The following is a 228,107-nucleotide window of genomic DNA, read 5'->3' as shown; positions in this document are numbered from 1 at the left end:
GACCAAGAAGGAGAGTGATGAAGTGCTGCATCAGATGACCTGGCCTCCACAATCACCTGACCTCAACCCAATTGAGATGGTCTAGGATGAGTTGGACCACAGAGTGAAGGAAAAGCAGCCAACAAGTGCTCAGCATATGTGGGAACTCCTTCAAGACTGTTGGAAAAGTATTCCTGGTGAATCTGGTTGAGAGAATGCCAAGAGTGTGCAAAGCTGTCGTCAAGGCAAAGGGTGGCTACTTTGAAGAATGTAAATAAAACGTATTTGGATTTGTTTAACACTTTTTTTTGGTTACTACATGATTACATATGTGTTATTTCATTGTTTTGATGTCTTCACTATTCTACGATGTAGAAAATAGTCAAAATAAAGAATGAGTAGGTGTGTCCAAACTTTTGACTGGTACTGTATGTCTCCACTCTAACAATGGGATTCGTTGTCCACAGAGCGGAATGGTGGGCTGTCAAGCTCCCGCCTCTTCCTATTTGGATTGGTGGATACATTTAGTTATTAGTTATTTTATTACTTTTTTGAATATTCGATGAGGGGTGTTGACATCAACCACCTGTATTCAATGGAAAGATGCTATGCTACTAGCTTCGTCATGAATATGCATAGCCATCTCAAGGCAACGCCGATATAGTACTTTTCTCTCAAAGTTGTCGGGATGTCACGTGTCCTACTTATATCAGTACAATCGTCAGCTGGTCCTCCTCAACACTTAACGCCACTCCAGTTATCATTTCTTTCAACGGCGCCCTGTTCCGGAGAGCAAAGCATGTCACAGGTCTTGTCCCGAGGCACGTGGTTTGGAGCGCCCGCTCCCTCTGGATGGAAGACACACAAAAAAGAATCACAAGTTGGCTTCCCGAATGGCGCAGTGGTCTAAGGCAGTGCTAGCTGTGACACTAGAGATTCTGGTTTGAGTCCAGGCTCTGTCGCAGCCGGGAGACCCATGGGGCGGTGCACAATTGGCCCAGCGTCATCTGGGTTCGGTTGGGGGTTTGGCCAGCAGGGATGCCCTTGTCCCATCGCGCACTAGCGACGCCTGTGGCTGGCCGGGCGCATTGCACGCTGACACGGTCGCCAGGTGTACTGTGTCTCCTCCAACACATTGGTGCGGCTGGCTTCCGGTTTAAGTATGCATTGTTTCAACAAGCAGTGTGGCTTGGTTGGGTTGTGTTTCGGAGGACGCATGGCTCTCGACATTCGCCTCTCCTGAGTCCGTACGGGAGTTGCAGCGATGAGACAAGACTGTAACTACCAATTGGTACCACAAAATCGATGAGAAAAAGGGGTAGAAAAAAATATAACTAAAATAATAATAATCACAAGTCCACTTCGAGTTACTTTCACCGACTCAACATTCCCCAACCTCTTCTCCACCCACCCTGACACCACATGGATCAGCCAGAAGGCAAGAATCCATTCTCTCAAAAAATCTCACTCCCACTGAGCCAGAATCTGAATCATCCTAGTCATTATCCTGATGAGGCTTGAACTCGGTGGTCTTCCCCACATATCCCACCGCAGGTAATTCCTCCTCACTCTCACCAGGTTTGTTTTCTGAGCTACCGAAAGCATGTTTTTTGATCTTATTATTTTTGTACTTTGACGCCAATCTTTCTCACCACACCGCTTCCCTCTACACTCAGTTCCTTTCCTTCTTCTCCACGCTCTTCTCCACGCTCTTTCCGCTCCTTCATCTGCTGTAATAGCAAATGGTTCTTGTATTTTGAATATGACCATATTCCTCCACTCCGGAAACCTTTTATCCTTCTCATCCTCTCGTTGTAGCTAGCTAGCTGCTCCTTCTTTTATGGTATATTAGCGTTCACACTTTAATGTGCATGCCTGCACCTACTGTCTGGGATGGAAACAGGATTCCCAAAAAACTGAACCAATGTGGGTTCATATATTCATACAAACTACCAAAATAAATAAACAAAACTAAATCAAACTACTTTTCTGTTAAAAATAAAACGGATAACTAGGTCTCTAAATCCGTAAACATGGGCACCCTAATAGACATTATCCTGACCAACCTGCCCTCCAAATACACCTCTGCTGTCTTCAATCAAGATCTCAGAGATCACTGCCTCATTGCCTGTATCCGCCACGGGTCCGCGGTCAAACGACCACCCCTCATCACTGTCAAACGCTCCCTAAAACACTTCTGCGAGCAGGCCTTTCTAATCGACCTGGCCCGGGTACCCTGGAAGGATATTGACCTCATCCCGTCAGTTGAGGATGCCTGGTCATTCTTTAAATGTTACTTCCTCACCATATTAGACAAGCATGCTCCGTTCAAAAAATGCAGAACCAAGAACAGATATAGCCCTTGGTTCACTCCAGACCTGACTGCCCTCGACCAGCACAAAAACATCCTGTGGCGAACTGCAATAGCATCGAAGAGCCCCCGCGATATGCAACTGTTCAGGGAAGTCAGGAACCAATACACGCAGTCAGTCAGGAAAGCAAAGGCCAGCTTTTTCAAGCAGAAATTTGCATCCTGTAGCTCTAACTCCAAAAAGTTCTGGGATACTGTAAAGTCCATGGAGAACAAGAGCACCTCCTCCCAGCTGCCCACTGCACTGAGGCTAGGTAACACGGTCACCACCGATAAATCCGTGATAATCGAAGACTTCAACAAGCATTTCTCAATGGCTGGCCATGCCTTCCTCCTGGCGACTCCAACCTTGGCCAACAGCCCCGCCCCCCCCGCTGCTACTCGCCCAAGCCTCCCCAGCTTCTCCTTTACCCAAATCCAGATAGCAGATGTTCTGAAAGAGCTGGAAAACCTGGACCCATACAAATCAGCTGGGCTTGACAATCTGGACCCCCTATTTCTGAAACTGTCCGCCGCCATTGTCGCACCCCCTATCACCAGCCTGTTCAACCTCTCCTTCGTATCATCTGAGATCCCCAAAGATTGGAAAGCTGCCGCAGTCATCCCCCTCTTCAAAGGGGGAGACACCCTGGACCCAAACTGTTACAGACCTATATCCATCCTGCCCTGCCTATCTAAGGTCTTCGAAAGCCAAGTCAACAAACAGATCACTGACCATCTCGAATCCCACCGTACCTTCTCCGCTGTGCAATCCGGTTTCCGAGCCGGTCATGGGTGCACCTCAGCCACGCTCAAGGTACTAAACGATATCATAACCGCCATCGATAAAAGACATTACTGTGCAGCCGTCTTCATCGACCTGGCCAAGGCTTTCGACTCTGTCAATCACCATATTCTTATCGGCAGACTCAGTAGCCTCGGTTTTTCTAATGACTGCCTTGCCTGGTTCACCAACTACTTTGCAGACAGAGTTCAGTGTGTCAAATCGGAGGGCATGTTGTCCGGTCCTCTGGCAGTCTCTATGGGGGTACCACAGGGTTCAATTCTCGGGCCGACTCTTTTCTCTGTATACATCAATGATGTTGCTCTTGCTGCGGGCGACTCCCTGATCCACCTCTACGCAGACGACACCATTCTATATACTTCCGGCCCTTCCTTGGACACTGTGCTATCTAACCTCCAAACGAGCTTCAATGCCATACAACACTCCTTCCGTGGCCTCCAACTGCTCTTAAACGCTAGTAAAACCAAATGCATGCTTTTCAACCGTTCGCTGCCTGCACCCGCACGCCCGACTAGCATCACCACCCTGGACGGTTCCGACCTAGAATATGTGGACATCTATAAGTACCTAGGTGTCTGGCTAGACTGCAAACTCTCCTTCCAGACTCATATCAAACATCTCCAATCCAAAATCAAAGCAAGAATCGGCTTTCTATTCCGCAACAAAGCCTCATTCACTCACGCCGCCAAACTTACCCTAGTAAAACTGACTATCCTACCGATCCTCGACTTCGGCGATGTCATCTACAAAATAGCTTCCAATACTCTACTCAGCAAACTGGATGCAGTTTATCACAGTGCCATTCGTTTTGTTACTAAAGCACCTTATACGACCCACCACTGCGACCTGTATGCCCTAGTCGGCTGGCCCTCGCTACATGTTCGTCGTCAGACCCACTGGCTCCAGGTCATCTACAAGGCTATGCTAGGTAAAGTGCCGCCTTATCTCAGTTCACTGGTCACGATGGCTACACCCACCCGCAACACGCGCTCCAGCAGGTGTATCTCACTGATCATCCCTAAAGCCAAAACCTCATTTGGACGCCTTTCCTTCCAGTTCTCCGCTGCCTGCGACTGGAACGAATTGCAAAAATCTCTGAAGTTGGAGACTTTTATCTCCCTCAACAACTTTAAAAATCTGCTATCCGAGCAGCTAACCGATCGCTGCAGCTGTACATAGTCCATCTGTAAACTACCCACCCAATTTACCTACCTCACCCCCCATACTGCTTTTATTTATTTACTTTTCTGCTCTTTTGCACACCAGTATCTCTTCTTGCACATGATCATCTGATGATTTATCACTCCAGTGTTAATCTGCTAAATTGTAATTATTCGCTTTATTGCCTACCTCATGCCTTTTGCACACATTGTATATAGATTCTCTTTTTTCTACCATGTTATTGACTTGTTTATTGTTTACTCCATGTGTAACTCTGTGTTGTCTGTTCACACTGCTATGCTTTATCTTGGCCAGGTCGCAGTTGCAAATGAGAACTTGTTCTCAACTAGCCTACCTGGTTAAATAAAGGTGAAAAAAAATAATTAAAATAAAATAAAATTTGCTGCATTTCTTTGAATTGACAATTCTGTGAACTGTCTTACGGAAGTTTTAAATTGACACAATACCTGTTAACAAAGTTGTCAGAGATGACTTACAGGAGCTTGCAGGGATTTGTAGATTTGCATGATGTCTACTTTGATGCTAAGTAGCATTTTCGAATTTGGAGTAAATAGAGCTGAATATATTGATAAAATGTACCTTGTCTGAGAGAGATTTACATGGTTATCAAAACGTCATGCAAGGGTATGCCTACACTAAACAGTCCTTATTTCAAGTGTTTCTAAAATCCCCTATGGAAAAAATGAATGGTGGAAAAACGATTGGAACCATTTCCTTGTTTTGACCGCTAGGTTTTGTGGGTATTATGACAACTCCACTGTGGGGCTCTATTATGGCGGTCCCCAAACGCAGGTTTTAGGTACATGCCACCACCTACTGTATGGGGTGAAAACTGGGGAACTTTAATGCAGAAAAACACAGGAAAAAGGGAAAGGGTGAAGAAGAAAAAAACACTCATATTATTGCAACAGTGCTTGATAATGTAGCCTAGCTTGTGAGCTTTGTCACGCCTGGAAGTTAAACTAGGGGGAACAAAGGGTTGTCACTAGTTACCACAGCCACTATATTGTAAAAGTTCATGAACAGTTTTTCACCATTTGGTCTTCATTTAAGGTTAGGGTTAGTCATAAGGTTAGCAGTGTGGTTAAAGAAAAGGGCGATACCTAGTCAGTTGCACAACTGAATGCATTCAACCGAAATGTGTCTTCCGCATTTAACCCAACCCCACTGAATCAGAGACCATAAGCTTGGCAGGTTAGGGTTAGGTTTCAAATCAATTGTAGAAATAGGTGGGGTTTGTGGCTGTGGTAAATAGTGATGGCCAGAACAGTGTCCAATATCTTGAAATGTCTTTGCTTGCTTACACTCTGATAAACAATGCCAACTGTTATGTCTTCTGCCTAGGTGGTGTCCACTGTCCGTCCAGTGCATCAGGGGGAGTTTTAATTGCTGGTGCAACCTATATAGTGGTCTGATGCATTGCCGAAACGTCCATACTGGAACCAAACAATGGACAGAGTAGGCTGCCCTGCACGGGTGTCACACCAGTCCTTGAGGGCAGCTGCAGTGTCTGTGGGTTTTCCTTTCTCCATTGCACTTAACTGATCAGCCAATGTTATTGATTTGAGGCCAATGTACACCAGTGATGTACTATATTAGTTAATGTGCAACATCCTGAACTTTACAGATAGAAATGGAATGAAAAGACTCTAGACGATTCCCATTTCTAGATGACAGACAAAATGTATACTGCATAAAACATTTGTATCTGAGCATACGGTAATGTTGCAGCTGAACGGGGCCCTGTTCTAAATTAGACACTGACTAAAAGGGAAAAAGGAATACCTGAATCGTGTTCATTAGCGCGTACTGTAGAAAAACATTTTAAAATAGGAAACACAAACAAGCTTATTGAACAACATTTCACTCCGTTTCGGGTCACTGTCTTCCATTGCGTGCCTACTGAACATGATCCAGCAGACACTGCGGCAGCCCTCCAGGTATTGAGCCCAGCTGTACAGGCATAAGCCCTGCAGGGTTTTAGTATGGCTTCAGAGAAGATGGATGATTGCAGTGGGACACTGGGGCTGAATGTTTACGTCAAAGAGGAGGAGGAAGAGGTGCAGGTGGAGGATTTCGCAATGAAGGACAAGGAGGCATTCACAGTGAAGGAGGAAGAGGAGGAGGAAGCTTTCACAGTGAAGGAAGAGGTGTTGACTTTCACATTTAAAAAAAAAGAGGAAGAGGTTTCAACAGTGAAAGAAGAAGAGGGCGAGGTTATCACAGTGAAAATTGAGGAGGGTGGAGGTAAGAATTGCACAAGTAGTCCTAAGCGATGGCTTGAAAACGACATTTCAACTCTTCAGTAGGACTGGAAGTGTTGTTTAAAAAGGCATTATGACGTTCTTCATTTAAGTTCTTAAGGGGATGTTCCACTCAAAATACAATTTAGCATAATTCTAAACACAACTTGGCTGTTGATTACCCAAGACAGACTTTTTTTGTATTTAGTTCTCTTATATTGACATGATTTTGTTGAGTCAGTATTGCCATAGAGCTCCATTCAATTTAAATCAGAACATTTGTCAACGCCAAACACGTGTCTGCATTAGAACGTGTCTGCATTAGATTTGAAAAAAGTAACTATTGCTAGAAAAATTCTGTACTTGCTTCAGCTGCTAAAAATGCTAAACGCTAACTGGAAAAGGGAGAAGTGGTAAGGAGCTGACAACTGTTGTTATAACGCCTTCTAGCAAATATGTTATTTTATTTATTATTTTATGCTGATGCTACATTTTTTACTTATTTACAAAATGGTTTTCATCCTCACAGGAGAGAGGCCTAGCCCCAGCACAGCGACTAAATGGGGCTCAAAGAGTGGAAAAAGTTCGATACAGGAACTGGACTGGCGAGCTCCTGTGGAGAAACCTCACTGCTGTTCCCAGTGTGGCAAAACATTCTCAGAGTCCGGAAACCTGAAGCAGCACATGCGGACGCACAGCGGAGAGAGACCTTACCACTGCTCCAAATGCGGGAAACGCTTCATACAATTGGGACACTTCAACAGCCACCAGCGCACGCACACGCAGGAGAAACCGTTCAGTTGCGGTGAGTGCGGGAAGAGTTTCTCTCAGAGAATCAATTTGAAGAAACACCAGCTCACACACTCCGGTGAGAGGCCTTTCCTGTGCTCTGACTGCGGGAAGAGTTTCTCTTCATCTACCAACCTAAAAAGACACCAGAGCACGCACAGCAATGAAAAGCCTTTCCAGTGCACCAACTGTGAGAAAAGTTTCACTCATATACACCACTTGACACGTCATCAGACTGTACACACGGGGGAAAAACCTTACACTTGCTCTGACTGTGGGAGGAGTTTCTCCCTCCAGGGGACTTTAAAGAAACACCAGCGCACACACACCGGAGAGAAACCGTACCAGTGCTTGCTCTGCGGGAAGAATTTCTCTCTTTCGGTGGCACTGAAGAGACACCAGCTCATGCACACGGGAGAGAAACCGTACCAATGCTCTCAGTGCGGGAAGAGTTTCACCCAAAAGGGACAGTTAACTCAACACCAGGGCACACATGAACTAGAAAAGCCTTACCCCTGCTCCCAGTGTGGGAAAAGTTACTCCTCAGCCCCCTCGTTAAAAGCACATCAGCGGACTCACAAAGAGTCAACGTCACTCGTAATGACAGCACATTTCAGAAAGTAAATTAGTGAACTGGTTGTGTCTGATTGGGATTGATAGCCTACATTTGAAACTACAGATTGTGCCTTAAATGCTTTGTCACGTTCATGTTCAAACAAAACTCTTAGTCCCAATTTCATTTTCTCCCTGAAATGTTCACTTGCACACTCCTTACAGATTTAAAAGGAATGGACTGGTTTGCATTCAGTACCACAGAACGGTGAGCAACCTTGAATTCAATGGAAACGGCACCTAAAAACTTTGGGCCAATTGCAACCATCGATGGCCACCAGATTATTGCCAGCTGATCTTTAGTTAAACCAGTAATTGGCACTAAAATCACCTACACAGCTGATCTCAATTGCAACCATTATTGGACACCAATTACCTCTCCCTAAAGTGGATGTTGGGCTTTACTCTTAGTTCTGCTTTTAAGACTATGTTGCCCTCTTGGGTATTATCAGAACAATTTAATCCTGTTTTTTTTAGCAGATTCAATTTTAATCAATTTGATAATCATTCCGTACATCTCAAATAAAGTATTTAATTTCCATATTTTCCACAGCAAATATTCTATTGCAGTGTAGCCTACCCTACACATTTTATGATTGGAAAAATCATGGTGTAGGGTAAATTTATTTCCAATTTATGTAATCCATTAATGATTTAACTTGTCTAAATAAAATATGGCATTTTTTTTCCATCAAGAGAGGTGAAGAACATTTTCCTGAACTGTAGGATACACATTTGAAACTGTATTGTAGGCAATCTGTTTATAAAATTATCTTGTATTGTATTTGGAAGTCGTTATCTTAATTTAATTAAAGTGCTTCATTTTATATTGATATTTAAATTGTCTATCATGTGTTGCCACAATCCATATCACTTTAATTTACAATATGGTAATTAATTAAGTTGGTCTTCAATAACTTTATTTTCTTAGAGTAGCCTCAATGGAGGCATAATTTGGCTTAAATGTGTTTTGACAGGCTACATTTCCAGTCAAATCTTTATTTCAGTATTAATATGTCATTATTCCATTGATCTATTTCTTATTTTCATTTCGTTCTTCCTGATAGGATATATTACTTCATTGGGACGGAAGTAGTGAACGCAGACAATGACCATTTTCGTTGTCTGGTATCATGCGGGCTTGACACTGTAACAACATATCAGTCGGTCTGTTAGTTTATTTGGGTGTTCTTTTCATTGCAATCACTGTTATTCTAGCTCAGAGCTCCGTGTAATCTCCCAGAAGTATTGTTTTAAGGAAACCAGGGTTAACATAGTGGTGAGTGCGAAGTTTGTTGCTTGTTTGTTGCAATGAACACGTTGTGACTATGGTGGCCCAGAGAGCAGATCCCATATGGTTTGCTGCATGATTTTCCGATGGTCACACCAATATTGATCAGCCAACACCTAACCACACCCACCAAACGGGAGTAAACGTACCTCAAAGGCTGTTGAAGAAAGGTGCGCACTGTTTTGGGGCAAGTTGCGTGATGGTTTCTATTGAACGACACGTTCAATAGAAACCATCACGCAACTTAGCAAACGTTGAAGGGAACTGAATGCGCCCCTGGTGTTATGCTGCGTTCGTTCGTAACCAAGTGGGAGGTGGGAATTTCCCACTTTTGCAGTCGTAAATACCAGTTGGATGCATTCGCATGCTTTGAACTCGTTAAGAAACGTTGCTTGGCTAATGTCCAACAAGCTGGGTAAACCATAAACTAATAGTACAGCTATCATGCTTGTTAACAAATTAGTGTTCAAAAACCATATTAGTAGATGTCTTTTTATAAATAATGTGTTGTTGCATTTAAAGGTCCAATGCAGATGTTTTTATCTAAATATTACATTTCTGGTTAGCAATTAAGTACCTTACTGTCTATAAACAAAAATAACTTCTTAGCAAAGAGCAATTTCTCAAGCAATGAATGTTGCTAGGACTGTCTAGGAGGGAAAAACTAGCTGTTATTGGTAGAGAGGTTTGGAACTCTCTTTTTTTATTGGTCTATTAACTAATTTACCGCTAGTTGATGTCACCAGGCAGGCCAAAACTCCATCCCACCATAACAGGCAAATATTTTAGGCTGTCTTTTCAAACAGCTCAGACACTAAAATGGCATAATCACAATTTCACAGTATTATTCCAACCTCATAGTGTAGAAATATATATAAACACAGGAAAATCATGTTTTACGCTGCCCATGCTGTTTAGAACAAATTCTTATTTAGGGCCTACATTGGCAAAACCCGGACAACACTGGGCCAATTGTGCGCCACCCTATGGGACTCCCAATCACGGCCAATTGTGATACAGCCTGGATTCGAACCAGGGTGTCTGTAGTGACGCTTCTAGCACTGAGATGCAGTGCCTTAGACCACTGCGCCACCCAGTTGCTACAATAGCACAGATACAAAGATGAGTCCTCTATATATCTATGATTTTCCCTAGTGGTATGTGGTAAATTCCCACCTGCCACTTGGTTACAAACTCAGCATAAGGAATGTGTTGGGAACTCCCTCAAGCCAGCATACACCAATCCAATGGCACTAAATCTTTGAGGGGGGAGTGAACAAGTGCACAACTTGGGGGAGAAACTAAATTGGGTGTGCACCCCTTCACTAATCCCACTTCTCTGATATTGAACTGCACTAAGTAAGCAGACTGAAGTTGAATGCTCACTGCATGTAATTGCTTATTGATGATGCTATACTGTATTTTATTCATATGATCTTACTAATATGGTTGTATATATTATTTTTCCAGCCTTGTAAAACCAAGCAAATTCCTGTCAACATTGTTATTGTAAAATGTAATCACCTCAACAGATAGATGAGAACTTCAAGCAACTTTGTCCAACATACAAGTTAGGCATTATCGCACAAATGAATAAATATATCAATGTAATCAGCACAGATGTTACTGATCGGGTTCTCTTATTGATTCTCTTCATTCAAAACATGCTTGAAAAGTTATTTCTTGAAAATGATAAAAGGGGGGAAGAAAGGAGATTGGAAGTTGTAGTTAAGTATTAGGGCTCTATTTTCAGATGACCTTAAACCAGCGCAATTGTCAAATGCATCCTCATTTGCAATTTCAACCTGTTAAAGCCTCTTCTACACTGAACATAAATATAAACACAGAATGCAACGGTTTCAAAGATTTTACTGAGTCACAGTTTCTATAAGGAAATCAGTCAATTGAAATAAATACATTAGGCCCCAATCAATGTATTTTACACATGACTGGAGATCAGAAAACCAGTCAGTATGTGGTGTATTTGGTATTTTATTAGGATCCCCATTAGCTGTTGCAAAAGCAGCAGCTACTCTTCCTGGGATCCACATGAAACATGACATAATACAGAACAACAATAGACAAGAACAGCTCAAGGACAGAACTACATACATTTTATTTTTAAAAGGCACATGTAGCCTACATATCAATACATACACACAAACTATCTAGGTCAAGTAGGGGAGAGGCTTTGTGCTGTGAGGTGTTTCTTTATTTTAAATTTAATTTTTGTATCTGTTTTTTAAAACCAGTTTTGTTGTTTACTTGAGCAATACAAGATGGAATAGCATTCCATGCAATAATGTCTCTATATAATACTGTACGCTTTCTTGAATTTGTTCTGTATTTGAGGACTGTGAAAAGACCCCTGGTGGCATGTCTGGTGGGGTAAGTGTGTGTGTCAGAGCTGTGTGTAAGTTGACTATGCAAACAATTTGGGATTTTCAACACATTGTTTCTTATAAAAAGAAGAAGTGATGCAGTCAGTCTCTCCTCAACTCTTAGCCAAGAGAGATTGGCATGCATAGTATTTATATCAGCCCTCTGATTACAATGAAGAGCAAAACGTGCCGCTCTGTTCTGGGCCAGCTGCAGTTTAACTAGGTCTTTCCTTGCAGCACTCAACCACACAACTGGACAATAATCAAGATAAGACAAAACTAGAGTGTGGTGTCAAAAAAGCAGAGCATATCTTTATTATGGACAGACCTTTCCCCATTTTTACAACCATTGAATCAATGTTTTGACCATGACAGTTTACAATCTAAGGTATTGCCAAGTAATTTAGTTTCCTCAACTTGTTGAACAGCCACACCATTCATTACCTTATTCAGCTAAGGTCGAAAACTTAGGGAATGATTTGTACCAAATACAATGCTTTTAGTTTTAGAGATGTTCAGGACCAGTATTTTACTGGCCACCCATTCCAAAACAGACTGCAACTCTTTAAGGGTTGCAGGGTTCACGGGATCACGGGATCCAAACTAAAAAGTTAGCTAGCCACTAAGAAATTTTCCAATATACTTTCAAAACAACAAACTTTTAAAAAACGAGCTCTCCCTCGTTCTCACCATTTGCCTCATGCAGCGCGGCACATCTCCTTTGCATAGATCAAACTGTTGATTGTGGCCTGTGGAATGTTGTCCCACTCCTCTTCAATGGCTGTGCAAAGTTGCATTACATTGGCGGGAACTGGAACACGCTGTTGTACACGTCGATCCAGAGCATCCCAAACACGGTCAATGGGTGACATGGCTGGTGATTATGCAGGCCTTGGAAGAACTGGGACATTTTTAGCTTCCAGGAATTGTGTACAGATCCTTGCGACATGGGGCCATGCATTATCATGCTCGAACATGAGGTGGTGGTGGCGGATGAATGGCACGACAATGGGCCTCAAGATCTTGTCACGGCTTGTTGGCATTGATAAAATGCAATTGTGTTCGTTGTCTGTAGGTTATGCCTGCCCATACCATAACCCCACCTCGACCATGGGGCACTCTGTTCACAACAATGACATTAGCAAACCGCTCACCTACACCAAGCCATACTGTTGAAGTCGGAAGTTTACATACAATTAGGTTGGAGTCATTAACTCGTTTTTCAACCACTACACACATTTCTTGTTAACAAACTACAGTTTTGGCAAGTCGGTGAGGACATCTTCTTTGTGCATGACACAAGTAATTTTCCCAACAATTATTTACAGACGGATTATTTCACTTATAATTCACTGTATCACAATTCCAGTGGGTCAGAGGTTTACATCCACTAAGTTGACTGTGCCTTTAAACAGCTTGGAAAATTCCAGAAAATTATGTCATGGCTTTAGAAGATTCTGATAGGCTAATTGACATCATTTGAGTCAATTGGGGGTGTACCTGTGGATTTATTTCAAGGCCTACCTTCAAACTCAGTGCCTCTTTGCTTGACATCATGGGACAATCAAAAGAAATTAGCCAAGACAAAGAAAAATTGTAGACCTCCACAAGTCTGGTTCATCCCTGGGAGCAATTTACAAACACCTGAAGGTACCACATTCATCTGTACAAACAATAGTACGCAAGTATAAACACCATGGGACCACGCAGCCGTCATACCACTCAGGAGGGAGACACGTTCTGTCTCCTAGAGATGAACGTACTTTGGTGCGAAAAGTGCAAATCAATCCCAGAACAACAGCAAAGGACCTTGTGAAGATGCTGGAGGAAACAGGTTCAAAAGTATATATTCATAGTAAAACTAGTCTTATATCGACATAACCTGAAAGGCCGCTCAGCAAGGAAGAAGCCACTGCTCCAAAACCGCCATAAAAAAGCCAGACTACGGTTTGCAACTGCACATGGGGACAAAGATTCTACTTTTTGGAGAAATGTCCTCTGTTCTGATGAAACAAAAATAGAACTGTTTGGCCAAAATGACCATCGTTATGTTTGAAGGAACAAGGGGGAGGCTTGCAAGCCGAAGAACACCATCCCAACCATGAAGCACAGGGGTGGCGGCATCATGTTGTGGGGGTGCTTTACTGCAGGAGGGACTGGTGCACTTCACAAAATAGATAGCATCATGAGAATTAAAAATTATGTGGATATATTGAAGCAACATCTCAAGACATCAGTCAGAAAGTTAAAGCTTGGTCGCAAATGGGTCTTCCAAATGAACAAGTACCCCAAGCACACTTCCAAAGTTGTGGTAAAATGACCTCAAGCCTATAGAAAATGTGTGGGCAGAACTGAAAATGCATGTGCGAGCAAGGAGGCCTAAAACCCTGACTCAGTTACACCAGCTCTGTCAGGAGGAATGGGCCAAAATTCACCCAATTTATTGTGGGAAGCTTGTGGAAGGCTACCTGAAACGTTTGACCAAAGTTAAACAATTTAAAGACAATACTACCAAATACTAATTGAGTGTATGTAAAATTCTGACCCAATGGGAATGTGACGAATGAAATGAAAGCTGAAATAAATTCTCTCAACTATTATTCTGACATTTCACATTCTTAAAATAAAGTGGTGATCCTAATTGACCTAAAACAGGGAATATTTACTAGGATTAAATGTCAGAAATTGTGAAAACTGAGTTTTAAATGTATTTGGCTAAGGTGTATGTCAACTTCTGACTTCAACTGTTCATGCTGTCTGTTATCTGCCTGGTAAAGTTTAAACCGGGATTAATCCGTGAAGTGCACATTTCTCCAGCGTGCCAGTGGCCAGCATTTGCCCACTGAAGTCAGATCAAGACCCTGGTGAGGACGACAAGCACGAAGATGAGCTTCCCTGAGACAGTTTCTGACAGTTTGTGGAGAAATTATTCGGTTGTACAAACCCACAGTTTCATCAGCTGTCTGGATGGCTGGTCTCAGACAATCACGCAGATGAAGAAGCTGGATGTGGCGGTCCTGAGCTGGTGTGGTTACATGCGGTCTGCAGTTGTGAGGCCAGTTGGACGTACTGCCAAATTTTCTAAAACTACGTTGAAGCGGCATGATGGTAGAGAAATTAACATTCAATTCTCGCAACAGCTCTGGTGGACATTTCAGCAGTCAGCATGCCAATTACACACTCTCTCAAAACTTGAGAAATATGTGGCATTGTGTTGTGTAACAAAACGGCACATTTTAGAGTGGCCTTTTATTGTCCCCAGCACACGGTGCACCTGTGCAATGATCATGCTGTTTAATCAGCTTCTTAATAGGAGAAAGGAGAAATGCTCACTAACAGGGATGTAAACAAATGTTTGCACAAAATTTGAGAGACATACGATTTTTGTGCATATGGAACATTTCTGTGATCATTTATTTCAGCTCGTGAAACATGGGACCAACACTTTACATGTTGCGTTTATATTTTTGTTCCGTGTATTTTCAAACCCTAGAGCCAAGATTGGTAATTTGACTGTATTATATGAGCTCGTTTGCGCTGAGGTGGGAGAGGTGGTAATATCTGAAGTGTGTCCTTAAAAGTGCCAATTTCCAGTATGCGCCTGGTGGGGATATTTAAGAGCAACTGAAAGCTGGTCTTAGTGGTAACACGGTTGGTTATGGCATGGATTTTGACGGCGGAAGCGCAGCCAGCCAGCCGTGACGCACGGTGCCCATATGCACATGGAACAGAGCTACAGTATGTGCTTTTTGTGCCTTAAACCTCGAATTTTGAATCATACAAAACAAGTGTTTCCCCCCCAATTTAGTTTCATTTGATTAAAAACAAAGCGTAGCCTCCCCTCTCAATGAAGGCAGTTGTTTTATGTCATACCCAATGCATTCGCCAAGTAGTCAAGACTATCGATGAAGGGTTTGGCTCGTAAGACTAAGATTTATTTGAAAGCAATCACCAGAGCTTTGTTAAAATATCAAATTTGTCAGCAGCAAAACAGTGAATACATCCTGTGCAACGTCACACCTACAGTATGTAGGTTATTACAGCGCCTTTTATTATTTTGGATGTGCGTTAAAATTCCTTACATGTAGGCTATATATGACGACCCATCATGGAACGAGAGCTGAGATAATCTGGTGAAACTCATATTTAGAAACATTTAAGTTATTTTCCTGTAACAATGGCTTGTTTTCCGTTTCATTTGATTAAAAAACAAGCCCTTGTAGTAGGCTACCCTTACCCTACTATAACGAAAGCTGTTACAACAGCAATGTGTCGACTGTATTGTTCTTATCCCGGCCATGTATTCGCCAAAGAGCCTATCCATAAAACATTTCTAAAATGTCAACTTGTGACTTTTGCCAATATTCACAATTCACATAGGCCTACCTGCAGTGCATAGCATACTCCATACGGCTTGTATCCATTCCCATTTCCAAAGACCAGCTCTTGTCCAGTTACCAAAGACGCGCTCCACCAAACACAGGCTATTCAACATTTTCAGTACTATAACGCTGTATCAACAGTAGGCCAAGGCTATATCTTGTTTATTGAGAACATGCCTCACACATACAATACAATTTACGGGAGCCTAGTATTTTTTATTTGAGGATAAGTGCGATGCATAAAGGCCTATACGCATTTAAGCTAATTACAATAATATTGACTGTCAACACTCCAAAGATATTGAGCAAACAGTGGATTTTTTTAATACTGTTGCCTATGCTATTTAATAAACTGTAGTATCAATCCACAATGGACTAGGAGAATATTCTGTGCCCCTAACCGAAATTGGAGTTGATGACAACGCAATAATATACAGAATTTTAGAAAAATGCATGAGGTATTAAGCCATGGAAGGCCTTGATTGGCCAAGCCCTCATCACACCTAAAACTTGTTTCTTCATCAAAACCCAGCCCTTTCGCACTTCTGCCAACTATTGTGTTCATAATAACTGCTGTGAAAATAGCAAACATATTTCTGACACACCCCTAGACCTATAGCACTATGCCAGCACTTAGATTTACCATTTGCATTAGGTTTGTTAAAATAAAACCCTTAGCGTTGTCTCAAACATTAACTAGTCTTGTGATTGGGCACACCTCTTTGACCTGTGTGCCCTGAGTTAGTCCAAAAAACTTGACTGCTGACATGCAAAACATTTTGGGACTGTATTAACAGTGGACTAATTAAAAAGTTTAAAAAATAAAAAAAAAGTTTAAAAAAGTTAAAAAATCGTTTTTCAGTGGATTTTTCCTTTAAGGCCAGATTTCAATCTTAAGCATTACAGCCTGCTTGACGTTTAAGGGATGATTCCAATTGAGCTCACATCTGCAGCGTTTACCTTCAATGAGATATCTGTGAACGTGATTGATTTGATCTTTCCATGACAGACTGACCAGGTAAATCCAGGTGAAAGCTATGATCCCTTATTGATGTCACTTGTTAAATCCACTTCAATCAGTGTAGATGAAGGGGAGGAGACCAGTTAAAGAAGGATTTTAAGCCTTGAGACAATAGAGACATGGATTGTGTATGTGTGCCATTCAGAGGGTGAATTGGCAAGACAAAATATTTAAGTTTGTTTAAACGGGGTATGGTAGTAGGTGCCAGGTGCACCGGTTTGTGTCAAGAACTGCAACGCTGCTGAGTTTTTCATGCTCAACAGTTTCCCGTATGTATCAAGAATGGTCCACCACCCAAAGGACATCCAGCTAACTTGACACAACTGTGTGAAGCATTGGAGTCAACATGGGCCAGCATCCCTGTGGAACGCTTTCAACACCTTGTAGAGTCCATGCCCAGACAAACTGAGGCTGTTCTGAGTGCAAAAGGGGGGGTGCATCTCAATATTAGGAAGGTGTTCCTAATGTTTGGTATACTCTGTGTATATTTAAATGCAACTACGGTGTGAAATTCTCTACTTTTTTCATCCAGCAGGTGTTTAAAAACCACACATGAAAATGTGCACAAACGGGCCCTTAAACGTTTCTATCATTTCAACAGTTTTTACAGAGAAATGTTCACATATAAACAAGACATTAAATGAAACGTAAATGAAGGGGTTGAGAATGTCAATAGCTTGAGCCAAGTCATGTCTACTACATATATAAAGGACGTCACGCTGCTTGCTTAGCGAGTACCGCTTCCCCTTGATTGACTCATATCGAGACTTCCAACTCAGGACCTCTGCCCTGCAAACACACGTGACCTCCCTCCTGAAGTGTTCAAACCCGTCACACTATTGAAAAGGCCTTTTCCAAAGGCGCAAGGAGTGACACTTCAGGTTAAGGAGTGAGTTTTACAGTTCTCCCATTTGCTACATATAGACAGATAATCAAAGGGTGCATCTCAATAGTTTGAAACCATCCCTACTATAGCTTCTGCCAATGGGTACTTTATGATAGGGAAGGACTAGAAAAGCAAACAAGCTTGAGCTACCATTACATTACCAATACCCAGGTGGTGCAAATATGGCTGGCATAGAATCAGGCGATGGTACTGTATCAGTCTCACAATGCTTTAGGGTTGGGACGGTAATGGCCAAGCGTTCCATCTACAGCTTTGTTCAGTCCAGTCATGTTGAAAGGGAATCAAAAGAGTACCAACAAATGGTAGCTAAGGGCTATGATTCAGTCATTGTCTTTCAACAGGTGGCGCCACTCCTACTTCTTTGACTGTTAGTCCCTCTACCGATCAGTGCAAACAAAAGTTACGCTATCTGATGTAAGACAATGGGGTTCCGTTTGAAACAACCACAGCCTAGGCGCATAATCACTGTATTACAGAAAGTATTGAATTTAGTAATATGGCCCTGCTTTTTTCCCCACTACGTTGTATATTGTTTATACCTATCCAATGCTTTCAGATCTACAAGTGCAAGTTAGGGGTTAGGCATTGTTAAATTGAAGCCTGGGCCTTGGTGCACCATACATGCCCACTGCCCCGCCCTCTGTTGTGGCAAGGGTGTGAACTGTGAAGCTTAGTCAGACTTGGGACTGGTTAGCCAGGGTTTTTGTCCCCCTTCAGTCGGCGGACGAGCTTCTCGCTGCTCCGTCGGATGGAGGCGCGCAGCTTACTGAAGGAGCTGCTTCTCTTCAGGGAGCCACGGTCATCCTACGGGGAGAGATAGCAAGGTAGGGTTACACACACATGCTCACCCACATGTATGCATGCAACTGCTTATACACATGTATGTATGCACATGCTCACACACCACACGCACATGCTCGTACAGACACAAACACACCAATGGGGGCTGCTGAGGGGAGGACGGCTCATAATAATGGCTGAAACGGAGCGAATGGAATGGCATCAAACCATGTGTTTGATGTACTTGATACCATTCCACTCCAGCCGTTACCACGAGCCTGTCCTCCCCAATTAAGGTGCCACCAACCTCCTGTGGTACATACACACATATACACACACAGGCCCAATTGTCTGTATACATGTACATATACACTCATGCATACTCTGGGTAGGGCTATACAGCCACACTGTAGGCAATCAATGCAGCACATACTTTTATAAACTAAGCGTTTACACAGGCTGCCCAATTCTGATATTTTTTCCACAAATTGGTCTTTTGACCAATCACATCAGATTTTTTCACATCAGATCTTTTTCACAACTGATCAAAAAAACAATTAGTGAAAAACAGATCAGAATTTCGCTGCCTTTGTAAACACAGCCTAAGCAGGACGATCTGGATTTAAACCAAATAGCAAAATTAGAGCAGTTGAAGGGAGAGCAGCTCATAGTAGAGCTGGAATGAAATGAATGGGTTTGATACCGTTATATTAATTCTGTTCCAGCCATTACAATGAGCCCGTCCCCCGATTTTAAAGTGACACAACAAGCCACCGCTGTCTTCACTGACATTTTCGACCTCTACCTGACTGAGTCTGTAATACCTACACTACCGTTCAAAAGTTTGGGGTCACTTAGAAATGTCCTTGTTTTTGAAAGAAAAGCACATTTTTTGTCCATTAAAATAACATCAAATTGATCAGAAATACCGTGTAGACATTGTTAATGTTGTAAATGAGTATTGTAGCTGGAAACGGCAGATTTTTAATGGAATATCTACATAGGCGTACAGAGGCCCATTATCAGCAACCATCACTCCTGTGTTCCAATGGCACGTTGTGTTAGCTAATCCAAGTTTATCATTTTGAAAGGCTAATTGATCATTAAAAAACCCTTTGCAATTATGTTAGCACAGCTGAAAACTGTTTTGCTGATTAAAGAAGCAATAAAACTGGCCTTCTTTAGACTAGTTGAGTATCTGGAGCATCAGCATTTGTGGGTTCGATTACAGGTTCAAAATGGCCAGAAACAAATAACTTTATTCTGAAACTGGTCAGTCTATTCTTGTTCTGAGAAATGAAGGCTGCGAGAAATTGCGAGAAATTGCCAAGGAACTGAAGATCTCGTACAACGCTGTGTACTACTCCCTTCACAGAACAGCGCAAACTGGCTCTAATAGAAAGAGAAGTGGGAGGCTCCGGTGTACAACTGAGCAAGAGGACAAGTACATTAGAGTGTCTAGTTTGATAAACAGACGCCTCACAAGTCCTCAACTGGCAGCTTCATTAAATAGTATCCGAAAAACACCAGTCTCAACGTCAACAGTGAAGAGGCGACTCCGGGATGCTGGACTTCTAGGCAGAGTTGCATAGAAAAAGCCATATCTCAGACTGGCCAATAAAAATAAAAGTTTAAGATGGGCAAAAGAACACAGAGACTGAACAGAGGAACAGAGACTGTCTCAGTATGTAAAAATGTAATAAAATGTATGCACTCTACTGTAAGTCGCTCTGGATAAGAGCGTCTGCTAAATGACTAAAATGTAAATGTAGGAACAGCTCATAGTAATAAATGGCTGGAATAGATTGAATGGAATGGTATCAAACACGTGTTTGATGTGTTTGATACCAATCCATTTATTCCATTCTAGCCATTACTATAAGCTGCCTTTCCTCACCACGAAAAAACTTGACTCGAGTTGAACTTTTGACGGACAAAAACGGACAATGATGAATGCATATATACGATTTCATCCTTGCTCATGAGTCTCTGTAGCCGTAGCCTGAGCGATAGAGAATTGTGCTCTTCCTCACCCCATTCCATTCCAGACTGAGGCTGACCTCCTCTCCCCCGTGTAGGCCACTGTCGTACTTCACTGTGATCACCTCAGAGGTCAGGCTCTCACTACTGCTGCATTGGTTCTCCATGGCCGTGCTGTTCCTGGAGGCCTCAGCAGCTAGAACACACCGCTTCTGGCTCTATACACACACAGACGCACACACAGATGAACCCATGATTGCATGAGCGGGCCTAAACGCAAAAGCATGCATACACACGAATGCATAAACACACACACATCACATGAACACATACAACATGGAAACACACAGCAATACTACTAAGTGTGGGAGGATAAACACATCCTGGCCATTCCCTGGCCAGGTATTTCCTAAACCTTCACATTTCATTGGTATTAATAAGTCACTTGCGGGTGAACTCCTTTCCCTACTTGTAAGTGGTTACGGTTGTATGTATATGATCATTCCTCACAATCAAATGCCGACCGCATTATCTCCCAAGAGAACTCTCCTCCGTTATTGTCACAGCCGTGCATATCGCCCCATTAGTGGATACCAAGATGGCCATCAAGGAACTTCACTGGACTTTATGCAAACTGGAAACCATATATCCTGAGGCTGCATTTATTGTAGCTGGGGATTTTAACAAAGCTAATTTGAGAACAAGGCTACCTAAATTCGATCAGCATATCTATTGCAGTACATGAGCGAGTAACACGCTCGACCATTGCTACTCTAACTTCTGCGATGCATACAAGGCCCTCCCCCACCCTCCTTTTGGCAAATCTAACCATGATTCCATCTTGTTGCTCCCCTCCTATAGGCAGAAACTAAAACAGGAAGCGCCCGTGCTTAGGTCTATTGAACGCTGGTCTGACCAATCGGATTCCACGCTTCAAGATTGCTTTGGTCACGTGGACTGGGATATGTTCCGGGTAGCCTCAGATAAATAACAACATTGACTTATATGCTAACTCGGTGAGCGAGTTTATAAGGAAGGGTATAGGAGATGTTGTACCCACTGTGACTATTAAAACCTTCCTTAACCAGAAACCGTGGATTGATGGCAGCATTCACTCAAAACTGAAATCACGTACCACCACATTTAATCATGGCAAGGCAACACGGAATATGGTCGAATACAAACAGTGTAGTTATTCCCTCCAGATTACAAAAAGAAAACCAGCCCTGTCGCGGACATCGATGTCTTGCTTCCAGACAAATTAAACAACTTCTTTGCGTGCTTTGAGGACAATACAGTGCCACCGACGCGAACCGCTACCAAAGACAGGAACAATGGAGGCCAAGATAACTGAACTAAATGACCATCGCCCCGTCACACTCATTTCTGTCATCATGAAGTGCTTTGAAAGACTAGTCAAGGATCATATCAACTCACCTGTCACCTTAGACCCACTTAAATTTGCTTACCGCCCCAATAGGTCCACAGACGATGCAATCGCCATCACACTACACACTGCCCTATCTCATCTGGACAAGAGGAATACCTATGTAAGATTGCTGTCCATTGATTACAGCTCAGCATTCAACACCATAGTACCCTCCAAACTCATCATTAAGCTTGAGTCCCTGGGTCTTGACCCCGCCCTGTGCAACTGGATCCTGAACTTCCTGACGGTGGTGAAGGTAGGAAACAACATCTCCACTCCGTTGATCCTCAACACTGGGGCCCCACAAGGGTGCGTTCTCAGCCCCCTCCTGTACTCCCTGTTCACCCACGACGCGTGGTGCATGGCCATGCACGCCTCCAACTCAATCATCAAGTTTGCAGACGACACAACAGTGGTAGGCTTGATTACCAACAACGATGAGACAGGAAGGCAAAATTATCATCAAGGACAATAACCAAGCGAACCACTGCCTGTTCGTCCCGCTTCCATCCAAAAGGCGATGTCAGTACAGGTGCATCAAAGCTGGGACAGAGAGATTGAAAAACAGCTTCTCTCTCAAGGCCATCAAATTGTTAAACAGCCACCACTAGCACAGAGAGGCTGCTGCCTACCTACAGACTTGATATCATTGTCCAGTTTAATAAATGGAACACTAGTCACGTTAATAATGCCACTTTAAGAATGTTTACATATCTCGCATTACTTATCTCATATGTATATACTGTATACTACACTATCTATTGCATCTTAGCCGCTCTGTCACTGCTCATCCATATATTTGATATTTATATATTCTTATCCCATTCCTTTACTAGATTGTGTGTATTAGGTTTTGTTGTGAAATTTGTTAGATATTAGGTTTTGTTGTGGAATTGTTAGATATTACCTGTTAGATACTGCTGCACTGTCGGATCTAGAAGCATAAGCATTTCGCTACACTCGCAATAACATCTGCTAACCATGTGTATGTGCCCAAAACAATTTGATTTGATCTATATAGGAATTTCATTATGAACAATACATTCATGTGGACCCTACTATAACTGAACACTTGCCTTTTTTTCCCTTCCTAAAAAATAAATAAAAACTGTAAAAAATAAATAAAAGTTAAATAAAACAATTATATGAATTTAAATAAAATACACTGCTCAAAAAAATAAAGGGAACACTTAAACAACACAATGTAACTCCAAGTCAATCACACTTATGTGAAATCAAACTGTCCACTTAGGAAGCAACACTGATTGACAATACATTTCACATGCTGTTGTGCAAATGGAATAGACAACAGGTGGAAATTATAGGCAATTAGCAAGACACCCCCAATAAAGGAGTGGTTCTGCAGGTGGTGACCACAGACCACTTCTCAGTTCCTATGCTTCCTGGCTGATGTTTTGGTCACTTTTGAATGCTGGCGGTGCTTTCACTCTAGTGGTAGCATGAGACGGAGTCTACAACCCACACAAGTGGCTCAGGTACTGCAGCTCATCCAGGATGGCACATCAATGCGAGCTGTGGCAAGAAGGTTTGCTGTGTCTGTCAGCGTAGTGTCCAGAGCATGGAGGCGCTACCAGGAGACAGGCCAGTACATCAGGAGACGTGGAGGAGGCCGTAGGAGGGCAACAACCCAGCAGCAGGACCGCTACCTCCGCCTTTGTGCAAGGAGGAGCAATGCCAGAGCCCTGCAAAATGACCTCCAGCAGGCCACAAATGTGCATGTGTCTGCTCAAACGGTCAGAAACAGACTCCATGAGGGTGGTATGAGGGCCCGACGTCCACAGGTGGGGGTTGTGCTTACAGCCCAACACCGTGCAGGACGTTTGGCATTTGCCAGAGAACACCAAGAGTGGCAAATTCGCCACTGGCGCCCTGTGCTCTTCACAGATGAAAGCAGGTTCACACTGAGCACGTGACAGACGTGACAGAGTCTGGAGACGCCGTGGAGAACGTTCTGCTGCCTGCAACATCCTCCAGCATGACCGGTTTGGCGGTGGGTCAGTCATGGTGTGGGGTGGCATTTCTTTGGGGGGGCCGCACAGCCCTCCATGTGCTCGCCAGAGGTAGCCTGACTGCCATTAGGTACCGAGATGAGATCCTCAGACCCCTTGTGAGACCATATTCCGGTGCGGTTGGCCCTGGGTTCCTCCTAATGCAAGACAATGCTAGACCTCATGTGGCTGGAGTGTGTCAGCAGTTCCTGCAAGAGGAAGGCATTGATGCTATGGACTGGCCCGCCCGTTCCCCAGACCTGAATCCAATTGAGCACATCTGGGACATCATGTCTCGCTCCATCCACCAACGCCACGTTGCACCACAGACTGTCCAGGAGTTGGCGGATGCTTTAGTCCAGGTCTGGGAGGAGATGCCTCAGGAGACCATCCGCCACCTCATCAGGAGCATGCCCAGGCGTTGTAGGGAGGTCATACAGGCACGTGGAGGCCACACACACTACTGAGCCTCATTTTGACTTGTTTTAAGGACATTACATCAAAGTTGGATCAGCCTGTAGTGTGGTTTGCCACTTTAATTTTGAGTGTGACTCCAAATCCAGACCTCCATGGGTTGATAAATTTGATTTCCATTGATAATTTTTGTATGATTTTGTTGTCAGCACATTGAACTATGTAAAGAAAAAAGTATTTAATAAGAATATTTCATTCATTCAGATCTAGGATGTGTTATTTTAGTGTTCCCTTTATTTTTTTGAGCAGTGTATATATATTTTTAAATGCAGACCGGACCCACTTGTTTAGGGGTGTGAATGGCTGCCGCCTCCACTGTCTCTGCTGCCTTCAGTTTGCCCTGTCGCCTGTAGAGAGCTCCCAAGTTCCTCAGGGTGCTGGTAATGGTGGCACTGCACGGGGTCAAAGGTCAGGGTTTGTGTAAGCCAGGTAATATTCATTAGTGTACACCGTAGCAAAACCTTTTGCAACAGAAAACTAAAACAAGTCTTTCTTGTTGGACAATTTCAGATATTCCTTCCCTGTTTCGGCCTGTTTTCTTTCATTTCATGCCTAATACGGCCCAGCATTAGGCACAGATCTAGGATCAGCTTTCCCGCCCCAAATCCTTACCTTAACCATAAGGAGGGAGAATGAGGAACTGACCTTACATCAGTGACTCAAGTGACAAATTCAGCATACTCAGTCAGAAAACTACTGGGTAGATGGTGAATCTTTAAAAAAAAAATTTTACTAGGCAAGTCAGTTAAGAACAAATTCTTATTTACAATGACGGTCTACCAAAAGGCAAAAGGCCTCCTGCGGGGACGGGGGCTGGGATTAAAAATAAATTAAATAAAAAAATAGGACTAAACACACATCACGACAAGAGAGACAACACTACATAAAGAGAGACCTAAGACAACAATATAGCATGGCAGCAACACATGACAACACAACATGACAACATGGTAGCAACACAACATGGCAGCAGCACAACATGGTAGCAGCACAAAACAGGGTTTCTTGGGCACAGACAACAACACAAAGGCAAGAAGGTAGAGACAAAAATACGATCTAGGATCGGCTTCTTGGTAAAGTTGTCTCTAGATGCTGATCTTGAGTCAGTTTAGTATTTTCCCCACTAATGGTTATGGTTGGTATTAGGGGAGGGGAAGCTGATCCTAGAGCTGTACCTAGTGGAAACGTCACCCGGAGCATGGAGATGACTGACCTGTCCACTTTGCGAGTTCTGTCCCAGCTGCCTTGATCTCCTATAGACAGACCTTCTCTCTGTCTGCCCTGAGGAGCACACTTTTAAACATGGTCAACAAGAGAATGGTGAACAATGGCTCAGTTGGTTGGAGCATTGGTTGCTGTGCAGGTTATAGTCCAGTGTGGGAAGATTGTTTACTATGGTTGTAGTAGGTGAAATGGGCCTGAGTTTGCTCACCTGTTCCTCCCTCTCCTCTGCCTGCATCCAGATGCACTTGACCTCCCCTGTATCGACAGATACATACACAGACAGACAGACAGACAGACAGACAGACAGACAGACAGACAGACAGACAGACAGACAGACAGACAGACAGACAGACAGACAGACAGACAGACAGACAGACAGACAGACAGACAGACAGACAGACAAGTTAACTGGTGTAATGGAACCAATAGAATAGCCCCAAAAGAGCAAACCCACCCATCCAGCATGCAGGCTAAGCGAAACACAGCACACCTCAAGGATTTGAAAGAGTTAAAGTACTATTTCAACCCAGGTATGGCTGGGAACTAGAGGCATTTTCCATTCTGTTTTCACAATAAAAACTTGAATGGAAGTTGTAAATGATGGGTCCTTACCATTTGTATAGCCACTGGCCTTCTCGTGGGCATGGGTTAGGATCTCTTTGTACAGCACTTCTGCTTGTTTAAACTTCCCCTGCTTTAGGTAACAGGAGGCCTAAGAGAGGAAGGGAGATACTTTTGTATATATAGTGTATGTGGACACCTCTTCAAATTAGTGAATTCGGCTATTTCAGCCACACCTGTTGCTGACAGGTGTATAAAATCGAGCACACAGCCATGAAATCTCCATAGACAAACATTGGCAGTGGAATGGCCCTACTGACGAGCTCAGTGACTTTCAACGTGGCATCGTCATAGGATGCCACCTTTCCAACAAGTCAGTTCGTCAAATTTCTTCTCTGCTAGAGCTGCCCTGGTCAACTGTAAGTGCTGTTATTGTGAAGTGGAAACATGAGGAGCAACAACAGCTCAGCCGTGAAGTGGTAGGCCACACAAACTCACAGAATGGGACCGCCAAGTTCTGAAGAGCGCAGCGCATAGAAATCGTCTGTCCTCAGTTGCAACACTCACTACTGAGTTCCAAATTTGCCTTTGGAAGCAATGTCACCACAATAACTGTTTCTTTAGGAGCTTCATGAAGTGTGTTTCCGTGGCCGAGCAGCTGCATAGAAGCCTAAGATCACCATGCGCAATGCCAAGCGTCAGCTGGAGTGGTGTAGAGCTCGTCGCCATTGGACTCTGTAGCAGTGGAAAAGCGTTTTCTGGTTTGGGCTAGTGATCTAGTGAAGGGAAATCTTAATGGTACAGCATACAATGAAATTCTAGACGATTCTGTGCTTCCAACTTTGTGGCAACAGTTTGGGGAAGGCCCTTTTCTGTTTCAGCATGACAATGCCCCCATGCACAAAGCGAGGTCCATGCAGAAATGGTTTGTCGAGATCAGTGAGGAAGAACTTCACTGGCCTGCACAGAGCCCTGACCTCAACCCCATCGAACACCTTTGGGATGAATTGGAATGCCGACTGCGAGCATAATCGCCCAACATCAGTGCCCGACCTCACTAATGGTATTGTGGCTGAATGGAAGAAAGTCCCCGTAGGAATGTTCCAACATCTAGTGGAAAGCCTTCCCAGAAGGGTGCAGGCTGTTATAGCAGCAAAAGAGGGACCAACTCCATCTAAATGCCCATGATTTTGGAATGAGATGTTCGACGAGCAGATGTCCACATACTTTTGGTCATGTAGTGTATCATTAAGACATCATGAGTGGAAATAACGACATTCCAAACATATGACAAGGAAACAAATTCTATACAAAATACTTAATTTTTTACGTCAATCAAATCAATCAATCAAATGTATTTTATACAGCCCTTTTTACATCGGCAATTGTCACAAAGTGCTTTACAGATACCTATTTCTTATGTTCCTGTGCATTTATCAACAGACTATTGACTTGACAGTGATGTACCTGTCAATGAGAGGCTCTATAAAATACAGGTCAGTTGAATTACTAGAACCTTCATTTAGGCACAATCCATAAACACCCATTAGCCCCTATCCTCTAGGCACATCTATAGATCTGAAAGGGATGGATACTGTAGATGAAAGCAATACGGCTGATCTCTGATTGGCAACGTGGACATCCACCATATGGCTTATTATACTAATCCAATCCTTTCACATCTGCACAATGTCCAAGGAGGTAGAGGCTAGGGGTTGTTTCTGGAAACGACCATGGTCTTTCAAAACGGAGTACTAGCCCAGGCACCAGGCAGATTCAGTGAGCTGCTCTGTTTGGGACTAGATGCTAGCGTCCCGGTATTTTCCTTTCATCATTCCAGCAAACTTCTATCAACTGTGGCAGATGCTTAACCAAGCCAGACCATTAAAACTCAGCTCAGCTCAGTAGTGTGGAAAGGGTACCAGTCTCTCACCAGCTTGTTCTTGGTTTTAGCCATGTTGGGGTCGTCGGGGCTAAGCCTGGTCTGGTAGATGTCCAGGACCCGTTGGTAGTGCTGCTCCACCTCTCCATACTTCCCCTGGTTCTGGCACAGCAAGGCCAGGTTGTTCAGCTGCTTGGCCACGTCAGGATGCTCCTTACCCAGTATCTAAATCAACAGGAGTTAGGAGTTTAGGGTAGGATGAGTTATTTAGATAAACGCAGACACACAGTTTACATAGACATTTTAGTCATTTAGGAGACACTATCCAGAGACTTACAGTTAGTGCATTCATCTTAAGATAGCTAGGTGGGACAACCAAATATTTCAGCCATAGAAAGTACATAAAGTACATTACATTTCCTGAATAAACTTGAGAGCAGGTCAGTGCTAGCAGAAAAAAATTATACATTGAGTGTACAAAACATTAGGAACTGCTCTTTCCATGACATAGACTGACCTGGTGAATCCAGGTGAACGATATGATCCCTTATTGATGTCACCTGTTAAATCCATGTTCTATTATTATTTTTACACACACACACAGACACACACACCCCTAGTGACCCACCTTCTCCCTAATCTCCAGCGCTCGTTTACACAGTGGCTCGGCGTCTTTGTACCTCCCACTCTTCCCATAAAGCACAGCCAGGTTGTTGAGTGTAGCGGCCACCTGAGAGGAGGGTAGGGGACATTAGCCACAGGGTCAGTGACACTCACACAGCCGCTAGGTCAATGACAGCTACACTGACTAGTAGCTGTCAGCCTTAGGATTGGAAGGGGAAGCAGGTATGGCAGCAACACAACAGTGGGGTCAGGGACAAACACAAAGTGATGGCCATACACACACATAGACATAAAGTGATGGTCATACACACACCGCCGGGTGGTCCCTGCCAAGGGTCCTCTCCCGTACCGCCAGCGAGTCGTTGAGAAGGTTTGCTGCCTCTTTGCACTTATTCTGGTCCCTGGAAGGAGAGGGGTGGAGGGCCTGGTTACTAGGGTATCGCCACGGCAACCTCAGGGTAAAACCAGGGTTAGGGTTGCCAGAGCTTGGCTGTTTTCAACAACAACAATGGTCCCCATCATGTGAGAAGAGTAACTGACTATTTATCATGTTAAACCCGAATGCTTTCACTGTCAAACATAAGGCTGGGATTGGGCTGCAGAGTTGGTGGATCGTGCTTTGAATGAAATGGTGTGGCTGGCAGGTAGGATTTCCACACTAAATCATACAGACAGAAGAAAAAACAAACATTTGGGCCTGGCAGCTATTCCAAAAAGGCGGAGCCTATGTCCTTATAAACTTCCTGCATCATAATGTGCTTCAACACTGAAATTTGACACCTGATATTTTTACTCTATTGGCAGCCACTGCTTCTTTGAAGTTTAGAACCTGCTAGCCCATTGCCATCTGTGGGAAAGCTAGGTGCCCCCTACATGAGGAATGCACAAAAGTGGATAAATTACTTAGCTCATGTCAGCTGTTGTCTATTCTAAAGTAACATAATCCTAAATCGATGGTACCATAACGTTGACCAATTCGTTTTGGAAAAAATAAGAAAATATTGATATTCATATTTAGTCATATATGACTGGAAGACCATAAGAGCACTCATTGAAAGGATACATAACTTCAATGTAGTAAAGACAATAGGCCTATGCTGTCATCACTATAATATGTTTTATGTTCTCTGATCAGATTCTTTCCATTACAAACACTATCCCGTCTTACTCTTATCAAACTGGTGGAACAATATCTGATCGGAGAACATAACTGAATATAACGCAGGATCGTTCCTGTGGTCCGTCATCATCTTCTCCGGCATCCCGCGGGGCTCACCTGTAGACCAGGGCCAGAATGTTAAGCATGGTGGCCACGTCTGGGTGCTCGTGCCCGGAGGTCTTCTCCAGGTCCTCCAGGGCCTGTTTGCAGAGAGGCACGGCCACCTCGTAGCGGCCCTGCGAGGCGTACTGGATCACCAGGTTGTGGAGCGTACGCAGACGGCCTGGAATCTCGTAGCCACCCTGGTTGGCGGCAGCCATCGCCACATTGCTACTGTGCTGCTGAACTGAAGGGAATATGGAGTCTACCTTATTTAATGACATAAAAACTGTGACATTATCGCTACCGCTAGTTTACTAGCTAGTAATACTAGCTTGCTAGCTGCTAGCTTCTAATACATGCAACAAATCATTTGTGCCACTGACAAAATAATACCACCAACACCATTACAACAATTAGTAATTGTACTATTGTCGTTAGGGGAATAAAAGTTTATTTTGTTTTTATTTTGTGACCATCATTGCCGTTACTGTTAGTGTTTCACTGTGCCAGAGAATGTTTGAAAGCTACATAGTAGGCCATTCTGATACTGCAGACGATTCTAGATTAGATTACGGTAATAATCCCGGTCTCTAATCCCCTGCCCACCCAGTGCTTACTGCCATGGCCCTGGTTCTCCTCTTCGTCATTGCAGAAGAGGTCATCCAGTGTCTCCTTGCTGGAATCCATCTCTTCCTGGTGAGTAAAGCTAGGGTTGTATTATCACTAACGTTAAGGTACACACAGCTAAAAAGAATTGTTCCTAGAACATGAGGTTAAGTTCCCACTCCTGTCTGACTGAAAAGAAAGCCCAACAAAACTTTGAGAACATATCAGATGATTCATGTTCTGGATACATTGACAATGTGGAAGAAAAACGTCCCTGTTCATGTCATCACCCTGCAATTTTTGGACTGTCCTGGAATGGTTTTGCGAGAAAATAAGTTGTTAGAGATGCTAGAATGCTATCTGTAACATTGATTAATTGTTCTGGGAACCAAAAGTTGTTGGCTTGGCATGCATTCACACATTCTGTGGCACTGTTGAACCCATGCTTGTCTCTAAAAGTCTCCTCTTTAGTACCTTGACATTAACTCTGGCTTCTTTTGTACCTTCTGTTATAGCATGGATCCCACTGCTGCCACCAAAAACCATTAATCATATTGTCTGACCTGCATTTGAGTATAAAGTTCTCAAACATGATCTAGGAAATGTTGCTGTCTGCAGGGACTTAAATCCCAATGGCTCCCGAGTGGCGCAGCGGTCTAAGGCACTGCATCTCAGTGCAAGAGGTGTCACTGGAATCCCTGGTTCAAATCCAGGCTGTATCACATCCGGCTGTGATTGGGAGTCCCAGAGGTGTGTTATCTGGGTTTGGCCTGAGTAGGCTGTCATTGTAAATAATAATTTGTTCTTAACTGACTTGCCTAGTTAAATAAAGGTTAATATTTTTTTTTTATGAATGCTGAGAGAGCAAGTTTATACTAGTCTAGCAATATACATATTTCTTTTTTTACAATTCCTGATGGCTAAATGGGGTGGATTAATGCCTGTAAGTTTGTTTTTGATCTGACAAAATGTATTTATGTTTTACTTGAAATCAGTTGAAAATCTCTAAATAAACTATGATGAAAAAAAAGAGTATCCTAAAGTGGTGCTGTGGCGGTGACTATTGACTCACGGGGGACGAAAGGTCATCGCCGTCGTCGTCATATCGCCGGAGACAGCTCATGAACTCCAGGTGCTTCCTCTCCTCCTCCAGCTGCGCCACACTCTGCTCGCTCTCCTGCAGCCTCCACTGTGCCCCCGCCAGCTCGTCCCGCAGCCACTGGTTTTCCTGGCACAGCTGCCTCACCTGAGCACGCAGCTTCTGCTTCTCCGCCTCCACCATGCTAAGGTGGGCCGACAGGGCCAGCAAGACCTGGGGAAGGGGAGGTTGGAAAATAATTATTGGAAAATACATTATGGCCGCCAGTCCACCCATCACACTTGCATGGGAATGTCCGTTCTCGTAATTCTATTTCTATGGGTGAAAACCCAGATAGGCCTTTAACCTGAAACTGCATAGGTTTTTCTCAGGGTGCCATGTCTTGCCTTATGGTTTGTTCAAGACAACTGGGAAATCAGAAAAATAAGAGGTCAAATCATGACGTCAGGGATCTTTAGGTCGGAAAGTCGGAGCTCTAGAAAGAGGCCCGAGTTCCTGAGTTGAAATTGCGAGTTGGAAGACCGTTCAAAACTATTTTTCCCACTCGGAGATAGTTTTTTCAGAGTTCCTAGTTGTCTTGAACGCACTGAAGCCGGAAGTCAGAGATTTTTGAGTTCCGAGTTCCCAGTAGTTTTGAATGCTGCATTACTGTGGCTGACAGCAAGTAAGTGTCATCTGACCTCCCATGACATGACCTCAACCCTAACTTGATACATACTGACAAGACTATGCTAATTGCTCTAAGCTAAAGAAAGCTTACCCCAGCTGCCACAAGCAGTACCCTTAACCTCAGACCTCGGTCAGGTACATCAGGCAAAACAGAAGTGAAACAGGAAACACAGTGGCTAGCTACAAATTGAAAAACGCTTTCTCCTCCTCACCAATGTTAAGATAGACAAAGAATGAGAAACAGATATTCTTGATCCAAAATCTGAGCGCAGTCCCACATGTGATTTTGACTAAGAGACTGAAACATTAACTTAAGAGTTTTGGCATATAATGTACCATAGACATCTGACTTGTACATCACCCACATAGGCTGCTACAGCCACAACGTGTTTGTGCATTTTTTATTCCTGCCACATGTATAACCATAATAATCAAATAAAGAGTTTTACTTTTCTACACAAGAGATTGCCTATGAATGTCAAGAAAGTTTTTGTCCTGCAGACATTTATTACATCAGCAGCATCTGTTCTTCATCTGCAAATTGCAAAGATTACAATTCAATGTATCTGACCTGCGCTTCGCCCAGCCCAAGCTCTAGGGTGTCCAGTGAGCGGCGGATGGCCCTGGCCTTCTCCTGGGCAGGGCTGGGCTCCTCATGGTTCTGGCTCCCCTCCACCTCCAGGCAGTGCAGGCTCCCCAGTAGGCCCTCCAGGAGAGAGTGGTGCTCTAGTCTCAGGGCCTCCATCCCCTGGATCACCTGCCTGGTCTGGCCCAGCATCTCCTCCTGGGTTGTCCTACGATTGCCCAAGACCCTCTGCGGTGCCACCAAGGCAGGTGCGTTTTCATACATCCTGGGGAGGGATGGAGGGTGGGGAAGAGAGGACATGGAGAAAAAAAGAGGGATTAGGTCCTAATTCAATTAAATTAGAAATAGATTGTGTAGTAGAAGAACCCCATTTTCTCTGGGCTTCGAGGGCTGCAGCACTGCTGGTTTTCATCCTTTCCCTCTTATCTGGGACTGATTCTGACCTGGGACACCAGGTGAGTGGAATCTGTGGGAAATCCATGTCATTTATCAATTAATTAACTACAGATGCAGTATTTTATATACACTGCACAGCATGTTGCACTCACCTGGGTAAAAATCTGTGAGAGAAAGGCAGACACATAATCATTTAATTTCCTGGTGATGATGAGGATGTGTGGCATTTGTTATTTCAATGTAATGCAGTCAAATATTTTTCTCAATGCGATTTGGACCAAGGAGAGTGCAGCATGCTGTGCTGTGACGCGCCCCCCCAAAAAGACTGCATCTCAGAGAGAAAAGAAAGTAGTAGTGCTCTGGACCTTGAGGTTTGGATTTGAATACCCCTGATGTAAAACAGTTGGCTGTTAGTGCTGTACATGATCAATCCAGGAAGCAATGTTATCACAGACCAAGTAAGGTGATCAGAGTTAATTTTGGCAGTGGTTATTCTACTGTCTTCTTTATTTTCCCCTTGTGTTGTCAATCAATAAAATGATATTGTCTTCGCTGCGAGAACACACAAATTAATCCTAAACGTGTTAACAAGAGCAGGGTATTTAGTTTAACTTGAAAAGAGCAGTATATTTTGTTAAACCTACCTTAAGTTGAGAATTGGGAGACAGAGAGACGCTGATCCTAATCCTGTGTTGATGTGAGGCACTGTAAGCACAATGAAGTAGTGTGATGAAAGATTTGTCCACCGCTTAGCCACACCCTATGAGTAAGACAACAAACGAATATGGCACTAACACGCACCCAATTAAATACAGTATTTGGATTGGCAATGAAACATTGTGCATATACTAATACAACACACAGACACACACATTCAGGCACAAACAGACAAACACACACACACACACACACACACACACACACACACACACACACACACACACACACACACACACACACACACACACACACACACACACACACACACACACACACACACACACACACACACACACACACACACAAGCACTCTCTGTCTCTCTCTCAAACTTAGAGCCATGGACTCTCACTCACAAACTCCCACATAATCCCAAACTCATCATCTCAAGCTCACCCCGGTCTCGTTCGCAGCTAAAATTAGATATTCCCATAGTACCCTGACCCCCTGCAGAGGGGTCGCTGGCTAAACCCAAGGAATGCTTTTGTGAATGGGCACCGTGGACGGGCCTCAACAATGGCCTGACCCGCCCATTATACAACCCCTCCCAGTATGATTTGGGGGCAGTTTGAGTCCATCATAATAGGGGGGGGGGGGGGGGGTGCTGCTACAGACATTTCATGAGAGGAGGGATGTGCAGTCTGCAAATGAAATGTTGTCCTATTTGATTACCGTGGATGGAATATATTGTTATTCATTGTCCTATAAGACCAGTGGAATATAGTGAAAGACATGCCTGACACATTATTGATTAATATACACCCTGTATGACTTATGGGACCAATGGAATTAAATATGAGATAACACATATTGAAGCCAATCCATACACATCATAAAAAAATTATGCATGTGAATATGTGATATAAATACACATAGAGCTATCATAATTTATAGATGTTGTGACATCCCACAGCCACAGTATCCTGGTGCTGCTCTGTGCCAGAATGTTAGCGGAAGTCCATTGTAAGAGTCATGGTGGCTAATAGATAACATTGTCTTCTCTGTTTCTAGGCTGTAGCCTATTAGTCACCAAAACAAAGAGTTCCATGCCAACTGTTACTAGGACAGCTGGACACCGCCTCTTGAATGAGTGGGAGTGCTCCTGGGCTTGAGGCACAGTGGAGGGCACAAACTACCTACCGTGTGACGTTCAAGGCAACTGCCTTCGAGAGAAAAGCTCTGTGCATACTCAGGCTGTACAACTGATGTACAACGCATTTGACACAATGGTTGCAATATAACGGATACAGTATGTTAGTTACACAACATAACGTTTGTCAGTCTTGAACTTAGGCATGAGAATAGCATGCTATTCACCCGCTATTCGTTTTGGGTGGAGATGGAATAAATGAAGGTGTGGCAGAGCTGTGTCTACAGAATAAGGTCTAGCGAACATACCTGTTCCAAGTGGAAAAATGATCTACTTCTGATAGAAATTACACCATTCTCCATGCACTGTCATTTACAAGTTGATAAGAGCTAGGTAATAAATGAGTAATCCGTTTGGATAAGGGAATGTGAAACCAGTCATATGTGTCACGGCCGATGCTGGAAGAAGCGGACCAAGGTGCAGCGTGGTAAGCATACATATTTCTTTTTTATTTGAATGTCGCCAACAAAACAATAAACAATACAACACGACCGTGAAGCTTAACAGGGCTATGAAGCCTCTAAGAAAGTTAATTTGTCAATAGGGGGTGCTGTTAGCACTTTATTTTTTTTGACATTGCCAAATTAAACTGCCTAGTAGTCAATTCTTGCTCGTACAATATGCATATTATTGTTATTATTGGATAGAAAACACTCTCTAGTTTCTATAGCCGTTTGAATTATGTCTCTGAGTGAAACAGAACTCATTCTACAGCACTTTTCCTGATATGGAGTGAGATTTCAGAAATTTTGGCCTCTGGTCCCAGGTCAGTTTTAAAGTCCCTGTAAATCCTATGAGGATACAAACACTGCCCATGCCTTCCTCTAGATGTCAGTAAGAGGTGACAATTTGAATGGAGTCGATTGCGCAATCAGGGCCCGTATAAAACGCGAAAGACCGGATGTACCGTTCTTTTCCTGCTGCGCCTGACGCGAGATGGACGTCGCACTGGCTCTCTTTCCAAGCGTTGGTTTAGCCACTTATATATCGCCGGTCATGTTTTTACTCGTTATAGGTGTTAAAGACATCATAAGGTAGTTAATTTAAACCGTTTTATAGCAATTTATATCCGTTTAGTGCAATTTTGAGGCATTGCTTTGTGATGCACTTTGAAGCGCCGGGCACGTTTCGGGGTCCCGGTCGAACGTTAGTGGGCATTTCGAAGGACAAGAGGACATCTTTCGACCAAAAGAAGATTAGACCCAAGAAAGGATACATTGCCCAAGATACTGATGGAAGAACAGCTCACAGTAAGAACTATTTATGATGATAAATCGCTGTTCTGTTGAAAAATTTTAAACGCACATATCGCCATTTTGTTATGTGTAGCTTCGCTTGGCGGACCCGGTATTGCACAGTAAGGATAATTTTAGAAATGTAAGTCAGCGATTGCATTAAGAACTAATTTGTCTTTCGATTCCTGTCAACCCTGTATTTTTTAGTCAAGTTTATGATTAGCTATCGATTAGACTAGATCACTCTCAAATATAGCGCCCGACATTTTCAGGCCAGTTTTGCTACTATTCTCATTGTATAACCACGTTTTTTTGTGGCTAAATATGCACATTTTCGAACAAACTCTATATGTATGTTGTAATATGATGTTACAGGACTGTCATCGGAAGAATTCTGAGAAGGTTAGTGAAAAAATTAATATATTTTGGTGATCATAACGTTATCGCTCCCGTTGCCATGAATTCATGCTGGGGTAACGTTTGCACATGTGGTATGCTAATATAACAATTTATTGTGTTTTCGCTGTAAAACGCTTAGAAAATCTGAAATATTGTCTGAATTCACAACATCTGTGTCTTTCCATTGCTATGCTTTGTCTATTTTTATGAAATGTTTTATGATGAGTAAATTGGTAATACACGTTGCTCTCTGTATTTATTCTAGTCGAGTTGTGATGGTGGGTGCAATTGTAAACTATGATTTCTACCTGAAATATGCACATTTGTCTAACAAAAACTATCCTATACAATAAATATGTTATCAGACTGTCATCTGATGAGGTTTTTTCTTGGTTAGTGGCTATCAATATCTTTATTTGGCCGAATTGGTGATAGCTACTGGTGGAGAGAAAAAATGGTGGACAAAGAAAAATGGTGTCTTTTGCTAACGTGGTTAGCTAATAGATTTACATATTGTGTCTTCCCTGTAAAACATTTTAAAAATCAGAAATGATTGCTGGATTCACAAGAAGTGGATCTTTCATCTGGTATCTTGGACTTGTGATTGAATGATATTTAGATGCTACTATTTACTTGTGACGCTATGCTAGCTATGCTATTCAGCTTTTTTACTGGTGGGGGGTGGGGGGTGCTCCCGGATCCGGGTTTCTGACTCGGTAGAAGTTAACTTCCCACACTGAAAGGAGGGAAAAGGGCTACCTAAGTATGGTTCCCAATCAAAGACAACGATAGACAGCCGTCCCTGATTGAGAACCATACCCGGCCAAAACATAGAAATAAAGAAACATAGAAAACAAAACATAGAATGCTTTGTTGCTTCGTGTCCGATTTCAAAAAGGCTTTACAGCGAAAGCACACCATATGATTATGTTAGGTCAGAGCCTAGTCACGAAAAAACATACAGCCATTTTCCAGCCAAAGAGAGGAGTAACAAAAAGCAGAAATAGAGATAAAATTAATCACTAACCTTTGATGATCTTCATCAGATGGCACTCATAGGACTTCATGTTACACAATACATGTATGTTTTGTTCGATAAAGTTCATATTTATATCCAAAAATCTGAGTTTACATTGGCGCGTTATGTTCAGTAATGTTGTGCCTCGAAAACATCCGGCGAATTTGCAGAGCCACATCAATTTACAGAAATACTCATCATAAACTTTGATAAAAGATACAAGTGTTATGCACAGAACTAAAGATATACTGTACTTCTCCTTAATGCAACCGCTGTGTCAGATTTCAAAAAAGCTTTACGAAAAAAGCACACCTGCCATGTTGTGGAGTCAAAAGAAGTCAGAAATAGCATTATAAATATTCACTTACCTTTGATGATCTTCATCAGACTGCACTCCCAGGAATCCCAGTTCCACAATAAATGTTTGTTTTGTTCGATAAAGTCCATCATTTATGTCCAAATATCTCCTTTTTGTTAGCGCGTTTAGTTCACAAATCCAAACTCACGAGGCGCGTGCAAGTCCAGGCGAATGTTCAGACAAAAAGTCCAAAACGTTATATTACAGTTCGTAGAAACATGTCAAACGATGTATAGAACCAATCTTTAGGATGTTTTTAACATAAATCTTCAATAATGTTTCAACCGGAAAATTCCTTTGTCTTTAGAAATGCAATGAAATGCAGGTCGCTCTCACGGCCACGCGCATGACCAGCCCTTAGTCAAACAGCTCTTATTCTCTCCCCCTTCACAGTAGAAGCCTGAAACAAGGTTCTAAAGACTGTTGACATCTAGTGGAAGCCTTAGGAAGTGCAATATGATCCCATTTACACTGTATATTAGAAAGGCAATGAGTTGAAAAACGACAAACCTCAGATTTCCCACTTCCTGGTTGGATTTCTCTCAGGTTTTCGCCTGCCATATGAGTTCTGTTATACTCACAGACACCATTCAAACAGTTTTAGAAACGTCAGAGTGTTTTCTATCCAAATCTACTAATAATATGCATATATTAGCTTCTGGGCCTGAGTAGCAGGACGTTTACTCTGGGCACGCTTTTCATCCGAACGTGAAAATGCTGCCCCCTATCCCAAACGGCAGCAAACTGAAGCAGAAAAGCTCTGTGCATACTCAGGCTTTACAACTGATGTACAATGCATTTGACACAATGGTTGCGATATAACGGATACAGTATGTTAGTTACACAACATAATGTTTGTCAGTCTTGAACTTAGGCATGAGAATAGCATGCTATTCACCGGCTATTCGTTTTGGGTGGAGATGGAATAAATGAAGGTGTGGCAGAGCTGTGTCTACAGAATAAGGTCTAGCGAACATACCTGTTCCAAGTGGAAAAATGATCTACTTCTGATAGAAATTACACCATTCTCCATGCACTGTCATTTACAAGTTGATAAGAGCTAGGTAATAAATGAGTAATCCGTTTGGATAAGGGAATGTGAAACCAGTCATATGTGTCACGGCCGATGCTGGAAGAAGCGGACCAAGGTGCAGCGTGGTAAGCATACATATTTCTTTTTTATTTGAATGTCGCCAACAAAACAATAAACAATACAACACGACCGTGAAGCTTAACAGGGCTATGAAGCCTCTAAGAAAGTTAATTTGTCAATAGGGGGTGCTGTTAGCACTTTATTTTTTTTGACATTGCCAAATTAAACTGCCTAGTAGTCAATTCTTGCTCGTACAATATGCATATTATTGTTATTATTGGATAGAAAACACTCTCTAGTTTCTATAGCCGTTTGAATTATGTCTCTGAGTGAAACAGAACTCATTCTACAGCACTTTTCCTGATATGGAGTGAGATTTCAGAAATTTTGGCCTCTGGTCCCAGGTCAGTTTTAAAGTCCCTGTAAATCCTATGAGGATACAAACACTGCCCATGCCTTCCTCTAGATGTCAGTAAGAGGTGACAATTTGAATGGAGTCGATTGCGCAATCAGGGCCCGTATAAAACGCGAAAGACCGGATGTACCGTTCTTTTCCTGCTGCGCCTGACGCGAGATGGACGTCGCACTGGCTCTCTTTCCAAGCGTTGGTTTAGCCACTTATATATCGCCGGTCATGTTTTTACTCGTTATAGGTGTTAAAGACATCATAAGGTAGTTAATTTAAACCGTTTTATAGCAATTTATATCCGTTTAGTGCGATTTTGAGGCATTGCTTTGTGATGCACTTTGAAGCGCCGGGCACGTTTCGGGGTCCCGGTCGAACGTTAGTGGGCATTTCGAAGGACAAGAGGACATCTTTCGACCAAAAGAAGATTAGACCCAAGAAAGGATACATTGCCCAAGATACTGATGGAAGAACAGCTCACAGTAAGAACTATTTATGATGATAAATCGCTGTTCTGTTGAAAAATTTTAAACGCATATATCGCCATTTTGTTATGTGTAGCTTCGCTTGGCGGACCCGGTATTGCACAGTAAGGATAATTTTAGAAATGTAAGTCAGCGATTGCATTAAGAACTAATTTGTCTTTCGATTCCTGTCAACCCTGTATTTTTTAGTCAAGTTTATGATTAGCTATCGATTAGACTAGATCACTCTCAAATATAGCGCCCGACATTTTCAGGCCAGTTTTGCTACTATTCTCATTGTATAACCACGTTTTTTTGTGGCTAAATATGCACATTTTCGAACAAACTCTATATGTATGTTGTAATATGATGTTACAGGACTGTCATCGGAAGAATTCTGAGAAGGTTAGTGAAAAAATTAATATATTTTGGTGATCATAACGTTATCGCTCCCGTTGCCATGAATTCATGCTGGGGTAACGTTTGCACATGTGGTATGCTAATATAACAATTTATTGTGTTTTCGCTGTAAAACGCTTAGAAAATCTGAAATATTGTCTGAATTCACAACATCTGTGTCTTTCCATTGCTATGCTTTGTCTATTTTTATGAAATGTTTTATGATGAGTAAATTGGTAATACACGTTGCTCTCTGTATTTATTCTAGTCGAGTTGTGATGGTGGGTGCAATTGTAAACTATGATTTCTACCTGAAATATGCACATTTGTCTAACAAAAACTATCCTATACAATAAATATGTTATCAGACTGTCATCTGATGAGGTTTTTTCTTGGTTAGTGGCTATCAATATCTTTATTTGGCCGAATTGGTGATAGCTACTGGTGGAGAGAAAAAATGGTGGACAAAGAAAAATGGTGTCTTTTGCTAACGTGGTTAGCTAATAGATTTACATATTGTGTCTTCCCTGTAAAACATTTTAAAAATCAGAAATGATTGCTGGATTCACAAGAAGTGGATCTTTCATCTGGTATCTTGGACTTGTGATTGAATGATATTTAGATGCTACTATTTACTTGTGACGCTATGCTAGCTATGCTATTCAGCTTTTTTACTGGTGGGGGGTGGGGGGTGCTCCCGGATCCGGGTTTCTGACTCGGTAGAAGTTAACTTCCCACACTGAAAGGAGGGAAAAGGGCTACCTAAGTATGGTTCCCAATCAAAGACAACGATAGACAGCCGTCCCTGATTGAGAACCATACCCGGCCAAAACATAGAAATAAAGAAACATAGAAAACAAAACATAGAATGCTTTGTTGCTTCGTGTCCGATTTCAAAAAGGCTTTACAGCGAAAGCACACCATATGATTATGTTAGGTCAGAGCCTAGTCACGAAAAAACATACAGCCATTTTCCAGCCAAAGAGAGGAGTAACAAAAAGCAGAAATAGAGATAAAATTAATCACTAACCTTTGATGATCTTCATCAGATGGCACTCATAGGACTTCATGTTACACAATACATGTATGTTTTGTTCGATAAAGTTCATATTTATATCCAAAAATCTGAGTTTACATTGGCGCGTTATGTTCAGTAATGTTGTGCCTCGAAAACATCCGGCGAATTTGCAGAGCCACATCAATTTACAGAAATACTCATCATAAACTTTGATAAAAGATACAAGTGTTATGCACAGAACTAAAGATATACTGTACTTCTCCTTAATGCAACCGCTGTGTCAGATTTCAAAAAAGCTTTACGAAAAAAGCACACCTGCCATGTTGTGGAGTCAAAAGAAGTCAGAAATAGCATTATAAATATTCACTTACCTTTGATGATCTTCATCAGACTGCACTCCCAGGAATCCCAGTTCCACAATAAATGTTTGTTTTGTTCGATAAAGTCCATCATTTATGTCCAAATATCTCCTTTTTGTTAGCGCGTTTAGTTCACAAATCCAAACTCACGAGGCGCGTGCAAGTCCAGGCGAATGTTCAGACAAAAAGTCCAAAACGTTATATTACAGTTCGTAGAAACATGTCAAACGATGTATAGAACCAATCTTTAGGATGTTTTTAACATAAATCTTCAATAATGTTTCAACCGGAAAATTCCTTTGTCTTTAGAAATGCAATGAAATGCAGGTCGCTCTCACGGCCACGCGCATGACCAGCCCTTAGTCAAACAGCTCTTATTCTCTCCCCCTTCACAGTAGAAGCCTGAAACAAGGTTCTAAAGACTGTTGACATCTAGTGGAAGCCTTAGGAAGTGCAATATGATCCCATTTACACTGTATATTAGAAAGGCAATGAGTTGAAAAACGACAAACCTCAGATTTCCCACTTCCTGGTTGGATTTCTCTCAGGTTTTCGCCTGCCATATGAGTTCTGTTATACTCACAGACACCATTCAAACAGTTTTAGAAACGTCAGAGTGTTTTCTATCCAAATCTACTAATAATATGCATATATTAGCTTCTGGGCCTGAGTAGCAGGACGTTTACTCTGGGCACGCTTTTCATCCGAACGTGAAAATGCTGCCCCCTATCCCAAACGGCAGCAAACTGAAGCAGAAAAGCTCTGTGCATACTCAGGCTTTACAACTGATGTACAATGCATTTGACACAATGGTTGCGATATAACGGATACAGTATGTTAGTTACACAACATAATGTTTGTCAGTCTTGAACTTAGGCATGAGAATAGCATGCTATTCACCGGCTATTCGTTTTGGGTGGAGATGGAATAAATGAAGGTGTGGCAGAGCTGTGTCTACAGAATAAGGTCTAGCGAACATACCTGTTCCAAGTGGAAAAATGATCTACTTCTGATAGAAATTACACCATTCTCCATGCACTGTCATTTACAAGTTGATAAGAGCTAGGTAATAAATGAGTAATCCGTTTGGATAAGGGAATGTGAAACCAGTCATATGTGTCACGGCCGATGCTGGAAGAAGCGGACCAAGGTGCAGCGTGGTAAGCATACATATTTCTTTTTTATTTGAATGTCGCCAACAAAACAATAAACAATACAACACGACCGTGAAGCTTAACAGGGCTATGAAGCCTCTAAGAAAGTTAATTTGTCAATAGGGGGTGCTGTTAGCACTTTATTTTTTTTGACATTGCCAAATTAAACTGCCTAGTAGTCAATTCTTGCTCGTACAATATGCATATTATTGTTATTATTGGATAGAAAACACTCTCTAGTTTCTATAGCCGTTTGAATTATGTCTCTGAGTGAAACAGAACTCATTCTACAGCACTTTTCCTGATATGGAGTGAGATTTCAGAAATTTTGGCCTCTGGTCCCAGGTCAGTTTTAAAGTCCCTGTAAATCCTATGAGGATACAAACACTGCCCATGCCTTCCTCTAGATGTCAGTAAGAGGTGACAATTTGAATGGAGTCGATTGCGCAATCAGGGCCCGTATAAAACGCGAAAGACCGGATGTACCGTTCTTTTCCTGCTGCGCCTGACGCGAGATGGACGTCGCACTGGCTCTCTTTCCAAGCGTTGGTTTAGCCACTTATATATCGCCGGTCATGTTTTTACTCGTTATAGGTGTTAAAGACATCATAAGGTAGTTAATTTAAACCGTTTTATAGCAATTTATATCCGTTTAGTGCGATTTTGAGGCATTGCTTTGTGATGCACTTTGAAGCGCCGGGCACGTTTCGGGGTCCCGGTCGAACGTTAGTGGGCATTTCGAAGGACAAGAGGACATCTTTCGACCAAAAGAAGATTAGACCCAAGAAAGGATACATTGCCCAAGATACTGATGGAAGAACAGCTCACAGTAAGAACTATTTATGATGATAAATCGCTGTTCTGTTGAAAAATTTTAAACGCATATATCGCCATTTTGTTATGTGTAGCTTCGCTTGGCGGACCCGGTATTGCACAGTAAGGATAATTTTAGAAATGTAAGTCAGCGATTGCATTAAGAACTAATTTGTCTTTCGATTCCTGTCAACCCTGTATTTTTTAGTCAAGTTTATGATTAGCTATCGATTAGACTAGATCACTCTCAAATATAGCGCCCGACATTTTCAGGCCAGTTTTGCTACTATTCTCATTGTATAACCACGGTTTTTTGTGGCTAAATATGCACATTTTCGAACAAACTCTATATGTATGTTGTAATATGATGTTACAGGACTGTCATCGGAAGAATTCTGAGAAGGTTAGTGAAAAAATTAATATATTTTGGTGATCATAACGTTATCGCTCCCGTTGCCATGAATTCATGCTGGGGTAACGTTTGCACATGTGGTATGCTAATATAACAATTTATTGTGTTTTCGCTGTAAAACGCTTAGAAAATCTGAAATATTGTCTGAATTCACAACATCTGTGTCTTTCCATTGCTATGCTTTGTCTATTTTTATGAAATGTTTTATGATGAGTAAATTGGTAATACACGTTGCTCTCTGTATTTATTCTAGTCGAGTTGTGATGGTGGGTGCAATTGTAAACTATGATTTCTACCTGAAATATGCACATTTGTCTAACAAAAACTATCCTATACAATAAATATGTTATCAGACTGTCATCTGATGAGGTTTTTTCTTGGTTAGTGGCTATCAATATCTTTATTTGGCCGAATTGGTGATAGCTACTGGTGGAGAGAAAAAATGGTGGACAAAGAAAAATGGTGTCTTTTGCTAACGTGGTTAGCTAATAGATTTACATATTGTGTCTTCCCTGTAAAACATTTTAAAAATCAGAAATGATTGCTGGATTCACAAGAAGTGGATCTTTCATCTGGTATCTTGGACTTGTGATTGAATGATATTTAGATGCTACTATTTACTTGTGACGCTATGCTAGCTATGCTATTCAGCTTTTTTACTGGTGGGGGGTGGGGGGTGCTCCCGGATCCGGGTTTCTGACTCGGTAGAAGTTAACTTCCCACACTGAAAGGAGGGAAAAGGGCTACCTAAGTATGGTTCCCAATCAAAGACAACGATAGACAGCCGTCCCTGATTGAGAACCATACCCGGCCAAAACATAGAAATAAAGAAACATAGAAAACAAAACATAGAATGCTTTGTTGCTTCGTGTCCGATTTCAAAAAGGCTTTACAGCGAAAGCACACCATATGATTATGTTAGGTCAGAGCCTAGTCACGAAAAAACATACAGCCATTTTCCAGCCAAAGAGAGGAGTAACAAAAAGCAGAAATAGAGATAAAATTAATCACTAACCTTTGATGATCTTCATCAGATGGCACTCATAGGACTTCATGTTACACAATACATGTATGTTTTGTTCGATAAAGTTCATATTTATATCCAAAAATCTGAGTTTACATTGGCGCGTTATGTTCAGTAATGTTGTGCCTCGAAAACATCCGGCGAATTTGCAGAGCCACATCAATTTACAGAAATACTCATCATAAACTTTGATAAAAGATACAAGTGTTATGCACAGAACTAAAGATATACTGTACTTCTCCTTAATGCAACCGCTGTGTCAGATTTCAAAAAAGCTTTACGAAAAAAGCACACCTGCCATGTTGTGGAGTCAAAAGAAGTCAGAAATAGCATTATAAATATTCACTTACCTTTGATGATCTTCATCAGACTGCACTCCCAGGAATCCCAGTTCCACAATAAATGTTTGTTTTGTTCGATAAAGTCCATCATTTATGTCCAAATATCTCCTTTTTGTTAGCGCGTTTAGTTCACAAATCCAAACTCACGAGGCGCGTGCAAGTCCAGGCGAATGTTCAGACAAAAAGTCCAAAACGTTATATTACAGTTCGTAGAAACATGTCAAACGATGTATAGAACCAATCTTTAGGATGTTTTTAACATAAATCTTCAATAATGTTTCAACCGGAAAATTCCTTTGTCTTTAGAAATGCAATGAAATGCAGGTCGCTCTCACGGCCACGCGCATGACCAGCCCTTAGTCAAACAGCTCTTATTCTCTCCCCCTTCACAGTAGAAGCCTGAAACAAGGTTCTAAAGACTGTTGACATCTAGTGGAAGCCTTAGGAAGTGCAATATGATCCCATTTACACTGTATATTAGAAAGGCAATGAGTTGAAAAACGACAAACCTCAGATTTCCCACTTCCTGGTTGGATTTCTCTCAGGTTTTCGCCTGCCATATGAGTTCTGTTATACTCACAGACACCATTCAAACAGTTTTAGAAACGTCAGAGTGTTTTCTATCCAAATCTACTAATAATATGCATATATTAGCTTCTGGGCCTGAGTAGCAGGACGTTTACTCTGGGCACGCTTTTCATCCGAACGTGAAAATGCTGCCCCCTATCCCAAACGGCAGCAAACTGAAGCAGAAAAGCTCTGTGCATACTCAGGCTTTACAACTGATGTACAATGCATTTGACACAATGGTTGCGATATAACGGATACAGTATGTTAGTTACACAACATAATGTTTGTCAGTCTTGAACTTAGGCATGAGAATAGCATGCTATTCACCGGCTATTCGTTTTGGGTGGAGATGGAATAAATGAAGGTGTGGCAGAGCTGTGTCTACAGAATAAGGTCTAGCGAACATACCTGTTCCAAGTGGAAAAATGATCTACTTCTGATAGAAATTACACCATTCTCCATGCACTGTCATTTACAAGTTGATAAGAGCTAGGTAATAAATGAGTAATCCGTTTGGATAAGGGAATGTGAAACCAGTCATATGTGTCACGGCCGATGCTGGAAGAAGCGGACCAAGGTGCAGCGTGGTAAGCATACATATTTCTTTTTTATTTGAATGTCGCCAACAAAACAATAAACAATACAACACGACCGTGAAGCTTAACAGGGCTATGAAGCCTCTAAGAAAGTTAATTTGTCAATAGGGGGTGCTGTTAGCACTTTATTTTTTTTGACATTGCCAAATTAAACTGCCTAGTAGTCAATTCTTGCTCGTACAATATGCATATTATTGTTATTATTGGATAGAAAACACTCTCTAGTTTCTATAGCCGTTTGAATTATGTCTCTGAGTGAAACAGAACTCATTCTACAGCACTTTTCCTGATATGGAGTGAGATTTCAGAAATTTTGGCCTCTGGTCCCAGGTCAGTTTTAAAGTCCCTGTAAATCCTATGAGGATACAAACACTGCCCATGCCTTCCTCTAGATGTCAGTAAGAGGTGACAATTTGAATGGAGTCGATTGCGCAATCAGGGCCCGTATAAAACGCGAAAGACCGGATGTACCGTTCTTTTCCTGCTGCGCCTGACGCGAGATGGACGTCGCACTGGCTCTCTTTCCAAGCGTTGGTTTAGCCACTTATATATCGCCGGTCATGTTTTTACTCGTTATAGGTGTTAAAGACATCATAAGGTAGTTAATTTAAACCGTTTTATAGCAATTTATATCCGTTTAGTGCGATTTTGAGGCATTGCTTTGTGATGCACTTTGAAGCGCCGGGCACGTTTCGGGGTCCCGGTCGAACGTTAGTGGGCATTTCGAAGGACAAGAGGACATCTTTCGACCAAAAGAAGATTAGACCCAAGAAAGGATACATTGCCCAAGATACTGATGGAAGAACAGCTCACAGTAAGAACTATTTATGATGATAAATCGCTGTTCTGTTGAAAAAATTTAAACGCATATATCGCCATTTTGTTATGTGTAGCTTCGCTTGGCGGACCCGGTATTGCACAGTAAGGATAATTTTAGAAATGTAAGTCAGCGATTGCATTAAGAACTAATTTGTCTTTCGATTCCTGTCAACCCTGTATTTTTTAGTCAAGTTTATGATTAGCTATCGATTAGACTAGATCACTCTCAAATATAGCGCCCGACATTTTCAGGCCAGTTTTGCTACTATTCTCATTGTATAACCACGGTTTTTTGTGGCTAAATATGCACATTTTCGAACAAACTCTATATGTATGTTGTAATATGATGTTACAGGACTGTCATCGGAAGAATTCTGAGAAGGTTAGTGAAAAAATTAATATATTTTGGTGATCATAACGTTATCGCTCCCGTTGCCATGAATTCATGCTGGGGTAACGTTTGCACATGTGGTATGCTAATATAACAATTTATTGTATTTTCGCTGTAAAACGCTTAGAAAATCTGAAATATTGTCTGAATTCACAACATCTGTGTCTTTCCATTGCTATGCTTTGTCTATTTTTATGAAATGTTTTATGATGAGTAAATTGGTAATACACGTTGCTCTCTGTATTTATTCTAGTCGAGTTGTGATGGTGGGTGCAATTGTAAACTATGATTTCTACCTGAAATATGCACATTTGTCTAACAAAAACTATCCTATACAATAAATATGTTATCAGACTGTCATCTGATGAGGTTTTTTCTTGGTTAGTGGCTATCAATATCTTTATTTGGCCGAATTGGTGATAGCTACTGGTGGAGAGAAAAAATGGTGGACAAAGAAAAATGGTGTCTTTTGCTAACGTGGTTAGCTAATAGATTTACATATTGTGTCTTCCCTGTAAAACATTTTAAAAATCAGAAATGATTGCTGGATTCACAAGAAGTGGATCTTTCATCTGGTATCTTGGACTTGTGATTGAATGATATTTAGATGCTACTATTTACTTGTGACGCTATGCTAGCTATGCTATTCAGCTTTTTTACTGGTGGGGGGTGGGGGGTGCTCCCGGATCCGGGTTTCTGACTCGGTAGAAGTTAACTTCCCACACTGAAAGGAGGGAAAAGGGCTACCTAAGTATGGTTCCCAATCAAAGACAACGATAGACAGCCGTCCCTGATTGAGAACCATACCCGGCCAAAACATAGAAATAAAGAAACATAGAAAACAAAACATAGAATGCTTTGTTGCTTCGTGTCCGATTTCAAAAAGGCTTTACAGCGAAAGCACACCATATGATTATGTTAGGTCAGAGCCTAGTCACGAAAAAACATACAGCCATTTTCCAGCCAAAGAGAGGAGTAACAAAAAGCAGAAATAGAGATAAAATTAATCACTAACCTTTGATGATCTTCATCAGATGGCACTCATAGGACTTCATGTTACACAATACATGTATGTTTTGTTCGATAAAGTTCATATTTATATCCAAAAATCTGAGTTTACATTGGCGCGTTATGTTCAGTAATGTTGTGCCTCGAAAACATCCGGCGAATTTGCAGAGCCACATCAATTTACAGAAATACTCATCATAAACTTTGATAAAAGATACAAGTGTTATGCACAGAACTAAAGATATACTGTACTTCTCCTTAATGCAACCGCTGTGTCAGATTTCAAAAAAGCTTTACGAAAAAAGCACACCTGCCATGTTGTGGAGTCAAAAGAAGTCAGAAATAGCATTATAAATATTCACTTACCTTTGATGATCTTCATCAGACTGCACTCCCAGGAATCCCAGTTCCACAATAAATGTTTGTTTTGTTCGATAAAGTCCATCATTTATGTCCAAATATCTCCTTTTTGTTAGCGCGTTTAGTTCACAAATCCAAACTCACGAGGCGCGTGCAAGTCCAGGCGAATGTTCAGACAAAAAGTCCAAAACGTTATATTACAGTTCGTAGAAACATGTCAAACGATGTATAGAACCAAACTTTAGGATGTTTTTAACATAAATCTTCAATAATGTTTCAACCGGAAAATTCCTTTGTCTTTAGAAATGCAATGAAATGCAGGTCGCTCTCACGGCCACGCGCATGACCAGCCCTTAGTCAAACAGCTCTTATTCTCTCCCCCTTCACAGTAGAAGCCTGAAACAAGGTTCTAAAGACTGTTGACATCTAGTGGAAGCCTTAGGAAGTGCAATATGATCCCATTTACACTGTATATTAGAAAGGCAATGAGTTGAAAAACGACAAACCTCAGATTTCCCACTTCCTGGTTGGATTTCTCTCAGGTTTTCGCCTGCCATATGAGTTCTGTTATACTCACAGACACCATTCAAACAGTTTTAGAAACGTCAGAGTGTTTTCTATCCAAATCTACTAATAATATGCATATATTAGCTTCTGGGCCTGAGTAGCAGGACGTTTACTCTGGGCACGCTTTTCATCCGAACGTGAAAATGCTGCCCCCTATCCCAAACGGCAGCAAACTGAAGCAGAAAAGCTCTGTGCATACTCAGGCTTTACAACTGATGTACAATGCATTTGACACAATGGTTGCGATATAACGGATACAGTATGTTAGTTACACAACATAATGTTTGTCAGTCTTGAACTTAGGCATGAGAATAGCATGCTATTCACCGGCTATTCGTTTTGGGTGGAGATGGAATAAATGAAGGTGTGGCAGAGCTGTGTCTACAGAATAAGGTCTAGCGAACATACCTGTTCCAAGTGGAAAAATGATCTACTTCTGATAGAAATTACACCATTCTCCATGCACTGTCATTTACAAGTTGATAAGAGCTAGGTAATAAATGAGTAATCCGTTTGGATAAGGGAATGTGAAACCAGTCATATGTGTCACGGCCGATGCTGGAAGAAGCGGACCAAGGTGCAGCGTGGTAAGCATACATATTTCTTTTTTATTTGAATGTCGCCAACAAAACAATAAACAATACAACACGACCGTGAAGCTTAACAGGGCTATGAAGCCTCTAAGAAAGTTAATTTGTCAATAGGGGGTGCTGTTAGCACTTTATTTTTTTTGACATTGCCAAATTAAACTGCCTAGTAGTCAATTCTTGCTCGTACAATATGCATATTATTGTTATTATTGGATAGAAAACACTCTCTAGTTTCTATAGCCGTTTGAATTATGTCTCTGAGTGAAACAGAACTCATTCTACAGCACTTTTCCTGATATGGAGTGAGATTTCAGAAATTTTGGCCTCTGGTCCCAGGTCAGTTTTAAAGTCCCTGTAAATCCTATGAGGATACAAACACTGCCCATGCCTTCCTCTAGATGTCAGTAAGAGGTGACAATTTGAATGGAGTCGATTGCGCAATCAGGGCCCGTATAAAACGCGAAAGACCGGATGTACCGTTCTTTTCCTGCTGCGCCTGACGCGAGATGGACGTCGCACTGGCTCTCTTTCCAAGCGTTGGTTTAGCCACTTATATATCGCCGGTCATGTTTTTACTCGTTATAGGTGTTAAAGACATCATAAGGTAGTTAATTTAAACCGTTTTATAGCAATTTATATCCGTTTAGTGCGATTTTGAGGCATTGCTTTGTGATGCACTTTGAAGCGCCGGGCACGTTTCGGGGTCCCGGTCGAACGTTAGTGGGCATTTCGAAGGACAAGAGGACATCTTTCGACCAAAAGAAGATTAGACCCAAGAAAGGATACATTGCCCAAGATACTGATGGAAGAACAGCTCACAGTAAGAACTATTTATGATGATAAATCGCTGTTCTGTTGAAAAAATTTAAACGCATATATCGCCATTTTGTTATGTGTAGCTTCGCTTGGCGGACCCGGTATTGCACAGTAAGGATAATTTTAGAAATGTAAGTCAGCGATTGCATTAAGAACTAATTTGTCTTTCGATTCCTGTCAACCCTGTATTTTTTAGTCAAGTTTATGATTAGCTATCGATTAGACTAGATCACTCTCAAATATAGCGCCCGACATTTTCAGGCCAGTTTTGCTACTATTCTCATTGTATAACCACGGTTTTTTGTGGCTAAATATGCACATTTTCGAACAAACTCTATATGTATGTTGTAATATGATGTTACAGGACTGTCATCGGAAGAATTCTGAGAAGGTTAGTGAAAAAATTAATATATTTTGGTGATCATAACGTTATCGCTCCCGTTGCCATGAATTCATGCTGGGGTAACGTTTGCACATGTGGTATGCTAATATAACAATTTATTGTATTTTCGCTGTAAAACGCTTAGAAAATCTGAAATATTGTCTGAATTCACAACATCTGTGTCTTTCCATTGCTATGCTTTGTCTATTTTTATGAAATGTTTTATGATGAGTAAATTGGTAATACACGTTGCTCTCTGTATTTATTCTAGTCGAGTTGTGATGGTGGGTGCAATTGTAAACTATGATTTCTACCTGAAATATGCACATTTGTCTAACAAAAACTATCCTATACAATAAATATGTTATCAGACTGTCATCTGATGAGGTTTTTTCTTGGTTAGTGGCTATCAATATCTTTATTTGGCCGAATTGGTGATAGCTACTGGTGGAGAGAAAAAATGGTGGACAAAGAAAAATGGTGTCTTTTGCTAACGTGGTTAGCTAATAGATTTACATATTGTGTCTTCCCTGTAAAACATTTTAAAAATCAGAAATGATTGCTGGATTCACAAGAAGTGGATCTTTCATCTGGTATCTTGGACTTGTGATTGAATGATATTTAGATGCTACTATTTACTTGTGACGCTATGCTAGCTATGCTATTCAGCTTTTTTACTGGTGGGGGGTGGGGGGTGCTCCCGGATCCGGGTTTCTGACTCGGTAGAAGTTAACTTCCCACACTGAAAGGAGGGAAAAGGGCTACCTAAGTATGGTTCCCAATCAAAGACAACGATAGACAGCCGTCCCTGATTGAGAACCATACCCGGCCAAAACATAGAAATAAAGAAACATAGAAAACAAAACATAGAATGCTTTGTTGCTTCGTGTCCGATTTCAAAAAGGCTTTACAGCGAAAGCACACCATATGATTATGTTAGGTCAGAGCCTAGTCACGAAAAAACATACAGCCATTTTCCAGCCAAAGAGAGGAGTAACAAAAAGCAGAAATAGAGATAAAATTAATCACTAACCTTTGATGATCTTCATCAGATGGCACTCATAGGACTTCATGTTACACAATACATGTATGTTTTGTTCGATAAAGTTCATATTTATATCCAAAAATCTGAGTTTACATTGGCGCGTTATGTTCAGTAATGTTGTGCCTCGAAAACATCCGGCGAATTTGCAGAGCCACATCAATTTACAGAAATACTCATCATAAACTTTGATAAAAGATACAAGTGTTATGCACAGAACTAAAGATATACTGTACTTCTCCTTAATGCAACCGCTGTGTCAGATTTCAAAAAAGCTTTACGAAAAAAGCACACCTGCCATGTTGTGGAGTCAAAAGAAGTCAGAAATAGCATTATAAATATTCACTTACCTTTGATGATCTTCATCAGACTGCACTCCCAGGAATCCCAGTTCCACAATAAATGTTTGTTTTGTTCGATAAAGTCCATCATTTATGTCCAAATATCTCCTTTTTGTTAGCGCGTTTAGTTCACAAATCCAAACTCACGAGGCGCGTGCAAGTCCAGGCGAATGTTCAGACAAAAAGTCCAAAACGTTATATTACAGTTCGTAGAAACATGTCAAACGATGTATAGAACCAATCTTTAGGATGTTTTTAACATAAATCTTCAATAATGTTTCAACCGGAAAATTCCTTTGTCTTTAGAAATGCAATGAAATGCAGGTCGCTCTCACGGCCACGCGCATGACCAGCCCTTAGTCAAACAGCTCTTATTCTCTCCCCCTTCACAGTAGAAGCCTGAAACAAGGTTCTAAAGACTGTTGACATCTAGTGGAAGCCTTAGGAAGTGCAATATGATCCCATTTACACTGTATATTAGAAAGGCAATGAGTTGAAAAACGACAAACCTCAGATTTCCCACTTCCTGGTTGGATTTCTCTCAGGTTTTCGCCTGCCATATGAGTTCTGTTATACTCACAGACACCATTCAAACAGTTTTAGAAACGTCAGAGTGTTTTCTATCCAAATCTACTAATAATATGCATATATTAGCTTCTGGGCCTGAGTAGCAGGACGTTTACTCTGGGCACGCTTTTCATCCGAACGTGAAAATGCTGCCCCCTATCCCAAACGGCAGCAAACTGAAGCAGAAAAGCTCTGTGCATACTCAGGCTTTACAACTGATGTACAATGCATTTGACACAATGGTTGCGATATAACGGATACAGTATGTTAGTTACACAACATAATGTTTGTCAGTCTTGAACTTAGGCATGAGAATAGCATGCTATTCACCCGCTATTCGTTTTGGGTGGAGATGGAATAAATGAAGGTGTGGCAGAGCTGTGTCTACAGAATAAGGTCTAGCGAACATACCTGTTCCAAGTGGAAAAATGATCTACTTCTGATAGAAATTACACCATTCTCCATGCACTGTCATTTACAAGTTGATAAGAGCTAGGTAATAAATGAGTAATCCTTTTGGATAAGGGAATGTGAAACCAGTCATATGGCAGCAAACTGAAGCAGTAAAGTTTATGAAATCCTGTGCCATTATGCAGAATTGAAATTGTATGGCCTTTTAACTTGCAGGGATGGGCATTCTCGAATGTCTTCATTATAGGCTACCCTGACTTTCTCTGTCTCCTATTTATATCATGTTAAATATCAGTATTGACAATCAGTAGGCCTAATAACCAAACAAATTAAACTGCCAATTTACTGTTAGTTCCCTTCAGTTGGTATAGCCTACATTATTATTCCATATGGTTTCATTTACCTTCATTTTCTTCCTCTGTAAACGCCGTCATGGCCATGTGCTTGTTGCTGAGGATCATTAGTAACAGTTGATAATATATAAAAAAAGAAATGTAGGCTAATTAAATCATAATGAAATGGAGCGCAGAGCAAGCCGTAACAGTTTGAAACCGACCCATTGCGCAATACTAGGCCGCGTCACCAGACAGTTTCATGGATAGTGCAGGCAATAGACCAGGGAATAGGCTACTATTGTACACTATTCCCCTTATTATAATTATATGTACAATAATCTTCCAACCTTAACATGGGTTGAATCACTGAATGTGTCAATTTCTTTCATGAGTAAAGGCTCTCGAAACCATTTTTTATGATTCATAAATACCTTCCTAAACCTAAATAATCGACATAATTTTTTCTCTACCAATTGATGCTGAAACAGAGACGAATATGCATATATTTAGACGGTTTTCTTTAATTGATCCCTATTATTCTGAACCTGTACTCTCAATATATTCTAGCGTGTCGACAAAATTCGAACTAAAAGGTGCATCACATTAAAAGGGATGGCTTAAGATAAATATACTGAAAACCCCATTGAATTAAAAATCTGTTGGCCAGGAAGTGGGAGGGTTTTCAGCGCTTGAATGAAATGTATTCAGAACGCGCAAGGTAGCCACACCTGCAGAGCCAAATAAGGTAAGTCTGAATACCAAATACTGAGAAGTACGTAGGAAAGGCATAAATTCTTAAGTCGGGATCGGGGCCCTTATACATTTCATACCAGCTACAAAATACTTTAAAACTGGAGTAGAGAGTGTCGCTGTCTGAGTTTAAAGCTCTGATAGAAGAAAATGTCATTGACCATTGTAAGTGTTTTTAATGTATTGTATTGTGCTCTTGTGTTATGTGTACACTCCTGACATCTCGCCAGGTGATCCTCACAAAACCTCAAGGGTCTTTTCCTGGTTACATAAATAAAAATATACATATGCCCATCAGGGGCACACTCAGTGTCTTGTCTCACATCTCTATACTGGTTTCATTATGTAAGCCTCGAATGAACAATGAAGGTCAATTGTTTATATTAATTTGCTCATTTGGGGAAACAGCACAAATATCCTTTAGGTTAGTATAATCATAGTGTGGCACTTAGATCACTGCTGTGTGTTGGCCTAAAGACAGTTATTCAACTCATACAAAAGGGTACACCAATTGTCTTTGAGGTGGTTGAATGAATGGAGTGACAGGGATTGAATCAGAGATGCTACATTAGTAAACACACAAAGATTCACCAACCTCGTTTCGAGGAGATAGCTTTCCCACAAATTATTCCTTATTCACTGTGCACTTTTTGGTAACCTTGTTCAATATTGAACCAAAGATTCTGATTTCTGGTTCTCAACCCACTCTTTCTCCCCAATGGTACAGAATAAATGTAACTCACAAGTAGATGCATGCATTACACAGGAAGCCACAGCAAGTTATTATGAAAAGTAATGTGAACATATTTTTTTATGTTGGGGAGGGGGTTCGTTTTACTACTGTCAAACAAATTATATCATATATATTATATGTCCAGGTTCCAACGTGAATAATATAAACTGTACACAGGTGCCTTGACACCTTACCTAACCAATAATATTTCTAACTCAATGAACATGCAATGAAAACAGTGGTGAAAGAGATCTTTACCACTGTTGTTCACTGTAAGCATCTCTTAAAAAGGTACTTCTGCCAGGAAGCTACTAGAATGTAGAGAAGAGCTCTCCAATCCTGTTCCTGGAGAGATACCATACAGTAGGTTTTCACTCCAACCCCAATCTAGCTCACCTGATTCTAATAATTAGCTAGTTGATAAACTGAACCAGGTTAGTTACAACTGGGGTCGGAGCGAAAACATACAGGGTAGCTCTCAGGAACAGGATTGTAAATCCCTGATGTAGGCTATGTGCTGTACACTGTATAGTCTATTTGTAATGTCAATGACATACTTGTAATATAATGGTGGCAAATAGAAAGACATATTTTGGCCTTCCTCTCTGCATATAAAACAGGGATGAGGACCTTTTTAACTGAATTGAATAATACTTGGTTATTTGAATATGTATCTTTCAATTTGTAAATTATTGTCAGAATATTATTTCCTGTATCAGATATTGATACTTTTAAAATATGGTAATACTTTATCCAGGTATAATGGTTTATAACTTGTTATACAGTTGAAAGTGGAGGTTTACATACACCTTAGCCAAATACATTTAAACTTAAGTTTTTCACAATTCCTGTTAGGATCACCACTTTATTTTAAGAATGTGAAATGTCAGAATAATAGTAGAGAGAATGATTTATTTAAGCTTTTATGTCTTTCATCACATTCCCAGTGGGTCAGAAGTTTACATACACTCAATTAGTATTTGGTAGCATTGCCTTTATATTGTTTAACTTGGGTGAAACTTTCGGGTAGCCTTCCACAAGCTTCCCACAATAAATTGGGTGAATTTTGGCCCATTCCTCCTGACAGAGCTGGTGTAACTGGGTCAGGGTTGTAAGGCCTCCTTGCTCGCACACGCATTTTCAGTTCTGCCCACAAATGTTCTATAGGATTGAGGTCAGGGCTTTGTGATGGCCACTCCAATACCTTGACTTTGTTGTCCTTAAGCCATTTTGCCACAACTTCGGAAGTATGCTTGGGGTCAATGTCCATTTGGAAGACCCATTTGCAACCAAGCTTTCACTTCCTAACTGATGTCTTGAGATGTTTCTTCAATATATCCACATAATTTTTCATTCTCATGATGCCATCTATTTTGTTAAGTGCACCAGTCCCTCCTGCAGCAAAGCACCACCACAACATGATGCTGCCACCCCCGTCCTTCACGGTTGGGATGGTGTTTTTCTGCTTGCAAGCCTCCCCCTTGTTCCTCCAAACATAACGATGGTCATTATGGCCAAACAGTTCTATTTTTGTTTAATCAGAACAGAGGACATTTCTCCAAAAAGTACGATCTTAGTCCCCATGTGCAGTTGTAAACCGTAGTCTGGCTTTTTTATGGCGGTTTTGGAGCAGTGGCTTCTTCCTTGCTGAGTGGCCTTTCAGGTTATGTCGATATAGATCTAATTTTACTGTGGATATGGATACTTTTGAACCTGTTTCCTCCAGCATTTTCACAAGGTCCTTTGCTGTTGATCTGGGATTGATTCGCACTTTTCGCACCAAAGTACGTTCATCTCTAGGAGACAGAACGCATCTCCTTCCTGAGCGGTATGACGTCTGCGTGGTCCCATGGTGTTTATACTTGCGTACTATTGTTTGTACAGATGAATGTGGTACCTTCAGGTGTTTGGAAATTGCTCCCAAATATGAACTAGACTTGTGGAGGTCTACAATTCTTTTTCTGAGGTCTTGGCTGATTTCTTTTGATTTTCTCATGATGTCAAGCAAAGAGTCACTGAGTTTGAAGGTAGGCCTTGAAATACATCCACAGGTACACCTCCAATTGACTCAAATTATGTCAATTAGCCTAACAAGCTTCTAAAGCTATGACATAATTTTCTAGAATTTCCCAAGCTGTTTAAAGGCACAGTCAACTTAGTGTATGTAAACTTCTGACCCACTGTAATTGTGATACATTGAATTATAAGTGAAATAATCTGTCTGTAAACAATTGTTGGAAAAATTACTTGTGTCATGCACAAAGTAGATATCCTAACCGACTTGCCAAAACTATAGTTTGTTAACAAGAAATGTGTTGAGTGGTTGAAAAACGAGTTTAATGACTCCAACCTAAGTGTATGTAAACGTCCGACTTCAACTGTAATGTCTTATAACAAGGCTTGCGTTGTGTCTCTCTATGAATAAATTTCTCAACCAAACTGGCTGTTATTTAGCAGATCATTAAGATGATTATAAGTCATTATAAAGTGGTCATAATATGTTGCTGCTGACAAGTAGGCATTTTAATGCATTATAACTGCATCATTATGCATTATACCCGAATGCTTACTGAAAATATTTGTGTCATTTTATTTCTAGGGAATTTCATGCACATCATAAAATAATGAGCAGACGAACGTCTAGCTTCATCGAGACCACTATAAACTGTATAGGCGCAAACACATTCACATAACGACGTGTTACCGGTACGCCAAAGTAGCCTACATTCACGTACCTCTAAATGTGGAGTGGATTCCTTTCGACTGAAGACACTGGGTATCGTCGGTGTTGTCTGTTTGACATCGCTTTAGTTCTGTGGAAAACATCCAATCGATAGCGTATATCGTCCGACAAACTCCGGCTACGTGCTCAAATTGGCCCAGGACTCAAAGTGCACACATACTCAGCCCCGTATCTCCCCCTCCCCCATAGGTACGTTGATTTTAAATTAAATATCTCTTAGGCTACAATGTAATGCACTCTAGGAAAACGTGAACCATTTGGGGTTCAAAGTGATTGCCACGGTGGGAAACCTTTGGGGTTCTTATTTGTATACTAACAGTGTAATGCTTACCTATACAGCCTCTATCAATTGATCTATTGAATATAGACAACATACTTTTATATTAGCCTCTCATCTCCCTCATAATTTATAAGTTAGTTTTAATGAATCATTTTTTCTTAACATCATGTATATATGTTTATCAAATCAAAGCTTATTCAGTATATCCTAATCAATAAGAGATCCACATATGTCTCAGCAACATCTGCACAGATTAAAGAGTATACAAACTCATTTAAATAACAGACATTATTCAGAACTTGTATGCAAAGTTAGCCAAGTCAATCTTACTGTGCTGTGTATGATACGTGTGCGATTTTTATTGAGCTGCCCTCTTGGCCAGATCTCACTCATAAAAGAGGTATTCTGACCTCAATGGGACTTGTTGGATAAATAAATAAAACATTTTTTTTTTTTTAATGCAGTCCTTGTTATTCCATACCACATTCAAGTAGATTAAAAAAGAGCAATGTTCCATCTGCCTATTTGCTGTTCATTGTTGTATTAAACATGAATTGTCCCTGTGGCATAATCTTGTGGATGATAGAAGTATCTGTGTTCCTTATGGAGATTCCTTCTTCACTCAAAGCTCCACTCCTCAAACACCTGTATTAGAAAACCTCAGGAAATACAGCACTCACCTGATCTGTACAGGGTAAAGTACATCACAGCACAGTAAAACACAGCTGACTCACATACTGGTTCATTTACTCTGTTCTCTCAGAACTCCATGCTATTGTATGTCTAACACTGCAAAGATCCTCCAATAATACAGAGGTAATACAGTCAAGATAGTCTTATTACAGGAAGTAAAACTCATTGCAGCACTGTAACATTTAGCTCTGTTCTACTGGTGTCTATTTGCCCAATGTGTTCAACAAAGGACTTATGTACTGTATATACAGAGTGTACAAAACATTAGAAACACCTTCCTAATATTGAGTTGCACCCTTTTGCCCTCAGAACAGCTTCAATTCGTCAGGACATGGACTCTACAAGGTGTCGAAAGGGTTCCACAAGGATGCTGGCCCATGTTGACTCCAATGCTTCCCACAGTTGTGTCAGGTTGGCCATTCTTGATACACACATTGAGAGTGAAAAACCCAGCAGTGTTTCAGTTTTTAACACACTCAAACCTGACACCTAATACCATACCCTGTGCAAAGGCACTTAAATATGTTGTCTTGCCCATTCACTCTCTGAATGGCACACATACACAATCCATGTCTCAATTATCTCAAGGCTGAAAATTCCTTCTTTAACCTGTCTCCTAACCTTCATCTACACGAATGAATGTGGATTTAACAAGTGACGTCAATAAGGGATCTTAGCTTTCACCTGGTCAGTCTGTCATGGATAGAGCAGGTGTTCCTAATGTTTTATACACTCAGTGTATATATGATAGGTGCAGGGAAATGTGTTGTTTTACAGGGTCAGCCATAGTAGTACGGCGCACCCGGTGCAAATTAGGGTTAAGTGCCTTGATTAAGGGCACATGGACAGATTTTTTCTCTCACCATGTCAGCTCGAGTATTCAAACCAGCAACCGTTCGGTTACTGGCCCAGCGCACTAACCACTAGGCTACCTGACACTAGACCCATGACTCATTAATGTCAACATTTCAGAGTAGTTACTGGAGGAGAAATCACTAAAACTGTCAATATAGCTCTGCTACTAAACAAGGGGGAGTCTTTAAAAGTGAAAGTAACCTTTCTTAGGGCATTACTGACGCCTCGAGTGTGACTGCGTGAGAAAATGGCTTCCAGACTGTTTCTCCCAAAGGATCTCTCCTGTGCTGTGACATCTTCAAGGATCCTGTCCTCCTGTCGTGTAGACACAGCTTCTGTAAAATCTGTCTGCAGGAATACTGGAAAGGGAATGAGTAAGGAGTGTCCAGTTTGCAGAAGTGGATCGTCAAGACACGAACATCCATGTAACCTGGTTTTAAAAAACCTGTTTGAGGCCTTCTTACAGGAGGGAAGTCAGAGAGCTTCAGAAGAGTTGCTCGACATTCTGCACAGTAAGAAACTCAACCCACCGGTCACACAATGGTTGAATCAACATTGTTTCCACATAATTTCAATGAAATGACATTGAACCAACATGGAATAGACGTTGCCCTCTTGGCCAGATCTCCCTCATAAAAGACATCTGTGCCCAGTGGGAAACTCTTCTGTCTGGAGGATAAACAGCCTGTCTGTTTTGTCTGTCAGACTTCCAGGAAACACACAAACCACAAGTTCTGTTCCATAGATGAAGCTGCACAGGATAAGAAGATAATAAGCAAACTATAAATATGGTCCTCAAGGGTCATTATTTATTCTGGCCTTTGCCTTTTTATCAGAGCAGGTTAATCATGTTTGTGGACTTCTTCTCTATAGCCTTTTAACAACATTAATAAATCAATTGGAGAAATCAGAATCCTTAAAGAGTCTATTGACGCACCCGTGCGTCAATCTAAGTAACACAATAAAAAAAAAACATAAATCTGTCAGTTTAAGCTAGAGCTATTTTGCATGGGCTGCATCTCAATGTACTGCATCTGGCTATTGCGGCCTTCCGTATCTGCGGTGGAAGGTGGCCGAGCTACAGCTGTGTTTGTCAGACCATGAGACATCCCGAAAAGCTGTGTTCTCATGAAAACGTCAGTAGCGTCCGGACGATTTGGCTACTATTATGACCACTCTATGGAAAGGGAAGACTCTCACGATGACGGGACTCGTCTGAAGGTAAAAAATATTTCCTGAGCTTTCTTATATCGTCTAGATATAGGACAGACACTTCAAACCTTATTTATGATCCATTTTTTGATTCTCTTTTACCACTTATGGATGTGTATTCAATGCATTTCTGAGGTATTAGTAGTAAAGGCCAAATTAAATATTTGATCAAATCATTTTTCTATATCTTTTTGTTACCTAAAAGGGGCCCTAAAATTTAAACTCAAATAGCTAAGTGATCCATGGTATGACCATCTTAGACTTTTAAAGGTTGTAAGCGCTGTGAAGATAATAATTGTGCACCCCTGGGAAATGACACTGACTAATTCAATCTTTCAGTAAAGAAAGATTTTATTTCAGGCTAAACTCAAGACTGGACTTTGGACCTTAGAGGAAAAGCTGGAAGTTATTTTAGGAAGTTAAATTAACTTGTGATCAAACAGTAGAGCATATAAAAAGATGAGAAAGATACAACTTTTGATTATATAGTGAATAATTGCCTCATTGACTAAACAAGCAATTTGATTGGATAATGGACTGACTGATTTTACACCTGGCATGTATTTAAACCCTGTTTCTTTCTGTTTGAGGGACTTCTGCTCACGGTAGGTGCACATTTGAGTTTTTGCCCTAGCACTACACAGCTGATTCAAATAACCAACTTATCATCAAGCTTTGATTATTTGAACAGCTGTGTAGTGCTAGGGCAAAAGAACAAAATGTGCACTCCTGGGGGTCCCCATGGCCAAGTTTGGGAAAAGTTGTTTGGTAGTTCCTTGGCACATGTGGGTAATGGAGTCTTGTGAGTTTGAAGATGTGGGAAAGAAAATACTGCCTACTGGGCTGCATCACCTCCTGTGCTTTTTGTTTTCTTTGTGTATTTGGTACATTTTAAATGCATGGTTTGTGAATGTGTTCCTGAACCAGAGTTGGCTACTGTTGAACATTTTAACTTGTTAAACCATGCATTAAAGGCCCAGTTCAGTCAAACATTTGATTTATTTTATGTATTTCCACACTGAGGTTGGAATAATGTGAAATTGTGATAATACCCTTTTAGTGCAAGAGCTGTTTAAAAGAACACCTGACATTTCAGCCTGTTTCGGTGGGATGGAGTTTTGGCTTTCATGGTGACATCACCATGCAGTAAATTAGTTAGACTAATAAAAAAAAAGTTCCAAAACTCTGCCAATAATAGCACATTTGTGTTCCCCTCCCCACTCAGACCACTCCCTGAGAGTCCTAGCAAAAGACTTGCATGAAAAATTGCCCTTTGCTTAGAAGCTATTTGTTTCTTTTAGGCCATTATAATATCATTTTACTGCAGTGGGCTAAATCAAGGTCACACAGTGTTTCTTGGTAGTCTTAAACAAATCTACTTTGAAACAAAAGCATACACCTCACATGGTTTTGGGCTTTAAAAAAAATGAAGACACCTGTACCATGTCAGATACAGAGTTGAAATGTACTCAATTTTGAGTTTGCATCCCAATATTACATCACAGAAGACTGAAATATAACAAAACCATTGACATAGAAACACCAGATTTTCTGCAGGTTTTTAAAAATAATGTTGAATTATCAAATGCATAAAAATATTAACATTACAACCATGACGCCACTAGGTAATTTAACTGAAGGCCAGGCTACTTAAACAATCACAGTAAGGTATTTAATTGTTACAGAAATGATTTGATAGAGCTAAAACAGCTGAATTTACCCTTTAATATAATAAATCGTTAAACTGTTTGCCTCTACTTTACTCGGCCTGCTCAACCGAGATCCAAACAATCTGTTACATTTTCCACCTTTTGACAAGTCCATCACACTGAGAAGCTGATGGAGGAGTTTTAGAAAACGCCACCAGTTTCTACGAGATGAAAAAGCAAGCAGGATAGCTACTCTGAGGGAGGAAGAGGAACAGAAGAGTCAGATGACAGATGGGAGAGGTATGACTTTCTGACACAATCAATCAGAACCATAGATGGGGAGATGAGAGCTGAAGACATTTCATTCCTGAGGTAAGAACCAACATCTGTCCTTGGTAGACATTCTTTAGATTTCTTTGATAACTATGTTGATAATATTGATTAACTGCTATGTTGTTCCTCTACAGAACTACAAGGCCACCTTGGAAAGGTAAGCTGCGGTCTCTCTGCGGTTCTGAACACAACCCCACAGCAGCACTGACTCCTGAATGTTTTTCCAGAGCACACTACCAGATCCAGAGGGTTTCAGGAGCGCTGACAGACATGACCAAACACCTAGAGAGGCTGAAGTTCAGGGTCTGGGAGAAGATACAGGAGATAGTACAGTAAGTGTTGTTTTGTGATTACATAATGGAAATTACATTTTTAAATAAAAAGCGAGCACACACACACACCTCTGCTGGAAATTACAGTATACCATTTCGTACAAATTGAGACACCATATATATATATAAAATAAAAACATTTTTGTCTTGTTTTACAAGGTCATACTACAGTGCTCTGTTTAGCTCCCGTGACTATGGGTCCCAACACTGCTCACCCACATCTCATCCTCTCTAATGATCTCACCAGTGTGAGATACAGTAGAGAAACGGTTAGAGCAAACCGGGATCCTTAGGACGTCCCTACCCTAAACCATTTTACATTTCAACTTCAACGGGGTAGGGACGTCCCAAGGATCCCAGATAGCACAGACCGTAGAGAAACACAGCAGCTTCCTGACAACCTGAGAGATTTGATTAAATTATCCTGAGCTCAAAGGGCTTTGACTCAGGGACACACAGTTGTGATATTGCGGTTGGAGACAGTACAGACTGGATTGTCCGTGTGATGCCAGAGTCTGTTCTCAGGAAGGGAACCAGCCCTGGGATGAAATCTTGGGAATAAAGCACTGGTATGATGCATACACGACCCTAAGGGACAGACTCCCCTCACAGTGAGACAAAAACCCCAGAAGATCAGAGTGCTATTGGATTGGGACAGAGGAAAGCTGTTATTCTCTGATCCTGATAATACTGAGGACAAAAGGGGGTGCAACTCAGGGTGGCAGATAGCCTAGTGGTTAGAGCGTTGGGCCAGTAACCGAAAGGTAGCTGGATCAAATCCCCGAGCTGACAAGGTAGCTGTCATTGTAAATAAGAATTTGTTCTTAACTGACTGGCCTAATTAAATAAAGGTTAAAGAAAATCATAAAAATATAATCAATATTAGGAGGGTGTTCATAAAGTTTTGTACACTCAATGTATGTATAAGAACGGAACAGCAGCTAGAGTTGATAACTGCCAAAATAATGGAAACACTTGAGTAAATGAGGGATACAAAGTATATTGAAAGTAGGTGCTTCCACACAGTTGTGGTTCCTCTGTTAATTAAGCAATTAACATCATCATGGTTTGGGTCATGTATAAAAATGCTGGGCAGGCCATTATTTTGGCTACCATGGTTATGCCCCCCATAGGATGACAGTGCCCCCATCCACAGGGCACACGAGTGGTCACTGAATGGTTTGATGAGCATAAACTAACGCAAACCATATGTCATGACCATCTCCGTCACCAGGTCTCAACCCAATTGAACACTTAAGGGAGATTCTGGAGCAGTGCCTTAGACAGCGGCCGTGTTCCGAATACCCATACTAGCGTCCTAAATAGTCCTTTTGAGTATGCAAACAATAGCATGTAACATTTTGAAAAAGTAGTCTGCTTTAAAAAGGCAGGATGTCATACTCATTTCGGCTTCTCATGTAGTATGAATGAATTGTAAACTTTTCGGGAGTTTCACACACACAATTAATTCATACCAGATAGGAGGGCTACGGAATTTGATAGTTCTCTGAAGGTAAACAAAAAAACAAATTGAAGATGGCTAAGACAACGAGCAGAGTCTCCTGTTGAAATGCAAGTAATTTTTTTTGTCCTTAAAAAGGATTATGACCATTTAATTGTATCTTTGAAAACAGATTGTTATTTGCAGCATGCCGTGCCTTTACTTTAGCTAAATACGTTAACTATGTGCTTTAGTAGGACTTGAAGTTGAATACCCGATAAGCTTGCTGTTATTGAGCAACAACTTCATATTTAACCTAGCTAGCCAGTTATATATGCGAAGCTGTAGCAAAGTAGTACACTACGCCCGTGGCATACTGCATACTTTTTACAAAACATTACATCATAAATAGTATGAGAAGAGGAGTACATACTATGCATTTTAAGTACATTGTACGCTAGTATGGGTATTTGGACACAGACAGCGTTTTTCACCACCATCAACAAAACACCAAATGATGGAATTTCTTGTTGAAGAAGGGTATCCCTCCAATAGAGTTCCGGGCAGATTGTAGAATCTTTGCCAAGGTGCATTGAAGCGGTTCTGGCTCGTGGTGGCCCATTGCCCTATTAAGATGCATTATTTTGGCAGTTACCTGTATTTGTAACAGTGGAACATCACAGTTAAGCCTAATTTATCAGAGAATCAGACCAAATGTACATGTCTATATACTATATTGATAGTCTATTAAATCTGTATTAAGCTTAAAAATGAATTACCCAGGCAAGGAAGTACTGAATAAAATATGATTTATTTGTCAAAGTAGATAGATCACAGGAGAGATCCCCCTAGGATTTTTCCCCCAGCAGTGGTGGCAAGGTTAAGGGGGTTTCTATTGCTGCTAGTGCTCGCACAATGATATGCTAGCTGTTCCCATAGACTTCCAGTTATTGAGCCAATGACTATCCATTTAAAAGTGCGTCTGCAGAAATATATTAAAATAACTATTTTTGCAGGACACACACAGTGACATACAAAGACACACAGCCGTACACACACGCACATTGTGGATAAAGAGTTAGTTTTTGCAATAGTGCTATTGCAAAAACACTTTTCTGTATCCTGCAACTGTAAAAGTCTGTTGGATTTAGGTACCATCGTTCAGGCCCAATTCACCGGTGGTTTCAAGTCTCTTGGTGACGGACCGGGGTCTGTTTGGCAGCCCTCTCACTCCTTCCTCCCACACCCCACACAGGCAGCTGGCTCTGGGGAGGTGAGGGGCGAACACCACCTCCAGCCTGCGAGGGGCGCTGGTACCGCCCTGCTCCCCGATGCCCACACAGCCTGGGAGGCGGAGCAGCATCAGCCTCACCATCACCTGGTTGGCCCAGGCCATGCCCAGGGCGGGCAGCACCTTATTGTCCACCAACCTGGGAAAGAAGCATGCGTGCGGACACACACACACACACACACACACACAATAATGTCTGATCCCTGGCCGTGACCCCTCTCGAGGGTGTCTCAGGGGGAGTGGGGTATGCAAACACCACTTTTTCCAATTCACACGTATTAATACACACTTCTACATGTGTGAAATAGGACAAATGTAAGCACCCACCTAATTATTACTACTACTACACAAAGACACACACACCCCTATACTCGTATCGCTCTATGCTAGTAAATATATCAGGAGACTCAAACAGCTTACCCAAAGTTACAGTGTGCTGGATCTGGCCCATCCATTACATCTGTCACCTGAAGAGGTACGGTGCAATAACTCATTACATTATTCTGAACATACTGCTTGCTTTTGTTTATCTATAGGGTCAGGCTACTATAACATAATTACATTATACAATATCAATAGAACATATCCAACATTATTCATTTTATTGATCCTTTATTTAAAACAGCAAAGTCACATTGAGATTAACACATCCTTTTCAAGTGAGCCAAGAATAATAATACATCATCTGACATGCATGTTTAGCAGCAGACCTGGGTGAAATACTCAGAAGTTTACGTATATACTCGAGTTTGCACTTTTGGAACTATTCCAGTGTTTCCCTACTAGTACCAGGAAAACCTAAATAGTCTGATATAGTGCATTTGACCCGGGTCTGCTGAGTAGTTAAGGCTCTTCCCTACCTGGTTGATGCACAGCACCGGGGTACTGTAGTTGTGACTCAGGCGGTGGAGAGTGGCGGCAAAGGCCAGCATGTGGCGGGCTCTCTCGATGCCCTCGTCCGCCTGGAACTCGCTGCGGAACAGGGCCGCCACTGAGTCCACCACCACCAGCCGAACAAGGCCCCGGGAGAGCAGAATGGGCACCCGCTGGGACACGCAGGCCTGCAGTGCACCCTGTTGGGAGAGCACAGAAACACTGGTCATATGTATATTAGGAAGCACAGGTGACCAGAAAGTATTAGCACAGGTTTGAGGACAGAGCATACGGTTCTTACAGTCTCACTAGAACAGCTTATGGAATGCTCATCATGTTTGAACCAAAATCTTTTGTATCTTTTATTTCTGCAATAAAATGGGAACATAACCCAACTACATATCTACGCCTGGAAAGCCAATTCCATGTTTTATAGGAATTCTCCACTAAAGTAGGTGTCTGTTGCACCAGTCTTACCAGATCGGCAGCATGCTCTATATAGATGTTGTCGCTGAAACGGATGCTCCGTATCAAATCCTGGGGAAGCTCTGGCCGCAGCCGAGCCTGCTGGGTAATGAGCTGCCGCAGACGCTTGATGGGAAACGAGTCTTCTGTGCAAATATACACAGCTCCTGCAGGTGTAAAGACACATGCACATACAAAATATCATGCCATAAGCCTCACTATCTGCCAATAATGAAAAAGTTACAATATTTAGAAAATACGGTTTAAGGGCAGAACATCAGGACAAAACACTGGCAACAAAGAGCTGGGTCGCATTTATTAGGGCATGCAATGGAAAACGTTTTAAAATGTTTTGCAACAAATAAACATTTGTGTTCCTTATTGGACAGGCTAGTCCAGTTTGTCCCTCCCCGATTCAGTCCATTTTATCCATTAGGTCACCTGAATTGAGCCCTCCATACGCCAGTGGGTACTGCACAGAAAGACACAGCTGCAAGCCAAACTGGGTCTTTCCTGCACTGCTCTCCCCTGCCAGTTCTGTGATGCCGCTCAACGGTACACCACCTCGCAGTAGAGCGTCCAGAACGGGGCAAGCCAAACTTAGCTTGTGCCCAGGTTCCAAAGAGGGACACTCTCCACGGTGCACTTGTAAGGCTGTGTGAAAACAAACAATCCGTTAGTTTGAATAATAGACTATAACTTGTTTGAGCCTAGGATTGTAAAGCCTAGGCTACAATCACTTCCGGGTGGCTGAATACAGTGGTAGAGTGCATCTCCAATTCTGGTGAGTTACTGGGTGTGCAGGCTTTTGTTAATTAATGCAATGCTGCAGAGGACTGCAGAGGACTTTTTAAACCTCCTGTTTTGGACTCAACCAGTGTTACCAACCAGTTTCTTTTTAAACTAGGCTACTTTTCCATTCGCTAGTCAGAAAAAAAGTCTGCCCTGCCCTCTTTCACTAGAATGAACGATATGCATCTTCTAGCAATCTATTGATTGAACAGGCGCCTGTCAGTCGCAAGGCGAGCGATGACAGGGAAACACTGCTGGTTTGACAATCTGCTCTGTCCCACCACTGTTGGCAGTGTGTTTTGTGCGCAGTGGTTGGCTGCAGTCAAACTTCTTTACATGGAGGAGGAGAGCATGATGCCCCTTCATCGTCTCTTTGTGAGAATTTCAGGGCTATACAGTGGGACCATTTTACTCGCACATGCGCCTAAAAATAAAAACATCCCAACAGAATGTTGCCACCACCATTGCTTCACCGTAGAGATGTTGACAGGTTTCCTCCAGATGTGACGCTTGACATTCAGGCCAAGGAGTTCAAACTTGGTTTCGTCAGACCAGAGAATCTTGTTTCTCATGCTCTAAGAATCCTTTAAAAAGTGCCTTTTGGCACACTCCAAGTGGGCTGTCATGTGCCTTTTACTGAGGAGTGGCTTCCATCTGGCCACTCTACAATAAAAGGCCTGATTGGTGGAGTGCTGCAAAGATGGTTGTCCTGGAAGGTTCTCCAGTCTCCACATATGAACTCTGGAGCTCTGCCAGAGTGACCATCTGGTTCTTGGTCACCTCCCTGACCAAGGCCCTTCTGCCCAGATTGCTCAGTTTGACCGGGCGGCCAGCTCTAGGAAGAGTGGTGGTGGTACCACACTTCTTCCATTTAAGAATGATGGAGGCCACTGTGTTCATGGGGACCTTCAATGCTGAAGAAATGTTTTGGTACCCTTCCCCAGATCTGTGCCTTGACACAATCCTGTCTCAGAGCTCTACGGACAATTCCTTCAACCTCATGGCTTGGTTTTTGCTCTGACATGCACTGTTAACCGTGGGACCTTATATAGACAGGTGTGCGCCTTTCCAAATCATGTCCAATCAATTGAAATTACCACAGGTGGACTCCAATAAAGTTGTAGAAACATCAAGGATGATCAATGGAAACAGGATGCACCTGAGCTCAATTTCGAGTCTCATAACAAAAAGGGTCTGAATACTTATGCAAATAAGGTTTTGTTTGGTATTTCTAAAAACCTGTTTTCGCATTGTCATTATGGGGTATTGTGTGTAGATTGAGGAGTACATTTTTTGAATAGGGCTGTAACGTAAGAAAATGTTGAAAAGTAAAGGGGTCTGAATACTTTTTGAATGCATGTTGACATGATTTTGCTGTACAAAAACATCTATGCAAATGTATGGTTTGCATCACTTAATGCCGGTCACATTTCAAGTGACTATGCATTGCACAAGTTAAAATGTGGCACTGACTCGCCCATGGATTGATGTTCCACCATTGTCTCAATGAAGAGTTTGGCGTTCGACTAGCCATGTGAGACACGTACGCGCAGTTACAAGTCTGATAATTATGCCCCATTTATATTGTGATGAATTTCATTACACTTGCCCCGCTACTGAATAGACAAGTGTGGTGTTTGTAACGCAAGATGGAGGAGAGCCTGTCTCTGAGATCGCATTTATTTTGGGAGATTGCAAAAATGACCTTTTCATTCAAGACAAATATATCGTTACAGGTGATAAAACATTTTGTTTAGTTACTTTTTCCCTCAACTTGTTTCTCTAACTTCATAGCAAGTCAAGCTAGCTTGCACTGCAGAGCAGATATCTAACGTTAGCTAGCTAAAAGCTAGGTTGACGATATCACTAGCTAGCGACCTCGACCTAATTATTATCATTAAAAACAACCGGCATTACCATCACAAACTCAGCAAAAAAAAAAAGAAACGTCCCCTTTTCAGGACCCTGTCTTTCAAAGATATTTGGATTTTTACAAATTAACGTCAGAGATCTTCATTGTAAAGGGTTTAAACACTGTTTCCCATGCTTGTTCAATGAACCATAAACAATTAATGAACATGCACCTCTGGAACGGTCAAGACACTAACAGCTAACAGACGGTAGGCAATTAAGGTCACAGTTATAAAAGCTTAGGACACTAAAGAGGCCTTTCTACTGACTCTGAAAAACACCAAAAGAAAGATGCCCAGGGTCCCTGCTCATCTGCGTGAACGTGCCTTAGGCATGCTGCAAGGAGGCATGAGGATGTGGCCAAGGCAATAAATTGCAATGTCTGTACTGTGAGACACCTAAGACAGCGCTACAGGGAGACAGGACAGACAGCTGAGCATCCTCGGAGTGCCAGACCATGTGTAACACCTGCACAGGATCGGTACATCTGAACATCACAACTGAGGGACAGGTACAGGATGGCAACAACAACTGCCCGAGTTACACCAGGAATGCACAATCCCTCCATCAGTGCTCAGACTGTCCTCAATAGGCTGGGCTGAGGGCTTGTAGGCCTGTTGTAAGGCAGGTCCTCACCAGACATCACTGGCAACAATGTCGCCTATGGGCATAAGCCCACCGTCGCTGGACCAGACAGGACTGTCAAAAAGTGCTCTTCATTGCCAGGGGTGATGGTCGGATTCGCGTTTATCGTCGAAGGAATGAGTGTTACACCGAGGCTTGTATTCTGGAGCGGGATCGATTTGGAGGTTGAGGGTCCGTCATGGTCTGGGGCGGTGTATCACAGCATCATCGGACTGAGCTTGTTGTCATTGCGGGCAATCTCAACGCTGTGCGTTACAGGGAAGACATCCTCTTCCCTCATGTGGTACCCTTCCTGCATGCTCATCCTGACATGACCCTCCAGCATGACAATGCCACCAGCCATACTGCTCGTTTTGTGTGTGATTTCCTGCACGACAGGAATGTCAGTGTTCTGCCATGGCCAGCGAAGAGCCCGGATCTAAATCCCATTGAGCACGTCTGGGACCTGTTGGATCGGAGGGTGAGAGCTAGGGCCATTCCCCCCAGAATTGTCCAGGAACTTGCAGGTGCCTTGGTGGAAGAGTGGGCTAACAACTCACAGCAAGAACTGGCAAATCTGGTGCAGTCCATGAGGAGGAAATGCACTGCAGTACTTAATGCAGCTGGTGGCCACACCAGATACTGACTGTTACTTTTGATTTTGACCCCCCCCTTTGTTCAGGGACACATTATTCAATTTCTGTTAGTCACATGTCTGTGGAACTTATTCAGTTTATGTCTCAGTTGTTGAATCTTATGTTCATACAAATATTTACACATGTTAAGTTTGCTGACAATAAACGCAGTTGACAGTGAGACAACGTTTCTTTTTTTGCTGAGTTTATTTAAAACGGGAGGCAACAGTCATAATATAACTGGCTTAACAGCCAATGTGTATTATTTAACATTACCATTCAAATAGTACTCACTTATAGGAATGGGTAATTGTTCACAAGTTGCTAGCTATCCTATAAAGTCATCACTGTGGTTTGGTAACTTCCTTCGAGTTTGAAATAATGCAGTGTCTATCTCGCAATGAAGTCTTCCAACAGCAAGGTAGTGTTGCGATTCCATTCCGTTGTGGACGTCCCCATTGAAATGCATGACATCTGGCGCAACGTAACGGAGTGCTTATTTGTAATGTGAATGAGGCTTTAGAAGGCGAGCAATATCCACCGTTGTAGTACAGATTAAGCCTGAGATGGAATGTGAAGCTGAACCTGGTTAGCTTTAGAAAACCCAGAGTACATCTAGCTTGCTTTGTAGGATACCCCTCAAATGATGTGACATACCTTACATTTACATTTGAGTTATTTAGCAGACGCTCTTATCCAGAGCGACATACAGTACAGTGAGTGCATACCTTTTCATATTTTGTTTGTACTGGTCCCCCATGGGGATCAAACCCACAACCCTGGCATTGCAAGTGCCATGCTCCACCAACTGAGCCACACGGGACTCTGTGTATATGAGACATCGGGCTTTAAAGGGTTAGTCTAGCCAGCACTAAAACACCCGTCTAAACGTAGCTAGCTAGTTGGTGTGTTAGTGCTGGGCTGGAATCAAACTCTGCACACCCAGTAGCTCTCCATGTTTGGAGTTGGAGAACCCTGCAATAGAATAGAGCACACCTACCTGTTACAGGCGAATGTCTGCGGTAAGAGACAGCAACAGCTATGTGCAGGTGTTGCACGTCTGACTTTGACAGGTGGGTGAGTCGTTGTAGATCCGGACCCGAGAGACTGAGAATCTCCCTCGCTGATTTCACATTAGCTAAGATCAACATAAATAAATAATGAGCAGATGCACCTACAGCATACATTTTAACACCACAACGTTGACTAGCAAAGCGAAATGTTGTAGATACAGTGCCTTCAGATGGTATACACACCTATTGACTTTTTCCAAATGTTTTGTATTACAGCCTGAACTTAAAATGGATTACATTTAGATTTTTTGTCACTGGCCTACACACCCGTATATTAATAAAAAATGAATAGCTAAAATGTTTTGAGTCCAGTATTCAACCCCTTTCTTCTGGCAAGCCTAAATAAGTTCAGGAGTAAACATGTGCTTAACAAGTCACATAATAAGTTGCATGGACTCACTGTGTGCAATAATAGTGTTTAACATTCTTTTTTAATGACTACCTCATCTCTGTACCCAACACATACAATTATCTGTAAGGTCCCTCAGTGGAGCAGTGAATTTCAACACAGATTCAACCACAAAGACAAGGGAGGTTTACCAATGCTTCGCAAAGGGCACCTATTGGTAAATGGGAGAAAAAAATGCAGACATTGAATATCCATTTGAGCATGGTGAAGTTATTAATGACACTTTGGATGGTGTATCAATATACCCACTCACTACAAAGATACAGGTGTCCTTCCTAACTCAGTTGCTGCAGAAAGAAACAGCTCAGGGATTTCACAATGAGGCCAATGGTGACTTTAAAACAGTTAGAGTTGAATGTGATAGGAGAAAACTGTAGTTACAATACTAACCTAATTGAGAGTGAAAAGGAAGCCTGTACAGAACAAAAATATTCCTAAACCTACATTCTGTTTGTAACAAGGCACTAAAGTAATACTGCCAAAAATGTGGCAAAGCAATTCCCTTTTTGGCCTGAATACAAAGTGTTGTATTGGATATGCTCCAAACATATTACTGAGGAGCACTCTCCATATTTTCAAGCATAGTGATGGCTGCATCATGTTATGGGTATGCTTTTAATCGTTAAGAACTGGTGAGTTTGAGATAAAAAAAACAAACAGAATGGAGCTAAGCACAGGCAAAATCCTAGAAGAAAACCTGGTTGTCTGATTGCCACCAGACACTGGGAGATTAATTCACCTTTAAGCAGGACAATAACCTAAAACACAAGGCCAAATCTACACTACAGTTGCTTACCAAGAAGACAGTGAATGTTCCTGAGTGGCCGAGTTAAAGTTGTAACTTAAATCCATTTGAAAATCTGTCAAGACCTGAAAATGGTTGTCTAGCAATGATCAACAACCAATTTGAATTTTGAAAAGAATAATAGCAAATGTTGCACAATCCAGGAGTGGAAAGCTCTTTGAGACCTACCCAGAAAGACTCACAGCTATAATTTCTGCCAAAGGTGCTTCTACAAAATATTGACTCAGTTGTGAATACTTATGTAAATAAGATATTTCTATATTTAATTTTCAATAAATTAGCCAAAAAAATCCCAAAACATGGTTTTCACTTTGTCATTATGGGATATTGTTTGTAGATGGGTGATATATTAAAATAAAACTATTTCATCAATTTTGAATTCAGTTTAACACAACAAAATGTGGAATAAGTCAAGGGGTATAACATTTGCTACGTTTCCATGTCATATGGCAATACAACACAGGAGGTTGGTGGGACCTTAATTGGAGAGGATGGGCTCATGGTAATAGCCTACCACAGTATGAGTCATAACACCCATAAAACTTAACGGTCAAACACGGAAATGGTTCCAATCGTTTTCCCACCACTCGTTTTATCCATTGTGAATTTTAGAAACACTTCAAATAATGGCTGTGTATCGTGTAGGCTTACCCTGGCGTGATGTATTCATAACCATGTACATCTCTCTCAGACAAGGTGACTTATCAATATATTCGCCTGTATTTACCCCCCTGAAATGAAATGCTAATTAGCTGCTATCATACTGCACTACAAATGCCTGTCTCAAACTTCACGTCACCAGGGCCATGATGACCTGGACAAGACTGCCTCGATTCGACAAAGGTAAGAATCTCTGGATTAACTATCTAATGTTAGCTAAATGTATTAATAAATTGGCTAAGTTTTTTTTTTAAAGGACAATTAAATATGCCTGTAATCTAGCTAGCTAGCTCATAGTCAGATAATTAGCAACATTAGCCTGGCTAGATGGCTACATTAGCCATCTACTTGTCTAGTCATTTAAATGCATGAGAACCTTCTTTGGGTTTTATAAACCAACAGTCTAGCTTGCTAGTTAACTTAAATGGTGAAGCTAGGGCTAGGCGTTCTTGATAATGTTGGTTTGTGTCTGGGTGAGGGGTGGGACATTCTACTTCAAGTACTACTTGACTTGTAACTACCCTAGCTAGCTGTATTATTTTAGTCTGGCTTTGATAGGTTTCAGCATCCTCACTAGTCAACAGTGTGCTTACTTTACTGCGGGAAAACATTGATATGTTTGCTATAACGCTCTGGTCAGCAGATCATTAGTATAGCTAGTAGGCAAAGTTATGCAACCTTGTTTAGTCCTACCTGCTAGTGTTTTTTAAATTAATTGGTACTCAAAACATTTGCTTTTTAGGTAGAATTACTGTCATGTTATTGATGCCAAATTGGAAACCTTATTTGATCCTTCTCTATTCCAGAACCAGTGGGTGTGCCTGAGTCTTGCCACCTCTCAACTAAGTAAGCGGTTTCAACTTGAAACGCTATTCTCCTGCTCTAGTCTGTTTCAGTCATTGCAGGAAGTCCTGAAGACCAGATGTGTGTGACGAATTTTGTCCCAGCCCAGCTCGAACACCGGACTTAAATAATCAGCATACTGAATCATGGCAATAGGCTATTTGTAATCAGGTATGGGCTGGGCTGGAACAAAAGCTTATACACACTCCTGCCATTCAGACCTGGATTGGTGGAGGGGGGTATTGATATATAATGCATGCTCCACTCTCAAGTTGAACTTGTTGACTGATGCCATGAAAGCCAACCACCCCTCAAGCTACCCCTTATTCCACACTGTGCCTTTTATGCCCATGGTCCCTCAACTTTGGGCACTGTGAAGCACTCCATCTGATCTCTTTATAGATGCAGACCCAAAGACATTCAAACAGCATTTTGAGAGCAAGCGCTCCAAATCTCCAATGGTCCCAGTACTGGTTGATGTGCAGGCCTAAATTACCACAAACAATTGACCTACAGCTGGGGTAAGATTCTTCCATCATTCACACACAGTAGACATAAATGTAAACCACCATGTTGTCATCAATAATTAAGTTGTATGCCTTTTATGCCCCCCCCAACTTCAGACATCTTGGAACTCTCAAACTTATCTCTATAAACCCACCCTACCTTCACCCATTTTCCCTATGCTGCTTCCTTCACTTGTTCTTCTCCTGATTTGATAACCTCTAGACTCAGTAACATGTTTAAAAGTGTTGTGGTGTACTGTTTTTGCTACCTTTTTTTCTAGGGTTGCAAAGGGTCGGAAACTTTCCAGGAAACTTCCGGAAATTTTTCATGGGAATCTTTCTTAAATTAATTTAAAAAAGTTATACGCTAACAGTTAACCTCTTTTGTGGGATACACAAGGCAATTCTAGGTCTTGTGGCATATTTTGGTTAAACTATTCCTAATTCAAAGGAATTGCAGCCCTCTGCATGTACAGTGCATTCTTCCATCACATGTACAGCTGATCCTCAAGATCTTGCACACTAATGAGATGCTATTGAGCCCACACTACTACACTGTCTGAGCCAAGGACTACATGCTTTCTGGTAAGTTTTGATTACAATACTGGGTGGGGTGAATATATATTTTACATGACATACATTATTTTGTGTTACTAGTAAATAGTAGCCTACAGCAAAGTGTGTTTAAATTATTTCTACCTTGTTAACAATTTCTGCTAGTTAGTCTTTGCTACCATGTGGGTTTTAGCTAGCTTGAGCCTGCTAACTGAGTGTTAATTCACCTGTTTCCATACATGTTTCATTTTAAAACATGTATCTTACAAAGGAGTTGTTTAATCTAACTGCTTAACTCTTTATCTGTACATAGAATTGTAAGTTGTTTTTTTACTATTTAAAAAAATTATCTTTACAGGAAAATGCCACAGGGACTATCTGATGTGTGGAGACATTTTACTGCAGCTAATGTAGAAGGAAAAGCTGTGTACATTGGCAAATACTGTGCCAAATCATATGTGAAGAATGCAACACAGATGCAGAATCATCTGGCCAAGTGCATAAAGTTCCATCAGTGCCACAGTAAGCAACCTCTGACAAAAGTCCTTCTAATCAAGGTGAAGATTATGAACCAGACACCTTATTGATAGCAACAGCTCATGGTCCTCCTGGAATCCTGGAATTGTTTGACTCAATGGAGCAATGTAGTCAGAGAAATGCTGATAAATGTCTTGCTCGAACTGTGTATGCAACTGGTTCACCTCTGATGCTGACAGGCAATGTGTATTGGAAGAGGTTTCTGAATGTTCTTCGCCCAGCATAAACCTCTCCAACCAGACATGCTTTATCTACTCATTTGCTGGATGCAGAGTTAAAGTGAAGGTCAAGCAAATCATAGAGAAAGCAGACTGTATTGCAATCATCTCTGATGGGTGGTCGAATGTTTGTGGGCAAGGAATAATTAACTACATAATCTCCACCCCTCAAACAGTATTCTACAAGAGCAAAGACACAAGGGACAACAGACACACCGGGCTCTAAATTGCAGATGAGCTGAAAGCAGTCATCAATGACCTTGGACCACAGAAGGTATTTGCACTGATGAGAGACAATGCTGCGAAAATGAAGGCTGCTTGGTCTAAAGTGGAGGAGTCCTACCCTCACATCACACCCATTGGCTGTGCTGCTCATGCATTGAATCTGCTCCTCAAGGACACCATGGCATTGAAAACAATGGATACACTCAACAAGAGAGCCAAGGAAATGGTTAGGTATGTGAAGTTATAGCAGCAATCTACCACACCAAGCAAAGTGAGAAGAATAAGAGCACCACATTGAAGCTGCCCAGCAACACCCGTTGGGGGTGGTGTTGTCATCATGTTTGACAGTCTCCTGGAGGGGAAGGAGTCTCTCCAAGAAATGGTCATATCACACCGATATGGACAGCCCCATCAAGAGGATCCTCCTGGATGATGTATTTTGGGAGAGAGTGGTAAGCAGCCTGAAACCTATAGCAGTAGCCATTGCACAGATTGAGGGAGACAATGCCATCCTGTCTGATGTTCAGACTCTACTTGCAGATGTAAAAGAAAGAATCTGTACAGCCCTGCCCACTTCACTGTTGCTCCAAGCAGATGAAACTGTACTTCTGAAATACATCAAAAAGTGTGAAGACTTCTGCCTGAAGCCCATTGGACCCCAAGTATGCTGGCAAGAACATCCTGTCTGGTGCAGAGCTCAACAAGGCCTATGATTTCATCACTACCGTGTCTCACCACCTTGGCCTGGACGAGGGGAAGGTTCTTGGCAGTCTGGCGAAGTACACTTCCAAGCAAGGGCTTTGGGATGGAGATGCAATATGGCAGTCGTGCCAACATATCTCATCAGCCACCTGGTGGAGCTGAGGCTCTTTCCCCGGTTGCCTCCATCATCATCCAAATCCCACCAACATCAGCCGCCTCAGAGCGCAACTGGTCCCTCTTTGGGAACACACACCAAAGTACACAACAGGCTGACCAATACAAGGGTTGAAAAATTGGTGGCCATCCGGGCAAATTTGAGGCTTTTTGAGCCTGACAACGAGCCATCCTCAACAAGGTTGGAAAGTGACAGTGAAAATGAGGCCTCAGTCTGATGTTCAAGAGGTGGACATTGAGGAGGTCCAGGGAGAAGACATGGAAGCCTGAGAGGAAGACAACCAAAGCGTTAGTTTCTAGACTATAATTTTAAGAATGTATGTTGAAAATGTTTTTGGGAGATACGATGGATCATTAGGGATCATTCAATATTCCCTTTCTTTTGTTGTTTGTGCTGGTCTAATTCCTCAAAATGGAAAAGCAGAAGAATCTGTGCGCTCTCAGATAATAATAATAAGTTCATATGGTGCTCTTCCCAGGTTTGTGACATTGATGAATTAATAATTTTACTTCTATTCATATGTTATGTATTAAAGGCGTACAAATTGTTTACTATTTTGATTATTTTAAAACAATGTATTTGTTGGAGTTCGGGTGTTTGACATGATTTGATCAATGAATAGGTGCATTTTTTAAATAAACTTATTCATTCATGATTATGGATATATTCTGCAATGAGTTTCTGGCTTTGAATCTGCAACAGAACATGTCAACAAATTAGTTCTGAATTGCTTTAAAAGATGCACTACGCGGAAATCGCTCCGCCATTTACTGGTTGCTAAAATTCTAATGTTTGCCTAATTTCAGTTTGTGACAAAACAAGCAAGAATCATGTTGTGAATAATTGTACCATCTAAAAACGCTGTGAAATAACTCTTCTATAACCAAAAATATTGTATTTTCAGCTTTTTTGAAGCTGGTGTACAAAACTTTAAGTAAACGACGTCAAAAATAAACTTAATGGAAAGCATAGCAATAGTGCACATAGAACAGCTCTACAGCTTCTTAAACTTGCTTTCAATGATAATGACAGATCTTTAAAACTCACATTTCACTGTGAATTGTTCCGGTCGCCCAAAAGGTTAGATATTGTAGCTTTAATACAGCAGTACATTCTGACATCATGAATTGAAATAGATCTCACCTTGTTCATATAGTTGGCAGAAATTATAAGCGATTCAATAAAGATCTGCACCGGGTGAAGGAGAAGAGGTTCTGGTAAAATAAGGGTATGTTGCTAGCTATATAGCTTCTTTGCTAAATCTGGCCTCGTATTCATGGAATATTATACACTACATGACCAAACGTATGTGGACACCTGCTCGTCGAACATCTCATTCCAAAATCATGGGCATTAACATGGAGTTTGTCCCCCCTTTGCTGCTATAAAAGCCTCTACTCGTCTGGGAAGGCTTTCCACTAGATGTTGGAACATTGCTGCAAGGACTTGCTTCCATTCAGTCACAAGAGTTGCTTCCATTAAGTCACAAGAGCATTAGTGAGGTCGAGCACGGATGTTGAGCGATTAGGCCTGGCTCACAGTTGGCGTTCCAATTCATCCCAAAGGTGTTTAATGGGGTTGAGGTCAGGGCTCTGTGCAGGCCAGTCAAGTTCTTCCAAACAGATCTCGACAAACCATTTCTGTATGGACCTCGCTTTGTGCACGGGGCATTGTCATGCTGAAACAGGAAAGGGCTTTCCCCAAACTGTTGCCAAAGTTGGAAGCACAGAATCTAGAATGTCACTATTCTGTAGCGTTAAGATTCCCCTTCACTGGAACTAAGGGGCCTAGCCCGAACCATGAAAAACAGCCTTAGACCATTATTCCTCCTCCAACAAACTTTTGTTGAACTATGCATTCAGGCAGGTAGCGTTCACCTTGCATCTGCCAAACCCAGATTTGTCCATTGGACTGCCAGATGGTGAAGCGTGATTCATCACTCCAGAGAACACGTTTCCACTCCTCCAGAGTCCAATGACAGTGAGCTTTACACCACTCCAGCTGACGCATGGCATTGCACATGCTGATCTTAGCATGGAAACCCCTTTCACGAAGCTCCCGACGAACAGTTATTGTGCTGACATTGCTTCCAGAGGCAGTGTTGCAACTGAGGACAGATGATTTTTACGTGCTTCAGCACACAGCAGTCCCGTTCTGTAAGCTTGTGTGGGCTACCACTTTGCGGCTGAGACGTTGTTGCTCCTAGACGTTTCCACTTCACAATAACCACACTTACAGTTGACCGGGGCAGCAGTACAAGGGCAGAAATTTGCCAAACTGACTTGTTGGAAAGGTGGCATCCTATGACAGTGCCACGTTGAAAGTCATTGAGCTCTTCAGTAAGGCCATTCTACTGCCAATGTTTGACTATGAAGATTGGATGGCTGCGTGCTCGATTTTATATACCTGTCAGCAACGGGTGTGGCTGAAATAGCTGAATCCAGAAATTTGAAGGGGGGTCCACATACATGATATATGCAAATGTATCTGACTTCTACTGGCATAGTATGCTGTAAAATACAAAATGCATAAGACAAATAACACAACTTATAACGCAACATGCAACAATTTCAAAGATTTTACAGAGTTACAGTTATATAAAGGAAATCAGTCAATTGAAATAAATTCATTAGGCCATAATCTATGGATTTCACATGACTGGCATATCTGTATTCCATCTGTCGGTCACAGATATATTTTATTTTAAAGTACGGGCGTGGATCAGAAAACCAGTCAGTATCTGGTGTGACCAGAATTTGCCTCATGCAGCGCAACATATCACCTTCGCATAGAGTTGATCAGGCTGTCGATTGGTACCTGTGGAATGTTGTCCAACTCTTCAATGGCTGTGCAAAGTGGCTGGATATTGGTGGGAACTGGAACACGCTGTCGTACACGTCACATCCAGAGCATCCCAAATATGCTCAATGGGTGGCATGTCTGGTGAATATGCAAGCCATGGAAGAACTAAGACATTTTCAGCTTCCAGGAATTGTGTACAGATCCTTTCGACATGGGGCCGTGCATTATCATGCTGAAACATGAGGTGATGGCGGTGGATGAATGGCACCACAATGGGACTCAGGATTTCATCACGTTAACTCTGTTGGTTCAAATTGCAATTGTGTCCGCGGCCCATAGCTTTTGCCTGCCCATACCATATAACCCCACCATGGGGCACTCTGTTCACAACGTTGACATAAGTAAACCGTTTGCTTCCACACGACGCCATACACAGTCTGCCATCTGCCTAGCACAGTTGAAACTGAGATTCATCTGTGAAGAGCACACTTCTCCAGTGTGCCGAAGGCCATCGAAGGTGAGCATTTGCCCACTGAAGTCGGTTACGACACCGACCTGCAGTCAGGTGAGGACAATGAGCACACAGATTTGTTTTTTTTGGAGACTGTTTGACAGTTTGTTCAGAAACTCTTTGTTTCGAGCAAACCCAGTTTCATCAGCTGTCTGGGTGGCTCATGTCAGACTATCCTGTTGGTAAAGAATCCGTATGTGGAGGTCCTGGGCTGGCGTGGATACACGTGTCTGCGGTTGGACGTACCGACAAATTCTCTGAAACAACGTTGGAGGCAGCTTATGGTTGAGAAATTAACATTTAGTTATCTGGAAACAGCTCTGGTGGACATTCCTGCAGTCAGCATGCCAATTGCACGCTCCCTCAAAACTTGAGACATCTGTGGCATTGTGTTGTGACAAAACTGAACATTTTAGAGTGGTCTTTTATTGTCCCAATCACAAGGTGCACCTGTGTAATGATCATGCTGTTTAATCAGCAAACCGTGCCAATATATCCTTCAAACACCAGCTTCAAGGGCATTATCACTTTCATACAATGGGTTACCAACATAGTGAAATAATGATTGACATATTTTCATTAAAAAAAACTGTATTTTGATTACTTTATTCATACTATTTCATCCTTCCACAAGATATAGTCCTGACACAAATCTAGGGTTGCTACCCAAGCCGGCTGATCATTCGTTCTATCGGCTTGATTGTCAGACGCGACCCAGTCTTTTGTTCGTTCTACATGTTCCATTGCCATACTGGCTGGCAACATTCTTATAACCCTTTCTTGCTAGCCAGCCAACTACGGCTAAATTCCAGTCATGTCAAACAGTGCCGCCAGAATAACAGCAAAGTAGCTGCATTTGCGTTTGTTTAAGCTGTTTTCTAGTGACATTTATTTGGATACACACACAACAATGAGCTAATGATGTACGATTTTTCCTGGCATAGAAAATATGCTTTCTCGTCAGGACACTTGTTCAGAGGAACTAGCCAATAACACAATCACTTCAAACTGAAGCTGGAAAGACATCAAACCAACTGCATTTCGTTTCACCTGTTGTTTTCTCTTGACATTTCTATGTATACATCCATAAAAATGCTGCCAGCTGATTCATGATTTCGACTGGCTGACTAGATGCCTGTCCGTCTCGTTCTGACATGTGCATTACTATGGGACAGCTGGATATCGAATTTCAATATTGAAACAATGTTGCAAATATCAGAGACAGACAGCAATGTTTATACAAATCTCTGCTATTGAAAATCAAATACTTGTCTAAATTAAATGTGAGATAACGTCTAGATGCTTTTTATAGTGGAAATCAAATGTATAAATTGGCTGGCAGGGCTGATCACAGTGGATTGCACAGTGAGATGGAACAGAATAAATAGGCATTTCAACATCATAGCTTTAGCCCGTGGTAACTTGTGGAATATACAACTGGGTGGTTCGAGCCCTGAATGCTGATTGACCGACAGCTGTGGTATAACAGACTGTATATCACGGGTATGAAAAAAAACATTTCATTTTACTGCTCTAATTACTTTGATAACCAGTTTATAATAGCAATAAGGCCCCTCTGGAGTTTGTGGTATATGGCCAATATATCACAGCTAAGGGCTGTATCCAGGCACTCCGCGCATAGCTTCGTAATTACAAACAGCCCTTAGCCGTGGTATATTAGCAATATAACACACCGCTCGGGCCTTACTGCTTAATTATAGACACGGGCTGGAATGCGGTTTTAACCAATCAGCATCCAAGATTAGTCCCACCTGTTATATAAAGTTAGCTAATGAACGTCTAGTCGAATTATGGCTAGCTAGCGAATGTCCGTTTATTTTTTACCTTTCTTTACGGCTGCTATAATCCTTGGGTTGAGCTCCAATTGTTCCCAATCCATATTTCCCATACATACCATTTAGTCTGGGATACATTTCGCCATTCTGTGAGGCATCAGCAAGCAAAATGTGAACAGCTTGCTGGCTAACTATTGTGGTAACAAAAATACTGGAGGACTGGCGCGCGAAATACCCGCCCACAAATCGTCATCACAGAGCGCGTCGCACTCTGTTTCGTGTTGGAAGGAACTAAATACAAATTTAGGGGTGTACATTTAAAAACTTTTTTTGAAAGCAATAGCTACTAACTGTTAAGTGATTTCATTATATTTCGGTGTACATAATATTTGGGATACATAAATAAGAATACTGTGTACATAGTTTCAATAAATGCAATGAAATACTCATCCTGAAGTTGTCATCCTTACCCTGAAAATAAAATATTTGGTTTAGCTTATGCCGAGTAGGTTTTGCGAAAGTCAAAACACCAAAACATAAGCTACCTCGTCGAATGGGATATGAAATTAGCTAACAATTACCTTTTTAAACGGCATATCGTATCACGTGAACATGTTTTGAGAACCAGCGTTTAGCATATGCACAGTCTTTTTACTATGAGAAAAGAGTTAACCAAGTATCCATAGCATCTGAAGTGTTTCCTCCTGTACTGGATTTCTTTGTCGCCATTACAAGAACTAGCTAACACCGCGCTGGTATTACACTTTGAATAACGTCAGGTAGCTTGCTATATATAAAGATAGTAAGTACTATCTCGGCTTTGAAACTTAAATGAAAATATATTTTGGCATGCATGTCTCCCCTTCTGCACTAACATTACAGTAGTGGGTGTGTGATATCTAGTTGCTAATGTAGCTAGCTACACATTAAATGGGTTAGCTAGCTGGTTATCTTGACTTTGGTACTGTTGTGACAATGAGCGCAAACATGTCCCACGTTACTGTAATGTAAACATGTGTTGTCCGAACTATTTCAGTAATTGCTTGCAAAATCTTCTCTAAAGCAATATATTGATGGCTTGTCAATTGTGGTCTACTGGTGTAATCAACACATTGCATGGGGAATGTGTAAATACGATTATGTAGCCAACGTTACACAGAAGATTACAAATTATCCTCTTTTGATACAGGTTTATTTGGGCGGACACCACAGACATGACTTCCCGCATATGCAAGAACTGTGGTTGTTCCGAGATCGACCTCGATCAGGCTCGGGGCAATGCAGTATGTACGAGCTGTGGGTCTGTGCTGGAGGACAACATCATCGTGTCCGAGGTGCAATTCGTGGAGGGCAGTGGTGGGATTTCGTCAGCTGTGGGGCAATTCGTCTCAGCAGATGGTGAGACCTGCATATTGCATAAGACTTCAGCATCACAAAAAATAGAGAAATAGAGCTTACCACTATGCAGTATTAAACAAATATCCTCTGCCCAAAGCCAAAATCCATATTTAGAGAAATATTGCATATGTGAAAATGCACCATATTACATGCAAACTTGTCTCCAATGTTAAGCAGACAATTTAAGAAAAGTGCTTCACAAATAGAAAGACAACTGTTCAAATAAGCTTGATGGTATTGGGAAGAAATCCTTGCAGTTAGATTAAACAAAAAGTATATATAGTGCATAATGACATCATAAGCACTATGCTACATAAATGTTTCACAAATCATAGACTATCCATGCCTTTAGGGGGAAAAAAGAAAAAGAAAATCAGCATTTGGCTACATCTTGTGGGCTTTGCTAAATGTTTCATAACCCCCATGCTGTTTTCTTATGATTTGAGAAATAGTAACAATAATAAAGTCTTAACAAACCCATTATGAAGTGTTCACCCTCAAAGTTGGAATGAAAGATACTGTTCTAAGTTCAGTTAATTGTGTTATGGTCTTGCTGTAAGGCCAATCATAAAAAATAATTGCACATCATACATATGGGAATTTTAAATGAATGATATGCATATGGTTTTGAAGTCTACAATCATGCCACTAGCCCAATATTAGACCTCTGATTAATGAATAAGACAAGGTCTATGGGCATTCCATAGCGACTGCGTTTGAGAACTTCTGGTACAATGACTACCTGCTAGCAGCATGTGCCCCATGTCCATAGCTACATCCATATATAAAAAATATTCGGGAGACTTCTGATTTAAAAAAAAGAATAATCATTTGCATTGGAGCGGTATTTATTAGAGAGAAGTAAAGTTAAAGATTTTGTTTGGGCGCCAGGCAGGTATTAACCATGCCAAAAGGAAAATAGAATAGAGTACCACTACCAGACCCACACACATCAGCAGAAGAGACTGCCTAGAGTGTAGCCTGTTTACCAGATAGCCAGTGGAGAGAAAAGAGAATACACACATCACAGCACAGGGGTAACCCCACCCAGAATACCTCATACAATAATAATGGCAGAGCAATTGAACAGCAACTTCATACAAGAAAGAACCCAGCCATCAACAGAGGATTTGCAGTAATATTTATTATCTTCCAGTGGAGGAGTGCAGAGCGTATGTCATAGTCACAACAAAGGCCTTAAAAATGTCCACAATCTTCTCAGCCACATGTCATTAGTATACCCCACCTCAATACAGTTCAAATAACAATACACAACTTGCAAGCAACCTCCCTTTTAACTAAAATGTCCACCCAAATACTTCTGGCAGGGCAATAATAGTCCAGCTCTAATGAACTTCAATGGGAAGTGCATTTCAAAAATAGAAAGTCTGTTACAGGGTAAAGCACTGGAACGATAGAGGGAAGAGAAAGAGAACAAGAGAGATCTTAGCTGTGGTCTTCAGACGTGCCGGTGTACTGTCTGACCGTCCGATGGTTTGTATGTCAAAGCTTCGCAACAATGTTGCTACTAATCCATGCGATCCATAACCGGCGCGGTCCCAAACGATAACAACCACGACCTAGAGCGGTCACACCGATGATTGAGTTAAATACTTTATAAACTACACACGCTGAAAATAAACAAAACTTCTGCAGCATAGCACACACAATCAAACTGGCGCGCCAACCAAGAGCTCCTCCCGAGACCTGAAAGAGCTGTCTTTATTTCCTCCTTCCTTACTGCTGATGCGCTCTTAAAGTGGCAGCGCACGGTGAAGGCTCCGTGCAGGATTTCGCCACAGCGTCACCGAACAATGAACAAGAAACTTAAATCAAATTGGTCACATACATATGGTTAGCAGATGTTATTGCGAGTGTAGCGAAATGCTTGTGCTTCTAGTTCTGACAGTGCAGCAATAGCTAACAATTCCACAACTACCTAATACACACATCTAAGGAATGGAATAAGAATATATAAATATATGGATGGGCAATGACAGAGGCAAGATGCAATAGATGGTATAAAATACAGTATATACACGAGATGAGTAATGCAAGATATGTAAACATTATTGAAGTGGCATTAAAGTGACTTGTGATCCATTTATTAAAGTGGTCAAAGATTTCACATTTGTATGTAGGCAGCAGCCTCTCTGTGTTAGTGATGGCCTTAAGATTGAAAAACAGATGTCTCTTGGTCCCAGCTGTGATGGACCTGTACTGACCTCGCCTTCTGGATGATAGCGGGGTGAACAGGCAGTGGCTCGGGTGGGTGTTGTGCTTGATGATCTTTTTGGCCTTCCTGTGACATCGGGTGCTGTAGGTGTCCTGGAGGGAAGGTAGTTTGCCCCCTGTGATGCGTCGTGCAGACCGCACCACCCTCTGGAGAGCCCTGCGGTTGTGGGCGGTGCAGTTATTGTACCAGGCGGTGATACAACCTGACAGGATGCTCTCAATTGTGCATCTAAAAGTTTGAGGGTTTTTGGTGACAAAACAAATTTCTTGAGCCTCCTGAGGATGAAGAGGTGTTGTTGCGCCTCACCATACTGTCTGTGTGGGTGGACCATTTCAGTTTGTTCATGATGTGTATGCCGAGGAACTTAAAATTGTTTCCTGAAGTTCACGATCATCTCCTTTTTCTTGATAGGGGCGGCAGGTAGCCTAGTGGTTAGAGCGTTGGGCCAGTAACCGAAAAGGTTGCTTGATCAAATCCCCGAGCTGACAAGGTAAAAATCTGTCATTCTGCCCCCTGCACCTTTGATTCAAAGTTGGGTTAAATGCGGAAGACACATTTCAGTTGAATGCATTCAGGTGTACAACTGACTTTTGTTGACGTTGAGTGAGAGGTTGTTTTCCTGACACCACACTCCGAGAGCATTCACCTCCTCCCTGTAGGCTGTCTCGTCATTGTTGGTAATCAAGCCTACTACTGTTGTGTCGTCTGCAAATTTGACAGTTGAGTTGAGGCATGCAGTCATGGGTGAACAGGGAGTCAAGGAGTGGGCTGAACACACCCTTGTGGGGCCCCAGTTTTGAGGCTCTGCGAATATGTTTTTTCCTACCTTCACCACCTGGGGGCAGCCCATCAGGAAGTCAATTGCACAGGGAGGGGTTGAGACGGAGGGCCTCAAGCTTAATGAGCTTGGAGGGTACTATGGTGTTGATTGCGGAGCTATAGTCAATTAACAGCATTCTCACAGGTATTCCTCTTGTCCAGATGGGATAGGGCAGTGTGATGGCTATTGCATCATCTGTGGACCTAATGGGGTGGTAAGCAAATTAAAGTGGGTCTAGGGTGACAGGTAAGGTTGATCCTTGACTAGTCTCTCAAAGCACTTCATGATGACTGAAGTGAGTGCTACAGGCGATAGTCTTAGTTAATTTACCTTTGCATTCTTGGGTACAGGAACAATGGTGGCCATCTTGAAGCATGTGGGGACAGGAGAGCCCACAGTCCTTGGTAGCGGGCCGCGTCGGTGGCACTGTATTATCTTCAAAGCGAGCTAAGGTGTTTGTCTGGAAGCAAGACGGTGTCCGTGACGTGGCTGGTTTTCCTTTTGTAGTGAGTGATTGTCTGTAGACCCTACCACATACGTCTCATGTCTGAGCCGTTGAATTGCGACTCCACTTACTCTATACTGACATTTTGCTTGCATTGGAGGGAATAACTTTGTATTCGACCATATTCCCAGTCACCTTTCCATGGTTAAATGCGGTGGTTCTCGCTTTCAGTTTTGCGTGAATTCCGCCATCTATCCACGGATTCTGGTTAGGGTAGGTTAAGTCAGTGGGTACAACATTTATACACTTCCTTATAAGCTCACTCAATTAGCGTATATGTCGATATTCTGAGGCTACCCGGAACATATACCAGTCCGCGTGATCAAAACAAGTTTGAAGCGTGGATTCCAATTGGTCAGACCAGCGTAGCACAGGTACTTCCTGTTTGAGTTTCTGCCTATAGGAAGGAAGGAGCAAAATGGAGTCGTGGTCAGATTTTCCGAAAGGAGGGCCTTGTATGCATCGCGGAAGTTAGCGTAGCATTGATCCAGTCTGTCGCTCTAATTTGACTTGTTAAAATCCCAGCTACAATAAATGCAGTTCTGGTTCAGCCTCTGGAATCAGCCCTGGGTGGTTCGGACAAAGGAGCCACTTCGGGAAAGTCGTAGTGCTGATAATTTGACTGATAACCGAAACAGGCAGGTGCTGCCCCAGACGAGAAGTGAAGAAAACATGTACGTGCGAAGCTAGAACACATTGGCATCCATATTAGATTTATTTGGAGCGGGGGGGGAGCAGATAAAAAAACGTTACGTTGACTGCTCGGTGATGCAAATAGTGATTCTCCAAATCAGAACCACCTACCTATTTTGGATGTCACTTTGGATTCAGAACACATGCTGCTTGCTAGCAGGTAGTCATTATACCAGAAGTTCGATCACAGTCGCTATGGAATGCCTTTAGATTTTGTCTAATTAATCAGATCTAATATTGGACTACCCTGCCACTTCGTTTGAAATACTGAGATGGCTAGGGCTGGAAAAATGTAACTACTCAAATGCAGAGATGACGCTATAGCTGCAAGGACTAACAGTCCATGAAGTCAACATGATTAGTTAAACAATGTATAGCTTCAAAATATGGTTAAAGATCATTTACAAATGGTGTAAAACCTTATATTTTGGGTTATAAACCATTTTAAATTAAGTGCATGAGGCATTTAAAAACGTGACATTGAATCAACGGGCATACATTTTTATTTGAGATGGCTGTAACATTAAACACAAGTGTAAATTCACAGAGTGGGCCTTTAAACATAAGTCTGGTCCAGAAGTTCATTGAAATGTTACTTCCTGTAGTTTCATCATCTTAAATTACCAACTTATTTATATTCTTTGTATGATGCTTAGTTTACTGAATAGTAAGAATTAGCTCATTACTTTACAGATTATAGTAAAAATTTGTCCTAGAACCATACAATATGTAGCCTATGAACCCAGTCTGTGGGCTATAGTTAACATTCCAATCGAAAATCACACTTGAATAGACAAGGTTAAATTTAAAGGTTAGACTAAAAACTCCAACACCGTAATATCTGAAATAGAAATGTATTGCGATAGAAGATCTTGATAGGCATGGAATATTCCCCAGTTAATATTATCCTAGAGAAACAATTGACAAGTTACATTTTGCGTGATGTTCCAAGGTGCTCAGGTCACGTTGGCTTTTTAATTTCTTTATCCACGCTTACCTGAGGAAATAAAAATTACAAGGTAAAGGATCTACATTTTATATAATCCAGAAATTATGGCTACACAGGCACATTGCTTAACTTATTTTCTCAAGTAGTTTGTCAAAACAATCTGCTTTGAACACCGCTATATAGTCTGGGTTTTCATTATGATAATTATAGGACAGATTGCCTACCTCTCAAGATGCCTTCATGCACACTACCACCATAGCGGCCCGGGTCACTGCTCCTGGTGTTTAGAGGGTTATTTGATCTTGGCCCAGAGTTGTCAGGACAGTTTATGTGATCCTTCAGCATCAATATAGTTACCACTGATGACTTTGGGCAGGTTTGTAACTTCTTCTTTTTCTGTAGAGATGTAGTTCAAGTTGTTGGGATTATTCTCAGCTCCACCTTGCGTGCCTTTGAGGCTAGATAAGTACCCATGGTGATCTGAAAGAGTTTGTCCACAACCAAGACAGTTTGCGTCATACTGACTACGAGTGTTGGGGTTGTCTCGTTGGATATTGCCTGTTTGTACAACCCCGTATCTTGGGGATTGAACACTGGTCATTGATAAAGGTTTCTTAGCACTAACTTGAACAGCTCTATAGAAGCTTAAAGGTGACCCATGTTGTCTACGATTAGGTTGGCCATTGCCACCCTGGGTGTTCTCATAGGCACCATTGGCTGATTGGACAGCTCCATAAGCATTCTTGCTAAAACCATCTTGGTATTTACTGTAATGGCTGGAAGTTAGTTTTACTTGGCTGGGTGACAGCTGGGCACTGGTAAGCTGTGCAGACCCATGGTGGCCTAGTGTAGTTTCACCTCTGTTTAATGCTTGAAGATGACCACCATGCTGCACAGGCTGATGGAAGTTAGAAGTGGTACCATGAATGGGGTCAGGTTGGCCATTTATTTTCCCAGCCTGAGATGTTGGTTGGAAATGGCTAGGTGGATCCTGGACAGTGTGGCTCTGGGAAAAGTCCTGTTGCTTTTCCACTGATTGGGCTCTACCACTTTGGGCTGACCCTTGGTTGAACAAACAATAAATAGGACTGACACAGCTGGGATTGTCTTGGGCACCAGTGTCTTGAGAAACCATAGGCTGGCCTCCACTGCTAACTTTTATGAAGTTTGAATTTCCTCCAGAGTTGCCCAGGGAACATTCCACACAAGGATCTGATCCGTCAGTATCAACATTGCTACCACTTATGACTGCAAGCAGATTTCGCTCGTGTCCTTTTGCTGCATACTGAACAGTAGAAGCACCATACTTGCTAGGAGCTGGAGTTCTTCTGTGGCTTTGTGAACCTTTATACGCACTTGTAGCTTGTTGGTCAATGTTTAGGTGAGAAGAAGCAGACTGACCGGGAGAGGGTTCCCTTATGCCACTAGTGGCAGGTTGGATCCTGATCTGTTGTGGTGCTGGCTCAACTCTGTAGCTTCGTGAACCTCCATACTGGCCAGTAGATTGTTGGTTGATATTACTTTGAGTAGGAGCAGACTTGGGAGTAGGTTCAACTCTGACACTTTGTGGACCCCTGTCCTGGTTAGAAGTATGATGTATGATGTTCTGCTGAAAAGGAATAGTCCCAATAGGGGCTTGGGCAACTCTGCTGCTTTGAGAACCATCATACTGGCTAGGCACCGATTGAGATGTGCTTGTGGCAGGTTTAGCACTACTGCTTTGAGAAACATCCTGGCCAGGAACTTGTTGGATGCTGTGGTGCTGAAGGGTTACATACTTGCTAGTAGCAGGTTTAACTCTGTCACTTTGTGAAACTTGATGTTGGCTAAGGGCAAGTTTGATTGCAATGTGTTGAGCAGCACCATACCGGCTAGTAGTGGGTTGGACATGTGGTTGAGAGGCAGCATGCAGGCTAGTAGCTAGTTTCTGCAGAGTTACACTGTACGGACCAGGTGTAACAATACTGGTTTGCGTTCCCACATACTGGTTAGAAGCTGGTTGGACATGATTGCTTTTGGAAGCATCATACTCGCTAGCCACAGGGACATAATTTTTGTCCTGGCTGGTTCCATAGAAGCTAGAGGCTGCACTATTATGAAGTTTGTGGCTTTGGCTAATACCAGAGTGAACAGGTTTTGTATTGCTGGGGTTAGGTTGAGTGATAGTAACCATTTGTGAAGGCTGATGGCCATGAGGGGTAGACTGGACATTGTCTGAAGCTTGGTAGACCGTGCCCTGTGCTGTGTTGTGATAGTCTGTGTTATGTTTTGCACCACTGTAGACAATTTCAGTCCTGCCAACTGAGGATCCATAATGGCCTGAAGCTGGCTTGACATATTGTCCCTTGCTAGGTCCATATTTGTTTACAGAAAGTTGGCTAGGTACAAGCATCTTAATTGGTGCCAATTGAGCTTTGGTGGGCTTCATTTCTCCAAAGGAGGTTTCATCATGGCCGAGACTATCATGACCGGGAACTTGAGATAAACCACTTTGGCTATCCCCATACGTGCTGTATGCAGGGACTTTGCTGGTGGTAGGTTGATGATCTACACCTTGGACAACAAAGTTGTCTCTGGAAGCAGGTTTCACATAACTTGAGGTACCTTGGGCACGGTCACCTAGTGGGACCTTGTGACTGGGAACTTGCTGGAAGCTGTTACTTACTTGAGAAGAACCATGCACATTAGCAGGAAGGACTTGTTTCACACCAAAACGCTGGGCATCTGTGTTGTAGTTGGAACCAGGTTGTACTTCAGTATTCTGGTAAACATAGGAAGCAAGGAAAGGGTTTACCTTGCTTGGAGTGTCATAGTGTCTTGGGGTCTTGACATTGTCAGGAGTATATTGTTCACTGGCTGGCTTGACATATTGCTGGGGGATAGATATGCCATCAGAACTTTGCAAAACACCATATTGGCTATAGCGTCCTAAGCCAGAGAGGACGTTACCGCCAGAATGCTGCGATGTGCTGCCACTTTGTGCAGTGGTGTCGCTTAAAGTGGGCTTATTGTTCACCGTTTGGACAGTTGCATGATGGCTTGTGGCTGGTTTGTGCAACTTTGCTGATTGTACAGCATTGTACATCTCATGTTGGGCAGAGTTGCTTGGTCTCTTACTCTCATAGTTTGGGTGAGGTCTCAAATGTTGCTGTGCATTTTGAGTGCTGCCACCAGGAGTACTGATTATGTGGCTGGGAACTGGATTGAGAATACTAGATTGGGCATTGATCATCTTTGCAGATGTAGGCCTATAGTGGCCTGGGATATCTTTGATCCCGTCACCCTGGACCGGGCTGTGGATGGGAAATTGCCCATATCCACCAAGCCTGCTGCCTCTATCAGTTTCAGGCCTGATTCCCATACCCTTTTGATGTGGAGTATTAACATCCTGGGTGGATTCATAGACGTTTATGGCTGGGGTGTCATTATCACTTAATTTGTGTTGGCCAGTACCATAAGCACTTCCACCTTGCACAAGTCCATAGCGATTCAGAACACTTTGTACATTGCTGGATGATTGTGGGGCACCACTTCTTTGGAGACCACTGTAATGGCCGAGAGAAGGATCCAGGGTGTTGTCAACTGTTAAAGATCCATAGTTGGTACTATAAAGCCCCCCTGTCTGTAACACCTCATGATTGCTTGGAGAAGGTTGTGTGCCGATAACCTGGACACTTTCAGTGTTGGTGGGAACTTGCTGTGGACAGTCAGGCTCTGGTTTATTGGCTGCGCCATCTAAAACAAAGGATTTTTTCTTTTATACGTTCCTTAAAACTGTGTTTAAAGTAGACTACATGTAGTTATGTAAAACAATCTTACCTTTGTTGCTGCCTGTGAATTTGATTGAGCCAACCCCAGGCATTTCAGATTTAAAAGTCTTGTCCACAAACAGCCTACTGACTGAGCTAAGTGGGTAGAGGCATCGCACTGTGAGTCTAAAAAGGAAAGGTCATTAGAGATGTGCCATATGCAGCCACAGTTAATCCACATTTCTTGATCAGATTTATTAATGACATTTGGGACTGATTATTCACACCTAGGTCACCTACTGTATTCTTAAGTAGCTTATTGCACAAATAAGTTCATTTTCAGATCAGGGCATTGTATAATGAAAATGACAGCATTGAAATGCTAAGATCGATCATGTTCACAAAACCATGACTGATCTTTACCTGAATTTAGAATGCCTGGCGATGAAAGAAGCGCTGTCAAGTATGAGCTCACTATAAGACAGGATCTCGTTTTCATACACTACAGAAGAGTCTTCAACCTATAAGACAAGTGGAAACTTCTGTTACTTTGTAATGTGTAGCTCAAGTCAGTCAAAAGCTCATGACTGAATTTTCACACCATCTAGCCTATAGCATTGTTGTATACTGTTTGTTCTATGGGATTGTCATTTAGATCTAGATAATGTTAAAATCGAAACTCCCCCCTCCTAATAAATTATTTAAATCAATTAGGCTGACCTTTCAAATTCTGCTAAAACTAAACAAAATTCCACAGGCTCCAAAGGTATATTTTAAATGATCTTACCATAACCGTGGTGTTGCACGTGTTCAAGCCAAACTCAAACAGCACTCTTGAGTCGTCCATTAATTTGGGTTTACAGGTTCTGTCCAAGAGGGTCGTACTGCGTGGATTCACTGCAGGCCAGGTAGTTTTTGTACTGGTCACCACAGTCATGATCCCATCAGTTGAACAGACTGGAAAGACAAAAAAAGGTCAAAGCTGCAGATGACAGCCCAATACAAAAACAAAGCATGCGTGTTATGGATGGATACTCACTTATAAGCTGATCACGTCTGAAAAGACAGCGTGTTGCTGTTGCTGTCTGGATCTCCAAAGTCCTTGAATCTCTTGAGTGTATTTCAAATATGCCATAAAAATGCCTCAAGTTGATATCCTGAAATAAAAAAAGTTTTGGCCCATAGCAGTGAAGTAGGCCTATAAGCAACTATTAAAGTGAGGGCAATGTCCTGCCAAATTTGGTTGATAGTCATGCCTTAAATCAGTGGTTCCCAAACTGGTGTCGGCACAGACAGGTAGGGGGAGATTAACAAATGGCTTCTTTTTTTTAGCTAGTCATTTTACCTTGAGCCGCTAGGGGGTGGCATAGTTTCAACGCCAATGTAGTAGTGGGCCTAGTCAATCTTTGTTATTTTCTTTACTGGTCGACCACCTCCCCAAATTAGCGCAAATGTTCTAACTACACTGAACAAAAATATAAACGCAACATGAAGTGTTGGTCCCATGTTTGCTGAGCTGAAATAAAAGATCCCAGAAATGTTCCATACAGACAACTTCTCAAACTGCGCACAAATTAATTTACGTCCCTGTTAGTGAGCATTTCTCCTTTGCCAAAATAATCCATCCATCTGACGGGTGTGGCATATAAAGAAGCTGATTAAACAGCATGATCATGACACAAGTGCCCCTTGAGCTGGGGATGATAAGGCCACTAAAATGTGCAGTTGTGTCACAACGCCACAGATGTCTCAAGTTGAGTGGGCGTGCAATTGGCATGCTGACTGCAGGAATGTATGCCAGAGCTGTTGCCAGAGAATTTAATATTCATTTTCCTACCATAAGCCACCTACGTCATTTTAGAGGATTTGGCAGTACGTCCAACCAGCCTCACAACCGTAGACCACTTGTATGGTATCATGTGGGCGAGCAGTTTGCTGATGTCAAGAGTGTCCCACAGTGGCGGTGGGGTTATGGTATGGGCAGGCATAAGCTACTTACAACAAACACAATTGCATTTTATTGGTAGCAATTTGAATGCACAGAAGTACTGCGATGCAATCCTTTTGCAATTTCTTTTTTTAAGGCATCTGTGACCAGATTCATATCTGTATTTCCAGTCATGTGAAATCCATAGATTAGGGCCTAATGAATTTATTTTGATTGACTGATTCTCATGAACGGGTGGCTGATTTACAAAAATAAAGACAATGCAACCATTAATGAGGGTGAATCTACAACAGATGAACCGCCATCTGATAATGACGCCGAGCGACGCGCTGGCGGGTGAGACCCTAGTACCAGGGTGAGCTGGCACTCGAAATCAGCAAAGCGATAAAGGCGATTACATTCAGTATTGTTTCACGTCTCATGGTTGATTGGGGATCCACATCCACAATGTGTTGCATGTGCTAAAAAAAAACAGTTTGAAGCCAGTGAAACTGAAGAGACATTTACACAAACACGCAACGCTGATAAACCGGTGGATTTTGGCTGTGGCAAAGAGCAAGATTTGCGTGGCCAAAAGCATGCATTGACCACAGACTACAACCACTACCAAAGCCCAAGCTGTTTGTTATTAAGTGTCATCTCAAATACGAGAAATCTAAAAAGCCACATACTATTGGTGAGACTCAATCTCCTGGCAGCAATAGGCATGCGAGTCAGCTCAAACAAATCCCGCTGTCCGATAACACTGTTGCCCGGCAAATATATGAAGTGGCAAAAGAAAGCGTCAGCAGATTGATCGAATAACAAAACTAGATGAGTCAACTGATGTCACATGCAGCTCACCTTCTCGTATTCGTCAAATACTGCTATCAGGGGAAACTACATGAAGAGGTTTTTTTGCAGTGTGCTTGAGAACATTCAACAAATTTGATGAAGATGCAGGATGAGGGGCTGTGTTGGGAGAACTGTATGGGCGTGTGTACAGATGGGTTAACAAGGGTCTGAAGACAAAGATACAAGCCATTGTGCCACACGTAGTATTCCCTCATTGTGTTACACAGGGAAGCTTTAAGGCTCTTGATAAGAAGCTTATTAGCGTGCTTCATAAAGGCACACCTCAAATACAAGACATATGCTGTCCTGTGCAAATAAATGGTATCTGAGCACGAATTGCTACTGTTTTATACTGAGGTCAGGTGGTTGTTGAGGTAAAATGCTGTTGCGTCTTGTTTGAAATGACAGATGAAGAGCACCTATTCATACTGGATACAGAGTCGCCCAATGCAGAATGGCTGGCAAAACTGGCAGACATTTTTGATAGACTGAATGGACTTAACATGTCACTGCAAGGCCCCATTACCAACATTATGTAATTGCTGACAAAGTTGAGGAGTTTGTGAAGAAGCTGGAGCGCTGGGCAGTGCAAGTGGAGTAGAGAGGACAAGTGTGGAGGCATTCACTGGATTCAGTTTGAGAAGAATGAACTGCACCTGGATGTTACAAAAAGCAACAATCACTCTCATCACCTCCAAAACTTAATGCACATTTCAGGAGGTACTTTCAAGAGGCCACAAAAACCACGACTGGAGCCAACAACCGTTCATTGCCACTGTCACCGGAGCTACAGTATTCCTGGAACTGTCCAGTGACAGGACCTTGCCACAATCCCGCTGGTTGAATTCTGTCTGTCAATCGCAGGAGAATAACCGGGATTATCTGAAATCGCATTGATAAACTGATTGTTTTTTCATCTGTGAAACTACTTTTCCCGCACTTACATATATTAAATGGTTACGACTCACGAGAGTGGAACATTAACTACTTTTATCTGTGTCAAGCATAAAGCTCTGAATACAAATGCTGTGTTCCCAGCATCAGGCTCATCCATCTCATTAGAGTGAGTATAGATTAAAAATAGGTTTAAGGTAATTACCCATGTAAATGACCAAATAAAAGTATGAAGTGAAATGCGAACAAATATATGTGTGTACATCATTGTACAGCAATAGGGCTTTCAAAAATATAAATGCGTGAGTGTATTGGGAATGGGGAACACGAGCTGTGACCCAAATGTATAAGGGGGTGAGCCAAAAAGTTTGGGAACCGCTGCCTAAGAATGGATTGAGACACTTATCTTTTTTTTGGTTCTACACCAGCATCAACACAACAGATTCAGCTATTTTCCAAGCCTGTGATTAGCTGTATCAGTTGTGTTTTAGTGCTGGGCTAGACCAAAAATGTGCACCCTTTGGGTTTCCCCTAGGAATGGATTGAGAAACACTGCTTTAGAATTGACAACATACTGTACCTCATAAGTGTAGCCAACAGTGAACAGTGGCACCTCCAAGGTCAAAATATGGCTTTCGTTTCGCAGGTTGTACCCTCTTTCAGCCACCAGCTCAGGTGTTAGAGGGTCATGACCGACCCCGATCTCCCACAGGTATCCCAGTCTTGGCTGGGTCATGTCAAAGACAATGCCTCCTCTTGTGCAAACCCCTTTGAGCTCAGGAGGGACTGGGGTGAGAATGCAGATTTTTGTAAGCAAGTTACTTTAGCAAGGTCTTCAAAGTAAAATGTTACACTTGAAGTAAAACATAAAGAGGTCTTCAAATCAAGTCCTTACATGCGTTGCTGAGCTGTTCCATAACAGAGGCTAGATGGTAGTAAGCCTCTTCCTGGGGCATGATGCTTAACGTGTAGTTCATGTCCATGGAGTACTGGAAGAGCCCCTCACCTAAGTACTATTAAGAAATATATATATTTTTTAATCTAGTATTTTTTCAAAGTTGCAATTCATGACTATAAGCTCCATTTATGGAAATGTTTGATCCAAAATGTACTCACCGTCCTATGCACAGCCTTGTCGTCAAAAGGAACCCTGATAGTATAGGCATGGGTGCCATTGGCATGGACGATCTTACTGATGGTGTAGCCATGTTCTGCAGCATCTGACACAGAGAACTGCTTTTCATTCAACTTTACTCCCATCAGAGCCACATCGTGAGGAATGTTCCCCAAGTACACGTTGAACGTATGCTCTTCAAAGCTGGTCTCTGGAGGAGTAATGGAGGAAATAGTTAAGTAGCCAAATTACCAGAATTAACAAGAAATCAGCAATGCCACAAAGCACATGGGAAATAACACCTTGGTTATTGTAACCACATGTTCGTTATGTGCAAAAAGGATGAACATACTGTGGTATGGAGGAAGGGCGTCGACATCAATGGTGAAGGGGTGCCGGCACAGCAATGGAGTGTCCACTACCCTGAGCAGCCGGTGTCTCGTTTCAACAGTGCTACCATCAGTGTAGACATGAGAGAACACATGCTCATAGAACAGGAAAGCCACGTACATCTCCCGGTAGATATTGTTTGTCACCAAACTCTAAAAATACAGTTTACTGTGTTAACTTGCAGTTCAAGCTGTCGTGAATAAGCAACAATCTAGTTTTAGAATTAATTTAAGTTTAAAAGCACACTAGGTAAACATTATCTACGAATATATTATGTTGAACAAAAATATAAAAATGCAACATGTAAAAGGTTTCATGAGCCGAAATAAAAAGATCCCGGATATTGTCCATATGCACAAATATTATTTATCATTGTGTACACATTGGATTACATCCCTGTTAGTCAGCATTTCTCTTTTGCCAACATAATCCATCCACCTGACAGGTGTGGCATATCGAGAAGCTGATTAAACTTTATGATTACACAGGTGCACCTTGTGCTGGGTATAATAAAATGCCACAGATGTCTACATTGAGGGAGCTTGCAATTGTCATGCTGACTGCAGGAACGGCCACCAGAGCTGTTGCCAGAGTTTCTCTAATTTCTCTACCATAAGCCACCGCCATTTTAGAGAATTTAGCAGTACTTACAACCACCCTCAACCGCAGACCACGTGTAACCACGCCAGTCTAGGACTTTCACATACAGGATCATCTGAGACCAGCCACCTTGTAAACTGAGGAGTATGTCTAATAAAGCCCTTGTGGGAAAAATTCTTATTGGCTGGGCCACCCATGGCAGCGCCCCAGTCCAGTGAAATCCATAGATTAGGGCCTAATGAATGCATTTCATATAACGAAATCAGTCAATTGAACTCTAACTCGGTAAAAATCATTGAAATTGTTGCGTTTATTTTTGTTCACTATAGATCAGGTCTTCCAACTCCAGTCCCAGAGAGCTACTTGGTGCAGGCTTGTGTGTCAGCCCAGCACAAAAATACTTGCTCAATTGTGGTCCAGATGAAAGATTAGGCCTAGTTGATTTATTTAAACTTGAAAAAAGGCCCAGTGTAGACAAGCTTGACTTTCCTGTGTATATGAAATATAAAATGATGATAATGCCCTTTTAGTGCAAGAGCTGTTTAATAAGTTCCAGCTTGTTTTGGTGGGATGAATTTTGGCCTTCCATAGTGACGTCACCATGCTGTAAATTACTTAGACCAATTTTTTTTTTTAAGTTTCAAACTGCCAATTTTCTGATTTCCCCTCCCCACACAGTCTTAGCAAGATATTTTCTTGAAAAATTGCCCTTGGTTAAGAAGCCATTTGTTTCTTTAATCACAAAAATGTACTTAATTGTTACCTAGGAATTATATATTGTGATAAACAGCTGTATTGGACATTTAAACATGCGTCATCTTAGTGCTGGGCTGGAGAGAAAAAAAAGCCTTCAAACCCAGCAGCTCTCTGGGGCCGCAGTTTGAAAACCTGGCACCAGTTGAACCTAGCCTAGTCCCAGTTGCTTTTGCCTACTCCATTGTCAAACTGTGTTTTTATGACAATTCCATAAGGAGTTTGTAGTTGAGCAGAAACAGACTGCCACCCAGGCTATGTCCACACCCAGATCGGAGCTAAAGTCCAGTGGCTTTTACCTTCCTATATCCTCCTTCGGCACCAAAGGGGACACCCATCTGTACCATGAGACCTTTGACTTCTAGAGTGTAGCCCCTGGCCCTCGCTGTGCCCTCATCTAGCAGTTGGCTCTCCACGCCCACGTTGATCTGCTTGCTCTCAAAGCCAAAGCCGCTGTGAACCAACGGTGTCATGATCCTGGGGGTCTCCCAGAGTAGCCTGACCCCGTCAAAGTATCCTGGGTCTGAGAGCGAGAAAGCAATGCAAGTCTTTAGAATGGTAGACACGTCACCAATCAGCGACATATTTAGACATTTACATTTACATTTAAGTCATTTAGCAGACGCTCTTATCCAGAGCGACTTACAAATTGGTGCATTCACCTTATGATATCCAGTGGAACAGCCACTTTACAATATTCACTTTACACTTTACACACTTTACACTTTACAATATCCACATATTAGACAATTATCAGCTAGAACAGAAAACCATCCGTAGGGCTATTTTAAACAAGTACTCAATTTGAAATAGTTCAGCGATTACAACAGAATTTCTTTCAAATACCAATTCCTTTCAAGAGGTGGATGAGTGATTGTATTTCCATTTCCATCTAATTGGCGACATATTTTCATGCGAATATTCTAAAGTCTGGATAAAAAAAACGGCATTTCAGAGATGTTTCCCTCAAATTGTTGCAGATGACAGTGCACGTAAAAAATTCCCATGTACTGAATAAGAAAAAAAAAACAAGTTTAATGGGTTTCAATTGCATTTTCAACTAATAGTTCACAAAAAAAATGTTAAGAGCGTACCCATAGTTAGTGGCATGTTCGCGCTAGCCAAAAACACACAGATGGCGCTTCTGCCTAGAGCACACTTATAGCCTACATGAGAAAATGTATCAAAAGAGCGATTATTTATTTGTCAAACAGAAGCCAAGCGCTGATCATGTCACCAGAATAAGACCGATATTTATTGGAAAGGAGCGTCAAGCGCACCTCCTTGTACTTTCACCACCCTGTAAGTTCATTCATTTCATCAGTAGTCAAATAAACTGCATGCTTGCCGGACCAGTCGTAGTGGGAGAACCACACATGCCATCGCGTCACAAGTTCTCGATATGGTTATTATATCAATATTTGCACGTTAAAGAGTTTCCAACATTTCTCATAATTTTACTGACAAAATTATCCCATCTTATGTATTTTGTTTTGTCAACATTTGGAAAGTTTTACAGAATGTTCAGTTTCTAATCTGGCCTGTCATTTATCCTACATGTATTTCACTGGAAACCTGGTCATTGAAGCACAATTTCATGGCTTATCTGAAGAACTATGAGTAAATATTAATCTACAGTTGTCTTGGATGATTACGTGCATTATATTTGAATATAAAAAAACTCATTTGCATGGAGTTATCAAAGAATCTGCTGCAGCTAATGGTAGTGGCATTGTTAAAGACCATTCTTTAGCGATATAGGGGAATACAAATAAATATACTTATGGTGCAGGCCACAGATATGTCAATCATGACCACCATCATTTTCTGACTGAAGAACACTGTCCCGTGAATGACCTCCACCGCAACACCGTCAACCTGAGAGTAGAAAGACAATGGTTGGGAAAAGGGTCTGGCAGTTTTATGCCTTCATGTATTATATTTTAGAAGTTCAACGTTTCTTGCTTTTCCTCATCTGCACTGATTGGGAATACACCGCTATAAGAGCAAGCGTCTTGAGGGCTCCCACCATATTTCTTTCAATATTGTTTTCAGATCAGCACAGAGTACTGAAACGCATAGCATTTCTTGAAATACCCACCATTATGATTTCCGAGTGATTTTGTCTGTAGGGAGAGCGGAAGACAACCCTTTTCGGAGTGGCACTCAGCTCGTAACCCAGTCGACGGGCTTCGGTGATGGGCATGGTGGCCATTTCATCCTCATCCTTTAGGAACATTACCTGCCATGCAGAATTGGCTATATTTTGTGCCTAAGAGAGGATTCAGTATTGAGTCAACATAAGCTTGAACATGTTTCAATGCAAAGATTATACTTAAGAAACATGTTGAATACTTCTAAAGGATGTGGCTTACAACAGAATGGGCAGCCCTCCATGCTTCCTTTGAGGTTCCTTCAGAGGTAGTACAAGGCACATCTCTCCCCACAGTTACCTAAGGGATAACAGGACTATATTTAAGAGGGGTCATCTAACTGTCGAAGAAAAACAATTTGATGGATTTTCCAATTCTGGTTCTGGAGGCCCACTATATGCCAGCAGAAGTTCTAATCAATCAATTAGTTTGAATCTTAAATAATGGTCAAAAACATACTAATTTGATTGGGCATTTATCAGAGTTCATTTGACAAAGCAAATTGCGTTTCTACTTGGTGTGAAACCCAGTATGCACACTGGGCTAGGCTCCCAGGACCGGAAAAGGCAGCCTTACTGTACCTCCATGTAGTCCTCTTCACATATAACCTCCCGTTGGGACCAGGGTAGTAGCAGGGAGCAGGTCTGAGACAAAGGGTAGCACGACTGTCGGTCCTTGGCATCCATGACAATGATATTGAACTGGAAGGTGAATACCTCATCGTTCTGAAACAGCAAATATTTGTTAGTCATCAGGTTTGATCAGCTCAGCAAGATGACAGTTCAGTATGGGAAGACAGGAGTTTGAGGCCAGGTCCTCAGCCTGCACCTTTGTGTTCCATCCCTTAAACCAACACACCCTATTCACCACCTCATTCAAATCATCAAACCACCCTTGATTCATTGAGTCAGTTGAATCAGGTTGGGCTAAGACTTTAGAACTCTGCTTTCCTAGAGTGAGACATAGGGTATATCCCAATTATCCCCCCCAAAGTGTTCACTTGTTATCGTGGAAACTCCCACTAGCCCATGCCTCCACCAATCCAATGCTTTTACATTGCGGGAAGTAGTGAACACTTCAGGAGGAATGAGATATTGGGATGCACCAATAGGCTACCTGGTTGTCAATGTGACAGGAGAAGTAGGAAGCCCTGAGAGTGGTGTAGCCATCCATCTTGAAGGTGCTGATGGTGTAACCACACCGGGACGCATTATTTTCATCTATGGGATGCACACCAGCCGCATCTGCAGAGAAGAGGATGCTACATTTCACTCTGCCCATCAATTACATTAAACAAATATACTCCATCCTACTATAGGATACTTATTGCCTACTATGGTCATTAATGCCAATATTGAGGACCCACTATCTAAGACTGAGGACACCAAATCTTTCAATCAAACAGTTTAAATCAAATTGAGCCACACTTTAAGCAAGGTCTAAAGTAATACAACTAAATACTAAAACCTTGTTATCACCCACCTACAGCCTCAAACTGAGGGGCGTTGCCAGACCAACCGACATGCACCCACAGGTATCGATCCCGACATTCTGACTGTATAGCCACTCCTACAGGAGACAATTCAGGTTAGGGTAAGGGTACATTAGAAGACTCATGCAGACCTTGATCAATGAAAAGAACTCTACATACCTTCTGGAATACTGTAACCTTTGGGACTTCCAAGAACCCCCAAATAAAGTAATGATAGTCTGGGAGAAAGTTAAATGAATATCTGCCATTTCTCACAGGTAAACCACAACACATCAAAATTGTTTTGCATTTTTCCAAGTGACTTTAAGAATTTAAGAAAATCAAACTTACGCAATACTAATACCAAGACTTGCAGCCATCATTTCGCTATACAAATCCCCAGCAAACAATACTATTACTGGTCAGATAGTAGCAGAAAGTAAAGACAGCAAGAAAAGCAAAACTAGTTGCTTTGAAACTCCCTTGCTACGAACCAAAGGGACAAAAAAAATGCATTCAGACACAGGTAGACTAATCACCACCAGAAGAAGGAGGCAGAATGGAAACCAGGTGCAGCTGATTGAACTTGATTGCTTTGTAAAAAGTTTGATGACTTCCATTAACACCGTTTCTTACGGAAGGAGTGAAGCTTATTTGGGTATGCATAGCCAACTGCACAAAATGTTATATTTGGTGGTTGAATATGAAATTGATTTAGCCTAGCACTACACAGCTGATTCAAATAATTAAAGCTTGATGATGAGTTCATTATTTGAATCAGCTGTGTAGTGCTAGGGCAACAACCAAAACGTGCACCCCTTGGGGTCCTAGGACCGAGTTTGGGTAACGTTGGTCTTGTAGAAGCAAAATCTTATGTTTATCACAGTAAAAAGCCAGCAGAGGGAGGTAAATTGTCATAAGCCTGCATTGTATCTAGTCTCTTGCTGAGCTGTGCTGTCTAGCTATCACAAACCACCAGATGGCAATATTCATTGGTTTTATACTCTGAGATTTAGAACGCAAACAAACTTATTCTGTAAATGAACATTGTTTTGCCAATGCTGATTAAAAATAAACTAATTCAAAATAGACTAAATGTTTGGTAAAATATATGGGCTCTCTTCAAATATGCTGAGTGGTTAGCAATTTTGTAGTTATAATTTGCAATAATGACTTTTTAATTTGACAGAACATTTTTGTCAGCTCTTTTGTGTTTGACATCAGAAAGGCGAATGGCTTCAGTGGCATTAGCCAGGTAGGTGCTTTTACACATTGGTAGTGGATGATTATATTCACCCCAATACAATGACAAGTGCTTTGAGTACCTGAAAAAAAATCTATTTTTGTGATTGTTATTATTATTATTTTATTTTGTAATATTAATATTATTATACATTTTGAATATATGAATCTCCTTCCAGGTCCAGTGAAAGCCCCAGTCCTTGGTACTGGGTTCCACACCAGCCTTGGAAAAGAGTCCCGTGCTCAGACGCTGCAGAACGGTGAGTCCTGAACTAAACCCACCTCTCTCCTTCTCAAAACAGCTGGGGCTTGTTCAGCATATTGGAGATAGAAGTGCAACACATAGAGTGGACATGATTCACTATTCCAATTAATATACATTCTTGGGCAAATTCTGCCAATTAAGACCTATTTTCACTTAATGCATTGATGTCAATGGGAGATTAAGTGAAAATGTTACTTAAATGGAATTTGGGATTCACACCTGTATGCATAACTCTTTATCTGGGGACCTGTTCAAGCAGGAAACTGAATGATTGGTTGTGAAATTAACCAGGATGTTTTTGGTCTCATTTGGTCTGTTATCATATAAAATCTGAGATTACATTTTGGGAAGTTGGTTTACTTGACAGTTTCATTTCCAATCATTGTATAGAAGACAGTTTTATGGAGAGGCTAGTTTGGTGCATGTCTCAAATTGGTGTGTGTGTGTGAGAGAGAGAGGGAGAGAGATAGAGAGTAGCCAATAAAGCCCTTGAAAGAGATAGAGAGAGAGAGGTTTGATGAGAAATTTTCCCGGCCTTGAGGATTTATAGTTTGTGGTGATCACTGTGAACAAGTACATACCTGTGAGAGAACACTGTGTTCTCAGAGCACACTCCACACCTGGACCAACACACACACACACACACACACACACACACACACACACACACACACACACACACACACACACACACACACACACTGTCCCTCTCTCTCACATGCACTCACTCACTCACTCACTCACTCACTCACTCACTCACTCACTCACTGTCTCTCACACACACACACACACACACACACACACACACACACACACACACACACACACACACACACACACACACACACACACACACACACACACACTGTCTCTCTCTCTCTCTCTCTCTCTCACATGCACACTCACTCACTCACTCACTCACTCACTCACTCACTCACTGTCCCTCTCTCTCTCACATGCACACACACAAACCTTACATTCACTTATTCACACGCACACACGCACACACGATCCACATCTAATCCGACACTCTCTGCCATCCAAACACACAGGATGAAACTCTCCTGAGACTGAGGGGAGCTAGTGGGGCGGGGATACACACACAGAAACACATACACACGCACGAGTAGTCGCGTAAAAACACGCATGGGTAGTTGCATAGGCATATGTACGCATATACACATACACACACACAGGTTCCAGAATAGAACGATTAATGCTCTTAAAAGCTTTTTGGGTTATTTCTGGTGATGGGTTGAATGGTTCGCTGACACTGGTGACCGGCCTTCACTCCACTCTGCATTCCAGACCAACCTGCCTGACACACAAACACACAAACACACACACACACACACACACACACATATATACACATATCCTGTGCGCATGCACATCCAACTGACATACCAGTATGCGTGAACACATGTAAATCACATTTTAATGGTCGCATACAGATATTTAGCAGATGTTTTTGCGGGTGCAGCAAAATCCGTGTGTTCCTAGCTCCAACAGTGCAGTAGTATCTAACAATTCACACAAATCTAAAAGTAAAAGAATGGAATTAAGAAATAGTAGGACAAGCAATGTTGGAATCCGGAGTATATATATGTATATATGTATAGTACCAGTCAAAAGTTTTTACACACCTACTCATTCAAGGGTTTTTCTTTATTTGTATTATTTTCTACATTGTAGAATACTAGTGAAGACATCAAAACTATGAAATAACACATATGGAATCATGTAGTAACAAAAACATGTGTTAAACAAATCAAAATATATTTTAGATTCTTCAAAGTAGCCACTCTTTGCCTTGATGACAGCTTTGTACACTCTTGGCATTCTCTCAACTAGCTTCATGAGGTAGTCACCTGGAATGCATTTCAATTAACAGAGCAAAAGCAGCTTTATCACATTTACATAAGTATTCAGAACCTTTACTCAGTTGAAGCACATTTGGCAGTAATTACAGCCTCGAGTCTTCTTGGGTATGACGCTACAAGCTTGGCACATCTGTATTTGGGGAGTTTCTCCCATTCTTCTCTGCAGGTCCACTCAAGCTCTGTCAGGTTGGATTGTGAGTGTTGCTGCACAGCTATTTTCATGTCTCTCCAAAGATGTTTAAGTCCAGACTCTGGCTGGGACAATCAGAGACTTCTCCCGAAGCCACTCCTGCGTTGTCTTGGCTGTGTGCATAGGATCGCTGTCCTGTTGGAAGGTGAACCTTCATCCTAGTCTGACGTTCTAAGCGCTCTAGAGCATGTTTTCATCAAGGATCTCTGTACTTTGCTCCGTTCATCTTTGCCTCACTCCTGACTAGTCTCCCAGTCCCTGCTGCTGAGAAACATCCCCACAGCATGCTGCCACCACCATGCTTCACCGTAGGGATGGTGCCAGGTTTCCTCCAGACGTGACACTTGGTATTCAGTCCAAAGAGTTCAATCTTCGTTTCATCAGACCAGAGAATATTGTTTCTCATGGTCTGAGAGTCTTTAGGTGCCTTTTGGCAAACTCCAAGCTGGCTGTCATGTGCCTTTTTTCTGAGGAGTGGCTTCCGTCTGGTCACTTTACCATAAAGGCCTGATTGGTGGAGTGCTGCAGAGATGGTTGTCCTTCTGGAAGGTTCTCCCATCTCCACAGAGGAACTCTGTCAGAGTGACCATTGGGTTCTTGGTCACCTTCCTGACCAAGACCCTTCTCCCCCAATTGCTCAGTTTGGCCTGGAAGCCAGCTCTAGGAAGAGTCTTGGTGGTTCCAAACTTCTTCCATTTAAGAAGGATGGAGGCCACTGTGTTCTTGGGAACCTTCAATGCTGCAGAAATGTTTTGGCACCCTTCCCCAGATCTGTGCCTCGACACAATCCTGTCTCGGAGCTCTACGGACAATTCCTTCAACCTCATGGCTTGGTTTTTGCTCTGACGTGCACTGTCAACTGTGGGACCTTATATAGACAAGTGAGTGCCTTTCCAAATCATGTCCAATCAATAGAATTTACCACAGGTGGACTCCAATCAAGTTGTAAAAACATCTAAAGGATGATCAATGGAAACAGGATGCACCTGAGCTCAATTTCGAGTCTCATAGCAAAAGGTCTGAAGACTTACTGTATGTAAATAAGGTATATCTGTTTTTCTTTTTAATACATTTGCAAAAATTTCTAAAAACCTGTTTTCGCATTGTCATTATGGGGTATTGTGTGTAGATTGATGAGGAAACATTTTTATTTAATCAATTTTAGAATAAGGCTGTAACGTAACGAAATGTGGAAAGGGGTCTGAATACTTTCCGGAGGCACTGTATGTTCAGCAATAGTTGAATAGGATGGCCATGAATAAAACATACAGTATATACATATGAAGTGTGTCAAACAGTGTGTAAACATTATTAACGTGACCAGTGTTCCATGTCTACGTACATAGGGCAGCAGCCTCTAAGGTGCAGGGTTGAGTAACCGGGTGTTAGCCAGCTAGTGACAGTGACTAAGTGCATTGCAGGGTACTGGGTGGAGGCCAGCTGGTGATGGCTATTTAACAGTCTGATGGCCTTGAGATAAAAGCTGTTTTTCAGTCTCTCGGTCCCAGCTTTGATGCACCTGTACTGACCTCGCCTTCTGGATGATAGTGGGGTGAACAGGCCATGGCTCGGGTGGCTGAGGTCCTTGATGATCTTCTTTGCCTTCCTGTGACATTGGGTGTCCTGAAGGGCAGACAGTGTGCTCCTGGTGATGCGTTGGGCTGACTGCACCACCCTCCGGAGAGCCCTGTATTTGCGGACAGTGTAGTTGCCTTACCAGGCGTTGATACAGCCCGAATGGTGCATCTGTAAAGGTTTGTGAGGGTCTTAGGGGCCAAGCCAAATTTCTACAGTCTCCTGAGGTTGAGTGTGTATGTTTGTGTGTGTATGTTTGTGTACAGTCATACTCACTCACTTGCTCATAAACAGTCATTAGTAACCATAACTGAGTTTGTTACCGTCAATAGTTGAGTGTATCTTTGATTGTCACACTAATCATTACTTATACAGCTCTCATACTTTTTTTTGTCTTTTGTCTCTAATTTTTTGCTCCAATTTAGTTTCAAGTTTTATTTGTCACATTCTAAAGTACAGTGAAATGCTGAACTTGCAAGCCCTACCCAACAGTTTTCAATATCAAATAGAATAAGTAATAAAAAAAAACACAAGAAATAAGAAAGGAATCTATAGAGTCCATGATTGTACTAAATGTATAATGTGCAGGGATACTGGAGTATTTGAGGTAAATATTTACATGTAGGCAGAGATTACGAGAAAGTGACTGGTAGCAGGAATATATAAATACTTATGGTAATATAATAATGGTAATACATGTAAACAGGAGTAATAGTGACCAGTAGCAGGATATATAGATAGATAAATGGTAATGGAAGTCAATAATCAATGAACAGCAGCGAAGCGGTAATAATGAATCTAATCAATAATAATTTTAGCAGCAGCGTTGTTGTGAGGGAGAGCAGTAGTGTGTTATCCATTTAGCAGTCTTATGGCCAAAGGATAGAAGCTGTTTAGGAGTCTGTTGTTCTGAACCTTGATGCACCTGCCAGACGGAAGCATGGAGATTAAGAACAGTCCATGTCTCTGGTGGCTGGAGTCTTTGGCAATTTTTCAGGCCTTTCTCAGACACTGCCTGGCATGTATGTCCTGGATGGGCCGTCCGCACCACCTTCTGTAGGGCCTTCCGGTCGAGGGTGGTGCAGTTGCCATACCAGATGGTGATACAACCAGTCAGGATGCTCTCGATGGTGCAGCTGTAAAAGTTGTTAAGGATCTGAGGGGTGAGAGGACCATGTTAAGTCCTCAGGGATATGGACACAGAGGAATTTGAAGCACTTGACCCTCTCCGCTGCTGCCCCGTCAATGTGGATCAAATCAAACCAAATGTTATTAGTCACATGCGCCGAATACAACAGGTGTAGACCTTACAGTGAAATGCTTACTTACGAGCCCCTATAACCGACAGTGCAGTTTCAAAAACTAGCCATTTGACTAGATGTTAAGGAGTCTAATGGATTGGGGGTAGAAGCTGTATAGAAGCCTCTTGGACCTAGACTTGGAACTCCGGTACCGCTTGCCGTGTGGTAGCAGAGAAAGCAGTCAATGACTAGGGTGGCTGGAGTCTTTGACAATTTTTAGGGCCTTCCTCTGACACCGCCTGGTATAGAGGTCCTGGCTGGCAGGAAGCTTGGCCCCAGTGATGTACTGGGCCGTTCGCACTACCCTCTGTAGTTTATTGCGGTCGGAGGCCGAGCTGTTGCCATACCAGGCAGTGATGCAACCAGTCAGGATGCTCTCGATGGTGCAGCTGTACAACCTTTTGAGGATCTGAGGATCCATGCTAAATGTTTTCAGTCTCCTGAGGGGGAATAGGTTTTGTTGTGCCCGCTTCATGACTGTCATTGTGTGCCTGGATCATGTTAGTTGTTGGTGATGTGGACACCAAGGAATTTGAAGCTCTCAACCTGCTCCACTGCAGACCCATCGATGAGAATGGGGGTGTGCTCAGTCCTCTTTATCCTGTATTCCACAATCATCTCCTTTGTCTTGATCACATTGAGGGAGAGGTTGTTGTCCTGGCACCACATGGCCAGGTCTCTGACCTCCTCTCTATAGGCTGTCTCGTTGTTGTCGGTGATCAGGTGTTGTGCCATCTGCAAACTTAATGATGGTGTTGGAGTCATGCCTGGCGTGCAGTCATGAGTGAACAGGGAGTACAGGAGGGGGCTGAGCACGCAACCCTGAGGGGCCTCTGTGTTTAGGATCAGAGTGGCGGATGTGTTGTTACCGACACTTACCACCTGGGGGCAGCCCGTCAGGAAGTCCAGGATCCAGTTGCAGAGGGAGGTGTTTAGTTCCAGGGTCCTTAGCTTATTGATGAGCTTTGAGGGCACTATGGTGTTGAACGCTGAGCTGTAGTCAATGAATAGCATTCCCACATAGGTGTTACTTTTGTCCAGGTGGGAAAGGGTAGGTTGGAGTGCAATAGAGACCTCATCATCTGTGGATCTGTTGGGTCGGTATGCAAATTAGAGTGGGTCTAGGGTTTCTGGGATAATGGTGTTGATGTGAGCCATGACCAGCCTTTCAAACCACTTCATGGCTACAGACGTGAGTGCTACGAGTCGGTAGTCATTTAGGCAGGTTACCTTACTGTTCTTGGGCCCTATGGTTGTCTGCTTAAAACATGTTGGTATTACAGACTCGGACAGGGAGAGTTTCAAAATGTCTGTGAAGACACTTGGTAGTTGGTCAGCGCATGCTCAGAGTACACGTCCTGGTAATCTGTCTGGCCCTGCGGCCTTGTGAATGTTGGGTGTGTTCACCCGTCCCTGTTTCCTGTAGTCCACAATCAGCACCTTGGTCTTGCTGACGTTGAGGGAGATGTTAATGTCAATTGAGACGGGTTAATTGATAGCCTAACACAAATATATCCTACTGCGGGGAATGGACCTGAACATGCATATTTTTTATAGTAAAGGCCTATGTTTGTGTTTGGACTAGAGTTGCTGTATACAGTATGTGTGTTCTGTATTACCATCTGTGTGTTCATGGATTTTGCTTATTTGCGCGCGTGTGTCTGTGTGTGTCTGTGAGTGTGTATGTGTTTGCAAGCATACGTGTGTGTGTGTGTGTGTGAGGCTGTGCTGCAGATGACTTCTCTCTGGTAAGTACACAGCTGTCTGTCTCTCTCTCTGCCTGGGAGAAGCACAGGGGCGGTTTGTCAAGCCCTATTAACAGGGCCTGTCTGCCCCGCTCTCGCGCTCATGTCATCACCGCTGCTGGCAACCCAAAACACTAGTAGTCTAGTGTGTGTGGGTGTACTATTTATCCGTGTCTGTGCATATGCGTCTGTGTTTGTGTGTGTGTGTGTGTGTGTGTGTGTGTGTGTGTGTGTGTGTGTGTGTGTGTGTGTGTGTGTGTGTGTGTGTGTGTGTGTGTGTGTGTGTGTGTGTGTGTGTGTGTGTGTGTGTGTGTGTGTGTGTAAGTTACGCCTACCCATGTGTGTGTAACTATTTACCCTAACGTGTGTGTGTGTGTGTGTGTGTTTCGGTCCACAGGCAAGCGGCAGATCCACAACCTGGGCAGCCAGCTGCAGCTCAACCAGCACTGCCTGGACACGGCCTTCAACTTCTTTAAGATGGTGGTGAGCAAGCACCTGACGCGCGGACGCAAGATGGCGCACGTCATCGCCGCCTGCCTCTACTTGGTCTGCCGAACTGAGGGCACGCCCCGTATCCTTGGGACTGGGACCACACCCCCTGCTACCCTAAAGGGGGCCAAAGGGGGAGATTGTCTTTTACCAAAGGGGGTTGGGGGGACGGTGTTTCCAAGGCATATCAATGGTTACAGATTAACGTGTGTGTGTGTTTTTGAGTACTGTATGTGTGAAAGAAAGGGTAATCTCTGTTAACCCAGAAGTACAATCTTTGGTCAGCTGCATGATTAACTGTTTTCATATGTGTTAGAAATTCTGACAAAAACAAAGTTTCCACCCTCGCTAAAGGAAACTAATCTGTGTGGGTACATGCGCAAAGCACTCGAGGTGAAGCACCGCCTTCGCCCAATCCAGATACATCAAAATAACCAGTGACAAAAACCGGAACTAAGGCTGTTCGTTATCTCTCGCATCTCATTCAGTCCCGGCAGATTCTTCGGTCTACACGCAGAATCTGCCCACGGGAGATTAGAGGAAGGGAGAATGATAATATTTGTGACGTATTGTCTGTGTGTGTTATTGTGGATGTGTGTATTTGTGGATGTGTTTGTGCATCCATGTGTGTAATAGAGAGGGTGTGTTTGTGAGTTATTGTGGATGGATTCTCAGCACGTGCTTCTACACACCCATCTCTTAGAGACCCATTATTTTCCGATCAGGTCCAACGACACACCTCCCAATTCCAAGGCCGCAGAAGACCAGGAATGTTTACCGCAGCGTCCAGATCAAACCACTCAGTGATCAGAATGCATTATAAGCTTCCCCTCTCCCAATTATATCCTTAACCATTAGTGGAGGAAATGCAAAACTGACCCAAGATCAGTGTCTACTAGGGGCAACATCACCCTACTCCAGATTATAAATCACATAGGCTGCGTTTACACAGGCAGCCCCCATTCTGATCTTTTTTCACTAATTGGTCTTTTGAGGAAGCTCATCTGCTTTCTGTTGGTGTCGCGTTGAGGAAGCGCCACTCCTGCCCTCCCACCTCTTCCCATAAGAGCCATTACAGTTATAGTTCCACAACCTTGAGGATGTCATCAGCGTTTTAGTTATTGCTGTTAAACGGTGGAGAGTGGAACAACAAATGTTTTTCTCAGGTGCGACAGTGTGGACGAGTGTAAAGCAAGCAAAGGTGTAAGTTTGGTGAAACTGTTGTCATAAAGGGAGGCCATCTTGTCTGTGTGAGGAATAATATATAACAATATAATATATGCCATTTGGCAGACATTTTTATCCAAAGCGACTTAGTCATGTGTGGATGCATTTTGAGTTGTGGCCCCAGTGGAATTGGACCCATTATCCTTGGCGATGCAAGCGCCACACGACCACCATAAGTAATTCTACATCAGAGGAGGCTGGTGAGGGGAGGACGGCTCATATTAATGGAGTGAATGGAATGGAATCAAACACATGGAAACCAGGTGTTTGATGTGTTTGAGACCATTCCATTAACTCCGTTCCAGCCATTACTATGAGCCTGTCCTTCCCATTTAAAGTGTCACCAGCCACGACTGATCTACATCAAGGATATTCAAATATAAGCCTGAAGGTCTGGAGTACCGCTGTTTTTCTTCCTCCCATGGAAGTGAATTGATTAAGGTCGCACAGATTGGGCAGAGATTCTACTCACCCTGGTCGTGCTCAGTAGTACCTTTTGCAAAGTAACATGAAAGTCTTCTTATTGACCATTGACCAGCGTTTTCTTCATATGTGTGTGTGTGTGTTTGCATGGACTCTTTTAGAATGACAAGGGGAGGACCATATACGCTGTAGATTATCTTCTATTTACAGTCAACGGAACCACATATGGTTAAGTGATGGGGAGAAAGGAATTACTGTACCTTACAGTGACTTGATGATGCCTGTATCTGGCCTACCTCTAGCCATCCCTCTCAGGTCGCTGTGTCCTGCTTCAGGGTATAGCACCACCACATCACTATTGGTGTTAGGTTCACAGTGTAGTGATACTAAGTCTTCATTTGTCACTTCAGCAGTCCAACCCGGGTTCTGTACCACTGTAACGTTCAAGGCCTGTACTAAAGAGCAATGTGTTTGTGTAACACCAGAGAATCTCACCAGTTGTCTATGTATTGTGGCGTTGCTGAGAGAAGGGTGCACCTCTTTCCTTGGGGGTTAGGCCGGGTTTGGGTTGGGCTCCTCCGATTAGTCACAGGGGACTCAGATAGAAAGATACAGGTCCTCAGGGGCTTCATTCAATCCTATTGATTTACACACAACCACACCCTTTTACTAGACTACAATACACACAGGCAACCGTTGAAGGGAACTGTCTAGCCTTATCTACATGGATTCATCCAGTAACATTGACACCACTCGCCCAAAGGCGAATGCGTTATACAGGATTGTCTAACCTATCACTCTCCTTGATATTGCTATTCAAATCCTCAGTGGATTCGAACTACCCAAAGAGTCCATTGGAGAAGAACTATCAATGCAACAATACAAGGTACAATTCCTAGTTTTTTTTCTCGTGGACCACTTCGGAAATAAGCGTTTTCATTAATGCTTTCTGGGAACAAATACACATCTCGTCGCTGTCCTATTATTTTTAACGGCAAAACAATTTTATCACTAACCCAAAGTGTAAAAACATTGCCCCATGCCTGTCCGACCCTCTTTGAAAGCGAGCTATGGGCAACTGACAGTACTATGATACTGGCAGGGGAACCCCCTACTTGTGAGTGATTGACTGCATCTCAAATGGCACCCTATTCCCTATATACATGTTGGTAATTTAGCAGACACTATTATCCATCGTAACTTACATTAGTGCAGGTGTGTCAAACAGTTTCTTCTGTCCAGCTCGTTAATAATCACTATGCACAGTCAATGGACCTACATTCATAAAGTTTATTGAAATCACTCGACAGTCAGGGAGCATAAAAAATTCCATAAATGATGGAAAGAGGAAAACATTTTTGCAAATTTTGACAGCAAAGACATATAGCACATTTTCAGTGCAACCCTCTGGAACTCATTGAAGACCGAATTTAGTTAAATTAGTTAAACACCCCTGCATTAGTGCATTCATCTTAAGATATCTAGGTGTGGCAACAAAATATCACAATCGTAGCAAGTACATTTTCCGTCAACAAAGTAGTAATCAGTGCTAGTAGGAAAATATAAGTACCTCCACTACTTTTGACCAAGGCCCATAGGGCTATCTAGGGAATAGGGTGCCCTGGTCAGAAGTAGTGCACTATGTAGGGATAGGGTGCCATTTGGAACACATCCCTAGTGTGTGAGGTTTAGCGACGGTCTGCATTATCTGTCGAATGGCGGCGGAACTATCAGATTATCCCTTTCTGTGGCGCTAATCTAATCTCACCCCGCTGAGATTAATGGACCCTGTAATCTCTCCGCCGGCCACACGTACTATGTGTGTGTCACCTCAGGTGTCTGTGTATCCGTGTGTGTGTTGCTCAGGTACGAGCGTGTGTGTAGGTCAGAGGGTGGATGGGAAGTGTGTGTTTTCAACTGGCATTTGATTGTTTTCATGTAGCCTATCCGTTGTGTGTTGGTTAGTGTGTGTGCGCGCGTGTTTTTCGGCTGTTTGTAATGGTAAATAAGAGGTTGGTCAGGTGTGTGTATAGTAGTCGTGTACACTAGGTATGTAGTAATTTATAATATGTGTTTCTGTTCCAGGTGTGTGTTTGTGTTCCAATTAGGAATGTATGTTCCAGTCTGTGTGTGTGTCTGTGTGTGCTTGCACACTTCCGTCCATTCACCGCGTTGTGAGGTGAGCGTCAGCCGACAGTCTTCCCGAGTCAATCCACTTCGCTCCCTCTGTCCCGTCTCTAGGTGAACTCGTCTGCAGGTTGCTAGGGCGGAGCTGAGGCACTGCGGGACCAGTTCTATATTTAGCCGCGCATCGGCAGCCGAAGGGGCCAAGCATCAGGGGAGTTTGAGTCACCCGATGCTTGACTGCAGAAAGACCCCGGCATCAACGTATGCACCGTCTCACTCACCGTAGTAATTGGCAAAAAACAAACCTAATGCACAATTCTAAGGCCCTAGACTTACTTACTTGTCCTGAACACTGGATTTCATGTTTTTACATTATTTTCAGTTTGAAAGGACGGCATTCTCTTTTTAGAATTTGTTTTCTCAGTTTTGTTGATGGAAAAGTACATTGCACCTCTTACTTATTAGCATTATTAAGCATACATTTTTTTAGGTCATTCTTAGAATGTTATGACAGGTCGATTTGGGCCATTTCGGCAAAAAACATAAATAATTAAAATAGCCTTTGGCTTGTAATAATGTTGTGTACTTTGCTCTGAACAGTATTTGTAAGTGCTGAACCCATTGAGAAATGGGTCATGCTACTTAGTTCATATAGTACCCCACAGTTTCAGACCATTTATTTTCTGTTTAGTGCCTACTGAACACAACCATGGTGTATCTCTGTTCTTTGCGGTAAAGCCCTTGTTGCTGTCACCTTTCCTTCCTTAACGCTCCTTCCCTCTTCAGACATGCTTCTGGACCTGAGTGATCTCCTACAGGTACGTTTAGTCTCTGTCTTCGTCCATTACGATTCTCTACCCTTCATTTAAAAGCATTGGATTGGTGAAAGCATGGCTGGAGGGAGTTCCCACCTTATTATTGGCACCAGTCAATTTCTTTTAAATCCATAAGGGGTAGTGCTCGAGTGTAGACATTGTGAGAGGGGTAGAGAAATGGAATGTAGCCACGCAGGACAAACATTCAGGGAAGTAAGGTAAAGGTTGCCTTTAACTACTGATAAAGTGTCACTATTGGGACTACTCCATTGGATCCATTATACAGCACAGACTAAATCATGCACAGCTCTCAAATATTTGACATATGTATTTGACCCAGGGGCTGTATGTATGACGTGTCTCAGAGCAGGAGTGCTGATTTAGGATCCTTTTAGCTTACAGTGAATAAGATTGCATGGGCGGGGGCTGATCCTAGATCAGCACTCCTAGTCTGAGATGCTTAAAACATACGGCCCCAGGCGATATGTGATATCCACATACTAATGCCATTGGGTATAGCCTCATCACAATGAATGATGTGGTCTGCAGGGAGTGTGACACAAGCAAGTCAGCTGACCACCAAATTAAACAACTGAACTGCCTACCAAAAATGAAAAACCAAATGATATGCAGATTAAGGACATTTTAAATCTCAGATCCGTCATAACCAAACCATTTTCATTTCAGCTCCCAAAACATAATTAAATGTATGAAGAACAAAGTCCTAATTTCCCATGGGGTATCTAGCCACTAGAGTACAGAAAGAGTATGTCAATTCAATGCAGGGAATTTAATGTTCAGTTGTTGGGTCCCTGGGGGAAGCGTTTCTATCCGACACAGCTGGCGCAGTGCAATATTTTTACCCCCAGTCCAGGCCAGCTGTCCTGGGAGCACGGCCCCCACCCTAGACTCACCCCTGTTTGGTATTGGAAGGCCGTGGTCAGGCCAGGGTGGCAAGGGTGGAGCCTCTCCAGAAATATGCCACCAATGCACTGAATCCTTAGCGTGGTCCCAGATCTGTTTGTGCTATATAGCCCACTCCCATAGTGGCTGTCATGCCATTGATGCCAAACAACAACCATATGACTCTACAAGAAAGCACAAAACAGATTTAAGACCAGGCTACAAAATCGTCAGTGCTATGTGGCCCTGGTCCACCGAGTGGGTCCTAAGTCGCCCATAGACACTGATCTGGGAACAGCTGATGCACCCCATAGCCTAACCTTAACCATTACCCGGGGAATACAAAATTGACCTTAGATCAGTATGTACAGAGTGTGTGCAACTTCTCATGACACTGGGGGCTAAGGCACAGGGTAGAAGGGTTTTGAGTAATGTGCCCTTCACCCCCCTACACACTTTATATCTATGAACATAATATAAACATACTTTCTCTACCTACTCCAGTTCCATATACAATTCCTAAATTGTGCTGCTTTGAAATTGAATTAACTTTCATATGACTGCAACTATTAAGCTTTAAATGATAATTAGCTGACAGCAAAGCAATCTTCCTTCCTTGTAGAAATCACTGATCTGCCAAGGTTTGATTGGACAAAGTAATTGGAAACATTACCATCACTTATCCACCCATGTAGGTACAGATAATTGATTACCTCAAGGAAGGAAGGATGTGTTTCAAAATGATTGGAACAGGGGCCAAGGTCTTGTTTGAATACTTTAAAAACAACCTTCCTTCCTCCGTTCCTTGACATAATCACTGATCTAGCACAAATCGATAGGTCTAAGCAACGGTTCTAACACATAGCTTTCACCAATCCAGCCACGTCAGATCAGGGATTTCTTCAAGGAAGGGAGACGGGAAGGATGTGCATTCTTTCATTGATGTAATCACAGATCTAACACAAATTGATAGGTGTGGGTAAAAGTTAAATAACATGGCTTTCACCAATCCGATCAGGAATTTCTTCAAGGTAGGCCGGCAGGAAGGATGCGTTCTTAAAGTTTTGGAACAGAGCCCAACTCTCCTCCGCTTTACAGGTGAACGTGTACATCCTAGGGAAGACCTTCCTCCTGCTGGCTCGAGAGCTCTGCATCAACTCCCCAGCAATAGGTAAGATCTAGGATCAGTTTCCACTATCCTAGCCTTAACCATTAGTGGGGAAAATTTAAAACTGACCCAAGATCATTGTCTAGGGGCAACGTCACCTTACTCCTTATTTTAGCTCAAGGGCTGAATTCCAAAATCGATCCATAGCCCTCCAACCTGGCCAGTGAGTACTTGGTCAGATCTGAAAGGGATTGGATAGGTATAAGCAATATGGTACTTGCTTCACTGCTGATAGGCTGGGTGGAACTTTGCCTTGTTTGTTACAGCTATCCAATCCTTTCCGATTGTAAATGTATCTCACTCATTGTTTTCTTTCTTTCTTTAACAAACCAACTGAAAGCTAAAAGGCTATTTTATGTCCCTACACTTTAAATGACCAACAATACCTTCCATATCAAGTTAATTTCAATTATGGTCACTGAAGGAAGACTGGATAACAGATAGATGAGTCATCTTCTAGGAATGGAAAGAAACTATTGAAGGATGGGACACATCACAGTGAATCACCACAGAGTTTCTAAACCCCGAGGCCCAACATCAAGAGACTTCCGGGAACGCTTACGAAGCAGACCAAGCAGACCAGGCTGGGGTTTGGGGTATGAGAAGTCAAGGAGAGAAGTGAAAAAATCTTCCATAGCTGTTTCTCGAAATCTAAAAGGCACAACCTAGATTCAAGTAGGTTGAACATGTTATTACTCTAACCTCATTGTGACAAACTTTTTAGTCAAAAACAACTTTATATAGGAGTGATTTGTTTGATTTGCCGGTCTGCACATGCGCAGTTCGGCGCGAGACGACTGTTTTACCCGATGAAGTGTTTCTGCGCATGAGCTTAGCTCGCCAATGTCAAGTATGATCGGGGATTTCTGTTGGCGAAGCAGTTTCTGCCTATCTTCATTCTGTACCGTCTTTGGTATCACCCTGCCAAGAAATATGCAGACCATATGAGTGTTTGCACTTTTACATATGCCAGCAGCCGTTGGACCCTTGGGACATCCCTACCCTGAACCCTAACCATTTTAAATTTCAACTTCAATGGGGTGAAGTCAAGAGTTGGACGTCCCAAGGATCTCCCTTAAGACTTTTCCATTTGAATAGAATACACATTGTGAAGGCAAGTGCAGTACCTCATTTTACAATTTGACCAGTGGGGGCACTGTGGCCCCATGCCTTTCAAGTGTTTTGACGACTTGCTATGCAGTCATTTTATGCCCGCCTCCCATCCCCTCCCGTAAAAGATCAACATTTCTGCTTCGTTCTCATCTGACTAATGTAATGAGAGGGGTACAGAGAGTAAACGAGGTAATCACCCAAGTACACAACCTGGGGTTAATAGACTTAAAATCCCTCCAAGAAGGGCCTCCCGAGTGGCCCACGGTCTAAGGCGCTGCATCGCAGTGCTAGCGGTGTCACTACAGATCCGGGTTCGATACCGGGCTGTGTCGCAGTCAGCCGCGACCGGGAGACCCATGAGGCGGCGCACAAATGGCCCAGTGTCGTCTGGGTTAGGCGACAGTTTGGCCGGCCGGGATGTCCTTGTCCCATCGCTCCTTAGCGACTCCTGTAGGCCGGGCGCATGAAAGCTGACATGGTCGCCAGTGGTACGGCGTTTCCTCCGACACATTGGTGTGGCCGCCTCCCGTGTTACGCGAGCAGTGTGTCAAGAAGCACTGCGGCTTGGCAGGGTCATGTTTGGCTCTCGGCCTTCGCCTCTTCCGAGTCCGTACGGAGGTTGCAGCGATGGGACAAGACTGTAACTACAAATTGGATATCACGAAATTGGGGTGAAAAAGGGGTTAAAAAAAGTACAAAAAGGAACAAAAAACAAAAATAAATCCCTCCACGAATTATAACCCCCCATATAATCTTATTCATTATGGTCTAAAAGGAAAAACTGATCCTATATTAGCAGAACTCCTACTCCTATGCTCTTTGAATACAGACCCAGAGGAGTGCTGATCTATAATAATAATAATACATTTGGTGGGTGCTTATATTTGTCCTATTTCACACATGTATTATATGCATGAATTGGAAATGTGTTTTTTGCATATCCCAACTCCTTCTGAGACAACCTCAGAGGGGTCACGGCCAGGGTCAGCCATTATCAACGGCGAACCTGGAAAAATGTGTACCTTGCTCAAGGGCACACCTAAAGATTTTTCACCTTGTCGGCTTGGAGATTCGAATAAGTTGCCTTTCGGTTACTGGCCCAATGCTCTAACCGCTAGGCTACCCTAATGTTCCCCCCTGTCCATAAATTCATATTGGCAAAAATGCTAAACTGATCCTAGGTCAGAAGCACTCAGACTGTGAATATGGGCCCTGATTAGCAGGTCAGTGTGTCTTCCCTGCTAGGTAATTCCTATCCAGCTGCCTGTCAGCAGAAAGTCTGCCTTTCTACCATCTCCAACTTGCTCTAGTGTTTACCCCTCATTAGAATGATGAAAGCACTGCAAGCACATTTCAATGGGTTGAATTCAAATCCATCTCCCAATTTCAGTTAACAACTTTGAGAGGTGGCACCCAACCAGAAAGATGAGCCAGACAGTACCCTGAATATGTTGGAGATGTGAGTAAAAAGTGTTGGTTGAAACAGGAAAAAAGGGCACTGCGAGTCGCTTCGTCGCCTCCGCAATTTATGCAAATTATTCTGTTTTGATTACAGAGCGATTATGTTGTCCTGTGGAACACTTGAAATCACAGCGTGAGAGAAACGTATGAATCCGTTGTGATTTGTCAGGGTTGTGCGAAGGTCACTTGCCTTTCAAGTTTAAATTGGTGATCAAACCCTCCTAAAAAGGCACAAGTGGCAAGCCGAAACACGATTTTACTGTTAAAGCAATAACATTTCACTATATGAGGTTGTCGGCCTATTCGAAATTGAGTATGCTGCAGCATAATAAAGAGTCATAATTCCATTACGCCTCATTTTGTGTCAAAAAATACATGACTGAGTATTTCAAACTCCAGACTACATGGTATGCGTAATTTTGCTACTGGAAGAGGTGGAGATGACGCTATGTAAGAAAATGGTTCCCTGGTGACCCCTAATTCTCTCTCATCGTCTCACAGCATACTCTCATGTAATCTCAGGGCGTGTTACCAAAGAACAAGTATCAACACCTTTGATTTTGAGTCACAAAAACGTTTTCTTTATGTTCTGCAGTTCCATTAAGCTGCGCACTAAATACAAGACAGTTCATTTGTCAGCCAACCTCAAGCTGTAAACAAATTAGCCTCAAGTTATTTACAAAAAACAACACGCTAACAGGGAGTGGCCCAGTAGGAGTGCAATAATACAACTTCTCTGTAATATTTACACCAGGCTGCATGCCACAGCGCTCAATAGTTAAAATCATAGGTTGTATCTTTATCTCAATAAATAAAAATGGAAAGAGCATTCTATCACTCAACATTTTGTCAAAGGACTAACAGGCATGTTTTCATTTACATAATTTCTCACTGCTGCTACATTGTTGAAGAAGGCAAAGGAACTCTTTTGCTTTTGGACCCTCTAATAATCCCCAGCATGTTCAACGAATCCAGTGGTAGAATGCACTTCCACACAGGGGGAGGGGATGTGTTACAAACAAACCCCAGGGTTCATGCATAGAAGACCAGTTCGGGGATCTGCCCCCCCTGCACGCCCGTCCCATTGGTACTGTCCGAGGAGCACTGGTACTGGAATGTCACTTTTCCGCACTGCACCTCAGTCATGCCCTCCTGCCCAAAGTAGCTCAGCTCGTTGCCGTCCAGCACGACGCTGACCGTGTAGAAGGTGTCCTGTTCCACTTGGACCGGGTGCTCGAACCACACTGAGAATGTGCTGCTGGAGCCATCCGACACAAACATGGTGAGGTTCTGCGCCAGCGTGGCACCCTGTCGCTTCAGTTCAATCTTGACACTGTACTCAGCCTTGCCGCCGCTTGAGCCATACAGGCCCAGGCCGGCAATGAAGATGCGCTTGTCTACGGCAAACTGGATGCTGTCGCAGCGGCCCCGGTATCGCCACTGGTTGCTCCGGTAGGCCGATGACTGGAAGCGATGGCACCGCTGCGGCGTCAGGCCTGTCCGCTGAGCCAGCGGGAACTCCAGCTTGGGCTTGTTGGCCGCCGTGTACCACAGGAAGATGTCGTGCGTCTCCTCCAGGGTGAGCACGTCAGACTGTGCCGCACCGTCAGCAAACTCCTCCAGAGTCATGGTGGGGAGGCGCACCAGGTACAGTACCTTGCCCAGCACCGCCCGCTTGTTCCGTGCCGTGGCGCCCAGACCCTGGCGCCGGCACTCAGCCACCGCCCACTCCAGCACCGCCTGGAAGACCACTGCCTCGCGCGTGTTCAGCGTTTCACGGCGCAGGATGATCTCCAGGGTCTGCAGGTCAATCTCACAGAAGCCCTCGGAGCGGAGGGCTAGCTCAGCCTGGGCGTCGATCACCTCCCAGCAGCGCTGTGTCAGCTCTGGCTCCTCGAAGAGGCGGCTCTGAGAGAGCAGCACACAGGCGTTCTTGGCCTCCAGGCTGGTCTCCAGGAAAGTGACGCAGGCCTTGGCCAAGGCAGGCACAATGTACTTCTTGGCGGCGTACAGAGTGGCCAGCACCGTGTCCGCCTCCAGTTCAATCTCGTCGCTGTACATATACCTGGAAGAAGGGGGGGGGGGGGGGAGTGAGGATTTTAGCCATTATAACCACATCCACCATCACAATGTATGATAGAACGATTGCTAAACATCCAATCGATCAGGGTTGGGGCCCAAATCCATTTCAATGAGCCAATTCAATTAATATCCTGATTGTACATTACATTGACCCCAACCACAGCAATACATGAAAAAATACTTTATTGTCCAACCCAACCCCCTGACAACAAACAATCACACCAAGGGGTTTAAATGAAGTTATAGGGTTACGTTCCTTGCTGATGGGCACTATATAGGAAACTTTGGATTCAAACCAGCGACCCTCAGATTGCAGGCCTGCCTCTCAAACCTCTAGGCTACTTGCCGCCCCTATATATTGGCTATATGACAAAAGCATGGCAACTTTGTTGACAAAAAGGACTGAAATGCATAAGCAAGTCTTACACAGAGATGATGTAATGTGTTACTCACTTTAACAGAATTAAAAAAGCAGCAGGCTCCACATCTGGGATGTGAATCTCAGACTCCCCTTCTGCCAGGTCTCCATAAAACATGGCACCAAAAACGGAGCTGCCCACCGCCAATACATACTGTAAACACAAGAGGGAAAGTGGGTTATTTCAATATGGCTATGCATATTGTTTGGCAAAATGGGATACATTTTTAATAAAGCATGTGCATATTACACAGTTGTTGTGCTTATATTTACTTAAATGTAAATTATATGACAGTGTAATGTAATTCATAAAACAAATAGAAAATCCAGTGTCCAATGGGCCACAAGGGCAGGAAAAGCATGGTAGGCTACTACTATACATATGCCTACATGACTGCTTCAGACTTCTAATCTACACAGAGCCAACACGCTGAGACTTTGGCGCAGAAGAAAAGTGCACTTACTTTATGCGCTGGAACTTTCTGTGATTCACCAGGGGGACCCACAATGAAATGAACATCGGCCATATGTTCTTTATTGAACATCAAGGCATTCCTGAAAGAAGCGAAATAAGAAATGATATCATCCATTCGGCGTCGTACACGCCACGTTAAATCGATGGCATTTTTAATCACGGAGGGGCAATCACTACGCAAGGTTTTGCATAATATAATGTTTGCATTATAAAATAGAACGAGAACTGAAGCTTGACATACCTTTCTCGCAATGTCGGGTGAGTGGACTGCCAACTGGTAGTCTCGACGTTGTTGTTGTTGATATTTTGCTGAGTGGCAGTCGTAGTCGGCACGGTCACAGCTTGGGTGACCTGAACGATGTTTTTCTTGCTGGCTGCAGTCACTACCGCGCCGTTGCTGTTGGGTAGGTTGGTGTTTAAGCTGGCAGGGTACAGTTCTGCAGCCATCTTCTTCTTCACGGACAAAGTCACGATTTCATAGCATACTGGCAGCTTGCCGGACTGCTTCCCACTCTTTTTAGTCCTTTTTAAGGTTTCTGGAAGCAAAAGCAAAAATGTAAAAAAATTCATGATTCGGCCATACAGGCAATCTGGGGGTTCTGGCATCAGAAAACAAATCCACCTATCAACCTTTTGACAAGGCAACGTGCATTTAAAGTGCAAATAAGTATGTCTAACCGTTCAGATTTAAAAAATAATAATTCCACATAATGTAACACCACGTTTATAAACCGAACCCCTACGCACCCTGAAAATATTTGTACAGCAACATCAAGGTGTCCGTCCAGCGGTTACAATTTCATCTATCTCATAGCGTCCTCCTTTTAAGCGACAATGTATCCCCTCTAAAATAATCACATCCACGTTGCACCCAGGGCGAACTGTTACAAAGTGTTACAATGTTGCATAATTCCACTGCGGCGACGATGTTGTCACAATTATTAGATATCCAGGCGGACGCGAGTTCAAATTATTATCCAAATGGTACGTGATCCATCCCTGTGCCAACAATCATTCTACTCTTATGACTGTAGGTACTGTAGTTTTGTGTATCGAGGGCGGGCGCCCAGTTCGAGTTTGACAAATCAGATTCACTAATGCCTTTGCACGTCAGTATTCCGTAGGCGCCTCCCACAGCTGATCTGTACAATATTACACGGCGAAGATCCGAGCAAGAGAGTTAACCCTTACCGTAACGTTCACGTCACTACTTAAATTGCCCACATAAATGGGAGCAATATGTTTCATTTCAGGCATATTTACGTCAGAAGAGGCCCCAGTTGTGCTTTTGGTTTATAGATAACGTATGATATATTCTACATTGTAGCCTATCTATGAAATACATCTGGTTTGTACGCCACAGGAATAGTTTACTGCACAAAGTTACTTGAAAACTACGAATTATGAACCAAAACACGCTCCAGGAAAGCTGGATTGAACAGCCATATATCCTGTTTGTTTTATAGAGCACATTGCTGAGCATATCAAGCTATAGCATATTCAAGGTGCTAAAGCCTACTTGAGAAACAATTAATTTGCTGACAGTGTGGGACATGGCTCGTCAAACGGACGCCGTTTTTAATTGCGTTCCATGTAACAAATGAAGCGAAGTGCTTGCACAATTATGTAAATTGTATTGAAATATTTGAATAAAATTGTGAGATGCAATCGCCAGTCTTTCAGTTAGACACAATGTACACAATTTCAAGTTATATGAGCCCAAAATGTTGCTCTCGAATCGGTGCATTTTTAAGAAGACGAAGTAGGCTACACAGAAAATATCTGCTTTAATGTCTTCCCCTAATCGCACAGGCTGTACAGTCGAAGTGATGCCAACCATAGCGTTCGATTCAGCAACATTTCCATTCGTGGGTAACCCCACGAACGAACAGTTAATATATCTTTACCTGATTGAAATGCGGGACGGTCGATTGACAGAGAAAAACGTTCAGGTTCGGTTACTGGAAGCTTGTTCGCAGCCAGGAGCCATGTTAAAATCCGGAGGACTGGTAAACGGTAGGGAGAGAGGGGGGTTGGGCTTCAACTGTTTGTCCTGTTCCCAGGCCAGTTTCCCCTGTTTTCCAACAGAGGGCCACGGAGCTACAAAATGGAATCGTTCGGAAGTGGTTTAAAAACGGACGGGTCCAGAAGTAAGCGGCTTATACTTAATAACATTTCAGACAATGGCATTTTGCCTGGCAGATCTAGTGGTCTTGTTATTGTCTATTCTAAATTCTAAACAGTGGCATGCAGAGGAAGCTAAATCAAGAATAGGCTACATCAATGCCACTGATAGTAGGCTATCCATCATCGTTTAATGGTTGGCAATTGATACCCAGTGAGCACAGTTCGACGCCGACGTCCATGAACATTGGAAAATACATTGACATTTGGTCCGTCTGCCCTGGCCTTGATTTCAACGTCTATAGACGTTGTTTTTTGGTCCGGACTTGATTTGGCCAAAACATAGACGACAAGTCCATGATTGGACAGTACAGTAGAGCACAGCATAGTAGAGTAAAGTATTGACCTACAGAAAAATAATTTGGTGGGTGTAAGGAAAACATTATTTCAACCCACGGGTCAGTTCATGGTTCAGAACAATTATATTGAAGGTTGGAAATGTTTTAAATCAAGATAATATTTTTTTACAAACCCAGGAGCTTGTTGTGTTGCATTGTGTTGTGAATTCCATTCTGTGAGCGGTGGGGCAGACATACAGTACAGTATACGCAATGGATCAAGGAACTGTCCATTATTTGTGTAGTGCTAGAACATATGTTTCATCCCCCCCCACGTGAGAATACGTTGTCAAGTTTAGACTACTTTCCCTGGCTAGCCTAACGTAACCAGATAAGTAAAAATAAATGTTATGAAATACACCATCTTGGAAACAGGTCCTGCACAAGTGAAATCCCCGGTTTGGTTTGGAAGGATTTACGAGTCATTGTGGACAAAGTCAACAACCCGGTAGATGGATACACAGTCTCCAAGCAGGTATTTATTTACGATAGACTAATTCAGTTTATTATCAGTGAATTATTACGTTAATTCAGGCTTTCCTTCATTAACACGAGGAGTGTCAGTTACATTTTTATTTTCGATGCTCCTTTACTGTCTGTCTAGCTTTCATTTCAGTGATTATTAGCGAGGATTATTAGCGAGGACACAGTCAAGAAACTGTATGAATGAAGGTCCATTATCATCTCTACACAGTTCGATTTGGTTTTAGTGATTTTAAAGTATATTGAGGCCGTCCCACCCCCCCAAAAAAACATTTAAAAAATAAAACGTTTTTTTTTTTTTTTTTACTCAAACCACCCGTGGGCCAGATGTTTGAAATCCATGATTTAGTCCATAGGCTATGCAGGCCATATCATGTTTAAACCGGTGCAGCTGGTGAAAGCCTACTAAATAAAATTATTTTTGCAGCCTATTTTCGATCCTGGAAATTGTTTATTTAAGTTTCAATTAAACTATTTGATTATCTAAACAATATTGAATGTAAAGGTATTGTTTTGTTATGTCGGCTATAAGCTGTCATTAGTTAAGAAGGCTAATTAGAAAGCCCTTTTTTAAATTTTTTGAGCGATTTGAGTTGTCAATCCATAGGGGTCAAAATCAGTGCACTATATCAGAAATAGGATGTCATTTGGGAGGCAACTCAGGTCATCCAGTCCAGAGTTGGCACTCAGCCGCCCAGTAGACTTACACTACTCTGCTATTGTTTGAAGATCCTTCTCAACCCATTACCATTCATCACACTCTCTAATCAAAGTTTGACACACACATACATTATATTATCCATGCAGTTACAATGAAATAGTGACTTCCAGATCAATTTCAATTCCAGTGTAATATGGAGCATATCCTGGGGTTCATTCTTCATTGAAACTGCATTATTCTTTGTTGTGAATGACTTCCTTGAAATGTCTGCTTCGGTGCTAATGTTGCTTGGAGCAAAATGTATATGATATGTATGATATGATATGTACACTGGGTGTACCAAACATTAGGAACACCTTCCTAATATTGAGTTTTGCCCTCAGAACAGCCACAATTCATTGGGGCATGAAATCTACAAGATGTCGAAAGCGTTCCACTGGGACGCTGGCCCATGTTGACTTGAATGCTTCCCACAGTTGTGTCAAGTTGGTTGGATGTCATTTGGGTGGTGGACCATTCTTGATGCATACGGGAAACTGTTGAGCTTGAAAAACCCAGCAGTGTTGCAGTTCTTGACACGAACCGGTGCACCTGGCACCTACTGTACTACCATACCCCGTTCAAAGGCACTTAAATATTTTCTTGCCCATTCACCCTCTGAATGGCACACATACACAATCCATGTCTCAAGGCTTAAAAATCCTTATTTAACCTGTTTCCTCCCCTTCATCTACACTGATTTGAAGTGGATTTAACAAGTGGAATCAATAAGGGATCATAGCTTTCACCTGGATTCACCTGGTCAGTCTTTGTCATGGAAAGAGCAGGTGCTCTTAATGTTTTGTATACTTAGTGTATATCAGATCAATAATTACAATCATGTCTATTATGATAAAAGATAGCACAGTAGAAATCCGCAGTAGGTCAATCCGATGATATCAATAAACCACTGTGGAAATTGTTATCATAGGCTAGTATTTATCTAGCCTGAGTGCTGTCTGTTTGTGCCATCATGCCATGTCCTTGTTACTCACGTTTGGCTTGACAATGACAGATTAGGGACCAGACTAGTATTTATCTCTGTTGGGTTGTTATTAGAGAAGCTTTCGAATTGAGCTACTGTTCTTATTTCTGTATCATCAAGTGGTAACACTTTACATTAAGTTGCTCTTAAACCTGTGTAGCAACACTCTAATTATATTAGTAACAACATTGTATAACATGTTTTTACATAGTACTTAAAGCTATAGTTCAAGATTTTAGTAATAAAGCCCTTTATCGACTTCCCCAGAGTCAGATGTTTTTATGTCTCTGTATATGGTTTGAAGGAAATTGCTATCTATCATTAGTGCAATTGCTAACTAGCGTTAGTGCAATGACTGGAAGTCTACAGGATCCGCTAGCCAGCGGTTCCTTTAGACTTCCAGTCATTGTGCTAACGCTAGTTAGCATCGCAAAACTACCTCTAACTTCCTTCCTACTGGATGCAGAAACATAAAAATGTATCCGCAAGTTCCGCAAGACTCTGGGGAAGTAGATAAAAAAAATCCCATCATTTTTTAAATCCATAGAACTGTTCTTTGGAGGAAGGATTGTTGAGATATACAGTATTTGACATTTGTATCTTATTTAAAAATAATTAGGCTAATTTGAGTTATTTGTGACAATTTGCCCTTACCCAGGCCTCCTTTAAAATGCCATAATGTTTTATCTGTACGTACTACAAAGTGAAAATTGTTGTCATGTAAAGCTTTACCGCTTGCTTTGTAATATAAGTAGTATTTTGATTTCGATAACAATTTTCTAACATTAAAGACATGCTCCGGTACTTTGGCGACTAGTAAGTATTTTTTAAACCTCCCACTTTAGGCTGGATGTGTCAATATGTAGTTCATACATGCATAATTCATCAGCAGAATTACTATATTACCTCAATTAGCCACAAAATCCCTACATTTACCCCCATGTGGGCCAATTATTTAGTAATTCGAGTTTTAGCCAATGAGCTTCAGCCCCTCGCCATGGATGGATGGAAACTGTGGATGGATGGCAGGATTCGCGCAAAACTGAAAGCGCCATCCACCGCATTTAACCATGGAAAGAGGTCTGGAAATATGGCTGAATCTAAACAGTGTAGTTATTCTCTGCGCAAGGCAATCGAACAAGCGAAATGCCGGTACAGGGACAAGGTGGAGTCGCAATTCAACGGCTCAGACATGAGACGTATGTGGCAGGGTCTACAGGAAATCACAGACTACAAAAACAAAAACAGCAACATCACGGACACAACGTCACGCATCTAGACAAACTAAACACCTTCTTTGCCCGCTTTGAGGATAATACAGTGCCACCGTCACGGCTCGCTAACAAAGACTGCGCATCCCCCCCTCTCCTTATCCGTGGCTGACGTGCGTAAAACATTTAAACTTGTTAGCCCTCGTAAGGCTGCTGGCCCATACGGCATCCCTAGCCGCATCCTCAGAGCATGCGCAGACCAGCTGGCTGGTATGTTTACGGACATATTTAATCCCTCCCTATCCCAGTCTGTTGTCTCCCCACATGCTTCAAGATGGTTACCATTGTTCCTGTACCCAAGAAGGCAAAGATAACTGAGATAAATGACTACCGCCCCGTAGCACTCACTTCTGTCATCATGAAGTGCTTTGAGAGGCTAGTCAAGGATCATATCACCGCCACCTTATCGGCCACCCTAGACCCACTTCAGTTTGCATACCGCCCCAACAGGAACACAGATGACGCAATCACCATCACACTCTTCACTGCCTTATCCCATCTGGACAAAAATAATACCTATGTAAGAATGCTGTTCATTGACTACAGCTCAGCATTCAACACCATAGTGCCCTCCAAGCTCATCATCAAGCTGGAGGCCCTGGGTCTCAACCCCGCCCTGTGCAACTGGGTCCTGGACTTTCTGACGGTCCACCCCCAGGTGGTGAAGGTAGGAAACAGCATCTCCACTTCGCTGACCCTGAACACTGGGGGTGGTGCTCAGCCCTCTCCTGTACTCCCTGTTCACCCACGACTGCATGGCCATGCACGCCTCCAACTCAATCATCAAGTTTGCAGAGGACACAACAGTAGTAGGCTTGATCACCAACAACAACGAGACAGCCTACAAGGAGGAGGTGAGCAGCCTGGTACGGCAACTGCACTGCCCTCAACCGCAAGGCTCTCTAGAGGGTGGTGCAGTCTGCGCATCACCGGGGGCAAACTACCTTCCCTCTATGACATCTACAGCACCCGATGTCACAGGAAGACCAAAAAGATCATCAAGGACAACAACCACCCGAGCCACTGCCTGTTCACACCGCTATCATCCAAAAGGCGAGGTCAGTACAGGTGCATCAAAGCTGGGACCAAGAGATTGAAAAACAGCTTCTATCTCAAGGCCATCAGACTGCTAAACAGCAATCACTAACTCAGAGAGGCTGCTGCCTACATTGAGACCCAGTCACTGGACACTTTAAAAAATGGATCACTAGTCACTTTAAACAATGCCACTTTAATAATGTTTACATACCTTACATTACTCATATCAGATGTATATACTGTATTTTATACCATCTACTGCACCTTGCCTATACCGCTCGGCTATTGCTCATCCATATACTTATATGTACATATTCCCATTCACCCCTTTAGATTTGTGTGTTTTAGGTAGTTGTTGGGGAATTGTTAGATATTACTGCACTGTCGGAACTAGAAGCACAAGCATTTCGCTACACTCGCATTAACATCTGTTAACCATGTGTATGTGACCAATCAAAATTTGATTTGATTTGATTTTAGTGGCACCTAGCAAGACGCACACACATTTGAGCGAGTACAGAGAGAGCAATGACGTGGTGCACAGATATGCACATTTGTGACGTAGTACGCAATTTTCGGGGGGCCACTTATGGCTCGTGGGCGCTACTTTTAGAACTACAGGCAAAAAAACATATATAAAAGTTCCTGAGAAGATCATTAATTTATGATTATTGAAAAATGTAAACATGATATTGAATTATATTATATCGATTTTTTTTATCTTGCAATTTTTTTTCGATATATTGTTGAACATAAACTCTATGGGCTTATCAAAGTTCCAGAGTAGCATCTCTGCTACTTTTAGAATTATGATCCAATTTCTAAACATTACCAACAGAGTGAACATGAAAATAGATTCAAAATGGTCACCCTCAGGATGTGCAATGATTCAAATAAAAGGAGGTCTCTGATTGGTTATATTGCCTAGTATGCCAGTTGCTCTTTATAAAGTGGGCCATAGCTTGGAATAGGCACTGGAATAGGGACTGCAGGGAAATATTACGCCTTGGTGGGACAGCTACACAGTTTGCCAAGGACTTAGCTAGATCTAGGTGACACTATCTCTCACTCATTTTATATAAGATACTGGGCATATATCCTTGGTGTGACACCACACCCACAGAGAACAACAGTCCCCACAGAGCAGCACTGCTCTACAAAACAGACCCAGATTTGCCCTGAAGCCGATGATGAGGACTCAAAACTGTGCTTTTCAACACCTTTTATTAATTCCATGACATTTGCCAAAACGCATTGGTTTTAACAAAAAAATACATATTTTTCAGCCAAATCTGCCGTTGTACTACCAAGAGTTGCTGAATGTCTTTTCATCTTCTTCAAGCTCCTTTTATAGAGTAGAAAGGACATCAGTGAAAGGTACTGATGAAAACTCAAATTGAAGTCTGTTATTTTATGGTATATAGGGGGTATGAGTTCACCAGATCCAGTTTCCTATTTAAACTCGCAGTTTCATTAGCCACACTGTACTTAAAAAAAAGGCCCTTATGGAATCATATTTCTTGACATAACACTACCTCAAGCCCTTAAGCAAAAGCCTGTCTCACCTTATTGCTTCATAACAGTCACTCACCCCTTCAGTAACCTTGGCTCCAGTGGCGAGTTTAGAGTAATCTGCCAAGCATTTGTTATGTTGCAAATGGAATTGTATGTAAATGAGATTTGGGGTTCATTTCATATAAATTCTGAAAGTTAATTGAAATGTCAATTTAAGAATTTAAAATGTCACTTTCTGATTCATCTCCTGAATTGACTGAATTCAAATGGAATTGACTCCAACCCCACGCCATAGTTGAGGTAAAATGTATTTACTCTAATTTCCTGCCTACGTGGGAATTAGAATCATAAAATGTTCATTATGTGTAAGACCAGTGTTCAGACATTGAGCATTGTGAACTTAGTAATTACACTTTGTATGGTGTATCAATACACCAAGTCACTACAAAGCTACAGGCGCCCTTCCTCACTCAGCTGCCGGAGAGGAAGGAAAACGCTCAGGGATTTCACCATGAGAGCAATGGTGATTTAAAACAGTTACAGTTTAATGGAAGTGATAGGATATAACTGACAATGGATCAACAACATTGTAGTTACTCCACAATACTAACATAAATTACAGAGTAAAAAGATGGAAAAGCATGCATCCTTGCAGTAAGGCACTAAAGTAATACTTCAAAAAATTTACTTTTGTCCTGAATACAAAGCGTTATGTTTGGGGCAAATCCAAGATAACACATCATTGAGCACCGCTCTTCATATTTTCAAGCATGGTGCTGGCTGCATCATGTTATGGGTATGCTTGTCATTGGCAAGAACTAGGGATTTTTTTAGAATAAAACAGAATAGAGCTAAGCACAGGCAAAATCCTAGAGGAGAACTTGGTTCAGTCTGCTTTCAAAAAGGCACTGGGAGACAAATTCACCTTTCAGCAGGACAATTACCTAACACACGAGGCCAAATATACACTGGAGTTGCTTACCAAGATGACATTGAATGTTCCTGAGTGGTCTAGTTACAGTTTTTACTTAAATTGGCTTGAAAATCTATGGCAGGACTTGAAAATGGCTGTCTAGCAATAATCAACAACCAACTTGACAGAGCTTGAAGAATTTTGAAAATAATAATATGCAAATATTGTACAATCCAGTTGTGCAAAGCTTTTAAAGACTTACTCAGAAAGACAAAGACGATTCTAACATGTATTGACTCAGGGGGTTGAATACTTATTTATTAGAGATACTGTATATTAGTGTTTTATTGTCCGATGTTAGAATTTTTCTTCCACTTTGGCATTACAGAGTATTTTGTGTAGATCGTTGACAAAAAATGACAATAGAGCCCCACAGTGGAGGTGTCATAATACACATAATCCTAGCGATCAAACAGGGAGATGGTTCCAATCGTTTTCCCACTATTCATTGGAAAAACTATTGGAACCATTTCCTTGTTTGACTGCTAGGTTTTATGGGTATTATGACTCATACTGTGGTACTCTATTAAATCTATTTTAGTCAAGGGGTGTGAATACTTGCTGAAGGCACTGTACTTAGGTATTATTATATTTCCGATCATGAGTAACATCCGATCAACTGTCAATTTACAGATACGATTATGAATATGAGTATGGCCAGGTCGGCACATCCCTAATGAAGAGTGCCTTCGTCCTCCTTGTATTTTTATGATGTTACATATTTGTATTGTTAACTTGCTCTCGTCCTTCCCCAAGACCCTTGCCTGTACATCCCTCGTTTCGCCCACATGCTGGAATTTGGAGAGAAGACCCATGAGGTGTCCATGACGGCACTGCGCCTACTACAGAGGATGAAGAGGGACTGGATGCACACGGGACGCAGACCCTCTGGGCTGTGTGGAGCAGGTACGTTGGTTGCCATGGGGATGAACTTTAGTACGTGGCCTGACCTTTGGAGTGACCAGTCTCTCCACCTGAAGGTCTTGTTCGGCGCAATTGTCCTTACGCAAGACTTCCTGTCCAAAAGTGCCAGCATAACACTTAAAAAAAAGACAGGATGCTAGAACCATAGATTCAACTGTCTTTGTGACTGAAACATTGGTCTTAAGATTGGGCTCCCAATTGGCACAGCGGTCTAAGGCACTGCATCTCTGTGCAAGAGGTGTCACTACAGTCCCTGGTTCGAATCCAGGTTGTATCACATCCTGCTGTCCCATAGGGCGGCGCACAATTGGCCTAGTGTCGTCCGGGTTTGGCTGGGGTAGGCCGTCATTGTAAATAAGAATTTGTTCTTAACTGACTTGCCTAGTTAAATAAAGGTTAAAAAATACATTTAAAAAAGATTGAAGTGACAGTTAATAGTCCTTTATGAATGTGCTGTGGGTTATGAATGTGCTGTGGGTTATGAATGTGCTGTGGTTTATGAATGTGCTGTGGGTTATGAATGTGCTGTGGGTGGCAGAGAAGCAACAGTCATGAAAAGCTGTAAAGCCTACTCAGTACCTAGCCTGGAGTCTAAGAACACAGTGTTCAAAACTTAACAGCTTGAGACCCTTCTGCCCTCAAACCCCTAAAGCAGTGCATTTAAGCTTCTATTCTATTCTGTGCTCTGGAGTCAGCAAGATCCCATGATTTAGGAATAAATAGCACAACAAGCTTCCTCCTCAAGTGTAAGGTTCAGCTCTTCAAACCCCCCAACCGCTACTGCCACCCGCCTTCCCTCCCAAATATTTGCTGCCTGCTGCGATATCTAAATAATTCATAATTTATTCATTAATCATTCAAAGTATTTGGAGCAAAGGAGGAGAAGTTTAGACTAGGACACGTTGCTTTAAATGGCTTCTGTCCTCTGTCGGTGGAAGAGGAGCTGTAAACAGAAACGCCTTCTCCTCTATCCGTGAGGTCTGTTCAGATTTAGAACGACAAAAGTGTGCGCCAGTGCAACGCGGTGATGGCACAACAGCCTCTTTTGTCTCTTCACGCATGGAAACAAGTGATTGGGTCTGGCCTACTTATTGCAGTCCCAACCAGTGTGCACAGAGCATTAGGGTATAGATACTGGTTCACTGGTCAAAAGTACTAAGCATGTACAGTTGAAGTCGGAAGTTTACATACACCTTAGCCAAATACATTTAAACTCAGTTTTTCACAATTCCTGACATTTAATCCAAGTAAAAATGTTCTGTTTTAGGTCAGTCAGGATCACCACTTTATTTTAAGAATGTGAAATATCAGAGTAATAGTAGAGAGAATGATTTATTTCAGCTTTTATTTCCTTCATCACATTCCCAGTGGGTAGTATTGCCTTTAAATTGTTTAACTTGGGTCAAACAATGAGTTGGGTGAATTTTGACCCATTCCTCCTGACAAAGCTGGTGTAACTGAGTCAGGTTTGTAGGCCTCCTTGCTCGCACACACTTGTTTCAGTTCTGCCCACAAATCTTCTATTGGATTGAGGTCAGGGCTTTGTGATGGCCACTCCAATACCTTGACTTTGTTGTCCTTAACCATTTTGGCACAACTTTGGAAGTATGCTTGGGGTCATTGTCCATTTGGAAGACCCATTTGTGACCAAGCTTTAACTTCCTGACTGATGTCTTGAGATGTTGCTTCAATATATCCACATAATTTTCCTACCTCATGATGCCATTTATTTTGTGAAGTGCACCAGTCCCTCCTGCAGCAAAGCATCCCCACAACATGATGCTGCCACCCCCGTGCTTCATGGTTGGAATGGTGTTCTTCGGCTTGCAAGTCTCCCCCTTTTTCCTCCAAACATAACGATGGTCATTATGGCCAAACAGTTCTATTTTTGTTTAATCAGACCAGAGGACATTTCTCCAAAAAGTATGATCTTATTCCCCATGTGCAGTTGCAAACCGTAGGTCTGGCTTTTTTATGGAGGTTTTGGAGCCGTGGCTTCTTCCTTGCTGAGCGGCCTTTCAGGTTATGTCGATATAGAACTAGTTTTACTGTGGATATAGATACTTTTGTACCTGTTTCCTCCAGCATCTTCACAAGGTCCTTTGCTGTTGTTCTGGGATTGATTTGCACTTTTTGCACCAAAGTACATTCATCTCTAGGAGACAGCGCGCGTCTCCTCCTGAGCGGTATGACGGCTGCGTGGTCCCACTGTGTTTATACTTGCGTACTATTGTTTGTACAGATGAACGTGGTACCTTCAGGCATTTGGAAATTGCTCCCAAGGATGAACCAGACTTGTGGAGGTCTACAATTCTTTTTTCTGAGGTCTTGGCTGATTTCTTTTGATTTTCCCATGATGTCAAGCAAAGAGGCACTGAGTTTGAAGGTAGGGCTTGAAATACATCCACAGGTACACCTCCAATTGACTCAAATGATGTCAATTGGAGGTTGAAAAACGAGTTTTAATGACTCCAACCTAAGTGTATGTAAACTTCCGACTTCAACGGTATACCAAGTGAAAACTCTCTGTATGAAAAACAAAAGCTAAAACATGACACTGTCCCTATTGACAATTATGTTAATACTCATCCCTCAATCCTTCCTTTGCCCTTTTTAGCTTTCAATTGTATTCCCTCAGGATTTTTTTTGTTGGGAGCAAACATTTCACTTAGTCAAAGTTTACGCTTAAAACCACTCTAGGATAGGTGGGACGGCAGCGTCCCACTTGGTCAAAATCCAGAAAAAATGTAGCGCGCCAAATTCAAATATATTACTATAAAAATCTATCTTTCATGAAATCACACATGAAAGACACCAAATTAAAGCTACACATTTTGTGAGTCCAGCCAACATGTCTGATTTAAAAAAGGATTTACGGGGAAAGCACATCAAACAATTATGTTAGCTCAGTACATAGCCACAGGAAAACACAGCCATTTTCCCAGCAAAAGATAGTAGTAACAAAAACCAGAAATAGAGATAAAATTAATCACTAACCTTTGAACATCTTCATCAGATGACACTCATATGACATCATGTTACACAATACATTTATGTTTTGTTCGATAATGTGCATATTTATATCCACAAATCTCGGTTTACATTGGCGCCATGTTCAGAAATGCCTCCAAAATATCCGGAGTAATTACAGAGAGCCACGTCAAATAACAGAAATACTCATCATAAACTTTGATGAAAGATACATGTTTTACATATAATTAAAGATACACTTGTTCCTAATGCAACCGCTGTGTCAGATTTAAAAAAAACTTTACGTATAAAGCACACCATGCAATAATCTGAGACGGCGCTCAGATAGTAACAACATTTCTCCGCCATGTTGGAGTCAACAGAAATACGAAATTACATCATAAATATTCCCTTACCTTTGATTATCTTCATCAGAATGCAGTGCCAGGAATCTTAGTTCCACAATAAATCGTTGTTTTGTTCGATAATGTCCATTACTTATGTCCAATTAGCTAAATTTGCTAGCATGTGTAGTGCACGTGTCCAAACGCTCGCGCAGATGCAGGCAAATGTCGTACGAAAACTTCAAAAAGTTATATTCCAGGTCGAATAAACTGGTCAAACTTAGTAGAGAATCAATCTTCAGGATGTTGTTATCATTTATATCCAATAAGGTTCCAGCCAGAGAATTCTTTTCAGTCTCTATAAGTAATGGAACGCAAGACGATATAATGAGGAAAGCGGGGACCAAGAACTGGCAATCTGCCAGACCACTGACTCATTCCCCTCCCATCCGGTCCCACAACACAGCATAAGCTTCATTCCACGTTCTACTGACTGTTGACATCTAGTGGAAGGCTTATGAAGTGCAAACAGATCCATGTATTACATGGAATGGAATAGGCGATGACTTTAACAACGACCACTCTCAGAATTTTCACTTCCTGTTTGGATTTCTTCTCAGGTTTTTGCCTGCCATATGAGTTCTGTTATACTCACAGACATCATTCAAACAGTTTTAGAAACTTCAGAGTGTTTTCTATCCAATAGTAATAATAATATGCATATATTAGCATGTGGGACAGAGTAGGAGGCAGTTCACTATGGGCACGAAATTAATCCAAAAGTGAAAATGCTGCCCCCTATACCAAAGAAGTTAAAGTCCTAAATCAATCTAACGAAGTGAGTCTAGCGCACAGCAGAAAAAGGAGGGTCACACTTCATGTGAAGGGTACTGTGCCTACACAAGGACTTCATTACACATTCATAACCCATGCATACAGCATTTATAAGCAGTACATAAAGATTTTGTCATGTGTTATGGACAACCTCTGCTGCGACACGCTAAAGACTGGGCCGTTGTGTAACTCCTACACCTCTCAAAGGAGCATATTGATCAAGACAAGCGTTCATTTTATTAATGCTGGCTAAACATAGCGGAGGTGGCGCACAGGGAAGAAAAAACGTGTACTTGCAGAACAGGTAAAAGCGATGAGCGGTATGCCAGTGTAGAACTTCACTGGTGCAGAAACTATTGAGTCAAGTTGAGACCCATTTCCAATACCAATAGTATCTTTGGAAGTTACACAACCCAGAAATATGGTTTATACAGTGTGTGTGTTTATTTGATTGTGTTTTAGGTAGTATACACTGTTTTCTAAATAGCTTTTAAAAGTGTGCGTGTGTGCATGTGGACGTATGCACGTGTGTCCTTCTGTGGGTGAAAAAGCGAGGTGTGTGTGTGTGTGTGTCCTTCTGTGGGTGAAAAAGAGGTGTGTGTGTGTTGGTTGGTTGATCACAGTGTAATCCCCTCTTCTTCCCCAGCCCTGCTGGTGGCTGCCCGGATGCACGAGTTCCGCCGCACCGTCAAGGACGTGATCGGAGTGGTGAAAGTGTGCGAGGCCACACTGAGGAAAAGGTACGAGCTAAGGAGTGGAGCAGATAAGGGCATGTCTCTGTCATGGCTGGAATCCTATTCTGGACAGGGCTCATATCCTCTCGCTATCCACTAAACCTTCACTAGCCTACTGTAGCTTAGTAGATCCCATCATGTTGGCAAATGCAGTTTGGTCCATTGAAGACTGTTGGTATACACTGTTGGTAAAGGCCTATGCTTTCCCTAACCCCACACCCTAACACATACACTGCTAGATGACCACGCAAGCTCTGGGGTTATGGTTAAATTAAGGCTTGAAGTTGGTGGTAAGGTTTGAGTTAAGAAAGAAATTGATTTTCAGAGTTATTTATTGCTTTTATTTGAATGCAACAAGAGCAAAATACAAATATTTCAGCTGTTAGGCCATCATCAGTGTGTATAGAGAAAATGTCCACATCCGTCCTTTGTAACTTAACCAGATAGTGACGCCTCTCCTTCTGTTGTCAAGATTGACAGAGTTCGAGGACACTCCTACCAGTCAGCTGACCATCGATGAGTTCATGCGGGTGGATCTGGAGCAGGAGTGTGACCCACCCTCTTTCACTGCTGGACAGAGGAAGGTCAAGATGCAGGCGGTATGTTATCTGACTCTTTCCAGGCATTGGCTTGCTTGCCCTATCAATCACCTGTCAGTGTGTTTGATTGGCACAGCAGCATGTCTCAGATGGAATTGATGGCCAGGCATTGGCTGGCTTGCCCTGTCAATCATATCTCAGTGCATTTGATTTGCACAGAAGCGTGGCCCGGATGGAAGGAGTTGACACTTGATTTAGAAACTTTTCATTGCATGGCGTGACTCGTTCAGTTCTTACCACAAACGTGGATGAGAAGTAATCTGGTAGGTGTGACCAGACTGCCAGTTTCCATATCAAGTGTCAACTCATCCATCCAGAACATGTCACTGTGCAATTCCAATACACTTCTGAAAGCACTATCCATAAATCTGCAATTGACTGAATCCCGTCAATAGTTTTTTTCACTTTGACTCTCCCTTACTCCATTTTAGCTTGAACAGGAGTTAGCCAAAAAGCTGGATGAAGTTCAAGGTATGTTTGTTTTATATTGTGGTAATAGGTAGCCTCAGCGCAGGCGTTCTACAACCACAAAGTTTTGGAACTTTAAGTCTGTGAGCGTTTTTGATTAGATCTTTGAGCATTTTGTAAGTAAATAAAACTCAAAAATCTCATCAAAATAATTGTGATATAAAATGAAATGGAAAATGAATGGAAAATGGAAATGAAATGTAAAATGTCATATGAAATGCATGTGATCAACTAAGATCTGGAGGCACTGTAGGATTGGGAGAATTGTAAATGTGAAAACAAACAATGTAATGTGAAGGGTCATCTCAGTTTCACCGTCTCTCTACCCCTGCAGGTGAAATCAGTTTGTATCGCGACGAGATCGAGACGGAGCTGGAAAACAGCAGGCCAAAGCTCAGAGGGATCTACGCTGCATATGCCAAAGAAATAGGTGTGTGTGTGTGTGTGTGTGTGTGTGTGTGTGTGTGTGTGTGTGTGTGTGTGTGTGTGTGTGTGTGTGTGTGTGTGTGTGTGTGTGTGTGTGTGTGTGTGTGTGTGTGTGTGTGTGTGTGTGTGTGTGTGGATGTGTGTTTGCGTGCGTATGTGTGTGTGTGCCCACTGCCTTTAGTGTGTTTTTTTACTAACTCAACAAGAAGCACGTCTCTGTGACTTCTGTCATTTTTTTAATCAAGGCGACGCTGTAGGTCAGTTCTGACAAGGTGCTTCATCAGTGTCATGAGGTCACACTTTTGCCCTTTGAAAATGGCAGGCGGAGAACTGCGGATGATTGTCATTTTGAATTCTCTGAAAAGAGCAGCGTGTGTGTGTGTGCATGCTTGTGTGTATGTGTGTCTAAAGTACAGCTACGCACATAACACCTATGTGACTCAATCCCTGAATATGTGTATGTACTGTATATATCCCCAAGACCCATCCTCTCCACTCTGACCCTCAGACCCGCTGGACGAGGTGCTTTCTCAGGCCTCGTGCTCCAGCCCCAGGGAGGTGGACCCCGAGGAGGACGAAGAGCTGGAGGCAGTCGCCCAACACCTGAACCAGGACTTCCTCTGCCAGGTCATCCAGGGAGAGCAGCAAGGGGACGAAAGAGGGGGAGAAGGAGTGACAGAGGAGGCACCCCCTCCACATCCACCACCCAGAGGAGGCCCCTCCCTGGCTTCCATCCTGGGTCCCTTGCCTAGCGCGGCTAGCCTGGGGCTCAGTGAGTCCATCCATGAGTGCATCGCAGAGGACAAGGACAGTGGTGAGTCCAGATTACATTGCCAAATCAACTCCATAGTCTTTTGGTAAATGCACAATTGCTCATATCACTTCCATTGATTGTTCGCTAGCAGTGGCTTATGTTAGCTGAGTTTGTGGTGGCTGTTTAAAGAGATACTTCAGGATTTGGCAATTTTCTTTATCTACTTCACCAGAGTCGGATGAACTAGTGGATACCATTTTTATATCTATGTGCAGTAGGAAGGAGGTAGAGGTAGTTTTACCCAGAGCAGATACCCATAGACTTCCAGTCATTACTTTAATGCTACTTACCTAGTGCGCTGGCGCTAGTTAGCAACTTCCTTCAAATTGCACAAAGAGACATAAAAATGGTATCCACGAGTTCATCTGACTCTGGGGAAGTAGATAAAGGACCTCATTGCCAAAATCCCAAAGTATCCCTTTAAGAGAACTGAACCATGGATTAGTTTCTCCAGGCCCATAGACTACTTTCAGGGTGAGGAACCATCTAACGTCAAATTAAAGTCATAAACTTCCCTTTTAACCGTGTAATAACCCAAGATTACAGTGCGTGTCGTTATCCCTAACCATAATCGTCCGGGAAAAACCTTGAGCTGTGCTTGAGTGATATTGTGAGTCCACCCCCAAACTGGTACGTAAGCTAGTAATGCCAGTGTGCAAAACTGGTTGCAATAACGTCAGGGTGACGTCTTTTGTGTTGTCACAGTCAGGTTGTATACTGGTTGTGAAAGGACATCATTTAGATGTATTTTTTGTGTGTCTATCAGCATGACGTTTTGGTCAGAATCTCCTATTGAGCGCTTGTCAGTCAAGCGATCACCAAATCTCTCTCTTCTCTCTCTACCTCTGTCAAGTCTTCCTCTCTCCTCTCTCTCTCTCTCTCTCTCTCTCTCTCTCTCTCTCTCTCTCACTCTCACTCTCACTCTCACTCTCTCTCTCTCACTCCTCTTTGAAGAGGTCTCTCACCCCTCTTAATAACTGCCATTTTGGCCTGAGAGTTCTCCCCACACCCCACTCACATCAGTCGCGGGTTGAGGGGTCATTCAAACACAACTTAAAACACTCTCTACCCACTGACTCCCCTATAGCCCTGACCGCATTTGACCACATGCCTTAATTTGTCTTAAGTGGGTTCTATATTTTATTTAACATACCGGATCAATGATGTGAGCAAGTGTGTGCCGAGCGAAAGGCTCTCTGGCTCTCTGCTCCCGACTGGATGGATAAAGGTATTAACTCCAGCACATCCCCTAGCCTCACTTAACCAATCAATACACCCACCACCTCTCTCTGTAGCTGCTTCCGAAATGGCACTCTATACCCTATGAATAGAATTGATGGGGTTAAGTCTGAATTTCTTGAGGTACAAATAGGTGTATCACAGCGGTCGATTTTGGGACCTGTTCTCTTCACTATGTATACTTCACAATTTATATATACTGAACAAAAATATAAACGCAACATGTAAAGTGTTGATCCCATGTTTCATGAACTGAAATTAAAGATCCCAGAAATTTTCCATACACAATGAAATCTTATTTGTCAAAAATATGCACAAATTTGTTTGTTTACATCCCTGTTAGTGCGCATTTCTCCTTTGCTAAGATAACCCATCCACCAGACAGGTGTGGCATATCAAGCAGCTGATTAACATCATGATCATTACATAGGTTCACCTTGTGCTGGGGACAATAAAAGGCCACTCTAAAATGTGCAGTTTTTTCACACAACACAATGCCACAGATGTCTCTAGTTTTGAGGGAGCATGCAATTGGCATGCTGAATGCAAGCAATGTCCACTAAACAATATCTGTTGCCAGATAATTTAATTTTAATTTCTCTACCATAAACCGCCTCCAACGTCGTTTTAGAGAATTTGGCAGTATGTCCAACCGGCCTCACAACCACAGACCACGTGTAGCCATGCCAGCCAATGTTCTCCATATCTGGCTTCTTCACCTGCGGCATCATCTGAGACCAGCCAACCGGACAGCTGATGAAACTGAGGAGTATTTCTGTCTCTAATAAAGTCCTTTTGTGGGGAAAAACTCATTCTGATTGGCTGGGCCTGGCTCCCCAGTGGGTGGGCCTATGCCCTCACAGGACCACCCATGGCTGCTCTCCTGCCCAGTCATATGAAATCCATAGATTAAGAACAAATGAATTTATTTAAATTGACGGATTTCCTTATATGAACTGTAACTCAGTAAAATCGTTGAAATTGTTGTATGTTGCATTTATATTTTTATTCAGTATATTTATATAAATACCATTGGTCAATCTGTTCAAATGTATTTTATTGTGTGTGTGTACATACAGTACCAGTCAAAAGTTTGGATACACCTACTCATTCCAGGGTTTTTCTTTATTTCTACTATTTTCTACATTGTATAATAATAGTGAAGACATCAACACTATGAAATAACACATCATGTAGTAACCAAAAAAGCATTAAACAAATCAAAGTCTATTTTATATTTAAGATTCTTCAAAGTAGCCACCCTTTGCCTTGATGACAGCTTTGCATACTCTTGGCATTCTCTCAACCAGCTTCATGAGGTAGTCTGGATTGCCTGGATTGCATTCTAATTTGCAGGTGTGCCTTGTTAAAAGTTCATTTGTGGAACTTCTTTTCTTCTTGTGTTTGAGCAAATTAGTTGTGTTTTGAGGTAGGGGTGGTATACAGAAGATAGCCCTATTTGGTAAAAGACCAAGTTCATATTATGGCAAGAACAGCTCAAATAAGTAAAGACAAACGACAGTCCATCATTAATTTAAGACATGAAGGTCAGTGAATCTGGAACAGTTCAAGAACTTTGAAGGTTTCTTCAAGTGCAGTCGCAAAAACCATCAAGCGATATGATGAAACTGGCTCTTATGAGGACCGCCACAGGAATGGAAGACCCAGAGTTACCTCTGCTGCAGAGGATAAGTTCATTAGAGTTACCAGCCTCAGAAATTGCAGCCCAAATAAATGCTTCACAGAGTTCAAGTAACAGACACATCTCAACATCAACTGTTCAGAGGTGACTGTGTGAATCAGGCCTTCATGGTTGAATTGCTGCAAAGAAACCACTACTAAAGGACACCAATAAGAAGAAGAGACTTTGCTTGGGCCAAGAAACAGAAGCAATGGACATTAGACTGGTGGAAATCTGTCCTTTGGTCTGATGAATCCAAATTTGAGATTTTTGGTTCCAACCGCCGTGTCTATGTGAGATGCAGAGTAGGTGAACGGATGATCTCTGCATGTGTAGCTCCCACCATGAAGCATGAAGGAGGAGGTGTGATGGTGTTGGGGTGCTTTGCTGGTGACACTGTCAGTGATTTATTTAGAATTCAAGACACACTTAACCAGCATGGCTACGACAGCATTTTACAGCGATACGCCATCCCATGTGGTTTGCCCTTAGTGGGACTATCATTTGTTTTTCAAGAGGACAATAACCCAACACACCTCCAGGCTGTGTAAGGGCTATTAGACCAAGTATGAAAGTGAAGGAGTGCTGCATCAGATGATTTGGCCTCCACAATCACCCGACCTCAACCCAATTGATATAGGTTTGGGAAGAGTTGGACCACAGATTCAAGGAAAAACAGCCAACAAGTGCTCAGCATATGTGGGAAGACTGTTGGAAAAGCATTCCACGTGAAGCTCATTGAGAGAATGCCAAGAGTGTGCAAAGCTGTCATTAAGGCAAAGGGTGGTTACTTTGAGGAATCTAAAATATAAATATTTTTAGATTTGTTTAACACTTTTTTGGTTACTACATTATTCCATATGTGTTATTTCATAGTAGACCTACACTACCGTTCAAAAGTTTGGGGTCACTTATAAATGTCCTTGTTTTAGAAAGAAAAGCAAATTTTTTATGTTAGCATAGCTGAAAACTGTTTTGCTGATTAAAGAAGCAATAAAACTGTCCTTCTTTAGACTAGTTGTGTATCTGGAGCATCAGTATTCGTGGGTTCGATTACAGGCTCAAAATGGCCAGAAACAAATACGTTTCTTCTGAACCTCGTCAGTCTATTGTTTTTTTTTTCAGAAATGAAGGCTATTCCATGTGAGAAATTGCCAAGAAATTGAAGATCTCGTACAACGCTGTGTACTACTCCCTTCACAGAACAGAGCAAACTGTCTCTAACCAGAATAGAAAGAGGAGTGGGAGGCCCCGGTGCACAACTGAGCAAGAGGACAAGTACATTAGTGTCTAGTTTTAGAAACAGATGCCTCACAAGTCCTCAACTGACAGCTTCATTAAATAGTACACACAAAACACCAGTCTCAACGTCAACAGTGAAGAGGCAACTCCGGGATGCTGGTCTTCTAGGCAGAGGTCCTCTGTCCAGTGTCTGTGTTCTTTTGCCAATCTTATATTGGCCAGTCTGAGATATGGCTTTTTCTTTGCGTCCCTTTGCCAGCATCCCGGAGTCGCCTCTTCACTGTCTTCACACATAATTTTCCATCCTCTATTTTGTGAAGTGCACCAGTCCCTCCTGCAGCAAAGCAACCCCACAACATGATGCTTCCACCCTCGTTCTTCACGGTTGGGATAGTGTTCTTCAGCTTGCATGCATCCCCCTTTTTCCTCCAAACATAACAATGGTCATTATGGCCAAACAGTTCTATTTTTGTTTCATCAGACCAGAGGACATTTCTCCAAAAAGTACAATCTTTGTCATCATGTGCAGTTGCAAACCGTAGTTTGGCTTTTTTATGGCGGTTTTGGAGCAGTGGCTTGTTCCTTGCTGAGCAGCCTTTCAGGTTATGTCGATATAGGACTCGTTTTACTGTGGATATAGGACTCGTTTTACTGTGGATATAGATACTTTTGTACCTGTTTCCTCCAGCATCTTCACAAGTTCCTTTGCTGTTGTTCTGGGATTGATTTGCACTTTTCGTACCAAAGTACGTTCATCTCTAGCGGTATGACGGCTGTGTGGTCCCATGGTGTTTATACTTGCGTACTATTGTTTGTATAGATTAACGTGGTACCTTTAGGCATTTGGAAATTGCTCCCAAGGATGAACCAGGCTTGTGGAGGTCTACAATTCTTTTTCTGAGGTCTTGGCTGATTTCTTTTGATTTTCCCATGATGTCAAGCAAAGAGGAACTGAGTTTGAAGGTAGGCCTTGAAATACGTCCACAGGTACACCTCCAATTGACTCAAATGATGTCAATAAGCCTATCATAAACTTCTAAAGCCATGACATCATTTTCTGGAATTTTCCAAGCTTTTTAAAGGCACAGTCAACTTAGTGTTTGTAAACTTCTGATCCACTGGAATTGTTATACAGTGAATTATAAGGGAAATAATCTGTCTGTAAACAATTGTTGAAAAATTACTTGTGTCATGCACAAAGTAGATGTCCTAACCGACTTGCCAAAACTATGGTTTGTTAACAAGAAATTTGTGGAGTGGTTGAAAAACGAGTTTTAATGACTCCAACGTAAGTGTATGTAAACTTCCGACTTCAACTGTATATTGTTTTATTCAGGGCGAATTTGGAAAACGTTTCAATATGTCTTCCCTGTTAAAATAAAAATAAATAAAACATTTAAAAGTGAACTACTTTTAACCAGAGCCCTATGGCTCCTATTACTCCCTGGTCAAAAGTATTGCACTACAAGTGCGCTACATAGGAAATAGGGTGCCATTTGCCTCTCTCTGCCTCGGGTTCAGCAGCTCAGTGAGCCTGGGCTGGGCTGATATTATCCTGACCAGTGGTCACACTGTTGTCATAAGTCTTCATTAATCTGCAGGGCGCTATCCCAAACAGAGTCACTGGAAGTTCAGGTTGAATTTAAAAGGCCTGTCTCATAGGGTTTAAATAACAGTAGAGTTTACCCTATGTTATTATTATGGAACAAAACATGCGTAGAGTATTATTTAAACATTTCGAAATTATATGAAGGATTCACATTTTACCAAATTATTTAGATACCAAAGCATTGATCGTTGTCACGTCCTGACCATAGTGCTTATGTGTTTTGCTTGTTTTAGTGTTGGTCAGGACGTGAGCTGGGTGGGCATTCTATGTTGTGTGTCTAGTTTGTCTGACTCTGTGTTCAGCCTAATATGGTTCTCAATCAGAGGCAGCTGTCAATCGTTGTCCCTGATTGAGAATCATATATAGGTGGCTTGTTTTGTGTTGGGATTTTGTGGGTGGTTGTTTCCTGTGTCAGTGTTTGTGCCACACGGGACTGTGACGGTTGGTTCGTTTGTTGTTTTGTATTTTGTCTAGTTTTCGTGTTATTAAATCATGGAAACTTACCACGCTGTACATTGGTCCTCCGATCCTTCTCGCCTCTCCTTGTCCGATGAGGAGGACGACTTAGACTGCCGTTACAGAACCACCCACCTAACTCGGACCAAGCAGCGTGGCAACGGGCAGGAGCGACAGCAGCAGCGGCCAACTACACAGGACTCCTGGACATGGGAGGAAATTTTGGAGGGGAAAGGACCCTGGGCAGAGCCAGAGGAGTATCGCCGCCCCAAAACTGAGCTGGAGGCAGCAAAAGCGGAGAGGCGGCGTTTCGAGGAGCTAGCTCGGCAGCAGGAGCCGGATCTGGGTTACACCACTTGGGAGGAAATAGACAGGTGGTCGGTTGGCCCGGGGAGAGTGCCGGAGCCCGCCTGGGATTCGATGCAGCAATGTGCGGAGGGATACCGGCGAATGAGGTTAGCACGACGGCGCGGTAAGAAGCCCGAGAAGAAATCCCAAAAATTTCTTGGGGGGGGGGGGATAAAGGGTAGTGTGGCGAAGTCAGGTAGGAGACCTGCGCCCACTTCCCATGCTTACCGTGGAGAGCGGGAGTACGGGCAGACACCGTGTTATGTGGAAGAGCGCACGGTGTCTCCTGTACGTGTGCTTAGCCCGGTGCGGGTTATTCCACCTCCCCGCACTGGCCGGGCTAGATTGAGCATTGAGCCAGGTGCCATGAAGTCGGCTCAACGCGTCTGGTCTCCAGTGCGTCTCCTCGGGCCGGTGTACATGGCACCAGCCTTACGCATGGTGTCCCCGGTTCGCCAACACAGCCCAGTGCGGGTTATTCCACCTCCCCGCACTGGTCGGGCTACGGGGAGCATTCAACCAGGTAAGGTTGGGCAGGCTCGGTGCTCAAGGTAGCCAGTACGCCTGCACGGTCCGGTATATCCGGCGCCACTTTCCCGCCCCAGCCCAGTACCACCAGTGCCTACACCACGCACCAGGCTTCCAGTGCGTCTCCAGAGCCCTGTTCCTCCTCCACGCACTCTCCCTGTGGTGCGTGTCTCCAGCCCAGTACCTCCAGTTCCGGCACCACGCACCAAGCTTCCTGTGCGTCTCCAGAGCCCTGTACGCACTGTTCCTTCTCCGGGCACTCGCCCTGAGGTGCGTGCCCTCAGCCCGGTACCACCAGTGCCGGTACCACGCACCAGGCCTATAGTGCGCCTCAGCAGGTCAGAGTCGGCCGCCTGCCCAGCGCCGTCTGAGCTGCCTGCCTGCCCAGCGCCGTCTGAGCTGCCTGCCTGCCCAGCGCCGTCTGAGCTGCCTGCCTGCCCAGCGCCGTCTGAGCTGCCTGCCTGCCCAGCGCCGTCTGAGCCATCCGTCTGCCCAGCGCCGTCTGAGCCATCCGTCTGCCCAGCGCCGTCTGAGCCGCCCGTCTGTCCCGAGCCGTCAGAGCCGCCCGTCTGTCCCGAGCCGTCAGAGCCGCCCGTCTGTCCCGAGCCGTCAGAGCCGCCCGTCTGTCCCGAGCCGTCAGAGCCGCCCGTCAGTCAGGAGCCGCCAGAGCCGTCCGTCAGTCAGGAGCCGCCAGAGCCGCCCGCCAGTCAGGAGCCGCCCGCCAGTCAGGAGCCGCCAGAGCCGCCCGCCAGTCAGGAGCCGCCAGAGCCGCCCGCCAGTCAGGAGCAGTCAGGAGCTGCCAGAGCCGCCCGCCAGTCAGGAGCTGCCAGAGCTGCCTGCCAGTCATGAGCTGCCTGAGCTGCCTTCCAGTCATGAGCTGCCCTCCAGTCATGAGCTTCCCTCCAGTCATGAGCTGCCCTCCAGTCATGAGCTGCCCTCCAGTCATGAGCTGCCCTCCAGTCATGAGCTGCCCTCCAGTCATGAGCTGCCCTCCAGTCATGAGCTGCCTTCCAGTCATGAGCTGCCCTCCAGTCATGAGCTGCCCTCCAGTCATGAGCTGCATTCCAGTCATGAGCTGCCCTCCAGTCATGAGCTGCCCTCCAGTCATGAGCTGCCCTCCAGTCATGAGCTGCCACTCTGTCCTGAGCTACCTCTCTGTCCTGAGCTACCTCTCTGTCCTGAGCTGTCTCCTCTATCTAGGGGGGACCTTTGTGAAGGTTCCTAGACCAGGGTCGGGGGCGAGGGTCGCCACTCAAAGGACGCTAAGGAGGGGGACAAAGACAATGGTGGAGTGGTGTCCTCGTCCTGCGCCGGAGCCGCCACCGCGGACAGATGCCCACTAGACCCTCCCCTTGAGTTTTAGGGGTGCGTTCGGAGTCCGCACCTCAGGAGGGGGGTACTGTCACGTCCTGACCATAGTGCTTATGTGTTTTGCTTGTTTTAGTGTTGGTCAGGACGTGAGCTGGGTGGGCATTCTATGTTGTGTGTCTAGTTTGTCTGTTTCTGTGTTCACCCTAATATGGTTCTCAATCAGAGGCAGCTGTCAATCGTTGTCCCTGATTGAGAATCATATATAGGTGGCTTGTTTTGTGTTGGGTTTTTGTGGGTGGTTGTTTCCTGTTTCAGTGTTTGTGCCACACGGGACTGTGACGGTTGGTTCGTTTGTTGTTTTGTATTTTGTCTAGTTTTCGTGTTATTAAATCATGGAAACTTACCACGCTGTACATTGGTCCTCCGATCCTTCTCGCCTCTCCTCGTCCGATGAGGAGGACGACTTAGACTGCCGTTACAATTGTGTACAATATCCAAGTTCGACAGATATTACAAGTAAGCATTTCAGTGTAAGGTCTACACCTGTTGTATTCGGCACAATGTGACTAATAACATTTGATTTGATTTGATTCATGGATGGTTGTTTGCCAACCCTTGTTTTGACAACCTTATTTTGAAGCCTTAGTATTTCTCCTTGATCTGTTGACCAATCCATAAAATGCTTTTATTGGAGACTTATCATCAGTGTTCTTTGAGATTTGGTAGGGGGATTATGTTGGGAAACAATGACAGAATGTTTAATCAGTGCCCTTGCATTAATCCCTTGAAGAGGGGAATGAAGTGCAACAGATATTTATATTTAGGAGTTCAGCGAGCCAATGCTAACTAGTGTTAGCGCAATGACTGGACGTCTACCAGAAACACTAGCATTCATTCCCAAAATATGCTGGATACTGAGAGCCAGCGTTTTGACACTTCATAGGAGAAAATTCCACTGGTTATTAGTGAGGATGATTCATAGTAGACTATAAATAATGAAATACACAGACACCTTAGACATTTAAGGCATATGGGCCGAATTCCAAATGTGACACTGCCTCACCCATTGGCCAATGTTGACCACATAAATGGACATCATTAATCATAGGTTGCATTCCAAATGGCACCCTATTCCCTATATTGCATTATACAACTACAGTCGTGGCCAAAAGTTTTGAGAATGACACAAATATTAATTTTCACAAAGTCTGCTGCCTCAGTTTGTATGATGGCAATTTGCATATACTCCAGATTGTTATGAAGAGTGATCAGATGAATTGCAATTAATTGCAAAGTCCCTCTTTGCCATGCAAATGAACTGAATCCCCCAAAAACATTTCTACTGCATTTCAGCCCTGCCACAAAAGGACCAGCTGACATCATGTCAGTGATTTTCTCGTGAACACAGATGTGTGTTGACGAGGACAAAGCTGGAGATCACTCTGTCATGCTGATTGAGTTCGAATAACAGACTGGAAGCTTCATAAGGAGGGTGGTGCTTGGAATCATTGTTCTTCCTGTCAATCATGGTTAACTGAAAGGAAACACGTGCCGTCATCATTGCTTTGCACAAAAAGAGCTTCACAGCCAAGGATATTGCTGCCAGTAAGATTGCACCTAAATCAACCATTTATCGGAATATTTAAGAACTTCAAGGAGAGCGGTTCAATTGTTGTGAAGAAGGCTTCAGGGCGCCCAAGAAAGTCCAGCAAGCGCCAGGACCGTCTCCTAAAGTTGATTCAGCTGCGGGATCGGGGCACCACCAGTACAGAGCTTGCTCAGGAATGGCAGCAGGCAGGTGTGAGTACATCTGCACGCACAGTGAGGCAAAGACTTTTGGAGGATGGCCTGGTGTCAAGAAGGGCAGCAAAGAAGCCACTTCTCTCCAGGAAAAACATCAGGGACAGACTGGTATTCTGCAAAAGGTACAGGGATTGGACTGCTGAGGACTGGGGTAAAGTCATTTTCTCTGAAGAAATCCCCTTTCTGATTGTTTGGGGCATCCGGAAAAAAGCTTGTCCGGAGAAGACAAGGTGAGCGCTACCATCAGTCCTGTGTCATGTCAACAGTAAAGCACCCTGAGACCATTCATGTGTGGGGTTGCTTCTCAGCCAAGGGAGTGGGCTCACTCACAATTTTGCCTAAGAACACAACCATGAATAAAGAATGGTACCAACACATCTTCCGAGAGCAACTTCTCCCAACCATCCAGGAACAGTTTGGTGACGAACAATGCCTTTTCCAGCATGATGAAGCACCTTGCCATAAGGAAAAAGTGATAACTAAGTGGCTCGGGGAACAAAACATCAATATTTTGGGTCCTTGGCCAGGAAACTCCCCAGACCTCAATCCCATTGAGAACTTGTGGTGTTCCTCAAGAGGTGGGTGGACAAACAAAAACCCACAGATTCTGACAAAATCCAAGCATTAATTATGCAAGAATGGGCTGCAATCAGTCAGGATGTGGCCCAGAAGTTAATTGACAGCATGCCAGGGCGGATTGCAGAGGTCTTGAAAAAGAAGGGTCAACACTGCAAATATTGACTCTTTGCATCAACTTCATGTAATTGTCGATAAAAGCCTTTGGCACTAATGAAATGCTTGTAATTATACTTCAGTATTCCATAGTAAAATCTGACAAAAATATCTAAAGACACTGAAGCAGCAAACTTTGTGGAAATTAATATTTGTGTAATTCTCAAAACTTTGGGCCACGACTGTAGTGGACACCTTTTGACCAGAGCTTTGACCAATAGGTCATAGGGTGCAATTTGAGACGCATGCCTAGTTCTGTGAGTGTGAAGTGACCCTTGGATGGTATTGTAGAATATTGATTGGCGTTTGAAGGGTTGTGTGAGAAGCCTTTAGTCCAAACAATTCCTTCAGATTCATTGGGGACTGATGGTGACCTTCTTTACACTTTTCTAGTCCATATAAACTATCTAATCATTTTCCTACAGTTCAAATCAAAATCAAATCAAATTTTATTAGTCACATACACATGGTTAGCAGATGTTAATGCGAGTGTAGCGAAATGCTTGTGCTTCTAGTTCCGACAATGCAGTAATAACCAACAAGTAATCTAACCTAACAATTCCACAACTACTACCTTATACACACACACAAGTGTAAAGGGATAAAGAATATGTACATAAAGATATATGAATGAGTGGTGGTACAGAACGGCATGGCAAGATGCAGTAGATGGTATAGAGTACGGTATATACATATGAGATGAGTACTGTAGGGTATGTAAACATAAAGTGGCATAGTTTAAAGTGGCTAGTGGTACATGTATTACATAAAGATGGCAAGATGCAGTAGATGATATAGAGTACAGTATATACATATGAGATGGGTAATGTAGGGTATGTAAACATTATATTAAGTGGCATTGTTTAAAGTGGCTAGTGGTACATTTTTACATAATTTCCATCAATTCCCATTTTTAAAGTGGCTGGAGTTGAGTCAGTATGTTGGCAGCGGCCGCTAAATGTTAGTGGTGGCTGTTTAACAGTCTGATGGCCTTGAGATAGAAGCTGTTTTTCAGTCTCTCGGTCCCTGCTTTGATGCACCTGTACTGACCTCGCCTTCTGGATGATAGCGGGGTGAACAGGCAGTGGCTTGGGTGGTTGTTGTCCTTGATGATCTTTATGGCCTTCCTGTGACATCGGGTGGTGTAGGTGTCCTGGAGGGCAGGTAGTTTGCCCCCGGTGATGCGTTCTGCAGACCTCACTACCCTCTGGAGAGCCTTACGGTTGTGGGCGGAGCAGTTGCCGTACCAGGCGGTGATACAGCCCGACAGGATGCTCTCGATTGTGCATCTGTAGAAGTTTGTGAGTGCTTTTGGTGACAAGCCGAATTTCTTCAGCCTCCTGAGGTTGAAGAGGCGCTGCTGCGCCTTCTTCACAACGCTGTCTGTGTGGGTGGACCAATTCAGTTTGTCCGTGATGTGTACACCGAGGAACTTAAAACTTTCCACCTTCTCCACTACTGACCCGTCGATGTGGATAGGGGGGTGCTCCCTCTGCTGTTTCCTGAAGTCCACAATCATCTCCTTTGTTTTGTTGACGTTGAGTGTGAGGTTATTTTCCTGACACCACACTCCGAGGGCCCTCACCTCCTCCCTGTAGGCCGTCTCGTCGTTGTTGGTAATCAAGCCTACCACTGTAGTGTCATCCGCAAACTTGATGATTGAGTTGGAGGCGTGCATGGCCACGCAGTCGTGGGTGAACAGGGAGTACAGGAGAGGGCTCAGAACGCACCCTTGTGGGGCCCCAGTGTTGAGGATCAGCGGGGTGGAGATGTTGTTACCTACCCTCACCACCTGGGGGCGGCCCGTCAGGAAGTCCAGGACCCAGTTGCACAGGGCGGGGTCGAGACCCAGGGTCTCGAGCTTGATGACGAGTTTGGAGGGTACTATGGTGTTAAATGCTGAGCTGTAATCGATGAACAGCATTCTCACATGGGTATTCCTCTTGTCCAGATGGGTTAGGGCAGTGTGCAGTGTGGTTGCGATTGCGTCATCTGTGGACCTATTGGGTCGGTAAGCAAATTGGAGTGGGTCTAGGGTGTCCGGTAGGGTGGAGGTGATATGGTCCTTGACTAGTCTCTCAAAGCACTTCATGATGACGGAAGTGAGTGCTACGGGGCGGTAGTCGTTTAGCTCAGTTACCTTAGCTTTCTTGGGAACAGGAACAATGGTGGCCCTCTTGAAGCATGTGGGAACAGCAGACTGGGATAAGGATTGATTGAATATGTCCGTAAACACACCAGCCAGCTGGTCTGCGCATGCTCTGAGGACGCGGCTGGGAATGCCGTCTGGGCCTGCAGCCTTGCGAGGGTTAACACGTTTAAATGTTTTACTCACCTCGGCTGCAGTGAAGGAGAGCCCGCAGGTTTTGGTAGGGGGCCGTGTCAGTGGCACTGTATTGTCCTCAAAGCGGGCAAAAAAGTTGTTTAGCCTGTCTGGGAGCAAGACATCCTGGTCCGCGACGGGGCTGGTTCTGCTGCTTCCTTTTGACTATGTAGGCTACATTGTAGTAGTTTGTCCTATTTTTTAATTGTGTTTAATGTGAATAAAAACAGTATTCAGGCTAAGAGCATCATTATCAGGGACAAGAGAAAAACACTTCAAGTTATTTTTCTTTATGATATTATTGATTTGGAGAAATTCCATATTCATTGAAATGGTAATGTGCATGAGAAGTGAAATAGAATGTTATAGTAGTAGATCATTGGTCAGGCTTTGCAGATCCTCACAGCTGCTCGCCTCTTGACCCGACCCTCTTTACCCCTATTTGACCTCCCATTTCCTTCTCCACTTGGCCACTGGGCTCCGGCTGTAACCGGAGTCGCCTGTCCAAACAAACTGGCTCATATTTCCTTGATGCACCCCAACACACTTCTGAATTACAGTAAGCCTAGTAAAAAGCTAGCGCTAGCATTACTAGCACGCTTCCTGAATACAGGAACCCTAATAAAATATTTAGCGCACTAGCACTACTAGCTAACATGCTCCCTGAATACAAGAACCCTAGTAAAAGTCTGTGATGTGAAATGTAGTTGGGCTAGCGTTCTTTATAGGTTGCTAGCTAGCTGGTAAAGGTAGCTATGCGGAGTGGATGGATATTATTCATCATTGTCCTTGTGCCTGGGAAGCTGAGGGGTGTGTCCCTAATGGCACCCATTTTCCCTATATCGTGCACTACTTTTGACCAGGACCCATAATGCTCTGGTCAGAATTAGTGCACTATATAGGGAATAATTTTGGACAGAGCAGAGCGGCTGGAGGGAGGGAAAGCTTCTTTGGGAGAGGCTCAGGCCCCAGGACTCGTAAACATTGGGCTTTAGTGGCTTTAGCAGAGATAAATCTCCCCAATCCCACACACATGCAGAAATATAGGCGTGGGCTCACTGGCTCAGCGTCCTGCTCACTTAAAACCCTGCCGTGTATGTGTTGGTGTGTTTATATGAGTGGGTGATAATGTGTTGGTGTTATTTATTTAATTATTTATTTCAAACAATACAAAACATACACATACAAAAGACAACATACAGATGCACACAAACATCAACGACATCACACCTGCCCAGACCCACCTGTTCCCACCTCTATCTCCACTGCCTGCACTACTCTCCGCCACGTTCTCAAATCGCACCATTTTGTTCCTCTCCAACCCTCACGCTCTTTCAATATTTAGATAATGAAGCATATGATTTTTCCATTGACTTAAGATGGGGGATTGGTTGATTCCCAATTTTTAAGTATGTTTTTTCAAGATAATTGACGGGAAGAGTATTGTCCAAGCCATTGCGTATCTCACTGCATGTCTTGAAATATGCAGACAGATGGATTAAAGTAAATTTACATTGTAATACTTCTGACAGCCAACTTTCTAACTCTGCCCATAACATTTTGACTTCATAGCATTCCCATAAAGTCCAAAAGTGAGAGTGTGTCTGCGCAGGTATTTGCCTAAAAGTATGTGTGTGTGTGTGTGTGTGTTGTTTGTGTGGCGGTATATAAATCTGTGCCTCCATGCCTGTCTGTCTCCGCATTATCTGTGTGTGTGTGTGTGAGGTCTACTGGGCACCCCCACCCCCCTCACTCTTTAAAGCTGACAGTCCGGGGCCATCTCTCTGCAGGCTGTCTGTACAGTAGCTCCCGTGGACTCCATTTTATTTCCAGTCACCCCAGCATTCTGGCACCACTAAGTGCATCTGCCCTCAAAAGGCGCTCCGTGATGAGCCAAAATGACCGATGATGTGACGACCTCCTTCGAACCCAGTGCCTATTTAAAGCAGTCCCACTTTCCCAAGGAGAGAACGACGCTTTTAACTCCCCAGAGGCATCTCCCTCAGAATAAAGTTGTAACTAGTTCATGCTGATGTCATCAAAATGTCTCTTCACACTAGATCTAAACAGAAGTAACTAGCCTAAATACAGGATAAGGAGAGACCTATTCCCCAAAGTAGAGCAGCGGCTGTTCACCTGACTTTGACTGCGCTAGCCAGATATATGATTATCCAGTAAATCCAATCCAAGACCAGTGAAACATGGTTATATTCTGCAGGGTTTGAGCAAACTTGTCTTTTGTTGTAGACTGTTTTTTAAAAACGAGGTTTGGCATTAACTTTATGTGAACTCTGACATTTTGAATAAAACTGTGGCAGACTCTTAGACTACAGGGCTGAGTTTAGCAGAATTTACCTCACAGACAAACCGTCTCTGTGAATTACAACCCTCGCTTGGTGGTGTACTGCAACGTGGGTTTGAGGCTACGGTTGCCAATCCTCCCGATTCGGCCTGAATTTCTTTCTTTCTTTCTTTCTTTCTTTCTTTCTTTCTTTCTTTGCAAACAATTCATTTTTATTTCAATCACATAAACAACACAATCAATCAAAATGATGGTACAATTGCCCAACTCCTCCCACACCCCACCTCTGAGCGTTTTTTCCATTACCCCAATGAAATTAACAAATTAAATGTAAACAGTGTTGACTGACTTTTATAGTAAAAAAATTACAATGTGAATTACTTTTACAAACCAACAAATGCAACACCAACAATGTTTATGGATTCTAATCTCTCAAAATGAGTTTGGCCCGAGTACGTCTCCCTGAGTGACACCAAAGCATTTTACGTTGACATCAGGGTGTAACATGCAAATGGTGTGGCTTGTAGTCTGAAGGGAAAGCATAGACAGTGGTTCACTTGATGGTATTCCTACTAGTGGCTATACCGTCTGCTTGTTGAATCAGGTTTTCTGCCTTTTGAGCCAATATGCTCCTATCAGCTAGTTGCAATATTTCCTAATATAGACTAGACTTACATGAACTCTGGAACTGGTACCTCTTAAATGTGTTTTTGAAGAAACACAAAATTATTTACTATAAGATTTTCACAAATATGTATTTGGTACTTCAAATGCATGTTTAGCCAGGCCTGGCTTCTAGCCATGTGTTGTCGAAAGCTCTCACTAAAGACTTTCCTTTCTTTCACTGCAAATATTGGGTGCAGACCTTCCTCACGTTCCTTTTCAATGCAGAAAGTAGTACTATGGTCAACGTCATTGAGTGACTTTCTAGGTCTCTATTACGCTGTCCATGCAGACGGTCCTTTCCTCTCTCCCTCTGTCCTCTATTGGAGCTGCAAGGTGTGTCGGCGAAGGAGGGTGATTGGCCATGCGCTGACCTCCTGCCGTGATGTAATTAGACAGCTGCTCCGGCCAACCTGCCTACCCCCCTGCCAGTGACAGTACAGCTGCAGCTCCGCTCTGCCGTACCACCTGGCCTCCATCTTAAAGGGACAGGAAACACTGTTCCGGCTTGTCTTTTTTGCAGTGTTATCTCAGGAGATTTGCTATTTCTTATATCTTATTGTGGTTCCTGAGACAGAATATGCAGTGTTTGTGTGTGTCTCTGTGTGTGTACACACTGTATCTAAATGTGTGTGTGGAACTGACAGCTTACCACAGAGGAGCTCGCCTTGAACGGATGACAACTGACAGGAAGGGAGACAAGCAAGCGGCACCTGCCTCTCTTTCTCCCCTCCTGGTGTACACAGTCACACACACATCAGCTACACTCAGGGCCTGTCACGCAGAAAACATACTAGGGTTACAAAGCAGATAAGCCTGGATATTGTCCTGAGAAACATTTTATGCTTATAAATGAGAGAATGTTGAAGGGGAGGGGAGGGGAGGGAGCAAGGGGATAGGGGGGAAAGGTGTGGGGTGAGCTTTACATGCCCCAGTAATGTGTCATGTTACAAATATGTGACCCACCACCTGGATCTGGTCCGATGTAGCAACATTTTAAATTGTGTTTTTTAAATTGCATAAAAGTAGATACTCAGAGCTAGAAATGTGTATATCATACACTGCAGTTGAGGAACAATGGTACAGTAATTCTGCTTTGAAAGTTGATAAACTTGTAACCCCACTTTTGAGAAAATGTCCCTTGAATGTTTTGGTACATCTACTGGAGAGTTCTTAATTTTCTACACCCATTAAGCATTGTTCACACTCTCTTAAGCCTTAGCCGCACCCATCTCTTTAAGGATTCACATGTGAAGCCATGTGCTAAACAGAGTGAGTAGCGTAGTAAACAACCAAAGATTTTAAGACTAAAAGTGGCAAAAGTAGTAGCCTACAATAAGGAAAAACTCCAGATAAAGTGTATTTTTATCTAGTCCGTGGCCTACAGTGCCTTTGAAGAGTATTCAGACCCCTTGACTTTTTGTTAGGTTACAACCTTATTGTAAAATGTATTAAAATGTTTTTTTCCCTCATCAATCTATACACAATACCCCATAATGACAAAGCCAAAACAGTTTTTATAATGTTTTGCTAATTTATTAAAAATAATAAGCTTACATTTACATAAGTATTCAGACCCTTTACTCAGTACTTTGTTGAAGCACCTTTGGCAGCGATTACTTCTCAAGTCTTCTTGGATATGATGCTACATGCTTGGCACACCTGTATTTGGGGAGTTACTCCAATTCTTCTCTGCAGATCCTCTCAAGCGCTGTCAGGCTGGATGGGGAGCGTTGCTGATCATCTATTTTCAGGTCTCTCCAGACATGTTAGATCGGGTTCAGGCTGTGGATGGGCCACTCAAAGACATTCAGAGACTTGTCCCGAAGCCACTCCTGCGTTGCTTGGCTGTGTGCTTAGGGTCGTTGGAAGGTGAACCATCGCCCCAGTCTGAGGTCCTGAGTGCTCTTAAGCAAGTTTTCATTACGAATCTCTGTACTTTGCTCCTTTAATCTTACCCTCAATCCTGACTAGCCTCCCAGTCCCTGATGCTGCCACCACTATGCTTCACCGTAGGGATGGTGCCAGGTTTCCTCCAGGCGGGACACTTGGCATTCAGGCCAAAGAGTTCGATCTTTGTTTCATCAGACCAGAGAATCTCATGGTCTGAGATTTTCTCATGGTCTGAGAGTCTTTAGGTGCCTTTTGGCAAACTCCAAGTGGGCTGTCATGTGCCTTTTACAGAGGAGTGGCTTCCTTCTGGCCACGTACCATAAAGGCCTGATTGGTAGAGTGTTGCAGAGATGGTTTTCCTTCTGGTAGGTTCTCTCATCACCACAGAGGAACTCTCGAGCTCTGTCAGAGTGACCATTGGGTTCTTGGTCACCTCCCTGACCAAGGCCCTTCTCCCCCGATTGCTCAGTTTGGCCGGGCGGACAGCTCTAGGAAGAGTCTTGGTGGTTCCAAACTTCTTCCATTTAAAAATTATGTAGGCCACTGTGTTCTTGGGGACCTTCAATGCTGCAGAAATGTTTCGGTACCCTTCCCCAGATCAGTGCCTCGACACAATCCTGTCTCTGAGCTCTACGGACAATTTCTTCAACCTCATGGCTTGGTTTTTCTCTGACATGCACTGTCAACTGTGGAACCTTATATAGACAGGTGATGGCCTTTCCAAATCATGTCCAGTCAATTGAATTTACCACAGGTGGACTCCAATCAAGTTGTAAAAACATCTCAAGGATGATCAATGGAAACAGGATGCACCTGAGCTCAATTTCGAGTCTCATAGCAAAGGATCTGAATACTTACCTAAATAAGGTATTTATGTTTTATGTTTTTAATACATTTGCAATAATTTCTAAAAACATGTCTCAGCTTTGTCAGTATGGGTTAGATTGCTGAGGATTTTTATTTATTTTATCAATTTTAGAATAAGGCTGTAACGTAATAAAATGTGGAAATAGTAAATAGGTCTGAATACTTTCCGAAGGCACTGTATATCATAATCTGACTTTGGTGCAGGTCATGTTGTTCTTCACATTACTTTCTCTGGTAAACACACTATATATAATAAAATCTATGTTTATTTGTCACATGAACAGGATACAGAAGTTGTGAACGGTACAGTGAAATGGTTTCTTGCATGGTAGCCATATCAAAAACAGAAAGTGTCAAAATAAAAATATTTTATAAATATTTTATAATTATTAGATGATGTTTACCGGACACACTTGTCTAAATTGGGTCCCTATTGTCTATAGACATGTACACGTGTTAATGAAATGCAATAGATGGCCGTAATCACCCCCAGACACACCTGGTTAACTTGATGGTCATGTAATCATCTGGCGAAGTAGAGTCTATTGTTTAGACATGTAGCTAGTTGGCTAGCTAGCTAAACAATGAACCGGCATAATCCCAACTCATACTACTACAAAACAAACATTGTCATAGCTGTAGTATGAAACTGCATGTAGCTACAGTTACAGCTAACCAACTAGGTTCAATGTTAGCTAGCTAACATTAGGCTATAACTAGAAATACAATTGGATTTCTGATTCAAATAATATTACTACACAGATCATACACTTAACATTAGCTAGTGAGCCAGCAAGCAAGCTAACGTTCGCTAGCTTGCTCACAGTAGGCTTTAACTTGCAATGAAAATGACTTTCTGACAAAATTAGAAACGTATAATATCTGAAGATGTAGCTAGACTCTTACCAGTATACATGGATGAACACTTCACGGCAGACAGGAACCATTTAACTCAGTTTTGTTTATAGCTATACTGAACAAAAATATAAATGCAACATGTAAAGCGTTGGTCTCATGTTTCATGAGCTGAAATAAAAGATCTCAGAAATGTTCCATACGCACAAAAAACGGGTTTACATTGAGCATTTCTCTTTTGCCAAGATAATCCATCCACCTGACAGGTGTGGCATATCAAGAAGCTGATTAAACAGCATGATCATTACACAGGTGTACCTTGGGCTGGGGTACAATAAAAGGCCACTAAACTGTGCAGTTTTGTTACACAACACAATGCCACAGATGTCTCAAGTTTTGAGGGAGCGTGCAATTGGCATGCTGACTGTCTGCAGCAATATCCACCAGAGCTTTTGCCAGAGAATCTAATGTTAATTTCTCTACCATCCGCCTCCAACATCCTTTTAGAGAATTTGGCAGTAGGTCCAACCGGCCTCACACCTGCAGACCATGTAACCATGCCAGCCCAGGACCTCCACATCTGACTTCTTCACCTGCGGGATCGTCTGAGACCACCCGGATAGCTGATGAAACTGAGGACTATTTCTGTCTGTAATAAAGCCCTTTGTTGGTAAAAAATTATTCTGAATGGCTGGGCCCCTCCAGTGGACGGGCCTATGCTTTCCCAGGCCCACCCATGGCTGCGCCACTGCACTGTCATGTGAAATCTATAGATTAGGGCCTAATGAATTGATTTCAATCTGCAGATTTCCTTATATGAACTGTAACTCAGTAAAATTGTTGAAATTTTAGCAAGTTGCGTTTATATTTTTGTTCAGTATACATGTTGTTTGGCCAGCATTGTGTCAAGTCACTCCGGTTCACACTGACCGTTGCGTGTGCAGAAAGTAGCCCATCACAATTTTTTCCAACATCTGTCTGATCGCTGCTGCTAAATTCAGGGCATCAATGTTGTTGTGAAAAGTAGCAAAACTTTTGTAGTTCTCGATGGCTAACGTTATATCTTTCAAAAGCGCTGAGGTAGAAAGGACTATCAACACACACTGATCAGCTCACGTTATAGACAGAAGCCAATCCAAACTTATCTCCCTGCACATACAATTCCATCCGTTATCTCAGCCAATCATGGAAGGTTCCTGTATTTTTCCGTGGCTAAATCAACTAGGCTAGTAATTTAACAGTTTTATTTGTATTTACAGATAGAATACAAGTTTGTTATTAAGGCCCATGAAAGTTCACATGTTCCAGAAGGCATTTCTACCAAAAAAACGCAATTGATTAAAAAAAGAATACGTTGAAATGTCTCTCTTGTGAAGTAGTGACGTGCGACATACACCTAGCTTCCTGAAATGCGTCATATATAGCCATCTGCCGATCTGATGCAACACTTATTTTTATGTACAGTCGTGGCCAAAATTTCTGAGAATGACACAAATATTCATTTTCACAAAGTTTGCTGCTTCAGTGTCTTTAGATATTTTTGTCAAATGTTACTATGGAATACTGAAGTATAATTACAAGCATTTCATAAGTGTCAAAGGCTTTTATTGACAATTACATGAAGTTGATGCAAATAGTCAATATTTGCAGTTTTGACCATTCTTTTTCAAGACCTCTGCAATCCGCCCTGGCATGCTGTCAATTAACTTCTGGGCCACATCCTGACTGATGGCAGCCCATTCTTGCATAATCCATGCTTGGAGTTTGTCAAAATGTGTGGGTTTTTGTTTGTCCACCTGCCTCTTGAGCATTGACCACAAGTTCTCAATGGGATTAAGGTCTGGGGAGTTTCCTGGCCAAGGACCCAAAATATTGATGTTTTGTTCCCCGAGCCACTTAGTTATCACTTTTGCATTATAGCAAGGTGCTCCATCATGCTGGAAAAGGCATTGTTTGTCACCAAACTGTTCCTGGATGGTTGGGAGAAGTTGCTCTCGGAAGATGTGTTGGAACCATTCTTTATTCATGGCTGTGTTCTTAGGCAAAATTGTGAGTGAGCCCACTCCCTTGGCTGAGAAGCAACCCCACACATGAATGGTCTCAGGGTGCTTTACTGTTGCCATGACACAGGACTGATGGTAGCGCTCACCTTGTCTTCTCCGGAAAAGCTTTTTTCCGGATGCCCCAAACAATCGGAAAGGGGATTTCTTCAGAGAAAATGACTTTACCTCAGTCCTCAGCAGTCCAATCCCTGTACCTTTTGCAGAATACCAGTCTGTCCCTGATGTTTTTCCTGGAGAGAAGTGGCTTCTTTGCTGCCCTTCTTGACACCAGGCCATCCTCCAAAAGTCTTTGCCTCACTGTGCGTGCAGATGCACTCACACCTGCCTGCTGCCATTCCTGAGCAAGCTCTGTACTGGTGGTGCCCCGATCCCGCAGCTGAACCAACTTTAGGAGACGGTCCTGGCGCTTGCTGGACTTTCTTGAGCGCCCTGAAGCCTTCTTCACAACAATTGAACCGCTCTCCTTGAAGTTCTTGATGATCCGATAAATGGTTGATTTAGGTGCAATCTTACTGGCAGCAATATCCTTGCCTGTGAAGCTCTTTTTGTGCAAAGCAATGATGACGGCACGTGTTTCCTTGCAGTTAACCATGATTGACAGAGGAAGAACAATGATTCCAAGCACCAACCTCCTTAGAAAGCTTCCAGTCTGTTATTTGAACTCAATCAGCATGACAGAGTGATCTCCAGCTTTGTCCTTGTCAACACTCACATCTGTGTTCACGAGAGAATCACTGACGTGATGTCAGCTGGTCCTTTTGTGGCAGGGCTGAAATGCAGTAGAAATGTTTTTGGGGGACTCAGTTCATTTGCATGGCAAAGAGGGACTTTGCAATTAATTGCAATTCATCTGATCACTCTTCATAACATTCTGGAGTATATGCAAATTGCCATCATACGAAATGAGGCAGCAGACTTTGTGAAAATTAATATTTGTGTCATTCTCAAAACTTTTGGCCACGACTGTAGTTGTATAATGCAATGCGATATGATATCATAATATTTGCCCAATGTGAATAGAATAGGATTCCTCTGAAAGTCATTAGTACAATGTTTCTAGAATGTTTGTGTTTTCCCATGTTACCCCACTCCTCCGCACACTCCACTGGCTTCCAGTCGAAGCTTACATCCACAACAAGACCATTGTACTTGCCTACAGAGCAGCAAAAGGAACTGCCCCTCCCTATACTTTCAGGCTCTACTCAAACCCTACACCCAACCCAAGTACTCCATTCTGCCACCTCTGGTCTCTTGGCCTTCCCACCCCCTTCCCACCCTCTTGGCCTTCCCACCGCTCTGTCCTAGCACCCCAATTGAGTCCCTGCCCATCTTCCGAAAACATCAGAAAGAGTATCTTAAATAATCCCACAGCGCCCCCTCCTCAACCCTCCCCCCCCAAAATGTAGTAAAGCCTTTTGTGAACTAACACTTGCGCTTGACTCTTTTCCCTCTTACTAGCTCTTATTTTGCTGATAGCTACTTTATTGAGGAAAAATGTACCTACTATGACTGTGATATGTGGTTGTCCCACCTAGCTGTTTTAAGATGAATACAGTAACTGTAAATCGCCCTGGATAAAAGTGTCTGCTAAATGACTAAAATGTAAAATGTTTCTACACATTTCTATTCGGCAGATGTATCCTTGTATAGCCCAAAAGCAGTCTTCCTCTTATTTTCCAATGCTATTATGTAGGATTGCACTCAATGTTTTACATTGCTAAATGAGATTGAGAATGGCTTAATTTTCCTTTTGTGTAGAGCAGGAGTGTACTGTTATCTCACACTGTGTATGCGTTCATGCATGCGTATGCATTCACTAACATCCCTTCCCATACACACACATACGGTAGATACACACATATCTTACGCTCTGTTCCCAACACACGTTTTAAACAGCTTGTGGCCTGAAATGATCTTATGGTCTACACACACACACACACACACACACACTCCCACACACATAAACTTGCACTCATATACCTTATATACCTTCCGCTAAAATGTCACTGTGTTCTTTGAGGTGAAAGGAGCTCTTATAACCATTACTAGGCAATTTTCTGCAAATGTAATATCATAACACGTTTTGGTAAATATTTGGAATATTGTTACGCACGCCTCTGAGAAGAGGGAACGCAACTCCCTGCTGCAACTCAACTCCCTGTGAAGTGTAAGAGGTATGGACTGTAGACGTGAGTAAGGACGACAAAGGCAGATTTTACCGTTACTAGGATTTATTTCCTTACGGTAATATGGGGAAAAGGGGCTGGACGGAACCAAAGCAAAGAAAGTAAATATCAAAACTTCCCCCTTTCCTATCTAACCTGCCTACCCACTACTTACCTATCTTAGCACCACCTGGTGCCCTAACCAAAATACAGGGGGTGGTCCGCCCAGGTCTTACCTAGTGTGCCTAGACAATGAATATACTACGGGTATATGTATGCCTCTTGCCTAAGCACTCCCAAAGTGCCTTCTCCTTCCCCCCTGGGAACAAATGAAACAGAACAATTATTAACAAACAATTTCAATAATCAAAACAGTGCGTCCTATAACACATAAGACATAACCAATCAGCTCCCTCAGCAACAACTTATATAGTACATACCAAATCTCTGAGAAACAACCAACACTTTATCACAATCAAATTCTCAAGCAAGGATCTCTCTCTCCAATCTTTCCAAAATCTTCTCTCTCTAATGATTTCTCTCCCTCCAAAAAAGATCTCTTTTCCTGAACAGAACACTGGCTTTTATATTCCTCAGGTGGCAAAGGTAATTAGTGTCAGCTGCTTCTTGACAAGGGGGCGTGGTCAGCTCTCCAATTATCAATTAGCCATGGAGAACTCAGGAAGCTATCTCCTGAAACACACACTCAAATACATACCACAACACAGAAAACTGGGGAACGTAACAATATTTGTATTATTTTAATCATATTTAGGCTAATTATATTTACGTGTGTGTCTGTGTGTTTGTTTGCCTGTGTGTGTGTGTGTTTGTTAGTTACGACAGGAGTGCCAAGGCTGATTCATGTATATTTCATAATTATTTACATAATTTGTTATGTAATTTGGGACAATGCTCAGTCAAGTGTACATCTGTAGCTGGAGCACACTCTTCCTTGAAATATGCTGACTGTCGAAGAGGCAGCCTTACTGTAGGCCTGTTCTAATGCGGCCTGTTCCTAGCCTGGGTACTATCATGCCACTCCTTGCCACTCCTTCTTTGGCTTGAATGGCAGCATGGATAAGTCTTGAACATAAACAGTTCTGGGTTCAGGCTAGCATGTTCCCTTGTCTTGGTTAGTGGTAGTACCTAGCTCAGTGATTCCCAAACTGTGGTAGGGGGCACGAAGGGGTCGGTGGGGGGGGGGGGGGGGTATATATAGATATATAGAGGTGCTATATAGTGTTTAGTAAACACTAAATGGTGGTGTAGTTTTAAGGGTATGGGCCTTTCTCCAAAAGGGTATGGGCCTTTCTCCAAAAGAGAAAGACATGTCTAAAACAAGTTGATGTCAGTAAAAAGTGAGATCGTTGTCTGACAGTTAAAAGTTAATTTCTTTCCTTCTTAATGCATTTGAGCCAATCAGTTGTTTTGTGACAAGGTAGGGTTGGTATACAGAAGATAGCCCTATTTGGTGAAAGACCAAGTCCATATTATGGCAAGAACATCTCAAATAAGCAAAGAGAAATGACAGTCCATCATTACTTTAAGACATGAAGGTCAGTCAATCTGGAACATTTCAAGAACTTTTAAAGTTTCAAGTGCAGTCGCAAAAACCATCAAGCGCTATGATGAAACTGGCTCTCATTTGGACCACCCACAGGAAAGGAAGACTCAGAGTTACCTCTGCTGCTTAGGATAAGTTCATTAGAGTTATCAGCGTCAGAAATTGCATCCCAAATGAATGCTTCACAGAGTTCAACAGACACATCTCAACATCAACTGTTCAGAGGAGACTGTGTGAATCAGGCCTTCATGGTCGAATTGCTGCAAAGAAACCACTACTAAAGGACACCAATAATAAGAAGAGACTTGCTTTTGCCAAGAAACACAAGCAATTGATATTAGACTGGTGGAAATCAGTCCTTTGATCTGATGAGTCCAAATGGCTCCAACCGCCATATCTTTGTGAGATGTAGAGAAGGTGAACGGATGATCTCTGTATGTCTGGTTCCCACCGGGAAGCATGGAGGGAGCGGTGTGATGGTGTGGGAGTGCTTTGCTGGTGACACCGTCAGTGATTTGTTTAGAATTCAAGACACACTTAACCAACATGGCTACCACAGCATTCTGCAGTGATACGCCATCCCATCTGGTTTGCGCTTAGTGGGACTATCATTTGTTTTTCAACAGGACAATGACCCAAAGCACACCTCCTTACACAGGCTGTGTAAGGGTTATTTGACCAAGAAGGAGAGTGATGGTGCTGCATCAGATGGTCTGGCCTCCACAATCACCCGACCTTAACCCAATTGAGATGGTTTGGGATGAGTTGGACCGCAGAGTGAAGGAAAAGCAGCCAACAAGTGCTCAGCATATGTGGGAACTCCTTCAAGATTGTTGGAAAAGCATTCCTCATGGAGCTGGTTGAGAGAATGCCAAGAGTGTGCAAAGTTGTCATCAAGGCAAAGGGTGGCTACTATTTTGATTTGTTTAACACTTATTTGGTTACTACATGATTCCATATGTGTTATTTCATAGTTTTGATGTCTTCACTATTATTCTGCTATGTATAAAATAGTGAAAATAAAGAAAAACCCTTGAATGAGTAGATGTATCCAAACTTTTGACTGGTACTGTATATACATATATGTGTGTACAGTATATATATCAATCTTGAACAGGATTATCTATTTTGTACTGATTTAAAGCAGCTGTTTTAAAACTCTGCAGCTGCAATAATAAAAATCATCTTTACAATTAAAAAATAAGTCGACTGGATTCAGATACACAGTGCATTCGGAAAGTATTCAGACCTCTTGACTTTTTCCACATTTTGTTACGTTACAGTCTTATTCTAAAATTGATTTTAAGAAACGTGTTTAAATCTCATCAATCTACACACAGTATCCGATAATGACAAAGCGAAAACAGGTTTTTAGAAATTTTTGTTAAAAATAAAGAACAGAAATACCGTATTTGCATAAGTATTCAAACCCTTTGCTATGAAACTCGAAATTGAGCATTGATCATCATTGAGATGTGTCTTCAACTTGATTGGAGTCCACCTGTGATAAATTCAGTTGATTGGCAAGGCCTGTCTATATAAGGTCCCACAGTTGACAGTGCATGTCAGAGCAAAAACAAAGGAATTGTCCATAGAGTGCCGAGACAGGATTTTTTTCGAGGCACAGATCTGGGAAGGGTACCAAAAAAATTATGCTGCATTGAAGGTCCTCAAGAACTCAGTGGCCTCCATCATTGTTAAGTGGAATAAGTTTGGAACCACCAAGACTTTTCCTAGAGCTGGCCTGGCCGGCCAAACTACGCAATCGGGGGAGAAGAGCCTTGGTCGGGGAGGTGACCAAGAACCTAATGGTCACTCTGACAGAGCTCCAGAGCTCCTCTGTGGAGATGGGAGAAACTTACAATCAGGCCTTTGTGGTAGAGTGGCCAGACAGAAGCGACTCCTCAGTAAAAGGCACATAACAGCCCGCTTGGAGTTTGCCCCAAAAAATTTGGCCTGAATGCCAAGCGTCACGTCTGGACGTCTGGACGCTTAGCACCATCCCCACCGTAGTGGTGGCAGCATCATGCTGTGGAGATGTTTTTCAGTGGCAGGGACTGGGAGACTAGTCAGGATTGTGGGAAAGATGAACGGAGCAAAGTACAGAGAGATCCTTGGTGAAAACCTGCTCCAGAGCACTCAGGACCTCAGACTGGGGGCGAAGGTTCACCTTCCAACAGGACAACGACCCTAAGCACACAGCCAAGACAACACAGGGGTGGCTTTGGGACAAGTCTCGGAATGTCCTTGGGTGGCCCAGCCAGAGCCTGGACTTGAACCCGATCGAACATCTCTTGAGAGACCTGAAAATAGCTGTGCAGCGACGCTCCCCATCCAACCTGGCAGAACTTGAGAGGATATGCAGAGAAGAATGGGAGAAACTCCCCAAATACAGGTGTGCCAAGCTTGTAGCGTCATACCCAAGACGGATGGAGGCTGTAATCACAGCTAAAGGGGCTTCAACAAAGTACTGAGTAGAGGGTCTGAATACTTCTGTAAATGTGATATAAAAAAATATATATTAAAAAAAAATTGCAAACATTTCTAAAAACCTGTTTTTGCTTTGTCATTATGGGGTATTGCGTGTTGATTACTGAGGGGAAATCAATGTAATACATTTTAGAATAAGGCTGTAATGTAACAAAATGTGGGAAAAGTCAAGGAGTGTGAATACTTTCCGAATGCACTGTATTAGTCCTAATTTTAACAGTAGAATAGGCTATTCTGCAGCAAACGTACCTGACACAAGAAGAAAAGGTTCCAGCTGATGAGATGACACATGCATTGTGAACTGCATTCTATACTGAGATGAGCTGTCTGTCCCCACCCTGAGCGTTGATGACTGATCATGCAGATAGTAGAGCAGAGAAGGTTGTAGAGAGGACAGATTTAGACATCGCATATCATTGAACAGTTCCATTTCACATCATGCTGTTCATAGAAGTAATGTATTATAATTTATGCTCTGATCAAATTGTGTGACCTGCTGTCTAACTATGCTAAATCCGAATTATTAATAATGGGCGATGTTAATCTGGATTGGTTGATTCCGGTATCTGATGGGCTTAAAGATATTTGTACTGAGCTAAATCTAACTCGGCTGATAACTAAACCAACTCGCCCCAACTTTAAACACCCTGGAAAATCTTCTCTTTAATATTATTCTAAGAAATACCCCTCATGAGTTTACAGCCAATGGGATATATCAGTTCAGTGACCATTGTCCCATTGCCTGCATAAGAGATGTTGCAGATGAACATGCGCCGCACAAAATGCTAAGGGTGAAAACAGTTCTAATCCTTGGTTCACGCATAAATTGTCTGAAATTACCGGAAATACATTTAGTTTGTGCTAACGCTAGACTGACTAATTCTACATCAGATTGGCAGTCCTTCAGACAATTGAAAAATAAATGTCTATATCTGGTTAGAAAAGCAAAATCAACATATTTATTTAATTGTGTATATGAGAGTGGTGGTAATCCAGCTAACTTCAGGAAGTGGTCAAATCTTTGAAACAAAACTACAACCCCTTCTTGCCCCAGCAGATTTTGACAGTCTCTGGTCCCATACTAAACAAAATGTTCATTTGTAGTGCATTTTGCTTCAGCTGGCAACGTATTTGAAAGGATAATCTCAAAAGAATTCATATAATTGTACTAGAGAGTCCTCTAGTCACCTCAGAAAAGATTGTAGAGAATGATGCACTAACAGACTCACATACTTTATTTTCATTTCATCTACTTGATATCTATGATGTACTAAGTGCTTTGCTAAAGATTGATGTTTTTTTTTAATCCATATGCGCTGACTCACTTAATCCCTTCTTACTGCAGTTCCCTGCACCAGTTCTTGTAGAACCATTGACCCATATTTTTTACTTGACAGTTGTTTCTGGTGTTATCCCTAAAATCTGGAAAGCAGCACATGTCCTCCCAGATAAAGGAGAAGATCCTTCTGACTTAGATAACTACCGTCCAATCTCCAAATGATCTTGTCTTTCCAAAGTTTTAGAATCCCTGGCCAACTGTCAGCTAAGAATATTTTTTACTTCTCACTCTATTCTTAATGTGCACCAATTCAGTTTAGACCTAGACACTGTTTCAGCTGCTACGCTTGTTTTACATGATGTGTTGAATAGTTTAGATCATACAAATCATTGTGCTGCCTTATTTATAGACCTTTCCGAGGCCTTTTACACTGTTGACAAAAACACTCTCATTCAAAGGTTAGGTGAAATAGCCTGGATCAGGCTTCTTGCATGTGGTTTGAGAATCGTCTGTCAGATAGCACTCAATGCGTGATTTCTGATGGTGTCAAGTCTAGTTTCCTGGATATTACAAAAGGTTTTACCGCAGGGGTTGGTACTGGGCCTGTTCTCTTTACAATTTAATAAATAATATTGGTCTATCTGTATGCAGACGACACTGGTATATATTCCATTACCCCAACTGTTGACCAGGCTATGTTAGAGATGCATTGTGACTTTGTTGCCTTACAGAAAGCCCTTGTTTGTTTAGAACTTGTACTTAATGCAGGTAAGACTGTTGTTCTCCAATTCTCACAAAAAAAGTTTCAGATGGGCTACATATTTATTCATTGGATGGTTCTCCCATCGATCGGGTTCTCTCCTATAAATATCTGAGCATTTGGATTAACAAATATTTTATGCAAAAAAAAATATATATATGGATGAGCTAGAAGTAGATCTTGGCTCTCCCTAAATAGCAGGAAGCATATTGTACAGTCAACTTTCCTGCCAGTTCTTGACTATGGTGACACCATTTACCAGATTGCAGCAGCCACTACTCTTAAACCTTTGGATGCCGTCTACCATAGCACCCTTCGCTTTATCACAGGTGACAGTTTTAATACTCACCACTGCATCCTGTATCAATAGGTTGGCTGGTCCTCTTTAAAGTCCCGTAGATCACTTCTACTCAAGATTCCAGTTTACTTAACTTTGTTTCTAACACATAAAATAATGAGCTACCAAACCTGCTCAAAGGATTGATTAAATATTTAGGTCCCTCTGGTCTCAACCATTTAGCTAAATCCTCCTTTAGTTTTAGTTCCCCCCCAATGTTGAAATAACCCCCCAAAATCCTTGCATCTTAATTCTCTGGTGCCGATAGTGCAGTTTAGGACTCTAGTGTTGAATGAATTAATTGCAGTTGTTTCGATTGATTGTAGTGGTTTATTTGTAAAAATTGTGGTGTTGAGGTTGTGCCTTGTGGTTATTTTCATTCTTCTTGTTTTATTTGTAATGTACATTTATCTTCCTGTTTGTGAGAAAATGTTTGTACTTAGGTCACCATTGGGAAAGAGACACTGGTCTCAATTGGGCTACCCTGAATAAATAAAAGGTAATAAAAATGAACGTTTATTCATCCCAGGAAACAGGAGTGGGGTTGGGCGGTAAATCTCGGTAACCAGTTTCTCACTATTAAAGTTTTTACCCTTTGGAACTTTCTCACCATCAATGTTCGAATATTGGAAATATCAGTTCCACTCCTCACTCCGAGCAAGCAGTCCACACACAGTCACACACACACAGTATTCCTGTCTGCACGCTACATAGCCCTGTGTCTGTGCAGCTCTGTACTGCCTTGTTGTTGACCCCAAGACGGCCCCTGAACGTGCAGGGAGTCATTTCTGTGCCTGTGTGCATTTGTGGCTAACGCTTACTGGCAGCCCCAACTCCAGTCTTACATAACAGACAGTCTGGCCACTGTATGTAAGACTGGAGTTGGGGCTGCCAGTAAGCGTTAGCCACAAATGCACACAGGCACAGAAATGACTCCCTGCACGTTCAGGGGCCGTCTTGGGGTCAACAACAAGGCAGTACAGAGCTGCACAGACACAGGGCTATGTAGCGTGCAGACAGGAATACTGTGTGTGTGTGACTGTGTGTGGACTGCTTGCTCGGAGTGAGGAGTGGAACTGATATTTCCAATATGCTGGAAATATATGCTGGAAACAATCTTGCTCTGCTCTGCTTTTTATTGTCCTCCCCTTTCACTTCTCTTTTCATGTCTGTCTTTGGGTTTCTCTCTCTCTCTCTCTCTCTCTCTCTCTCTCTCTCTCTCTCTCTCTCTCTCTCTCTCTCTCTCTCTCTCTCTCTCTCTCTCTCTCTCTCTCTCTCTCTCTCCATTGAATTGGAAGTTAATTGAAAATAATGTAATTGAATGGAATACACAATGGAATTGATTGAACATACAGAACGTTAGAGAGTCTGAGGTATGGCAGCTTTGTTGCCATTATACATGGAAGCACAGTCCAAAGATGGTAGCTGCCTGTGACTAGATCTGTCACCAAGAAGGATACTCTATATTGTTGTGTCATTTGGATTGAAATTCACAGTGACACTTGGATAGATAATCCCCAGATCTGTAAATTAATCTCTCTCTCTCTCTCTCTCTCTCTCTCTCTCTCTCTCTCTCTCTCTCTCTCTCTCTCTCTCTCTCTCTCTCTCACTCACTCACTCACTCACTCACTCACTCACTCACTCACTCACTCACTCACTCACTCACTCACTCACTCACTCACTCACTCACTCACTCAGCCTCTCTCTCACACACACACACACTCAGCCTCTCTCTCTTTGTTTCTCTCTTTCTCTGTCCCCCACAACTGCTATTTTCATCACAGTACGACGTCCTGTATCAGTCGTTGCAGTGTCCCATCCAAACCCTCCAAATGACAGCATAATGAAGGCACTAAGATGGCTGACAGATTGTGACCCATATCTAGGCTGCTATTTCTCATGATGGGTTTCCACCAACCCCGTTCTCTGGCGTTCCCTTGATCTTCTTGGCAGCTTGGCACACACGGCTCGTTCTTTTGAATGCTCGTTTCTGGTTGCCTTTTTCTGTTGCAAAGCTATCAATTGAGATCTATGCTACGTGGCTACTTATGTAGTGAAGGTGTCTTATACCTTATAGGCCCACATCTAAATAACATATGGCTCTTCCCAAAAAGAGCTTCTAAACCAGGAAGTTTCCCCAGTGTTTATGATGATGTCATCTCCCAAAGTCTACCATTACGACATTCAACATTTACTGAACCTGCTTAAGAACATCGGCATAGGTCCCTATTAGTAGATATTGCGCTAAGCTGTTAAACTATCCCAGCATACTACCCTGCATACCACTGCTGGCTTGCTTCTGAAGCTAAGCAGGGTTGGGTCCTGGTCGGTCCCTGGATGGGAGACCAGATGCTGCTGGAAGTGGTGTTGGAGGGCCAGTAGGAGGCACTCTTTCCTCTGGTCTAAAAATTATCCCAATGCCCCAGGGCAGTGATTGGGGGCACTGCCCTGTGTAGGGTGCCGTCTTTCAGATGGGATGTTAAAACGGGTGTCCTGACTCTCTGAGGTCATTAAAGATCCCATGGCACTTATCGTAGGGGTGTTAACCCTGGTCAACTTACCTGGTAAAATAAAATTTTCATAGCTCTTAATGATCCAGCAAACCTTGTCTTTATCACACAAAATAAGTCTTTGAAGTCAGGAGAGTCTCAGAAACAGAAGAAAGAGATCCTGGGATAAGAATTTCAGGGATGATGCCTCTTTTAGAAATGGAAGCCGTTGGAAGAGTTTGAAAAAAAAAGATGGGTCAAATGAGATTGTGCGCTGCTGGTTTTGAAAGTTGCTCTGTTGTCACAAACCGTTGCTTAGTGACAGTTTGAGGTGAAATGAACTATGGGGACAGGAGAATCTTATTTAGATTCTTATTTAGGTAGGGCTATTTATGTTGTTTGGTTATAGTGGTGTCCTGGTCACACATCCAGTCCTTCTATGTAAAGAGTATGTGGACTGTATGGAGAGTATTTTTACTGTATCACTTTTGAGATTGTTAGCCTTTTTCACTAAGTAGAGGCCAGATCTCTTATGCCACAAGTCAACTTTCTATAGTTTTTTTCCTCAGTTCTACCTTTGGACTTTAACTATTCATTTAACTAATCATAATTTAAACAACTGATAAACGTGAGCATATTGATGAACTGCATCACACAATATGAATATGTAATGGTGTCAGTCATTATACCAGGCTCTCTGTGTATTTCCCTTGTATCTGCCTGAATATGCAACATTATAATGGGTGCTGGAGATTAATACAAAACACACATTGCAGTGGAAGACAATTCCAAAATCTCTCCAAATAAAACAAAATCCTCTCAGCTCTCACCGCTAAGCCTGTTACGACAATTACAGTATACCACAAAGGCGGCCCGGGGTCCGCCTACATTATTGATGCAACTTGGGTAAATACTAAACAGCGTAGCATCGCATTGTCTCAGAGACTCTGAACACTCCAGACTCCAGCGAGGCGGAGAAGATTATCTCTCCGTTTCAAAATGGCCTCCCTCCCCAATGAATTACCTGACTGCGCAGTAATCACAGAGTCACGCCTGAAGGCATGCAAGGTTCCGAGGGCACCAAAAGAAAATGGGGAAATCATTATCAGATAATCAAGCCTTTTGCCCCTTCCCCCCCATCCCCCTGGAAACATGGAAATCAAGTCCCTGTCAAATAAAATTAAAAAAAACTGCACTCTTTATTAAAAACAGGAAAACAGGAGGCTTTGGCTGCATTCCAAGTACCACCCTATTCCCTATATAGTCCATTACTTTTGACTAGAGCCTTATGGTCAAAACTAGTGCACTATATTGGGGATAGGGTGTCATTTGGAATGCTGCCCTTGATACGACATTAAACGGAGCCCTGTCTTCCAGAAAATGTGAAGACAAATGTTGTTATTAGACTGGTAAATGTGTTGTTCTCTGTCTCTCTTCTCAGATGGCAAGTCGGAGAGCGGGGAATTGGACCTGGACGGCATCGACGATAATGAAATTGAGAGGGTATGCTCTTCCTCTTAAGTGCTTTTGAGATAAGAATACTTTTAACACAAATCATAAGGATTTTTCTTTAAACACAAGCTTCCTCTACTTATGTCCCTTACATGAGAGCTTTTTTGTTGTTCCATATCCCAATTCCCCCAGAGTGCCAGACGTTATGGGGCGGCAGGTAGCCTAGTGGTAAGAGCGTTAGACTAGTAACCGAAAGGTTGATAGATCGAATCCCCTGGCTGACAAGGTAAAAAATCTGTCGTTCTGACCCTGAATAACGCACTGTTCCTAGGCCGTCATTGAAAATAAGAGTTTGTTGTTAACTGACTTGCCTAGTTTAAAAAAATTATACGTTTTTTTATCAACAACGGCACTGGAGTAATTAGGGTTAAGTGCCTTGCTCCAGGGCATATCAACAGATTTTTCACCTTGTCTGCTCAGGGATTCCAACTAGCAACATTTTAATTACTGGCCCTACGCTCTAACTGCTAGTCTACGTGCTACCTACCCTAGCACTTTACCCTTGTAGCACCTTACTAAAACCCTTACTTCCCCCTTGCTTCTTGCAGTATATCCTCAACGACAAAGAAGTGAGAGTTAAGACAGATCTGTGGATGAAGCAGAATGAGGAATATCTGAGGGAGCAGAAAGGTGAGCGAACAGACAAAGGCAAAACCTCTCATGCCCTATTCAAAATTCACATATTCATATTGATCCACCGTGTTACGACGCAGTTCCCGAACAGGTTTTCATATTAGCCAGCTCTGTAACGAACCAATTGTTCCCAATCCTCGATGGTCAAAAATGTTTGTTTAAGATTTTCTGCTGTCATCATGGTCATAAACCTCTTTGTTGAGCATTTAAGTACTTGTACGTCCCTTCAATATATTTATCTATGTTAATTTATGTTAATTCACCATCGCCCTGTTGAACCAATGGAATTTATTAGGCTGTTATTTTGTTGTAAGTGGCTGAATAGCTAGGGCCAACAAAAAAGGATGTGTCCCAAATTACGCCCAATTCCCTTTATAGGGTACTACCTCCCATAAGACGCTGGTCAAAAGTAGTGCACTATATAGGGAATGGTGCCATTTGGGGTCGCATCCTCTTTTCCCTCTGAAATACAGCTGTAGCTAAGTCTTCTATTCTATCAGTACCAGAATACAGTAATTACCTATACTATACTATTGTCTAGACATAATGACCTATTCAGTCCTTACTGTCTATTGTAGAGGGGATATATCCAGTTGTTTTGTTCTTGTTTTTTTAGAAAAGGAGGAGAGGATAACTAAAGAGAAAGAGCAAGGGACCTACAAGGAAAAGGTAAGGAATCGAAGGGTGGATATGGTGTGTGTGTGTGTCTCTGTCTGTCTGGGTTTTATATGCATTCGTTTCATGTGCATGCTTTTGCAGCTGTGTGCTCAAGAATTGTGTGTGCACGTGTGTGTGTAGAGGTGGCCCTTCCTCGGTCCCGCGGCTGGCTACAGACACAGAACAGCTGTTTGTCTGGAGCTGGCGCATATTTTCAGTTTGAGCCAAATCAGCCTGTGCTCTGCTCTGGTCTTCAGTTTCAATGCAGAGGCTCCAGAGACTATATGAATATGACTACTATGGCAGGGGTGCGCTAACCCTGCACTAACCTGTCTCGCCATCTCCACATCTGCCTGCTTTCTACCCGGTTGGATTAGCCGTACTCTAGCAGAGTAGCAGACCGCCTAATGAGGTGCAGAGAGGACATGATACCTATTCCAGATGCTCAGGGGTGAAGTTACCCTTAGGTACAGATATAGGATCAGCTTCCTCTCCCCCCAATATTAACCTTAACCATTACTAGAGAAAATGTAAAACTGGCCCAAGATCAGCGTCTAGAGGCACAACTACGGAGGAGGGGCTCAAGGTCCACAGTAGTTGGGGTCTCATTGTGGTCAAGGCAGTGTTTTTTTTCTTCTTGTTTTCCTTTTTCTCCTGATACAGCGTTCTGTATGACAAACAGGCCCTGCGTCCCGGATGGTGCCCTATTTCCTATATAGTGCACTACTTTTGACCGGAGCCCTATAGGCTCTGTCAAAATTAGTAGTGCACTACATTAGGGTGCCATTTGGGACACAACCAAGGTCTTTCGGAGATCACTTGAATGTCATGGCTGACCGAGAGGCATGGAAAGGTTTCAGGGCCTACTGAGCTTCTGTCATCTCGCTAATCACAGACTTTTTTAGGGTGACATCATGCTTCCTGACCCCAAAGAAAAAGGGCGTATCGTCTATGACTTAATACAACACTTAACTAGCTAATGTTGTTATTACTATCAACAGCGATTCTAGTTAATGAGTTTACCATTTGATACGTTATCACTAATATCAATATATCAATCTGTGCATGTAACTCTCAACTTGGTGTCCCACGGCTTGCAATGTCCTACAGCTGAGGTCTCTGGTCTTGGAGAGCTACTGGGCTGGAACAAAAGTCTACAGGACCAGATTAGAGAATGCCACTCTATACATCTATCATATCTGATATAGTAGTATGTACAGTATATCTGCATCGCATTATTATGTCTCCCAAATTCCTCCCTAAATAAAAAGAATAATAAAGGTAATCTTAATGCTTCCAACAATCTAATGGAACTCATTCAACCAATGTTAAATTCCTCCCGACATATCAGGAGGGTATTCACTAGGAACCAAACGTAAGCAAATGGCTGAAATGGGGAGGGACTAACCTGAACTTGTCCAATAACGAACGCTTGTTTCCGTTGCAAAACATTTTGCTCCGGTTTACTATGGTGTGCACTAATGAACACAACCCAGATCTTCTCAACTCTCCCCCCTCTCTCTTCCCCTTGCAGCCCAAGAAAACGTCCAAGAAGCGGGAGCCCATCCGTGCCAGTACGGCGGGCGAGGCCATCGAGAAGATGCTGGAGCAGAAGAAGATCTCCAGCAAGATCAACTACGACGTGCTGCGTGACCTTAACAGCAAGGGTGGCAGCGGCAACAGCAGCCCTGCCCGGCCAACCTCCTCGGAAGAGCCACCCAGTGGCCCCCCTGGGCGGAAGAGGCTGACCCGCCGCAAGAAGCAGCCCAACAAGACCAATATGGGCCTGGCCACCACCGCCAGCATCATGGGCAAGAGGTAAGGGGATTTCAACTAGAATTGTTAGAAGTAACCTAGCCTTCACATATGGATGAGTGTAACTAACGTTTACATTTTAGTAGACGCTCTAATCCAGAGCAATTTACAGTAGTGAGTGCATACATTTACCTACTGGTCCACCGTGGGAATCACACCAACAAACCTGGCGTTGTAAGCAGCATGCTCTACCAACTGATCCACACGGGAGAGTTAGCTTGGGTTGAGCTAATTCTGTTCTCATTAGTAGGTCTGCAGGTTTTATTTCTTAAAGGGATACTTTGGGATTTTGGCAATGAAAGCCCTTTATCTACTTTCCCAGAGTCAGATGAACTTGTGGATACCATTTTTATGTCTCTACGTGCAGTTTAAGGAAGTGGCTAACTAGTGTTAGAGCAATTGCTAACAAGCTGTTACCATAGACTTCCAGTCATTGCGCTAACGTTTTTACACTGCTGCTACTCGTTGTTTATTGTCTATGCATAGTCACTTTATCCCTACCTACATGTTCAAATGACCTCGACTAAGCTGTACCCCCGCACATTGACTCGGTACCGGTACCCCCTGTATATAGCATCATTATTGTTATTTTATTGTGTTACTTTTTTATTAGATTTATTTATTAGATATTTTTTTTACCTTAGTTTATTTATTGAATATTTTCTTAACTCTATTTTCTTAAAACTGCATTTTTGGTTAAGGGCTTGTAAGTAAGCATTTCACGGTAAGGTTGTATTCGTTGTATGTGACAAAAATTAGATTGGAGTTTGATTTGATTTGATTTGAATGCTATTCCTGTGTGAATATAGGAGAAGGTACAGTAGTGAAATGCTAAGGTCAGGACTAAGCTTCGACAGAGAAGGAATTGGAGTAATATAGAAATGTTTAGATTGCGAAAAGTTGTTATGGTTGGAAAATATCCCAATAGCTGGGCTCTGAGAAGCACTTCTGGGATACAAAATGCAACAAGGCTAATGTTGCTTATGATGCCTCTATCTTATCGAGGCATTAAACAGACAGGCTATTCAACAAGCCATTTTTATAATTTCCTGACAACATGGAAACACTTTCACATAACCACAGGAATCAGGCCCTTTTTACCACCAATAATAGGCACCAATTGTGGCGTAAAGGTCCCCTATTGCCTCTGGAGGTGTTCAAATTGTACACCCTCCTCAGTCCCCCACTACCACTCACCCCATTTCTGATCCCTAGGCTGGTTTGCCGAAGACAAGCCAATCTTGCCCTCTGGACGTCATGTCTGAGGTGTCTGTCTTCCCCCCTCTCTCCAATTAATCCTCCAGTTGGACTCCAAATGTCCTTGTGAGAGATGTAATGAATGCAGAGCAGACGGAGCATGAGATCACGACTTCTGTTACTGACACGCCACGACAGACCATTTCTCATTTTGCCAATAATTTCTAGATCATGCCACGGCCACATTAATGATAATTAACATTTTGGTAATGAATTCTGAATTGGTAATGAAAATGAGATGTGAGGCACTGTTGGAGAGCTGATGAGTAGACTGCCGGTAGAATTACAAAGCCCCCATCACCTACCCCCCCCTCAGCAGGCTCAGGTGCCGGGGTCGGTACTATCTAGTCTCTGGTCAACTCCAACAGATTGGAGCTATCCCTTCAGGCCTCGTTTCTTCATCAAAGGCAGATGCTGGGTTTATATTCAATTTTCTCCCACTAACAATGGATTGACTGCCATCAGTTATGTATATTATGTGTCCATGGAAGTAGAGCTCATTTGATGGAATCGTGTCACTTCTGGCTATTCAGTGTGTTAATGAATTAGATACAAGCATTACGGTAGGATTTTTTATGAATGTTGACCTAGACATCATGTTTCAACTAAGTAGGGTCCAGCCTTTCATTCGTCATATTTAAGGTTGCACGTCTTCTCCTATTGTTTGAGCACAAAGCCTTACAGTCTCATTGACTCATTGATGCACTTGTGTCCCATCACTGCAACCTTGAAGTTGCTGAGGCTCTGGGCTTCAACCAAACAGACCACCGGTTCTCAGAATGTGATCAGCTTACGTGGGGGGAGGTGGGGAGTAGACGACGTGGAACAAATCAAATGTATTTATATAGTTCTTCTTACATCAGCTGATATCTCAAAGTGCTGTACAGAAACCCAGCCTAAAACCCCAAACAGCAAGCAATACAGGTGTAGAAGCACGGTGGCTAGGAAAAACTCCCTAGAAAGGCCAAAAATCTGACAATGAACTCAAGTTTTAGTTCCAGTGCTACAGCAGCGGATCTGAGCCTCCTGCTGGATTATGGGAAAGCATCTGGAACTCTGTCTATTGGGATGATGAGAGGGGGGTAAGATTAGTTTCCCTGTGTGCACTTTAGCTGGCCAGGGTTTGTCTAGATTGGGCCAGCACCCTGAACTATAAGGTATGCCAGCCTCACTTCTGTGCATAAAGCACCTTCTATTCCCGTCAGTGAGAAACGGCTACGTTTTGTTTCTGTTTCGTACATGTTTCCTCATTGGATTCAAACAAGAATGTGTGCATTTTTAATGCTCCCTCAACTTTATATCAGCATCTAGTATTGAATCACAGCCAGATATCTGAGACTGAGGGTACAGAGTGACTTTCTCTAAGTGTTTCTCTTGAATGTTTGAAAGCTAGCACTTGGTATGCGACTTGGTATACCCGCACAACACATTTCAGTTTGTTGTCACATAAAATGCTCAGTGCTTGTCATTGTGATGCATCTTACATTAGTTGGAGGCAAGATTGCTCTCTTTAAAGTTGTTGCTGCCTCCCATTTGTATGAGGAACCGTGGTGCGAGTCGAGCTTGTGTGATTCAGGTGGCTTAGCCTGCTCTTGGATCTCGCTGTTATACCTGGTACCTCAGAGCGTGCGTTGTGTTTTAAAAGCCCTTAGAGGAAAGGAGTGGAAAGGGAGAAGGGAGCCTGACAGTAAATCCATTGTCGGCTGTGATCCTGTTGGTTAGTGCGCCGCCGCGCTTACACAAACACCCAACCCCCCCCCCCCACCCAACACCTTCTCCTCGGATGACGCACAGCTAGTGTTGTTGATCATATCATCCTAGCCTCCCCCATCCCCCCCACTCAGAGCGGAAAACTTTGTCACTGAATTGAAATACTTTCTTAGACACAAAGTTGGAACAGTCTCTGATGCATGTTTTTTTTTCCATCTCATTTGAACCAGGTAAATTCATTGAGAAGTAGTTGTCATCTGCATTAATGGCCTGGCAAGATGTACAGCACACATCAACAGAGACATCAACAAACACAACAGCAGAGTCAGTCCAATATAGTAATTAAACATATATTTCCCCCATTACAGGGCTGAAATTCTTTTCTCACTGACATAACTGGAGCTAACTGTCCGAGTCTGAACGTGCTCAGCTATCCATGGTGCTCTCTCACTCGCAGAGCAGAGACTCTTAGAATTCATTTTCTGTCTTGCATTCAGACACACTCTGAACACTAAAACTTTCCCACAGCCACAGATCACGAGAAGTCTCACCCCTCCCTTTCACTACAAGTCCTCCACCAGCTGCCAGACGAAAGCCCCCTCCGCGCCCACCAAACTAACAAAGATGGAAAAGCGCTCTTCCAGAGAGGGCAAAACTAATTACCCTGTAGTTCTTTGTCCCTCATCAACTCCTCCCTCCCGCCCCATCCCTTTCTCTTTATGAAAGCTACAATCCCTGACTAGTCAAGGTTGGTTGTTCTAAGTGTAAATTGTAACGCACGGTGGCAGAAAAGTCTGTGTGCTGATCTCTTTTCAGGGAGTCCCACAGGAGCCTCTCAACCGTACCCTTTACTTGACCTTGATATGATTTTCGTTTTACTGGTAGCATTCAGGACCAGTGACACAGCAGGAAACTTCAGCAGACACACAGAGCTGTTCTGCATTTGAAAGGGCTCGTAATTCCAGCCTCCCGACAACCTTTTTGCTCCTGACTAGCTTCCGATACAATACAATAATGTCAACCTGTGGTCAGGTGTGTTTGTTTGTGTCTTTATCGACCTCGCAAAGGTCAAAGTTTGGAGCAAGAAGCACAGGCTGTCTCGTCTCACGCTGGCCAGAAATAGCAGCCCAGGATCTGGGGCACCCTGATGTGTTTTGCAGGGTTCGTCTCTGAGAGATTGCCTCTCGCCTTCTCCCCCTCAAACTATCTCCAATTTCCTCTTGAAATGTCATCATTTCCATCCGGCTGCTACTTTTCCCTCTGCTGTGACTCCCCCTCCCCCTTTGCCTGCTAACCCACTCCCAGCACCCGTGCGAAAGGCTACCTCTGCAAACCAACAGATGACACAGATGCTCTGGGTCATGCCAAAGCCCTCAGATGCCCATCCCGTTGCTGTTGAGGGGACCTGTTATGGAGGCACCCGGGTGTGGAATGTGCTGTGGCTGTGTGTGAATGATGCACCATGCAGTCAGACCCCCTGGTAGGCTCCCCTAGACCCCCACCCCCTTCCATGCCCTCAAGCACAGCCCCCAACCGACAGATTGATTTGTCAACTCTCCACAGCATCTCTGTCATGTCGTGCCACATCCCCAGTATCCCTGCATTGGTAAACACTGGAGTTGTTGACAGACGATTTCCCCAGAGGGCAGGATCTGGCCTATCGGTGTCTCCCTGAGCCATGCCTGTGGGGACCGGAGGGAAGGCACGCGAGCAGACCCTGTCTCCACCCGTAGGCAGGAAAGGACTTGCAGAGTGACATGTGTGCAGAACAGGACCTGGATGTCTGGTTGTGTGGGCTTTTCTTTCCTATGGACTATACAGATCACATAGCAGACTCTGTAATGTTTAGTCTGCATAATGCACCAGAGAGCTCTTTTCCTGAGATGTATTTTCCGGAACGCCTGGCATTCTTTCTGTTGTCAAACAGTCTGAGGGATGGCTCAAGCTCGCAGATGCATTTCTTATGTCAGTAAATCCCTGCCCACGCTCCACTCTCGCAGTGCCTCTCTTGTCAGGGGCAGCCACTTATTTGTGTGTGGAAGAATCCCAGCCTCTTCTCATCCAGACAGTCACTGTCTCCCTCACTGGCACCCCTTGTCCGTCTGTGCCATTGTGCGAAACAGCAGCTAGTCAGAGTCTTCTCTTAAAGATTAGCAGTGGAGACCGATGGTCGGGTGGAAGTCCTTCTTCAAAGGAACTTGCCTCAGCTGCACTGACATCTGACCTCTCTGTAAAGTGAATGGTAACAGAGGTCATAGATGGCTCACCCACTATTGTTCCACATTGTTGAGGGCAGTGATTTATCTGTAGCTTGTGGTCAGGCAGTCTGGAGGGCACCTTGATGTTTGAGCTCGAAAACCACTTCCTGCTGTTAGGAACAATGGCTGTGTCCCAACTCAAATCAAAGTGCACAGGATACAGCAGGTGTAAAACAGAACAGTGAGACACTTACTTGCAAGCTCTTTCCCAAAAATGCATTATTCAATATGAAGGTAAGATGAAATAATATAAAGTTGAAAAAAAACGAATAATACAAATATCAGAATGTAAGCTATATACAGGGTCAGTGCCAGCACCATAATTTCAATATGCAGGGATACTGGAGTAGAGGTAGATATGATATGTACATGTAAGCAGGGGTAAAAACATGACTGGTAGCAGGATAGATAATACAAATAAATGAATAACAATTATAGCAGCAAAGTTTGTGTGTAAGCCTGTTGGTGTGCATAGAGTCAGTGCAGATAGTCCATGGGTGAGGGTGGGCAGCCATTGTTTAGCTGTTCAAGAGTCTTATTTCTTGAGGGTAGAAGCTGTCTTGGAGCCTGATGGTCCGAGACCTGATGCTCTGGTACCGCCTGCTGGACGGTAACAGAGAGAACAGTCCATGACTGGGGTGGATAGAGTCTTTGGCAATTATTTGAGGCCTTCCTCAGACACCGCCTAGTATGAATAGGTAATAGTACCCCTATGGTACTGATAGGGCTCTGGTCCAAAGTAGTGCACTATGTAGGGAATAGGGTGTTATTTGGGAAGCGCCCAATGTGGCAAAGGTGGCTTGGACCATACAATCTCATTGGCTAGGAGCTCTTTGAGGGGATGCTACTTCAGTGGATGTAATTTTGTCAATTTTGCCTTCCATGCTAAATGTTAACACTTATTTAGGACGTATGAAGGAAATATATTTTTCCCCTTATGTATGGTGTGCATTAGTTCATGTTTATTGATTGATTCATGTTTATTATGTTTTAATTCATTTATTAGTGTGTACTCTTTATATCGTAGACAATCAGCCATTCAATTGGCTACATTTGTTAATGTGATAGGCAATATAATCATTATTACATTTGGTATGTTTGCTCTTATTTACCAATGGTAAATTACATTAATTCCCTTTCACAACAACAATCATTCACAACAACAAGCAAGTTGTTAACCATTTGAGGGAAGTCATGAATCCTCATAGACTCAGAGGTTGAACTGCTCAGGGCAACTGTCGAAGATAAATCACAGAGCCTTGGTGCTGCAAATCTATCTATGTGGTGATCCACACACATTTCTGTGCCGGCCCTCTTTCTCCATCTGCTTCTCTGCGTCAAGGGAAGGTGATGCAGACATTTATTGTGTCTCAAGCTGTCTCCGTGGGAACTCCCTCCCACTCACCGGGTTGCCATGGGCACAGCTCTCAGCTGTAGTCCTACTAGATAGGCCTGGGCTGAACAAGCGTTCTGACCACTGTTAGAGTAAATATTCAGTGCAGGATAATAATAATAAAGAAACTCCACCTCTTACCCTATTGTTTTGTTAGGGGTGGAGATTCATGCATAGAATGAGAACATGAGACTAAATGCAATTCAAGAACAGCCATTTTATATTACTGACTGGCAGTGTAGTCGCAGTGGCCATAAAATCTCCCATGATCATGACCCTGTAAAACAACACATTTCACTGCACTTATCTGGTGTATGTGACAATAATAAAAATACAAATAAATCTCAGATGATCAATGTTTTGCAGGGAAGGGCATGGTGAACAGTTCCCTAGTGGATAACAAACCTGACCTGATCCACCAAGCGGTCTGTTCACAATAATATTTGTGAATGTTATTGAGAGTTAGAAAAATGTAGAGGGGGAGCGTGTCTGTGTGTTGGGGGGGGGGGGGGGGGGGGGGGTTGTGGAAGAAAGCCCCCCACAGGCAGTCCCATTTACAGTTGGAGAATACCAACTGTGAAATTGGGTGTGCAGAGATGGGGGAGAGTGCCGTCACAACAGTGAGATACACCCCCCACCCCACCCCCCACTGTAACTAAATCTCTCCCCGCTGCTGACCTGCTCAGTGGGAGCATCAGATAATCATCACTTCTTTCTTCCTCCATTCCGAAGATTCCCCATCTCATTCCTATCCCCGAGACCCTCTGTGCCCTCCAGAGTGTGTCTGCAGGAAGCGTGATAAGGCCCGCTGGTCAGCCAGAGGAGGTGAAGTCACGTGTGCGGGGGAAAAACTGCTGATGCAAACTCACGGCCCCTGGTCGGATTGCATCTGTATTCTTCCGGGGTAGCCCGTATCGGCTCTTGGATTGGAGACGTTGTACTCCATCTTTAATGGCTTTATCCTTGGGGAAAGGGATGGCTTCATGTTCTCTGAGCCAGCCCCCCACCGAAAAAAGGTTAGAATCCGTAACCTCGCTCTTCAGTGCTGATAGTGGAGTGTGAAAGCAGCAATGCGCTGGAACATGCCAGAAGGCCTCACTTCTGGCTTGTTCCAGCCTATAGCACTATCCTCCAGGCTGTCCCTGGCCGTCTGCCTCCCTTCTGCCTCGCACTAGGTGGCTTTAGCCAGCGCTCTACATATTGGCTCTGACTGGCCGTGCCGCAGGAGCGTTTTTCCAGACGCTCGGACACAGTGGTGGAGCTCCGAGGCTCCTGCTAGCCCGTTGGGCCCACGCCCCACAGGTCGTCCGCCTCCACCCACCAGATAGTGAGGGACCTGGCAATACTCGTGTTCCATCTGTGCTCACCCCTCTGCAGGAAGGCAATGGGGGGAAATAATCAGGGTGTGGCCCCTTCATACTGGTACCCACACCAGCTGGACAGCAAGGACCAGTCCTAAGCTAGTCACATTGTGGGTGATCACTGCTACTACCACCACCCACTGTGGTATGGTCGAGTGCACACTCCCTTCAAATATATTTATATCCACACATCTGCTGTGCGATATTGGCTCCAGTGAAATATGGCTTCCCTTCCCCTGCTGTCAGATTGAATTGACAAGCATTATTGATGTGGTGACATATGGGCCTGCCTGGAAAAAGCTCTCGCTCTGAACCAATGGAGGGGAGGGATGTTCTAATAGCACCACCACACATTTTACAGTCAAGTCCAATGGCTGTCATTTAAATGCTTGCTGCAAAGCCCTCTAATATGTATCTCTTAACTGTAGAAGCGTTACATTTCTCTCATTGATATTTTATTTTATTTAACTAGGCAAGTCAGTTAAGAACAAGTTCTTATTTACAATGAGAGCCTACCGGGGAACAGTGGGTTAACTGACTTGTTCAGGGGCAGAACAACAGATTTTTATGTTGTCAGCTCGGGGGTTCAATCCAGCAACCTTTTGGTTACTGGCCCAACGCTCTAACCACTAGGCTACCTGCTGCCCCCAATTGATAACTGTGATGAAGTTTCAATGTTGCCATTATTGATCTGAGCTCAGATTTGCTTTTTAAAAAAGACAGTACTTGTGTTACTTATGTTACTTTGACTTACAACGCCTTCAGTCTAAGTCCTGAATCTTGGTAATACCCTAACCGACCCACATCTCAGACAGACATAACTCTAAGAAAATATCAGTACAAATAAAATACATATTTTAAGCAGATGGGAACACCCATCCAACCCTGCCTAGCCCCCATCTCAGAGGGTGGTACAAGGGGGAGTTTGGAGAAGCCTAGGAATTAATGATATAATTAACTGGCAGATCTGTCTTTGGTGTACTCGCTCCATTAGAGCTTGTATTGACCATCTGACTAAAGGCTGAGAGGGCACCTGCGGTGCACAGGGCGGACATTTGGGCACATTTGGGCGTGGTCCCTATGCCAGCCAATTCCACTGGAAGATTCCTTTCCCCTTTTGGGTGACCCCCGTTTCACACGAGCGGTCCCATCTCCCCCTTTTACCTCAAAAGATGTTCCTCCATCCTGGTTTCAAATATGATGAAATGAAAGTCGAGGCTCAATTCAATTTAATCTGCAGTACAGTCTTTATGTAGTATCTTTTTTCCAATGGTCAAATTAAATACATTTATATTTTTGTTACATTAGCCTATGAATGTCCTGCTTAACATAATGTTTGTCATTGCAAATGTTATTATTATTTTTTATTTAACTAGAACAAATTCTTATTTACAATGACGGCCTACCTCTTGTGCACCGCACTATGGGACTCCCATTCATAGCCGGTTGTGATGCAGCCTGGAATCGAACCAGGGTCTGTACTGACGCCTCTAGCACTGAGATGCAGTGTCTTAGAATTTCTCGCATGGAATAGCCTTCATTTCTCAGAACAAGAATAGACTGACGAGTTTCAGAAGAAAGCGGGCGGCAGGTAGCCTAGTGGTTAGAGTGTTGGACTAGCAACCGAAAGGTTGCCAGATCGAATCCCCGAGCTGACAAGGTAAAGATCTGTTGTTCTGCCACTGAACAAGGCAGTTAACCCACTGTTCCTAGGCCGTCATTGAAAATAAGAATTTGTTCTTAGTTAAATAAAGGTATAATAAAAAAACGTCTTTGTTTCTGGCCATTTTGAGCCTGTAATCGAACCCACAAATTCTGATGCACCAGATACTCAACTAGTCTAAAGAAGGCCAGTTTTATTGCTTCTTTAATCAGAACAACAGTTTTCAGCTGTGCTAACATAATTGCAAAAGGCTTTTGTAATGATTAATTAGCCTTTTAAAATTATAAACTTAGATTAGCTAACACAACATGCCATTGGAACACAGGAGTGATGGTTGCTGATAATGGGCCTCTGTACGCCTATGTAGATATTCCATAAAAATATCACTCGTTTCCAGCTAAAATAGTCATTTACAACATTACCAATGTCTGCATTGTATTTCTGATTACTTTGATGTTATTTTAATGGACAATTAAAAAAAATATATATTTTTAAACAAGGACATTTCTAAGTGACCCCAATCTTTTGAACGGTAGTGTATATTATACATTTTCCTATGCATTCAGAGCAACAAATATGGCACACAATAGCTCACTTTTGGCATTTTCTGAGAGTCATTGCTTTTCAGGCTAGCAACCGTTCACCTCTCTCATACAGCATGTTGTTTATGCTGACGTCACAGTGGAATGGGGCTATTCCTGAAAGGACTGGAATGTACGTAGATTGGAATTGACCCCAACACTAAAGTGAGAGTTTTGACCCCTGCCCCCCCAGACTCTTTGACTTGTGTTTGGGGAGGGAGGGAGGGTGGGAGGGGTGTGTCTGACAGCTGTGTGTCTCGTGCCCAACTGTGAAGTTTCAGCCCCGGTGGGGGCTTCAGTGAGCGGTTCCGTTGTGTCTCTCACTCCACTTCAGTCAGCGACTGTCAACTAATGCCACATAGTCTACCTCATTGTCAAAATCCACACCCAGGTCCAAAATCTACCCCTAGGCTCAGAATGTCATTCACACACACTTAAACCCACACGCACATATCTTAACTGTCTCGTGACCACACCTTCCGATCACTCACACACGCTCACACACTTACACTCCTCACGGCCACATCCTGATCACATATACAATGGTACACATATTCACACGCATTCTAAAACCCTCGACAGCCGCCTTGCACACTCACCCTCCATCATACAAGTGCTCACAGACCCTCCCCCCAATCACACACAATTTACCCCCTCACATACGCAACAGTCACATCCACCGTGCTCCCACACACCCTACACATGCACATACATTCTTGAGCACACACACACAGACATGAAAGCATGCACATGAAATGGGAAAAGCACACAAAAACAGAGACAGACAGACAGGCAGATCCAAGACACACACGCACACACACCAGCCCAAACCAGAGGGCCCCCAGACTGCAAGGCCGTCAGAGCAGCCGTAGCACCTCAGCGCGTGGCCCCTGGTCACATTTCACCACTCCCGACAGAATGGGTGTCACTCTGCATTAGCCTCACACAGTGTCAAATCAGTGCCCAAGGGCCTTCTGGGAGCTCATATCATAGGAGGACATGTATCCGTCCCCAAGCCGTCCCCTCCCAGGCTAGTGAGAAAAGGCCAGTTAAGTAAAAAAACATTTTATAAAGGGAGACGAGTAGCAAAAGTTCTACAAATGTGCTTATAGTTGCACGCAGAAACCGTTTTGATATAACTGTTACAGTACTGAACAGTATAGCTGCTCGGCAGAGAACGTCTGTGGAGTCCAACAGCGCAGTCAGTCTTTTTTAATCGGAGCCCCATTCATGTAATATTGGTGATATTGGTGAAGACTCTAGGGTGGAAATGGTCCTGATTTTAGGATGCCACACTAGCATTAACCACTTTTCCATCCACAGTTTTTATGCGAGTAAAGTCATGCAATGTATTTTTTTTTAAATCACGACAGGTGTGATGGAAACATGAAGTGTCGGTATAATTTCATAAATGTCGACAGACAATTTGTTAGTTCGACATGGTGGGATCTTTTTGTACCCCCTTTGCCGTCAGAACAGCCTCATTTCATGTCGACAGCATTCCACAGGGAATGGATGTCCTTTGGGTGGTGGACCATTGTTGATACACATGGGAAACTGTTGAGCATGAAAAGCCCAGCAGCGTAACAGTTCTTGATACAAACCGGTGCGCCTGGCACTTACTACCATACCCCATTCAAAGGCACTTAACTCTTTTGTCTTGCCCATTCACCCTCTGAATGGCACATATACACAATCCATGTCTCAATTGTCTTAAGGCTTAAAAATCCTTATTTAACCTGTCTCCTCCCCTTCATCTACACTGATTGAAGTGGATTTACAAGTGACATCAATAAGGGATCATAGCTTTCACCTGGATTCACCTGGTCAGTCTATGTCATGGAAAGAGCAGGTATCCTTAATGTTTTGTACACTCAGTATAAGTTATGATAAACTTTATGGTGGTTAAGTGATGGACGGGGATGAGCTTCATGCAAATTTCCTATAAGTATTGATGATAGGTTATTATTTGAATGCTGGTGACATGATGATCAATGCTTGGCTGCCAATTATCAAATAGAAATTATATTGACCTTGTCCATATCTCATCATATGACCTACCCTGTCCACTGTTATCTAGAAAGCAAGCACCAAAACCAGATTGGGCAAGTTTGCTGTTTATCGTGTCGTGGTAATTTCCTGTATTACTAAATGATCAGAGTTTACAAACCACACACAAGTCAGAGTTATATTTTACATTCCATCTTTAATTATATGAGCTTCACCATAGCCCTTTTGACTCTCAGATCAATTCAGTGTCTATAAATGAATTCTCTGAGAGTGCTTACAAAACAATTCTTAGTATCTTTTATAGCCAAGATACACCCCTCTCAACTCACATGACGAACAGCAGATCTTAGGAACATTACAAAGAACCTTTTACTTGAAAGAGGAGTATCCCATCCAGATAGCATTAGCTATAAATTATTGTTCAGTTTGGTCTCTTTAGACGAGGTTCCAATCTCGTTCTTGGTACCAAAACATTACCTCATCCAATGGCATATATCAATTGTCAATTCTAGATACTCCCATCTCAAATACACCCCCTCCTCTCCCCACTCCTGGAGAAGCTCACTAAGGGGAGTGAACCTCTAGGTCATATACTATCTCAAGATTCATCAACACATCAGAGGGATAATACAATGATTCCAGACACTGCCATACTCCTCCCCCCAATGGGAAAAGAAGGGAGTGACTAGCGTACAGACATAGTGGAGCCCTTCTCCCTTTCTGATATTCTGCATATTATGAAATAAATAAAACATCTTATTTATCTATGTTACCTAACTAATTCTGATTCAGCTACGACAATCGCAACCGTTTTTTTTGTGACGAAGTCACCGGTAGAGTTGAAAATGCGATGGAAACACATTTAACTCATGTACAAGTGTGTATTAATGCGCATGTTTGAATTGGAAATGAGTTTTTTGCATATCCCAACTCCCCCTGGAACACCCTCAGAGAGTGGGGTCACAGCCAGGGTCTGCTATTATCAACAGTGACCCTGGAGCAATTAGGGTTAAGTGTCTTGCTCAAGGACACATCAGCTTGGGATTCTAGCCATCTTCCGGTTAATGGCCCAACGCTCTAACCGCTAGGCTACCTGCCGCCCTAACTAGGCTACCTACCACTCTGTGTCGTGTGCTAGTGTGTGTGTGTAATACGCACATGCGTTTCCTTCAAATGGATGCTCGTTATTGCATCGGCAAGCGGCAACTCGTTCTAGGAAAATACCCTGATGCATTTTGAGAATTGAATTTGAAAACCATATAAATACCTGATTGAATTGGCTGATGCTTTTGCTCGGGTCTGTCTGCGGTTGCATAGTTGCCCTCACAGACAGCATTAAGGCCCAGTGTGCAGTGCGCTCTGTAGAATTGCTATTGATTCCCTTCCATTACTTTTGGACCAAAATGGAAGGTCAGAATACTAACTGGCATGATAACAAAAAACAAAAGTGCTTCTACACACAACAAACTGACCTTTTGACCTTTGTGTTCAATCAACCCAACCGAGGAGCTGTTTTATTGTATATGCACTGCGTGTGACTAAGATTCCTCACACCTCAGTTCAATTTCACCTTCGCATCCAGACATTTCTGTATGTGTGGTTGTTGATTTCGTTTTTTGTCACTTTGTAGCAAGTAAGGTCCGCTTGGTGCATTGATTTAAAACGTTAATAAGGCACCTATTGCTGGAACAAAAACAATTGGTGTACAATAACTTTTCCAACTGTCCATTTATCTGAAAATAATGAATGCCTTACAAGCACATCAGAATAGAGTATTCAACAATGCTGTGGTATATGATAACAAAAAACAAACCTGAGCTGTCCTTTTGACCTTGACTTCAATCAACCTTACGCTCTTTGATCCGCCTATCAGCTGTGTGACTGTATTCACACTGTGTGCATATGACTAAGATTCCTCACACCTCAATTCTGTTTCATGCTTGCATCCAGAATATTTCTGTATGTCTGCTGGTTAGCTGGCTGCACAGCACACCATGATCCGCCTATGACAGGATTATATAGCTATAGCTATATATGCATCGACTGTATTTAACTTTAGGAAGCGTGCAAGCGCGAAACTCAGGCCCCGCGGGCTACATGGCTATTATCTGGCCCATGCTGTAAGTGTATTAGTCACAGCTGGGTGAAAGAGAGCTCTCTGTCCAAGGCTATTGACTCACTCTACTCGGTTGTGTTACGGTTTGCTGCGCTCGCCATCCCACCCTAGGGGTGGTTGTGTTTCTCCAGTAAGGGCGCACAGCAGTCCTAATGATAGTGTGGCACTGGTGAACTTGCTGGCACGCCGAGGAAGGTTATTGTGGTTGTTGTGAGGAGGACGTAGACATGGGATGGCTAGAAATGACATGCTTCTTCTTTATATTCCACCCATTTTTAACAGGTCTTTCTATGTGGCAGTGAGATTGAATTTGGAACATTTGAGTTATAAAAACACTAACAAACACACTGAATACTGAAAACTGTTGTGGCTAAAGCAGCAGTTTGATTCAACGTCTGCTAGCCTAGAATCAAACTACTAGCGCACCGCTAGCCACTGCTTTCAATGGAAGACGGAGGTTCAACCCACTGTATTTCTAGAAGCATGTGCCGTTGAACTACGCAGATGGCTAATGCTTACAGCCTCTCTTAATGAGGCTCGACAAAGGGAGAGAGAGAGAGAGCCCTGCTTGGCAAACGAGAAACGCTATCCCTCCCACACCCCTTTTTTTGCCTCCTCCCTTTCCCTAATCAGATTAATTAGTGGCACTTTCCCTTATCGAAGAGGAAAGCACTCCCACTGAGTCCTCAGGGAGACCCCCTATTCCTCTACAAGGGGGGTGGAAGAGGAGATGGGGGAAATTCTCTCTTCCATGCAGGGAGGGAGGGAGGGAGGGAGGGGGGGGGTAGGGAGTTTGTTTGTATTTGCATTTGTTTGTGTGTAAACTATATTTAATGAATTAATTTGTCAGGGTATATGAGTTATGTTTGAGCGACTTAGTTGTGTATATGTCTGGGTTTGGTGTGGCTAGGGCACTTGTGTATTTTGTTAAAATATTTCTTGCTGCTTTTCCTTTTTAACATGCTACACCTATCTTCTATAAAGGCAATATTACAATGACACTGATGGATGGAGTAGTCAGTGGTGTCTTATTTAGGCTGTGGCCACATTTACATTTTGTGTCTGAACATTCCGTATTGAGCTAATCCTTTTTCAATCGGAGTCATCTGTTGATGACAGAGATGATTGTCAGATAAAAATTGCATAAATCGGTCCGTCTTTTATTTATGCAACTCATATGAAAATAGTTGACTTGGGCTGTAATTTGACGGACAAAAGCAGACAATTGATGAATGCATATATGATTTCATCCATGTTCATGCGTCCCAATGTGGCCGCTGCCTGAGTTAGAGGAAACTCCCCAACTAGGTGCCATAAACAGCCTTACAGACGTAGCCTACCTTAGAGAAGTACAGTACCACCGCATTCTCCTTCTCCACACCGAAACACGTCAAGGTCACTTTCCATCCAACCTTCCAGAATCCCTCATTTCCCCCACTTCCCCCTTAAGACTAATTAACTTTGTAAGAGAGCGCTTTTTGATATAAGCCTTAAATAGCATTAGCTTTAAATAGTAGCGTTTGATGTTAAAAGCTGATTTCTAGCCAATTTAGCCCCAGCGTTTCATCAATGCCAGAGGGTTTCTTGAACCCCAGCGGGGAAGGTCTTGGACTGAAATGTTTCAAATGCGCATGTTTGAAAGTCAAAACGACAAGTAGGTTGAAGGGTGGGCGGGGTTGTTCATTTGCTGTAATAAATAGTTTATTTCCAGAAAACTCTTTTTTTTTTTATTGGAGGGGAGGTTGGTGAGTCTTGCGTTCAATTATAATGTAGAAAATTAATATAATTTTTGTATCTTTATTTAACTAGGCAAGTCAGTTAAGAACAAATTCTTGTTTACAATGACGACCTACACCGGCCAAACCCGGACGACGCTGGGCCAATTGTGCGCCACCCTATGGGACTCCCAATCACGGCCGGATGTGATACAACCTGGAATCGAACCAGGGACTGTAGTGACGCCTCTTACACTGAGATGCAGTGCCTTAGACCTCTGCGCCACTCAGGAGTCCTAGAATGTAGGAGGTGTGCTAGTTTGGTAAATTCTTGTGTAGCATTCTGTTGTTTCTTCGAGTGTTAGCTAAGGTTACTCATGCTTGTGCTCTCTTTGTCAATTCTGATGGTTTAGACATTCTTCTCTCTTTCAGACTCCGTCCACTTATATCCTCTGCAACCAAGAAGAAGAGAGCCGCTTCACAGGTGAGCCCCACCACACACAACAAAATCTAAATTCGGTAACCCATTATTTTACAGCCCGGTATTTAACAGATAGTTACTTTGAAATTACAGTTACATAATAATTGCATATAAATTACAATTTAGTTTCTTTGAGATTCATTTACATAAGCGTAGTTTGTACCATTTGGTACCAGGTAGTTATAAATTATGTGAGGTAAGTACCAGAAAGTATCCATTGTTACCACGTAGTTTCCTAGTAAATACAACGTACATACCACCTTAAACTGAGCTGTAAAATAAACTGTATTTAATGCGACTTGGGAAAATTAAGATGACCATTTTCAGACCTGCCAACCTGCAAGCATTTTGCATACCATGCCCGCAATTTAAGGTCAAAGTACTCTGGTTAAAAAAACTACTCTAAAATATACAAAAAGAGGCTTCTAGCTGGCACATTGTGGTTTTAGACTCAACCGTTTGAAGTTGGAGCTGAGCCAATCATACATTTTCAAAACTAAAGAGATGATCGTGGAAACAGCAAAGGGAGCACCCCCCTATTCACCTTGACGGGACAACAGTGGAGAAGGTGGAAAGTTTTAAGTTCCTTGGTGTACATATCACCGACAAACTGAAATGGTCCACACACACAGACAGTGTGATAAAGAAGGCACAACAGCGCCTCTTCAACTTCAGGAGGCTGAAAAAATGTGTCTTGTCACCGAAAACCTTCAGTAACTTTTACAGTTGCACAATTGAGAGCATCTTGTCAGGCTGTATCACCGCCTGGTACGGCAACTGCACCGGCCATAACCGCAGGGCTCTCAAGAGGGTGGTGCGGTCTGCACAACGCATCACTGGGGGCAAACTACCTACGCTCCAGGACACCTACAACACCCGATGTCACAGGAAGGCAAAGAAGATCATCAAGGCCATTAACCACCCGAGCCACTACCTGTTCACCCCGCTACCATCCAGAAGGCGAGGTCAGTACAGGTGCATCAAAGCTGGGACAGAGAGATTGAAAAACAGCTTCTCTCTCAAGGCCATCAGATTGTTAAACAGCCACCACTAGCACAGAGAGGCTGCTGCCTACCTTCAGACTTGATATCATTGGCCACATTAATAAATGGAACACTAGTCACTTTAATAATGCCACTTTAAGAATGTTTACATATCTTGCATTACTCATCTCATATGTATATACTGTATACTGTATCATTCACTATCTATTCTTTACTATCTATTGCATCTTAGCCGCTCTGTCACTGCTCATCCATATATTTTATACTTATATATTCTTATCCAATTCCTTTACGTAGGCCGTCATTGTAAATAAGAATTTGTTCTTAACTGACTTGCATAGTTAAATAAAGGTTACGTTTACTAGATTGTGTGTATTAGGTTTTGTTGTGGAATTTGTTAGAAATTAGTTTTTGTTGTGGAATTGTTAGATATTACTTGTTAGATACTGCTGCACTGTCAGATCTAGACGCATAAGCATTTCGCTACACTCGCAATAACATCTGCTAACCATGTGTATGTGACCAATAACATTTGATTTGATTTGAATGCATTTAAATGAACATGTGTTCTTTGTTAAAAGTTATTTTCTGGAATTTCTTTCCTTGTTAATGCGTTTGAGCCAATCAGCTGTGTTGTGAAAAGGTAGGGGTGGTATACAGAAGATTTGGTAAAAGACCAAGTTCATATTATGGCAAGAACAGCTCAAATAAGTAAAGAGAAACGACAGTCCATCATTACTTTAAGACATGAAGGTCAGTCAATCCGGAACATTTCAAGGACTTTGAAAGTTTCTTCAAGTGCAGTCGCAAAAACCATCAAGCGCTATGATGAAACTGGCTCTGATGAGGACCGCCACAGGAAAGAAAGACCCAGAGTTACCTCTGCTGCAGAGGATACGTTCATTAGAGTTATCTGCGTCAGAAATTGCAGCCCAAATAAATGCTTCACAGAGTTCAAGTAACAGACACATCAGCATCAACTATTCAGAGGAGACTGTGTGAATCAGGCCTTCAAGGTCAAATTTATTCATGGAAACAACTACTAAAGGACACCAATAAGAAGAAGAGACTTGCTTGGGCCAAGGAGCACAAGCAATGGACATTAGACCGGTGGAAATCGGTACTTTGGTCTGATGAGTCAAAACTTGAGATTTTTGGTTCCAACTGCCGTGTCTTTGTGAGACGGAGAGTAGATTAAGCATGGAGGAGGAGGTGTGATGGTGTGGGGGTGCTTTGCTGGCAGCACTGTCTGTGATTTAGAATTCAAGGCACACTTAACCAGCATGGCTACCACAGCATTCTGCAGCAATACGCCATCCCATGTGGTTTGCGCTTAGTGGGACTATCATTTGTTTTTCAACAGGACAATGACCCAACACACTTCCAGGCTCTGTAAGGGCTATTTGACCAAGAAGGAGAGTGATTGAGTGCTGCATCAAATGACCTGGCCTCCACAATCAACCTCAACCCAATTTAGATGGTTTGGGATGAGTTGGACCGCAGAGTGAAGGAAAAGCAGCCAACAAGTGCTCAGCGTATGTGGGAGCTCCTTCAAAACTGTTGGGAAAGCATTCCAGGTGAAGCTGGTAGAATGCCAAGAGTGTGCAAAGCTGTCATCAAGGCAAAGGGTGGCTACTTTGAAGAATCTAAAATCAAAAAATATATTTTGATTTGTTTAACACTTTTTTGGTTACTACATGATTCCATGTGTTATTTCATAGTTTTGACGTCTTCACTGTTATTCTACAATGTAGAAAATAGTAAAAAGAAAAGAAAAACCCTTGAATGAGTAGGTGTGTCCAAACTTTTGACTGGTACTGTATATATACACTGTACTTCAAAATAACTAAAACCAAATCGAAACTGTGTAGAAATTATAATGGACCTACATTCTAACAGTTTGTTGACTGTGTCCAGCTCACTCATAATCACCTAAATGAAAGCTAGACAGTCAGGGGAATAATAAAAAATAAAAACCATTTAAGATCGAGTATTTATTGCTAATTTTGACAGCTAGGAAATATTTTTTTTAATTCAGTGCGGCCCTCCGGACCTCGTTGATGACTGAATGTGGCCCCCAAGGCAAAATTAGTTTGACACCCCTGCGTTAGAATAATCATTACCCCTACATTTTACCTAAAATCATGTAAAGGTGTCATTGAGACCACCTTAATTTAATTCTGGATCAAACACTAGACTACTGTTTTGGTTATATTATTTGATTTAATTTAAGACACTAGGTTTCAGGAAATGACAGTTACAGGTTTTTAAAAATGCTAAATGCTCCAACTTCCTAAGGGGGTCACTGACCTTAGGCCTTCATCAGCACCACCTTGTCAGAAAATCCTAGGGAGAGCCCTGATTGAAAATGTATTTTTAGGTAGTTTCTAAAGACCAGCCAATTACCAAGTACCCATAAAAGTCTATATCCTACCATTCCTACTGTTAGGTTCTAAATAAACAGAAAAAACTCACGGACGACTAGTAAATCTAGTAAATCTCAAACCAAGTTTATTCACTCACTGGGTCACACAGCTGCATAAGACAAAGACATATTTACACAAGCACTGGTATTTAAACCTTCCTCCTATGCTGAGTCTCCTTACACATCTGGACAGCCAATAGGTCTCTGTTGCTAGACAGGACTTTAGTGATTCCTGTTCTTTCTCACTTAATCTGAGCTGACCTCGACCAAATTCCTCACTCCTCCCCAACTCATGGCTGTCCTGTTGACTTGTACCAGACTGTGGCTTTTCTCCTTTCCATAGGATACCTGATGTCTAACAATAACATGTTCTGACAGAATGTAAACTTTCTGCATACCCCTCTCTTCCTCAGTGACATGAATAAGGATATTTCATATTTTCAAGTTTAGAAGTCAGAACCCATCAGTCCCCCCTTTTAAACAATAATTCCATACTGTTCAACATAATATAAACTTGGAAATTACTTAGAAATGAACCCAAAAAATAAAACATGTACAAGAAACAAAACATGATTATCATTCACAGTTGATTATTAGGTTTACATCTCCGAGACGTATGGCCTCTGATCTGTAATCACACTATGCACACTCTTATTTCCATTTCTCGTCGGACAACTGATAATGGCATTTCAGCTGGAGCTATTGACTGTCTCTATTTCCTCCTACTGGTTCCTAAGAGAGTGATAGCACAAGACTTGAAGTATTAATAATGTGTTAAGCTATGCATAATTATACAGTTGAAGTCGGAAGTTTAAATACACTTGGGTTGGGGTCATTAAAACTCGTTTTTCAACCACTCCACACATTTTTTGTTAACAAACAATAGTTTTGGCAAGTCGGTTAGGACATCTACTTTGTGCATGACAAGTAATTTTTCCAACAATTGTTTACAGACAGATTATTTTACTTATAATTCACTGTATCACAATTCCAGTGGGTCAGAAGTTTACATACACTAAGTTGACTGTGCCTTTAAACAGCTTGGGAAATTATGTCATGGCTTTAGAAGCTTCTGATTGGCTAATTGACATAATTTGAGTCAATTGGAGGTGTATCTGTGGATGTATTTCAAGGCCTACCTTAAAACTCAGTGCCTCTTTGCTTGACATCATGGGAAAATCAAAAGAAATCAGCCAAGACCTCAGAAAAACAATTGTAGACCTCCACAAGTCTGGTTCATCCTTGGGAGCAATTTCAAAATGCCTGAAGGTACCACGTTCAACTGTAAAAACAATAGTACGCAAGTATAAACACCATGGGACCATGCAGCCGTCACACCACTCAGGAAGGAGACGCGTTCTGTCTCCTAGAGATGAACGTACTTTGGTGCGAAAAGTGCAAATCAATCCCAGAACAACAGCAAAGGACCTTGTGAAGATGCTGGAGGAAACCGGTACAAAAGTATATCCACAGTAAAACGAGTCCTATATCGACATAACCTGAAAGGCCGCTCAGCAAGGAAGAAGCCACTGCTCCAAAACTGCCATAAAAAAAAGCCAGACTACGGTTTGCAACTGCACATGGGACAAAGATTGTACTTTTTGGAGAAATGTTCTCTGTTCTGATTAAACAAAAATAGAACTATTTGGCCATAATGACCATCGTTATGTTTAGAGGAAAAAGGGGGAGGCTTGCAAGCCGAAGAACACCATCCCAACCGTGAAGCCCGGGGGTGGCAGCATCATGTTGTGGGGGTGCTTTGCTGCAGGAGGGACTGGTGCACTTCACAAAATAGATGGCAAGGAAAATTACGTGGATATATTGAAGCAACATCTCAAGACATCAGACAGGAAGTTAAAGCTTGGTCGCAAATGGGTCTTCCAAATGGACAATGACCCAAGCATACTTCCAAAGTTGTGGCAAAATGGCTTAAGGACAACAAAGTCAAGGTATTGGAGTGGCCATCACAAAACCCTGACCTCAATCCTATAGAAAATGTGTGGGCAGAACTGAAAAAGCGTGTGCGAGCAAGGAGGCCTACAAACCTGACTGTTACACCAGCTCTGTCAGAAGGCATGGGCCAATATTCACCGAACTTATTGTGGGAAGCTTGTGGAAGGCTACCTGAAACGTTTGACCCAAGTTAAACAATTTAAAGGCAATGCTACCAAATACGAATTTAGTGTATGTAAACTTCTGACGCACTGGGAATGTGATGAAAGAAATAAAAGCTGAAATAAATCATTCTCTCTACTATTATTCTGACATTTCACATTCTTAAAATAAAGCGGTGATCCTAACTGACCTTTGAAAGGGAATTTTTACTAGGATTAAATGTCAGGAATTGTGAAAAACTGAGTTTAAATGTATTTGGCTAAGGTGTATGTAAACTTCCGACTTCAACTATAAATGCAAAGAAAAACCAGTTTGATAACATAACGATTCCCACTCTTTTTTCACCTGACTCTATGCCTTCGGGATACTTTTTCTGCTGGGTTCCACAAAAATGAAGGTTCTAAAAAACCTCCTCATCCTTTCACCCAGTCTTCCAACGTCTGGCCACAGGTTCCAAAAGGTGTTCCCAAGCCATGTCAATTTCACTTCTCTCCTCATCTCCTTCCTCCTGAATGGCCACCCGATATACACGTGTGGTGGCCTTAATCAACTTTAGCTCATCTTGAGGTAACTCAGCACTGTATATACGTTTCACATCAATTCCCTCAGAAGATGATATCCCAACAATGCTACTAAGGTAACCCCTGCTACTACTAACACTGCCCATGACGCATACTTCAAAATCCCTCATTTGAGACGTAGTCCAATTCCATGCTGTTACCATAAGATCCTTCGCCATACTGCCGCTCCTTCAGTTACTGTATCTACAGCGACTGCCGTGAGAATAGCTATTGCATGGAATCTGTCTCCTGCTCTCCTATTGTCTTTGTGGTTCACTGATAGATCTAGGACTAACCCTTTCAGATACTCCCTACCTGTCTCCCAACTCATACCCGGTTCCCTAGCACCCAACATTTTCAATGACCTGTGTTCTGCTACGGTCGATACCTTCTTTGACAAACCCATCATTGAAAGTTAACAATAGTGTCTGAAATGACAACAGTATCTCTGCTACTCCCACAATAATGGGTATGTGTGACGTAACGATTTAACTTCATAGTAGTCTCTATATTGTGCACAGTTAGCTGTCCTTCCTGTTCTACGAGCTATTCCATGGTATCACTCTGCACAGCGGAGTGGTATTGTTCCCCAGACTCTACTAACCCCTTCCTTAATTTATGAGCCACACAGATCTCCACCCCAGACACATTCCATCCCGCTCCAGTCACATTCCATCCCGCTCTCCCAATTCACTGTAACGTTAATGCCTTGATTTTTGGGACTCCACAGAATACACTGATGTCGGTCCTGCCAGACTGTAATTAACACCCCTTATGCAAACGCTCTGTCCAACACAGGCCTGGTATGGCAACTGCTCGGCATCTGACCGTAAGGCGCTACAGAGGGTAGTGCAAACTGCCCAGTACATCACTGGGGCCAAGCTTCCTGCCATCCAGGACCTATAGAATAGGCGGTGTCAGAGGAAAGCCCATAAACTGTTATAGACTGTTTTCTCTGCTACCGCACATCAATCGGTTCCGGAGCGCCAAGTCTAGGACCAAAAGGCTCCTCAACAGCTTCTACCCCCAAGCCATTAGACTGCTGAACAATTCATAAAAATCGCCACCGGACAATTTACATTGACTCCCCCCTCTTGTACACTGCTGCTACTCGCTGTTTGAGCCCATGGGATTCTAGTCTCCATGCAAGTCTCCTTCATCCTCATCCTCGGATGTCAAAGCAAGACAGACTATGAGCCTTGTACGTAATTAATTGTACTGTATCATCCAGCAATCCATATGTATTGATGCGCTTTAACATTAAGATTCTGATGATATTGTAAAACGAAACCCCTACTATCCAGTACCCCCTCATGGTTGGCCCAAGCTATCATCTAGTGGGTTCTCTAATAACCTCCCTTTCGGGGGACACTACAAGTTAAGGTTTAAAGGAATTAAAACCCTCAATAAATTCAAGCAGTGCACCCTCCCCTCACTTTGTGCTCTCCTCACAGCTGAGGGGCAGCGCTCTCTCTCTCTTTATCTTCTAATCATAATTAAAACATTTTATAAATTATCCAACCCAAATTTAGAATTACAGTCCTTAGTGCTTTATGCTGAGTCCATCACTTGAATTCAAGCCCCTCAACTTAGCACACATTGTCACGGTTAGAATGTACATTTACAAACCGGACCATATATTACCCATATTAACTTTTCTCATTACAGCCCCCGTTTGTCCCTGTTTTACTGTCACGAGTGGCATGATAATGACAGATCGGTATCTCAATGCACTCTTAGTCTAAATTACTATACACTTTGCAGTGTGCAGACCTCCACAATCAACCTGATACCACAAATAAACTATTATTGGCATGGTTGACCACCCCCCGTTTCTCCCTGCACTCATCCTTCTGGCATGTCTTCATGTTCTTTTTCAGGTAGCGTTACAGTTCATCTTCCCAACGGCACATAGGTAACTCATGCCTGTCACAGTTGATGGCCCATGATAATGTCCTGATTTCAATATCTGGGAAATTAATCAGATTTTCCCAAGCGCACGGGTCTCTCACCTGAGCTGCCACCACCATTCTGTACAGTCCATTCTGTCTGGTGCATTTTTCCCACCAGTACACCAGCAGCAAGAGAGAAGTTTGGACGTGATCTCTCCATGCTCACTCCACATGCACGGTCTCAGGCCTCAATGCCGCACTCCTGCCGCTCGTACACAGGTTGACGGCTCGGACTCAGATCACAGGTAGGAGTGGTGAAAGACTAGGCCGTAGTGAACGCCTTTGTTGCTATTTCTTCTGCCGGTTGGGGGGGGTTGAGGTTCACACTATTCTTGGTCAATTTATCCCTTCCATGCATCAAGACACCATCTGGGGTCACCTTCGCCATAACTCGAGAGAGGCCTGGGCAAAACAACAGTTTAAGACATTTCTGATTCTGGAAATCCAGACCAACTATTCACTGTATGACAAATTATTACATTCCCAATTTTTTTATACCAAAATCTCTAAGACAAATGTCAAAGAGCAATTCAACACACTGTTGAAACCATTTTCCAAATTGGCTTATACTCCCTTATCATACTGGCGACTTCACCGCAGAGTTACCGGGTCAGGGAGTTAGAGCGCTAACTCTTAGGGAAAAATCCCGACAATACAGCAGACCCAATCTGGTGAGATTTGTATTGAAACAAAGTTTAAAACAAGAACCAAAACAACAGCAATACACATATCACTCAAAGTGGGGAAAACCTCAATCCATTTGGAGTAACAGTCAATCATTATCAATGTATCTTTTCCTTTTATATGCAGACTGAACAAAAACTATTTGCATATTTACCAAAGGGCCAAAGCCCCAGGGAACTGGTAATTTCCTCTTTGTGCACATGACTCGCATTGTGATTTATGCTTGGGGGGAAAAAACACCACCACTGCCTGTTAAATCAAAAATAAACAAATTAGAATAACAAAACAAATTAGAATTACAACTCTTGATAACTCCATAAGGACACAATTGTATCCCATAAGGTAATGGTAAAATAGACTAGAGACAAGTGTCCCTCATTCATATTATGCTTAAATCTCACCTATTGTCTTGATAATTTCTATTGAGGTTGATCAGGCCTCACCAGAAAGTCAGGACAAAGGTCATTCAACACCATTAAGTATTTTATTTTCCTTTTCTTTCCCTGTACTTCAGAAACCACTTAACAACATGTCAAACATTTCCATCATTCTGCGTACCCAGTTTAAAACCAAATTAAAAAGACCCCACACAATAAATCAAACACGGTATTAACACCACTAACAAATATTCATAACCGGTGAGTTGTGTGTGCGTGCTGGTGTGTGTGGTAAACCGAAGGGCAAAAACAAACACATGACCAGGTCTTACTTATCTGGGAGCTCCCTTTATGGGCGAATCCAGATACCTTTATACTTATTAAAACTGCAGAATTTCACTAACTGCTGCTTCCAACTGAAACCCTCAAACACCTAGATCCCTTGAACGCAGCTCACTCTCCAGATCCCAATCACCTGAATTCGAATCACCTGTTCACACACATGTATGTCATTATCACACACTATTTAGTTCAGTTCTTTGCACCCCATCACTGTGAGGTATTGTTTGTGTTGTGACACACGGCTTTCTGAGCTCTGTTTTTCCCCGTGATTTACTCCTCCCGTGTATGATAGTTTTGGCCTGCCTCACTAACACCTTTTGCCTATTCCCTGCCTGTACTTTAGTCTATCGAATTTCCTGTTATCTACCTATTGCCTTATCTCTCGGACTACGCTACTAGCCTTTTCCATGCCTGTACTGTTGCCCTTTTGGACTCCCTGTGTATGACCTTCTGCCTGCCCCAGGATCCAGTCTCCTCCTGTGGTACTTTGCAATAAACACCTGCTGCTCCCTGCGCTTGAAACAAGCTCTGTCTCCCCTCGTGTTCATTACAACTGCTCTCCCAAGACAACAGTCTCAGGAAACATTCCAAAGGGAGATATAATGACAGCCCCTCTTCTGGAAGAGAAAGTGTACATCTTAATCAGCAACCTAAAAGTTTTCATTACAAACAAAACATGAGTCCACTATCCTCCCTCCAATTGTTTGTTTTTGTTTTAATCCACCCCAACGTTTATGTACTCTTATTTAGCATGTACTACCCTTAGACACAGTGACATTTATCATTTATCATTTAACAATTCACTGGTCTCTCTTTTCCCCATGAGTTTCCTTAACCACCACACCACAATGCCCTACATGTTCATGAACAAACATTTTTTAAAGTAATTTCAGGTTTGGCAACCCCAATGTTGTTGCTTGACAGAATTTCTTCTTTAAAACTCTAACACTTACAATATTAACTCCAATCTAATTTCTCGTGACCCCTCCTCCCTTTCGTCAATTCTATACATTTATTTCAGAATAAGAGGAAATAAAATGTCTCACGAGATTAAACCCCCCCCCCCCCCAAGGTTTTCTGAGTTTGCAAGGAGTGTTTGGTCTGGTAATTTGAATTTGTTACCTTTTAGAATCCATTCCCCTGGTATTTCGCATAGATTCTTCCAACCTCAAAATTGGTTCCACACCCGTCGCCATGTAACATTATCCGAGTATTGTTACTGGTCCAATGGCAGAGACATAGGTAGTAGCTGTATCGCTTTCGATTCTGCCCCTTTTACCTTGCTAACTGTAACACTTTTCCCTGTTGTAAATTTAGCCTATTTCTCATCTTAAGGAATCAGTGATGTTTGATCGCCGGAGGAGCTGCACCAGGAGGTAATGTAGCGCTTTTCCCTTCTGGACAAATCCTCTGCAGCTCCCTCATGGCTTACCTCTGCCACTGGCCCTGCCATTAAGGGAATAGGGACAGGAAGCACTACAAAAATCCCTCGGAAGATACTGTTAAACAACAGAACTCCCATTTCCCCAAGACCCCTTGCCACTGTAAAGTCTTCTCTAGAGAGCTTCCTCCCTATCAAACTACTTTTCCCCACTTTTGGCAGCCCAGAAGATGATGTTGATCCACTGTTTTTCCTATCTAAGTGTAATGATTTCCTTTCTATCCGGCCCCTTACTGACTTAGAGGTTCTTGCCACCCTCTGCGGTGTTCTCCATGGGACAGCAAGAGACTGGTAGGAGATAGTCCATGAACATGTGTCAAGCTGGGAGGAGTTTCAAAACATATTCCTCTCAGAGGAGTATGAGGATGAACTGGCGGAACGGGTTTGTAACAGAGTCCAGGGTGAAGCAGAGCCAATACAGGACTTTGCCTTCTCCCATTGAGTTCTATGTTGGAGATGGAAGGCTGATATTACTGAGCAGGAGATGGTCAAACGCATTCTTAAGAACATGGTTCCCCACCTTGCCAGTCAACTTCAGGAACGTGTGCAGAATGTGGATGATCTGGTGCGTCTTGGGACTCAGTTTGAGAAGGACTGGAAGCACTACCTCCAAACTCCAAACCTTGTTCCGGTATCCCAATAACTCCCCTGGGGCTAAAACGTCTCAGCTGTTTGTGCCCAAGATCCAAGACAAAAGTCCAGTGATGTGCTGGAGGTGTAAAGTCCAACAGCCTCCAGGTTCTTGCCCCCTCTATGGCCAGCGTCAGGATTCAGGTAAAGGTCAGAAAGGACCTTGCATACAATCCCGGAGAGTAGTTACAGTATTGGTACCTAATAATTTGATTACTGGATCTGATAGTGAAGCTTCTGACAATTTACTACTGGAGAATACAGGTGACCTAATGTCTTATTCAAATATCATTGTTGTTGACAACACATGTAACACATTATTCACAGTTGTCTTCTTATTTCCACATAATCTGTCACAGTTCCCCCCCCCCCCCAATAGGGCATGAACCAACCTCTTTCCTTATCGCTACTGCTAATAAACTCAAATCATGTTCAAACAACGTTTGAATATCTTTTTCCTTTTCTAACCATGGATGAGGCTCTCCTCCAGAACTGATAGGCAACCTTCTATTACTATCCACATACACTCTACTGCCTCACGGCCACTGCAGCTGGGACTTTCGTCCCTCTTACAGATCTCGCAGGGGAATACTTCTAGGGACCTATCCTACACGGAACCTACATTGTAGTGTCACTCATGGATCTCGCAGAGGACTAGCTCCACCCGGGACCTAGCCTTATAGAACCTACCCTACACCATATATATACATGGATCTCGCAGAGGGAAACCTCCGCTCGGCACCTATCTTTAAAGGAACCAACTGTTAGGCGTGGAGGAGCAGGTGAACAGAAGTGCAGACTCAGACGAGGAGACAGGGATAAGGTAACTAAGGTATTTATTGAAAAGCGGGGGGGATGGGGTGCAGGCCAGGGAAAGCTCAGGCGGGTCGTAGGGAACCAGGAACTGAGGCTGGGGCAAGGGGAGTAGGGGCAGGATAAGCAGGTCCGGAGTGGAATCCAAGGAAGCAGTAGAGTGGGGGCGCAGGGAAGCAGGACTGACGAGACGAGGGGACTGGAGACAGGGACCAGAGTCAGAGCGGAAAGAAACAGTAGCGGAGAGAAAAGCAGGGTCAGGCTAGGGTAAAATGGGGACAACAGGATAAGATCTATGCAGGAACAAACAGCTTGAAATGCAGAGTAGCAGAGGCTACGATCTGGCAGCCTGGAAGTGGCAGGGCTGAATATTTGTTGAGGTCTTGATTTTGGAACAGGTTGCAGCTGGTGGGGATCCCCTCTGACTCCAGCACACCTGTCTCCACTCACACAATCACATACACCCACAGACAGACAGCACTGGGGGAGTGCCGACAGGTTAGGGAGACACAGGATGAGAAGTAGAGGGCATGGAGGAGCAGATGTAACACCTAACCTACACCATATATTTACGACCAGTCGTTACACAATGGACCTACTGAATAAACTCAGGCTTTCTAGGTCCGTATCCTATAATTGTTCAGCCTACGATTCTCATCTCCCCAATATGTTAGAATGAGTGGTAACAGGTGTAGGAACTGTGTCTACCTTGTTTCTGGTGGCAGCTCCTGTTTCACTGATTCTGACTCTGTAGTTCCACTGTAAATCGTGGTGAACCCTGCTCGCAGTGCCAACTGTTAGGTTATAAATAAACAGAGTAAAAACTCAGATGTCTAGTAAAGCTCAAACCAAGTTTATTCACCCACTGGGTCACACAGCTGCAAAATACATATTTACACAAGCACTGGTATTTAAACCTTCCTCCTATGCTGAGTCTCCTCCTTACACATCTGGACAGCCAATAGATCTCTGTTGCTAGACAGAACTTTGGTGATTCCTTCTCACTTCATCTGAGCTGACCTCGGCCAAATTCCTCACTCCTCCCCAACACACTGTTGACTGTCCTGTTGACTTGTACCAGACTGTGGCTCTTCTCCTTTCCATAAGATACATGTTGTCTAACAATAACATGTTTTGACGGAATGTTAACGTTCTGCATTCCCCCCTCTCCCTGAATAAGGATATTTCATATTTTCAAGTTTAGAAGTCAGAACCCATCACTGAGGCAGTTTTCTGCCAACATCATTATTACGCTAAACGTGCGTGTCATGTGGTCCAGCGCCGGGAGTATCGTCACCATGCTGAAGAGGTATTCATAAAAATGTCTGAAGGTGGCAGGTCTGCATATTTTAATACTTATTTGAATAGGGCCTTGGTCTTCATTGATTTCCCTTGACCCCTAAACCAAATAGCACCTTTAATCTTACTCTTCAGATCGCTCCATACCCTGTTTTGTAAGTGACTACTTACTATTGTTTTGTTTTGATACAGTCCACTGTACTCATTAGGTTAGCTCTTGTTCAACTTAGGGTCAGCAGTCGACATTGTATTAGCACGTAACTCAAGTTCGGTTAATAAGGTATTAGCATGGGGCTAAATGTTGATTATCACAGGAGTTGGCATGTTAGTGGTCTACTCTGGGCTCCCTCAGTGCTCTGACAACTGAATGAGACTTCACAGCTCACCAATCAGCAGTAGAAAGGACCTCACACAAGAACCTCGCGGGGGTCATCTGCCCGTTGCCAGGCAACCCAATGCTACCTCCAGGGAACCAATGAAAGAGTCCACTAATTGGCTGGAGCATTGTGTGCAGAATGGAAGTAAAGCCTGCATTCAGGAAAGGAGAAAGAGAGAGAGGAGTGAGACGTTTACAAGACACGTTAAAGGGGCATCTTTCGAAAGAGTAACCATAAAGGTTCAATTTGGAAGCCACGTGTCTTTATGTTGTCTTTTTTTTTTACATATTTATTAGGAATTTGTACACGTTTTATTGACAGTGAGAGACATTTAAATGGGGAGATAGATGAGAGGGATACAGTACAGAAAGTGAGTGGTGGAACCTGCCTCCAGAGGCACGTGGTCCATGTGCACTAACCTGCCTCCAGGGGCACGTGGTCCATGTGCACTAACCTGCCTCCAGGGGCACGTGGTCCAGGTGCACTAACCTGCCTCCAGGGGCACGTGGTCCAGGTGCACTAACCTGCCTCCAGGGGCACGTGGTCCAGGTGCACTAACCTGCCTCCAGAGGCACGTGGTCCATGTGCACTAACCTGCCTCCAGGGGCACGTGGTCCAGGTGCACTAACCTGCCTCCAGAAGCACGTGCTTCAGGTGCACTAACCTGCCTCCAGGGGCACGTGGTCCATGTGCACTAACCTGCCTCCAGGGGCACGTGGTCCAGGTGCACTAACCTGCCTCCAGGGGCACGTGGTCCAGGTGCACTAACCTGCCTCCAGGGGCACGTGGTCCAGGTGCACTAACCTGCCTCCAGGGGCACGTGGTCCATGTGCACTAACCTGCCTCCAGAGGCACGTGGTCCATGTGCACTAACCTGCCTCCAGGGGCACGTGGTCCAGGTGCACTAACCTGCCTCCAGAAGCACGTGCTTCAGGTGCGGTAGCGCTACAACTAGACCAAACCCCGGCACTGGGTGAAGATTGACGTCTGTGCTTATGTTTGCATTTGTGTATGACTTTATGTTGTCTTTTTTTTTTACATATATTTATTAGGAATTTGTACACATTTTATTGGCAGTGAGAGACATTTAAATGGGGAGATAGATGAGAGGGATACAGTACAGAAAGTGAGTGGTGGAACCTGAAGCTCTCTTCTACACTGAAGAAAAATATAAACACAACATGCAGCAATTTCACTAAGTAACAGTTCATGTAAGGAAATCAGTCAATTAGGCCCTAATCTATGGATTTCACATGACTGGGAATACAGATATGCATCTGTTGGTCACAGATACCTTTAAAAAAGGTAGGGGCATGGATCAGAAAACCAATCAGTATTTGATGTGACCACCATTTGCCTCATGCATTGCCATCGATAAAATGCAATTGTGTTTGTTGTCTGTAACTTGTGCCTGCCCATGCGATAACCCCACCGCCACCATGGGGCACACTGTTCACAACGTTGACATCAGCAAACTGCTTGCCCACAAGATGCCATACATGCTGTCTGCCATCTGCCTGATACAGTTTAAACCAGAATGAATCTTTGAAGAGCACATTTCTCCAGCTTGCCAGTGGCCAGCGAAGGTGAGTATTTGCCCACTGAAGTCGGTTATGATGCCGAACTGCAGTCAGGTCAAGACCCTGGTGAGGACGACTAGCACACAGATGAGCTTCCCTGTTTGACAGTTTGTGCAGAAATTCTTTGGTTGTGCAAACCCACAGATTATTCAGCTCTCCGGAAGGCTGGTCTCAGACGATCCCGCAGGTGAAGAAGCCGGATGTGGAAGTCCTAGGCTGTCGTGGTTACACATGGTCTGCAGTTGTGAGGCCGGTTGGAGTTACTGCCAAATTCTCTTAAACGTCTTATAGTAGAGAAATTAACATTCAATTCTCTGGCAACAGTTCTGGTGGATATTCCTGCAGTCAGCATGCCAGTTGCACGCTCCCTCAAAACTTGAGACATCTGTGGCGTTGTGTTGTGTGACAAAACTGTCCTCAGTACAAGGTGCACCTGTGTAATGATCATGCTGTTTAATCAGCTTCTTGATATGCCACACCTGTCAAGTGGATGGATTATCTTGGCAAAATGAGAAATGCTCACTAACAGGGATGTAAACAAACTTGAGCTCAACATTTGAGAGAAATAACCTTTTTGTGCGTATGAAACATGTGACCAACACTTTACATGTTGCGTTTACAGTTGAAGTCGGAAGTTTGCATACACTTAGGTTGGAGTCATTAAAACTCGTTTTTCAACCACTCCACAAATTCCTTGTTAACAAACTATAGTTTAGTCGGTTAGGACATCTACTTTGTGCATGACACAAGTAGTTTTTCCAACAATTTTTTACAGACAGATTATTTCACTGTATCACAATTCCAGTGGGTCAGAACTTTACATACACAATGTTGACTGTGCCTTTAAACAGCTTGGAAAATTCCAGAAAATTATGTCATGGCGTTAGAAGCTTCTGTTAGGCTAATTGACATAATTTGAGTCAATTGAAGGTGTACCTGTGGATCTATTTCAAGGCCTACCTTCAAACTCAGTGCCTCTTTGCTTGACATCATGGGAAAATCAAAAGAAATCAGCCAAGACCTCAGAAAAAAAATGTGTAGACCTCCACAAGTCTGGTTCATCCTTGGGAGCAATTTCCAAATGCCTGAAGGTACCACGTTCATCTGTACAAACAATAATACGCAAGTATAAACACCATGGAACCACACAGCCGCCATACCGCTCAGGAAGGAGACACGTTCTGTCTCCTAGAGTTGAACGTACTTTGGTGCGAAAAGTGCAAATCAATCCCAGAACAACAGCAAAGGACCTTGTGAAGATGCTGGAGGAAACCGGTACAAAAGTATATCCACAGTAAAACGAGTCCTATATCGACATAACCTGAAAGGCCGCTCAGCAAGGAAGAAGCCACTACTCCAAAACCGCCATAAAAAAGCCAGACTACGGTTTACAACTGCACATGGGGACTAAGATCGTACTTTTTGGAGAAATGTCCTCTGTTCTGATGAAACAAAAATAGAACTGTTTGGCCATAATGACCATCGTTATGTTTGGAGGAAAAAGGGGGATGCTTGCAAGCCGAAGAACACCATCCCAACCGTGAAGCACGGGCGTGGCAACATTGTGTTGTGGGGGTGCTTTGCTGCAGGAGGGACTGGTGCACTTCACAAAATAGATGGCATCATGAGGATGGACAATTATGTGGATATATTGAAGCAACATCTCAAGACATCAGTCAGGAAGTTAAAGCTTGGTCGCAAATGGGTCTTCCAAATGGACAATGACCCCAAGCATACTTCCAAGGTCAAGGTATTGGAGTGGCCAGCACAAAGAGAAAATTTGTGGGCAGAACTAATAAAGCGTGTGCGAGCAAGGAGACCTACAATCCTGACTCAGTTACACCAGCTCTGTCAGGAGGAATGGGCCAGAATTCACCCAACTTATTGTGGGAAGCTTGTGGAAGGCTACCCAAAACGTTTGACCCAAGTAAAACAATTTAAAGGCAATGCTACCAAATACTAATTGAGTGTATGTAAACTTCTGACCCTATTATTCTGACATTTCACATTCTTATAATAAAGTGGTGATCCTAACTGACCTAAACAGGAAATTTTTACTAGGATTAAATGGCAGGAATTGTGAAAAACTGAGTTTAAATGTATTTTGCTAAGGTGTATGTAAACTTCTGACTTCAACTGTATATTTTTGTTCAGTATACATGTCTCTGCTGCAGTTTCAATCGGGATCCTCCCTGCCCTGGCCCAGCCATAGTGCTGTCTCTCCTCTTGTTGGTGAACCCACTAGTTAAGGCCAACATGGCTTCACACTATCCCAGTCTCCACTCTCTGTCAATCTCCCCCACTGGCCCAAGCCGGCTTCAACAAGCCTGCCTGTGAACAGTGGTGAAGACCCTTGGTCAGAGCCTTGTAGGGGCTTGAGGCTAGTCAACTTGTTCTCCCTGACCGTCTGCCATCAGGTCCCCTACTGGTGGTCATGACTTGAATGTCACCGCCTGGAGATGGTCCTCATTATGCCCTAGCATGAGAGAGAGGGAAAGAGGCAGCGACTGAAAGAGAGAGAGAGAGAGAAAGAAGAGATGGCCATGCTATAATTAGTTCAAATACCCTCCTCTTTTCCAGTACATGATGATTAATTAGGCCTCTCGCACCTCCCGGCGTTGCTTCCCTTCACTCCTATAAAAATGCCTGCTGGGATATGCGGTCCCTGATTTATCCCTCACTCTCTCTGTTGCTCTTTTTTCCCCTTTCTTCCCTCTTTGTCTCCATTCGCTCTCTCTAACTCACTCCCATCTATTTAAATAATATTCAAAAAATTTGCTAGAGACATGATTTAGCGACATTTCGGTGGCAGAAGTGGTCTCCAATGGCCATAAGCAGATGACAGTATTGCCTAACGTAAACACGTTCCTTTTCCAGGTGACCCCTAACCTGGCCCCGGCTGCAATCCCTGTTCTGCCCAACTTGTCTAGCCCGCCTACCCCCAACCCAGCCCCTCCAGGACCCACTATGGTGGAGAGTGGCCCGGTGGCCTATGACGAAGCGGCAGAGGATGAGGAGGAGGAAGAAGTGGAGGAGCCCTGTGTCAGTGCGTTGCAGCTCCTGGGAGGAAACGGTGAGGGAACATGCAATGCAGATCACACACACATTACAGTACAAAAACATCCACACACCACCAACACACACACAAACACAAAGACACACACAAGCACAGAAGTGAGTCATAGCATGTCAATACAGACCTGACTATAGAACGTATCCGTGGCACAATAGGTAAGTAACAACTCATTGCAAGCTCTTTTGAACGTGTGTGAATCGTAGGTGTTATGGCTTATTTTCATCAACGTTGTTAACAATTGCATCAGCCCTGAAGGCATACCCCAGGCAACATAATCCTAGCGCTGTGAGCTTGCGATACTGCTGATTGAAATGCTAACCCAATGGACCTACACACTAGCATTTCACTCCCTTTCTCTTTTTCTCTCAGAGTACGGCTGTGAGGCTGAAGAGGAAGAGGTTTTCTAGGCTCCCATTTTTCCTCTTCTTTCATCAAACACTGCGGATTCCCCAAAATAGTTGTCTCACCATTGACCTCTTTGAGCGGGGACAGTCGCCAGAGGAAGGGAGGAGAGGAAAAGGACATCCACTGTTCAGATGAACTGCTAAGGTGAACATGGAGTGTGGCTGGGTGTGGGGAGAGCTACGGGGTATGCAAGCTTTTATTCCAGCCTTGCTCGAACACACCTGATTCAGCCAATCAATGTCCTGATCAGGAGTTGGTTAGTAGAATCAGGTGTGTTCCTGCACACCCAGTCACTCTCTATGAGGAGGGTTGGCCATCCCCGGTCTTCTAGAAAGACAGGGGGACCATTTTGGGTTGGAAACTCTGGAGTGCATTAGCAAAAGATACATATATACGCGAAGCAGTGAAGTTAAAGCAGTGCAGGGTATATGCAAATTGCAAGTGACTGGCTTCAGTGAATGGCTTCACGTTATCTTCAATGGCTACAATGTGGCTACACCACTTTAGCCATCTTGAGGAGTAGGGTGAAATTTCCCCTAGATGCTGATCTTGAATCAGTTTTGCCAGTAATGAAGGTTAGAATTTGGGGGGGACGCTGATCCTGTGCTTTTTTCCTTTCCTTTTTAAAAATATTTTTCACAAATATCCACAATCCTCGGTCACCTACTTTTCTACTGTTACAGAGTTCACACTGACCCCTCTGTCCACTCAATGAGCAGTCGGCGAGAACAGCTAGGTCGTGCCAGTTCACTGGTACTGCAATGGGCCTTTTGTCATTGCCGCATTGCATTATGCTCTGTAGAGAGGGCCTGCGTCCCAAATGGCATCCTATTATTCCCTACATAATGCACTATGGTCAAAAGTAGTGCACTATATAGGGAATGCCATTTGGGAAACAGTCAGAGAAAGGGCATACCGGAGTGCATCCACTCAACCTTGCTCGCCTTTCGTAGCGGTGCTATAATTGTCAAAACAGGACGTTGGCTTTAGCTGGCAGAGCTATTCAATGCATCTATGGGCACTGAGTAGCACAATGGGCACAAAAGTTGGTCAGTCCCTTTTCAATTCCAGTCATTGAAATTAACATTTGGACGTATTTATCTTGTTGTTTATTACCGACTGTCATGGGGTTGAAAGGGAATTGATACTGTGCTTACGTCCATCTTTGTTTACGTCCATCTTTGTTTACTCCCGTCCTTTGATCTCAGTAGAATCTCCCTTTATGATCATCATCAAATGCTGGTATTCACAAATGCAGTTTTTTAAATAATGAAATGAACTGGCATCCATTTTGTAAAATATGTACCTAATGCAAAACTCAGTGGGTGGTATTTTGAAAAGGCAAAGAAGTGCCGCTCTTGTCATAACAAACCGTATCACTTCAAATAAATTGTGTGCATCATGTATAAGTGCTGGTTGTTTTGATAATGAAAGATTCAAAAATAAAATGCTGCTACGATTATTAGGAGTAATACGGTCACTTTCGACACTAGCGAAAGTTTTTTTGCTTTGACAAAGTGAGGCCCGATGTATCCATGAAACCTAGAATAGTACAAACACTCCAAGGCAGCTATCTCTTGGTAGAGCTCTGTATATCATTGTAAAAAGGAAGGAAAAAAAGAAAAAGAAAGTTTACTGAAATGCTTTTGTTTGTTTGTAGAAATGTCATTGTATTTTAGCTATTTTATCTTGTGTATACTTTTCCAAAGCAAATATGAAGAACTACAACTATATAAGAATGTAAATATTAATCCTTGTTGGGTAGTCTGTTTGTATGTTTATATGTTGTTTTGCCTCAAATGGCCATTTCAGAAAAAATATTAGCCTGCTTTTGTGTTTTTGTAAATGTATTTTGTTTTATGACAAAATTCTGTCATTTTATGATTTTATATGAATTCACTGGTAAACTGAAAAGGATTATAGATCCTGGTGTTCTGTATTTTGATATTTTACACGTCAACTCCACCAGCTTTTGAACAGAACATTTCCTAACAGCATTCCAAGTTAATCTAGGCCTGGATTCAATCCAAGGTGTTATAGCGCAGATCACTATGCATCCGACAATGCGCCTTTTAAAGGCATTTTCCCTGACCTTCGCAGAGATGGCATTCACAGTGCTTATGGCAGCTCAATCGTAAATTACTTTTTAAAGTCGGTTGTAGTGTACTGTGGTACACAATAACGTGCCTTGCATTGAATCCCGGCCCTAGTTAAGGAACAATAGTTCCTCACAACAACACAATCACACACATTCCATTTTTATCAGTGAATAAACTCATTTCAGTTAGTGTGTATTTTTTTAATTGGATGATATGATCGTATCAGCTATGTATCTCACTGTCAAGCGGAAAGGGGCTTGAATCAATAGAGAAAGCGAGGACAGGTGGAAAGAAAAAGTGGAAGAGTGGAATTGGTGGGAAGAAAAGGTGAAATAGAGAAAGATAGGAGTAGGTGTTAAGAAATAGTAAACTGACACTGACATTTTAATGTGGGTGGGTTGATAAAATGAAGTGTTTGTTAAAACTCTTACTCTTGTGAATTTGCAGCAGTATCATATACTCTGAATATTTAAAAGCATGACCTTGACTTGGATTATAACGAAATCGTTACAAGGTGTCCAAACTTTTATTTGTCTAGCAGAGTTACATTATCTTGGCTACCATGGCTAGAAGAAGAGATCTCAGTGACTTTGAAAGAGTGGTCTCAAAGGAGCCTAGGGGGTTTAAAGGTGTGTGTGTGTGTGTGTGTGTGTGTGTGTGTGTGTGTGTGTGTGTGTGTGTGTGTGTGTGTGTGTGTGTGTGTGTGTGTGTGTGTGTGTGTGTGTGTGTGTGTGTGTGTGTGTGTGTGTGTGTGTGTGTCAGTCACCAGATCTCAACCCAATTGGAGATTCCGGAGCGTCGCCTCTGACAGCATTTTCCACCACCATCAACAAAACACAAAATTCTGTAATTTCTCGTGGAAGAATGGTGTCACATCTCTCCAATAGAGTTCCAGACACGTGTAGAATCTATACCACGGTGCATTGAAGCTGTTCTGACTCGTGGTGGCCCAATGTCTTATTAAGACTCTTTATGTTGGTGTTTTCTTTATTTTAGTGTTGGTGTTAACTGTATGTCTTATTTGGCTTATAATATGTTATGTCTCTCTATGGACAACATTTTCAACTGTCTCATCCGACAATGATGCTATTTAGTCCGGATCGTTATGAGGTGACTATAAAGGCATTATAACAAGGCCATGTATGCTCATAACAAGTCTTACAATACACTGCATCCGAATACATTATACCTGGATGCTACATTACACATTTCCCAATCCATCACTGGAGGACCCCTAGGGTATGCACCAGTGCTTAATTTGTTAATCAGGAGGTGCTGGAACACAGCTTATAAGAGCACTGATTCAAAGAGAATGGAGAGAGAGCAAGGTGGAGCTACAGTACAGTAGACACAGGAAGAAAGAGGGGCGAGAGAAAAATCAAGTGAAAAAGAAGGGAGAGCCTAAGAAAGGTGGAGGAGAGAGAGGCTGAAACTCATGAATCAGTCTTGGAACCCCCAGGGTGTCTGTGTCAGGTGTGTTAGTGCTGGGCTTGACCAAAGATGTGCACAGACACCCTGGGGGTTCCAAGACTGATTCATGTGAGTCACAGCACGCCCCAATTGCACAATCTTGCATGATCAACTGTAGCCTAAACAGGAAAACACAGGTGTTTCTCTGGGTGCTGAAGCCAAGTAGCCCATCTTTAATGGATAAAATTGGCCAGCATTCTATATCTTGAATTGTACAATGTGACCGGATGTTTATTGTGGGAAAACTTTGAATATAATGTTCTAAAAATAAATACACATTTTAGCATTTATTTTTACAAACACATATCCACTCCACAAGTCTACCAAGGCGTGTTACAATGATATCAGAGGCAGAGATAATCCATTTCACTCAAGTCAAAGGCAGCATTCCAATTGGCACTCTATTTCTTAGTAGTGCACTAGGGCTCTGGTCAAAAGTACAGTCGTGGCCAAAAGTTTTGAGAATGACACAAATATACATTTTCACAAAGTCTGCTGCCTCATTTTGTATGATGGGAATTTGCATATACTCCAGAATGTTATGAAGAGTGATCAGATGAATTGCAATTAATTGCAAAGTCCCTCTATGCCATGCAACTTAACTGAATCCCCAAAACACATTTCTACTGCATTTCAGCCCTGCCACAAAAGGACCAGCTGACATGTCAGTGATTCTCTCGTTAACACAGGTGTGAATGTTGACAAGGAGAAAGCTGGAGATCACTCTGTCATGCTGATTGAGTTCGATTAACAGACTGGAAACTTTAAAAAGGAGGGTGGTGCTTGGAATCATTGTTCTTCATCTGTCAATCATGGTTGAATGCAAGGAAACACGTGCCGTCATCATTGCTTTGCACAAAAAGGGCTTCACAGGCAAGGATATTGCTGCCAATAAGATTGCACCTAATTCAACCATTTATCAGATCATCAATAACTTCAAGGAGAGCGGTTCAATTGTTGTGAAGAAGGCTTCAGGGCGCCCAAGAAAGTCCAGCAAGTGCCAGGACCGTCTCCTAAAGTTGATTCAGCTGCGGGATCGGGGCACCACCAGTACAGAGCTTGCTCAGGAATGGCAGCAGGTAGGTGTGAGTGCATCTGACCTTTGGAGGATGGCCTGGTGTCAAGAAGGGCAGCAAAGAAGCCACTTCTCTCCAGGAAAAACATCAGGGACAGACTGATATTCTTCAAAAGGTACAGGGATTGCACTGCTGAGGACTGGGGTAAAGTCATTTTCTCTGAAGAAATCACCTTTCTGATTGTTTGGGGCATCCGGAAAAAAGCTTGTCCGGAGAAGACAAGCTGAGCGCTACCATCAGTCCTGTGTCATGCCAACAGTAAAACACCCTGAGACCATTCATGTGTGGGGTTGCTTCTCAGCCAAGGGAGTGGGCTCACTCACAATTTTGCCTAAGAACACAGCCATGAATAAAGAATGGTACCAACATCTTCCGAGAGCAACTTCTCCCAACCATCCAGGAACAGTTTGGTGATGAACAATGCCTTTTCCAGCATGATGGAGCACCTTGCCATAAGGCAAAAGTGATAACTAAGTGGCTCGGGGAAGAAAACATTGATATTTTGGGTCCATGGCCAGGAAACTCCCCAGACCTTAATCCCATTGAGAACTTGTGGTCAATCTTCAAGAGGTGGGTGGACAAACAAAAACCCACAAATTCTGACAAACTCCAACATTGATTATGCAAGAATGGGTTGCCATCAGTCAGGATGTGGCCCAGAAGTTAATTGACAGCATTCCATGGTGGATCGCAGAGGTCTTGAAAAAGAAGGGTCAACACTGCAAATATTGACTCTTTGCATCAACTTCATGTAATTGTCAATAAAAGCCTTTGACACTTGTAATTAATTATAATTATACTTCAGTATTCCATAGTAACATCTGACAAAAATATCTAAAGACACTGAAGCAGCAAACTTTGTGAAAATTAATATTTGTCATTCTCAAAACTTTTGGCCACGACTGTAGTGCACTAGAGAATAGGGTGCCATCTGGAGCACAGTCTTCCCCAGGGCAGCCGCATTGCTAAGATGAATAAGATGTTTTTCATAAACACGGAGCATGGGTCTGAAATTACTTTGACAGCTAACTTCTCCCACAATGTGTGTATCGGCGCTGACCCCATGCAAGCTTGACATCACAGATAGAACAGTGAGCCAGATATTTCACCGGATGTATAAATGTGAAGCATCCGATTGGCGTTTCCACTCACTACCAAATACGGTGATGATACGGTTTCCAAAACTAGAATCTGTAACAGAGTGAACTGCGTTTTGTAGACTTTACCCTTTGCCAAAGGTTTCAAAAAAATGTAGAAGGGGTGCAAGGGCGAATTCAGTTATTGCACATGCGCACTTCACAGCATAGGCGTTCCTAACAGGAAATATGCAAATAAATGGAAGAACGCGCCAATAGGATCTCACTAGCTCCAGCTTGGCTCTGCCCACCTCCTTGCTTGTTCTGCCCACTATGATTAGTTTGCTCCCATTGAAAAACGACAGGCTTGTGTTAGTTAGACATTTTCTTGTTGACGTCATTACATAAATGGCAAGAGATAGCTGCATGAGCTGATAGCAGGAGTTCAGCTACTGTACTTATGCCGAGTGGAATGGGGGGCGGGGGAGGCAGGAGCTGGTTGTACACGTGTATATGCATGCACGCACGCACGCTTGTAAGCACGCACCCACAGAATATAGATGTTTACACTGACTACTGCCATGTGCACACAATCCCACTTGTATAGAATAAGCAGTACTAAACACATGCAAGCATACATACAACCACACACGCACAATGAATGCACATGTGGAGCAGATACACATGGCCTGACCTTGAATTGGACTGTGCCTCATCCTCACCTGAGCTCCCTGAAATGAGGGTGATCGATGAGGGAGGACAGCTCGAGCCCCACTGTACATACTGATACGTAGGGCAGAGGAGACGATCACTCTCTTTTTTCCAGTGTCTACTGTACTGTATCTCTACCTTGCTCTTTCTCCCTTCTCTTTCTATGGCTGTCACTGCCTTTTCTCTCTTTTCCTCCGCGTGTATCGATCTTTCCCTTCCTTCTCGTTCTCTTTGTCTCCCTCCATCTTTCTTTCTCTCACATTCCCTGTAGGCCATAGAGCCAAGTATCAAGAGGCTACCAATGCCCCTGCAGCTACACAAACCTTCCTTCGGGATCCCTCGTAGTCGAGTACGATTTCCCTCCAGCTATCACAGGTCCGGGTTATGGTGTGGCTGGCCACGGTTCCAATGATGTCTGAATAGGCCAATCCGTGCGTGACCTGCACATTTCGTCACAGTGGGGGCAGGGATGGTACATCTTGTGGCCAGGGCTTGTTGTTGGCACCGGTGTCTGTCCTTTGCGGCGTGCTCTTTTCCCGGCTAGCGTTATCTTATTTCGGCCTCGAAGAGTTGTGTTCCATTAGTGATTTTGGTCTTCCATGAGGATCTGTCAAGGGAATGGATTACCCAGTTGTTTGGATCCATAGGGAGGAGTAGGGTAAGTTGAGCCACCCCTTGTTTCTAGGAAACCATACACAAAATATTTTGTAAGAAGTCATAATTTAACGGAGTCTGAAGGAAGAAACCACATGGAAAAAGTGGTACGCATGTTAGGTCCAAAAAAAAGATTTTCAAAAAGTAAAATGAATTTGTATTTCATAATGCTTGTATCTAAACCAAAGTAGACCATTTAAAGATTGTTTTATACATCAGATCTACAATATGAGGTCCTAAATCGAGCATGAAAGTGCATCCTTGTAGCTACAGTGCCTTCAGAAGGTATTCACACCCCTTGCCTTTTTCCATGTTTTGTTGTTTTACAGCCTGCATTTAAAATGGGTTACATTTAGATGTTGTGTCACTGATGTACACACAATACCCCATAATGTCAAAGTATAATAATGTTTTTAGACTTTTTTACAAATTCAGAAATATTAAAAGCTGAAATGTTCAGGAGTTCAAGAGTAAAAATGTTCTTAACAAGTCATATAATAAGTTGCATGGACTAACTCTGTGTGCAATAATAGTGTTGAACATGATTTTTTAATGACTATCCCATTTCTGTACCCCACACATAATTATCTGTAAGGTCCCTAGTTGAGCAGTGAATTTCAAGACACAGACACATTCACCTTCATTCACATTCACCAGGACAACAACCTAAAACACAAGGCCAAATATACACTGGAATACTTTTTAAAAATTATTTATTTTACTTACCAAGACAACATTGAATGTTCCTGAGTGGCCTAGTTACAGTTTTGAATTAAATTGGCTTGAACATCTATGGCAAGACTTGAAAATGTCTGTATAGCAATGATCAACAACCAACTTGAGTGAGCTTGAATAATTAAAAAAAGAATAATGTGAAAATATTGTACAATCCAGGTTTGCAAAGCTCTTAGAAACTTACCCAGATAGACTCACAGCTGTAATCGCTGCCAAAAGGTGATTCTAACATGTATTGACTCAGGGGGTTGAATACTTATCTAATCAAAATATATTGCGTTTTATTTTCCATTAATTAAAAATAAATCTTCACATTTTTCTTCCACTTTGACATTACAGAGTATTTTGTGTAGATTGTAATTTTTTTGTAAACTATCTAATCAATTTTAATCCCACTTTGTAGCACAACACAATGGGGAAAAGGTCAAGGGGTATGAATACTGTATTCAAACGGTGTGAAGGCACTGTATGTATGTGGGCTAATATAGTAGTCTTTTTGCAATGTGTCATGCATATAAACTCAAGATAGTGAATTTTTATTGTTACAGAGAAGACAATCATTCCCCGTGTATACAAATGTAAAACAAGTAAGGGTCTAGCCCCCATTGAGGTTCTTACGAGAGCAGCCAAGGAAGTGAGAGAATGGAAGAAGTCCATTTTAGCAGCAGCAAGAGATACATTTTTTTTGACTGAATGACACTGAAGAGGTACACAAAGGATAACGAACATGTACCTGTGTGAAAGAAAGGCTATGAGAGAGTAACAGAGGCACACAACGTCTTGTCTGATGACATGGAGTCTCAGCTTGATAAACATATCAAGTGTCTCCCGGACCAGTTTCATGGGCTCAGTACCTTCGAATTGGCACATCGAAACAACATCTCTGTCCCAGACAACTAATCAAGAAATGGAAGGGTAAGTGATATTGAACAGAGTGAGGTATTCGGGAGGTATTCAGACCTGTCTCACCCTGATCTGTTTCACCTGTATTTGTGCTTGTCCCCACCCCCCTCCAGATTTTGCCCATCTTCCTCATTATCCACAGTGTATTTATACCTGTGTTCTCTGTATGTTGCCAGTTCGTTTTGTTTCGTCAAGCCTACCAGTATTTTTCCAGGGCTCCTGTCTGTCTCTAGTTCCTGTTGTCTAGCATTCCCAGGTTTCGACCATTCTGCCTGCCCTGAGCCTGCCTGTTGCTCTGTACCTTTCGGACTCTGCTCTGGACTACTGACCTCTGCCTGCCCTTGACCTGTCGTTTGCCTGCCCACCTGTTTTTTTTTTTTTTTTTTTCCTTGTGTTACTTCGAAACTGTCTGCATCTGGGTCTTCTCCTGAGCCTTGACACAGACCCCTTGACTTTTTCCACATTTTGTTACATTACAGCCTTATTATAAAATTGATTAAATAAAACAATTTCCGCAGCAATCTACACACAATACCCCATAATGACAAAGCAAAAACTGTTTTTTAGAATGTTAGCAAATATATTAAAAACATAAATACCTTATTTACGTAAGTGTTCAGACCCTTTGCTATGAGACTCGAAATTGAACTCAGGTGCATCCTGTTTCCATTGATCATCCTTGAGATGTTTCTACAACTTGATTGGAGTCCATTTGTTTTAAATTCAATTGATTGGACATGATTTGGAAAAGCACACACTTGTCTATATAAGGTCCCACAGTTGACAGAGCATGTCAGAGCAAAAACCAAGCCATGAGGTCGAAGGCACAGATCTGGGGTAGGGTACCAACATATGCCTGCAGCATTGAAGGTTCAAGGACAACCATCTCTGCAGCACTCCACCAATCAGGCCTTTATGGCAGAGTGGCCAGGCGGAAGCCACTCCTCAGTAAAAGGCACACGACAGCCCGCTTGGTGTTTGCCAAAAGGCACCTAAAGACTCTCAGACCATGAGAAACAAGATATTCTGGTCTGATGAAACCAAGATTGAACTCTTTGGCCTGAATGCCAAGCGTAACACCTGGAGGAAACCTGGCACCATCCCTACAGTGAAGCGTAGTGGTGGCAGCATCATGCTGGGGGGGATGTTTTTTAATGGCAGGTACTGGTAGACTAGTCAGCATCGTAGGAAAGATGAACGGGGAAAAGTACAGAAAGATCCTTGATGAAAATCTGCTCCAGAACGCTCAGGACCTCAGACTGGGGCAAGGTTCACCTTTCAACATGACAACGACCCTAAGCCCACAGGCAAGACAACGTAGGAGTGGCTTCGGGACAGGTCTCTGAATGTCCTTGAGTGGCCCAGCCAGAGCACTGACTTGAACCCAAACGAACTTCTCTGAAGACACCTGAAAATAGCTGTGCAGCAACACTCCCCGTCCAACCTGACTGAGCTTGAGAGGATCTGCAGAGAAGAATGGGAGAAACTCTCAAAATACAGGTGTGCCAAACTTATAAAATATACATAAGTATTCAGACCCTTTACATCAGTTTTTTTATTTTTAATAAATTAGCAAACATTTCTAAAAACCAATTTTTGCTTTGTCATTATGGGGTATTGTGTGTAGATTGATTCAATTGTTTATCCCCTTATCAATTTTAAAAAGTCAAGTCTGAATACTTTCCGAAGGCTCTGTATATATCTGAATGTAGGCATACATTTTAAGATATACAATATACCACACCCCCATTTCATGAATTAAACTTTGACCTACCAGCATCATCACCCACTGTCACAGGACACCATCACCAAGGCGACTCAACTTACCCTGTCCCTATGCTCAATTTACCCCATACCCAGTGTAAGTTTTGCAAAGAGACAATATCCTGAAATATATGTAGATATATTCACCTTGATATAGTGATCCTGCATGTAAAAAATGGCTCAACATAACCCACTCTTCCCTATTTCTTGAGCTGTGCTTTAAGGTCATGGAAATGCTTTTTCTGACCTCCAGGGTCGCTGGATCCATCTCTGAGCTGGGAGTAGAAGACCTGTTTATACTCACAGGGTGACCTGCCCATCGGAGTTGATGTTTCATAATTGTGACTTCTGTACTGGAGTAGTTGGTTCACTCCAGGACTCTGATGTTGGTTTGAAGAAGAGGGTTGGTGCAATGATGCAGCTTTGCTTTACTCCGGTCGTTACCTTATTCAATCAGATCCATGCTAGCTGACTCCTATATAGCTGTTGTTTTGATGTGTCTGAGGTAGAACTGCGTTAGAGCTGTCAAATCCACAAGCAGCTCCCGGTGTTATACCGATCATGGACATTGCTATTGGCTGCACAGTTGCATTAGTATAAACCCTATGCTGGAATGTGTGATGTAATCTACTTCATTTCAAGATTTTCAATTTGAACCCTTTCTTGTTCTGAACTTCTAGAGCGAGTGGGATGTGTGGCTTCGTAACAATGACCACACAAGCAGCCACTCACCAATTTGACAGCTCCAACACAGTGACATATCGCCTAAATAAAAACATATAGCGGGTTAACGCTGAACTGATTTAATCTAGGTCTTCGATTGGCTTTGTGGTTTAACCACCGGAGAGAATGACAGCCTTCATACTGCCATGCAGGAGACAGAGGATGTTGACACATTTTGAAAGGCAGCCAGATCTCATGACGACTCTCTGCAGTGCCTCACGGTTAACAGAGTTAAAGTTCCTTTTCCGAGTCAAAAGCCTCTCTGGGATTCAGGGATGAGTTTTTTGTAAGGGGTTTAGTAGGATTCACACTCATCCCCTACCCCCATAAGCACACGCAGTCACAACAAGCACACATATTTACAGTATGTGTAGAAAGTGACTATCTTTTTCAACAGATACCCTACCACTAGCACCAGGTCACTTGGGGGTGAAGTTTCCGCTTGGTACAGCTCTAGGATCAGCTTCCCCTCCCCAAATCCTAGCCTGAACCCTTAGGGAGGAAAATGCTAAACCAACCCTAGATCAGCATCTAGG

At 42.8% G+C, this 228,107-nt stretch overlaps 6 protein-coding genes across 14 annotated transcripts; 2 read left to right on the top strand and 4 right to left on the bottom strand.

The window, feature by feature from the left end:
* The first annotated feature begins 6,301 nt into the window (after positions 1-6,301).
* LOC139555872 (gastrula zinc finger protein XlCGF57.1-like) lies at positions 6,302-7,972 on the top strand. The gene is made up of 2 exons (XM_071369240.1): positions 6,302-6,563; positions 7,089-7,972. Exons 1-2 carry the CDS (start codon positions 6,302-6,304, stop codon positions 7,970-7,972), a joined length of 1,146 nt encoding a protein of 381 aa, XP_071225341.1.
* An 8,187-nt stretch (positions 7,973-16,159) lies between these two features.
* Positions 16,160-59,043, bottom strand: LOC139556455 (kinesin light chain 1-like). 3 transcript variants are annotated; one of them, XM_071370425.1, is made up of 15 exons: positions 58,897-59,043; positions 34,167-34,227; positions 33,112-33,391; positions 31,845-32,084; positions 30,784-30,859; positions 30,182-30,410; positions 29,219-29,306; positions 28,910-29,011; positions 28,333-28,506; positions 26,451-26,550; positions 26,047-26,093; positions 25,828-25,907; positions 24,898-25,006; positions 20,756-20,920; positions 16,160-18,746 (listed from the first exon to the last, which is right to left on the bottom strand). In XM_071370425.1, the coding sequence occupies exons 1-15, from the start codon at positions 58,985-58,987 to the stop codon at positions 18,633-18,635; spliced, it is 1,956 nt and encodes a 651-aa protein (XP_071226526.1). In that variant the 5' UTR covers positions 58,988-59,043; the 3' UTR covers positions 16,160-18,632. The 3 variants fall into 3 exon arrangements, with proteins under 3 accessions (XP_071226526.1, XP_071226527.1, XP_071226528.1); XM_071370426.1 differs by having other exon boundaries at positions 25,828-25,895; XM_071370427.1 differs by having other exon boundaries at positions 33,112-33,592; positions 58,897-58,976.
* A 7,448-nt stretch (positions 59,044-66,491) lies between these two features.
* Positions 66,492-84,400, bottom strand: xrcc3 (X-ray repair complementing defective repair in Chinese hamster cells 3). Of its 3 annotated transcripts, none has more exons than XM_071370421.1 (7): positions 84,157-84,400; positions 73,291-73,428; positions 68,770-68,982; positions 68,341-68,495; positions 67,851-68,063; positions 67,411-67,457; positions 66,492-67,129 (listed from the first exon to the last, which is right to left on the bottom strand). In XM_071370421.1, exons 1-7 carry the CDS (start codon positions 84,227-84,229, stop codon positions 66,847-66,849), a joined length of 1,122 nt encoding a protein of 373 aa, XP_071226522.1. In that variant the 5' UTR covers positions 84,230-84,400; the 3' UTR covers positions 66,492-66,846. The 3 variants fall into 3 exon arrangements, with proteins under 3 accessions (XP_071226522.1, XP_071226523.1, XP_071226524.1); XM_071370422.1 differs by having other exon boundaries at positions 84,227-84,377; XM_071370423.1 differs by lacking the exon at positions 73,291-73,428 and having other exon boundaries at positions 84,157-84,352.
* A 213-nt stretch (positions 84,401-84,613) lies between these two features.
* Positions 84,614-218,647, top strand: brf1b (BRF1 general transcription factor IIIB subunit b). 3 transcript variants are annotated; one of them, XM_071370415.1, is made up of 19 exons: positions 84,614-84,862; positions 85,297-85,505; positions 106,036-106,116; positions 113,213-113,386; positions 117,868-117,899; positions 119,898-119,970; positions 135,760-135,909; positions 140,722-140,815; positions 141,282-141,408; positions 141,840-141,879; positions 142,211-142,306; positions 142,811-143,116; positions 177,560-177,621; positions 178,179-178,260; positions 178,880-178,932; positions 180,455-180,738; positions 197,232-197,283; positions 215,757-215,952; positions 216,325-218,647. In XM_071370415.1, the coding sequence occupies exons 2-19, from the start codon at positions 85,322-85,324 to the stop codon at positions 216,360-216,362; spliced, it is 2,124 nt and encodes a 707-aa protein (XP_071226516.1). In that variant the 5' UTR covers positions 84,614-84,862; positions 85,297-85,321; the 3' UTR covers positions 216,363-218,647. The 3 variants fall into 3 exon arrangements, with proteins under 3 accessions (XP_071226516.1, XP_071226515.1, XP_071226518.1); XM_071370414.1 differs by having other exon boundaries at positions 84,614-84,909; XM_071370417.1 differs by lacking the exons at positions 84,614-84,862; positions 85,297-85,505; positions 106,036-106,116; positions 113,213-113,386 and adding an exon at positions 113,471-117,342.
* On the bottom strand, positions 90,245-105,335 carry LOC139556450 (uncharacterized). Its single transcript, XM_071370413.1, has 19 exons — positions 104,966-105,335; positions 104,795-104,853; positions 104,626-104,712; positions 104,260-104,387; positions 103,725-103,868; positions 103,366-103,443; positions 103,092-103,262; positions 102,772-102,868; positions 101,290-101,513; positions 99,600-99,789; positions 99,250-99,458; positions 99,029-99,146; positions 98,714-98,919; positions 95,497-95,614; positions 95,245-95,414; positions 94,881-94,978; positions 94,528-94,643; positions 90,933-94,443; positions 90,245-90,756 (listed from the first exon to the last, which is right to left on the bottom strand). Exons 1-18 carry the CDS (start codon positions 104,995-104,997, stop codon positions 91,025-91,027), a joined length of 5,664 nt encoding a protein of 1,887 aa, XP_071226514.1. The 5' UTR covers positions 104,998-105,335; the 3' UTR covers positions 90,245-90,756; positions 90,933-91,024.
* Positions 123,100-127,899, bottom strand: btbd6b (BTB (POZ) domain containing 6b). 3 transcript variants are annotated; one of them, XM_071370420.1, is made up of 5 exons: positions 127,424-127,899; positions 125,758-126,052; positions 125,506-125,596; positions 125,077-125,195; positions 123,100-124,606 (listed from the first exon to the last, which is right to left on the bottom strand). In XM_071370420.1, exons 2-5 carry the CDS (start codon positions 125,961-125,963, stop codon positions 123,574-123,576), a joined length of 1,449 nt encoding a protein of 482 aa, XP_071226521.1. In that variant the 5' UTR covers positions 125,964-126,052; positions 127,424-127,899; the 3' UTR covers positions 123,100-123,573. The 3 variants fall into 3 exon arrangements, with proteins under 3 accessions (XP_071226521.1, XP_071226520.1, XP_071226519.1); XM_071370419.1 differs by lacking the exon at positions 127,424-127,899 and adding an exon at positions 126,264-127,141; XM_071370418.1 differs by lacking the exon at positions 127,424-127,899 and having other exon boundaries at positions 125,758-127,141.
* Positions 218,648-228,107: the final 9,460 nt, after the last annotated feature.

Source organism: Salvelinus alpinus, chromosome 27 (assembly GCF_045679555.1).
Source record: "Salvelinus alpinus chromosome 27, SLU_Salpinus.1, whole genome shotgun sequence".
Lineage (NCBI taxonomy): Eukaryota > Metazoa > Chordata > Actinopteri > Salmoniformes > Salmonidae > Salvelinus > Salvelinus alpinus.
The sequence above is the reverse complement of the archived record's forward strand: the minus strand, read 5'-3'. Positions and strand labels throughout refer to the sequence as shown.

Excerpts from the sequence above, each read along its gene's own strand:
- LOC139556450 (XM_071370413.1), bottom strand. The coding sequence starts at position 104,997 with ATGATGGCTGCAAGTCTTGGTATTAGTATTGC. Across the intron at positions 99,147-99,249 it reads ACAAGGCTGTGCATAGGACG|TACTTAGGTGAGGGGCTCTT; the intron begins GTGAGTACATTT and ends ATTTCTTAATAG. Across the intron at positions 94,979-95,244 it reads CGTGCAACACCACGGTTATG|GTTGAAGACTCTTCTGTAGT; the intron begins GTAAGATCATTT and ends CTTGTCTTATAG.
- LOC139555872 (XM_071369240.1), top strand. The coding sequence starts at position 6,302 with ATGGCTTCAGAGAAGATGGATGATTGCAGTGGGACACTGGGGCTGAAT. Across the intron at positions 6,564-7,088 it reads GAAAATTGAGGAGGGTGGAG|GAGAGAGGCCTAGCCCCAGC; the intron begins GTAAGAATTGCA and ends TCATCCTCACAG.
- brf1b (XM_071370415.1), top strand. The coding sequence starts at position 85,322 with ATGACTTCCCGCATATGCAAGAACTGTGGTTGTTCCGAGATCGACCTC. Across the intron at positions 141,880-142,210 it reads AAAGCTGGATGAAGTTCAAG|GTGAAATCAGTTTGTATCGC; the intron begins GTATGTTTGTTT and ends CTACCCCTGCAG. Across the intron at positions 215,953-216,324 it reads GCAGCTCCTGGGAGGAAACG|AGTACGGCTGTGAGGCTGAA; the intron begins GTGAGGGAACAT and ends TTTTTCTCTCAG.
- LOC139556455 (XM_071370425.1), bottom strand. The coding sequence starts at position 58,987 with ATGTTTTCCACAGAACTAAAGCGATGTCAAACAGACAACACCGACGAT. Across the intron at positions 30,860-31,844 it reads GCGATGACCTTTCGTCCCCC|GAAGAGATGGATTCCAGCAA; the intron begins GTGAGTCAATAG and ends TTTACTCACCAG. Across the intron at positions 25,007-25,827 it reads AGAACTCGCAAAGTGGACAG|TGCCACCATTACCAGCACCC; the intron begins GTCAGTCATCTC and ends GACCCCGTGCAG.
- btbd6b (XM_071370418.1), bottom strand. The coding sequence starts at position 126,122 with ATGCCAGAACCCCCAGATTGCCTGTATGGCCGAATCATGAATTTTTTT. Across the intron at positions 125,597-125,757 it reads CACCCGACATTGCGAGAAAG|GAATGCCTTGATGTTCAATA; the intron begins GTATGTCAAGCT and ends CGCTTCTTTCAG. Across the intron at positions 125,196-125,505 it reads AGAAAGTTCCAGCGCATAAA|TATGTATTGGCGGTGGGCAG; the intron begins GTAAGTGCACTT and ends TTGTGTTTACAG.
- xrcc3 (XM_071370421.1), bottom strand. The coding sequence starts at position 84,229 with ATGGTATGTATGGGAAATATGGATTGGGAACAATTGGAGCTCAACCCA. Across the intron at positions 68,983-73,290 it reads CAGACATTCGCCTGTAACAG|CCTTACAAGTGCACCGTGGA; the intron begins GTAGGTGTGCTC and ends GTTTTCACACAG. Across the intron at positions 68,496-68,769 it reads GTATGGAGGGCTCAATTCAG|GAGCTGTGTATATTTGCACA; the intron begins GTGACCTAATGG and ends TTACACCTGCAG.